General features: G+C 33.7%; 17 protein-coding genes and 1 long non-coding RNA gene across 26 annotated transcripts in view; 11 read left to right on the top strand and 7 right to left on the bottom strand.

Moving 5' to 3' along the window:
- Positions 1-4,286: 4,286 nt before the first annotated feature.
- On the top strand, positions 4,287-10,439 carry LOC134246216 (sphingosine-1-phosphate phosphatase 2-like). Its single transcript, XM_062728534.1, has 3 exons — positions 4,287-5,108; positions 8,539-8,627; positions 9,683-10,439. Exons 1-3 carry the CDS (start codon positions 4,428-4,430, stop codon positions 10,254-10,256), a joined length of 1,344 nt encoding a protein of 447 aa, XP_062584518.1. The 5' UTR covers positions 4,287-4,427; the 3' UTR covers positions 10,257-10,439.
- Positions 10,440-28,852: 18,413 nt separating this feature from the next.
- On the bottom strand, positions 28,853-40,067 carry LOC134246217 (T-complex protein 1 subunit delta-like). The gene is made up of 14 exons (XM_062728536.1): positions 39,798-40,067; positions 38,480-38,532; positions 38,284-38,373; positions 38,011-38,119; positions 37,263-37,405; positions 36,805-36,926; positions 34,498-34,633; positions 34,056-34,195; positions 33,841-33,937; positions 33,595-33,702; positions 33,234-33,364; positions 32,713-32,947; positions 29,472-29,585; positions 28,853-29,107 (listed from the first exon to the last, which is right to left on the bottom strand). The coding sequence occupies exons 1-14, from the start codon at positions 39,922-39,924 to the stop codon at positions 29,090-29,092; spliced, it is 1,623 nt and encodes a 540-aa protein (XP_062584520.1). The 5' UTR covers positions 39,925-40,067; the 3' UTR covers positions 28,853-29,089.
- Positions 40,068-40,271: 204 nt separating this feature from the next.
- On the top strand, positions 40,272-57,996 carry LOC134246219 (denticleless protein homolog). The gene is made up of 15 exons (XM_062728537.1): positions 40,272-40,348; positions 41,251-41,336; positions 41,610-41,646; positions 42,129-42,224; positions 42,450-42,632; positions 42,937-43,002; positions 43,463-43,560; positions 43,695-43,768; positions 43,871-43,974; positions 49,184-49,288; positions 49,866-49,978; positions 50,394-50,483; positions 50,594-50,708; positions 56,607-57,493; positions 57,861-57,996. The coding sequence occupies exons 1-15, from the start codon at positions 40,315-40,317 to the stop codon at positions 57,906-57,908; spliced, it is 2,136 nt and encodes a 711-aa protein (XP_062584521.1). The 5' UTR covers positions 40,272-40,314; the 3' UTR covers positions 57,909-57,996.
- LOC134246188 (protein PML-like) lies at positions 53,070-55,306 on the bottom strand. Its single transcript, XM_062728514.1, has 2 exons — positions 55,263-55,306; positions 53,070-54,952 (listed from the first exon to the last, which is right to left on the bottom strand). The coding sequence occupies exon 2, from the start codon at positions 54,950-54,952 to the stop codon at positions 53,216-53,218; it is 1,737 nt and encodes a 578-aa protein (XP_062584498.1). The 5' UTR covers positions 55,263-55,306; the 3' UTR covers positions 53,070-53,215.
- An 805-nt stretch (positions 57,997-58,801) lies between the features above and the next one.
- On the bottom strand, positions 58,802-62,703 carry LOC134246189 (ribonuclease Oy-like). The gene is made up of 9 exons (XM_062728515.1): positions 62,619-62,703; positions 62,262-62,343; positions 61,488-61,543; positions 60,844-60,913; positions 60,274-60,341; positions 59,942-60,055; positions 59,805-59,853; positions 59,610-59,681; positions 58,802-59,049 (listed from the first exon to the last, which is right to left on the bottom strand). The coding sequence occupies exons 1-9, from the start codon at positions 62,654-62,656 to the stop codon at positions 58,834-58,836; spliced, it is 765 nt and encodes a 254-aa protein (XP_062584499.1). The 5' UTR covers positions 62,657-62,703; the 3' UTR covers positions 58,802-58,833.
- A 2,034-nt stretch (positions 62,704-64,737) lies between these two features.
- On the top strand, positions 64,738-69,008 carry LOC134246209 (uncharacterized). Its single transcript, XM_062728528.1, has 2 exons — positions 64,738-65,305; positions 68,273-69,008. The coding sequence occupies exons 1-2, from the start codon at positions 64,738-64,740 to the stop codon at positions 68,851-68,853; spliced, it is 1,149 nt and encodes a 382-aa protein (XP_062584512.1). The 3' UTR covers positions 68,854-69,008.
- A 319-nt stretch (positions 69,009-69,327) lies between these two features.
- LOC134246220 (pyruvate carboxylase, mitochondrial-like) lies at positions 69,328-85,009 on the bottom strand. 2 transcript variants are annotated; one of them, XM_062728538.1, is made up of 21 exons: positions 84,758-85,009; positions 84,455-84,639; positions 84,092-84,257; positions 83,389-83,534; positions 82,208-82,325; positions 80,894-81,164; positions 80,346-80,508; positions 79,870-80,052; positions 79,023-79,257; positions 78,316-78,333; positions 76,916-77,140; positions 76,384-76,540; positions 75,881-75,987; positions 75,482-75,615; positions 74,992-75,241; positions 74,584-74,712; positions 73,975-74,090; positions 73,216-73,395; positions 72,403-72,651; positions 71,607-71,747; positions 69,328-71,386 (listed from the first exon to the last, which is right to left on the bottom strand). In XM_062728538.1, exons 1-21 carry the CDS (start codon positions 84,942-84,944, stop codon positions 71,132-71,134), a joined length of 3,615 nt encoding a protein of 1,204 aa, XP_062584522.1. In that variant the 5' UTR covers positions 84,945-85,009; the 3' UTR covers positions 69,328-71,131. The 2 variants fall into 2 exon arrangements, with proteins under 2 accessions (XP_062584522.1, XP_062584523.1); XM_062728539.1 differs by lacking the exon at positions 78,316-78,333.
- A 3,850-nt stretch (positions 85,010-88,859) lies between these two features.
- Positions 88,860-102,936, top strand: LOC134246221 (TAF6-like RNA polymerase II p300/CBP-associated factor-associated factor 65 kDa subunit 6L). Its single transcript, XM_062728540.1, has 11 exons — positions 88,860-89,052; positions 90,661-90,747; positions 90,948-91,098; positions 91,838-91,888; positions 92,222-92,316; positions 92,464-92,541; positions 97,375-97,476; positions 97,831-97,955; positions 100,761-100,893; positions 101,298-101,426; positions 101,582-102,936. The coding sequence occupies exons 1-11, from the start codon at positions 88,876-88,878 to the stop codon at positions 102,893-102,895; spliced, it is 2,442 nt and encodes an 813-aa protein (XP_062584524.1). The 5' UTR covers positions 88,860-88,875; the 3' UTR covers positions 102,896-102,936.
- Positions 102,937-104,688: 1,752 nt separating this feature from the next.
- On the bottom strand, positions 104,689-107,900 carry LOC134246191 (alpha-ketoglutarate dehydrogenase component 4-like). Its single transcript, XM_062728516.1, has 4 exons — positions 107,825-107,900; positions 105,637-105,691; positions 105,337-105,506; positions 104,689-104,811 (listed from the first exon to the last, which is right to left on the bottom strand). The coding sequence occupies exons 1-4, from the start codon at positions 107,864-107,866 to the stop codon at positions 104,794-104,796; spliced, it is 285 nt and encodes a 94-aa protein (XP_062584500.1). The 5' UTR covers positions 107,867-107,900; the 3' UTR covers positions 104,689-104,793.
- A 5,923-nt stretch (positions 107,901-113,823) lies between these two features.
- Positions 113,824-123,678, top strand: LOC134246222 (uncharacterized). 4 transcript variants are annotated; one of them, XR_009987594.1, is made up of 12 exons: positions 113,824-114,298; positions 114,973-115,091; positions 115,868-116,110; positions 116,305-116,516; positions 119,712-120,140; positions 120,423-120,620; positions 120,925-121,026; positions 121,456-121,599; positions 121,832-121,993; positions 122,392-122,535; positions 122,700-122,788; positions 123,404-123,486. XR_009987594.1 is itself a non-coding variant. In XM_062728542.1 (12 exons), the coding sequence occupies exons 1-11, from the start codon at positions 113,982-113,984 to the stop codon at positions 122,724-122,726; spliced, it is 2,097 nt and encodes a 698-aa protein (XP_062584526.1). In that variant the 5' UTR covers positions 113,824-113,981; the 3' UTR covers positions 122,727-122,759; positions 123,404-123,678. The 4 variants fall into 4 exon arrangements, 2 of the variants coding, with proteins under 2 accessions (XP_062584526.1, XP_062584525.1); XR_009987593.1 differs by having other exon boundaries at positions 122,700-122,782; XM_062728542.1 differs by having other exon boundaries at positions 122,700-122,759; positions 123,404-123,678.
- Positions 123,679-125,691: 2,013 nt separating this feature from the next.
- On the top strand, positions 125,692-129,233 carry LOC134246210 (uncharacterized). The gene is made up of 12 exons (XM_062728529.1): positions 125,692-125,813; positions 126,274-126,339; positions 126,500-126,715; positions 126,837-126,904; positions 127,043-127,151; positions 127,360-127,436; positions 127,777-127,897; positions 128,018-128,149; positions 128,430-128,503; positions 128,768-128,879; positions 129,007-129,062; positions 129,179-129,233. The coding sequence occupies exons 1-12, from the start codon at positions 125,796-125,798 to the stop codon at positions 129,231-129,233; spliced, it is 1,104 nt and encodes a 367-aa protein (XP_062584513.1). The 5' UTR covers positions 125,692-125,795.
- Positions 129,234-129,374: 141 nt separating this feature from the next.
- On the top strand, positions 129,375-129,810 carry LOC134246192 (uncharacterized). The gene is made up of 2 exons (XR_009987587.1): positions 129,375-129,447; positions 129,580-129,810. It is a non-coding gene; the product is annotated as an uncharacterized LOC134246192 (long non-coding RNA).
- A 3,789-nt stretch (positions 129,811-133,599) lies between these two features.
- Positions 133,600-136,423, bottom strand: LOC134246193 (uncharacterized). Its single transcript, XM_062728517.1, has 3 exons — positions 135,907-136,423; positions 135,415-135,528; positions 133,600-135,067 (listed from the first exon to the last, which is right to left on the bottom strand). Exons 1-3 carry the CDS (start codon positions 136,017-136,019, stop codon positions 134,710-134,712), a joined length of 585 nt encoding a protein of 194 aa, XP_062584501.1. The 5' UTR covers positions 136,020-136,423; the 3' UTR covers positions 133,600-134,709.
- A 2,574-nt stretch (positions 136,424-138,997) lies between these two features.
- On the bottom strand, positions 138,998-140,506 carry LOC134246211 (uncharacterized). Its single transcript, XM_062728530.1, has 4 exons — positions 140,486-140,506; positions 139,370-139,585; positions 139,184-139,251; positions 138,998-139,051 (listed from the first exon to the last, which is right to left on the bottom strand). The coding sequence occupies exons 1-4, from the start codon at positions 140,504-140,506 to the stop codon at positions 139,009-139,011; spliced, it is 348 nt and encodes a 115-aa protein (XP_062584514.1). The 3' UTR covers positions 138,998-139,008.
- A 1,101-nt stretch (positions 140,507-141,607) lies between these two features.
- Positions 141,608-145,268, top strand: LOC134246194 (protein IWS1 homolog). The gene is made up of 4 exons (XM_062728518.1): positions 141,608-141,777; positions 142,887-143,026; positions 143,317-143,428; positions 144,222-145,268. The coding sequence occupies exons 1-4, from the start codon at positions 141,625-141,627 to the stop codon at positions 144,885-144,887; spliced, it is 1,071 nt and encodes a 356-aa protein (XP_062584502.1). The 5' UTR covers positions 141,608-141,624; the 3' UTR covers positions 144,888-145,268.
- A 16,734-nt stretch (positions 145,269-162,002) lies between these two features.
- On the top strand, positions 162,003-165,424 carry LOC134246224 (uncharacterized). Of its 3 annotated transcripts, none has more exons than XM_062728543.1 (3): positions 162,003-162,111; positions 163,005-163,228; positions 163,975-165,424. In XM_062728543.1, exons 2-3 carry the CDS (start codon positions 163,022-163,024, stop codon positions 164,272-164,274), a joined length of 507 nt encoding a protein of 168 aa, XP_062584527.1. In that variant the 5' UTR covers positions 162,003-162,111; positions 163,005-163,021; the 3' UTR covers positions 164,275-165,424. The 3 variants fall into 3 exon arrangements, with proteins under 3 accessions (XP_062584527.1, XP_062584529.1, XP_062584528.1); XM_062728545.1 differs by having other exon boundaries at positions 162,008-162,111; positions 163,021-163,228; XM_062728544.1 differs by lacking the exon at positions 162,003-162,111 and adding an exon at positions 162,119-162,246.
- A 1,650-nt stretch (positions 165,425-167,074) lies between these two features.
- On the top strand, positions 167,075-194,868 carry LOC134246225 (solute carrier family 23 member 1-like). Of its 3 annotated transcripts, XM_062728546.1 has the most exons (13): positions 167,075-167,157; positions 167,294-167,341; positions 187,823-187,985; positions 188,361-188,518; positions 190,475-190,572; positions 190,994-191,091; positions 191,469-191,650; positions 192,208-192,328; positions 192,774-192,915; positions 193,236-193,489; positions 193,795-194,068; positions 194,199-194,294; positions 194,403-194,868. In XM_062728546.1, exons 1-13 carry the CDS (start codon positions 167,093-167,095, stop codon positions 194,633-194,635), a joined length of 1,932 nt encoding a protein of 643 aa, XP_062584530.1. In that variant the 5' UTR covers positions 167,075-167,092; the 3' UTR covers positions 194,636-194,868. The 3 variants fall into 3 exon arrangements, with proteins under 3 accessions (XP_062584530.1, XP_062584532.1, XP_062584531.1); XM_062728548.1 differs by lacking the exons at positions 167,075-167,157; positions 167,294-167,341 and adding an exon at positions 172,270-172,562 and having other exon boundaries at positions 194,403-194,866; XM_062728547.1 differs by lacking the exons at positions 167,075-167,157; positions 167,294-167,341 and adding an exon at positions 183,270-183,526.
- Positions 194,869-201,079: 6,211 nt separating this feature from the next.
- LOC134246195 (selenoprotein F-like) overlaps positions 201,080-202,500 on the top strand; it is a 2,856-nt gene continuing 1,435 nt past the window's right edge. The window contains exons 1-2 of the mRNA XM_062728519.1: positions 201,080-201,221; positions 202,307-202,489. Of these exons, the coding sequence (XP_062584503.1) occupies positions 201,177-201,221; positions 202,307-202,489 (228 nt within the window). The 5' untranslated portion in view covers positions 201,080-201,176. The remainder of the gene's footprint in view (positions 201,222-202,306; positions 202,490-202,500) is intronic.

Genomic DNA, 202,500 nt, shown 5'->3' on the forward strand with positions numbered 1-202,500 from the left:
TACTGTAGAATCGGGATCTTTTGGTAGTAAACCTTGAGATGGGTCTTCGTCGTCTCGCAAAACTCGGAACAATTTTAACTTCATAATTTCCACTGAAACCGCTTAAGCACTTTTTCAAATATGACGTCATTTTGGGGGATATAATATTCTACAAACCAAACAGGAAAAAAATCCGGGACCCTAAGTAACGTTACGTTTCAAAGCGTCTTTTCTCAAAGGAATAATGCATAGGCGTCGGAACGGGGGGGGGGGGGGCTAGGGGGGCTTAGCCCCCCCCCCCCCACTTTTTTTTTCCAAATATATACTTAGTATAGACATTGAACATATCTTCGTAAGTTTAGCCCCCCCCCCCCCACCTTTCCACAGATACGTCTTAGTATAGGTTAAAATTGGTAAAAGTGTTGGTGTTTGGAAGAAAATTTTTGGTACTGGAGTTCGAACGTTGCCCTCCTCCCCTCCCCCCCCCCCCGAAATAGGATTTTCGTGTTTGGGAAATAGACATATCCTTTTTTTTTTTGCTTGTCAGGTTTTTTTGGAGGTACAAAAAATTTTCTTACACTTAGCCCCCCCCCCCACTTTCAATTTGCTTCCGACGCCAATGTAATGGTAGCTAACAAACATGAAACAAGATGTGTTTGTGAAACACTGGTGCCCCCGTATGGGTTGGTACCCAAAGAAAGGTTTTGTTACAAGAAATATACCTTTGATATATGAAAGTCCTACGAACGAAGTGTAGTTATTTGTTTTTAGAAATTACACATGTATATTGAAAAATTATAACGCCATTGTGTCCTCTTTAATTGTTACCCCAGCAGTGTTTGTCGTGTGATTTAAAACTTATTTGACAACCATATAAATTAGGTTTAACAAAAATAAATCTGCAAGATACTGATGTACAAGTAACAGTAACTGGCATAATGCGCCTTTGCTTTATTCTTTAGTTTTTATAGAAAGTTGCGCGGATTCAACGATACCTTAATATCGAGTATTATAATATATATGCGATTTCACGGATAATGCCCGATTTCGAGTATTCTTTCCGACCTGTTTAAAGAAGGTAAGTTTTTCCGAAAAATCAAACATGGTTAATTATTTTTTATGCCCCCGTAATCGAAGATTCAGGGGTATGTATAGTTTTTTGTGACTTTGACCTTGCAGTTTGGCCCATTTTTAAACAAAAATTTCCCAACTTTAATCTTTGCCTTAAGTAACTTTAGAAAATTCTGTGCTAGGGCTTTCATACTTCACATCATGACATGTTCGCTGTGACAAGACCTTCTATGGGTATCAAAATATTTGACCTCAACTTACACTATAGGAAATGTTAATTGAAAGCCTGTGACTAAAAAGTTGACCTTCTACTTTGGGTACTTTTGCTTTTTTTTTGTTTTTGTTTTTTGTTTTTTTTTTGCTTGTCAAAATATTTGACTTTTGCTACGCCACTGCAACCTTAGAGTTTGACCCACTTAAAAACTTTAATATTAACCTTTACTTTTTAACCGGGATTAGCGCTTTCATATTTCACTGGTATATTCTTGTCACAAGACCTTCCTTTGGATACCAACAATTTTGACCTTTTGACCTTGGAATTTGACTGGCATTTGAGAAACTTCAACCCTCGTAATAGGCATCCTCATATATATACGGGGTATCAGAGTTTCAAAAACACATCTTTTTTGTTCATTTTTCGGATACTTTCTTTGCTTTTAATCAGAATATTGTTAATATTATAATAAAGTATGTGCAAGAAAAAAGAATAAAATATTAATGAGCTATACATTGTATGACAGTGGAATGTCAACCTTTGAGAAGGCGATAATACATGTACATGTAATTCATTAACAGTACATACTGACCCAGCGGTTGAATAAAGTCATTGGGTCAATTAACAAAGAAAAAACGTTATTTACGCCAAGCATGTGGTTCTTAAGGTAGGATTCTTCTCTGGTTTCTGACTAGATGAAACATTCAAAGTATATTTGCCTATATGTGTTATATATTGAGGTGTAAGGAATTTAAAAGACCATATTTTTCTTTCCTCATCACAATTGTACAACTTTGAATAGAAATGGTAAACTGCGTTTTTATATTTTTGGCGGAATGTTGGCGTATGAAAATATCTTCTTTTCTGCCTTTCAAAATTACATGATTGTTATATTTTTTTAGAGAAATTTTCAAATGTAAGTTAGATTAATAATGAGGGACTAAACTTTCAAAAGTTATCAAATAAATATAATTTTTTAAACAAACTAGAACTTTATTAGCTTTTAAACGCTTCCTATCAAAGTGCAGATCTGAGCCAAAAATCCATAAAAAGTACAGTAAACTGACAAAACTTTTTGTTTTTGTATCATTTTGTACATTTATAAGACTACTTTATTATATGTGAAAATAAGAAAAAGTTAAATATAGGAGGCATTTGAAAAAAACTAATATACCCTAAAAAAATTAAGAAAAACAGAGAAAATTCGAACTAGCCAATATCCAGTTAAGTTTTATTATTTATGTAAATTTGGTAATGTCGTGCTATAGACACGTTATAGTTATATGTTTTTATGCAAAAAAGAACAATCATTAAACTTTTGAAATAGAAGTAGGTATCACATGATTGGCAACAGTTATTTTTTATTCTTAATGTCAAGAAAAAAAACCTTGACCTGACCTTGTCTCGTTATCACTTACTGATATTGTCTTCTTGATTCTGTGAAAATTTCATTAATTTTTAAATATTAGAAATATGAGGTTCTTAATTTTCAAGGTATGCCTTTGAACGTATTGAATTCATTGCAATCTTATTTTAAACAAAATACATTTGTTCTGGATTACCTTTCATTTGCAGACAGAACTGACGTTAAACTTCATAGCATTTTTTTTTAATTCTATGTAAATCATGTGCTATTTTTGCGTCCTACTGAGGTTGAGTAGTCATTTTTTGCAAGTATCACTTATCGGTAAGTTTGGAGAAGTTTATAAGTTGGTGATACAGGGAAAAATATTTTAAGTCAACGAAACGCAAATTGTAAGGTCGATACAAACGTTCTTTAAACGAATGCTTTTACCGTTTGGCCTTATGTTGGCTGACATCTTAGGCAATTTCGCGAAAGCGAGGGGCGTTAATTCTAATTCGTCTGTCCATCTGTGGTCATAACTTTTGAAAGAGAAGAGATAGGGATTTCATATTTCACATGCCCACTACCCGTGACATCACATGCCCATTACCCGTGACAAAACCTTTTTAAATATACTATGATTTTTTTTACCCTGTGACCTTAAAGTTTGACCTACTTTTTTTTTTTTTTTTTTACAAAAATTAACATATTACTTTAAATAATTGACCGTAACTTTTTATAAAAGAAAAGGTAGGTCTTTCAGATTACATGTGTACTATTGCCTGTGACAAGGCCTTTCTTAATACACTATGATTTTTGACATCGTGACCTTGATGTTGAAGTTTGACATATTTTTCAAAAAATGTAACCTTTGCCTTCACTTTTGAATGAGAAAAGGTATGACTTTCATATTACACATATGTGTATCTACATGTAAAATTGACCATAACTTTTGAAAGAGGAAATTAACCATAACTTTTGAAAGAGAAAAAGTAGGGCTTTTATATTATACAAGTTTATTACCTTCAGTTTGACAAGACCTCTCTAAATATGTCATGATTTTACTACCGTGTCCTTGAACTTGAAGTGTTGACCTTTTTAAAAATGTTATCTTTCTTTATAACTTTTGAAAGAGAAGAGACAGGGCTGTCGTATTGTGCATTACCTGTGACAAGATTTTACCAAACATGCTATGATATAGACACTTTGACTTTCATGTTTGACCTTATTTAAATAAATAATTTGGTGATTAATTTTGCATGACATATGATGCTTGTTCGAAAATTATTTACATTCAGCTTGAAAGAAGACTATTTCTGTAAGCAAATTCTAAGAATTGTGCCCCCCCTTCGGTGTCTTAGCGGATGGGATGCCATTATTTATGGCATATATTTTGTTCGTTTATTTGTTTGTTGATGTTGTTGGGGGGGTGTTTGTTTGGGGGGTTGTTTTGTTTTGCTTTGGGCATTGGGGGGTGTTTGTTTTTAAGTTTGAAAATACATGTATATTTTCAGCAAAAATTTTAATATCTGACATTGTACTCCTCATATTTAAAACTGAATTTTACATATAAATTGTAACACAATCATTTTTTTTTTCCTTCTTGGTTTGAGAGAAAAACTTCGATCCACCATTTTTTTTCAACTTAGAGTAACTCCCCTTGTTTCACAAACGCTAGAGGTCACATCGGTACTTCCTTTGTGGTGAGACGATGAGCAGTCGAGAGTTTAACTTTAATCGAGAGAGTGGGTAGATAGCAAAGTGAACAATGCAGTGATCCATGATTAGTGAACAAGGCAGACGATATTGAATTAAGATATGGAGAAAATAACAAATTTAATAACGGTACTGAAAAGTCCCGAGCTTGTGGCTGATTTTCAAAAACGATGTGGTGTGGATTTTTCTGATCCTGAAACTGAAAACAAAAAAACAGAAAAGAGCTTTAAAAATGATACCAGTCACACTGAGTCAAACACTGTTCGAATGAGGAATGGATTTTCAAAACTTGCTGAAAATACTGATGTTGCTGATATTCTGAAATCGAATGGTCATGTAAAAAATGGATACTCAGTCAATGGAATCGGTCACATTTCAGAGAAAAATGGCCTGATCACTCACCAAAAATGTGATACAGAAAAGCAGATATCAGAGGAGGAGGATTTAGGAAAATCTTCTTACAAAGTTAAAAACAAACTTCTCTTTATTCTCTTTCATTTCGGTGCCAGTCTTGGAAATGAGATTTTCTATCTCATCTTTTTTCCATTTGTTCATTGGAATTTGGATGGAACTTTGATGCGACAAATGGCCTTTGTGTGGCATGTTGCAATGTGGGCAGGCCAAGCTTTGAAGGACATTATCTGCTGGCCTCGCCCTGCGTCACCGCCTGTAATTAAGTTAGAGAGTAGATATAGCTTAGAATATGGAATGCCATCGACACATGCCACTGTGGGTACCGTGATTCCCTTCAGCTTACTTATTTTACTCCGATCATATTATGAGGTGAGCATTTGAAAGAAGCTTATAGTTGACATGGTATGTGGTGTTGCATATGAAATGTAGCTAAGATGCTTAGAATTAGCATCATCACCATGGAAATTGAAGAATAAAGTTTGATTCATGACCAATTACATAACTAAAGCATTGATTTAATATGTGACAATGTAGATTTAGGTAGGTTCATTTGTCCTAAAATGTATTTGGTGCAGGGTAAAAAAAAATTAAGGTGGGTTTCCTTCTGGTGAAAAACAAAATAATTAATATTATAAAAGACACAGACTGATAGTGATACGATTGTTCATTTTGTAGCACAGATGTCACTAATTATGTAGGGTTTTTGGAAGAAATTTGGGGGGGGGGGGGGGGGGGTTGCCCGGCTTGATGTTCCTGACTGGAAAAAATTCTTGGAAAAAATTCTTGGAAAAAAGTTTGCCCTTAGCTTGGCTTTATTCCATGGATCATATCGACTAAGTGTTATTGTGTAAATGTTGTTTACATATACATAAATTATAGGCTTGTTTCTATCAAGTAATTGTAATGCAGAGGAAGTGCATGTGCACTATACTTAAAACATGAAGATTTCCTGGTGCTAAGGGGTAATTATTCTAAATTCATTACCAGGTAATCAATGTTTACCTGGCAGTAGCTTGATACATTCCTCGTGCACACAGCTGATCAATCTGATAAAGCATGGAAATATTTGAGCTTATGCTTAACTACATTCAATTAATCAAAAGTCAGATTAAGTACTGTCTAAAATGATCTCCTCTCACTCTATAAGATCTATGGATATATTAGATTTTTAAGTAAAGTTTTTAAAGCAAGAAATTTTGTCTGAAAGTGGTCTTTCACATGTCTTATTTTACTTACTCCAGAGCTATTTCAAAGTACCTAACTATCTGTTTTCCTTTCGAGAATTTGATGGAAATGAAGCAAAAAGTATACCAATATCTCATTCTGTAGCATCCTGGTGCTTGAAAACTAATTTGTAATTACTGAAATATTCTTTGTTCAAATTCATCATTTATAACAATTATTAGTTAAGGAAAGCTCCCCATTTTCAAATTGTTTGGGTAGTCTTACTAGTATGAATAATACATGAATATAATATTGAAAAATGACATTGACTTCCCCGTTATCTGTTATTTAATACAATAAATGGAGATGCAGGAAGAAATAATTAAATAATACATTTTTAGCAAATATCCTTTTAAATATCATTTATAATTATAAAAAAATTTTTTTTTTTAGATAGAAAGCCAATGGTTTTCCTTTTCTGTTTCAGATAAAAATAAAAAAAAGCTTTTTATTCAGCTGGGATTTTAGTGTTACCCATGCAGTGTATTTATATAATATTTCATGATTTCCAAAGTTGATTTCTGTTTATATATTATTCATATACAGGTACTTTGTATATATCAAAGCCCTCTGACAGTTCTTTTTTTGTGTGTGTGTGTCAGTGAATTTACTTTTTTGATATGTCTATTTTCTAGTTCAAATGTTTTCGATTCTGCACTAGGTCACCAGTTAGGAATTAAGTCAGCATGTATATTTATTAAAGTCACGTGGTACATGCATGTGTTCATCAGCTGATATGAGGATCAAGAATAATACATTCTCCTTCATAATTCTCACCCACTGGGTCAATAGTTCAACAACTTTGGTATAATCTTTTATTATCTATTTAATAATGGACTTTCCCCTTCACCAGGAATGTCACTCCTGAATGAATTCCAAGGATTTTAATCCATTGTACTTTTAGAGTGCTCATAGGGCAGTATAAGTAAGGAAAGAGATTTATCAGAAAATTTAAGTCTTTTTTCATTTTATTGTGAAAACACAGATTGAATCCTTTTACATAACATATATGTCATGATGTGGCAGTTTCTTTGACCTCTTCAAACCAGGTCAACTTTCATGTGACAGCTGTATCAACGTAATGTAACCATGACAGACTAGTATACTCTTGTCTTAAGTTACTTGCACGCATCATAAAACAAAAACTCATGTATGTATTATAAAGGCCCACTGTTATACTTACAATATGTAAAATGTTAAAAAATAGTCATTTGACCTTGTAAGAACGCATAGTCAGAGAAGAGCTGTTTATACTATATGAACCACTAAGACTTGAAGATTTGTAGCTATTGCAACAAGGATATTACATTATAAATATTTTTGCTTCCTGCCCAAAATCTTAGTCTCAGCCTGGTGCCAAGTACTTCCACCCCCTGTGTCCATTCAATTCAATATCAGTGATTATGTTGATAGCAATCCGAGAACACATAATAAAAAAGCAAGAAAAAGATATACTTTAATTCAATATTTTGTACATATTGTACTTACAAAGTTTATTATTCCAATGTTTCCTGATACAATATTTTAGTCATGATACCAAGCGCTAGTTATTAAGCTACTGGCATCAATGGTCTTTCAATTGTTTGTGAGTGCATGTAGGCCATGGTAGACCATTCTACCAGTACATGTAAGTTACACTTTGTGTCTTGGCTATAAGTATATGATTGATTAGCATTAAAATTTAAATATACTTCACGAGTAAAGTAGTCAACATAAAGTTATACTTGCATTTGTATTTTTATAAATTCGTGCTTTATAAAATGATTCACCCCTGTACTTATAAATCTTGGATGTTGATTCCCACTTCATGTTTTACCCACGGCTAAAGGTTAAAATTAGTATTCAGTCAGTCATTTTCTAAGTATGTTCCTATCTTGCTAAGGGGAAAAAGTATTTCTTTATTAATAAAAGTGTTACTAGGTGATTTTATAGTGTTCAACAACTACAATTCACTGAATAAATGTTAATAATCATAATATTATCAGTACAAGTATCTTAGTACTAGTAGAAGTTTTAGCTGTGTTGACAGAATGCATGATTTGTAATTAAATAGATTTTTTTGAATGAACACAAATGTAACAGAATACATCAATCATTTCCTGTATTTGCAATTTATAATTCGTAGTGTTTTATTATTTAATTATTAATTGATTACGTTTCAATTGATTACAGGTTTATATATTTTATTATATACCCACAAAATGATTATATGTTAGCATTTAATTTTTCAATATGGTTCTTATTCGTTTATTCTGTAATTCATTCATCAAAATTTTTCATGTAGAAAAAATTCCCTCTAGACTGAGAATACAATTTAATGACTTGAAATTAGATTATAGATTCTGAGGTACATTTCTCCACCCACCCACCCCCCTCCCCCAGAGAGAGGGGGGGGGGCTTTCAGTGGGATGAGGGTCAAAATGGTAAAGAGAGAGAGAAAATTTAATCACACTATGATTGATTATTTAAATTTATCATTAAGAAAAAATCTGATTATCATTCTTCAATTTTTATGTATTTTAAAAGTTATGAAAATTATATAAAGGATTACAAACCCTTTGCTGCTATATTGTAGGTACCTCTAGGATTGGGGGTTTTGTGTGCCACAGTGTGGATGCTTCTAGTCTGCTGCAGTAGAATTTACTTAGGAATGCACACAGTGTTTGAATTTAATGATCAAAATCCAATGAAATTTTTCAAAAATGTTTGTTAAAAACAAGAATCAAGAAAATATTCAGAATACATGTACTCTATTGAAATGTCAGTTATAAATTCGTATTAGTATATTGACTGGCTAGCGGTGGTCTTGTCATGCCAAGTTCAAAAGTTGTGGACAAGGTTAAAGTTTTTTTTTTGGACAAGTAGACAAACAGATTAGCAGACTGTGACAAAAATCTATATGCCCTTGAATCCTCAATGGGGGTATAGAAACATCTATAAGAGTGGAAATTTATTATTTTTCAGTCATATGTATTAAATAAAAAAAAATTTAGATTATGGGGCTAGCAAGTTTTTGCAATGACACTGGCAGTGCATGTACAAAATTATTGTGTTTCTTAGTTACACTGCTGTATACTATGTTAGAATGAGTCACTTTTGCTTATATGGTATTTTCTTCCTTCTTTAGACACCTAAAAAATTTAATTGCCCTTCATTTAAATATGTAGTAGACATGTCTATCAAATAGGCTTACTCCAGCAGATCAGTGATGTATTGTGTTCATGTGTGTATTTACTTATCTCATTATGTTAATGCTGCCCTGTGTTGAAAAAAAAAGGTTCCAAAGTTTAGAAGGATTTGTCTCTATACACCTGTACTTCTATCTTCTGTAAAAATATCTGGTGTTAGGTTATGGAATTAATCAATATTCAAGTACAGGTTTCACATGACTTAGAATTAAAACCGGTTGTTTATGCTTCGTAGGCATTGAGAAACTCTGACAAAGCACTTTTGCTATTTAAAAAGTACATGTATCGGCAAAATATTTTTTATTTAAAAAATGTTCCCATGAAAATATTCCTTTTGTGTTCAAAGTTTAAACAAAGAAGCTTAACTCAATTTATTTTTAATTGAGCCTATCACATTAAAATGTTCAATTCACTGAATTCAGTGAATACTTTATATACTGATGACTGACGCTCATTCTAAACGAAGGGAAGACTAGAGCCTACATGATGCATTATTATCAAACTTTTTTTCTTATTGATTTTTTTCTTTCAGGATGTGGTAGCAGGTGTTGCATTTGGCTGCCTAATCATTCCCTCAGTTTTACCTTGGGTTCATACCCTGGACCTTCTACAAGTGACTCATCCGCTTGCCCCGACCATGTTTTTAGGGGGTTACTTGTTGTTCTGTTGGGTGTATCCCAAACAGAAGATCTGGAATACTGCTCGAGCCGACACCGCCAATGTCCACGGCATCTGTGGAGGAGTGGCATCTGGATACTGGTTATTATATCAATTCGGATGGCTCACGAAATCCGAGCGGGGCCCACCATTTCCTTTACCAGCACCAACCTGGGATTGGGTCTATCTCAGTTTTCTTAGAACGCTTCTGGGTGTCTCAATTTTAGCTGTCATTAGAGCTATTTTTAAACCACTGTCAATTCATTTTCTGTGTAAACTGTACAAAATCGACAAGAAAGATATACAGGCACAGAGACGAGAAGGCTCGGAGGTGCCACAAAAGTTCATCACGTATTACATGGTGTCTATAGGTGCCAGTTTTCTAGTTCCTCTGCTCTGTTCTTATTTAGGCATAATGAGAGAGAGTTTTTACCATGAACTCTATTGATAGTTAGGGAAACAAGAACTTCTGTGTGTGTATTGATTAAGTTTGCTTTGTTGATTTTATTTATTAATTAGTAATTACTGTAGTTTATTTAGATAGTTTCTTTACATGCATCCTTGTGAAAACAGATCTATATGAAAGATCTCCGAAATGTCAGTTTTAATCTTTTGATCTATACTTAGAGTACTTTTATAGTATTCAATAGTCCTTGTTACAGTTGAATTGCAATTTCTGCAGTGGTTTTAAAATAATGAATTATTCTTTACACAAGGGATATTGTGTACAGCATGTATACATGTATTAACATTAGGTCCATTCATGATAATAGGAATATTTCATTAATTAAACAGGCCAGTATTACTGTGAATATGTACAGGATGTGAACAAATGTTTCAGATATAACCTGGAAGGATATGTTAATTATTTTAGAAATGATTTTGGAATATATTTTATGCAGGATGTACATGATGTATTTGCACATGAATGAATCAACTTTTTGGATGATTTACTGATAGGGTAATGGTTTAAATCTTGATTCATTTTTTTTTTCAATCATGTTTTTATACTCACAGGAATTTTACTTTTTTAAAGAAAATTTAATAATTACTCATGCAGAGCTACATTTTGATTGTAAAATGACTGGTTTTGAATGTATTCAAGCATAGATCAGGTACATTTGACACTAGGTTCTCATTTAGAAATAATTTATCTAGAATTATTTTTTGAAAAATGAATCTTCACCATGTTCACATAAATATCTGACAATTTATGGGTTGTCAGGTAATTTCATTAACCCACTACCTAAACATGCTGTTGCAAGCCATTGAGAAAAAAATCCAAAATTTTGTGCATTTGTAGCAAGGATGTACAGTCCATGTACAAAATATGTAAATGGGTGTTGATGATGCAAACAAAATTCTTTATTGTGATCCGATGACTGAATGGACTTTGTACCATGACACCATGAAGTGTTATACAAATATTTTGTTTACTTACTTGAATACTTGAGAGTGCAAATTCATTCATGATAGGGTCGTGTGGATAAGAAACCACTGCAGTTTACCCACTTATCTATTTTTATTTTTAAAATATGTTATCAGAATTAGGCCTTCAGAATATTATATCACTTTCATAATGGTGATTGCAAACTGATCAAGAAAAAGATACTTGTATCACTAGGGGTTAAGAGTACCAAGTACACTGTTTGAACATTTAGACACTGTTTCCTATGGAACTTTAAGGTATTTGTTCAATTGATGTGCAATATGATGTGTGTACATGTATATAAAAAAAAAGCCTTTGCTCTTGGAAGTGTTTGAGTTTTTTAATACAATGAATTCTTATAAATTATACATTCTCTGATTCTTTTGAAATGAGTATAGTTGTTGTAACGAAATGAGTATAGTTGTTGTAACAAAGCTAATGTTGATTAATGTTTTCTCCAATCATGTTATAAAAGTGATTAGTTTTCCTTTTTGAGCATGTAAGTTGATGACTTGTGTTTTAATTTATTTATTGTCAAAACTCTCAGATGAATCTTTATGACAGAGACTGGCATGAATTTTAGTAAGTGGTGTGATATGTTGGGGGGGGGGGGTAGTCTTCCTTAGCAAGCCCTTTGGGATCATTATATTGATATAAATTTAACCAATTTCTAATCATTGCTAGTCAAGGTGATGAGAGTAGCCGATCTGAAACCTTTGACTGGCAGACGTCCGGATTTCCTTGATATTTCATTCTCTGAATGTAACTTGCTATTCACAATGATCTAGTGATTTATGTACAGTACCCTATTTTTGGATTAGAAAGAGGATCATTAAGGTTCAAAATCAGAAATTTGAAAAATCTTACAATAGGACACACAAAGGCAATGTGATTTACACAATAACATGCAGTCACTTGAGAGGTTCAGTAGAGGGTATAAGATATATTAAATTTCCTTAAGTAATTTATGCATAAGTCTACAGTATTTTCCTGGCTAGTCTAGAAGAGCCTGTGATAAATGTGTTAGGTGAACAAAGTCTTCAAAGGTATTTTTTTTAAATGTAAGCCATTACTTCTATATGTATTTATACATCAGTATTTCTGTGTCTCATATTATTCAAGTATTTGCATACATAGTAGGTTTATGGTGTTGATTTTCTTTCACCAATTCAATATCCTGGTCAATGTTGTATGTTCACATAAGTACGGTACCTTGGATGGTACATTGTATGGAAATTTTTGTGTAGTTTTTTTTGTCACATGCACCTGAAATTGAATATACAATTTCATATTGAACTGCTATGTGTACCAGTGTGTTTGAATTGTATTCTTGTCCAGTGTAAAACTTCAGTGAGGACTATATGATGTCATGTGATAACATGAGTTCTTGTGGATTTGATAGGTATCCTGTGGTTTGCTGTGCAATAAATGTAGAGTTTCCCCCAGACCAGAATTCAGTTTGATATCTATATGACAATCCGCTTGGCTCATCATGCTTGTAAATCTAAGATCACTGCACCATTGTAATCATTAATCAGATTCACACATTCATTCTTTTTGAACATCGTTTTATCTTCTTTCTTTTTTTGTATTCAAAATAAATTAACACTCTGTAAAAAAAAAAAAAATCATTTTTGTATGTCAACAATGTACATGCACATTCCTCATGTTTTTGCTACGAAAATTGGTCTAGAGCTAAAAAAAAAAAAAAAAAGAAAAAGAAAAAGAAACACTGTTTAACCTGCATTCTAATAGAAATTCAGAAAGATCAATCTTGTACTTTAGAAGACCAAGTTAAGTTTTTCCATAATGAAATGTAATGTATTTTGAATTTTTGATAGCAAGATATACATTTGAAAGATTGTGAAAAAATAAATACAGCTATCAATTTAACCCATGTTCTCTTTAATGCAAAACTAATGTAACATTTTTTAATGTCTGAAGAAATTAAAATGTTAAAGTTCAAAAATTGGTTTTAGAAAGATTATGTTAATAATGTATTAGCATGAGAGGAATAAAATGTAAGTTTTACCAGAATAATCTGTTTTATGGTACATGTATTCTATGTTTCAAATCTTTGTTTTTCTGTTATTCTTTTATTATATTAAATCTAATTTGCCCAAGTTATTGTAAATGCTTGTGAATTAGAAATCCATCAATTACTGCATGACAATTTAATACTCATCTTGTTACTTTTTTTAAAACCATTTTTGTGAAATAATTGTTTCTTAATTTATGCCATCGTATTTTACACAGTACACTTTTGTTTGAAATCGATTTGGGTAAAGAGCATTGTTGAAAAATAGAACACATTTTAGTATTCTCTTTGTTTGGGAAACAATTGTAATATCCAGGGGCCATTTTTACAGTGGAATTAAATGACGAAGACCAAAAATTTAGTTTGATTGTAAAATCTGCAAAATTGATTATTCCATGAAAAATTGTGTGCAAATAAAATTTGTTACAAAAAATTCACAACATATGGAAATTAAAAATATTTTTTTTTAAATTGTAAAATGCATGAAATGGGGCTCAAACACATGTGTATGTTGGTTAAAATTATTTAAACAAAAAAATAGAAATTATAAAATATCCTTATGAAAATTAAGTTTCATGTCTCTATGCAAGTCATTATTATTTTTTGTTGAAATTTTACCTGTAATATGTATTAATCAAGTGAATAAAATATTTAAAAAAGGCACATGTTTTGAATTTATATTTGTTGAGTTTTAATAATAAGAGCAAGGTTCCCCAGGGACTTCATTTTGGCTTTGTAAAACTCTGCTTTATCTACTTCAGTCATATTGACTGATAGGTGATTGTGTCTGACCATGTAATATTATTATGTTGTCATGAATTGTGACATTATTGAATTCTCATTTCATGCCAAAAACTACATGATTTGTAAACTAATGTTAAACAAGATGTGTTCGTGAAACACTGATGCCCTAGTTTGGCATCTTATGACAATGGATTAATCTTTTCAAAAGCATCTCAAGCTCCAAAAGTCAAGGTCAAAAGATTAAAAGTGTTTGTACCCAAAGGAAGAGGATGTTACAAGGAATACAATTGTGAAATATGAAAGCCCTAGTTTTAACTGTTCAAAAGTCATGGCCAAGGTTAAAGGTTTTAAAAAGCGGGTCAAACTCTAAGGTCAAAAATATTTATAAAATACAAACTCAAAAGGTCTCGTCACAATGAATACACATGTCAAGTATGAAAGTCTAAACACCAACTTTTCAAAAAGTTATGGTCATTAAGGTTAAAGTGTGATATTTTTAGCTCACCTGAGCTGAAAGCTCAAGTGAGCTTTTCTGATCACCTGTCGTCCGTCCGTCCGTCTGTAAACTTTTCACATTTTCAACTTCTTCTCAAGAATCACGGCCAATTTTAACCAAACTTGGTACAAAGCATCCTTGGGTGAAGGGGAATTTAAATTGTTAAAATCAAGGGCCAAGACCCCTTCCAAGGGGAGATAATCAAGAAAATACAACAAGAGGCCCACGGGCCTTATAGGTCACCTGAGTATCATGTAACAACTTTCCAACAATTGAATTTAGTTTGTGTTTTAAACCAGAGGCCATGAAAATCACGATTTTGAAAGAGGCACTATTGCTTATCATAATTATACACTTAGCAATGCTTACTAGATAGTCACTTAACACCCATAAGTAGATCAGAGTAACTAAGAGAAAAATGCACTTCCATTCTAAACCATGCAATTGTGCACCCCACCCCACAGGAACCACAGACCCTGGGGCCACATATTTCAAAATTTTATCATCATAAATGTTATTTCATCAAATATGGTTGATTAATACTAATGAGTAAATTTAAAAGCATTAATTTATTTTCAGACTATGTACCCCCCCCCCGATAACACTGATCCAGGGTGCATGAAGTTAACCATTTTCCTAGATGCACCTTTCCTCATCATAAATATATATATATACTTAGATCATTGGCATAATACCCAGGAGCAAAGGAAAAGATTTTCAAAGAATTAATGTAATGTAGAGCCCCCCTCTCCTTACACCAAATAGCTAAACCCCTGACATAGGGGCCATGAAATTAACATATTTGGAAGAGGCACTCTTGCTCATTATAACTATGTACTTAGTTAGTTTATTTAATACTCAGGGTCAGAGGAGAATTTTTTTTAAAAATAATGCATTTTCACTGAATAATCTATATAGCCCCATCCTAGCACTAGAACCCCTGACCCTGGGGCCAAGAAATTCACAAATTTGGAAGAGACACTCTTGCTCATCATAACTATGTACTTAGTTAGTTTATTTAATATCCAGGAGCAGAGAAGAAGATTTTCAGAGATTTAATGCATTTTCACTATATAATCAATAGAGCCCCGCCCTAACACCAGAACCCCTGACCCTGGGGCCATGAAATTCACAAATTTGAAAGAGGCACTCTTGTTCATCATAACTATGTACTTAGTTAGTTTTTATAATACTCCAGAGCAGAGAAGAAGATTTTCAGAGATTTAATGCATTTTCACTATATAATCAATAGAGCCCCGTCCTAACACCAGAACCCCTGACCCTGGGGCCATGAAATTCACAATTTTGAAAGAGGCACTCTTGTTCATCATAACTATGTACTTAGCTAGTTTATTTAATACCCCAGAGCAGAGAAGAAGATTTTCAGAGATTCAATGCATTTTCACTATATAATCAATAGAGCCCCGCCCTAACACTAGAACCCCTGACCCTGGGGCCAAGAAATTCACAATTTTGGAAGAGGCATTCTTTCTCATCATAACTATGTACTTAGTTAGTTTATTTAATACCCAGGAGCAGAGAAAAAGATTTTTAAAGAAATAATGCATTTTCACTATATAACCTATTTAGCCCCGCCCTAGCACTAGAACCCCTGACCCTGGGGCCATGAATTTCACAATTTTGGTAGAAGACTCATTACATTCATGTCAACAGTTAGCCTGCTTGATAACCAGGAGTAAAGAAGAAGATTTTTAAAGATTGCACTAATTTTAGTGGTTTTGGCCCCACCCCCCAGGCCCCAGGGGGCGGGGACCATGAAATTCACAATTTTTGTTCCCCTTCACCCATAGATGCTGTATACCAAATTTGGTTGAAATTGGTTCAGTGGTTTCAGAGAAGAAGCTGAAAATGTTCAAATGTTAACACACGACACACGACGGACGACGACGGACGAAAATGGATAGCAATAGGTCACCTGAGTGACTCAGGTGACCTAAAAATAGGGTGGGGTCATTAAAAAATCTTCTTCTCAAGAACCACTGGGCCAGGAAATCTTAAACTTATGTGGAAGCATCCTTGGGTAGTGTAGATATTAAATTGTTAAAATCATGACCCCCAGGGGTAGGGAAGGGCCACAATAGGGAATCCAAGTTTTACATAGAAATATATAGAACAAATCTTTAAAAATCTTCTCCTCAAGAACCACTGGGCCAGTAGAGCTGAAACTTTTGTGGGAGCACCCTTGGGTAGTGTAGATATTAAATTGTTAAAATTATGACCCCCGGGGGTAGGGCGGGGCCACAATAGGGAATCCAAGTTTTACATAGAAATATATAGAATAAATCTTTAAAAATCTTCTTCTCAAGAACCACTGGGCCAGGAAAGCTCAAACTTATGTGGAAGCATCCTTGGGTAGTGTAGATATTAAATTGTTAAAATTTTGACCCCCGGGGGTAGGGCGGGGCCACAATAGGGAATCCAAGTTTTACATAGAAATATATAGAATAAATCTTTAAAAATCTTCTTCTCAAGAACCACTGGGCCAGGAAAGCTCAAACTTATGTGGAAGCATTCTTGGGTAGTGTAGATATTAAGTTGTTAAAATCATGACCCCCGGGGGTAGGGAGGGGCCACAATAGGGAATCCAAGTTTTACATAGAAATATATAGAACAAATCTTTAAAAATCTTCTTCTCAAGAACCACTGGGCCAGGAAAGCTCAAACTTATGTGGAAGCATTCTTGGGTAGTGTAGATATTAAGTTGTTAAAATCATGACCCCCGGGGGTAGGGAGGGGCCACAATAGGGAATCCAAGTTTTACATAGAAATATATAGAATAAATCTTTAAAAATCTTCTTCTCAAGAACCACTGGGCCAGGAAAGCTCAAACTTATGTGGAAGCATTCTTGGGTAGTGTAGATATTAAGTTGTTAAAATCATGACCCCCGGGGGTAGGGAGGGGCCACAATAGGGAATCCAAGTTTTACATAGAAATATATAGAACAAATCTTTAAAAATCTTCTTCTCAAGAACCACTGGGCCAGGAAAGCTCAAACTTATGTGGAAGCATTCTTGGGTAGTGTAGATATTAAGTTGTTAAAATCATGACCCCCGGGGGTAGGGAGGGGCCACAATAGGGAATCCAAGTTTTACATAGAAATATATAGAACAAATCTTTAAAAATCTTCTTCTCAAGAACCACTGGGCCAGGAAAGCTAAAACTTACGTGGAAGCATCCTGGGGTAGTGTAGATATTAAATTGTTAAAATCATGACCCCCGGGGGTAGGGAGGGGCCACAATAGGGAATCCAAGTTTTACATAGAAATATATAGAACAAATCTTTAAAAATCTTCTCCTCAAGAACCACTGGGCCAGTAGAGCTGAAACTTATGTGGGAGCACCCTTGGGTAGTGTAGATATTAAATTGTTAAAATTATTACCCCCGGGGGTAGGGAGGGGCCACTATAGGGAATCCAAGTTTTACATAGAAATATATAGAACAAATCTTTAAAAATCTTCTCTTCAAGAACCGCTGGGCCAGGAAAGCTCAAACTTATGTGGAAGCATCCTTGGGTAGTGTAGATATTAAATTTTTAAAATCATGACCCCCGGGGGTAGGGCGGGGCCACAATAGGGAATCCAAGTTTTACATAGAATAAATATATAGAACAAATCTTTAAAAATCTTCTTCTCAAGAAACACTGGGCCTGGAAAGCTCAAACTTACGTGGAAGCATCCTTGGGTAGTGTAGATATTAAATTGTTAAAATCATGACTCCCAGGGGTAGGGAGGGGCCACAATAGGGAATCCAAGTTTTACATAGAAATATATAGAACAAATCTTTAAAAATCTTCTCCTCAAGAACCACTGGGCCAGTAGAGCTGAAACTTATGTGGGAGCACCCTTGGGTAGTGTAGATATTAAATTGTTAAAATTATGACCCCCGGGGGTAGGGTGGGGCCACAATAGCCGAATCCAAGTTTTACATAGAAATATATAGAATAAATCTTTAAAAATCTTCTTTTCAAGAACCACTGGGCCAGGAAAGCTCAAACTTATGTGGAAGCATTCTTGGGTAGTGTAGATATTAAGTTGTTAAAATCATGACCCCCGGGGGTAGGGAGGGGCCACAATAGGGAATCCAAGTTTTACATAGAAATATATAGAACAAATCTTTAAAAATCTTCTTCTCAAGAACCACTGGGCCAGGAAAGCTAAAACTTACGTGGAAGCATCCTGGGGTAGTGTAGATATTAAATTGTTAAAATCATGACCCCCGGGGGTAGGGAGGGGCCACAATAGGGAATCCAAGTTTTACATAGAAATATATAGAACAAATCTTTAAAAATCTTCTTCTCAAGAACCACTGGGCCAGTAGAGCTGAAACTTATGTGGGAGCACCCTTGGGTAGTGTAGATATTAAATTTTTAAAATCATGACCCCCGGGGGTAGGGAGGGGCCACAATAGGGAATCCAAGTTTTACATAGAAATATATAGAATAAATCTTTAAAAATCTTCTTCTCAAGAACCACTGGGCCAGGAAAGCTCAAACTTATGTGGAAGCATCCTTGGGTAGTGTAGATATTAAATTGTTAAAATCATGACCCCCGGGGGCAGGGCGGGGCCACAATAGGAAATCCAAGTTTTACATAGAAATATATAGAACAAATCTTTAAAAATCTTCTTCTCAAGAACCACTGGGCCAGGATACCTGAAACTTATGTGGAAACATCCTTGAGTAATGTAGATATTAAATTGTTAAAATCATGACTCCCTGGGGTAAGGCGGGGCCACAATAGGAAATCCAAGTTTTACATAGAAATATATAGAACAAATCTTTAAAAATCTTCTCCTCAAGAACCACTGGGCCAGTAGAGCTGAAACTTATGTGGGAGCACCCTTGGGTAGTGTAGATATTAAATTGTTAAAATTTTGACCCCCGGGGGTAGGGCGGGGCCACAATAGGGAATCCAAGTTTTACATAGAAATATATAGAATAAATCTTTAAAAATCTTCTTCTCAAGAACCACTGGGCCAGGAAAGCTCAAACTTATGTGGAAGCATTCTTGGGTAGTGTAGATATTAAGTTGTTAAAATCATGACCCCCGGGGGTAGGGAGGGGCCACAATAGGGAATCCAAGTTTTACATAGAAATATATAGAACAAATCTTTAAAAATCTTCTTCTCAAGAACCACTGGGCCAGGAAAGCTCAAACTTATGTGGAAGCATTCTTGGGTAGTGTAGATATTAAGTTGTTAAAATCATGACCCCCGGGGGTAGGGAGGGGCCACAATAGGGAATCCAAGTTTTACATAGAAATATATAGAATAAATCTTTAAAAATCTTCTTCTCAAGAACCACTGGGCCAGGAAAGCTCAAACTTATGTGGAAGCATTCTTGGGTAGTGTAGATATTAAGTTGTTAAAATCATGACCCCCGGGGGTAGGGAGGGGCCACAATAGGGAATCCAAGTTTTACATAGAAATATATAGAACAAATCTTTAAAAATCTTCTTCTCAAGAACCAATGGGCCTGGAAAGCTCAAACTTATGTGGAAGCATCCTTGGGTAGTGTAGATATTAAGTTGTTAAAATCATGACCCCCGGGGGTAGGGAGGGGCCACAATAGGGAATCCAAGTTTTACATAGAAATATATAGAATAAATCTTTAAAAATCTTCTTTTCAAGAACCACTGGGCCAGGAAAGCTCAAACTTATGTGGGAGCACCCTTGGGTAGTGTAGATATTAAATTGTTAAAATCATGACCCCCGGGGGTAGGGAAGGGCCACAATAGGGAATCCAAGTTTTACATAGAAATATATAGAACAAATCTTTAAAAATCTTCTCCTCAAGAACCACTAGGCCAGTAGAGCTGAAACTTTTGTGGGAGCACCCTTGGGTAGTGTAGATATTAAATTGTTAAAATTATGACCCCCGGGGGTAGGGAGGGGCCACAATAGGGAATCCAAGTTTTACATAGAAATATATAGAACAAATCTTTAAAAATCTTCTTCTCAAGAACCACTGGGCCAGGAAAGCTCAAACTTATGTGGAAGCATTCTTGGGTAGTGTAGATATTAAGTTGTTAAAATCATGACCCCCGGGGGTAGGGAGGGGCCACAATAGGGAATCCAAGTTTTACATAGAAATATATAGAACAAATCTTTAAAAATCTTCTTCTCAAGAACCACTGGGCCAGGAAAGCTAAAACTTACGTGGAAGCATCCTGGGGTAGTGTAGATATTAAATTGTTAAAATCATGACGCCCGGGGGTAGGGAGGGGCCACAATAGGGAATCCAAGTTTTACATAGAAATATATAGAACAAATCTTTAAAAATCTTCTCCTCAAGAACCACTGGGCCAGTAGAGCTGAAACTTATGTGGGAGCACCCTTGGGTAGTGTAGATATTAAATTGTTAAAATCATGACCCCCGGGGGTAGGGAGGGGCCACAATAGGGAATCCAAGTTTTACATAGAAATATATAGAATAAATCTTTAAAAATCTTCTTCTCAAGAACCACTGGGCCAGGAAAGCTCAAACTTATGTGGAAGCATCCTTGGGTAGTGTAGATATTAAATTGTTAAAATCATGACCCCCGGGGGTAGGGCGGGGCCACAATAGGGAATCCAAGTTTTACATAGAATAAATATATAGAACAAATCTTTAAAAATCTTCTTCTCAAGAAACACTGGGCCTGGAAAGCTCAAACTTACGTGGAAGCATCCTTGGGTAGTGTAGATATTAAATTGTTAAAATCATGACTCCCAGGGGTAGGGAGGGGCCACAATAGGGAATCCAAGTTTTACATAGAAATATATAGAACAAATCTTTAAAAATCTTCTCCTCAAGAACCACTGGGCCAGTAGAGCTGAAACTTATGTGGGAGCACCCTTGGGTAGTGTAGATATTAAATTGTTAAAATTATGACCCCCGGGGGTAGGGCGGGGCCACAATAGGGAATCCAAGTTTTACATAGAAATATATAGAATAGATCTTTAAAAATCTTCTTTTCAAGAACCACTGGGCCAGGAAAGCTCAAACTTATGTGGAAGCATTCTTGGGTAGTGTAGATATTAAGTTGTTAAAATCATGACCCCCGGGGGTAGGGAGGGGCCACAATAGGGAATCCAAGTTTTACATAGAAATATATAGAACAAATCTTTAAAAATCTTCTTCTCAAGAACCACTGGGTCAGGAAAGCTCAAACTTATGTGGAAGCATCCTTGGGTAGTGTAGATATTAAGTTGTTAAAATCATGACCCCCGGGGGTAGGGAGGGGCCACAATAGGGAATCCAAGTTTTACATAGAAATATATAGAATAAATCTTTAAAAATCTTCTTCTCAAGAACCACTGGGCCAGGAAAGCTCAAACTTATGTGCAAACATTCTTGGCTAGTGTAGATATTAAGTTGTTAAAATCATGACCCCCAGGGGTAGGGAGGGGCCACAATAGGGAATCCAAGTTTTACATAGAAATATATAGAACAAATCTTTAAAAATCTTCTTCTCAAGAACCACTGGGCCAGGAAAGCTCAAACTTATGTGGAAGCATTCTTGGGTAGTGTAGATATTAAGTTGTTAAAATCATGACCCCCGGGGGTAGGGAGGGGCCACAATAGGGAATCCAAGTTTTACATAGAAATATATAGAACAAATCTTTAAAAATCTTCTACTCAAGAACCACTGGGCCAGGAAAGCTAAAACTTACGTGGAAGCATCCTGAGGTAGTGTAGATATTAAATTATTAAAATCATGACCCCCGGGGGTAGGGAGGGGCCACAATAGGGAATCCAAGTTTTACATAGAAATATATAGAACAAATCTTTAAAAATCTTCTCCTCAAGAACCACTGGGCCAGTAGAGCTGAAACTTATGTGGGAGCACCCTTGGGTAGTGTAGATATTAAATTGTTAAAATTATGACCCCCGGGGGTAGGGCGGGGCCACAATAGGGAATCCAAGTTTTACATAGAAATATATAGAATAAATCTTTAAAAATCTTCTTCTCAAGAACCACTGGGCCAGGAAAGCTCAAACTTATGTGGAAGCATTCTTGGGTAGTGTAGATATTAAGTTGTTAAAATCATGACCCCCGGGGGTAGGGAGGGGCCACAATAGGGAATCCAAGTTTTACATAGAAATATATAGAACAAATCTTTAAAAATCTTCTTTTCAAGAACCACTGGGCCAGGAAAGCTCAAACTTATGTGGAAGCATCCTTGGGTAGTGTAGATATTAAGTTGTTAAAATCATGACCCCCGGGGGTAGGGAGGGGCCACAATAGGGAATCCAAGTTTTACATAGAAATATATAGAACAAATCTTTAAAAATCTTCTTCTCAAGAACCACTGGGCCAGGAAAGCTCAAACTTATGTGCAAGCATTCTTGGGTAGTGTAGATATTAAGTTGTTAAAATCATGACCCCCGGGGGTAGGGAGGGGCCACAATAGGGAATCCAAGTTTTACATAGAAATATATAGAACAAATCTTTAAAAATCTTCTCCTCAAGAACCACTGAGCCAGGAAAGCTGAAACTTATGTGGAAGCATCCTGGGGTAGTGTAGATATTAAATTGTTAAAATCATGACCCCCGGGGGTAGGGAGGGGCCACAATAGGGAATCCAAGTTTTACATAGAAATATATAGAACAAATCTTTAAAAATCTTCTTCTCAAGAACCACTAGGCCAGTAGAGCTGAAACTTACGTGGGAGCACTCTTGGGTAGTGTAGATATTAAATTGTTAAAATCATGACCCCCGGGGGTAGGGAGGGGCCACAATAGGGAATCCAAGTTTTACATAGAAATATATAGAACAAATCTTTAAAAATCTTCTTCTCAAGAACCACTGGGCCAGGAAAGCTCAAACTTACGTGGAAGCATCCTTGGGTAGTGTAGATATTAAATTGTTAAAATCATGACTCCCAGGGGTAGGGAGGGGCCACAATAGGGAATCCAAGTTTTACATAGAAATATATAGAACAAATCTTTAAAAATCTTCTCCTCAAGAACCACTGGGCCTGGAAAGCTCAAACTTAGGTGGAAGCATCCTTGGGTAGTGTAGATATTAAATTGTTAAAATCATGACTCCCGGGGGTAGGGAGGGGCCACAATAGGTAATCCAAGTTTTACATAGAAATATATAGAACAAATCTTTAAAAATCTTCTCCTCAAGAACCACTGGGCCAGGAAAGCTCAAACTTACGTGGAAGCATCCTTGGGTAGTGTAAATATTAAATTGTTAAAATCATGACCCCCGGGGGTAGGGAGGGGCCACAGTAGGGAATCCGAGTTTTACATAGAAATATATATAGTACAAATCTTTAGAAAAGATCTGCATCACCCAAGTTACTCAGGTGAGCGATGTGGCCCATGTGCCTCTTGTTTTTGTAAAAGTAGGTTAAACTCCAAGGTCAAATTTGGTGGTACCCAAAGAAAGGTCTTGTCACAAGGAATACACTTGTGAAATATGAAAGCCATAGCCTCACCCACTCAAAGTTATTGGCAAGCTTAAACTTTTTGCAGCCAAAGCGACAAACAGATATCAGTCAGACAAACGGACAGGACAAAAACTATATACCCCCGGAATTTCATTTACAGGGCCATTATAAATTATGGATAGATTAATTTTCTAATGATTTTTTTTTAAGTTGTGTAAAATTCAAGAAAAATGTCAATTCACAAATCCTGTTTTCCAGAATATGTGATGTTTTAGGGAAGCTTATTATTTTTTTTTAGAGGTAATGAATTTATTGAAGTAATTTCTATATATACTTAATATACAGATACCATATTTCAATTTTTGAAAATTGATATTCTCTGGCTATTTTATGCACAAAGTATAATTAGCTTTATTACATTCCCTACATTGCTGCATGCATATATAGCTGGTGAAAAACACAACCCAAGCAATATCTGTGTGATTATTTTTGTACACAGGAGGGAGAGGGCTTACTTTCTGATTAAAAAATGATAGGATTAGGCTGGGTTTAGGGTTATTCTGAGCTGAATAGTCTAAGTAAATGCATATACTTCGGAACTTGATGCCTTATAAATGTTTAAAGCCATGCATTATGGGCCCTAAGAGGATGAAATTAGGAAAATTTTAATTCATAAAAAGATTTTGCAGTTATTTTCAGTAAGCGCTAGTAATGCCCAACAGGCTTGTGACATTACATTCTAGGGTATATAAAGGTCATGCAGACATAATTTAAATAAGGTTGACCTGGTCTAATTTTACATAGTACATATATGTATTAAAGAGCTTACTGGTACTATTGGTCAGCTATTGCTTCTCAACCTGTGATGATTATTTCTATTTTTCCAAAGTGTGACCTTGAAACTTGATTTTTATATTATTTGAATGAGCTGATACTTTATCAGGAACTAACTTAAACATATGTATACCAACAGATAAATCTTACATTCAAGATTTTAAAACTATTGAATGATCTTGAAATCCTCTTTGACCTCAATAGTTGTCCCATCCTACATGCATGCAGTTTTGGAGAAAAATCAATTTACATCTGCCAGTTTTGTATGCTTTCCTATTAATTAAACTAATTGTAGCATTGCTGTTGAGAATTCCCTCTATATATAAAATGTTCCTGTACATACTATTGACTTACCGATGATTAGTTTTTATGGCAATCAGATTGTGGTACAGCCATTTCCGAGATTCTTTTGTATTTTAAATCGATTAGACAACATTTTTTAATTGTATAAATATTAACAATTCTATTTCACATGTATATGTACATGTAATAAATACAAGAGGCCCTGAGGGACCTTGAATTGCTCTTCTGATAAATTGTATACCATATATTACTTCTATTTTAAGCCTCTAAATATCCTGTATAATTTAATAGATAAAGCGTTGAAAATCCAAATTTAAAGAAGATCATCATGATCATGATATGTAAGTCGATTTACATAAAGGTTTAAAAACTCTGAGAACCCAAAATGAATCAACGGACTAAATGTGATAATTCAAAACCCCTTATTATCTTAAATACTACATGTAGTATCAGATATGGCCATATTATGAGATTCTTAAAGTCCCCAAAATGCTTCAAATGATAAATGTTGATGATTAAAGACTCTTAGTATCTGAAATATTAAGATATTGACTTGAAATTCCAAAAATAGGTGACTGTGACCTTCATATTAACTGACAAAGTTTGACAATTCTTAGCCATTAAGTACCCAAAATTTTAAGGTCATGGTGACCTACATTTTAGTTCTCCAAAGACCCAAGATGCATCATGACTGACAAAGTTTGATGATTCTAATCCAAATACTACTTGAGATATTTAAATATAACCATAAAAATTCAAAAGTAGGTCATGATGACTACTTACATTGACACTCGCAGAGAACCTAAGATGCATCAACTGACAAAGATTGATAATTAATATATACGCCAATTAGGACCTGACAAATTAAAATATAGTATAAAAATTTCAAAAGTACCAGGTAGGTCACAGTGACCTACTTTTTGGTTGACATTGTCGGAAGACCCAAGATGTATCAACTGACAAAGTTTGATTATTCTAAGCCATGCAGTAAGTACCTGGAATATCTTTAAAATTTGCCAAAAAATGTCAATAGTAGGTCACGATGACTTAATTACTTTTTGTTTGACATTTTCTGAGGGTATAAGATTCAACAGCTGACGAAGTTTGGTGATCATGTCTCTGAAAATGTCCAAAATATGCCTCTAAAAAATTTTGAAAGCAAATGCCAGCAAAATTAAACAAGAGGCCCATGGGCCACATCGCTCTCCCGAGCACTGTGGCTAGGAAAAAAGTAGAAATTGGTTTATTATTGAAGAGTTTAAATCCAAAAGTAAACCTTTGACCAGTTATGGTTTTACTATTCTTGAGAAGATGATTTTTAAAAAATTTACTTATATATTTCTATGTAAAACTTTGGTCGGCCATTGTGGCCCCACCCTACCGCCAGGGGTCATGATTTGAACCAACTTGAATCGACACTACCTGAGGATGCTTCCATATAAATATAATCAATTATGACTTTGTTATTCTTGAGAAGAAGATTTGTAAAGAATTTTCCTATATATTTCTATGTAAAACATGGGTCGGCCATTGTGGCCCCGCCCTACCCCCAGGGGTCATAATTTGAACCAACTTGAATCGACACTACCTGAGGATGCTTCCATATAAATATGATCACTTATGACTTTGTTATTCTTGAGAAGAAGATTTTTAAAGAATTTTCCTATATATTTCTATGTAAAACTTTGGTCGGCCATTGTGGCCCCACCCTACCGCCAGGGGTCATAATTTGAACAAACTTGAATTGACACTACCTGAGGATCCTTCCATATAAATATGATCAATTATGGCTTTGTTATTCTTAAGAAGAAGATTTTTAAAGAATTTTCCTATATATTTCTATGTAAAACTTTGGTCGGCCATTGTGGCCCCACCCTACCCCCGGGGGTCATGATTTGAACAAACTTGAATCTACACTACCTGAGGATGTTTCCCCATAAGTTTCATCTTTCCTGGCACAGTGGTTCTTGAGAAGAAGATTTTTAAAACATACCACCAGATTTTCATTAATTCCCAATTACTAGTACTTCCCCTTGAATGAGGGTGTGGCCCTTCTTTTGAACAAACTTGAATCTCCTTCACCCAAGGATGCTTTGTGGTAAGTTTGGTTGAAATTGGCCCAGCGGTTCTTGAGAAGAAGTCGAAAATGTGAAAAGTTTACAGACAGACAGACAAACGCCAGACAAATGTGACCAGAAAAGCTCACTTGAGCCTTCGGCTCAGGTGAGCTAAAAAGTAGGATCCAAATCAATTTGAACACAAATATCTGCAAAATTAAAAATGTAGGACACCATGACCTACCAGCACTTTAGATTCAACATGATAAAATCATGATGTCCTAGGATGGATACATCAGCTGACAAGATTTAATGATCCTACTCCTCATAGTAAGCAAAATATCATCCTTTTAATAAAATGTAATTTTTGATCAACTTTGAAGTGACCTCACGACCACGACCTTTGTCCCAGGGTGATGCCTTGAAAAAATTTTAATACTCTAGGTATCTTGTTTGCAAGTTTGGTGATACTAGTAATCTGCCCCATGGTTCCCTCGAGTTTCTGGCAACCAGTACTTTTGGTTTTATTTACCTGTTGATCTCCCCTTGTTTAAGGGTCACAATCCTAGCTAGTTTTAGTGTAAATGAGAACCCTTAGGCCAAGTATACTCTGTGACAAAGAGCAAGAGCCACTTAGGGCCGTTTTTGGCCCTGTGAATTTCTGAAAAATTGAAACTGCTCAGTTTTGGTTGACAATGCTGTATGGAACATGGCATAAATTTCTCTCTGGTCAATGCATTATGAAAATACTAGTATCCTGAAAATTCCGCTTAAAATGACCAAAGTTGAAGTATTTTTTTTCAATATTTCACATAGGGCACAACCTTGATCCAAAATGAACAATTACATAAGGAAAGATCTGTTTCTGAAGATCATAAAACATTTTTTAATTTTTGGATCAAGGGCTGTGCTCTTTGTTAAAGGCAGTCAAACACCCGTTTTCTGCAAAATTCAAAAACATTGCATTTTCACAAAGCCTGAAACAAAATTTCTAGATTCTATAAGAAATTCTGTTACAGGAAATAAAGCACCAAGTCTCTATATATACATACTTTACTTTGTAATATGAATTTGGACAGAGAGTGATACTAGTGTATTATTTGAAATAAGGACCATTTTATGCATAAAGTGAACCTAGCTTTTTGCAAATAATTGGCCAAAGGGTTCTTGAGTTATGGGACATATTCTGAAAGTTTGTGAACACTGCACAAATGGTCAAAGCATTGGCTCTTTGAGCCTTTGTTTGAGAAGAGCTTATAAGTAATATCTGTCTAGTTCTTTTATGCCAGGACATCAATGTACGACAGTTGAAAACGTGGATAATTCATGCATAACATACGCCCACTATGCATATTATCCCATGTTTCCAACTATCATTGATGCCCTGGTATATCAAACAAACTATAGCGATTCCTTAAATGTAAAACAGGAAAGACCATGCGCCAAATGATCAGTTATAGCCATGGTCATTTTTTTAAAATTTTGTCACACTCCAAGGTCATGAATGTTGGTAACCAAAGCTCTTTTCACAAGGAATATTCAATATCAAAGCCCTACTACCAATCTGACATTCAAAAGTTATAGCCAATGTTATATATGTATTAGCAAAGCCACTACACAAGCAAGTACCAGCATATCCGGCATACACACCCCCGTTTTTACAATGCACCTCCTGCAAACTGAAATACGGTAGTATATGTACTCTGATTCAGCTTATTTGAATCACAAAATATCCAGAAATTTATTCATCTTTTATTATAAATTTGTTCAATTTTGTTGAAAGCATTTTGTATACACATACAAAGGGGATATATTTATTGGATCACTTCCACTAAGAAGTCACTTCACATTCACTCAGGATTTTAAGTACAATCTGCAGCTCCTAATGTCCGACTGAACAATAAATATCATTGACAGAGGGCAGTGTATTAGAATTCATCCATAAAAAAGTTATAATTGATTGTCCTTTAAATCTTTATCCTGCACAGTTGACCTGGAAAAAAAACAATACAATTTACATAAAAATTCCTTTGTCAGAATTATATAATAATGTACCCAGTATCTTCTTTCTTCTCATTTCAAAGAAATTTATTTTCATGTAAAAATTGTGTGAGACCATCTCCATACAAAAATTTTAATCTCATATATGTAAACATGTACAAACAAACAACAAAACTCTCAATTTTTTTTTTTTCCTCACTTATCGATATCAAATTATTTTCTCACTATACTAAATCTATGATCTACATGCAGTATTCAAATCCACTAAAGAAAACAATTTATATGTTGCATAATCATATGCTATTGTGTACTGTGAACAACTTTTGCACATACTCTGAACAGATTTGTATACTTACAATATCATCAATTTTCATAATGCTTTTAACAGTCTCTGTGGCTAGGTGAATAGCACTAGTGCTAACCAATAATGGCTGAACAACATTCTCCTCTAAAATGTTAGTAATGGCTCCCTGAAAATGAAAAGAACACCTAAATTTTACAATGATTCAAAAATACTTTTTCCAACTTGCATCAATATCTTCTTGGCATTGATGCAGGTCTACAAGAAGTTATTAGTTTGAGAGCAAAATGCAAAACCTTGTCTTGTATAGATCACGTTATACACGTTACAAACGTGATCACAATCATCACATTTTTTAATGAAAGAAAAAGTGAGCAAGCTCACATACCCCACGCTCCCCCAAAACTCAAAGTGCTGAATATCCCGGAAAAAATAAAAGAATCGGAATTTCCCGGTAATATGCACATCTACACATTGTGTCCTAAATATCTGCAAAGTTTAATGAAATTCTGTGCAGCGGTTTATGAGGAGTTGCGCTGACAAACTGTTCATCGCTATATTCAAGATATCTCCAAAAATCTAAGTTGTAAAGTGCCGAAATTCCGAGAAAAATAATGGATTCGGAATTTCCTGGTAATGTGTCCTAAATATCTGCCAAGTCTGACGAAATTCTCTGCAGCGGTTTACGAGGGGTGGCACTAGAATCAGAATTTCCTGGTAATATGGACATCTACATATTGTGTCCTAAATATCTGCAAAGTTTAACGAAATTCTGTGCAGTTTATGAGGAGTTGCGCTGACAAACTGTATAAAAGGTATGGCCAAAAACCTAAGATTTAGTGCGGAAATTCTAAGAAAAAATAAAGGAATCAGAATTTCCTGGTAATATGCACATCTACATATTGTGTCCTAAATATCTGCAAAGTTTAACGAAATTCTGTGCAGCAGTTTATGAGCAGTTGCGCTGACAATCTGTTCATCTCTATATATTCAAGGTATGGCCAAATGCCTAAGTTAAAAAGTGTGGAAATTCCCGGAAAAAATAATGGAATCGGAATTTCCTGGTAATATGCACATCTACACATTGCGTCCTAAACACCTGCAAAGTTTGACGAAATTCTGTGCATCGGTTTGTGAGGAGTTATGCTGACAAAAAAAAAAGGACTGACTGACTGACACTCTGACCCTCTGACACTCTGACGGACGGGTCAAAAACATTATACCTCACGCAACTAGTTGCGTGGGGTATAAAAATAGAACAAGAGGCCCAGGGGCCACAGCACTCACCTGAGCACATCGGCTAGGAAAAAGCACATATCAGATCAGAACTGAAAGTTTACTGAGGTGGGGGGGGGGGGCTTGAATTTTAACCCCTCAGGGGGTCATGATTTAAACAAACTAGAATCTACACTACCTGAGGATGATTCCAAAGAAATATCATGGCTTTGAAGTACTTGAAAAGAAAATTTTAAAAGTTTTAACAAATAAAGAAAAATTTTTATGGATTATGTCTATTTATGTTGCCAATGTTGACAAATAAATGTAATATACAAATACTTTAAACAAACTCTATATATTCCTACGTAAAACTTTGGTTGTCCATTTTGGCCCCACCCTAACCCCGGGGGTCATGATATGAACAATCTGAATTTAAACTACCTGAAGATTATTTCACATGAGTTTCATCTTTCCTGTCTCAATGGTTCTTGAGAAGAAGATTTTTAAAGAATTTTCCTATATATTCCTATATGTAAAATTTTGATCAGCCATTTTGGCCCCATCCTACCCCCGGGGGTCATGATTTGAACAAACTTGAATCTACACTATCTGAGGATGATTCTACATGAGTTTCATCTTTCCTGGCCCCGTGGTTCTTGAAAAAGATGTTTAATGATTTTTCCTATATATTCCTATGTAAATCTTCGGTAGGCCATTTTGGCACCACCTTAGCCCTGGGGGTCATGATTTGAACCAATTTGAATTTACACAAACTGAGGATAATTTCACATGAGTTTCATCTTTTCTGTCTCAATGGTTCTTAAGAAGAAGATTTTTAAAGATTTTTCCTATATATTCCTATATGTAAAACTTTGATCAGCCATTTTGGCCTTACCCTACCCCAGGGGGGTCATGATTTGAATAAATTTGAATCTACACTACCTGAGGATGATTCCACGTAAGTTTCATCTTTCCTGGCCCAGTGGTTCTTGAGAAGAAGATTATTAAAGATATTTCCTATATACTCCTATGTAAAACTTTGGTCGGCCATATTGGACAAACCCTAGCCCAGGGGGGTCATGATTTGAACAAACTTGAATCTACATTACCTGAGGATGATTCCACATGAGTTTCATCTTTCCTGACCCAGTGGTTCTTGAGAAGAAGATTTTTAAAGATATTCCCTATATAATCCTATGTAAAACTTTGGTCGGCCATATAGGCCCCACCCTAGTCCCGGGGGTCATGATTTGAAGAAACTGGAATCTACACTATCTGAGGATGATTCCACATGAGTTTCATGTTTCCTGACCCAGTGATTCTTGAGAAGAAGATTATTAAAGATTTTTCCCATATACTTCTATCTAAAAATTTGGTCGGCCATTTTGGCCCCATCCTACCCCAGGGGGTCATGATTTGAACAAATTTGAATCTACACTACCTGAGGATGATTCCACATGAGTTTCATCTTTCCTGGCAAAGTGGTTCTTGAGAAGAAGATTTTTAAAAATTTTTCCTATATACTCCTATGTAAAGCTTTGGTCGGCCATTTTGGCCCCACCCTAGCCCCGAGGGTCATGATTTGAACAAACTTGAATCTGCACTACCTGAGGATGATTATACATGAGTTTCATCTTTCCTGACAAAGTGGTTCTTGAGAAGAAGATTTTTTAAAAATGCCATTAATTTTTCTCCAATTCATAATTATCTCCCCTTTGGAAAAGGGTAGTGGCCCTTTATTTGTACAAACTTGAATCCCCTTTACCCAAGGATACTTTGTGGCAAGTTTGGTTGAAATTGGCCCAGTGGTTCTTGAGGAGAAGATGAAAATGTGAAAAGTTTACGACGACGACGACAATGACGACGACAGACAACGGACAAATTTTGATCAGAAAAGCTCACTTGAGCCTTCGGCTCAGGTGAGCTAAAAATACACTGCATTAACATCATCTTTTTAAAGCAAATATCATACAATTCAGAGGCCATATAAATGCTATTTCTTGAAGGAAAATTTTACAAATCTAAACCAGGAAGAACAGGAGAGTACAGATACCCTAAGCTTCCTTGTCTGTACCTACCTTTCTAACATTGATACCAGCAGTTCTCTCCCCTTCAGCGTGTTTATTTCTCAATTCAGTGACTGTGGCTATGGGGTTCAGACCAGCATTTTCTGCCAGAGTAATGGGAATGACCTCCAAAGCCTCAGCAAAAGCCCTGAAGCAGTACTGTTCCATGCCTGTCAAGGTGTTGGCATAATCATTTAACCTCAGGGACAGCTCTATTTCTGGAGCTCCTCCACCAGCTATTAATGCCCTGTTCACAAAATTATCACAATAATCAAAGAATACAGTATTTAATGCTAATTGTATTTCTTGAAAACTTTAGGAAATTCTGTCCAGTGCATGTAAAGTATATATACATGTAGATAATAGACTGCAAGATTTCATGCCTAAGGTGTTGTCGAAATCACAAAAATTGGGATTTTAGCATTGAATTAATGCAATACAGATTGTCAATAATTAAAAGCCCAATAACAAGCCAATACAAGCACATGTAAAAAATTAAATGTCACATTCCAACAACCCGTCTTAAACCCTACCTTTTCTTGACCAGACATCTGATGACACATAAAGCATCATGGATAGACCTGTCTGCCTCCTCTAGCACTAGTTTGTTGGACCCTCGTATTAATACCGTCACTGTCTTTCCAGGATTGGCTATTCCAGTTATCTGTTTTATAAAAGATAAATGAATACTACTTGTGCTACAAAATTACTTTTGCTACAGAGAACAGCCATCAACAAAATAATAATCTTCAGATTGAACATCAAATATATTTGACATTCAAGATGTGTTTCAAGATTTGTATAGTGTATAGATTTCACAACCAAGTTCACTTTGCTTGATCAACTAGCAGCAATGCCCATCTTCTATCTCTGTGGTATAAACTTCAGACTTACTTTGACAATTTTACTTGAACCAGTTTGAACTTCTTCTACAAGGTCAGCACTTCCAAGATTCTCTGGTAAAAAGTGATCTAAGCTAGCAACAGGTCGGCATCCTATGCTCTGAAAAATGACACAAAAAAATCCAATCATTACTTCAGACAAAAATACTCATTTAAAATATGTATTACCTGCACGTTTTCTTCATTGTTCATACTCATTTCTGACATACAACATATACATGTACGTGTCTATTCCTACCTTACAGATGAATTCAATATCCTCCCTTTCTATATCCTTAACAACCATAATTTTCATTTTTGCCAGGAAATGGAGAGCCAGATCACTAACAGCATCTCTGTAAAAAAAAAAGCATAAATAAAATAGGACATGGACATCTCGGAACTGATTTCTCCATAACAAACTGTAGACAAAAACTTAATTCAATATTTACCAAAAGCATATGTATACTGTACCTTAGAACTGATTTCTGTATGAGCAGTACATTGCAGCCTGCCTTTTTAATCTTTTTAATAATATCCAGAATGTATTGCCTCTCTTCCCTTAGAACACGGTCCATTTGTGCATAGTCAGACACAATAACAGAGTTGTCCATCTAAAAAAATAATTGACTGTCTGTTGCAAAATTCAAACCTCAGTAAAATGTATGCATTTTAAACGAGAAAGTTTTGGTTGCAAATCAATACTCTGTCTACAATTACTGACGTAGCCTTTATGCACAAGAAAATCAAGGTGCTTACATTTTTGACTTTTTATATTTAAATCAAAAGTTGTGTATTTTTAGAGTGTTATCATTGCATTTTTAGCAGGAACACATAAATGTAATAACAGGGATAGATGACATAAGAATCTCCCCATTAGCTCAAGCTAAGCTACAACAGATAAGAGGGTACTTACGTCAGTTTTGGGAGGAGAGATACAGAACTGTATGAGCCCAATCTTGGCCTTCTCCACTTTGTTTGGACCTCCCTGTCCCCCTCCCTTTTGGTTGAACACTAAGCCATCAATGAGTTCTGTGTCTTCAATGGTCCCACTGTCAAAAAGAAAACATGCGAGGTGAAACAAATGCAGTTGTCCTCCACACATAAAAATCAATGCCTAGAGCAAGACTCACACTTATAGATAATAATTTTTTTTAACTATGTTATTAAATTTAACTCAGGGTTCGACACTAACGTTAGTCCGTTAGTCTCAGACTAACGAATTTTATGTCGGACTAATAAAATCTGCGCCTAGTCAGTCCGATTGGACTAATTAAAATTTCTGCTTGTATGAAAAATTATCCATGTTCGATTCGCGACATTTTGCTGGAATAAAGTGCCACGCCACAGCATGATACGCCCGTCAAAAAATTACAATTATCTTAAACAATTAAAAGTGCAAGAAAATCATGTCAACCTTGATTTTAAGATTTCCATGATTTTTCGACTCCTTAAAAAATGTGTTTATCCATCTCCTGTGGTGTAGGCATTAATTATAACATATACTGCATCATTCATAGATTTCTATACTGGTTGTGTTAGACCTTGCCAAATGCCTATCATATTAAACAATATCAAATTAGTTTTCACAAGTTAATCTATACCTAATTAATTTTGAAAATAAAAGGCTGGCCATCAAAAATAAACTGACCAACAGTTCTTCTGTCTAATTCCCAAAGGATGCACTGTCAGTTAATTAAGATAATGCTCTGAAGAAATGATTGAGACAACTATAGCCTTGCTACACTGAACACATTAATTAATCTTTAACTGGATGCTTGTCTACTCATTACTCCCAAGAGATTATTGGATCTGCACTATCTACCATAAAGCATTTTTAAAACATATAAAACCTCAATGATTTTTTTGTTAGATTTAATGGCAGACAGGTTTTAATATGCAATTCATATGGACATGCTGATTCCACCCCACCCCCATAAAATTATTTTTTTAAAGTTCATAATATTATGTAATATCAAAATAGTTTATTATGCAAAATCAAATTAGTTTTATTTACTTCTCATCAAATTCATTTTAAAACTTATGCTAGCCAACAAGAGCTATTTTTAATCCAACAGGATTACCCAATTGACCCAATACTCAAGGGATATAGATAGCATCGATGCTCTCCCTCACACTAAACTCATTAATTTCTCTAATTTGACATGCAATTTTCTGTTATCAAAATTCTTCTTGACCAGTGCTTGATAATTAAACTCATGGGAGTGGTGGAATTTCTTTAACATACATTACATTTGTTATAGATTGCTGTCAAGTATATGCTTAAAAAAATAAGTATTTTCTTGATTTAACATTTTTCTAATAAGAATAGTGCAATACTTTTACATTTTTTGGAGTGTGTAAATGAAGAGAAAACAAGACATTTTTTTTTTAAATTTCACTTAAATTAAAGGTCACAGTGACCTTGAAATAGGTCGCGACACACCCTCTACCTAAGATGCATGAAGTGGCCAAGTTTGATGATTCTAAGTCTAATAGTTTTCTAGTTATGGACCGGACAGGATTTTTCCATATTTGGCTATAACTTTTTAATCATAGGTCAGAGCGACCTACTTTTTGTGCGCGACACACCTTCTACCCAAGATGTATCAGCTGACAAAGTTTGATAACTCTAGGCCTTATAGTATTCAAGTTATGAGCCGGACACGAGAAAAGCTAACAGACGGACGGACGGACAGACGGACAGACAGACGGACATGAAGCCTATAACATAATACGTCCCGTCTTAAGACGGGCGTATAAAAACCCAAATGTATTTTTAGCTCTTTATGCATGGCGGGAGGTCAAAAGTCCTGATCAAGACGCTTATTTGCATAGTTGAATGATTAAAATTATGGTAAGTGTTTCAGTGATCATGATTTAGTAGTTTGATACTTGCCGCAATGTCAGACTACTTACAATGTTAAGAAGCGAAAGTTAGACGTTAGTATTAAGAAGAAAGATCGTGATCGGGAGTATGAACGGACTCGCAAATCCCGTGATTTCCAGGAATCTTGGACAAAGAATCCCTATAATAAAAACACTATATAACTTATATTTAAACATTTATTTCTCTATTTTTGGCGGACTAATAAAATTACCTGCGGACTAATAAAAGTTATAGGTCACTAGTCCGGCTGGACTAATGCATAAAAAAGTTAGTGTCGAACCCTGTAACTATATTCTCTTTGAAACTCAAACTCTTTCTCAACCAACACCTTACCCGAGTCGTTTAACAATTTTGATGTCTCTGAGATCTACATTGGTAGCAGTAGCAGGATCTATCACTCTCATCACAGCATCTACAGCTAGCGGGGACAAGAGACTGGAGTACTGGGAAACCACCTACCAACATAAACCAAACATTACAGAACCTCAACCATCCCCAATCTGCTATCACACCTACACAGTCATGTTGAACTCTTGATTTGAATTAGTGAGTTTTTTTTGTGGCTAGAGCATAAATCTAATTTCCTTCAATGTAAATTATATTTATGAAACTTGAGCAATTTCATGAAAATTGAGACCCCTAAATTAAAATCATACCATAGAACACATGATAAATTTTGATTCTGTACCTTTTGAGACATTAGGAAAAGTAAGCATTTTTTACTAAACACTATGTTATCTGAGTGATGTAGATATTTAACAGATATAGAATAAGTTGTACACGTCAGTTACCTTGGAATTCAGTGAGGTTGAGGCACTCTTTAACAGTGAATCTCTGTCAGACAGCTCTAATGGAGTACTGATTTCCCCCAGAATATCCATGGATTTCTCGGCAGCATTTTGGAATGACTCAGAAATGCTTGTTGGATGAATACCTATACAAGGCATAAATCAAAACTTCAACATGCACTACATCGAAAATAACTGGAAAAGTCTCCTGAACACTAACTTTTCTCGATTTTACTCCATCTTTTCCCAAAAATTTAACAATAATAAGCCTCAAAACTGTTTACAATAACATATCAAGTAAGTGTTTTATTTTGAGGATAATTATGTCAAAATACTAGGATTTTAAACTTTTCATCATATTGTGTCAGGGATTAAACTAGGGCATATTTACTAACAATGTTTGGTATTTTTCCCCATGAGAAAATTTCCCCATAATATCCCATTTTTCCCATTTGAATAGTAAAATATTCCCCTTACAGTAATAAAAAGCTAAAATACTCTTCTTTCTTCATAAAAACTGGATATCTAAAGTAAAAATTTTCATCAGATGTGAAATATGATTTTACTTAGCTATTTTATGCACTCTAAATGGTAATAAAAATGCTGAAATTCAGTTACGCTCCCAAGCAGAGATCGGTCTGCTACTGCTTGGGTCTGGATTGGCCCCCAGACCCCCAGCTGATTTTCCCAATTTCTCCAGAAAGGGTAGTTTCCCCCAAAACCTAGATAAATCCCTGTGTCGACAACTAACCTTTGGTCAACAACTTGGCACAGGCCTCTAGGAGACTTCCAGCAATGACTACAATAGAGGTGGTTCCATCCCCAGCCTCGACATCTTGTGCATGAGACAGCTCCACCAGCTAATAAACCAATCAAACAGCAAATCAAAATCCCTAATTAGGAACATCATAAATTTCTACCTTATACAGTGAAACATTTTTAACACATTTTAACATACTTTTTTCACATATATATTATTGTTTCAATGTTTCAATCAGATGTCATCATTATTTTTTTTTTTTACCATTTTTGCTGCAGGGTGTAAAACTTGCATCTGCTTCAATATAGTTGCACCATCATTTGTAATTGTAACGTCTCCATTGGCAGCCTGAATCTGAAAAATAAAAAAGTTTGCTTTATTGAAAATTGCACATGCAGTTTGAAATCTTCCAGTTCAATATTTTTTTTTCATTTTCCTAGAAGTGAAACCATTGATTTACCATTTTATCCATGCCACGAGGCCCCAGACTTGTCCTCACAGCTTCTGCTACAGCTACAAATAAAAAAAGATTATTCATTTGTTATGCCTACATTAGTTTAAACATGTGTAACAGAGCAATATCTTACAAAGTCCTTACTAAAATAGGTTTGTGAAAATAAATCCTAAATTATTTAGCAGGTATGCGCTGTAAGGCCTAGAAAAAAAATATGTTTCCGCTTTCAGGCTGAAAAAATATAGGGTAGGTAGGTAGGCAATTTTTTTTTTTTGAAAAAAATTTTTTTGCTTCTTTAATCAAAACGTGTACAGAAGTAACATTAATGACACAAGAAATGGTGTTTTCAAGCATTACCGTGACTTAACTTATAATAGAAAGGTGACCCAAACTTCTTTCTGTCCTGAAAAGCTTGCAAAGTTGGAGGCTATAATTCCCTGGTTGAAATCTTGCATATTATGGGACAAAAGCATTAAAAAAATATTTAGGGTCGGCACTATAAATTAGGGTCGGTCGGGAAAGCGGAAACAAACATATTTTTTTTCTAGGCCTAATATATCATTGACAGAGTGGATGGTTTCATTCCAAACATGTTTGACCCAAGTGGTTAAAGATGGTTGAGATTTATGAAACTCTGAGGCTTCTGGGTGGTAAAAATGGATCTGATCACTGGAGACAGACAATCAACAGTCATTCAACTATTTCTAAAGGCAACCAAAAGCAGTTGTATCTTAACCTTAAAATGTGCACTGTGCCATAGATACTGTAAACCAACTATTATTCACGTCACCTTTTATTCGCGATTCGTTCGTTTGAAATCAATCCATGACAATCTATTTTCGCGACCGAGGAAACATTCTGTACAAATACTTATCATAATTATTGGTTCACGGAAATTAAAATTCGTGAATAAAAGTAGGTTGTGGAACTCATGAATATTTCTCATACATGTAATTAATGTTTGTTTACAGTAAATGCATTAAATTCAAGGGAATTAATGATAAACATAGTACAGGGATCTAAGATGTTGAGGATTTGAATGAGGGCACCAAAAAATATATGGACTTGGGTAGCTTATTTAACCCTTTTCTCATCATTTACCACTCTATAAGTTTTTCTTCAGTTTGTGTAAAGATTGTTTAAGTCTGTATGACATGACAGCACACGTTTCCTTCTAGAATGATCTTGTTGCTCAGCTGATGAAACATAAACAAACGCTATACTGCTGTTACACATCTTAAAAAAATCGAATAGTTCAGTTTTTGAACAGGGAAATCCCTTTAAAATTATTCTGATTTTTAGAAAGGTTTTAAAAAGCTCGAACCTTTGGCAGCATTAATGTTACTAAATCGTATCTGAGTTGGTTTCTCTTTATCCTGGTATTCAGATTTCTTTCCCCCAGTGCTTCCAGTACTTTTAGCACTAGACTTCTGCTTCGGAGCAGCCGGCATGTTTACTTCCCGAATTCACACACAGATACGTTCCTTTCTCGTCCAATTCGCAGGATGATGGTCGATTGTTTTGGTCAAGTTTCACGTTGTTTACCCTGGGTTTCCAAATATGTCTGCAAAACTCTCGAGAAAATAACGGGATATACGAGATTTCATTTCCGATTTAATGATGGATAAAAATAATAAAAAATTAAAACAATTATATATTTTTGGCTCAAGCATTCACAATTTGATTATTCTGTTGCAACTGTTGTTGCAATTACAATTTAATTTTTTTTTATTAATTTATTTTTTTATTCCGGAAAATTTCATTACCAGTTTTGTGTCATACAAAATTCTGAAACGAGGCTTGGCGCTGTTTTCGTGAATGTCCTGTTAGTAAAACAAGGAATGATTATTAAAAAGCTACAAAACCGTGGGCTTGGTGAGTAATATGTTTCAGAAGTATTCCAAATATATCGTACAATAATCATTTATTGAAACAATGAATGAAAAACTTTTCATTGATTGGATTTATAAACACACTAAGCTGATAGACATGTGCAATGCAAATAAAATGTGATAGTCTTCTGCAGGCTTCTATCCCGAATCTTTTTTCAGATTGGCAAGCTACGAATGCTGATATGTAGCTTTGTGGTAGCTTGTAATTAGCAGTTATAGCTTGCTAGTCTGAAAAAAAAAATTGGATAGTTTTGCAGCTGTAAGTTATATGGTCACAGTGCTTCATAGATTGACAGACTTTTAGTACTTACCTAAACCTCAGCTGCATTAGCAGATTAGGGGCTTAGCTTCTGCTGAATTACTTTGATGCAGATGAAAGGTACTTGAAACACATATATGTAAGAGCATGCTCAAAATATGAACAATTTCTAAATCAAGGCAAATTATTGCTGAAACAAGAATATTAGTAATCTCATTTAAAGTCATTATTTTGTAAGTTCTGTGGTCGATACAATGACCTTTGTTCTTCATACTAATTGTCAGACCATTATATAATAAATACTGAATTGTTGCCGGATTTTTCCGTTATTTCCTTATTTTGACAACACACAGAGGGTGTGAGCGGTCGACAGGGGATGCTCACCCCTTCATGGCATCTGATCCCACCTCTGTTGTATTGTTTAATGAACTTTTGATCTCCATATAAATTTGTGCATAATTTCCAGATGAAAATTTACGTGTTATTGAGTTCACCAAAAATTCAAATGAAAAAAACTAGAGCGCAGATGTTTTCAACCTGGAATACAAATCCCAGAAAAATATAGTCCTTAGTATTCAGAAGTGTAATTAGTAATATTAATTTTGGCATCTGACTTTTATTTTTAGGATGTACACCTAAATTAGACTTGAGTAACATTTTGGAATCATTTGAATGTTTAAGTACAGATGAATATCTTGGCGAAGACGATGGGGTAAGTGTTTTTCCCTACTTCTTGTGTTTCTTGTCAAGTATATGGTAAAAACTGGCCTCAACTGATTGTAGAGGTGAGGGAATGAATTCTGATTTATCAGTTGCAGATTGAGTAGATTATGTCACACACAAATCAGGAGCTGAACTAATGAAATAGGAACTTGTGAAGTTGATCACATTGCTCATTCTGTGTACTGCTGAAATGGAAATGATTGCAGAATTTTTTTCATTGAGGCATAAATGTTCATTCCTTTGTGCTGTTTTTTTTTTGCAGGCTTTGGTTCCCCCTCTTGCATGTGAGTTCTGTAAAGGTAGGTCAATTGAGTGTACAATAATATAGAATTTAATTGGCTTAAAAGTATAAAAGTTAACTTATTTAAAATTAATTCACTCAGTGTGGTTGTAGTTTATTGTTTAATTAACATGTATCCATGATAGATAAAAACATCATTACTTAAATGTTCAAAATACTAACTCACTAACTGATCAAAGAAGATCACATTTTATGTTGTTGAGATTTATAAATGATTAAAATTTATGAAGCTCTTTGCCAATATCAAATTATGGTTAAACTGTATATTGGGCAAGTTCAGCAATCTTCTCAAATATACAGCCAAACCTTAATATCACAAACTCAATGAGATCAAAATCAATCTTTGAGATATCTGAGAATTTTATTAGCTATTAATAAATAAGGGTTTCAAAAGCGATTTGTACTGCCAATGCACATCGGCACCCTGATATTTTGGGATATCTGTGTTTGAGATAACAAAAGTTCAACTGTATTTTACAGTGAAGTCAAAAGGACATATTCTGGCTGTCGTTGATGAAAATGGCTTCATTGTTATCTACAATACAAGGAAAACGGGACAAACTGCCATTGTAGAGGGTATGTAATTTTCTAAATATATAGTAATTGTTTTGATTTTTTTTTCAATTCTAGATAAATTTTATATCACTGAAGTGAATTAACAATAAAGAGATACATTTTCAATGGCATATTTCAGTACATTTAGTGCAAGAATCAAGGAAATGATTTCATCTGAAAAACAGCCGAAAAATGAAAGGGGAATATTCTAATTCTAAATGATTACAGCTGATTTACAATTTTCAGATTGGCAGGCTCATAATAATGCGGTGTTTGACATGGCCTGGGTTGAGAACGAGGAGAAGATTCTGACAGCCTCCGGTGACCAGACAGTGGTATTATGGGACGTGGAGAAGCAGGAGAAAATCGACACGTTCCGCGGACACACCAGCTCTGTACGATCAGTCGATGCACAGCATGGAAGTAGTGGTAAGTGGAAATACAGACTTCTCCTATTTAATGTAACTTGTCTTTTAAGGGAGGATAAACTTTGTGGACAGTATTTCTTTATTGCACAGTAGTGCACAAATTAAATTCTAAAAATGTTTCAACTGAAAACAATTGCTGTAATCTACTTTGTAATGCCTTTTTCATGCTACCTCAGAGAGAGAGGAATATGATGAAGTTTGAGATGTTCTATTGATGTTTAGGTTATCAGAATTTAGTTTATTTCTTGTATCTTCAATTTGTTACATTGTGATTTTTTTTTAAAAAATCCTGATGTTGATTTCAGCTGTTTTTGCCACTGGATCAAGAGATGGTCATATCATGATATGGGATGCAAGATGTAATAAAAAAGGTACTATCTACCTTTGTTAAGTTCATTGAATCTTTTACACTGATAAAGGAATGCCATTTTCTTTCTCTAACCACTTGTCTTTTACTTAGCTGACAGTCAAATATAGTGATTTCACTGCTCTATTTGCAATGTCGAGACTGTACTAAACTTATGTATATTAAGTTTGTAACTAAACTTGGTATTTATAAGCAAAGCAATTTTGGTTGACGTTCTACAGTCATTAGTAGAATTGTATGTTAGAATGAAATTTTTTAGCAGTTGGTCTTGCAAAAAATGACATTAGGAATATGCTTATTTGCACCCTACCAGGGGTATTTTGATCTTGACTCTTGTAGAATGCTGCTATTACCATAAATGATTTTATAATGGATTCTCTTTACTTATTTGAAGACCAAGCACCAACGTGGTCTTGTTTAGCATCAAAGTATCATGTTTTGTTTTTGTTTTTTCAAATATTCAGATGGCCATATTTCTCCAGTTAACATCATCAGAAATGCCCATTCAGTTTCCCTACAGTCTGGGTGCAAGTCTAGATATAAAAAGCTGGGACCATCAAGGGTATGTGAAAGTATACAGGAGTACCCCATATAACGTACTCATTGAAAGTTTATCTGAACTCTTCCATACACATTTCTGTCCTTTGGTTGACATACATGTGAACATATCCAAACTTTGAATTATCAACATTGTAGGATAGCCAGATGTCTGTGACTGCGGTGCTTTTTCAGACAGACACAAGTCTCTTCTCTGCTGGGACTGTAGATGGGTAAGTATAGAAAAGTTTTTTTTTAATAAGTTTTTTGTATTGTTGTTTTACACCATTTTTTGACCGAATTTTAAGGTTAGTTTTGAATTCATGAATTTCTAGATGCATTAAGCAGTGGGATTTGAGGAAGAACTTTTCTATTTCCACCTCTGAGGCATTGCCAAAGGGAATTCTAGCCTATCCAGGCCTCTCCAAGAGAAGTCATGGTCAGTAACCTTAATTTATAATTTTCCATTCAGAGAAAAATCAAGTTAAAAATACTTGAAATATTGTAATGACCTGGGGTAGAATTTAATTAATTAGTTTATTTTTTTATGATTTAATTGTGTCAACATTTATTGGGAAAATTATCTGGGTTGATTTTATTATGCATTCATGACACTAGTACATTTCAGTCCTTTGATTATTTACTCAACGTGGTATTGTCTATTTTTAGCACATTTGGCATACTTGTTGTTTGCATTTATACAGGAAATACTATATTTTATGAATTCATGTGCATACCTTCAGAATCTTTGCATGTTGCTGTATTTTACTTGATTATTTATGAGTCAAATAAGCGCTTGACATAGCCATAATTGCACACGATTGTTGGAGTCATGGAAGTTGTTTACATCCCGCCGACATCTTATTTGTATTAGCCAGAGTTTCGTATTTCAGCAAGATGTATTTTGTTATGCAATTCGATGTTATAATTGCTTGTGAATATCCACAAAATTAATGTTTGAATATGTTTTACTAAGATTTATCAAGGGATTTTATGTTAAACGTGATTTTATGGTAGTTACACATTTTTACTATGACCAAGCTATTTGAATATCGTCTGCTATACGATTGCAGTTTTCTGTCATGAAATACGCGTTTAATTCACATGAATTGTTTACTTACAGTAGATGAAAACATCTTTTGTAGTCCATATTTATTGGTTATTTTGTCTTTTCACATTTTAATTCCGTTTTATAGTTATTATCCTCATTGCACGGCAGCCTTGTTTGAAACTGTTTGACAGATCTCTGTTTGTACGGCGCCGTACAGCGCTGCGATTGGTTGAGTGACACCGTACAGCTTTTTCATTGGTCAATTTGTATCACATGACTATTTCCGAAGGTTATAAATATAAGTGCCTCGCCAGTCTCTGGCAGATAAGTTGCACAAGCAACATCGCAGGATCGTAGCCTAAACCTAGGTGAGACAACTGTAAATTATCTCCCAACACACTGGACACCTGATGTTATATTTTTAGAGCTTTTTAATGTCAAATCTACTTTATTGCCATTTTTATCCTTGAAAGTACGGTTGACACTGTGGGACAAAATGAATATTAATTATCTATATGTATCCAATATAGATGTTTGTTTACCTACTGTTATTTCCTGTTGAATGATCAATTAATAAACCAAATATTAAACTGATACCAAGCCTTGTCCTTACTCAGAAACATGAAGCAAGAAATAAGGAGTGACCTTGAGAAGTATTGTGTGTAATATTACTTTGTATAGCCCCCATTCCAGGATGGCCATCCGTGGGGAGCTTACAATTTTTGGTGTCAGAAGTGGGATGCCTACTTTCATAAAGGCATCCAGTGATACAAACCCATTACCTGTCCAGTAACCGCTCAGCTGTCCAGTGTGTTGGTATAACATGTACATAGTGTGTTTGTTAAATTATAATTTGTGGTTTTACATTTTTATTAATACTAGTAAGATGGCAACGGCTCAATCCCCAGACCCTGAAGTGCAATTTCATGTTGATGATGATGAGTTAGGCCAGGGTGACCAATTCTTTGACTCTTCCCCCTCCCCCAAACGTCCAGAGAGACCTAGCCATAGCCCAGTTCCTGATGTTGAACCAGAACTTTGCAACAAAGATAGATTTGTACCATATCCAGAAAATTCCCCCCCCCCTCCCAGAATGCAATATGATAGATCGTACGATGTGACTAGACGGTTCCCTGAGACTAATATAGTTGTAAAGCCAGAGTCCTATAATGGTAAAGATGACTGGGATGAATATATCTCTCATTTCCAAGATTGTGCTGAGTTAGGCAGATGGTCTGACCGCACTAAGTGTCTTTTCCTAGCCGCATGTCTTCGCAATCAAGCCAGAACTTATTATATGGGTTTATCCCCTGAAGATAAAGAATCCTTTCAGTCTCTTGTTCACAAATTTAACCAAAGGTTTGGTAGTACTAAAAATCAGAACAGATGGCTTTCTAAACTTGAGATGAGACAACGCCTTCCAGGTGAGTCCATAGCAGAACTGGGTGATGACATCAGGCAGATGGCACAAAGAGCCTACTGTAATTTAGATACCTTAGCTCAAGAAGCATTAGCTCTTAATCAGTTGTATAAAGTTATCTCCCTCGAAATGAAGTGTCGGTGCATTGACAAAAATTGTCAGACGGTGGCCGAAGCAGTAGATGTAATTGAACGGTATGAGTCCATTCTTGGGGATAGTTCCGAAAAGTGCAAGTTGTATGTTCGTACAGTTGAATCAACCAAGAGAGCAAAAAGGTCATTTGATGAGCAGAAGCCTGAAAAAGAAGTAAACAGTGAGATTAACTCCATTCTTCAAAACCTTATTTCAAGATTAGATTGCCTTGAACACAGCTCCAATAAGAACCATAGATCCTACCCAGCAAACAAAAACTGCTATATATGCGATTCACCAAATCACTTCATGAGAGCTTGCCCTCACAGGCTCCAGGGATACCAAAACCAATATCAACAAAAATTCAACCAAACCACTGTACCAAGCCAAATCCAAAATTAGACTTGAGTGGAATATATACCTACGAATGATACTGGATGCAGATATTTTTTTTAATTTTTACTTTTGTATTTTTGTGCTGGTGGAGGGAGGTACGGATGTGCACGGTCTATGGCCCGCTTCAGTAGGTGGAGGGAGGGGACGGATGGTGCACCATCTATGGCCCACGCCTCTGATGTAGGGAGGTGACGGACGCGTGCAATCTATGGCCCTGACCAGAGGTAGGCACCGAGATGTACCTGGCCAGTGCATCTCATGGGTGTAACCAGTTGATGATTTAAGTTTACCTGCATCCAGCTATTTCAAAGAAAATAAATTTAAGTTGATTGCTGTAGTTGTTCTTGACATTATTTATTAATACATGTACTTAGCTGTGGTGACATCAAATCCAACCCTGTGTAGAATCCCAGATCCTCCACTCATCAATCATAATTACCTCTGCAGTCCACAACTCCTTGTACCTAGCCAAATCCTTTGATAGCCAGAAAAGACAAAAAGCCAAAGCCTGTACCTCCATTGATAACTCGGTCCTCCTGCCATACCACCTCACTGCCCCATATTCCAGTGGATCCCTTAATTCCATTGCCTGCCATCTTTCCGACAGCCCTCACAACCCCATTGGCTTCCAACAGTATAACCTTTCCAAACACCATATCTGGACCTATTCCATGTCCATCCTGATAATATCCTGTCCAAGTTCCTCCCCTCCTACCTTAGGTCCACTAGCCACTAGAGTCTGGACATATCCTGGCCCTGGGATGTATGCCACTTCCACCAGAAATGTTTCTGTGCCATGCCAACCGAAAGAATCATGTCCATTTCCACAGGTGGAATTTGCAGCCCTCACTCTTGGGAGAAGCCAGCCAGTTGGATGTGGGATGGGATATCCTGGCCTCTTGGATGGATTTAATACTTGGCCTTGCCTAGAGCTCTTACTTTCGTCTCCAGGAAAGTTGAGAGCGCCCCATCTTTGGAGTCGAGTATGTCCCCGTAGGCGCATTGGGAACATCGCTGCATGGTACTTGCTGAGGTAGGAGGATGGAATAGTGGTGGACTTTCTGGAGTGTGGAAGCAGCCAGCGGAAGAGACGTTGTGATGATTTCACCTAGATGCTGGAATTCTTCTAAGTTTAAGTGACTAAATCAGAAAGAAAATGAACATTTATTGACTATTTAGTGCCTGAATTACAAATTTATATGTGTGTTTTCCTATATTGTGCAGAAATGCTTTTATTGAGGATAATTCAGGAGAATTAAGAGTTTCGGGTGAGGGAAGTGTAATGACCTGGGGTAGAATTTAATTAATTCGTTTATTTTTTTTATGATTTAATTGTGTCAACATTTATTGGGAAAATTATCTGGGTTGATTTTATTATGCATTCATGACACTAGTACATTTCAGTCCTTTGATTATTTACTCAACGTGGTATTGTCTATTTTTAGCACATTTGGCATACTTGTTGTTTGCATTTATACAGGAAATACTATATTTTATGAATTCATGTGCATACCTTCAGAATCTTTGCATGTTGCTGTATTTTACTTGATTATTTATGAGTCAAATAAGCGCTTGACATAGCCATAATTGCACACGATTGTTGGAGTCATGGAAGTTGTTTACATCCCGCCGACATCTTATTTGTATTAGCCAGAGTTTCGTATTTCAGCAAGATGTATTTTGTTATGCAATTCGATGTTATAATTGCTTGTGAATATCCACAAAATTAATGTTTGAATATGTTTTACTAAGATTTATCAAGGGATTTTATGTTAAACGTGATTTTATGGTAGTTACACATTTTTACTATGACCAAGCTATTTGAATATCGTCTGCTATACGATTGCAGTTTTCTGTCATGAAATACGCGTTTAATTCACATGAATTGTTTACTTACAGTAGATGAAAACATCTTTTGTAGTCCATATTTATTGGTTATTTTGTCTTTTCACATTTTAATTCCGTTTTATAGTTATTATCCTCATTGCACGGCAGCCTTGTTTGAAACTGTTTGACAGATCTCTGTTTGTACGGCGCCGTACAGCGCTGCGATTGGTTGAGTGACACCGTACAGCTTTTTCATTGGTCAATTTGTATCACATGACTATTTCCGAAGGTTATAAATATAAGTGCCTCGCCAGTCTCTGGCAGATAAGTTGCACAAGCAACATCGCAGGATCGTAGCCTAAACCTAGGTGAGACAACTGTAAATTATCTCCCAACACACTGGACACCTGATGTTATATTTTTAGAGCTTTTTAATGTCAAATCAACTTTATTGCCATTTTTATCCTTGAAAGTACGGTTGACACTGTGGGACAAAATGAATATTAATTATCTATATGTATCCAATATAGATGTTTGTTTACCTACTGTTATTTCCTGTTGAATGATCAATTAATAAACCAAATATTAAACTGATACCAAGCCTTGTCCTTACTCAGAAATATGAAGCAAGAAATAAGGAGTGACCTTGAGAAGTATTATGTGTAATATTACTTTGTATAGCCCCCATTCCAGGATGGCCATCCGTGGGGAGCTTACAATTTTCTTAATTCATTGGATTGTAATCATATTGTTGTTGTTATGAATTAATTTTACTTTTTCTGTACATTTTTGAAATGTCAAAATTTGACCTTTTTTTGACAGGGTATTCCAATTTAGTGTTTGATTCAACTTCTAGTCAACTATTTGCCAACTGCAGAGATGATGTCATCTATCAATATGATGTCATCAACTTAAATCCAAAACCAGGTATAATGATACATGTATTGATCATAGTCTGAAAGCTTTGTCCTTACCTGATTTATTGTTGTGCATAAATGAACTGGAAACTATTTTGTCTGAAATGCTATGAGTGTTCCTGTTCAAAGATCGAATGGAAATTAAAAAAAATCTTAACTTCAATTCTAAGTAATCTGTAATTTAACTGCAAATTAATCTCTGGGCCATGAGACTCAAATCGGTTTCTGTAATGCTAAGCCAATGAGAGTCATTGACTTCTACACAAGTTAATTGCAAATTACCCCGCGCCCCATAGCCCAGCATAAACAGGTATCTATTTCAAATGGGTGGACTAAGACAATGTAGAAAGAATATCTTGTCTTTGGACAGAGTACACATCAAGTGCCTACTGCTGGGTTTGAGCAAGCTACTTTTGGTTCCTGCTGGAACTCTTATGACTTCTGAGCCCTGTGCTTCCCTATGCAATTAATTCAGAATAAATTATACACTAGAGCAAAGATTGTCAGGTCAACTTAAAGTTGATTTTATTAATGCAAGTTGTTGGACTTTTAGAATATAACTGTCATAAACTGATGATATTTTGCAGTTCACTGTTACAGAGGGCATCAGAATGGCTCCTTCTTCATCAAAGCCTGCCTCAGTCCAGATGATGAATATCTCCTCACAGGATCCTCTGATGAAATGGCATATATCTATAAGGTGAACATATACATGTATAAGGAATGGCTATTGAAATTTTAAGAAGACATTTCATTGCTAGGTCAAAATTTTGTATAGGTGAGAAAGTGCACATTCAAATTTTAGTACAAATAATTCATGCACCACAAGACCTGTCAACTTTTACTGTATGTTGCATAAATTTTTTTTACTATGTCCTGATATTTGTTATTTTGTTCCCTTATTTTACAAGTTTTTTCCATGTATTGTCGATAATCAACTCACTGTCTTGTCATCCTTTGCATGTCCTGTTTTAAACCTACTTAATTTATTACCCTTGGCTTAATAGCACACCATTATCAAAAACGTGTTGCCTTTATGGACATAAAATGTACAGTGATATGCAATGGCAAGACATAAAATATCTGTAAATATCAAATGTGCATGTTCCTTGTAGATTGGCAGTCCTAAGCAGAGTCCAATTGTTCTAAAAGGCCACAGAATGGAAGTGTCAGATGTTAAATGGTGTCCATCAGAATTCTCAAAGGTTGGAATCGCAAATCCGAAATACTGAAATATTTGCATCTTGTTCACTTTCAATCAATGTGAATGTAAAATATTGGATCATAAATTGTTATAAATTGAACATGATTGTAGATAACCACACTTTCTGATGATAACACTATGAGGATTTGGCGCCTCCATCGTAGACCTTGGCCTGCAGATCCCGGGGAGGTTACAGGAACTGCTGAGAGAACCCACAGGGAAATAGGTATATACTTACACTGCAGTACATATTTGTCTTATTTTCAATTACACATTTTCCCTGGAGATTAAAGATAAAGAAGCATACTGGTTTTGGTCCTCGTTAAGTATCCTAACCTTTGCTTTGGGCCAAAGAATTGAAAGTATATTGCATTGAAAGATGTTGGTGAAGGTTGCATATCAAATTAAGTCATTCATGGGCTCAAAGGTGAAAAAAAAAAGACTGTCAGATAGGGCATTGCTTTTATCAGTCTTTACTGCAAACAATATATGTATTTTTAGCTCACCTGAGCCGAAGGCTCAAGTGAGATTTTCTGATCACATTTTGTCCGTCATCCTTCCGTCTGTAAACTTTTCACATTTTTGACTTCTTCTCAAGAACCAATGGGCCAATTTTAACAAGACTTGGTACAAAGCATCCTTGGGTGAAGTGGAGTTTAAATTGTTAAAATGAAGGGCCAAGTCCCCTTACAAGGGGAGATAATCAAGAAAAGACAAAAATAGGGTGGGGTCACTAAAAAATCTTCTCGAAGAACCACTGGGCCAGGAAAGCTGAAACTTATGTGGAAGCATCCTTGGGTAGTGTAGATATTAAATTATTAAAATCATGACCCCCGTGGGTAGGGCAGGGCCACAATAGGGAATCCAACTTTTACATAGAAATATATAGAACAAATCTTTAAAAATCTTCTTCTCAAGAACCACTGGGTCAGAAAAGCTGAAACTTATGTGGAAGCATCCTTGGGTAGTGTAGATATTAAATTGTTAAAATCATGACCCCCAGGGGTAGGGCGGGGCCACAATAGGGAATCCATGTTTTACATAGAAATACATAGAACAAATCTTTAAAAATCTTCTTCTCAAGAACCGCTGGGTCAGAAAAGCTGAAACTTATTTGGAAACATCCTTGGGTAGTGTAGATATTAAATTGTTAAAAATCATGACCCCCGGGGGTAGGGTGGGGCCACAATAGGGAATCCATGTTTTACATAGAAATATATAGAACAAATCTTTAAAAATCTTCTTCTCAAGAACCACTGGGCCTCAAAAGCTGAAACTTATGTGGAAGCATCCTGGGGTAGTGTAGATATTAAATTGTTGAAATCATGACCCCCGGGGGTAGGGCGGGGCCACAATAGGGAATCCATGTTTTACATAGAAATACATAGAACAAATCTTTTAAAATCTTCTTCTCAAGAACCACAGGGTCAGAAAAGCTGAAACTTATGTGGAAACATCCTTGGGTAGTGTAGATATTAAATTGTTAAAAATCATGACCCCCGGGGGTAGGGTGGGGCCACAATAGGGAATCCATGTTTTACATAGAAATACATAGAACAAATCCTTAAAAATCTTCTTCTCAAGAACCACTGGGCCAGGAAAGCTGAAACTTATGTGGAAGCATCCTGGGGTAGTGTAGATATTAAATTGTTAAAATAATGACCCCGGGGGTAGGGCAGGGCCATAATAGGGAATCCAAGTTTTACATAGAAATATATAGAACAAATCTTTTAAAATCTTCTTCTCAAGAAACACTGGGCCAGGAAAGCTGAAACTTATATGGAAGCATCCTGGGGTAGTGTAGATTCTAATGTATTAAAATCATAAAGGGGAAGGGGGTAGTGGGGCATGATAGATATAGCAAGAGGGGGAATCTGGTAAAGAACAGCATCACCCAAGTTACTCAGGTGAGTGATGTGGCCCATGGGCCTCTTGTTTTGTCAGGGGACAGAAAACAAGAGTATATTTTCTTTTGGCTTTAGTCAGTGTCTGATTTTCTGAACCTGAGGATCAGAGTATCTTAAATTCACTCCTTAAATATTTACATTTCCAATGTCTTTGTCCAAGATAAGATTACAAATAGTTAATGTACTTATTTCTTCATGTATGCACTGGTTCATAGATAGACATGGTTAAGAAAAATCACAAAAAATCAGGACAAATATAGAGACAGACGCAGGGCTTAGAGCACGTGGATTGGTAGAATTAAGCGCATGATATATATGAATAACTGTCTTATATTTCAATTTCATGACGATGATCAATTGATTGGCTTGCATGATAATTTTATGCATAAACTCCTTTGGTGTTTAAGCAAATTATCACACAAACCAATCGATTGATCACATCATGAAATCGAAAAATAGAACAGTTATTCCTTAAATATATTTTTTAAGATATAACAATATGTTTTAAAAGCATCAGTATTAAAATTAAATCACTTCACTGTAAGCATGAATTAATTACTGAGTATACATATTTCACTATGACTGTTATAAATTTACTGAAAATTTATAGTCATATCATTTAAACAAAGAAGAATAGAATGACATCTTTTAATTCCAAATCCAAAGAAGTGTTTATGCAATGTTTTCCATTGAAAGTAATTTACAGTATATGTACAATTTATTCAGTATAATGTTCAATAGAGGTAACACTATTCAGGATATACATTTCTGTGCTGGAAATAATAAATTTAAGTTTTATAATTATGTACAACTGATAAAATTATAATCACTTTAGATACTTGTACACTGTCAGTGTGTTGGTGAGATTTTGTCCTACATAGAGATTGTTCTCATCATCCACACACACACTACGGGGACGGTGAACCCCTTGTTGTTTTGTGAGTAATAGAGACAAGAACTGACCATCCTGATCAAGGAGGTGAACATTGTTACTGGTACTATCACACACCAGGATGTGACCGAGGACATCAGTACAGATTCCATAGGGAGAGAGCACTGACTCCTGACCTGTGTAGGAGAACCTGTGTTGTCCTGATTTATTCACCACCACTACTGCACCTTTATAAATGTCTGATGTACAGATATCTCCATTGATGTTTTCTGTGATGTAGAATGGATAATTATACATTTCCTGTCCTTTATCTTCCCTCTGTATGTTCTGTAGTTCTTTTCCTATCTTGTTGTACCTGGTGACTTTACCCTTGCTTATCTTTTTCATCCCCACCAGTAAGTCCCTGTTGATGTGGGAGGAGAGTATGCTGCATGGTGTCCAGTCTCCAGTTTTAATGAATTCAGTGATTTTATTATCCTGTGTTATCCTATTGATGGCTTTATTTTCTTTGTCTGTAAAGATCAGATCCCTGCCCTGTGTGACTGTGTGGAAACCTTCTATTCCACCACTGGTTTTTATCTTCTGTATCAAATTCCCCTGTAGATCTGTTTGGACAAGATTACCCAAACTGTCACTGATCCAGAGTCTGTCTGATTGATCTAGTGATACATGGAATACCTTATCAACACCTGGTACTTTGAATTCCCTGACCTTGGTGACAGAGGCAGATAGAGACAGTGTTTGTTTCTTGTCAGATTTCACATCTTTATCCTGTTTTGTCTGTTTACTTTCAGATTTCATTGATGTAGAAAAAGAAGCAATTTCCATGGGTTCTACTCTTCTTAGTTTTTCCTTTCTATTTGTAACAGTTATCTTCCCCAGTAATTTATCAACATCTTCTTTGCTGTATTGAGCAGAAGAAAATTCTGGTGTGACAGGTTTTGTGGTTTCTGGTATGGATTTTATTTTTAAGTTGTCTGGAAGTTTAGTTGTGAAGTTAGAGAGCTCAGTAGAGGACAGGTAACTCTGGAACTCTTTAACAAGGTCACTGAGATAGGTAATATAATCATCAAATGTCTTCTCTTGACTCTTTAATTTCTTCAGTAATGACTTCTCTATTTGGTTTAATTCTTCCATATTTTCTGAGAGCACTGTGTCCACCATGGTTTTGAGAGACTGGGCTTCAGCCTTCATGGATGTCCGTATGCTGTCCATGATTTGTTTAACTTCTGTGGCATCTTCCTGAACTTCTCTCTGTAAATCCTTTGATGTAGGAACAAAGTAATTATGGATTTTAGAGAGCTCCTTATGGCAAATTTCAAATGTCTCTGTGTATATAATTTCTAAATCAATAAATTGATGCCCCCGATGATCTTGCATTGTTGAACACTTGGAACATAAAGGAACATTGCATTCTTCACAGAAAATATCTATTTCTTTAGTGGGGTGGATCTTGCATTTCATCACAGGGAGTTGTCGTTTACGTTGCTGATAAAGGACCACTTCATGGTTCTTGTTTTCTGCAATCTTTAGATGTTGGTCTCTGCATGGTTTACACATCTGATGATGGCAGGAATTGCAGTAGAATTCACAATTTCTCTCACAATCTTCCGTACCACATTCCAGAAAGTGTTGGGCAGTGCCTGAAATTTTTGGTTTGGAAAGCGCCATCTAAAATTAACATTGAAAAGTTTGTTACAAGCATATGGATTTCAAAATTGTAACAGTTTTAAATATTGACTTTAATTGTTTATGTTAAACTAAAATCAACTTCAGAAAACAATACAGAACATGTATTTTAGTTGTCTGACCCCAGTCCCACTTAAAAGGAACGCTGCCAGAAAGGTGTAAAGTTTGTTATCTATTCTGTTGTATCAAATCTGAGATTATCTTGGACAAATAGGATTTGAGTAATCAAAATGCCCTTTTTCAGAAAAATTTGAATTTCATGTCTGCTGGCATCCCAGGTAGATGTACTTACCTCTGACACAGTGGGCTTCTAAATGTTTATTTCTGTTCCGCAAACTTTGGAATGTACAATGTAGGAGTGAGATTTTAGTCGAGACTTAGACGAGATGTCTAATTTACTTCCTTGGTGGAGATAAATATAGATCTAAATCTCCTTAGTACAGCTGTACTTTTGTAACAAATGAATAATAGTGTTAAATAAAGTAATATATAATTACAGGGGGAAAAAAAAGTTATAAAGTAAACGTTTTTATTTTACAAAATTATCCAATTTTTTTTATAAAAAACAAATTATGTGTATTTGTTAGCTCTAATGAGCCCAAAAAAAGTACTGGTTGCTAAAAAAAGTCTTCTCAAGAACCAGTGGATAGGTTATCAGCAAACTTACCATGTATATACTGGGATGAGAATATAAAAGATTTTTCAAGACATCAGCCTGGGGACAAAGGATATGGTCTCAAGGTGCCACTATAATGTTGACCAAGTGTTATGTTTTTGTGAAAACTTGGATATTTTGCATACTATAAGGACTCGGGATAATGAAATCTTGTCAAAACAACAAAAATAGGATGGATCATAAAAACTTCTCAAGAACCACTGTGCCAGAAAAGCTAAAACTTAGGTGAAAGCATCCTGGGGTAGTGTAGATTTTAAATTGTTCAAATTATGAACCATGGGGGTTGGATGGGGTCATGATGGGGAATCCCTGAGTTTTACATTGAAATATGTAGGAAAAATCTTTAAAAATCTTCTTCTCAAGAACCATGTTGCCCACGTGGCACAGTGGTTAGAGCGTCTGCTTTAGAGTCGCAAAGTAAGGAGTCATCCCTACCTCAAAGTTACAAATCCCAATGTGGGATGTAGAGACAGGTCCTTCGGATGAGACCGTTTAAACCGGGGTCCTGTGTCACAGTAGGTGCTGGCACGTTCCCTCACTGCTCAATGGCCTTAAGTGTAGTAATAGGACAAAATTTGAGCTCTCCATCGGCAAGTGGTGGCATTTCCATATGAACGAAAAAGTGTTGAGAGGAATGTTTAAAACGGCATACAATCAATGAATCATCTCAAAAACCACTGGACCAGACAATCTGAAACATACAAGTATATGGAAGCATCCTGGGGTAGTGTAGATTCTAAATTGTTTAAATCCTGACCCCTTGGGGTACATCAGGGGTCACAACAGCTATGATCACAATTGGGAAATCAGGTGAAGAACAGTAGGTCAAAGTTACTCAGGTGAGCATTGTGGCCCATGGGCCTCTTGTTCTCTCAAAATATATGTAAAATGAATAAATTAGTAAATGATATAGCAGATTCTCCATGCTGGTCCTTTTGATTTCTCTTTTTTGTTGTGCAGGTGTATCAGCTGATGATTTGGAACAGAGAATTGCCGAGAAGATGGACCAAACCTTGATCTCAAGTGTAAAACCACCTGTTACAAGTGATTCTGGTACCACCTCAGTGATTTCCCCCTCCATTAAAACGTGGCTCTCTAGGAGTAATCGAAAGACACAAGTCAGTAAAACTCAAGGTAATAAATCATCTGCTTTAAAGGACTCAGAAAAATATATATCCAAGAATGGTGAGGAAAACACTGAGAATAGTAAGAAGTCAATATTCCAAGGAAACCGTCTACCCTGCAAGAGAAAATTGATCGATGACGATAGCGAGGATAGCGGGTCTTTTGAGAGATTCACCAAGAGGCAGAGATTACAGGACAGTCCTAGGAAAGTGGCGGAGCTGAGGAGCCCGAGGAAACTGGAAATCAAGCAGAGTCCCAGGAAGTCCGATCAGGCACGGGCAGTTCTCGGTGACTTTTCTATCCTGAAGGACAAAAACTCAAGTGTCATAAGTAAGAGTTCACAACTGTTACAGAGGAGTCCATTGGCCGTTAGACCAACTCCATTGATGAGGAACACTGTGGTTGAGGTACCCCCTTCAAGTGATGTGGGGTCTGTTTTGTCCCCCACTGTGAATTTACCCAACTTAGTGAAGGAAGGTAGTGTGAATAAGGTTAATATTTTCTATAAGCAAAGTGACAAAGAGAATAGTCCTCAGAAACTTGATTGGTTGTCACAGATTAGGCAGCAAAGGATGGGTGGTAATGGTGAAACACAGAAAGGATCGCCACGAAGGGCTTTATTTGAGAAAATATCGGAATCGCCAAGGTCCAAAAGTTCACTGTCTTCAACATCGTCCTCTCAAAGCAGCAGCCAGGAGGAAATCAGGTCACCTGTGGCAAAGGTAAGTATTAAGTCCCCCAGAATACTGTATATGTACTTAAAGCAGGCTTTGTATTTTAGGGGTGGAGCAGAAAATGTTGCGCTAATTCATGAATACCAATAAGAAATCATTTATTAAATAGTATATGGCACAGATGTGTAATGCTAATTCATGATTACACCAAAAGCTTACACCCAGTGATTGTGCTAAAAATTTTAATATGCCGAATTATGTACTGGTACACGTACAGTATGACCAATTTACCATGTACATTGTATACCATCTTTAATGTTGAATCATAAATATATGTTTTCTGAAAACATATCATTTCCTTTTGAATATAAAAAAAATCCTTTTAAAATTGTGATTTTTTTCTTCTTTTTTTCAGGGAATGAAGCCACTTCATGCTTACTTCAAAAGAAAGGAAAACAGATGAAGTGTTTATTCTTGTATTTGAATGGAATTAGATTCCCTTTATTTTTTTACTACTTGATTATTTTAAAAATTGTGCAATAAAATATATCATGGATATACAAGTAAATATTGTTGTGTACAATCTTTAGAAATGAAGATGGAGGAATTAACTGACATTGTTGTCATTGAAGTCTGGGAAGCTCTCAAGTACAGTAAAACAGGCTTATAAAGATGCTTATAGCAAAGTAATTTTCATTCTCTGTGGGTTTTAAATATATTGTGATGCTAATGGACATGTATTATGTTTAAAACGAAACAACATTGCCTGTTCCTAGAACTTTGTTATAAAGATTGTTTTACATCATTCAGACATGATCTGAAAATATAGACCAGACTTGGATCTTTTCTATTTGTGTAGATTCCTAAATAGTTGAGGATTTAATTGTGTATTTTTGCACGAAGCATTGATCCCCAAAAAATTACTTCAATTTTTATGGTTCTGAAATCCATATAAATTATCTGGATCGAGCGTCTACTTTAAATTATTGTGAATTAATTTAACATTTCACAATTTTGAATTCCCCCGTGAAGTAAGGAATCTACAGTATCTAAGTAATTTTGGACAAGCTCATTAAGTAATCATTAGCACTTCGATTTCAAACTTGTGTGACTGAATTAATTGAAAGGGGATATAATCAAGAAAAGGCAAAAATAGGGTGTTTGTCTTAAAAAAAAAATTTTCAAGAACAACTTTACAGGTAGAGCTCAAAATTGGAATGTAAGGGTATCTTTTAAAGAGCAACAGTACAGGAGCAAGATTAGTGTTATTACGTGTAGTATGCAAGTATTTTTTTTTTTTATCTGAGATGAAATCTTCATTCTTTCATGTACATAAATTGAAACACTTGAAAACACTAACATAAACAAGAATTTATTTTCCGTAACCATTACAGTGTATTTTTGTTGCTGTACACCCCGTCAATAGGTGGGTAGTAAAATCCGTAACTTTCCGGACATGAACTTTCTGGATGACTGCTATATTTATGATGATAATGGTGGCTCCTCTTTCCGGAAGTGTTTTCGGAATCTGGGTAACAGTCCACGGGCTCAAAGGTCTTACTCAAGCAAATCTCTATTTCGTAAATGACTTGTCTCTTCATATCCTATGAATAGAGAATATTTCTCTGATTTTACAAAATTAAGTAAAAAACATTGAGAGTGTTTGGTTTTTAACGTTATTTTGAAACAGAAGGGAATCTTTAAAATTCATGTAAAAACATTCTCATTTACAGTGATATGACGTTATACAAGCTATTAACTTTCCAATGATAATTAATAACGGGTTTTCCTTCTTTCGAGCATTTTCATATCCCATACCTTGACAAGTAAAATGTAGGGTATGGAAGTAAATCTTGAAAGCCACTATTCAGTGATCCTGAAAGGGACGTTTAGAATCTCTCGGCAAATAATTTCACAAGCATATTTAATGCTCATTCTTCCAAAATTAAAACTAAAAATTCTTTAAAAGTGTCCACCGCCCGTTTAAAAATAAAAACAAAAGTGTTTCGTTATTTATGTTATTTTAAAAAAAAAAAAAAGAAGAAGAAGAAATTCCTGCATTTTTATTTGAATTTTTGGCACCTATAAAGTCTAAAATGACGAAATACATAAAAATATCTCGCGAGATTCATGGCTGACAAAGTTTTGTGAATATAATACTCACATGGTCATATGTGCATTGAACCAACGCGTTAACACCGAGTTCTCTCTTCAAAGCGGCCTCTGTTGGCTTGATCTGCAGCAAATTGAAATTGCAAATTTAATTTAATTCATGAATTTAATTTTACATTGATGTATATACATATCTATTCTTTTATAAACATAGTGTTGAAAGATAAATCAAAAAAATATTTCGTACATTATAAGTCGCGGTATGGCTTGGTACAATTCCTTGGTTGGCCAATAATCTAAAGGGAATTAAACGTTCATTACTGAAAGTGAATTTTCATGATAAATTGTATATATCAGTTTCGTATGAAAATGAAAGATACTTACGTTTGTCCGTTATATCGTGTATACAGATCCAGAGCTTTAGAAAAATATCTATACTCTGTAGAAGTTACGTTGAGTGAGCTGGCGCAAGTTCCGTGTTTACTCCATTCATGTTCCCTGCGAAAAAAAATGCATATTTCGTTATTTTTTTCTTTTACAATATTTCGAGGAGCTTGGAGGGTGTTATTTGATCCATTTGAAGTTAGACAACTAAATTGAATTCCTGATATCCAGATAAAATAATCACAGTTTTCCAAACTCCTGTAGGAAAGTGTAGGTATTTCGGGAGAAAGGGGAATTTTAGTTTCTTAAATTCGGCAGTATGCAAGACTTACCAGAAACTGTATTCAGAAGTGTCGGAGTACATGTTTGGCCACAAAATCTTCAAATGGGGAAGAAGCACCTGTAATAAATAAGACATTGATGTTTACAGGAAATTGATGATCAAAAATTCAAAGACAGTTATAAAATCTTCAGACCCGACTGTATTTTACGACAAATATTTCATAATGCGTTATAGGATAAAAAAAGAGACTGGGAGTGTTGCAAAGAGATGCTCCATTTTACAATTCCTTCCATACTTTAGACTTGAAGTTTTGACTTGCAAATTGCCATTTTTAGAGGCATTATTTCATTTTTCATTTATAAATACTGATCCTTACGTTGAGAGTTCGAAACCCACTGTGGGACGTGGAGACCAGTCCTTTCGGATTAGACCGTTTAAACCGAGGTCCAGTGTCGCAGTAGGTGCTGGCATGAAAAAGATCCCTCGCTGCTCAATGGCCCAAAGTGCCTAGCATAGGACACCAGTTTCAACTCTCCACCGGCAAGTGTTGGCGCCTCCATATGAGTAAAAAATTCTCGAGAGAGACGTTAAGCAACATACAAACACAAAATATAAATACCGAAATGGCGTCCGTATTGAAAGGCTGGGTTCCACAGCTTGTCGGCCCTTCCGTTCCCGTCTTTGTAGGCCTGCAAAAAGTTTTAAATTTTGAATTGAAGATACAAAAGAAAAGCAAAGAAGATTTTAAGAAGGGTGCAGTTTGAGCCAAGAATTCGAGAGGTGGTATCAGGTGCCTAGGAGGAGTAAACGTCCTCTGTTGACTGGTCACACCCGCTGTGAACCCTGTGAATTGATTAGGTAGACGAAAGATTTTGTAGTCAAATTCAGTATAGAAACAAAGACTTAAATCAATTAGTATGAAAAAAGTAAGCAAAAATACGGCCTAATGATATGTTATATTTGCTAACAAGGTCATTATAACGACCATAGAATAAAAAATATGCCGACTTGAAACGAGGTTGTTAAAATCCCTGTAAGGCTGTAACCTCAACTTATTAGTGAGTAACACGCCTCACTTAAAAAATGTATCATACTCATGCAGAGCAAGCTCTTATATAGCAAATAAGTTTGGAGGCACAAACATCAAAAACAGGTAATACTGGAATATTATGTAGTCATTACATGTTCAAATTGCCAATATTATCGGTTTTTAATCACTCGTACTAAAATTTTGTTAATAGTGTAAATAACAATGGTATTTACCACATTCCATGTATACCCCAGCCCTGCACACCTTGCGGAATAGAACAGGAGTGATGCTGTAAAGTTAAGAAAAAATCTTATGTCATTATTGTTGTCAATCTGGCATGAAGTCCATGCCATATACTGTATAGAATTATATACATGTATATACATGTATACCGAGTACTAGTATTAGCAGACGCGGATTCAGGATTTTTTTTCAAGGGGGGGGGGGGGTTCCACCCCAGTCAAAATAAAAATCTACCCTCCGAAATTTCTTGACAAGTTAAAAAAAAGTAAACTTCTTCCCCAAACGTTGAACCCCCCTTTTTTTGGGGGGGGGGGGGGGGGGGGGTGTAGTCGTTGATTTACAATCTAAAGCTTCATAACTTTGACTTTTCAGACGAAATCTGTGATCCAAGTTCATGTACTACATGTAGCTTTTATAATTTTACATTCCTACTACAAAAGATTATACGTAGATGGTTCTGAATCGTTATTTTTGAACTCTGTCATGACCACGACTCATTGTATACTAGTGCTAATATCTCAATGGTCAAAGTTGTTGTATAGACATTACTATGATAATTTATTTCGGTCCATATCTTACAAGCACAGATAAGAATGACTGGACACTTTACATTAAAGCTGTACTCCCCTCCAAAGTGTGTGCAAAAAGTCCCTGACCTTTGTTCAAGATTTCACATGAAATGTCAAGGACACTCCAGTATTATACTTTTTCAAGCCCCGAACAAACTTGAACCTTTTTTCTTCATCATTAAAAAAAAGCATTACCTCTTCCTTGCCCTTTATGCAAACGGCTACAGGCCACTCCTGTGTGTATGTAAAAATATCCCATTCATCTGAGTACGCATATCTACAAAGAAGTTGTTAAATACAGTGAATAAACCAAATTTTAAGTTGGGGGGTGGGGGTGGGCATATCCTGTTTGGATTTCCATGTCGAGTAAAACAAGAAAATCTCCAAAGAGATAATTATAGATAAGTATATAACAGAATTATTGCCTCATTTCGGTTCCCCAATAAATAAGGTCATTGGAACTCCTAAGGGACAACTAATATAGACGAATGTATATTCAAAATAAAATAAGTATTGAATCATTTGTATAGATATAAAATACTCATTCCATACACTGTAGAACATAGTACAAGCAACAACAGCATTGTCATGTTGGATCTTCTCCTGAAATTCGAGAAGCGAAGTTTTGATATTTGGATTTAAATATAAAAAATATTTTTTTTTAGATAAATGGTCGCTAAAGTCCTATTTCTTAGCGTACGAGGGCTGTCCAAAATTATTTAAGTTTATGGACAAATGCTATTTTTCTTTATCGAGCTCTCTCTCTCTCTCAAAAAAAAAAAATCAAATATCCGATTTACCAATATTTCAGCAATATTTAGATATGGAATGATTTTATATTGATGATATTTCAAAAGTTGATAAACTTAAAAATATGACATGTGTAAATTGATTTCAAAGTTTCACATGTCCCTACCTTGATACAGCTCTGATAAACTATGATAAGAATATTTGTCTCATATATACGTGAATAGTCACGCGACGAAAATTCCAAGATATAAAAGTTGCAAAACAAAACATGTTTAGGTTATGACGTTTATACAGAAACTTGAAGCTTTCGTGTGTCTTTGATAATATTAACAACAGAACTTTTTCTACTCTAAATCCATTCATTACTTTCAAATGAAAGTACAATAAACAACAAACACACCATTTGGACATAGAAACGACACGCAGTAGCTTTATTTGTGCAGTGTACATAAAATATGCAAAATATGAAAATCAATTTGTATATACAAGTTTATGTTGGATTGAATAAATCATGATAAAATTTAAACTTTATCGTGCTCTACGTGTCGTCCTAAACTGGTATTTAAACCACTATTCACCTCTTACATGTATATAGCCTTGCTAACGAGACCGGTTCTAAAGAACCACGTGATATACACCAGGTATTCGAATGAAAACCTTGTAATTCCGAAAAAGTAATTCATTATCACACCAAGTAGAAATTGATTTCTGTCTAATTCGTTCCTCAAACGAAAGAAATCATATTTTCCTTCAATAATGAAATATAGTTGAATTAAAAAAAAATCTTTATAAACATCCATTAAAAAAAAGCTATAGAATAAGATCGGTAAGTGTGTACATGCATCTATTTCCAATTCACTTTCAATGAATTTTTAGTTTTCTGCTTGCATCAATCACGTTCTTATTGGAGGAGAGAGGCTTTTATTAGATAAGTACTTTTCTATAATTGATACACGTATTTTGTTCTTATTTACTGAAATTGCATATATTATTGTAAGATATTATAACTTTTTTTATAAGGAATGTAGCAATTCAAATGAATATGTCGTCATTATTATTCCAACCTGACCACATGAAGGCACCGTGTAATTCATGGACTTATTATTTGGAGCAAGTGGAGTTGTGGATTGGAATTTGGAGTCAACAATCTTACCACAAAAAAGGGGGAATGTTTTTGCCTTTACGCAATTTATTTGAAGATCTTATAGACTCCTAGCCTCCAGTCCATGAATTAAGGGGGGGGGGGGGTTAATGTACCAACTGAAATAGAAATGTACAACCTCATCCATCTCGAAATAGGATTTTTGAGTTTTAGTAGATAAATTTTCTTTATAGTTTTAAAATCGTTTTACGGGTCTGTGGTTCAATCATTACTATGAAGAATGTAAGTTCTTCAAATTAAAGTTCATGAATGAGTTCCGTCCTCGGCCGATCTCACAAGCATAACGGAATCAGCCAAGGATTGCAAATTGTACAAATAATGGACAGCATCCGACACAAAATGACTACAGTGGCTGTCATTGGTCATGTCAAACACGTGATTAATCCTGAAAACTAAAAATGATGTACCGGAATTTGAAAGAGTAAATTGTTTTGTAAAACAGGAACTGAAAAGGAAGAACCCCATTAATATAATTTAAAAAAAAAATCAAATTTGTTTATTATTTTAAAGTATTCACATTTCAATAAAAAAGTCTATTTTACATTTATAAATAAAATATCGCCCTTGTCTATACTCTTATACCACCCAAAGAAAAAGAGAGTGTCATGCAGTCGATTTATAGACTTTATACATCTGTCTGGATCTTTCATCTGTTGTGCTTCCAAGTGGAATTATTTTCATGTCAAGGCAAGTTTTAATTACATCTGTTATATTATAAACTATATAACATTTTAATGTAGAAATGTTTGTTGTCTATCAATGTTCACCTTTTTATTTTTAGGCACCTCTACTAGCCACCATCGAGTGAAACGAAAAATCGAACAAACCTTTGAGACCAAGCATATTGTTGCCTTATATAATAGGACGAGAATTAATGTCCCAACATTAAGACATCACTTACCCGGATTCCTTTTCACAGACGCGAACAGAAACAAACACACTGTCATAATTGTTCGTGTACTTGCCACACAAGATCGAGGGTCAAGAAGAACGGGTTTCATAGAAAGATTAAATAATGTAATTTCTGCAAAACTGAAAAACGGGAGATGTATGATGAGGGAATATAACCCTAGAACAAGACCAAACACTTGTTCGAATCCAAGACACATCGAATATTATCACTGTACAGTTTTTATGGATGAAGTTGAAGAAGGGATAAGTATGGTTGAGTTCAATGTCCAGAATCATAACGATTGCAGACTTTCAGACAAAGGATGGTTTACTGTTGGTGTTAGGGTTGACAAGACGAGAACAGGGGTCCAAGCAGGGACTGAATGGTTTTTTGTCGATCATTTGCAAAGATCAATGTTAATTGGTGGAAATAGCTGTTAATCACACCAACACTGATATTTATTTATAAATAAAACTAGCAAAGTCAAAGAATTGTGGTCCTCTGCTTTCGTTGTCTATTTAGAGCATATTGTCCATGTCAAACATGAACGCCTTAATTATTAAATGCTATTCAAAAATTCAAAGAATTGTGGTCCCCCCGCTTTCGGTGTCTTTGTGGGTGAGATATTTAGAGCATATTTTCCATATCAAACATGAACGCCCTATTACATGCTATTCAAAAGATACCATCAAAGTTGATTTTTTTTAAATTTGGTCAAAAATCAGGGTGAAGGGGTCAGAAATCATAGCATGCTCGGTAATATCTTGTCCCAGGTAATACACATGTCAAATATGGTAGCCCTTTCTCTTCTCAATCAAAAGTTGTGAGGAAAAAATAACATTTCTGAAAAGCAGGTCGAACATTAGGTTTCAAGGTCACAGGTTTAAAATCATAGTGTAGTAAGAAATGTCACAGCTAATATACATGTAAAATATGAAAACCCTACCTCTTCTCATTAAAACGTTATGACCAAGGTTAAAGTTTATGAAAAGTAGGTCAAATTCAAGGTCAAGGTCACGGGGTTTAAATTCATAGTAGTATTTAAGAAGGACTTGTCACAAGTAGTATATATGTATACTAGTAATATGAAAGCCCTATCTCTTCTTGTTGAAAAGTTATGGCCAATTTAAAGTTAATATGTTTAAATTTTTAAAAAGTATGTCAAACTTCAAGGTCAAGATCATGGTGTCAAAAAATCATAGTGTATTAAGAAAGGTCTCGTCACATGTAATACACACTTTTAATATGAAATTCCTATCTCTTTTCATTTAAAAGATATGACCAAGGATAAGATTTTTGTGGAATTAAGACCGGCAGACCCCTCGCTTTCGCGAAAATTGTAATTTTCAATTAAGCAAGGTCATTGTAATAAACCAAAAGTTGCGAAATTGCGACTTTATACGAGAAACATGTTGTTGAAAACCATGTAACATCAATTTATTTGTCTGAAGCTGACTCGATTTAAAAGCTGGTCCTACGCAGAACATGCTTTTGAGAATCGAATCAACACTATATTATGGTGATTGTGGAATAATTAAAGTTGACGGTGGACAATCTTTAAATATTCTAAAATGAAGTTATATTTTGATATTGCTTTGTACAAGAATATATAAGCACAATAGTCAGCAAATTAGATAACAGAACAAGCTTAAAAGACGATATATAATTTTACTAAATTTATACTAATTATTCAACATTTTTAAGCTATATATAAACTATTTTTCTCAATATCCTATGTTTATTTTATTTTAACCATGATCTTCTTGCCAATGAGGTGTATGTAGTCTGAAATTGTCAATGTCATCTAACCCTCTTAAAGACGAGAGTTTATGTCTCTATATTACATAATTATGACGCAAAAATAATGCAAGGAAGGATGGTACTTATCAATCACACAAGTCAAGATACTGAAGCTCTTTATATGTATATGAGGTGTCTTATATATTTCAAATTGAGTATAATTGTCATAGTTTATATTAGGGATACTCGGCTCTTTTCTATTTTAAATCAAATGAGGAAATCCTTTAACAGACCCAAATATATATACGTGTGAATATATAGTAACAACGTGGCGTGAAAGGGATGTGCTATCTCCATCATACTTAAAATACCAGACTGTTTTTAGAGATTACATTAAAAACAAATACAATGTAACAGGTGTCCGTTGTCAGGATGAGGAGAAATGAGGCTCACAACTATTAAAATAAATCAAAATTTGAGAAATTCGCTTATTTTTGTTTCATTTGATTTCTTTATATTTTTATTTATTTTATCTATCGATCTGTCTAATTTACATTCCGGTAGAATTATCAAGAAATCAACTTTCCTAACTCACAAAGAAAAAAAAATAGAAATGCAAATATTTCCCGATCATTCATAAATATTTTTATATTATGTTATTTGATTATTTCACTTATACTATCAATTTTTATGATCCCTTGCTTGCTAAATTAGAATACACGCATTGAGAATCTTTAACATTATTATTTATCGTAAGGGATAGTTCAGAGCTCATTTCTGTTTTTTTTTTTCGCTCAATTTTTCGCCTTCTAAACCTGCTTACCCTACATATCAGAAAAGTATAAAAAATATTATTGTCCGCTAAATATATGTTAATGTCAATCCGACGAAAAAAAAATATAATTGATTGGTTTCCCGTATCTATATGGGTCAGGAAGAATATAAGGGAAAACATTTCTATCTGATGTTTTTATAACAACACAAAACACATTTCCTTCTTCAAAAGAGGAGATGGTTAACGCATATGTTATATCTATATATTCATATATATTGGACGTGTTGAAAAATTGCAGAACAACAACATCTAGTGCGAGAAATTAAAAATGCTGCGTCTTCGGGTAGAATCTTTAATCTTTACCTGTATCTTTAATTTTTTAATTATGCATCAAGGTGAGTGTATTTTTATTGAGTCGAAATATTGTTTTTACTGTATAGACTATAGGTACTCGTATATATAATGATTTTTTTTAAATAATACTGACAAGCAAAATCCCAACATAAACAAATACTTATACATGTATCTAAATGTTAAAGAGAAGATTGTCTTTCTTTCTTTTCTGTAAAAGATTCTTCAACTGCCTGCTTTTTATAAATTAATTCAGCATCCGAACCTGTATATTTTATTTTCAAATTCGTGTTTTACAAAATTACACTCATTTTATGTTGAACTGCACATTCTTGTTTGTGAAAACGATTTTATTTTTGTGATGTTTTTTTTTTTTCATGCTGTAAAATAATAAGGGGGGGGGTGGTAACGAAAATTTAATTACATGTAATTTTTTGCATTAATACCCCCCCCCCCCCCCAAAAAAAAATTCAAAACATAATTTGGATTTTTTTTCTATGCTGTTTCTAAATCCTGTTAAATTTTCATCCATTTAGATGTCTCATCATTATTACACCACAGAGAAAAGCGAGACATTGACATGAATTTTCAGAACAGGCATATTGTAGCTTTTGAAAGAGAAATTAGATACAGCAAGCTTAGAGGTTCAGTAGTACAGTACATCAAAGGGCAGGAAAACAGGAGAAAACACACACTGATCATCGCTAAAGTAGAGAGCACAGATATCAAGAGCAAACGGAAAAATGATGTGACGATAAAATTGAATCGGATTGTGTCCCAAAAGTTAATGCAAGGAAGCGAATGCCAAAAAGTGCCCTATAAACCCTATGGAAGCTCAAATCAAGGGGCCTCTGGACAAGGAAGAGGGGCACAGAAGAAAACATGTCCAAATTCAACATCTCAGAAATATTTTCATTGCAGCATACTTCTGAATGAATTGGAAAGCCGTATACTTATGGCCGAGTTCGACTTAGAGAACAGTGACATTTGTGCTTATTCGGAAAATGGGACTTTTACAGTTGGTGTAAAAGTCGACAATACTCCCACTAATTCGTTCTTTGTTGATCATTTAAAGGAGTCACATTTGTTCCCTGATATAAAGACTTGCCAAACATAAAGCTACATGTATTGAACCTGAATACTTCAAATGATACAACTATGAACGTCCAAGTTTTCGCTCGTCCACTTTCCAGTGTTTCTCAAATCTGAAAGGAAATTGTCGGACATCATAACCACATTGACAGTACTTTTATCGCATTTTAATTTCTTAAGTATTTTTGGTAGAAATGTATGACTCCCTCCCCCCCAAAAGAGAAATTGCTTCCTATGGGCCTCCTCTAATTAAAAATTGTTTTCTTTTTATTTCTTCGGGGAGCAGTTCTTAATTCAAATTGATATACCTATAAAAATGTGTTCTTTATAAGCCGGTAGTACAAAAAGTCTAACAATTTCAATGTTTTGCAGTGTTTTAGTCACCAAAATAACCCCCCCCCCCCAAAAAAAAAAAATTGATGCTATGACTTTTCATGTACATGTACAGTGTGTAAACAGAAATGTAATGCAGTTGTGCATGAAAATGAATTAACACAAGTCAACATAATAAAGAAGATTTTATTGAAGTTCTACTTCAACACTTGCAATGGAGAAATGAGGTTTCTTAATTTTTATAATCAACTACCCACATTAAATATTTTAAAAATGAAAGCATCTAAACAAAAGCCTTACAAAAAATTCACTATTTTTTCCCCTTAATAATGCCCATGTTAATTAAACACCTATAAATTAACTGTTTGCTCAACAAAATCTTGCATACAAATTCAATATACATGCAAAAAATATATATATCTACTGATTATAAACTTTTTGAAGTGAAATAAACACTTCCTAGCTCACATGAGATCTTTGATTTAAAATTATTATAATTTAATTTTTTCATTACAGTACACATTTCATTTCCATATGCCCTATCCTGAACATGCTATATAAAAACGCTTTTAATACAGAAAAAAAATCCACATAAAATTTTATCAACTTCAACATTGTCCTCTCAAAAAATTAATTCACTTTAATCAAAATATGATTGATCTTCTTCAAACGTCATTCCATCAAAATAAAGCCCGTTGTTTAGATGGACCTAGCTTTGTGTAATCAGAAATACTTTTCAAAATTTATTATGATAAAATTAACTTGGAATGTCAGCAACATTGGTTTACTGGTAAAAATGCTGTATGTATGCTTTTTGTGTACTCTTTTAATAGATACTTTGATAATCTTGAATGCCCTGTTTGGCATTAACTATAAAACAATAATTAAAAAGATTCAACAAATTTTCATTTAATTGTTACCAACACAGAAGCCTTTTAAGTATAATGAAGAACACATAAAATTATGCATCTATACACATACATGTACAATAAATTATGCTAAGTCCTAAATTTCCATCATCATGTTTACATAAGAGAAATAATCAAATAAGCACTAAAACATTGATTACATTATTATGCTCAAAGAAGTAAAAAAAAAAAATGATTGGAAAAAAATATAACTTTTTAGTTTATACATTGCAAAGATTAAGAAATAAAACATACTTAGTACTTAAATCATTTTTCACAAAATGTCTGTTAAGACCCAAATGATAAATGTCTACTTTCCAAATAAAAAAAATATCTCTTCCAAATTGGCTAGGGCTTTATTAATTACATGTACTACTCATAACATCAAACCCAACCTGTATATTATACTTCTGTGCACTAGAAAGCATCAATTTTGCAAATAATAATCATTTACCTATAAATTTTACCATGCAGCACATATATGTAAATATATATATTCAGTATAAATGTAAATGTACAAGATTTCATTTTCATGCCTTTTATATATTCAAAATATAAAATACCTATCAAAGAAAAGATCTTGACACTTTTTCTATACAAAATATGAAAAAAAAATAGAAAAATAGTTTAAGTCAAACAAAAGAATACTAGGTTATATAAGTAGAACTAGCAGATAAGACAATGATTGAACCTAGCATCATTTAGCACTTTGCTATATATGGAGAAAAATCAGATAAGACAATAATTGAACCTAGTCATTTAGCACTTTCCTGCATATAAACATTAAAACCTCTAGAAAAGACTTCACAGTAAAGATATTTATTTCTTTAGGATATGTTTCCATACTTTTAAAATCTAATATATATACATGTATCACCATTTCACACCAGTAATGCATATGTATAAATCATTTTCCCCACAATTTTTCGAAAAAAAATTTAATCTCATTTCTAATCATCAACAACAAGAACGTTTTCACATTCTAAACTGCATTTAACTTAAGCATTCCCAAAAACTCTCTTAAGGTGGCCTGCCATCTTTGGAAGATATCATCTTTCTCACTCAGTCGCATTCAATGTCCATCAATAAATCATCACCCTCCAACTTCATCTTCTTCTCCACAGCGATCGACTTCACCGTCCCTGAAGCAGGTGCCGTGACAACCATTTCCATCTTCATGGCGCTGAGCACTAAGACGGGTTGACCTTTCTCGACCTTGTCACCCTCTTTGACCTTAATGTCCACAACTTCTCCTGGCATAGGGGCCCCTACTGATCCCCTCACCCCCTTCAGAGCCTTGGGGTGGAAATGCAGCTCCTGAAAAGATACAACATATTCCATTTACTCTTTGGCTTCTATGAGGAATATTAAGATTTCACAAAAAAGATAATTCCGTGACCTACTTTAACTCGGTGACTATAAACCAATCATTTTGCTTAGTATTTGTAGACAAATGTTTTCTCAGTCGTGAAAATTAATTGTCAGGGATTGAAGTACACAAATCAATACTAAGGACATTTATTTGGGGACATTTCACCTTGGCTGCCTCTTCATCTTTGACCTTGACTGATCTCAGCTGTCCATTCAATTCAAAGAACATCTCCCTCTCCCCGTTCTTATTCAGGTCTCCACAAGCTAAGGTTTTAATGGACAGTGTCTTTCCTCTCTCTATTTGTACCTGTAATTAGCAAAAAAAAATCCTCATTTAACTGAAAATTTCTGCATGATGAAATGAAAATAAATGACATAAATTTTAAACCAGAAGTCTCCATCAAGACTGTAGCTCTACTGGTTTGTACTTTAAAAAAGTTTAAAGAAAAGTGGCATGTTGGTTTTGACTTGAGAAGAATTTTTAAAGAACAGCAATAAACAGAATAATGATTATGTATCTCAGTGTACACTACTTGCATGCCACATTATACATGTGCTATAATCAAACTGTATTTGAAATTGCATTTTTTAAGTATTTCACAGAAATTTCTATTTTTAGTAACCACGGCAACACGTTCATCGAAATCAAAAATCGATGCATAGAATTATGTATCTTAGTGTAGTCTACTTGTGTGCCAAGCTATATTGAAATCAGACCAAAACTGTAGGCACAGTGGTAGCATTTAAAACATACCACCAAAATTGTTTACTATCGCATGAAGAAACTTGAATCCTCTTTACTTAAGGATGCTTTGTGGCTGACCAGTGAGAAAAGCTAAAAAAAGTTAAACTGAAAAAAAAATCCAATCTTATTTACCTAAATATTTATAAATTCTAAACCCCCTCCCAAAAAAATAAGTACACTTTATTGTAAGGAAATGTTATTAAACACCATGACAAACCTCCATTTCTTGAGCAACTTTGGGTCCTACAAAGAATATCCTTGTTCCGAGGGTATCCACAGGGCCGTATTTATCACGGAACTCCAGGAAATCGTCGGTGACCTTGGGATAGAGGGCAGCACTGATGACATCGTGCTCCTTTACATCATGCCCGTGCTTCTCTTTCAGCTCCTCTCTCAACTTATCAAAGTCAACGGGAGGGAGAGCTTCCCCTGGACGACCCTGAATACCAGGCTTTCCCTTCAGGATCTGGAAAAGGATAAATTTATATACTGCAGTGATTTTCTAAATGCATTTTTAATACAGTCAATCCTTTCAAACTCTATGTGGCCTAGAAAAAAAAATGACATCCAATTTTAAATTCACTTTGATGTATCTAGAGTTCCATTTTGACACATTAAAATTCAAAATACCAAATTCAATTGTACAATAGTATCAAACTAGCAAGATAGCAAGGGTTTTGACATTTTCAAAATATGATATTCCTTTTGGCACAACTACTGTATGTATACTTAAAAAGGCGGGCTTCATATATTAGCGACACTGGCTCAGACATTGATACGCAAATTCATGACTACCACAAAAAATCATACATAAATACAAAATGCACAAATTCATGAATATGAAAACCACTAAAAAAATAATATATAAATACAATACACAATTTTTTGCGAAAGTAAAAATGCAGCGCATTAAAAAAAGAAAGAAAAAATGCCTCCCTCTCTTCATATTTCTTGAAAAAAATATGCCAATAAATTTATATCAGTAATTGCACTAAATTTTATGTACATGTACAGTATACTTTTTGTTTACCTTGGTTCTGAGTGGTTCAGGATAGCCTCCTGGTGGGACCCCCAGATATCCCTGGAAGTACTCGATGACGGAGGCAGGGAAAGATAACTCCTCCGCTCGGTCCTCCACCATCTCCTTGGTCAGTTTGTTCTGTACCATGAACTGAGCCATATCACCCACCACTTTAGAGGAAGGGGTCACCTAGGAGGAATTCACATATAAAATGTACATGTGTAGTAATTTTGGAAAAAGCTTCAAATGTGCTCATTTAAAATATATATAATATTTAATCAAAATTACATTTTTGTTTTCCAAAGAGCAAATATGTAATGAACATTTTAATACTGCAAAAATTTTCAAACCGCTTTTGAGAAATTAAATAAAGCAACAAAAATAAAACGAAGTTTTATCTATATAAACATAAACATTAAGTAATGAGGCTGGGGGGGGGGGGGGGGGGTCAAAGAACATAGTTCATTCGTAAACTGAAAGATTTCATTTTTTAGATCTTTTAAAAGCTGTCAACAATCATTTTGCAAAGAAAAATTTCATACATTTATATTTAGATTTAAAATTTGATCAGAATATTTTTGTATATCTACTCTGTAAATGAGCCCAGCTCTCTGTACTTCTGAGTACTTTGATTAGCAAAAGTTTTGGTTTAGCTAAAATTATGAGTCACTAAAAAGTCAATCATAAATGCTATATGAAGAACACATGATTTAACTCTCTGATTATAACTTGCTTTATCCCTTCTATTTTATGTTATTGTAAACAAACCTTGGGAATATTCCCCAGCAGCTGATTGGCTTCGGCGTACATTTTCTTCACTTCCTCAAACTGGTCAGCCAGACCGAGGCTGAAGGCCTGGAACTGTAAGTTTGTGTACTGACCACCTGTCACAATGTCACAAAAGAAAAACTTGTTAATAGAGAAACCTTAAACTATATGCTCTAAATATACATGTACAGTCAAATTTTATTATCTCAAATTTGAACAGACTGAGAAAAAAAATCTTGGGAATATTTAAGGGATAGTAAACCAAGATATTATGTGTTAAAAGAGGTTTGAGAGCCTTGTCATCACAAATATTTATAACCATGATATTTGAGATCTCTGTGTCTATTAAGTTATTAACAATAGATCCAAAATAGACTTGATCATGAAAATTAAGTCACGTTTTTATTCACAGTAAATTAATTTTTGCCTAGTGAATAAAAGTTGTGTGTAGTATTAGGTTATAAAGAGTGTTGACTATCTCACAAAAAACTATCGTCTTTGAGATAACAGTCAAATTACCAAAGTTCAGCTTTATTATCTGTATAATAACAATAATGACCTATATTGTGGTACAAGTTTATATCAGCCACACAGAAAGCATATACAGACCTGGAATTTCATTGACATAGACATCTGAGTTTCCACTTTTCAGCGTCTTGCAGCATTCAAAAGGAGCATAGAGATTCCTGGTCTGTTCCCAGTAAGCCGAGTAGTCGGACACATCAGACAGATGGATGCCTGTAACAGAAACAAAATAACAATTAAAACTTGGAAAAAATAGACTAGAGAGAGGGGAGGGGTGAAATTCTTTTAAAAGAAAACCTCTGATGCAAAAAAAAGTCTATAATTTACATGTATCTGTCAGTTGTACATGTATCATATCTTGTTAGGGTTGTTCATAAATATCTATACATTAATATGTGTGTGTTTGTTTTCAATCATGAGGAAGAATTGCATCACACTCTTGATAATTGACCTACTAATCAAGTACTTAGCTGTCTGTGGGTCTGTCTGTACCTGTTTGTAGGTCTGTTCCCTCTAATGCTGCCACCACTGCCCCCATACTGGGCTGTGAGGTCAGACCAGACATGGAATCCACTGCCACGTCTACCACATCTGCCCCTGCCTCCGCAGCAGCCAACATGGACGCCACTCCAGCACAGGCGGTGTCATGAGTGTGAACATGGATGGGGATGTCGGGGAATTTGTCTCTCAGGGTACCCACTAACATCTTAGCTGCCTTGGGTTTCAGCACACCTGCCATGTCCTGAGAAAAAATCATGGATATCATAAAATCCAGTTTCATTCCATCTTTCATTTTTTTTGTGAAAATTAATAACTTATTATAAACAAGTTTATTTCACTATATTGAAATTGTCATTATTTCCTTCAACCATGAACAAAGCATAAAATAAAACCGAACAGAAAATACATGAAACACAATCTTTAATAAAAGTATCATTATAAGTATTATTAAATAAATTAATAATTAATGTTTGATTCCTACCTTAATACTGAGTATATGGGTGCCAGCTTTCACCAGCTCTGTGGACAAATCCACATAATAATCTAGATTGTATTTGGATTTAGTGGGATCAGACACATCACCAGTGTACGAGATTGCTGCTTCAATCACACCACCTGTATAATATAGGCACATGTAAATAAAGCAAACTATAGGCTTTACATTGCAAAATAGGAACAGAGCAAACATGCTCCAAAATGTATTTTTCTGCAGCTACATTTTTAAAACTTAATACTTGAAAGGTAGCACTGAAATTTATGACTAATCAGAGCTGAAGTGAGATACATAACTATTTCATTCCTAACAGGTAAAACATGGATTTTTGTAAACCATGTTAAAACATTCATTTCAAGGAAAAAAAAGTCATTGTAATCATTTTACCTGCTTTCCCAACTGCATCCATGCCTACAATGATGTTTGGGAGGTAGTTCAAGGAATCAAATATACGGAAAATATCCATACCACTCTTAACAGCCATGTCACAAAACCTAAGGATATAAATTACTGGTGTCACACAACACAAAGAAAATGTAGATACAAATAATCAACATCATTTTTAACAAAGTACATTGAAACCTGTCTAATCTTCCGTACACTTAAAGACAAAGTTTGTTTTGGAATTGACAGGGTGCAAGGTTTCATGGTGTATAAAACATGGGCAAAAGTAAAATGACATAAAAATAAAGGTCAGAATTCAGAGTAACATGGTTTACGCAGATATCGCATTAAACAGTTTTCACTGTATATGCAAAACTGGTGCACGCATAAAAATTTTGGTTATTCCATAAAACATATACAGGTATAAATTATATGCATTTTTCTTTAACACATGGACAACTGAAAAGCGTACTTGTCATTGCATCTCTAGACAGAGTATTTCTTACTTGTAGACAACATTGTCTGGGTAATTAGTGTAACCCACAGCATTAGCTCCCCTTAGTAACATCTGGAATGGGACATTGGGGATCAGTTTTCTGAGTTCCTCAAGCCTTTCCCAGGGGCACTCATGTAGGAAGCGCATGGCCACATCAAAAGTTGCACCTGAAACAGGATGGTTTATTCGTTTAACCAGTGCATCCTATCACAGATATCAAATGCATGAACATGGCATAAAGGAGTGTGCCTGTGTCACAACCAACTTCATTTTATTGAAAAATAATTAATTTTGATATATGTAAATGAGTTTGAACATTCATTGGTTTTTACATTCTTACAAACAATATTCACCATCAACAAATACATCATATATATATATAATTAATTACTAGTACATATATATGAAGGAATATACATGTAATATACTGGTAAAGCTTTCCTTCTTTAATATGGATTTTTGCAAAGCAAATTATCACGAATATCATTTCAAAGTCTACTTGCAATCGTTTCAGAGAAGAAATATTCTACACTTTAACATACCTCCCCAGTTTTCTAAACTGTAGAGATTATTAAACCTCTGAGATACAAAAGGTGAGATTCTCTTCAGGTCAAAGGTCCTGACCCTGGTTGCTAGGAGCGACTGGTGGGCATCCCTGAAGGTGGTATCCATCAGAAGCAATCCTTTGTGCTCTCGGACTTTCTTGGCAAAAGCCTCTGGTCCCTCCTTCACCAGGACGTCCCTCCAGCCCTTGGGTGGAGCGGGGGCTGTGTGATAAAAATAAACAATCTTAGCTATTAATAGATACTGACTACCGGTAAGTGATGATCTGAATAACACACAAAATGGGAAGATTCCATGTCAGCAAGCTTGCAGCATTGACAGCAAGATAAATCTTCAAGCAACAAAATCATGATATATGCACATGAAAGCAAAACTGATCAGCATAAATTTTTATCATAATAACTAAACATTAACAGATTTGCAGCATATCTGACAAGGCATTTGTCATGCTTAATATTCTATAGACAATTCATTTCACACTTAAAAACAAAATTAGCCCAATTAGTTTTTGAGTAAATCATTTGTTTAAGGATTTGTTAAAAAAAGGATGAATATTTAATAAAGAGTGCAGATTTAAAATATGTTGATTTAGGTCCCCAGAAACAGTTCCACAAATTGGAGAAATAAATACATGTATAGGAAACAAGGTTATTGAGTTGAGAAATAAATATACCAGAGTTTAAGTATATTTTTAAATATTTAATATATATGAATACAAGATTTATTTTTGTTCGTATAACACACAGTAGTGTAACACTGAGTGAATTATACAGATCATTTAAATATAAACATGAACATGCAAACGCATGAAACTACGTGTGAACTATTAGTTCTTTTGTACAAATTTTGCATAGGATCATAGAGTGCAAAAAAAATGTGGCACCATGTATTGTTTCTTTTCTGTGTAAGTTTTTTTTTTGAGTTTTGAACTCACAGATTTTAAATGGATGCATATGAATTCAACAGATCAAAGGACAACATGACACAATCCTCATGCAGCTAGATAAAATAGCTCTGTATTCCAAAAAAAAACATGAAGAAACTCTGGACTGAACTTGTCACAAAGACCTCAGCACTATGCTTTATTTACAGATTTCATGATGGAATAAATTAATTAAAGTGGCTAAATAAGGTACTAACTCTAAGTACAGCCCATAAAGCCATGTAAAAATAAAATAGACAGTGGGTTCCTGTTAAAAGAGGAAATTCAGATTAACCAGTTAATAGATTACAATTGTTCCCACTGTGACGCGATACAAAATGCTAATAAAGAGTATAAAGGAGTATACAATAGAAAAATGGCTGCAATAAAAAAATGAAAATATCATTTCATGGCATTAATTGCTGCCTTGCAGTGAACAGCAGTGAAAATTCTTACCCCTAGATTGATTTTCCTCTGTAGGGAGCACAAAATGAAGACAGTTATTACAAATATTTTTTCACATTTCACATCAAATATTAATGAACTATATAGGTTATGGCATGTTTTATGAATAAAGCTTCACTACATGCACAAGAGAAACTTTGTCAACGATTAAATCAATACCCTTTTAATGAAAAGCAATTATTAATAGACTGTCCAAAACAAATAGAGAAAAAACAAAAACCTTTCAACAAGAACAGAGTTCTGAAAATTTGACTAAAAGATTTATCACTAGCTGTAAAGGAACTGCTTGATTGATTGTTTGTTGTTTAACGCCCCTCTCGAGAATTTTCCACTTATATGGAGATGCCACATTTGCTGGTGGAGAGCTACAAATTTTGTCCTATGCTCGGCACTCTGGCCCACTGAGCAGTGAGGGATCTTTTCATGCTAGCACCTACTGCGACACAGGACCTCGGTTTATACGGTCTCATCCAAAGGACCAGCAGGAACTGTTTTCTAAGCCTTTAACTTATGAATCTTCTTTCATATCAGATTAGGTATCTGAGTACTAACAGACTATACAATTTCTTGTATCTAACTACTACTGAAATTTCAAAAATTTCAATTTAAAGGTGAAATATTTAGTAGGGGGTTTCTAAGAATACACGATACCTCTACAGAGCAATCAAAAATATAGTCCATCTTTAACACAGTCTTACCATAGGGTAACTGTGGAACAGTTGGTACGACCTCTGAGGGTTGAAGGTCAGTGGCCAGGGGGGTCTGGGGGCCATTGACCATCACCTGGGCCAGGTAATAGAGCAGCTTCTGGGCCCGGTTCTGGGTGGGGTAGAATTTAAACAGCTGGGGGTTCTCGTCGATGAAGTATGTGTCCACCACTCCCGACAGGAACTGCTCGTGTTGGAGGACATTCAACAGAAAAGGGATGTTGGTCTGCAAAAATAAAGCTTATATGAAACTATCATCTTAGAAATTTAAAATAAATGTCTCCTGCATTATCTTTAGTTTTGTTTGATGAGGTACATACATCTAACTTCTTGATATGAAAGATATTTATTTTAATCTTCATAGAATGTTTTAATAAAACCTCAGAAAAGCATTAAGTAGAAAGGAAAGTCTGACCCTTGGGATCTTTTACAAAATTAGACAAAATTAAATATCTCACTGCTCTTCAGATTAAATATTTTATCTGTAGAATGAGATGTAGTGGTAAAAACCTCTCCTTGAATGGACTGATATCCTCCATCAAATATATGTATGAAACAAACAAGTATATTGCATATAAGAACAATAATCAGGTGACTTTTGACGAAGCCTGGAAACCCTGGATGAATCTGTTTTTGTAATTTTTTCTATCTCTCTATCCCTTCTCTCTCTTTCCTTTCTTTCTTGCTCTATTTCTCATTCTCTCTCTCTTTCTCTCTCCATTCTCTTATAAAAAATTTACAGAAAATGTATATATGTATTGTAAAATTATGTATTGGAATCTGTAAATTAAAAAAAAAAAAGTCTGACCCTGAGATGCCAACTTCAGCCATTACTGACCTTGACCCCTCTGATTCTGAACTCCTTGAGTGTCCTCAACATCTTGGCAGCAGCAGATGGGTGATCTCTGGCCTTAGCAATGACCTTGACCAGCAAAGAATCATAGTAAGGTGAGATGATGGCCCCTGCAAATCCTAGAGCACTGTCCAGTCTGATTCCCATACCTTCCCCACTCCTGAACACCTGTCATGGGAAAAAAAAAACTTTATGGTGATTTCACCTAGTACATAATATTCATATGCTCAGTATATTGTAACTTTTGCATTTTTTAAATACAAGTATGAGAGATTGAGGGAAAAGAAAAGTAAAATTTAATGTTGCAAGAAATTTTCACTTTCTATGTAATATAAACATTCAACTGTATTTCACAATTCAAACCTGCATCACCTTTTAAAATGTTTGAAAAATTCAAAATGTGTGCATTTCAAATACTATTCATACCACCTAGTTCTGAGCAATATTTAACCTGTGTGTACCTCTATTCGGCCAGTGTCGGGTTGAAAACCTCGGGCAGGGTCCTCAGTGGTCATTCTACACTGGATGGCACAGCCATGTAGTTCTATATCCTCCTGACTGAGTCCCATCTCTGGTAACAGCCTCCCCTCTGCTATCTTAATCTGACTCTGTACCAAATCTATCCTACAATTTGATGAACAGGGATTTGTGTAACAAAGTTTTACTATGTTTTAAGTTGTCTGGTATATCCTTAAATTTGAAAATTTTTTGGAACTTAATATATTAATGACATACATTGTATCTTTTAGGAGATTTTCTTATTATACACAAGACTGCAAGTGTCTGATTGCGAAAATTTTTCTCATATATTTTTAAGGATTATGTATCATTACATTCATCATTACATATATCAATAAATTCATCTCACTGATAAATATCAAATAACTTTCACTTGGAAATAAAGTGTCACAAAAATAAAGTGATATACAGTGATAAATGGAATATTTTCATAAACACCCATTTGAAATATCCTTTTCCCCATAAACCTCCTAATGGTTATGCCACCTACCCAGTAACCTCCTCTGTGACGGTGTGTTCCACTTGTAGTCGAGCATTAACCTCAATGAAGTAGTATTGTCCTGAGGGGTCCAGGAGAAATTCCACAGTTCCTGCATTTTCATAGCCCACACACTGGGCTAGTTTGACCGCATCTGCAGTCATTTTGTCCCTAATGTCACGTGGCAGTTTGGGGGCGGGGGCTATCTCCACCACTTTTTGGTGGCGCCTCTGTACAGAGCAGTCCCTTTCATAAAGATGCACCACATTTCCTCCTCTATCACCTATAAAAGGAACACTTTGTGAAACCTCATGATAAAATCCAATCTTTAATTACTGTAAAATCACATATTTTCGTGGGGTCAAATTTTCATTGTTTGAGTAAAAACTCTTGGTTAGTGGGGATTTGAATTCGTGGATGAAGAATTGTTGAGTAGTTTCGTATTTAATATTTTATATTTCGTGGTGGACATGAATTCGTGGGTCTCTTCATACCTCGAAATCAATGAAAATTAACCCCCCACAAAAATTTGTGATTTCACAGTATGCAAAACATAATAAAATACAGTAAGAAACATACATGTATATATCCGTTGCATTTTCTTTATACTGTAAATAACTTTTAATTTGTGAGACCTATATTTTTTGAAAGCTCATGTGACACTGTCTGCTCTCAAACACTTTTTTCTCACATAAATTTTACAATACATGATGAGGATACTATAAACAATAAACAAAATTTGAGACAACTATTTCTCCCATAAAGATACTATAAAATCACATATTTTTTGGGGGTCAAATTTTCATAGTTTGAGGAAAATCTCTTGATTCGTGGGGATTTGATTTCTTGGATCAAGAATAAATGAGTACTTATGTATGCAACATTTTACATTTCGTGGTGGACATGAAAATCAATATCTGTTTTGTATGTGTAATGTATGAAAAATATTCAAAATTTTAATAACATTCTGATTTCTAAACCAGTTTCTAAACGTTTTTAAAAAACAAAACTTAAAAATTTGAAATTGGAAGGATTATTAAACCACCACGAAAATTTATGATTTCACAGTACGAAAATTTGTGATTTCACAGTACCACATAAAAATCTCAAGAAAATAAGGTTTCTATGATATGAGGTAATCTACAGTGTTCTTCATTGCAGAGGTACAATAAAACTTGGTTATAACGAAGTCACTGGGACTTGTAATATTACTTCGCTTTATCCGTAATTTGGAATATCCGTATAAGGAATTCATAAAATTTATATATTTGAGGGTCCAAGAAAGCTTTGTACTAAACAAGTTACAAGTATACTATATATATTTACCTAGAATCTGTACTTCTATGTGTCTAGGTCTCTCAATGAACTTCTCCAGGAAGAGGGCACCATTACCAAACGCTGCCTCTGCCTCGGATGTCGCTCTTCTGAAATTCTCATCTACCTCCTGCATGGGAAAATAAATTAACACATAATTTTCTTGCTTGTAAGAAAATCTCCTCCAACATGAAATCATCAGATTTCACCTATACCATTTAATACTTACAGTATAATATACATACACAGACCACAGTCAAACCTTAATATCTTTAAAGTGACAACTCTGAAATATCTGTGCATCTCAGATAGGAAAGTTGAAACTAGAATTTAATAGTAAATAAGGACTGTCGAATCAATTTAGCTCATCCTTAACATTTGACATTCGAATCTCAAGATACCCACATTGTCATACTATGTACAGTAAGGGGCATAACTTAAACAAGTTATTTTCAAAAATAACTCAAATGAGTTATTTTTTTGTCTCAATGAGTTACTTCTATTTGCTACGACTTACTTTTCCCCAGCCTTAGTAACTCAAACACGTTATTTTTCCAAAATAGTTTCAATAAATTAAGAATTAGTTTAAGTTATTTTGTGTCATTTTTCCCTAACATCACACCCAAAGCACCGAAGGTTTTTGCTTGTGCATCAAGACAAAAACAAATGTTTGACTAAATTGAGACCTTGCTCAATGCAGAAACCCATAGTATGACAATTTGGGTAAAAACAAATGTTTTGTCCTTATTTACTATTAAATTCTAGTTTAAACTTTCCTATCTGAGATGCACAGATATTTCAGAGTTGTCACTTTAGTTCAAAGTCTTGGGAAAATTGGGGAAAATGTTTTATTTAATGATAAAAATTGGACATATAAACCATGTAGATAAAACCACAAAATAAGGAGTAAAATACTCTCTATCTCCAACTCCTCACCAAATCTCCTTTGGAGTCGGTGCACTCCATCTAGTATTACATAATGGAATCCCAAAATGCAATGCATATTGGCAGGAAACACAAAACTCCCAAGAAATCAATGTCCAAGTAGAATATAAAAATAACTTATTTAAGTTATTATTATAAAAAAATTGTGTGTGTAAAATAACTTATTTAAGTTATTTTTCTGATAACTTGTTTGAGTTGACCCTGACTGATGTAAGCAATTTTCCGACATTAAAATGAACCTTACACACCTCCATAGACCTAACGATCCTCATGCCTCTTCCTCCTCCACCGTACGCTGCTTTAAATATGACCGGCAGTCCATACTGCTCACAGAAGTACCTGGCCTCCTCTATACTGCTGACTGGGCCATCAGTACCCGGCACAACCTGTACACCTACAAACACACACACAGTGGGGATTATGATGGAACCCCTTACTGGAATTTCTCATTTTATCTGAATTCAATACAATTTTAAGTTTCATTGCTTCCTGAAAAGCCGTACTTAACTGTAGAAATATAAAGATATACTGGTACATGTATAGCAAATGAATTTTGATAATTTTATTACTTTTTTTGGCAGGCTTAACATTTCAAGGATGGTAACTTATGGAGGGGGGGGCATATATAGTGATGGGCATTCATAGTGACCAGTGACAGCGTTCACATAAAAAAAATTCATCCATGATTTTATAAGCTATGAAATCTAAAATAAAAGGCAAATGTCTTAATAAAATGTTTCAAAACAATATACAAGTACAGTGAAAGCTGTCTAATCCAACATGCACTGGGAGATGAATTTTGTGTCGGAATAGACAAGGTGTCGGATTGAACAGTGTTAAAAACAAGGAAAATACTAGAATGGGAAAGAAATTAAACGTCAGAATTCACAGTGTGTCAGATTATTCAGGTGTCGGATTGGACAGTTTTCACTGTAGTAATATAAATGTCACCTGCTGCAATGGCTGCTTGCCTGGCCTCCACTTTATCTCCCATTTTTCTCACAACCTCAGGAGACGGACCAATGAATTTTATCCCTGCATCTATCACCTGCTGTGCAAAGTCATCTCTCTCAGAGAGAAACCCATACCCTGGGTGTATGGCATCTACTCCATTTTCCTTTAAAAGAAAATCAGGTAGAAACTGACTTTTGCTAAAATGTGTATTTAAGAGTTACCTCCCTTTATAACACATTTTTTTTTTCTAGATAACTAACAATTTAATCAATTTTATATCTAATTTGAGCATAATTCTTCCCAAAATTTTATCCATAAGTAAATTCTAAGGAAAAACCAATTAAAATGGAATATAGCTACCTTTGCAACATGGATGATTTCTGGAATATTCAGGTATGCGGCTACTGGGGGTAGGCCTTTCCCGATGAGGTATGATTCATCTGCCTTCTGACGATGCATGTGCATCATGTCTTGCTCAGAGTAGATTGCCACAGTAGTTATATTCATTTCTGTACAAGCTCTGAACACCCTTATGGCAATTTCACCTGAAAGACAGCATAAAAATATTTTCATTTTAGACAACAGAAACAAATCCTCCATCGTTTTACCTTGAACTTCGTGATTTCTATTATAAAGATTTCTCAAAGCAAGCAAGATATTTACCTCTGTTGGCCACCATAAGTTTTCGGATTTTTTCGTCGGGTTTAGTTTGGGACTGAGCCTGGGTAGAGCTACAGGCAATCCCCGGGGGTAGTTTGAAGCCATAGAGACTGTTTCCCCTGGCAGCGTCCGGTAGCTGAGTTCTGGCAGACTGGCACAGGGAGGACAGTCGAGCTTGCAACCGGAACATCTTATTATTGTGGTCCTCCTAACTTAAAGTTGGTCTGGATAATCTGAATGAAAAGGAATATAAAACTGGTTATGGCTACGTATTGATTTTTCTGTCTGTTTTGTTATCTTATAGACTGTTTATTGCGATGGGTTGTTGAAAATCAAGGTCACAGCCTTGATTCAATGTTTTCTTCAACAATCCTCAAATCCCTTGATAAACATTAAAAAAATGCTTGTCTGTATATGAAAAAAGCACATAAATAAAACTTAAACTTTATTCGCTTCTCTCTTGAAAAGGTCAAGGAAGTTTTTCTTTTCAAAAAATACAGTGATGTGCATGCATAACATTATGAAAAACTTGTATTACTAAGAAATACAGAAGATCAATGAAATAAATCTTCCAAAGGGAGACTAAATCAACTACAAAATGTGCATTAAGGGCATGTCTACCATGGTTAACGTACCTAAAAATTACAGGCCTCCTGTATTAGGCTCAGTTTTGTGAGTTTTTCCAATAATCCCAAATAAAGTGTGCACTCTGTACAACATGTACAGTGTAGAAAAACTCACACAGGAGGAAGTTTTACTCTAAATATTACATTTCCACTTAATATGACAACACTATGCACAGGAAGATAGTGTTATACACAGATTAAGAATAATAAATACCTTGTACTCAAGGAAACTGGGTGACCAACTTTTTGGAAACAGGACATAAATCTATTATGTTTTAAAAGCTATAAAATTTGCTATTTCAAATGTACAAATGCATGGCTTTCTTTACAGTCGAGCAAGCATCATTTAAAAAAAAAATTGATGTATCCTACCTGATTATGCTAAATAACTTTCTCTAAAAGTGCCTAGACATGAACGATAAATTTTATGCTGGTTTAATGCTTGCAGCACTATCAATGTGTAAAAAAAAAAAAAAATGATGCCTCTGCATCAATACATTGCACAATTTATTTCATGGCAAACACAGCCACTGGAGTACTGGAATGTTCACTACTGCACTTCTAGCCTCTAACTACGCACATGTTCAAGATTGTAAACAAGCATGTTGTTTTTTATTGTGTGTGTGACCTATACTTGTGTGTGTTTGTTTACAGCACTTAAATTACAATGTAATGCGAAGAATAACCTTCGGAGTGTCACGTGTTTATCAACAGCTGTAAACACATTTAAAAATAGATTGGGCTTTTTAAATCAAGAAAAACATATTTTGTTTTTAAATTTTAAAAGATTATAATATTGGGTAAACATGTATCAAAGTTCCCTATAAAATTTCAATATGAATTCGTTTATAAATATGTCACAGAGTAATAATTATTTATTTTTTGTTTTTTAATAAATAATATTTAGAATTATTTAGTTACTTTGTACAGCTAGTCTTCATTAGCAGATATAGCTAATTTAAAAATTAAAATGAAATTTTGAAAGAAATCAAGGAAGAAATTTAAGTATTTTACACATTTTATATTTGAAAAGCCATAACTTTACATGAAGCATCAGTGTTTCATGCATTCAACATGTTCAGGAGAAACCTTTGGACCCTTTGAACATGTATAGTACATTGCATACCAATGTTGTCTGTTTTTTTCTGGCATTTTAATTTCACAAATACATGACTTTGTAGTCAGGTATCCATTCTGACAAGTATATATTTTAAAATTATATCATTTCATAAAAACAATAAATTAACATGTTTTTCTTAAAACAACTTAATAAGATAGAGCAAATTTAATGTATTAGGCCATCTTAAACAAAATGTTTGTTTGCCCTATTCTGACCGATTGGCTAAAAATGACCCAACTCAAACTTATATTTAACCTCCAATAAAATGATATTTGTTTTGTTTTCTTGAATTTTCCTAATCCTTATACATTTAATCATATAATTTATTAAATTAATATTAAATTAAATTATATTAAATTTTCTGAGAAAAAAGTTTCCAACTTACCTACCAACCCAATCTTTTAAACCTGAGTTAGTAGAGGGCAAGCAAATACGATGGTCAAATTTTTGTATCAGATAAAACGAAATTCTGTTATTTTCTTATCAGAATATCAGGTGAAATTATCCATAAATATATAAGAAATGGTTTTGTGCTCTGATATTACATTGAAATAGCCGAAATATTCGTTTAACCGCTATCCGATTAAGTGGAAGCCACTGTATTACTTTATTAAAGATAATCTAAATCTGGCTACTTTAGATAATACATGTATATTAAAAAAACTTAAAATATATATTATACCTTTAAAGTCTTTCCTTAGACTGTTTATACTTTGGGTGTAATATTTTAAAAAAAACAACACATAAAATAATTAATAAAAGCTAGTATATGTATCTCTGTTCTATTAAAATATCATCCATGTAATAAGCAACTGGAATGGATATTTGTGGACATTAATGAATTATAAAAAACACACTGTTCTAAAGATTTAAAAAAAATTTAAGTAACCTCTAATCCTCCATAGTGTCCAATCAAGAATTTATATGTAGACTAATTTGTTTATGTTAATTGTTTATAAATGTGTATAGTAAAATTAGGCTTGTTCATAATGGGAAGCTACACAGTATGCCACCGGGACACCACAAAAGTTTTTGAAAGTTTGTTTTTTGTATCCAAAGCAACACCATTCATCGAAATCAAACACTGATCATGCACAGAATTATGGATCATAGTTTTATTGAAATCATACCAAAACTGTAGGTAGAATAATGTTTTGAAAATTTTTTTCAGACACTTCACTATCTCTTATTTCATTTTTCTGGCTCTGACCGGTTGAGCTAAAAATAACTGCAGAACTTTGTTCTTGAGGGAAAAAAAACATTGACAGAACAGAGAGCTACAGTGCCAACCATTTAAAAAAGTGTATATTTATTGCACACAAAAAGTATGCTGTCTCTTGATTTATGATTTAATTTAAAAATCTAAAAGAAACTGTCTATATAAGTATTTAATTGTATTTTCATAAAAGCATTGACAACAGCAAGTTTAACTTTAAGTTATGTCAATTTAATATTTTATCCATATCATCTATCCCTAAACTATACATGATTATTTTCACTTGTCAGCTATTTTTTTTTTTATAAATCTGTATTTCAAAAGGTTTACCAAGACATGCAATATTCTACATTTGCCCTAATGCACTAACATAGAGATAATGGTAGTGCAATAAGTTATGCAATTACATCTTTTTTACATAATTTATGCAGAATTTTAACAAAAACAATTTGCTTTCATTCATTGCTTTACAACTTGCATCAATTGAACGCTTGAATAAAATGAAATTAAAAGAAAGAAAATTAAAGCTGTAGCCTAAACAGTGTTTCAGTATTTTTTTTAGTTACCGATGGGTAATTAGTCTATCCAAGAGCAGTTAAGTTGTTTATCACGTTGGATTTGCATGGTATGCATTTTAGCTCATTTTACTGGCTATATTCTAAATAATGGTTAATGTTTTAATTTTGGTGATATCAATTTATAATATACTCTTTTTGCCATGCAAAGTATGAAATAAATTATGCAAAGAAGATTATTTTTACCTTGAGGAGAACGTGTGCGTCTGCAGATTTTGAACCGGAAGTTGATTTATGATGCTACAATGAAGAATCGGATGTACGATCTAACAATATTTCATTTCTTAGTCTCTTCTTTCTTCTTATTATTCAGACGCTTCAACTGTATGCCGACATTGATTATCGACATGACTTATTTCTTCTGTGAACAACCATAGTGGCACTATCTTCATTTTCATTCTGGCAAGTCGTGTATCATAAAACTCATAACGCTTTTACCAGAATTGCCTCTGCTTTTGTTTTAGCTTTAAACATATATCCATTAATGATTTAACTTCAAGATGTATTTGGAAACTTTTTTGTCCAATCTAAAATTTGAAGGCATTGTTCTCTTTTGTTTCACTTTCAGTACTGTATTATAAGAAATGGCTGAGGTGAAGGAGGAGAAGAAAACATCAGTTTTTGATGACAAAAGATATGCTGTCATCACCAGGGAAAGCATCAAGATCATGGCTGAATCTGTTGGATTCAGTGAACTTTGTGATGATGCAGCAGCCATGCTTTGTGAAGATGTTTCCTACAGGTTAAAAGAGGCTACACAGGTATTTAAAACAGAAATCTATGCAATCCGTTTGAAGTGTGGCGGTCAGCCAGGTTCGATCGCCGGTGGCCAGATAGCTCAATCAGTAGACCACCTGATGGAGATTCAGGGGGCCCGGGCACAGGCACTTGTTTTGTATACAGGGAACCCCCTACTTATATTTACCACAAGATACCTAACTAAATTTCAGAGACCAGAGACTTCCGAGTATTCATGCCGAGGTCTCTGGTTTTATCTTACATCTATAACCCCAACCGGAAGTAAATGTATCTAGCCCTCTGATTCTAAGGGACATGTCTGTATCAGAATGTCAGTCATGTGCCTATACAGACAATAGGAGATCCTTGGTTTGTTGGCATTTATATCCAGTATAATAAAAAATGCTAACTGAAACCTGTTTATTTTACTGTTAATATCCAAGTACAGTGTATAACCAATCGGCAGATGGTCTATATTTCAAACCTATTCTACAGATAGAATTTTGAAATATCTAGTCATTCTGACTTCAAATTTGAAAGTAGAATTACACATTTTTAGCTCACCTCGACGAAGTCAAGATGAGCGTATGCTATACCCCTGGCGTTGGCGTTGGTGTTGGCGCCCAGGTTAAAGTTTTAGGAGCAAGTCCATTCCCAAGTAACTATAAGCCCTATCTGAACCAAACTTGCATGCATAATGCATCTAGGGATGGACACTACCAGACTTGCTTCGGATGCTGGATCTGACCTACATTTTCCAGAAGAGTGACCAGGTTAAAGTTTTTGGAGCAGGTCCATTCCCAAAGAACTATAAGCCCTACCTGGACCAAACTTGCATGGATGATGCATCTAGGGATGAACACTACCAGACTTGCTTCGGATGCTGGATCTGACCTACATTTTCCAGTTGAGTACCCAGGTTAAAGTTTTTGGAGCAGGTCCATTCCAAAGGAACTATAAGGCCTACCTGAACCAAACTTGCATGGATGATGCATCTAGGGATGGACACTACCAGCTTGCTTCGGATGCTAGATCTGACCTACATTTTCATTCCCAAGTAACTATAAGCCCTATCTGAACCAAACTTGCATGGATGATGCATCTAGGGATGGACACTACCAGACTTGCTTCGGATGCTGGATCTGACTTACATTTTCATTCCCAAGTAATTATAAGCCCTACCCGGACCAAACTTGCATGGATGATGCATCTAGGAATGGACACTACCAGGCTTGCTTCGGATGCTGGATCTGACCTATATTTTTCCCAAACAAGAGACCAGGTTAGTTTTTGGAACAGATCAATCCCAATGAACTCGAAGTTCTTGATATTTACAGTATTATCAAAATTATGAATAATTATTTACACTATACATGTTTTTCATGCTACATGTGTAGAAATGTGTATATGCCATGTAAGGGGTTAAACAGAACTTGAAGGAATATTGTTGTTGGGATAAATACCAACTATTAAGAAAATATGATGTGAGATTTGCATTATTTACACTGATAACATTCGTCGAGGTAATCTTTGATTACCTATGTTTATGTATTTCTACTTGTAAACAAAAAGTATGAGTTATGTGAGATTTTTTTTTTTTTAAGTTTTTATTTTTTAGTTTTGTTCTCCAGAACTCTATCCAGTATATGAAGCATGCAAGGAGGAAAAGACTGACAACAGAGGATTTCAACAAAGCTTTGAAAAGGAGCAGTGTGCAGGTAAAATAACATGCTCCGTAAACTGAAATTTAAAATACAGAGGGTGGATCAAACATTTTAAAGTCATTGAAGGTATTTTTTATATACAATAACATGCTCCATAAACTGAAAATAAAAATACTGAGGGGGGATCAAACATTTGAAATTTATTGAACATGTTGAAGCTAATTTCAATATTTTTAAAAATATTTTCTTTTTAGCCAATAAGTGGACACAGATGCCAGGATGGGACGAGTTTTCGACCGACAAAAGAAGGGGAGATATTTTTCACTGATGAGGAAGAGATGGACCTGGGGGATGTAGGACTTCAGGACTGTACTCCGTGTGAACAGGGGGAGACCTCTATTAAAGGTACAGCATTCACTTCAGTTTCAAAATTAGGGCTTCCAAAAAGATTAGAAACAGTTGGTACTAGTATGTGAAAAGGAGGTACCTTTTGGAAGCATTTTAAAGAAATGTGTAACTGAATTTTTGGAAATCAAATATTTTTTGCTGTCGGGTACTGGCAGATTTTGAAAAGTTTGCAGAATTATTGATACATGTAATTCATGTATTGAAGGTTGTGCTGTGCTGGGTTCAAGATCTTTGAAGTTAACACAGCTGCTAGGCTAGATATCCAAGTCAGTTGAAAACACTGATGAGTTAAATTAGCATTTGTTAATCCTAAGTAGTGGCTAGGCTAGCATACTTCTCAAATTTGTAAATCTATGCAGACTTGGTACTACATGTAGCTGTTACAATCTTTAACATATATGTAGCCTTGGAAGCTGCTAAAACATCCACATAATTTAGAAGTATACATTTGTAAATCAATTTGAAATTTATCTGCTACATGTACAAGATTAAAATGTTTAAATCTCTCTCTCTCTCTCTCTCTCTCTCTCTCTCTCTCTCTAAATAGTAAAGCTAGATTCTTTAAGTATGTATATGGAGACACAAGGAACTTATGACATGTTTTATTATCATTGAAACACATTACATAACAATTTCATCTAAGCTTCATCCAAAATTAGCTTTTGATATAGATGTGGTGTAATATTAATCATCATGATTATCCTCTTTTCTGTCAATTTTTTTTTTTATTTTCTAGCTCAGTGGTTGGCTGTAGAAGGCATATCAAAGTCAGCATCACATTCTCAAGGTTAGTCCATCATATCAAATATCTTTTTATACATTTAACATTTAAGCCTGAAGATACTAAGGTACACATATTTACCTGAAAGTTTTAAGGTTAGTGTATTCCATCATTAGAAATTATTATCTCAGTCAAATTTTGAAGGGAATTTAGGTCACAATATTGAAGACTGCAAATATGCAGATAATTTTCTTGAGCAGAGATCTAACTAGTTAGAGCTTAAACTCGTACGGAAGAAGATTTGATCCACAGATAAACTTTCTCATTCATTCTCACAATGCTGCTTATACATTAGAGTGCTAGATTATTCCTGTTTTTTTTTTTTTTTTGGATGTACAGGAAAGAATATAAAACAAGAAAATAATGATGTACTGCAGAAATACTTTGATAGTATTACAAAGGCAGTGCTGGGGAGTAATCAGAAATTAATGAAGGTTAGTATCGCTTGAAAATTTTATAATATTGAAATACTGAGTATTCAAGTTCTAGCTTTATTATAATTTTTCTATTCCAGTGTAAGATTAAATCTAAGGTTAGATAGAAAAATGGAAAATTATTTTTAAAAAATATTTTTATTATAGGCAGCTCTTCAGGACCTACGAACAAATCCCAACATCACTTCATTACTGCCATGCTTTGTCAACTTCATCTCTGCAGGGGTTTGTATATGTGACGCGCCAAGCAAAAACCTCCCTTATCTCTATTATGACGTAACGTCAGAAGACGCGTCTAAAGTCAACAAGGTAAATTCGACGTAAAAACGCCTCCTTGAGAGAAACTCTCGATCCCAGTAGAACAAGAGGATGTTGTTTTATTTATATGCTAAGACAGATTCTTGGGTGTTATTTGATGTAGTTTATTCAGTACAAACTTAGTCTCCGTCAAGTGTCTGTGTGAACTTTCCTTTTCACAATTAATTAAGTGTGTATTTTTTAAAGATTTCCAGTGGTGGCTGAAAAATTCCCGTAAGGCCGTTTTTAAAATGAAGTTTGTTTGCCTTCTCCCTCTTAGTGTTAAAAAATTGCATCGATAGGTAATTCGAATTTTTTTTGTCGGACATTTTCGGTGTTGAAAAAGATTGAAGGCATTTCTGAAATAAAAAAGAAAGTTGTTGATAGGATGAGAAAATTCCGGAATGAATAATTTGGAAGTTTTAAAAAGATTTTGGTTGATTCATTTTAAAAGGTCAAACAAACAAGTTTTTAAAGATAGTTTTTATTAAATTTAATGCCCAGCTGTTTCATCGTGATGCACATGCAAGAAAAATTTAACAGGAGCATTAAACTAAGTTATTTTTTTTCAAATAACGATGCAATGAAAATTGACCTGGTTTTACTTCTCTTATATCTATGGAATGAATTAAATAGCTACCCAATTTATACGGTATAAACTGAGTTGGGACAGTTAACGCTGTCGTTTATATAAATAATACGTGAACTATTATTGATAAATAGTTAAGTTTAATTTAAAAAAAAAAAAAAATAGATACGACAAAGAGTATTTGATTTGGACACTTCTTTCGGAATATGTTTTAGCTGTTGATTTAAAATGAATATTTTGAAGAAAGACCTGTTGAGCTTCTCAATTTATTTTATTGTTGGACACCTTCTCATGTTGTACAAAAAATGTAGGACCCCCCCACCCTTTCTCCTGTGTCACGTGTCTGCTCTATTTCTTTGGATACTTCTTGAAATTTGTCTTGAATATACGGATGCTTGCATACGTTGTAAGTTACGGTCCCACTATCTAAGATATTTTATGATTGAAAATTAAACAGATTGAACATATGTTTATCGACCTTTTCTTAATATGTTAGATGAAGTTATACAATGTACACAATACACCGAATGTAAAAATCGCAAACATGATACATCGCTTAAAATATTATGATTAATAGAAATTGTTACAAGTTCATACGAATCGTTTGAACACTTTTAAAACATTCCAACTTATTACTATTTTGTGCATGGTTTATCTACATGTACTAAATAAGACTCTGAAGTTCTGGATTCCTGAAAACAATATAATTTCGATCATTTATAAAATCGCTGAATCAGGCTGTTGTATGTAGTAACTACATGTAGTAACGTCTCCATTGCTCATTCAGCTCTCTTAACTTAAAACATCAATGCAGTATGAAAGTATACATTAAACGTTTTAGAGGTTAAAGACTTTCTTTTTCCCCGACAAAGACTTTACTACAAACATTTCATGATTTAACATCTACCTTGGGAAATAATAATCTTGTTTCCTTCTGTTGAATCGCAATTAAATGAATATGTATAAATTTTATGTGTTGCAAATTATGAAAATTTGCTACCAATTACACATAATTTATTAAAAGTATACATGTAAAAAAAAACTTTAACAATGTCAATAAATTTTTCCTGCAAAAGTTGTATTGAACATGCGTACATGTACATGTATGGGCAGTTTAATGCAAAATTAGTACAATACAAATCTGCACAAAATATGTTAATCCGTGGTAATATGCCTATATTTGTTCAAGATATATGGAAGTTGGAGGATATATTAATATCTGAATATATTTTACTTAAGTCAATGATCAAAACGCTCTATATTCTATGATAAAGGATTTATCGAACAAAAAAATACATGTTGGTCGGCTTGAATATTGCGTGCTTGATCAACTAACCCATTAAATATATTCATACAGCTTCTCGTGTATCAAAAAAATGTATATAAATTACAACAATTAGTTATTTTTTATAAAAAAAAAATAACAAAAGTTAAAGCTTAAGATTGTACATGTGTGCTTTGTTCTTGTTTAATTAATCCAGGAAATCAATTACGCGTGAATGTCCATAGCTGAGACACCCCCCCCCCCTTCTCTTTTACAATGATCGAAGAATATAAAGAATGTTTTACCCGTTTTCTTACTTTCTGTTGCTATTTTTAACATGCGTGTTTTAACGTATACTAAAATGCAACTAGGATTTAATATGATTAAAACAAATCATAATGTGTGCATGTACTTTCTCAGGAAGGTAACAGTGAAGTATATGCCTTATATTCTATGTCTAGAAATGAAGTTGTGGAGTGTACATGTCACTTGTGGGATTCATATTTATTCTGGTATTGTATTTTGCTTTTCGGCTTATATACAATGACCGGTTCAAAATTAATTCATGATTTAACTTCATACATATAAATTGCAGATTTTTATGCACCCGAATTTTTTTTCGGGGCGCATATTGTTTTTGTCCTGTCTGTCTGTTTGTCTGTTTATCTGTTTGTCTGTCTGTTATCAACTTTAACCTTCGCCATAACTTTTGAACCGTAAGAGATAGAGACTTCATATTTGGTATGCATACTCCACTAATTAAACACTTTCAACTGACACCAAGGTCAATGACCTTGGGACCTTGACTTTGACCTTTATGCTAAAAATATCTTTTTCGAACTTTCGCCATAACTTTTGAACCGTGAGAGATAGAGACTTCATATTTGGTATGCATTCTCCACTAATTAACCACTTTCAACGGACACCAAGGTCAATGACCTTCTGACCTTTACTGTGACCTATATGGTAAAAAGAGCTTTTTTTCAAATTTTCGCCATAACTTTTGAACCGTGAGAGATAGAGACTTCATATTTGGTATGCATACACCTTTAACTGACACCAAGGACAACGTGTGACCTTGACTGAGACCCATTTGCTAAAAAATGCTTTTTTGAACTTTGTTGCCGCCGGGCGCATAGTGTTTCACAAACACATCTTGTTTTCATTTAACACGATTTAAAAATACCTATATTTTATAGAGTGGGGATGGGTGTTACATTCTGATTCACTGAAAAGTATGCAGACGCATTTAGTTACGAAAATAATTCTAAATATATAAATATATTTATTTTCAATAATTTAAACATAAATATAAAATAGGAAACGGAAGGCCAGGAAAAATGAATCAAATGTTAAAAAATTACCAAGAAATAATGATTGAACACTTTAACATTTGATGCACCTTATCTTTATTGATTTGATTTAAACACGCATTTATTGAATTATACAAACGGATCGGAAACAAGTTTGACAACTTTCAAGTTCTTCTTGTGAAACCAAAGACTCATTTCATAACAACACCTGAAGAAAAAAAGGATCAAACTCTACTACAAGAAACAAATACAATTTATTCTTGGGTGGAGAATATCTTTCAATAAGCCAAAAAGTCTTCAGTATAAAAACATTCGAAACTAACACATGTAAACAGTTAACTTGTGGTAAAAGAAATGTTATTTTTCCTTTAGATAGAAAAAAAACCTGTCACACTCTTTAAAATTTCAGGTATTTAAAACATGAACTTTGAAAATACGTTCTGTCTATTCTGTGTATCTGTGTATTGTATTTACTTTTAATGCCCGGGGAGGGGGGGGGGTAATGACTGTCTCGAACTTTTTAAAAAATAAATAATTTGATAGAGTAACAGTGACAATTAAGTACATCTGCTTAATTGGGATTGAACCCGAGGCCTCTGTACTGAATAAGCTTAAGGGTTAACCCACTAGCCCAAGCTAGTAGGAAATCGTACATGTGTCGTTTGAACTACCACAATAGTATTTTTTTTTATCCAAATGTTGCTTACTTTTACTATTGCAGTGATGTAGATTTCTGCCATTTTACTGCATTGAAAAGCCATAAATTGAAAACTCTCCCAGAGAAAGAGAAGATTTTTGATGTTGTCTTAATGAGTTTTGTTTTTTCCCTCGACGATCATTCCCCACCCCCCACCCCCCCAGTCTTTCGTTTCTGAAAGATATACTTTAGAATGTTTATTTTCTATTATTACGATGAAAAATCTTAATTGTTGATACTTTAAGGGAATCAAATCAGAAGTTTGATAATCTAAATATCATCAAATTATTATATAGCTTTGCGTCATTTACGATTTTAGGTTATGAAAATTCAAGCAGTTACACACGTGTACACTGTACGTCACATAAATATTCCGTCTTTGTCGTGCGATATTTTATACATTTAAACACAGAAATATATGTCATGTTATACATCAAACGAAAGAGAAAGAAAAACTCTACAAGAATCAATGAAAAACTAAAAATGTCAAAATTCTTCGTTAAGGGAGGTTTTTGCTTGGCGCGTCACATATATTGATATTTTTTATAACTGTACATGCTTTATACCAGAATTTTTTTTTATGAAAAACTGAATGATAAATGATTTGAGAAGCATGTTATCTAATGAAAAAATAATACTCTCCACAAAATTTTACTGCATAAGTTGTAATTATAAAGCAAATAAGCAAGATCTGCAATTAACAATTATTGATGCCTTTGCATAGTCATTTTTGATATTAAGAAAATTTTTTGAACAATGCGAGTATTTTCTTTCTTAGCATAGAGTAATTTCCTATTTAAAAGAAGGAATAGAATATTTTGTAGCTCTATACAACTTTAAACTTTATTGACCTAAATTTGACTTATCTTTTATAACATTCAATGATGCCTTCAAACAGGTGAAGACAGTCAGCCATGATGTCTCTCAGATGTTTCGCCTGTTGTACACGGTGAATGCACTGATCAGTAATTCTAACCTCTACCTTGAACCTCAGCCTTATGTAAGTCAAAAAAAAGTTTATAAAAATATTTATTGCATTTTGCTGCAATAATGTAGCCTTCTCCGAATTTTCAATATGATGTTTCCTGGAGAATCATTCTAGCATCTGCACCATAACGATGATCCTTATGAGTTTACATTATTGCAGTTTCATTTTATATATGATGGGGATATTACAAGTGAGCATTGACTCACAGACTTCCTCTTTAATCTGTAGGAAATACCACCCAAGATGTATTTCAATCTGATTAAAATCAGCTGTTCTGATGTGCTAGGCGGTAGCTTATTAGAACAGCTGATTTTAATCAGATTGGATGTAGTTGTACCACAACTTTGATGTTAACTTTCTTTGCAGTTGAACCATTTGGTCCAGGGAGTCAGTTACTGTCTTTTGGAGTCATTAGCAGCCTCCATCAACCCCTCCAATGACCACTGGACATTAAGAGATTACGCTGCGAGGGTGTTGGCACAGATCGTACAGTATGCTTCAGTGTTTGCTATTTCTTTACCTGTGATATACATTTTAAGCTAGAAATGGTCCTTTTATATTAAATACAGTGGACCCTCATTTATCCGGACGCTTTGGTTCCCAGTCAATTTGTCCGGATATGTGAAGCATCCGGATATCCGAATCACCAGTTAAACAAGACAGATTAACATTTTAAAATATATATTGAAGCATAGTCAAAAGTATATATTATAGTCAAAAGAAATTTATTTGTGTATGTTTAGATATGACGGTGTTAATTGTCAAGAATACATTTTTAGCTCACCTGAGCCGAAGGCTCAAGTGAGCTTTTCTGATCACATTTTGTCCGTCGTCCGTCCATCCGTCTGTCCGTCCGTCCGTCTGTCCGTCTGTAAACTTTTCACATTTTCGACTTCTTCTCAAGAACCGCTGGGCCAATTTTGACCAAACTTGGTACAAAGCATCCTTGGGTGAAGGGAAATTTAAGTTGTTAAAATGAAGGGACATATCCCCTCGCAAGGGGAGATAATCAAGAAAAGAGAAAAATAGGGTTGGGTCATTAAAAAATCTTCTTCTCAAGAACCACTGGGCCAGTAAAGCTGAAACTTATGTGGAAGCATCCTGGGGTAGTGTAGATTCTAAATTGTTCAAATCATGACCCCCGGGGGAAGGGCGGGGCCACAATGGGGAATCAAAGTTTTATATAGAAATATATAGGAAAAATCTTTGAAAATCTTCTTCTCAAGAACCACTGGGCCAGAAAAGCTGAAACTTATGTGGAAGCATCCTGGTATAGTGTAGATTCTAAATTGTTCATATCATGACCCCCGGGAGAAGGGCTGGGCCACAATGGGGTATCAAAGTTTTACATAGAAATATATAGGAAAAATCTTTGAAAATCTTCTTCTCAAGAACCACTGGGCCAGAAAAAGTGAAGCTTATGTGGAAGCATTCTGGGGTAGTGTAGATTCTAAATTGTTCAAATCATGACCCCCCGGGGGAAGGTCGGGGCCACAATGGGGTATCAAAGTTTTACATAGAAATATATAGGAAAAATCTTTGAAAATCTTCTTCTCAAGAACCACTAGGCCAGAAAATCTGAAACTTATGTGGAAGCATCCTGGTGTAGTGTAGATTCTAAATTGTTCAAATCATGACCCCCGGGGGAAGGGCGGGGCCACAATGAGGTAACAAAGTTTTACATAGAAATATATAGGAAAAATCTTTGAAAATCTTCTTCTCAAGAACCACTGGGCCAGAAAAGCTGAAACTTATGTGGAAGCATCCTGGTATAATGTAGATTCTAAATTGTTCAAATAATGACCCCCGGGGGAAGGGCGGGGTCACAATGGGGAATCAAAGTTTTATATAGAAATATATAGGAAAAATCTTTGAAAATCTTCTTCTCAAGAACCACTGGGCCAGAAAAAGTGAAGCTTATGTGGAAGCATTCTGGGGTAGTGTAGATTCTAAATTGTTCAAATCATGACCCCCCGGGGGAAGGGTGGGGCCACAATGGGGTATCAAAGTTTTACATAGAAATATATAGGAAAAATCTTTGAAAATCTTCTTCTCAAGAACCACTGGGCCAGAAAAGCTGAAACTTATGTGGAAGCATCCTGGTATAATGTAGATTCTAAATTGTTCAAGTAATGACCCCCGGGGGAAGGGCGGGGCCACAATGGGGAATCAAAGTTTTATATAGAAATATATAGGAAAAATCTTTGAAAATCTTCTTCTCAAGAACCACTGGGCCACAAAAAGTGAAGCTTATGTGGAAGCTTTCTGGGGTAGTGTAAATTCTAAATTGTAGGAATCATGACCCCCGGGGGAAGGGTGGAGCCATTATAGGGGAATCAAAGTTTTACATAGAAATATATAGGAAAAATCTTTGAAAATCTTCTTCTCAGGAACCACTGGGCCAAAAAAGCTGAAACATATGTGCCCATGGAAGGATCATGGGGTAGTGTAGATTTCAAAATGTCTAAATTATGATCAGTGGGGTAGGGTGGGGATGCATTATGTATAACAAGGGGGAAATCTGGTAAAGAACAGAATAGTCAAAGCTTCTCAGGTGAGCAATGTGGCCCATGGGCCTCTTGTTTTGTTGTATTGTAAACAAGGGATGTGCGCTTTTATCGGTATACCGGTATATCAAGATTTTGTTGCGTGATACGTATCGTGATACTGAGACCTAAATACCGGTATTCAGGTACATATTATTAAGTCCAGAAATTATTCATTTATTTGTGTCATCTTTCAAATTACAATTATAGAAAGTCTACAAAATATTGTAAAAGGTGAAAAGAACAGCATCTTACCATCCAAACATGATTAATTCTATGTACATAAAAATTTCAAAAAGGTGAAAATTTGTTTTTCAAGCATATTTTTAAGAAAAATAATGACAATTCATTAAAAATCATTGTAAAATTTTACTTCAAAAATATCATGATATTATCGTGATATTTGGGGGAAACGTGATATATCGCGATACGAAATTTTTGGCGATACCCATCCCTATTGTAAACTAATTTTGATTTGCTTTGATTTAACTATTTTGATGATTTTTCTTCAAAGTTTGTCCCTAATTACTAATTTTCATGACCAAGGAAACACTTTGCATAAATACACATGTAAATAATTCTTTTGCGGTGTAAAATATCTGTGTGTAAATAAATGCAGATGAAAGTACATATGTAGGTGTACAGTATTTAAAATTGTTCTATGCCAAAAATCTGATTAAAAAACACAATAACATTTAAAAATTCTGCCAAACTTTTTATGTGAATTTTGAGAATACTTTTCTTAAACAGTACATGGTCAAGCCCGGTCAATCATCTGATGCACACAACTATAAGGAACCTAAAGGAAGTGTTGTGTGACCACGCCAAGCCTTTCTGTTGTCACTACGGAGCTGTCAGGGGTATACAGGCATTAGGACCACAGGTAAGACCAAGGGACCCTCAAGGAAGTAAAATAAAGACCCTAATGGGCATATCAATGATATTGTTAGAACCGCCTAAAATACTGAATCCCTCCCCCCTTCTGAATTTTTTTAAAAAAACTTAATCACTTAAAAAAGAATATATGAATTTCTAGCATATCATATCAAAATTCTGATTCTTGTACATGTACATTGTATCATTTTCCATTTACCACCATATTGGGAGATTATCCCTCTTCCACCTTTCAAATATCAAAATTTATAATATTATTACTGGTACTGTATAAATATTCTAGTAATTAATTTTCCTTTGATTTTAAGCTATCATGGCTAAGAAAATTTTCAGAAGGCAGATATTTGGAACTGCACATAGTAACACACACTAAATATTCCTTTTTCTCTCCAGGTGATAGATGACGTGTTAGTTCCTCAGATACCAGTGTACTGGCCTCACCTGTCCTCAGTCCTTGAGGACAACTCCTTCTCTAATGCCCTCACCAAGGCTGATGCATTCAAAGTTTATGGTGCTTTATTGGTAAATCTTTTTTTAATTTTTAAGAAAAAGAAATTGGTACAAAGAACTTAAGAAACTTATGTATCAAATGTCACTATAAATTTTTTTAATGTTTGTCCATGTGATCTATGCAGTAAAAAAATGTTCTCCATTTATTTAATGTTTTTGATTTGCAGTTAACTGTAGAATCCTTGATGAAAACACAAGTGAAACAGTATGAAGACCTGCTGAAAGAAAAATATGAGAAATTGGAATTGTCTGACCTTTTAAATCAAGAACCCATTGAAGATTCACCACAAAGTAACGACTTGATTGCAGATGTCCAGAGTACCATATCAAAATTATACAGTGACATGTATGAATATTTTGGTGACAGCTTATCAAAATTCATGCCTGACTTGAACGAAAAGTTTAATATTAAACAAAAAGTGTTTACTCCAAAATTGAGGGAAAAACTTGTATCTCTCTCTGATGCTGATGCTTCTAAAAGTGGAGAAGAATTATTAAAAGAATTCATGGAACAAGTGAAATTACAGCAACAGTTGGATAGAGAGAAGGCCGAAAAAGAAAGAATACAGCGTCTGATCAACGAAGAGAAACGGGCAAGAGATAGGAAGCACCAAGAGGAGCATCAAAGGTTAATGGAGGCTGGCAAGAAAAGACTGGAAGAAATAAGGCAAGCAGAGATTGAAAGAGAGAGGGAAGAAATGGAGAGGATAAATCATGAGACGAGGCGAAACAAGAAGGTAGCTGAAGAAAGAATCTCCAAGATGTTGAAAGAGGACAGTGATGACGATTTTGGCGAGGCAGAGGTTATTCCGTATAGACCTGTACGAAAGCGAACGAAGAGCCAGGTGCAGTATTATCCTGTGGAGTCCCCCGACAGTAATGAGGACGACCCTCCCTACTCCCTCCCTGGGACATCGAAAGGGGGCGAACATAAAAAGGGCATCAAACTGAAAATAATCACCCGCCCCGGTAAACTTCCTAATGTGAAAATAGAGGCCAAGTCCAAGGAGTCTAAAAAATCCTCTCCACATGGCTACCAGACAAAGGTGTCTCCACATCACAAGGAGCCTAAATACTCCCCCAAGTTATCCCCTCATTTTCATAGAGAGGCCAAAAGTTCCCCTCATTCATCGAGGGAATACAAGTCTTCCCCCCACACTCATAAAGACTCGCCCCACACTCATAAAGACTCCCCCTACTACTACGCCCACAAGGATTCTCCGGCCCGTGAACCAAAGTATTCCCATCACTCGAGTTTGCCGCAGGAGGCAGGGGAAACGAAACACGGCAAGAAAAGAAAAACAAGCCAGAAACGTAAAGACGAGTTTGAATTTGAGTCTGATCCTGAGGATTTCCCTCCCTTGTCATTTAAGCCCAGTTGTAATTCTTCAGAAGGGGAGAGCTCAGAAGGAACAGAGCTTAGGAAACCGATTAAAATGAAACTCAAGGTTAAAGACTCAAAAGAATTGTCTTCTGACTGAGATACATTAGGTGCATTATTTTGTCATGAGATTTTGAAGTGTGCTAAAAAAAATTAAATAATGTACATGACTTCATGAAGCAAATTAATATGGCAACAATGATAAAAAGCATTCACATTACTTAATTATATTCATAGGAAATGATTAAGTGTGCAAATTTATACATGTGTATATGTATACTATGTTTATAAATATATGTTGAACACAGACACACTGAACTTTGTTTCTATTCTTCCTTATATGATAGAAGTAATTATGAAAGAAATATAATATTGGACTTTTGCGAGAAGCCGTGACTTTTAATTCAACGGCTTACTTTTACACTAGGACAATTTATAGAAGCTCTTTTGAGATACATGTATAAATACTTAGCTTAAAAGATAATTCAAAGATAATAATGGGCAATTTCAAAGCACATATTTTAGTGTCAAGGAAGGAAATAGCAACACCCTATCCTAAGCACCCATCTATTCTCTGTGTCCAACTCCTACTTCGTTTTCCCTCTGGAATGTTTTTTGTTCCCCGCTTTCATTAAAGCGAGCTAGGCCATTAAATTTCTTTTGTCTGTTATTCTTATTTCATTTCATCAGAAAATTAAATTTAAAAGAGATACTAACTTCATGAATTTGTTATTCTACCTCCCATCTTTTCTTCTGTTGATTGTATATTGGTAAATGATGTTAGCACCCCTTACACAAAACCTATAACCTATAGTTTCTTTATTATCAATTTAATACATGTACCTCCCTACATAACACAAGTTTAAATGTCAAACTAAGCTGTTGACTGTAAAAGTCAGTGCTTCTCACGAAAGTCAAATACATGCAGCAAATGTATATGATGACAAAGTCCTATTTGACTAAGTATAGTGAGAAAACTAGTAACATATTATGAGTGTTTTCTCAATTTTTTATGCTGGTTTTTGTATGGACACATAATGATATCGTACTTTCTGCCCATCTGTCTGTAGACAATTGATTTTATGGTCCGTTGGGCTAGCCAGGAATGGAACACATTTATTCAAAGGCTGTAAACATTATTCAGGGTCAGAGAATCCACACATTTAGGTCAAATGCCAAAATTCTAAATCCAGCATGCTTTGTGTCTTGTTGCAACCTTATCCTAGTTTGCAAAATAAATTTTAGTTCATTTCAACAAATGATTTAGGTATATCCCCTATCTCTCAGCTGTGGAAAAAAAAATCCATTTTCTAAGTAATCATGAGTCGAAACATCTGTGGAACACAATGATTAAGGGAAATTTCTTCTTGGGATATGTATTACCAGCATTTCATTTATTTTGATGTCAAAGATAATTTAAAGGGGGAGGAATATATAACGATTTTGGGGCCATGGATATCAACTTAAATAGTTCAGTTGGTAGAGCACCAAAATGAGAGTCATTGATTGGTCCATTACATTTTTCGAATCTCCTTGAACACTATTTTAATTCCAGTAATTTCAAAATAAAATCTTACTCATTCTGCTTAAATTTGAGATAAACAATCTTGATATAGGCACTTGAGCTTGTAGGACACCTGCCTTTTCGAGGGGTTAAATACATATACAGTGTATGACACTGATATCTAATCTGGTATACATGTTACTTTTCCAAGTCACAGCCTTAGTTGATGTCCCTACTCTCCTTATATGTTACACAGCACCAAGTCAAAAGTATCTTGACTTGAACATATAGCATGTAGCGTGCTGGAGTACATGTAGTACACATTTATACAGTAATGGTAACTAGTTCCATTCTCAAACTTGTAGGATAAATAAATAACTACAACAAAATTTTGAACATAGTCATCCTTCTTGATGGTTTTACTGTCAACATTGGTTATAAATATACAAGAAAACATAATTATTTAAAACATCTAATGCTATTATTCTTCTAAGTCAATCTGGACCACCTCTCTGAAAAATACAAGAAATTTATTTTATCCCTCAAAGTAAAAATACATGTACATAGAGCAATACAGAAGCTAATTTTCAAAAGAAAATTTAGGATATTTAATGCATTTAAAAACTAGTTCTTTTGTTTCACAATATGTTTCATATGTCAATATCGATATATATGTCCGTATACATCTAATTTTTCTTTTGAAAATCTTAAACTCAGGAAATCATTTTTCAGTATTAACAGATTATGATATACAGTTAAACTCGTTTAGTACGAACATGGATATTGCGAATTCACGGATATAGCAAAGTTATCTTGGATCCTCAAGTACACAAATTTAATGAATTCCTTATACGGATACAATGAATTACGGATATAGCGAAGTGATTTTCCAGGTCCCAGTAACTTCGTTATAACTGAGTTTTACTGTATGTCTAAAGAAATTAATTTTCTTAGAGAATTGAAAAACTACAAATATCATGTTTTCTCCCCCTTTCCCTCAGAAAAGGAGAGGGCTACATAATTGCAGCTAGTATCACCTGTATGTATTCCATTTCTTCTAGTGATAGGGGTAATCTGGCATATCTCTTAGGTAATTGTTGGTGTTCTAGAGTTGTTCCTGGACTGGCAACATTTGTCTTGTTAGAGGTGGATGGTGATCTTTCTGTTTCTTTTGTTTGGGAAACTGGGGTCAGTATTGCAGGGTTAGCTATTATAAAAAAAATTCTTAAGAGAGCTTTGATAGTAAATAAATATTTATAATGATCAATATTGATAAATTGATATTGAGGAATCTCATGTTCCAAGAACATTTAGTCTGGTGAAAAATATGTTCTTACCTGTTGTCTGTTTTCCAGCACGAAACTTTATGAGTGGAATATGTGGCTTTACTGTCTGTTAAAAAAAATGATAGTTTGAATATACAATGACCATAGTGAGCGTTTATTACTTTTTGCATATAATAGGACTATCATTTCACATATGTGTGAGGATACTGCAGGATAAACCTATGCTTCATCCGTGGGTATGTGTTTTATTAATAGCACTTTTAGTTTTGATACAATCCTTTGCTTCAAGATTTAAATTTATCAGAAACTTTGATTTGTGAAAATTCTCGCCTCATAAAAGGAATGATGATGAGCAAAAATTTTATTAACCAGAAGTCTCTGTCGAGACTGAAGCTCTACTGGTTTGAACTTTTAGCAAAGGAAAAGAAAAGTACTTAAGCAGCTGGGATTTGAAATTTTACAACAGCAATAAATAGAATAATGATCGTTGATAAAGTCTCTTTATGTTCTTAGTGTAGTCTACTTGTGTGCCAAGTTATATTGAAATCAGACCAAAACTGTAGGAGGAGTAGCATTTTGAAACAATTTTACAGTCATTTCTATTTTTAGTAACCACGGCAACACCGTTCATCAAAATTCAAATTCAATATACAGAATTATGTATCTTAGAATATTCTACTTTTGTGCCAAGTTATATTGAAATCAGACCAAAACTGTAGGAGGAGTGGCATTTTTAAACAATTTTACAGATATTTCTATTTTTAGTAACACAACAACACAATTCATTGAAATCAAAAACCGATACACAGAATTATGTATCTTAGTGTATTCTACTTGTGTGCCAAGTTATACTGAAATCAGACCAAAACTGTAGGAGGAGTAGCATTTTGAAAGAATTTCACAGAAATTTCTATTTTTAGTAACCACGGCAACACTGTTCATCGAAATCAAAAACCGATACACAGAATTATGTATCTTAGTGTATTCTACTTGTGTGCCAAGTTATATTGAAATCAGACCAAAACTGTAGGAGGAGTAGCATTTTGAAAGAATTTCACAGAAAGTTCTATTTTTAGTAACCACGGCAACACTGTTCATCGAAATCAAAAACCGATACACAGAATTATGTATCTTAGTGTAGTCTACTTGTGTGCCAAGTTATATTGAAATTAGACCAAAACTGTAGGATATAGCATTTTGAAAAATTGTTTACAGACAGACGGACAGACAGACAGACGGACGAAATTCGCCGGACTAAAATTACTATCGCATAAGCTCTTCTGGTCTCTGACCAGTAGAGCTAAAAAGCAAGAAAAAGACTTGTATACCTCAAACAAAGTCATTCAAGTGTCAAATTTTATAAATTTATCTGTTCTGGTTACTGTGAAGACAAATGTTACCCCCAATTAATTGTTTTAATGAGAAACATAAAGCCTATTTTTTGCGAAAGGAAGGTTATTATCAAGATTTTGGTGAATGTTTCATTCAATGTGGAAGAAATACAAGAATGTTCGGCCAACTTAGGAACACAATTAGTAAAAGCTAGTGCCACTTGTCATTGCGAGCTCTTACAGCAATGCCTTTAAGAGAAAATTAGAACTTTGCACATTGTTCAAGACAATTTTTTTTTCCGCAGTAACTCTGAACCCACAATTTATTGCTTGTTAAAACTACGTTCTTTCAAAGGAATATTGGCAAATGTTCGACGAAAAGTTCACTCTTCTTGATTTAATGGATATATATTGAAGATAAATAGTAAACGAAACGTTCTACAATAACTTTTTTACTTTTCAGGTGTCTTTTTGATAATGCAACTTACATATGACGTCATCTGACGTCATAGTTTTAAACCAAATGCTACGTGCGGTTTGACAAGCCTGATCTGAATTGAAACAACAGAAGTATTCGCGCTCTCAAACGCCGAGTAACGGTCGCACCACCAACATATTATTTTGATTTGAAATTGGTCTAAATATATAGAAAAATAAAAAGAGAGATAGCCCAGTAAAAAATATACACCTTTTTTGCGATTTTTGCTGTTGTGTAGCACTGTAGCTCTTTTGTTGTACATCCAAATTATTTGTCAACCCAGCAAGCTACATATTTGAATCTAATTCTTTTCTCTGTCCCAAGACATTTTTTGTGAATTGATAAAAAGGGATCCTCAAAACGCTTATCTAATTACTGGGATTATTTTCTTTGTATTTCATCGTTATAAATTGAAATAAATTGAACTTACTTGAAATGCCCTTGCAGTGGACGACGCCATAATACCAGCCATTTACATGCAGGAAACTCTACAGCGCTCACTTATTGTGAAACCGGATTCGTTGGAAAAATTAAATCCGTGAGTTGAAATGTTTTTTAAAAAGTTTTAATCACATACATTTAAGTGTAAACTTATTATTATTTTTTTCAAAATTAATATATTTGTTTTTCTTTTTTTTTTTTTTTTTTTGGAGGGGGGGGGGGGGGAGGGTGCCCCTTTTCTGTTATTTCTATTTTAAAATGATTTTTCCTAATAGATGTAACTTTTTTTCAATTTATCTCGAATGGATGAGTAATCCCAATTCCTTCTTGTTAGAAATGAATCTTTAAAAAGGGCTTCGTTTAAGTGTTTTTCACAGGTTCGTTTTAGTACAACCCCTTGGCAGGGAAGACATAATTATAGCTTCCCTCAATTAAGAAAAAAAACCACGAAATACCGCAAAAGAATAAATGCACATATATGTACATACATGTATACCCGGTATACAATATGAGGTCATCTGACTTATCAGCATTATTGATTCCATGTTCATACATAAATGGCAAAAAACTTGTGACCTTTTCGGCACATTTCTTACTTAACATAAAACAGCAAAATCTGGGAATGTTTTGATTTCAATATGTTGGCATTTTCACAAAAATGTGTAACATAGACCTTTTGATTCACTTTCGTAAACCTGACATATTCAAGGTTATAATGAGATTTTTAGATGACACTTTTGTTTACGAAACGCGGAATGTTATGCTTTTTAGAAATATAAGAAATATAAGAAGCTAAAGCAAAACTATTTCGAATATATTAAAACTATTGGCAAAAAGAACAAATCTGTTTCGTGATATCCCCCCCCCCCAATTTTTATGGAAATACAGGCCCCAAGACAGACTTCCATGTAAGTCAAAATTTTGATTCTAAATATCTTAAGTTTTATTCAACACGTGTTCTTAAAATTTTGCAGTTATGTATAATATTCAAATTCCAACATATGATGCAAATTTTGTTTTATTATCAAATTGTTATAATTAGTTATACTAATTTTAAATGTTGACTTAAGTATTTTTCAGTTAATGGTCATGACTCTGTATGTATGTCTGCTCTTTTTCTTTTTATTTATTTACCATTCCCTTGCATCTATTTTGTATTTACTTGCATTTATGTACGTACATGTACCTGTAACCCCCCACCCCCACCCCCGGTTCCCAGGAATAGATTTCTTTTGTATATAAGATATTAAAATAAAAAATGCGAGATTTGGCACTATTAAACGGATTATGCCCATTTTCAGACAATCAATATCAAAATGCATGGTTTCCTTATATCGTCGTAGTCCTCAATTAACGCAGAGCAGGTTTTTAATTTAAAAAAAAAAGTAGCCGTAGACATGTTATTGCTGAATTGTCAATTTATTGTCTCGTTGATATGCTAGAAGGTTTTGTTTTGAAGTAAAAATGGCGATCGTCGAGTGAGATAAGAATTTAATAAACTTTTGTTTCTGAGGCTGTTAATTAAGATAAAACATCTGAATCAAGGAAAGTGAAAATTATTAATATATTAATAAGAAAATTTTTATATAAAATACTCGATTGCTGATTTAGGAAATTAATTTGAGAAATAAGTACAAAACTGAGCAATTTCATGTGCGGATCTAGAGGGATCTATATACTAAACCAAGCAAAAGTGATCTTGGACCTTCCCTTAAAAAAACGCAAACCTCTCCTTGAAAACACAGGTTTATGTTAAGTTGGAATGAAAAGTTCTAGGTATGAAGCTTTGCTTTAAAAGTCAACGACTACCCCTCTCCCCACCCCACGAATTAGATTTTTTACGTTTGTGAATATAGTCTGTTTTTTTTTTTTCATTTTGCTTGTCAAGATATTTTTTGGGGTTGAAATTTTTTTTTGACTGGGGTAGCCCCCCCCCCCCCCCCCTCCCCCTGACAAAATTCTTGGATCCCCTTCTGGATTTTGCATCTCTTCCAATCTAATTAAACTTTGATTTTGTACAGGAATCTAGTTGAAGCAGATCAAATATCTAAATTTAATTAGATTGTAATACTCCAGTCTGTCAACTAATAGGTATTTTGGATCGAGAGACAGATGTGACATCTGAACATGTTAGTTCGACTAAAAATGATACTTATCAAAATATACTCTTTGTATGACAGATTATCATAAAAGAAGTTCTTTAAGACTTCTTCATTTTCAAAACAACATCTTTCTTTGTCTTTTTATGCATGGAATTGATTTTTGCTAGACTCTCTTTAAAATCATTCTCGCAAGCCAGGGGTCCTGTGTCCACATGTTGCCGTTGGACAAGCAGGACTCTTGGCATTGCGAGAATGCTTTACAATATTTGTCAGTCTTTTGCTTCACAACGAATTCTAAAGACAGAAGGGTGCTCACACATGATGGAGTTGAAGGAGGGGGGGATCCAAGTATAAGTAGAGGTATTTTCTAAGAAAATATATTTTTTGTCCCAACAGAGTTCTTTGTCCTTGCAGAGATCCTTGGATTCTCCACTCACCTTATAATAAATGAACATTACTGGTGTGTTTTACATAATTCACAACCACAAAATAAAAAAGTTATTAGAATTATGTTTAACACACCATCATCAAACGTATCTTTAATAAGGGGGGGGGGGGGTAATTTTACAGAAACACAGTAATTGAATTGATTTTGATAATGAATGTTGAATCTGGATGATATATTAAACAGAATTAAATTCAAATAATAAATATTTTATATATAAAAATACTAATCAATTAATAAAGAAGTAAATCTGGAAACATATTTATTCAAATATATTTTTTTTAAATCTTAAAATTAATTTCAATAAATGTCACATCTTTTTTATTGCCTATATATAATAAAGCATATTTTTTGTAATCCAAATATACACATATAGAAGGCGATGGCACATACCAAATGTCTGACACAAATACCTGTATATGTAAAAAATTGTATGTATACATACAAGTGCACAATTATTTAGAATACATATACAGATTATATACAAATACAGATTAGTAAAAAACTGATAGTTTAATTGAACACAAGATGCCTGCTTTTTAATCAGCACCTTTGCGTCACTTTCCGTGTAAAATGTCATTTTCTTTGATATTCAATATATTTTCACGAATGAATAAAAACATTAAAAAAAAAAAAATTAAAACATTCACAAAAAGTCTTCTTTTAAATCCCCACCAGCTGACTCCTTTCTTCAACTTTTTCTTGTAGAATGCGAGTTTTATTGTACGTGTAAAGGTCTTCGGTTTGAGGAATTTTCAGCAAACTTAGCACTAGGGTAGACCAGAGTTCAAAACGTGAAAATGTTAAGGTTGTCCCTTCCTTCTCATCAAAATTTCACTTCGACAATTTAGTGAATTTACGGATCCAAGACGAAAGTTAATTTTTCGACTTAGCTTCCATATGTAGGTTGAGGGGGTCCCTTCTCTTTAAAGAAAGTTCATTCAAACACTGTATTTCTTTTTCAGCACTTTGTAAAAGGAATATGATATGGCACTAAATGTAAAAACAATGAGTATTCCCACAAGGAACAAAAGCCTTTTAATGTGATTTTTATCAATGGAAGTATCAAACTTCAGGGAACGCACGTCATAACGAGAAGTTTCGAACTGCGAAATTTTCCTCTCGATCCGGAAGAGAGGCGTGAAACGTAACATCGAAGCCGGAAGTGAACCTCGACGATCTAGACCGGAAGTTCCGGATGAATGATAATCCATTAGAGCCGAATACCTTCTCGATGGAATTCCCATTACTCCGTTGCTCAAAGCACAATTAGATCGTCTTCTTAATCTCATAATTTTTTTTAAATGAATGCAGTGTAAATTCTTCTGAAGAATTTCTTTTTTCCTCAAAAAAGGAAAACACATCAGAAATAAAACTGAATATGAAACGAAAACTTAGTTCTTGGCCTATGCTGTTCCCGTATAATAAATAAATTGTATGGCGAATGTCTACGGACCAATCCAGATGTTTTTAATGGTTCCCGGCTGTGCCTACTTAAACTCCTATAAATCCCACCGCCGGACACCGCCATCACTGTAGAGGCAAAACCTTGAGCCAGATAAGGTAAACTTGGTCTTCATCACCATAAAAAGCGCTTTGGTTGTCCATAAAATAAACACAATTTGGACTAGGACACAATGCAGCAATGATTTAGTTGCCGACACCTGCAGAACTACTCATTGCAATAATCACTTGACTGATAGATAATCAAATCGTCGTAAAAAAAGGGGGAGAGAGAAAAAATACGTTTAGAGTGTGTGCATTTAAGCCCTAAAGGGTGAATTTGTCATTGTCTTTCCAAAGGAAATGCACAACTGCATTTCTAAGCAAGGCAGAAAAATAACTAATCGATAATGTTAAGGGACTGCTGTATCAAAGAATTCCAAATGAAGTATACACATTTATAAAACTGTGCCAATTTTATACGTCTGTGTGTTTGCAATTGAACTGAGAGAGACCACCAAATTAAACAAACCAACAAACCAAACTAATCAGCTATTATATTCTAAATACACCTATGTCTATCATTTTCTAGGTCATGGGAACATTTTCCTCTCGGTAGAGTAAATACTTAGCAAAACTATAAAATATAATGTTCTTTGCACGTAGACGTACACGATGTTTGCCGAAAGATGGCGGGTTTTCCATTTAAAAATTTATGCATACGTTAGTAAGGTTAATATTTATGTATGATATGTTTAGACGATTTTGCAAAAAATAAATTGGCAAACGATTATTTATCGTACATATATGCAAGAAAAATAACACGCACTCCCAATTATTACCGCTAAAAATTTTCAACTCCATACTATTAGTCATAAAATATTATAGATATATAATTGGGAGTACCTGAAAATTCACCACCAAACGTGTAAATACCAAAGAGTTCTGTTTACTTAAAATAAAACTTTGAACTTGCAATATTATTTATTTACATATTAAAATGACAAATACAAGATAAAATACCTTTAGGGGCAATGAACACACAGTACAGAACATAATATAGTATTAACTTTTTCAAACCGTCCATTTTGAAACATAGACAGGAAAACCTCGTTATCTCAAACCAAGAAAATAATTTGGTGTCCGTGATACCGAAGTTCGACTGTACTCTCTCTCTCTCAAATGAAAGAAATGATATATGATATGTCACTATTTAGTAGCAAACTTCTTGTATAGCCATCGAAAAGCAAAGTTCCTTTTTAATTGAAAGAAATTTTACATGTACGTCAAAGTCTAAGCCATGTGGCAATACGTATATGCACCGCATTAATTTTGATATGTTACTAAAAAGGTATTTGATGCATCGAGTTGGTCTTTTACAAGCAAGTTACTTGTCATGTTTTCAATGGACTTGCATTAAACCTTTTGTAAACCTTAGGAACTTCTAAATTCAATATATGATATATATCGATTTCTTACTATCTCCTTTCAATTGTGCATTAGAAAGAAGACTTTTAAAAAAAGGAATGTTCTATATTTCTATTTGAACGGATTTTTCACTACAAAACTTATTAATTAAAGTACTTAATGATTAATGCGTCGCTTAATGCTTTTTAACAAGGAAATTGACGAAACGCTAGTATTTCTTCTATAACATAAGGACAACGGCCAATTTGTCGTTCATAATGTACCGCGTACAACATTGTGCAATGCAACAAAAATCTGTTGTTAGTAAGTTGTTTTTTATACAATTTTATTCAAAATATTTTCTCACAGTTAATTACATATTTGATTGTTGGCTGCATAACTATGTATGCCCTTAATTATATATACGTCAGGCGCTTTAATATCGCTTTTTAAGCCCAGTGCGTATTTTTTAAATTATTCATGCAATCGTAAGACTTGGGACACAAGGATATTTGCTTTAGTATAGTTAACCGAGATATATATTCGTTTTTTTTTTTAATTTTTATTGAAGGTATATATACGAAAGGCCGGGATTGACGTCAAAATGTAAATACTCTGTATATGCATTCATTCACATTCTAAAAAAAGGAACCAAATCGCTAACACCTCCAGGATTAAAACCGATTATTACCGCACAGTGGTCGATAAATTTGTCTGCACTTTGTATGTTGACCTCATATTAAGGAGAAATGGCGAGATTACGAGAGGGAAAGTTATACAAACTTCTCAAAGAATCGGACGATGCAGATGAAGTGTTTGATGCTTGTTACAACTATGCTTACAGTGGCAAGGATCTTAATGCGCGAGACGAAGAAACGGGAGAGAGTTTTATGCACCTCCTGGCGGATGAGATCCGCCACTTTACCACCGCCCGTGGGGTGGGGATCATATATTTGATGGCGTGTAAGGGCATGGATCTAGATATTGCTGACATAAATGGGGACACGTTTCTTCACAAGATTTGTCGGAAACCACATACCCATCGTGTACTGGTTTCTGTCATTCGGTAAGGACACGACCTATAGTTAAAAGACTGTAATGAAATTGTCATTAAATAATTACTTTTTAAAATGAAAATATGGTCCATTATTATCTTCATGAATTTTAGATTTAGTTTTAATTGTATAATGATATATTTTGATTTAAAAGAAAAATGTCACTCTTTTTTATGACAAACCTGCACACGTATTTTGATACAAATAAAAAACCTGCAATATGATTAAGGAACCATATGCATATGTAAATGTATTTTGCGAAAATATATTCGTTTATTTCGATTCTACAAATAACGTAGGTGCATTTTTAAAAAAAAAATTCTGTAATTAATTTACTTTTGATTATTGTAAAAAAAAAAAAAATAGCACATCAAAGGACACGTGTTAAAAACATCCTGTTACGTTTACAAAATTTCGTTCTCATTTCCTGCTTCTTAAACCAGAATCGTTTGTTTAAATATGTCATTTAAATAACGTACATGTTAACTATCTTGAACTGACAAACCACTAAATGAGAAGCATAGCATAATTTTTCTTATGCAGGAAAATTAAAATCGACACATTTCAATATTTTCGTCTAAAGTCCTATATACTTAAATTAAAAAAAATACATTGCATTGACATAGATTGAATTCAATAATCAAAGAATCGTTTTGTTTTATCTTTTGTGGATTAATTTTTATAGGAGTGGGGCGGATCCATTAATTCGCAATAAGAAGAATCAGTCACCTGCCGATGTTTTACAGGAGGAGAAACCCGAGGGGTGGGAGGAGACCCTCCATTACTACAACATGTTCAAACCTGGTAAATATCATAACACTGAATAAGTGACCAACATATATGCACTTTTAATATTCATTTCAAACGAAAACCGGATTTTTATAATGCAATTTTCCTTCATTCGAAGACGAACGGTGGTATATATAGAACAGACGAAAAAAGGGGGTTCACCCAATTCATTTTATTTCAAGTCTGAGAAACTTGTTTTTGGACTTTCGTTCTATCTTTCCAGTATTTTTTTTCAGTTTGATGAACATAGCCTGAAAAGTTTTATTCTGTTAAATTACTTCGACCTGCTGTTTTTAAAGGCTTTATTTAGGGTCGCCAAGATCAAAACTTTTAAATTTATTTGCTTTCGTAAAATTGTCAACTTTGGTTTGCTCTCCGTTTAGGCATTCTTAAAAAAATCTTTAAAACAATATCTTTTCATGCTCCAGGAATGATCAATTTTTTACACCGAGAAAGGCTACTGACAAACAAGTTGATGTTACAGGGATCTCAACAACCTCGTTCAAAGTTGGCATTTCGTTATTATGACATTGTTAGTAAAAATATAACATATCACTGGACTGTATTTTAGCTGACCTATTTCATACCAATTGTAAGGCCCTTCTTTTTCATTGAACTTGAATACAAAATTTTCCGCCTATCTCATCAGTAAATATGGCTCACGCCGGCTTCGATCGGTCAGCAGGGTTTGCTTACTCCTCTTAGGCACACGATCTGATCTCTGAATTTTCCAGGGTCCGTGTTTTATTATCCCTGATCGTTATCTTCGCATTTTTCATTCTCTTGCCTAGGTTTGTACCGCGCTCTTCAAGAAGACAATCCAGACAGGGAGCTCATACGTCGTCTGTTAAAGTTTTGGTGCCGTGTAACCGTAGTGAAGAATCGCCGCACAATACATCTTAAGTCCCGACTACTGGAGACGGCTTATGGGCGGAATCTCGTGGAACTGATAGAAGAGTACGAAAACACAAACGAATTCATCCCCGCCTTGCTTGAGTGCGAGGCTAAGCTTATTAGACAGTGGATTAAGGATCGTAAGTTTGATGTTCATTTGTAAGAGAGAATCAGAAGGGGGGGGGGAGGGGGGAGTTGAATAAGATGCAAAAAAAAAAAAAATGTCCCGCCCATTTATTCACCTCGTTTCAATTGTGTACAGGTCTTCATTTGCATATCTATTTTATTTAATTTTTTGACATGTACAACATATAAAGTATTATTTCGGTTACAGAAATTATAGTCAACATCAATGTTAATACCAAAGATTACAGTTACCAGTTTTCGGCCCCTAATACCCCCATTGCCCCTCGTCCCCTCTTGGTGGCCGTCTGGGAGACGAGATGTCTGGAGACAGTGGACATAATGATGGAGCTTGGCGCCGACACCAGTGTACTCTTCTCATCCGAACCCGACAAAGAAAAACCAAAGCCTCTCTTTTTCCACGTAAGTAGGCATTGCTCCTGCATAATTATGCTTTTACTTTCATTTTTCCCGAATTATATGAATTTTTTAAGCGAATTAATTTCAGTCGGTTTGATTTTTCGCTTTTCATACGAGCTGCCGATCGCGCGTTTGCGAGGGTGATTCCTCTAGTTTGATACACTAGTATACCGAAAAGAAGAAACAATATCTAAAAATGCATAGGGGCTAACTTTAACTACAATACCATATGATGATTACCAAATACATGTATAAATATATGCTTTAATATTTCATTTAGAGTTATCATTTATCAAGGCCTAATGTCGTATCAAAGAACATTTTAAGCCTGCAATTTGACAAGAGGGAGTAGGTGGTCTGAATTTTGAAAGTTTGATTTGTCGTAAGTGTCATCATCCCGCATTTACGGTCGCTGGTATCATTTTTCAGCGTAACATTGATCAGATTGTTAATTTCTAGAATAAAGATGAGACTTCACTCCTACATAAGTGCTTACCTCAACTAAATGGTGGCGTTTGAAGTCGAATATTTATTTTTCAATTCTGTCCTGCTCACATGGAGACAACTCCAGACTAAATGACACCGTGATTATTTTGTGTCTGAAACCTGTTCAGTCAGTGGAATTATGATGTCTCTCAACAAAAACCTTAATACCATAATTGTATATTTTAAAACCTTACTAATTATAATATACAAATACATTCATGTAGAATTGAATTACAACAAAGTAATTATTTATATGTATTTCCTCGATTAAACGCTTTACGGCCCGGGTCAATTCATAATGCTTTGTAGGAATCAACCCGCAATATTTCATATTTCTAATATCATGTCTATTACTTATAAATAAATAATGTTCATTACTGCTCAAAGAATGCTGATTTAATTTTAAACTTGAATTCAAGTCATTTCTACAATATTCAAATAACATACACTTGTATAGAGATACAAATTTGTCTCATCTAGAACGTTTCGGAACACGATTTTTATAATGTTGAGACATAAAACAATTCATGCAGCTTGGAAAAAAAGTTCAGTTTCATTTAAAAAACAATTTGATGTAATTTTAAAAAAAATTGCAGCTTGGAAAAAAAGTAAAACAACCACAGATATATGTTTGAATCATTTAAAAAACAATTATGACAAAACAAATTGCAGTATGCAGAATAAAAAGAAATGTATTAGGATAAAAAAAAGTCACAATTTTAATTTTTACAACTTAACTTTTTAATCTCACGTCCGTGACCCGCAATTGGAGAATCTATATACAGTTTTTGAAGCTCTTATTATTTATCTAGAACTTTTATACGAAAGTAGCCCGTCACCGCAGCAGAAATATCCAAGCACATAGAACGTTGTCACTTCTAAACAACTAAATTAACTCACGTCCCTTTGAAGTACGCACATAGAACGTTGGTGGCAATCTGGATTATATTTATGCAAATTCAGGGCCATCTTTTTAACTGAGGTTTTGTAACAGATAAAGATTTTAGATGAATTAGTACATCTAAAGAATAGCCAGCGTTTATAATCAGGTGAGTACCTGTCAGCGATGAAAGAAAGCGCGACTGGTTAGGTCGAATTTGTCTCATCAACGAAGTTTTAACGTGCATTGAGTGTCCACTGAAAGCCCAATGATATGAAAACAGGGCTGTTTTGTTAATTCATGCAAATTACGCCACAGGCCCCGGCGTCATGAAACATAAAACAGAAAAGTGTTTTATTTGCAAATTTTGAGATTAATTAAAATAAAAATTATAAACAATTCACAGGAAATTTAAAAAAAATGACTTAAGCTAAAGTCTGTTTCATGATCCTGACCCCTGATGTGATTTCCTTGTACTAGTATACGTAGCTGCAGATCTATCAAAGACAAATATGTAAAACCATAATGCTACAGATCTGCAGCTATAGTATACGTTGTATTTGTTACAAGTATATACCGGTATTGTATAGTATGGATACATGCTAAGTTATTCTTCAGTGTTTCATTTTATTTTTTCATTTTTTTTCTAGTTACGTTAAAAATTAATGTATAATTGATAATAAACTAAATGTACTTTTTTTTTATTCGTGCAGGCCTTCATCTACAAATACTTTTAAAAATTCAATGTCCTTTTTTCCCCACACCTACACGTGTATCTAGTCAGTATATAGATCTGTACTTTATACATGTTATATATTCGTGCATGAAAACCAATTTTTATGTACTTAGTTATGTACAACTCCAGAATCTTAAGTATATACCCAGCAATATTTCACGTATTCCCTACGCGATTTCCTTATTCCCTGTGCGTGATTACAATTAATTCTGTGAGTAAAGACAATGATTTCATGGTATGTGCTAGAATTAATCAATCCGAGGTCCACAACCTACATGTAAATAGAATAATATATTGTTTAATTATATACATGTAATTACTGCAGGGAATCCCGAAGTGTTCCGTTTCTAATATTTACAATTCAAAATCTGTTTTCAGGTCTTTTTGCACATATACATGTAGCAGTTTAAGTAATGAGGTTGAAAAATGATACAATAAGAGTTAAAGATTCATCGTTCCTCGGTTTACACACATATATTTAAATTTGTTTTTAATATTTACTTTTTTTCAAAATGGAAAAATATCGAGATAACAAATAGAATTCAAGTTCAAAGTCCATTAAACAATACAAATTTGGGTGCTCTCTAAAACCTCAGAGGTGGGATCAGGTGCCACGGAGGAGTAAGCATCCCCTACCGAGAGGTCACACCTGCACTGTGCTCCTTGTAATGATAGGGAACCAACAGAAAAATCCGTCGATAATTCATTGTGTAAATAATTGCCAAACTATCAGTATGCAGAAAAGTCACTTACCATTTGACTTAATGATACGTTATACTTGTATTTCTTCACAAGGTCGTAGTATCGACCATAGAACTTACGAAATGATGAATTTAAAGAGACTGTTGATATTCTTGCTTCATGAACTTGATTGTTAATAACTTGCCTCGTTTTAGAAATTGTTCAAACGTAAAGAAATTAAATTTGATAAATCACATAATTGCAGCATCCCCTGCGCGAGAAATTGACATTTAAATTAAACAAGACAAATCTATCATAGCGAGAGTTATCTCTCCTATTGTAAGTCAATGAACCTTAAAGTACACATCCTGACTAATTTAAAAAATAAAGTTTTTTTCTTCCTTTTTACTCGTAGGTTCTTAGTGGTCCTTTCAAACCATCAGATGAAATTGCCTACCGGATATTACGTGGTTCCAATCTTAACGTCAGAGATCTCAATGGACGAACAGTATTGTTTGAAGCCATTTCACACAACGCGTCAGAAGTAATGATTAATTTTCTACTCAGTCAAGGAATCCGGATAGGACTGCGTGATAAACAAGGATTTACAGCATATGATATTGCAAAGAAAGAGAAAAAACTACATTATTGTAAGCTTTTAGATAATCACGTGATCAACCTCGTTCGGGATTGTGATATGGCACGTGTTGAGGATATGTTTCTGTTGGGATATGATCGAATTCTGAAAGCGAGGGATAAGGATGGGGTGACCGCCCTCGGGGTTGCAAGAAATAGTGATTCTACACAACTAAAAGAAACAATGAACAAATTTAACAATGTTCAGGTACAGTATATATATTTTGATGCAATATGATAATATAAAATTCAGTTTATTCTATGCAATGGCAACATCGTCAATTAAAATACGGTTATAAAAGACAAGTTAAATTTCGTTCCATGCGATAATTAATGAAATATGACAATTCTCCCTTAAAGATATTTGCTTAATTTAATCATTTTTTGGATAATAATAACCATAATTATAACTAATGGATGTATACAGGATTTCAATATCAAATGATTCGCTTCAAGCGTATTTTACTGTAGAAATCCCTTTCTGTTACAGGAACACATTTGCAAATTATTCCACACTACACACGAAGGCGATCTACAGCAATTAAAGAATTTATTGGGAAGGAAGTATTACTGTGCTCAGGATATATGTGGGAGAAATGTCCTTCACATTGCTGTGATGTCCCAGCATAAGTCAATTGTAGAATATCTATCAACTAACTACCCGCAACTTCTCAACATGCAAGATAATGTAAGTGCATGTGCACTTTATAATTGAAAAAAATTAGTATAGAGGTCCCTGTGGGGGTAATTTAAAACTTTTGAAAAATATTTAAAGATTATGTCGTCACATGTTTTAACAATTAGATATCATTTTTATATGGTAGATTTTTATTTTTATTTTCCATCCCCCTCATCTTAATTGCTATGAGAGTTTGTATCTCGTGTGATAAATTAATTAATTAGATTTGTGTAGCTTGGAAGATTTTTCTCCTTGTTGAAAACTGTGGAAACAATCTGATTTAGAATTCTTAAAGGAATTGTATTTATTGTAGCTTGGACGAACACCATTACACTATGCAGAAATTTTTCTAGAAGGCACTAAAGTTATAGATTTCATGATTGAAAAAGGAACATCAGTTGATATCAAAGACGTGGTAAGAATTACTGAACATGGAAAATATACACTGTATAAATTAAAATTGAATGGCATACGTCTGAAGGTTAAGACTGTAGCAGTACCTCTAGGAATAAAATTCACATTTATTTTATGGAAGTAGGACAGCACGCCATTTGTAGAACGTACTAGTAGCTTTTAAGTAACTGAATTAGTTTCGCGATTCCTCGACAAAGAGGTTTTCATGTAATTAATTTTTTTTAAATCGAACAAAAATCAGAAAAAAATAAAATATTCGACACCCCACCCCTTTTCTTGTATGCTTTAGACAAATTTTAGTATCGGTGATCAATATACATGTAAGTAAATCTATGAAAAATTAAACTTGTTCATGATTGTTTGGAAGTAATTAAAAACTTGGGGGGGGGAGGTTGAGAAAAAGAAATAATGTCTGCTGGTTCCATTTTAGCACGAACGTACAAGCGTTGACTACCAATGTGATGTTTGCGGACAGAGGGCGTACTTAGCGTTAAAGAAGGAGATCCAGGAATTTAGACTAGACGTGTTCCTGGCACAAACCAAATTCGAACGGACATTTATGGAGGCTGTGAAGGTATCTTGTATATTATAATGAAGCTTAATTAATTTTTTCAGAAATTCATATAATTATCAATTTCTACAACGAACTTATATTACCTTTTAGGAATAAACGGCAAATTGTTGAATCGACCATTTGCTGGAGAAAAAAATTCTGTATTATAAAGTTATGGGCATGAGAGATGGAATTTTTTAACACTGCAAGGACAGGAGGTCCGTGTGCACTGTTTCTTTTTTTTTCGTAACAGAAAAACAACTTGCCCAAGGTTAAGGACCTAGTTAAGGGGGTGCTGATGTATGGAAACTTAAACCGCTACAGTCACGTGCTCTTTGACTGTGTGGACAAAGGTCAAGAGGACATAGCGGTGTACTTGATTGAGCAGGGCATGGACACACATATCTACAAACAGGTACTGGAGAGTAATCAAAGACTGACCCCACACAAATCCGACATTGTCTAAAAATCTAGATCTAACGCACAGACTAGAGTTGTTCTGGAAATTGTTTGATATGTCCAATTAGGACTAGATTGCGCAGTACGGAGGGAAAAAAGCATCTCATAGACAACTTCTACCAGATCTAGAATTATTTTCCAAAAATTATCTTTTTTGCAATTAATATGTATACCCTATCAATTTTATCTTATCACAACATGTTATAGTTTCAAAAAAAGTCAAAATACTGGTACATGTACTGTAATGACTTTTTCCGGAATGTTCATTGAATGATGAAGTATTTACATACAAAAGATAAATACTATAGTTCTCTTTTTTTACCATATATAATTAACTTTGTAAATTTTTCATAGTATCAAGCATGCATAGCGAACGATCCCGACTGTGCTGTTGGTGAATGCAATCACACAGTGACATCATTTAAAGAGAGGGTAATCAACAGCGGTAACAACAAGATACTGAACGCAATGTCAGAAACAAACAGCAAAGCTGAACAGGTAAGTTTAGCTTCCTACTCTGATTTTATAGTGTTTGGAAAAAATTAAATTTACATCCATTTGGCTCACCTTGCTGACTACCGTACCCTACATCATTTGATGTAATCGGCCGAGGTGTGCCTAATGATTTACATGGAGTAAAATCAACTTTATATCTTTTTAAGTTGCCAGAGGTTATACTTGGCTATTGAGGTGGAAATAAAACACACGGAGAGTATTTCTATGTATATTCTGTCAACAACTACATGTATAGGTAAAGTAAATGTAGAGTTCAATGTAGCTTTAATATTGTAAATTTTGAATTAACTGGGTGCCATGTTGTAAATTTTTGTATTTATTACCACCTGGTAAATTCAAAATTTACAATATGGCAAAGCTCTCAAGTATGAAATCGGGATAAAGCCATGTATTTCACTATCGCATTAATGCACGTCGAGGTTTGGGTCGATAATACGATATCGCAATAAAAGTGATAGCACGATGATACGACGACAAGATGAATCATTGATGTGACAATGATGAAACGGTTGTGCGATGATGCAATAATACAATGGTGATGAACTGATATTCGCAATATTGCTTCATCGTCATCTTATTGTCGCACTCTCGCCATGATCGCAAAATCGTTTTCGAACCGTTCCATCATCGTACATCATCGTACGTTATCGCACCATTGCATCATCGTACGTTATCGCACCATTGCATCATCGTTATTGCATTATTGCGTCATCGACCATTGAAGTCAATGTTCAATGTTGCAATAGTGAGCTGCGTGGCCCTTTCCTGATCTCATACTCGAGTGAAAGACCTTTCATTTCTTATAGAACTTATTGTGTTAATTATATATTTCACCAATTTTATTTTATAGGTTGCAAAGCAAAGAACATCATTCTCGGATGTGCAGTCATTCAATGTTTTCGGATTGCTGTGACACACATTAATGGACTGTCACAATAAAATATGTATACTCGTTTGTTGCATCAGTTGTTGTATATCAGTGTAAATAATCCTATTTTTACTTCAATTAATCAAAACAACTAGTACAAATCTCTGTCATCCTTGGACCTTGAAATTATTAACACCAGGAACCTTAAATTGTTGTTGATAACGATGAGACGACTTAAACCCCACTTCTTTGCGGTACGAGGCGCTGTTATTGGATATTCTCTACATTCATCGACATTCGCCCGAATTTCTATCCCATGTATATTTCAACAGAGAATGAAAGCTATGTAAATTTTTTAAAACGCTGATTATGTAACGTCGAGAATACCAGGCCTTACTGAGAGTCCAAGGATAACAGAAAAGTGTACTAAAAAGTCACAAGAAAAAAATTTTGACGTCATTAGACGGGAAAATTAAATCTTTTGCATTTAATCGACCAAGTTTTGTAGGAATTTGTCCTTCTTGACAGTTAAAGAAGTGTATTTAGTAAACAAACAGAAGTTATAGCTAAAATTTCATCGGCGAGAATTCGTTAATTCTTTTGAGATATTTTTTTGTATAAAGAGATTATTTGACAGAAAAACGTTTTTGGTCAAAATAACGTAAAAAATCATATGATTTTGTTAAATTATTGATATTGGTACCAACTTATTTTCAGTGCTATTTTTCCTGTTAGAATTTCATTTGGGTCTATTTTCATTTTTTTTGGACGATATCACAGAGAAAAATTTGAAAGCAATATATTTTTATGTACATTTAGATTTTCTGTCATGAAATCATGTTGGAAATGAATTTTCATCTTCGCTAACCAAGAAGTGGGGATTGAAAAGAGAGGAATATTTTGTCTTTGAATTTTTTACAAACGTCAAGATAAATTGGTATAGTTATGTCCATGTTTCAATCATTATGCAAATTAGAAGTTACAATTAAGAATTGCTGAATTTTCAGTAATAAAAATAAATTAGAATTTAAAAATTAAAAAATGAAGGTACAAGACGTTTTAAACATTCTTTTTAAAAATTTAGTGGTCAAATTATTACTTAGATGTGCTAAAGCCATTTATCAGTTAAAAACTTCAATGTTAAAACAAGTTAAACAAACAACATTGTATATCTGAAAATGGTTAAAGATTATCAAAACTTACTGAAATTAGTATGTTATGGGTCATGGTTATAATCCCTAGTTTTATTGAGGAAAAAGTAAAATTGCAGATAAAATAAAATATACTTATATCTTTTTTAAAGGGTAACACGTAAATATTAAATTCTAAAGAGGAAAAATTTGTGTATACACAGTTAAAATATCACAGAAAGAATGTACACATAAATTAATCAAAAATTTTGACATATATACACATACAAAAATTATGACAGATAAAATGAATTTTAAGAATTTAACAAATTTTAAGAATTTATAGTTTCTTTAGATAAAGTTAAAGAAAAATAGACAACTTGAAAAGCAATATGATTGCATTAAGAGAAACAAAAATAAATATAATATATTATAAATAAAAAAAAAAGTAATATGATAGTACATGTAATAAAATTAAGCCTAAGTTTAATTCATAAATTCAGATAAAAATAACTAATTGTATTATTAATAATATTAAAAATAAATAAATAAAAAAAAGGCTGTATAATTGATCTCTCTCTCTCTCTCTCTGAAAGTTTGGAAATTTAAAATTCACACAGACATAGCTAAACCAAATTGTTTTTTTCTCTAAATCTAATAATAATAATTTTAAAGTAATTTATGTAATTCATCAATACACATCCTGCCTAGTGATTGGGTCATAAAGCTACATAGCGTCATATAATATTGTGAGTTTGGAAAAAAAACATAGAAAACAATGAAATAAAATATATTGTTGAAAATGAGAAAATGAAAGATTTCAAAAATAAATGAAAATTCAACTGTTTTAAATATATTGATATTTATGCAGCCCCACGCTGTTGTTTCATGCAGGAAACTGCAATATTAAAACAACATAAAAACTTTGAAAGTTTTAAATTGGCTGAGGGTGGACAGAACTTAAATGCATGATTTGGTAGAGAATTCAAGTTAGCAGCTGCATAGCTATAATGACTGTTTTCCATACCTAGTGGTATATTGGCCTAAAAGGTAATTTTATTTTAACGTTTGTGTTTATTTTGTTAAGATATTTAGAAAAAAAAAAACAAAACAAATATAACATCAAATTCAAGCGAATGACGTCACAATATCAATGCCATCACTATATCAATGTCGTCATAATGCACGGTTTAGCAGCTATTATGTAACAGCAGACTTTCCCATGTTACCTGTATACTTTTTTGATGGCAAACTCGTCGGAGGTAGGCTGTATGAAACGTATTTAAAATAAATTCCTTATTTAACTGAATTGTTAAATGATACAGCCGTAATACCATTCAAATTTGTTAAAGCTATCTACATTAGAACATAAGGGAAGAATTTAATTTTGTTGAGAAGAATTTCCAGAAAGAATTTGCAATTGGCGCGCGCGTAGTATATATGCTGGTATTAATGGGGGATGGTGTCAAAGTTTAATGATTGTGAAGGGTAGTGTCAAAAGTCAGTGATGTTTAATTTTCAGAGTTATGCCTCTTTATCTATGTTACAAAAGTTGATCTACTCATTTCTATAATACAACTTAAACTCATATTGAGTTAAGTTTGATTAAGAATAAGTCCAAAAAATGCAATTGCATAAATATACTAGTACATGTACATGTATGTATAATTGTATATATATTCAGTGAATTAACATCTTCTAAAATTTGTGTTTTTATTGTAGAACCCTGAAAAACTGAGGGAATGTCTCAGGAATGGCACCTTGTCTCTGAGAGACCTTGAAAACAAGGTAATACATTAAGATAATAAACTAATATTTAATAGCAGGTTTAAAATCGTATTGGATTCTGTAGAAAATAAGATAATGGTGGTGATTAAGGGAGAGTTTAATTAGGTATATATATCTACTAGCCGAAATGTTATAAAATATTTTTTACCAACTTTTAAAGAAGAAAAGGGGATCCTCAGGAGGCAGAAGAAGACGCAGCAAAAGTAAGAAGGGTGGAAATATAACAACAGACGATGCAACAAAAACACAGGCGGAGGGAAATCCACGAAGCACCCCGCAGGCTACCAATATTAGCAAGCCATCAAAAACAGAGAGCAGCTCGAAAAATGCCGAAAAAGGTCTGCGGTGGAAAACTCAAAACAATGAGTCAGAAATGGTAAGAAGTTATAAATTTAAATGATTCTTCTAATTTCATTAATTAATATGACCAGAAAAAGACAGAATTCATAAAGCTACAACTGATTAAATCATACATTTAACATTTGATATCGTTCTAGGTAGTGCGAAGCATCCTTGATGAACTATTTGATCGAGTAACAAGGATTTATTCTGCTACTGAGTACAGGTTTGTTAAAAACTAGTAATCAAGATCTAAAATATTTTTTTGACAATTTATTACTTTGTCATTTTTAACAAATATGAAACCAACAAAAACTTATTGAGTAGTTCCAGTGATGAGAACATTGCTGTTTTTCCAATTTAGTGATGCCAAAGAGATAAGAAAAATGACCCCCGCCCTGCTGGGAGCTTCCGACAAGAGAATCGTAGCTACAAAAAATATTTACGCAAAGCAAAGAAGAGCAACACTGGTGGTATATAAATACGTTAGTAATATTACATTTAAATTAAGATTTTCCCAAAAATAACCATAAAATGAAGGAACATATCACCAAAGTTTTCAATAATAATTTTATTTATTGCACAATATGACTAATTTAAATTATAATTAGAACTTATTTAAAACAATTTACGCTTAGGTGTCAAACACAATTAAACAGATTATAATTTCTTTATTGACAGTTATTGAACAAAGCAGCACAGGAAAATGTTAGTGACCTGATCACACGTGCCACTACTCGTCGTTATGATTTCCCCAGGTAGATACACACTAAACGATGAATTACAGTCCCTATAGTTGAAAAAAAAAATAAAATCGATTATTGATATGTTTTTTGACAGTCGGCCAGCATTAAAATATAAAATTAGCCTTTAAACTGATGATAATTCAAGAAAAGTTAAATGATTTAAGATAAAATTTGAATTTCAAAAAGTTGCAGAGTTGAAAAAAAATGTGAAAGGGTGTATGACAACCTTTTTTCCATTTGTATATTACAAAAGCATAATTAAACCCATGAAGTTTTAAATTAAAAAAAATCTAAATGAGAATATATTGATAAGTGTTACTCGTATATGTAAAGATTTAAAAAAATCTTTCAGTTTATTTAGTTCAAACGAGGGACAGTTTGTAACAACTTCCCTGCTCCGATCTGCAAATGATGACTTACGACAGAGGGCCTACCAAGAATTGTTGTACAATGAGAAAATTAAAATACAAAAGGTATCTATCTAATAATAGAAGAAATATTAATGTCAAATAATATTTTATATTATAAATTTTATACTGTACTCACACATTCTGAATATTTTATTCACTTACAATGACTTTTATTTTCTTTAGATTAAAAATATGACAACCTCCGAAATTGAACAATACTTCCTAAACTTTCCGGCCACCCGTTCAAAGTTTGAGGAAGCAAGAATCATGGCCACGCAGGAGTTCTATGAAAACGAGAAGAAAATAAATCAAAAGGTTTAAAAATTATTGGTAGCTTTACACACCCTTATATTATTCTAAAGATCTACTCTACATTCAAACTTGATACAATAAACACAGCAGTATTTTTTTCTAACTTAAATCCTTATAATTACTTAGAAGATATTCTTAATAATACATCAGGATATATATATTAATTTTATAAAGGCACTGTATGTTTGAAAGACGTAGGTAGAAATAAAAATCATAATAATATTGTAATAAACATTTTCATTGTCGATAGTAGATTACATTTCTTTTCTTTTTTCATTGCCAGTTATTGTACAAATCAGCACAAGAATGTGTGAATGACCTCATTATCCAGGCCTCTCATAATTACAATATTGCTGGGTATGTACTCAAAGTAAATTAAAGGGAATTGTCTCTTGTAACAATGTGGAATATATTTTCATTAATGATTCCAAATTAAGATTTTTTTACTGTAATCGATACGGACCAAATCAATGTTCACTATATAGGATTCACATAAAAGAATATACTAGGAATAATTCAAAAAATGTGCAGGTGTAATTTAAAAGAAAAACATTTTGTATTATAGATAGTTGTCATTATAAATTGTGTCAAATTATTCACTGGATGATTTTCTGTTTACAGATCAGTTAAAATAGACGTGGATATACCCACCTTAGTAAGATCTGAGGAATATACCACCAGACTGAAAGCACTCTTGGAGAAGACGAATGCTGAGAAGTTAGCAATGCAAAAGGTATTCATAAAATAGAATAATATATGATGCTCATATTGTATATTGCAACTCCTTTTTAATGCAAAACTTAACTACTTCACGATTTCCTATTATAAAAAATATTAAAATGAGTTACTTTCTTGTTTAGATTATGTACAACACAGCATTGGAGGTCGTTGAAGACTTGTTTACGGGTGCAGCAAGGTTTGTTCTCAGACTTTGTAGATGAATTGATAATTTATATTTTCATTAATTAAATTAAAAGAATCTGATGCAAAAATCGAGTCATTTGTTTGATTTCTCCTGTCTCTTACTTGTAGCTTACAGACTTCGTCAGAAGCAGATGTTAACAACGAATTGGTACGTACTTTATAAGCAATTTTTTGCACGTAATACTTAAATATCTAAAAAAAAAAAATTACTGTTCTTTTAAAGACGGAAAAGTGCTGCATAAAAATAAATGAAAAAAAACTAATATCTGGACCGAAGTATTGTGAATAATTTTTGTCACTCTCAGGAGGAGGACGATCCAGTGCCAACAGTGAAAGGCTGGCGACGATTTCTGTGTTGCGTTAAAGCAAGCAAACAGGTAAACATCCTGTTTCAATGTTTTTAATTCAATGTATTTCCTGTTGATTTATTCTAGTATCTAAACAATATTATTGTGTTTCATAAAACCGATTCCTACAAATGTTTGACTCTATATGATTTATTTTTACAGAAGAAAGACAAAAAAGGGAAGCGTGGATTTCTTACCAGGCTGCGAAGTTTCTTTAGCCTTCACTAAATTGTGGGAGAATTCTATTAATACATAGTTTATAATTCAAAAATGTGTGAAGAAAGCGTCCCATTGGTGAAATAATATACACATGATTTGTACAATTCACTTATTATAGTTACCATATAAGAAAAAGAAAAATGTTAAGTTTCTAAATAAAATATATATTTTCTGTTCTTGCATCGTGTGTTTATGAATTATGACGGAAAATGTTTTCCACAACAGTGTCTCATCTTATGATGAATTGCTGCCTGAACATAATCCACATATAAGTAAAACTGTATAGGAATTCAGTTTTGTCATCTCCCTTTCCACACCCCTCCTTCACCCCTTCCCACACACACACACACACACTCACACGCATGTGCGTACTCAAAACACCCTCATACAGAGAGAGAAGTGTAAAATATTTGTTTGGATTGCCTCTTTCCAGTTTTATATACATGTATTTCTGAATGTAAAATTCAAAACAATGTTCCTCGCAATCTTATGCAAAATATATTAGAGTATTTATTATACCCTGAACGTATTTATATTGAGATTTGTTTTTTGCATCTGAATATAATACCTTGTTTTCTTTTTTAAACCCTACGTTTTAATAAATCCAATACCGAGCGGTAATTTAAGGTGCAATGCCACACCAACTTTTTATTTTATAGATCTTTGAGTCATCCTTTTAAACAAGGGTTTCAGCATTGAAAGTGGATATTAGCTCTCAATTATTTTATTTGAATTTTTTTGCATTTTTTCAAAGAAAATGAAAAAAATTAATTATATCCAACTAAGATGTTTTCGAGTTAAAAGTTTTCTGTAAATGAATGTATCATATTAATATCTAATAAAACATGTAAAGAAAGGCTGGTTAGACTTTTTAATTTTTTAAATAAAAAATATTTATGAAAATAAAACACATTATTTGTGAATATTTTTTAAACCTATGGTTAAAAACACCATAAAACTAGTCATAACTGAGGAGAACATGTTTGTCAATCATATTTAAAAAAGAAATTGAAATGAAATTGAGAAATTTTAGAGAAATTAATTTTTTTAATATTTGGACCTAACCCGATGAAAATTAAACTGATCCCGGTCGAAATTAACACAAAATGAATAAACTACTTATTTATTGCCTCTTCATGTATTTACAATGAAGAAATCCATTTTATTGTCAAGTTCAATAATGTTTTAACCTTATTACTCCTAATCAGACTTGTGTTCTTGGGGAAATGTTATTTATTTCCAATACTTGTACAATTATGGTTGGGATCGGTTTAATTTTGATTGGGATTGGCCAAAATTAAAAAAATAATTTCTCTAAAATTTCGCTATTTTGTTTCAATTTCTCTTATATATATGATTAACGAACATGTTCTCCCTAGTTGTGACTGGTTTTAAGAAGATTTTAACCACAAATTTAAAAAATATTCACAAATTATGTGTTTTATTTTCATAAATATTTTTTATTAAAAATTTTTTAATATCTATACGGCTTTTCTTCACATATTTTATTAGATATTAATGTGATGCATTCATTTACAGCAAACCTTTTACAAGAAAGCGTCTTATTTTCATGTAAATATTTTTTTTTCATTTTCTTTGAAAAAATACAAAAAAATTCATATAAAATAATTGAGAGCTAATGTCGGCCTTTCAATGCTGAAACCATTGTTTAAAAAGGTTGACTCAGAGTCTATAAAATAAAAAGTTGGTGTGGCATTCCTCCTTAATTCATTAACTGATGAAAGGAATTCACTCAATTATCATGTTACCTGTTAACCGAAGCTAAAGAATCTTATGCTCTAATCCATCTAAGAATTTTGATTGTTGCAAAATTGCAGATAAATTTTATCGTTCATTAATTAAAAAACAAAACAAAACAATTTAATTTGGTGATACCGATAGAAACTCGCTCTATCATTCAACCTGTCCAACTCATTCAATGCAACATTACATGTAAATTTGATTTGCTATTTTTAAATGTTAGAGATGTTTAATTTTGAAATAGCTCAATTCTGAAAAACTGTGATCGTAAAATTGCATAGATATAACATACCTTTTCACCAATGTTGTATGTGCGGAGTTTAAATGAAACAAATTCAGATGATAATCTTTAGTTTAAAATGATAAAATGAGTCGCAGCAGATAGCAGTATGATGCAGTTTTTCTTATATTCTAACAAGCACACATTACCCACAACTTGCCATATACAGACATCTTATATAAACAATTTTCTCTAGTGATTGATTGTATATATTTTGGAAAATTTGCATAATGAAATTGATACAAAAGTTCGATAACTCAAATTACGTCCCTTTGAACAACGAAGACAAAACGATCTTTACTATCTTCTTTCTATTATGCAAATGTTTAGGCAATTTAAGGAACAGTAAGCTTGTATACTATATAAGACAAGAGAGTCACTGAAAAATGATCAACTTCGAAAGTCTGAATGATAACAGTTATGGCGCATTTAAAGTGTGCTCTTAGTGTGGGTTGAACTCACTTAACAAGTACTGCTAAACAGTAATGAAAAGCGCACTTTCTCCTTCTTCCTTTAAATCAAAAGCCATCTTGAGGTGTAATGTCGTGATTGTCACTTTGTACACTTGCCAAAATGGATACAACGAACTATTTAAAAACAATTATTATTATGTTGGAATTACAAGAAAATCATTCTGATTGATCCAGTGCTGTTCTTAGAACCCTCCAGGCTGGAGGCGTTGACAACAGTAAATGGTATATTACTCCAGTGACCGATGGAAAGAAAGACTGCTGATGACTCTGAATTCAGGAATAAGCGATTGATTGGTCTACAAAATTTTTCGTTGTTTTGTCTGATTTAATTTCAAAGTTGATAATAAATACAGCCAAGTATGTTTTAATTAGACAGTACATAGAGCAAATACAATGTTCATTGTATCTTGATGAGTACTCAGTTTTTACTACCGTTATCAGAATAAATTCCGTTTATCCTTCCCGAAGCTTATCCGCATCACTCTCAAATATTCACTCATTAGTGAAACAAAAGATTTATATCTTTTTTAATCTTCATTTACCCAAAACTAGTCCTTTGACATAAAAAGCAGCAAAACGAAACTTTAAATTCACACGAAAGAGAACAAACATATGTGTTAAATATGAATAAAAATATCCCATCAAGTTTCTGGTTGAAACTAACACTTTATTTAATTGAGATTTCTAAGAAAAAAAGGGTGAACATGAACATTTTGAACGTGATGCAAATAAGCTGCAGGACGGATAAATGGAATTTATTCTGATAACAGTACATGTAGCAAGAACTGAGCTATAATAAAGCTACAATTACATGTATTTTCACATACATGAAAGTGTATAATATGCGAAAAAATTAAGTTACAACTGTGTTGCATTGCATCGCATTGTAATGCTTTATGCATTATCTAATTAACCAATAAATACTTTGAATCTTGATACTAAAAGTAAATCATACAAAGTGAACAATTACTTTGATGAGTAATCAAGCGCGCTTTTCATTACTGCTTAGCAGTGCTTGGTTTGTGAGATAAACTCACAACTAAGAGCAAACTTTACAGGGGACATTGCCGTTATTCACTCTGACTTTCAAACTCTATCATTATAGAGCGATTCTCTCAAATCTTATATAGTATACAATCTTATTACTAGTTAGCATTTATCAAACATTAGCATAATTTAAAGCAAAGAGTAAAGATCGTTTTGACTACGTTGTTCAAAGGGACGTAATTTAAGTTATCGAACTTTGTATCCAAGCTTACATTATGCAAATTTTTCTACATGCAATCAACCACAAGGGGAAATAGTATATATGGATGTCTTTAGAGGCTAGATGGTGGGCTATGTTAATTGTAACAAGTTTATCTTTTAAAAGTTATGTTCTCTTTCGCTTCGCTCAGACGAACATAAATTATTTCATATTCTCTTTACATATACAAAAACAACTCAAACACAAATATAGAGGAGGCGACAATGTTAGCCAGATTTAATAAAACTGATTGGTACAAATATTATCGCGTCCTTATGTGCGTCCACACAGAAGCGCTTGCTTGCCGCATTTACAACACGTATTTATAAATTTACAAACACGTGTCTTCGATGGTACCAACTCTTTACCTTCCTTCTACAATGTATCGAAAAAATAGATGATCAAATATCACAGAACAAGAAGATAACTATTATAACACGATGTTATACATGTATGTGTCACTTGTTTTGACCTCCATAACTGAATGTATGAACACAATTATGCTTCCCTCGCCGCCCAGGAAAAACCATAGAAAAAAACAACATTGATGTTGAAAAAACTATGGAAACCTGTAAGTCCGCAGCAAATGCGAGGTAAACGAAATGAATGGCGGACTCATTCTCACAAACTTAACGAAAAAATGTCACTAATTATAATGTACAATAAATTGACTTGTTTAAGTAGAGCTGTGCAAAAACATATTAGAAATATCTGTAAACACTAAATGAAAACACATTTCCGCTAAATGTAGCTATGTAGCTATGAACCACTACAAAACAGTTTTTCATTTATGAATAGGGAGAAAAAAAAATCTCGAGAGCGATTTTAGCAATTGTATTCCACATAGGCAAGCCCAGGATTGGTCCAACCAAAATGCTATGCAACTCCAGACTAGGAATCGGATCTACTTCAAAGAAACTAAGCATCAATCTACAAAAGAATTCTGTTTCATTAAATAAAAGTAAAAGAAAATTGGAAAACTGATAAGTCGTGGCTAACTTTTGTCGAATGACAAAAGAACATAAAACACGAGTTTAAATACCCGTAGACCGAATCACCGCTTGCCGCAAAATAGACCCTAAAATAGATTTAATTAGTGAAACACATAAGTGAGATAAATAAATAGTACCAACGCAATATGAACCAACTGGATAACCAAATCAACGCACACGCCTCCCCGCACACCAAAGCAACCAGGTTCGACCCCCAGGAACACCAATTTTCCCCCAAACATTATTAATGTAACCGAAAAGAAATTTATTTATGTTCTCTTTCGCTTCGCTCAGACGAACATAAATTATTTCATATTCTCTTTACATATACAAAAACAACTCAAACACAAATATAGAGGAGGCGACAATGTTAGCCAGATTCGAATAAAAAACGTCTGAGGGAAAAATGTAAAGAAAAAAAATATTTGATTTCAATACCGTTTTATGTACAAATAGACCCTTTTCTGTCCTGTCCTTAACATAGCCGTCCTCTGCTATTTCACTCTTCCACCGTCCATGAGCCTTCAAGGATCTACCAGCCATTGGCTGCAGCTGAAGCATCTCTTTGTCCCTTCTGTATATGTCAGTCTTGAGGCTTCTAATTGAATTACCACATGAGTATCGTAAAAGGTAATATCTGATCTCGTAATGTTGCACAGCTCTCTGGCCCTGAAAAATCCTGCATATCCAAGAACAAAGAATAATCTAATATGCAAATCAAATAAATTGTACAAGTTACTTTTTAAGCAAAGACTAGGAAATAATATTAAATAAGATAAGTTTTTTATTGTTCATTGAAGTTTTTGTAGAGTCACAAAGCTCCCTCAAAAGTCATATTCACAAGTTAGTCAGAACACGGGTTTGGAAACAAATTTTTCTCATGATACCACTGCATGAAAATTAGGGTTTATCATTGAAATGTTGATTTACTCCAAACAAGATGCGATATGAAGACACTATTTCAAGCGTTCTTGGTTGAAAATGAACACCAAGGATGGAATTTAGAAAAACGTGTCTTGTATTTACTTAAAGTTTACTTTAATTTTGATGTCCCGATAAACCTGGTATATTTCCAGCCAGTGTAACAATGTTCCCCTCTTCAAGAATTTCCAATTGTACCCAATGTGAATGGCTGAAGAACTGAAATCATAACAAAACGTTAACATATAAAATTTTAATTTTATAAAGAACAAGTTGAATTCGAATAGTGAACAATTGAAAAAACTACTAGTATTTATCCTGGCTGTAAGCCTTAACTAACATGCATAACTTCAAGCTTTTGCCCTCAAGCCATTCAATCATATATTAGGCTCTCAGCCTACAAAACATTTACAATGTATCTAAATCCTGGCTCTCAGCCAATCAATACACATATCAGGCTCTCAGCCAAACAAAAACATAGGCTCTCAGCCAATCATACACATAGGCTTTCAGCCAATCAATACACATATCAGGCTCTCAGCCAATCAATACAAATATCTGGCTCTCAGCCAATCATTACACAAATTAGGCACTCACCTTACGATGCAGAATATCAGTCCTGACTTCCAGTCAAAATTACAGATAAATGTCTCAACTTCAGAACATAAAACACAAGTGCGCCAGAATAAGTCAAATATCAAAATTAACATGAAGTACTATAACGTTGGACAAAAATGTCACTCCAGGGAAAACACTTTCTTATAAGATCCTGCAGTGAAAAAAAATTCTTGGTTTGTCATATTCATTATAGCAAAATGAAATCACAAAATCTTTAAATTTTCCATCTGCATTAACCAGCCTAGGTAAAAAAGTGAAGATATCCATTTTGGAACAAGTGTACCATGCATTTTACACAGAACTATAAATGATAAATAACGTATGGTATACATTGTAAGCAAAATTAAGAAATGTTATTTACTAGATTTTCTTTAACCGTTTGTACATTTACATGCTCTTTTTCACAAAACAAAATATCTTTTACCATTTTAGGTGAATATCTGTGGAGGGTCCTTATACTCACTGGCCACATCCCGACCGTACTTATCTGCAATTCTTATAACTTTTTTTTTTTAGGTATTTAATATGAAGAACAGCTTTTTGATTATTTTGTTACCATTCAAAACGTCACTTAATCAATATATTTATCAATACTTCAAAAGTCACTTTGTAAATCTGTTAAAAACTTGTACATGTACCTTTCTTTGTGATGTTTTGACTTGAATCAACAGAACTTTCTCTGAAAACGTTAGTTGAAATTTTGGCTTCTAACTTCTTTAAAAACAGCTTTTTGTTCTGCATATAACTTGCAAGAGCGTAGACAGGTCCTCATTCAATATTTGCGAACAGTTGCGGCTAAACTCATTGTTGTTGGACGCGCCTCTATTTTGGCCGTGAGTAACACTTATCCTCGGACTACCACGTGGAGATTGCTCGCTACCGTCTGAATCGAACATCTTTAAATCTAACTGATAAGTCGTGGCTAACTTTTGTCGAATGACAAAAGAACATAAAACACGAGTTTAAATACCCGTAGACCGAATCACCGCTTGCCGCAAAATAGACCCTAAAATAGATTTAATTAGTGAAACACATAAGTGAGATAAATAAATAGTACCAACGCAATATGAACCAACTGGATAACCAAATCAACGCACACGCCTCCCCGCACACCAAAGCAACCAGGTTCGACCCCCCAGGAACACCAATTTTCCCCCAAACATTATTAATGTAACCGAAAAGAAATTTATGATAGGTGAGCTAGCGCCGTAGCAATTTTTAAACACAAAAAGGAGGATCCGTGATCAAGTGATTTATTTTGCTGAATTCTTTAATTTTTAATGAGGCTGGAGAGTGATAAAGTTATAATTGTTTTGTGAAGTGTATTTTATAGACACATAAGTAAAGAAACGAGGGGGTTGACCTATTGGAGTTTAGGCGCAACGGAACATTTATGACTTTTACTGGAGAGGGGAGAGACTCTTTATAATATTGAGAAGATGCCGATTTAAGCATTGCATGGGCTGATTTAAGAATAGAATTTCTTGGTAATGTAGCAAAGAAAACACAGGGGAGTTAAAACGAATATAAAAAATTAGTCAAAGTGTAATATGTTGTATAAAGATATCCAGAAAGATGTGAAGTAGCTTGTCTTTGGGTCATCTATGTCAAGAAATGTTACTAAGTTAAAATCCATACACATCTGAATTTCTTCTTATATAAAATAAAAATATGACTGAATAACCAAACTGTTTCAAAGTTCAGATATTGAAGAAAAAATTTAAAAGATCGGATGGGAATTCTTTAATTCAGATTTTCTTAAGCACTTTGAAGGACGTTTCGACAAAGATACTAAAAACTGATTTTCCTTAAATCGATTGACAAGGTAAGGTTGGGTATGCGCATATGAATACTCCTCTTTGAAAATTTGCAAAGAATCATTTCAAACTTATTTCTTGTCTAAGTTGAGTTGGTCAGGTTGAATGGTAGAGCGAGTTTCTGTCGTACTGTATTTTCTATTTATTTAATTAATGTACAATAAAATTTACCTGCTATTTTGCAACAATCAAAATTCTTAGATGGATAAGAACATAGGGTCTATATGCCACTTTAAACACAAAATTAAAATACAATTTATAAAGAAAATAAAGAGCACAACGTTAAGAGAAAAACAAAAAAGTGCATAAAAATTAAACATAATTGTGATAAATATATATATGCATTTTGTATGCTAAGATTGGTAGTGGCTGTTATAAGAACTATTGGTAGATGAAAATGACATTGAAATACAGTATGTGTGAATTTATGATCAGGCAGCATTTCATCAAAAGACGGGGCACTGTGGAAAACATATTCTTTATATGATAACTACAGAATTCCTATCGTTAGTAAGTAAGTGACCGTCCAACAAAGCATTTTCCGTCATAATTCATAGACATACAAAAACAGAAAATACATTTTATTTAAAAAACAGTAACATCTTTCTTTTCTTTAAGTGATATATATAGTAAATGAATTATCCAAATCATAATTAATGTCTTTTCACCAATGTAATGCTTTCTTCACATATTTTCGTAATATAAACTTCATATAAGTAAAATTCTCGCACAATTTAGCGACTAAACAATCGGCGCAGTCTGTTAAGCAATCCACGTTTCTCTTTTTTCTGTAGAAATAAAATATATAGGATCAAAAGTTTGTAGGAAACAGTTTTATGAAACACAATATCATTATTGAGATACTAGAATAAAACAACAGGAAAAGCATTAAAATAAAATGAGGATGGATACATGTAGTTATATACCTGTTCTTTGTTTGCTTTGACGCAACACAGAAATCGTCGCCATCCTTTCACTTTTGGAACTTGATCTTCCTCCTCCTGAAAGTAAATACTTCAGATATTAGTTTTTTTTTCATTTATTTTTATGGGGCATTCGTCTTTAAAGGAGCAATTTTATATGAGTTATTTCAGGTGCATACAATAGCGTATTAAGTACCTACCAGTTCGTTGCTTACATGTGTTTCTGACAAAGTCTTTAAGCTACAAACAAGAGATAGGAAAAATCAAACAAAAGAAACAATATTTGCAGTGTTTTTTCCCTTTTAAATTAATTAAAACATTCATTATCAATCGTCAAAAGCTCACAGCAGGGCGGGGGTCATTGTGCTTGTGTGTTTGGCATCGCTAAAATGCAGAAACAACAAGGTTCAAATCCCTAGAACTGCATGTACTCAATAATTATGAGCTGGTCTCATATTTGTTAAAATGAGAAAGTAAATTGTAATAAAAAAATTAGATCTTGATTATTTAACAAACCTGTACTTAGTTGCAGAAGAATATCTAGAAACTCGATCAAATAGTTCATCAAGGATGCTGAGCACTACCTAGAACGATATTAAATGTAAAATGTATGATTTAAACCATTTAAGCTTCATACACTTTAGTGTCTTTTTGGTCATTTGAATAAAAATAGAAGAATTCATGAATTTGATAAATTCTCACCATTTCTGACTCACTGTCTTGAGTGATCCATTTAAGATTCTTTTCGGCATTTTTCGAAGTGCTCTCTGGTTTTGGTCGTCTGCTAATCTTGGAAGCCTTTGGAGTGCTTCTTGGTTTTTCCACAGCCTGTGGTTTTGTCTGTTCGCCTGTTGTTACATCTCCACCCTTCTTGCTTCTGCTGTGTCTTCTTCTGCCTCCTGAGGATCCCCTTTTCTTCTTTAAAAGTTGGAAAAACTTTATTTTTCATAATCTCGGCTAGCAGATGTATCTAATTAAACTCTCCCTCGACCACTACTAGTATCTTATTTTCTACAGAATCCAATACGATTTTTAACCTGTTATTAAATATTAGTTTATTATCTTAATGTATTACCTAGCTTGTTATCAAGGTCTCTCAGAGACAAGGTGCCATTCCTGAGACATTCCCTCAGTTCTACAATAAAAACACAAATTAAAGATGTTAATTAAGTAGGTTTCACTGAAAATATATACATACATGTACTGCTAGTAGTATTTAGGTATGCAATTGCAGTTCATTACTTTCTTTTTATTAAATTTCTTCCCTTATGTTCTAATCTAAATATACTGGTATATAGGTTAGAACAAATACACGTGACCTTTGAATGGTATTAAGTCTGTTGAATTTAACATGGAATGTACATTAAATATGTTTCGTACAGCCTACCTCCGACGAGTTTGCCATCGATCAAAGCATACAGGTAACGAAAGTGTGCTTTTATAATATCTGGTAAACCGTGCATTATGACGACATTGATATTGTGATGGCATTGATATTGTGACGTCATTCAATTTAAATTATTGTTTTGCATGTTAATTTTTTTTCTCAAAATATCTTAACATAATAAACATATACATTAAAATGTAATGCCGATATCCATTATACTCGCCCCTCTATAAAACTAGGGATTATAACCATGACCCATAACGACGAAGCAGTTGATGACTACATATGCATTTCAGTAAGTTTATCTATGATAACTCTTGCAAACAGATACATTTTTTTTTTAGTTGTTTTAACATTCATTTTCAACTGCATGAATAACAGCTACGTCGAAGTAAAAAAGGTCGCTGTATTTAAAAAAGATATACTCCTACCTCTTGTTCCTTCAATTCCATCTTCAACACTACTACTAGTATTCAGCCTGGATATTTGCTTTGCACAAAACAACGATTCCAACTGGAATATTAGGTATGACGCTAATAGCTTTGTGACGTCTCTAGGACTATGACGTCACTGACTTTTTTACGAAAAGGGGAGAGAGAGAGAGAGAGAGAGAGAGAGAGAGAGAGAGAGAGAGAGATTGGCATTGCTTCATGCCTATACAATGTATTTTATTCGATTTCTCAGATACAATATATCGTCACTGCGTAGTTTTTATTTTTTCATTTAACGTTTCACAATAATGGGATTTGAAGTGAAAAATTAATAAGGATGTTTGCAGAAAGGTAGAATTTTTAACATTATACATGTAGTTAGGATTACAATTTCTGAAATTTTAGTAGTTTATTATATCATCATTTGCAAGAGAAATAGACCCAGTAAAATATACATTCAAGTATATTTTTTCAAAACTGCTCTTTTCCAAAGTTGCTTATATGTTTTAATCTAAAATGCCCAGTAATAAACATATTATACCTCGCAATATTACACTCAAGATATTTTTATTAATCAGTGGCAGTCCAGGAATCTTGAAAGGGGTAGGGAGGTTGGGGTCGGGATAGGGGCCCACGGCTACAAACACCCAAAACTGATTTATTAAATCTTATGTATTCCTTATTTTTGAAAACAAGATTTTATACAAGATTTTATTAATCCAATTTGGGCCCCCGGAGGAGCAGTAAGATTTACAAACAGAAGAAGGAGGAGGATCCAAATGATAGAACAAACATGATGATGATATTACAAATAATCAGAGCAATTGGTAAAAAAAAAAGTATATAAGAGATATACTGAATAAAAACAAATGGGGGTGGCCCCCTGGGTCCCCTCTAAATCCACCTGCGTAGGTGTAAGCGTAGATTGGGGAAGGAAAAGGTGTGACAGAGTAATTAACCTTATCAGAAAAAGACTGACACCCCCACCCCCAGAAAAAAAAGGATCGTCGCTCAGTCATACAGTATGATACAGCCCTTTTTATCAGATGACAAATCCTTTATTTTTCCGGGATTATCGCATATTACCGTATTGGCTTCATAATTAATAAGAGTGGCCAGACTTCCGCGTGCATTTTGAGATGTCTTCCTCAGAGTCAGAGGAAGAATTTTTCAGTTCTATGAAGAAGAAAAGAAAAATTAGCACCAAAAGTACTAGTAACACCGTTACTAGTGATGAAGAAGATTCTATCGAGCCACAGACTCCGAAGAAGTCGTGCGCTCCGCGTTCTACGGTATGCTATCCGTCAATACATGTTACTCACTGTCTGTCAGGTCTTGTACAATCACTAAGATTTAGCTACATAGCTTGAATTGCCTAAACGGCTTTATTTACCTTTTTTAAGTAGCTTTATTTGGTACTTAATTGTATTTATTTCTTGAAGTAGCATGGTAGGCTGTGCAGAAAATCGCAATTTGATACACTGGTATTGTTTAACTTTGAACTGAGACAATTCATGAATTGCATTGGGGATTTTATGCATTTTTTCAATGTACTGCAAAAGCCACAATTAGCAAAAATTTCCAATGTTCAATTGAAACGGAAATTGGTTTTTGTGATTTAGTTTCGTATAAAACGTTAGACCTATGTTTTCGTCTAATTTCTTAAACACTAAAAAAATATTAATTTTACAATCATTTAAGTAGTTTGTAACTGCCTATGTACTGGGACTGACTGCACTGAGGTAGCACATGCCGTGCTACAGAAACTCAGGATACCTCTCTGGTGACAAGCTTGTTGAGGCTTGACTGTCTATCTCTTGAACTCGTGATAAGACCTGAATAAGGCACACAGTTTCGGGGAATAGGCAGTGAGGGGTCACCAATATTTAGCTAATACGTAAGACCTGTATAAGGCAGTAGGCTGATGGAGAGAGAGGTGGCATACCACAGAAGTGGGGGAAGTGCCAAGATGCAGCAGTACAATTAGAGTGGCAGGACCAGAGAAATTCATTGCGGGAGACACCCGTTGACCACAGTTAGTGGTTGTCCAATCATGAAGAAACCCATTGTATTATATTTGTATATATATTCTTACTTGGTCAACAAAAATCTGAGTTAACAGGTTAACGAACCTGAGTGTAACGCGTCGATGATACAAGACAAATCACCAAACACCAAGCTCGGTGCGTTGCACGTTACACAATATTAAAATGCACTAGAAAAGTAGAGCCTTCAATTTCTGTCACTAGTTCTTGGATAAATGGATATGTTGATTTTTAAAATACTTCCATACATGAAGTTTTAAAAAATCAGCTGTTTAAATGAACCTACAACACTAAATTAATGTGATCTCAGCTAATTGACTAGTATAAAAAAAAAAACCATGCCCTTCTAATTACAGCACACAAGAAGCTCTGAGAGACTTAGAAACAAGAAGCAGTTTGTTATGCCAAAGAAGGAAGATGTGTTTAAGGACATTCCATCCTCAGAGAAGGTCAAAACAAGAACTCCATCTAAATGTGTCAATGACTTCACAAGAGTGTATGAAATTTTTTGTAATTCCAACTGAACAATACAATAATTAAATTTTCCTGAAATAATTACAAATAAATTAATCACATTATTGTGTTTTAAAAAAAAGATTTATTGACATAATTCAAAATACAATACATATGTACAGCTGTAAAAGTATGTTAACATTTAGATACATATCAATATAATTTTGTCTTTGGAAAACAAGTCTTCCTTGCTTAGTTGCAAATACATTTTTTGAAGATTCATAAAATGATGAATGTAGATCGGTTTTAAACATTTTATATACTTGCTTTTAGGACCAACAGATATAATGCTGATCGTTACGAGACATTTGACTTCGACAATTATGACAGTGATGATATTGATGATTTCATCAATGATGAAGAAGAAAGTGATGAAGATTCAGATGTAAGAGTGTTACATTGTACAGTGCATTTAAAATCTAGGCATTTTTTTTTAATTTGAAATGCAGGATGGGTAATTTTTTTATTTTTAACATATTCAAATTTTGTCATCAGAGAGGTTGGACTTGAAATATGAGAGAATAAAACAACTCATTAATATAACATTTTACAGCCTTGAGCTCCTCTTTTTCCAAATTTCATTGTACATTTTGAAAACTTAAAGGGTTTATTTTGCTATAAATTCACAGACACTTGGAGGTAGAGGAGGAGATGGCCCCGCTTTTCTTCCTTTTCTTTTTAATCTTGGGATTCACACACCTTTTTCCTATTTTTTTTTTATTCTAATATGCATGTCATTATAAGTATTTTATCCCTTTTGTGTCTATAAGCTGTTTTATAATTTACATATTGTTTTCAACTGCTACATAGAAAGATCAGGGGAAAATGACATACCCTATATTTAATAAAGGAGAATTATCCTGAATTTCAAAAAAAAAAAGAAAAAAAGAAAAATAAGACATAATTGTTATTCCATACATATAATGAAATTTGAGACTTAAAAAGTCAACAAAGTAAAGTAAAACCTGTTAATTTTAAACTCAATGGAAATGAGAAAAAAACAGTTAAACATGGATTGGAAAGATGAAGTTTAATTTACAAAAAGTTGGGGACTTCAGAATGACCTTTTTGTGGAATTCAAGATATAAACGTTTAAAAGTGTATGCAAGAAATAAATTAAGTTGCTATACATACAAGTATATGGTCATGAATTCATTCTTTTCCTTCTACTTAAAAAGGAAAGACCACACCCCAGTCGAATACAGGGTTACAGAAGAAGACTGGTGCCCAAGGCCAGTGATTCCGAATCAGAGGAAAGTGGATCTTGCCAGCCTCTCGATAGTGAAACTGATACTGAGGATAAGCCAGTAAAAAACACAATAGATAAACCATCCAGGTCTAATTCACCAGTGACAGGTGTAAAACTGAAGAAAAGCAAGTATAAATCTAATGTTATTGAATCCAGTGATTCAGATACAGAGTTGGAGGATAATACTGAAATTACTGCAGTTGAAGAAAGGGTTAACGAACAAAGCTCAGCAGAAAATTTCAACAATAGTGAGACTCTCCATTGTGAAACAAACATGGAGGACAAAGAGACCTCTGTCACAAATAATGTGCAGACTGACTCTGGTACAGAAATTATCATAACTGAAAGCGATGAAGAACTTTATTTATGTTGTGCCTCCATGGATAATCAAACAGAAACTATAAACCTAGATAAATCCAGTGAAAATGAAAGTAGCTCTGGTTGCGAAAGTGAAAGTGAAACAAATTCTTCGTCAGGTAGTGAAACAGAAGAGGAGGTTTGTAAAGAAGACAGAGCTTATCGGCAAAGAAAACAAAAACTTCAAAAGTTCGAGGAATTTAAGGAGCAGAGGAAGAAAAGAAAGTTGTCAACTTAGAATATACTTAAATTTGTACTCAGTATCAAATTTCTAGTATGTCACCACCAGTTTTGAAATGCATATACATGCATGTATACCACAAAATGAATTTCAAATACATGTACATTGTATATGTACATGTAGTACAATTTGTTAAAATCTCCAAATACATGTATATACTGTATTAAATGTGTTCAAAATACAAACACTCAGATCAATTCTACTTGTTTTTTGATTTGTATTAATGTATATATTGATTTATGAAAATTAATTAATGGATTTTAGATGTGCAATACATGTTGATTGTTTATTTTCATATTCATATTGTTTATACATGTTATCAAATTTATTTTGACTTATTTTTCATATGTTTATATATGTTATAAAACTAATTTTTTGACCTTAGATAAAATATTTGCAATACATAAATCTGAAAGTAGTTGATATTTTCGGGGGATATTCTTTGGTGCTGTGTATTGCCTTAGCCAAAAGAAGAAAGGAGCCTATCTAATAAAGAGTCATCTTTAATATACTGAAATGCAAAAGAAATGCAACAAGCTACAAATGTTTGATTTTTTTATCTAATGATTTTCAAAAATAAATACAATAAGGTTAAACCCACTTTTCAGAACACCAGAGATTTGATAAAAATGTTAAATGTTTATTTTTTTACTTTACTAAGTAACATATGCCAGTTAAAACACCCCCTCCCAGCCATTCAAGTAAAAAGTGCAAGACTGCCCTAAACAGCTACAATACAATACTAGTGCTAATTGTAACGGGAACCGTTACAGATGTTCCCCAAACGCTCCCCAACTCCCTTTTAGTGCCATATTCCCTGTAATATACTATATCTGAAAACATTCAGTCCAAAAGTATTAAAAATCACTCATTTAAGTGTATTTCTAATTTCACTCGTTCCAAATGCACGCACGTGCGTGCACGTGCATGATGACCATACCTTCTTGTAGAAGTCCCTAATATTTATCTATGTTCTGAATCCCATCCTGTTTGGTTGAAAAACAAGGGAGTTATAGCCATTTCAAGTTTCAGCCAATCAGATTGCAGCACACGTGCATGCGCGTGATTTCATGATTTTTTTCTATATCGCATTGTAGGATATCCTAATGTATGACTTTGTTTTAAATTTCAAAGCATTTCGTCAAAAAACAAAGGAGATATAGTCATTTAAAGTATCAGCCAATCAGATCGCAGAACACGTGCATGCGCGTAATTTCTTGAAATTTTTTGTATATCATCTTGCAGGACATTGTAATGTATGATTATGTTTTAAATTTCAAAGCATTTCGTCAAAAAACAAAGACGATATAGTCATTTAAAGTGTCAGCCAATCAGATTGCAGCACACGTGCATGCGCGTGATTTCATGAAATTTTTTCTATATCATATTGTAGGATATCCTAATTCATGACTATGTTTTAAATTTCAAAGCATTTCGTCAAAAAACAGAGAAGATACTGAGATTTTTGTTTTAGCCAATCAGAGCGAAGCGCACGTGCATGCGCGTGAGTTCGTGCTAATTTGACAGTGTCACATTATCTACACTATTGATATATCTTTATATAATGAGTTTCAAATCATTTCATTAAAAAATGTAAAAGTTATAGCTATATTAAGTATATAAGTCATTTCACGTGTTGCTCGCGCACGCACGTGCATGCGTATGCGCGCAAAATGACCTTCGTTCCGCACACCTACACTACACACCCATTAACCCTAAAAAGGTTTTAGGTCAGTTGGGTGAACAGTTTCTGAGAACACTTCCGGACAAAAAAGTACCGGAGAACAAATAAGAAAAAAAAGAATAATAATAATAATAACTAGTGCTAATTGTAACGGGAACCGTTACAGATGTTCCCCAAACGCTCCCCATTTCCCTTTTGTTGCCTTATTCCCTGTAAGCTTGATTAAATAAGACAAACGCGATACATTTAAGACTTTAACAAAGTTTTACCAGAAGTATTCAATTTAAGCATTGCACGCATGCGCATTTGAATGCATGTGCGTAATGACCATATCATCTTGTCTACACTATTGATATATTTTAATATACTAAATATTACAGCATTTAATCCAAAAATATGTTGAATCTAGTGTATTTGGAATTTTACTCATTTCACGTGCACGCACGTGCATGCATGTGCATGATGACCATTCCCTGCTGTAGGAGTCTATAATATCTATCTATGTTCTGAATCCCATCCTGTTTGGTTGAAAATCAAGGGAGTTATAGCCATTTAAAGTTTCAGCCAATCAGATTGCAGCGCACGTGCATGCGCGTGACTTGATTAAAATTACTGTATATCATATTGTAGGATAACCTAAAGCATGGCTATATTTTAAATTTCAAAGCATTTCGTCAAAAAACAAAAAAGATATTGAGATTTTTGTTTCAGCCAATCAGAGCGAAGCGCACGTTCATGCACGTGCAAGTATGTTCATGATGACTATACCTTCTTCTAGGAGTCCATTATGTTTGTCTACGTTCTAAATCCCGTGCTGTTTGGTTGAAAAACACGGGAGTTATAGCCATTTAAAGTTTCAGCCAATCAGATTGCAGCGCACGTGCATGCGCGTGATTTGATGAAAATTCTTATATACCATATTGTAGAATATCCTAAAGCATGCCTATGTTTTAAATTTAAAAGCATTTCGTCAAAAAACAGAGAAGATATTGAGATTTTTGTTTCAGCCAATCAGAGCAAAGCGCACGTGCATGCGCGTGAGTTCGTGCGAATTTGACAGTATCACATTATCTACACTACTAATCTATCCTTATATAATGAGTTTCAAATCATTTCATCAAAAAATGTAAAAGTTATAGCTATATTAAGTATATCAGTCAATTCACTCATTTCACGCGCACGCACGTGCATGCGTATGCGCGCAAAATGACCTTCGTTCCGCACACCTACACTACACACCTATTAACCCTAAAAAGGTTTTAGCTCAGTTGGGTGAACAGTTTCTGAGAACACTCGCGGACAAAAAAGTACCGGAGAACAAATAAGAAAAAAAAATAATAATAATAATAATAAGAAACAGAGTAAAAACAATATGTTCCCAAACTCCGTTTGGGGAACATAACTAGTGCTAATTGTAACGGGAACCGTTACAGATGTTCCCCAAACCTCCCCAACTCCTTTTTTGTGCCATATTCCCTGTAAGCTTAATTAAATAAGACAAACTCTGTGCATTTTTGACTTTAACAACGTTTTCTCAGAAGGATACCAATTATATTCAAATTTTAGCATTGCACCCGTGCGCATGTTAATGAATGTGCGTTATAATCATATCATCTTGTCTACACTATCTACATATTTAAATATACAATATATTAAAGCATTCGGTCCAAAAGTATGAAAAATCACTCTTTCAAATGTATTTTTACTTCACTCGTTCAAAATGCACGCACGTGCGTTCACGTGTATGATGACCATACCTTCCTGTAGGAGTCCCTTATATCTATCTATGTTCTAAATCCCATCCTGTTTGGTTGAAAAACAAGGGAGTTTTAGCCATTTCAAGTTTAAGCCAATCAGATTGCAGCGCATGTGCATGCGCGTGATTTCATGATTTTTTTTCTATATCCTATTGTAGGATTTCCTAATGCATGACTATGTTTTAAATTTCAAAGCATTTCGTCAAAAAACAAAGGAGATATAGCCATTTAAGGTCTCAGCCAATCAGATTGCAGCACACGGGCATGCGCATGCTTTCATGAAAATTCTTATACATCATGCTGTAGATCTTCATAATGTAGGTCTATGTTCAAAATTTCAAAGGATTATGACAAGAAACAAGAAAGATATTGAGACTTTAGTTTCAGCCAATCAGAGCGAAGCGCACGTGCATGCGCGTAAAATCTTACTTTTTTGACCATGTCATTTTGTCTAAGCTTCTAATATTTAATTATAATATGAGTTTCAAAGCATTTCATCAATAATTTAAATAGTTACGTCTGTATCAATCATATTGGACATTTCTCGTGTTGCACGTGCGAGCTCTTGCAAGCACATGTGCATGCACATGCTTTCATGATAAATCTTATAATACAGGCTGTAGATCTCCCTAATATATGACTATGTTCAAAATTTCAAAAGATTTTATCAAAAAAACAAAAAAGATATTGAGACTTTAGTTTCAGCCAATCAGAGCGAAGCGCACGTGCATGCGCGTGCGATCTTGCTATTTTGACCATGTCATCTTGTGCTTACTACTAATATATCCTTACATTATAAGTTTGAAAACATTTCGTCACAAAATAGAAAAGTTACGGTTATATCCATTTTATATTGGTCATTTTAAGTTTTGCACGTGCGCGCTCTTGCAAGCACGTGCGCGCAAAATGACCTTGATTCCGCAAATCTACATAACATGCCTACTTACCCTAAAAAGGTTTCACCTAAGTCGGATGTGTAGTTTACAAGATCACTCGCGGACAAAATTTTTCCAGGAAGAAAAATAATAAGAACTAGGAGACTTATTGTTCACAGAACAATAAGAGGTCTTTCCACCTTCTTTGAGATTTAAATCTGTTTTATACCTGACTCCTAAAAATTAAATTCCATGAAAAAGAAACCAGAACTCTTTTAAAGTATAGAAAAAATGAAAATTCAAAAAAAAAAAAAGAATGACCTTGACCTTTGACCTTGAAAAAATATTCAAAGTCAAAGGTCAAGGGTCACAATGCAGTTTCCCCCATGCTTCCCTGACTTATAGTTTTCAAGTTATAAGGTTTAATAGTAAGTACAAAGAACTTAAAGGGCAATAACTCATATAAGGGGTCATCAGATCCTTTCGCATTTATACAGTGAAGTTAGGCCTAAAGACCCTTAACACATTAGTGAAGGTTTGGTGTCTCTACAGTCTACGGTTTCCGAGGAGTAGCGATAACAAGGTTTTTCGCACAAGGGGCAATTACTTTTAAAAGGGTTAATATTAGGGGACAAGAATGAAATCTTTGAAACAGTTTTAAGAGTACATATTAATGATGCATAGACATTAAGTATATGTTAAAAGACAAAAGAGATATAAAAAGAGCTAAATTTTCCATTTTTGGAATGACCTTGACCTATGACTTTTACATGAATTTGAAGGTCAAAGGTAAATGAATCTTATGCAGTTGGTCTCATGTCTCTACGACCTGTCGTTTTGAAAATTTTTAATTATTTGTAATATTCAAAAAGTTTCAGGGGCAATAACTCATTGAAGGGGTTATCAAATGCTATCGCAATGAATAGATTGAAGATTTCCCATAATTAGGCAAACCATTGGTGAAGGTTTCATACCTTTACGGTTTACGGTTTCAGAGGAGTAGCGATAACAAGGATATTTAGCACAAGGGGCAATAACTTTTAAATGGGTTCATGTTAGGGGACAAGAATGAAATCTTTGAAACAGTTTTAAGAGTACATTTTAATGATGCATAGACATTAAGTATATGTTGAAAGACAAAAGAGATACAAAAAGAGCTAATTTTCTCATTTTTGGAATGACCTTGACCTTTGACTTTTACAAGAATTATAAGGTCAAAGGTCATTGAATCTTATGCAGTTGGTCCCATGTCTCTACGACTTCTCGTTTTGAAAATTTTTAATTATTTGTAAAATTCAAAAAGTTTCAGGGGCAATAACTCATTGAAGGGGTCAGCAAATGCTTTCGCAATGAATAGATTGAAGAGTCCCCTTAATTATGTTCCCCAAACGAAGTTGGGGAACATATTGTTTTTACTCTGTTTCTTATTATTATTATTATTATTTTTCTTCTTCCTGGGAAAATTTTGTCCACGAATGATCTTGTAAACTACACATCCGACTAAGGTAAAATGTTTTTAGGGTCAGTAGACATGTTATGCAGATTTGCCAAACGAAGGTCATTTTGCGCGCACGTGCTTGCAAGAGCGCGCACGTGCAACACGTGAAATGACCAATATAATGGATATTGCTGTAACTTTTCTTTTTTTGGATGAATTTTTTTGAAACTCATAATGTAAGGATACATTAGTAGTATTGACAAGATGGCATGGTCAAAATAGCAAGATCTCACGCGCATGCACGTGCGCTTCGCTCTGATTGGCTGAAACTAAAGTCTCAATATCTTTCTTGTTTCTTGTCATAATCTTTTGAAATTTTGCACATAGTCCTACATTATGAAGATATACAGCACGATATATAAAAATTTTCATGAAAGCATGCGCATGCGAGCGTGCTGCAATCTGATTGGCTGAAACTTTAAATGGCTATATCTCCTTTGTTTTTTGACGAAATGCTTTGAAATTTAAAACATAGTCATGCATTAGGATATCCTAAAATATTATGTAGAAAAAAATTCATAAAATCACGCGCATGCACGTGTGCTGCGATCTGATTGGCTGAAACTTTATATGGCTATATCTCCGTTGTTTTTTGACGAAATGTTTGGAATTTTAAAATATAGTTATTCATTTAGATATCCCTCAATGCGATAGAGATAAAAATTGATGAAATCACGCGCATGCATGTGTGCTGCAATCTGATTGGCTGAAACTTCAAATGGCCATAACTCCCTTGTTTTTCCACCAAACAGGATGGGATTTAGAACATAGATAAATATAAGGGACTCCTACAAGAAGGTGTAGTCATTATGCACGTGCTTGCACGTGCGTGCACGTGAAATGACTAAAATTGAAAATACACTCGAATGAGTGTATTTTTTAATACTTTTGGATTAAATGCTTTGATATTAAGTATATTAAAATTTTAGATGGTGTAGACAAGGTAATATGGTCGTTACGCACATGAACATGCGTGCAATGCCTATTTTTAAATATATTTTGTATTTTTCTGGGAAGATCTTGATTAAGTCTAAATTCCATAAAGTATTTCTTATTTAATAGAGATTACAGGGAATATGGCACCAAAAGGAAGTTGGGGAGCGTTTGGGGAACATCTGTAACGGTCCCCGTTACAATTAGCACTAGTTAGTCGAAGACATTGATGAAGGTTTCATACCTCTGTGGTTTACGGTTTCTGAGGAGTAGCGATAACAAGCATTTCTTGCAAAAGGGGTCGTAACTCCGAAAGGGATCAAGGTTCATTTACGCAGGGTCAACTGCAATAATCTTTTACGAAGAAAATTCTTACGGACTATAAATCTTTTCGATATATCTTGAAACTCAAAATCACACGGCGGAAAAATAATAATAATGGAAAAGAAGAAACAGAAGGAAATCAATAGGTCTTTCCACAGAAAGGTGGAAAGACCTAATAAGAATAACTAGTGCTAATTGTAACGGGGACCGTTACAGATGTTCCCCAAATGCTCCCCAACTCCCTTTTGGTGCCATATTCCCTGTAAGCTTCATTAAATAAGACAAACTCTATGCATCTGAGATTTTAACAACATTTACAAAGAAGTGTACAAAAATCATTTAAACTTTAGCATTGCACGCGTGCACATGAGAATGCATTTGCGTCATGACCATATCATCTTGTCTACACAATCTATATTTTTAATACACTGAATATTAAAGTATTTAATCCAAAATTATTAAAAAAATACGCTCATTCAAGTAATATGTTTGATTTTACTCATTTCACGTGCACGCACGTGCATACATGAGCATGGTGACCAAACCTTCTTGTAAAAGTCCATTACATCTATCTATGTTCTAAATTCCACCCCGTTTGGGTGAAAACTAAGGGAGTCACAACTGTTTAAAGTTTCAGCCAATCAGATTGCAGCACATGTACACGCACGTGTATGCATGTGCATGGTGACCATACCTACTTGTAGAAGTCCATCATATCTATCTATGTTCCAAATCCCATCCTGTTTGGTTGAAAACCAAGGGAGTTATAGCTGTTTAAAGTTTCAGCCAATCAGATTGCAGCGCACGTGCATGCACGTGTTTTCATGATAATTGCTTTATTTCATGTTGTAGGATATCCTAATGCATGGCTATGTTCAAAATTTCAAAGGATTTCGTCAAAAAACAAGAAAGATATTAAGACTTTAGTTGCAGCCAATCAGAGCGAAGTGCACGTGCATGCGCGTGAGATCTTGCTATTTTCACCATGTTGTCATGTCTATACAACTAATATATCCTCACATTATGAGTTTCAAAGCATTTCATCTAAAAATAGAACAGTTGTGGCTATATCTATTATATTGGTCATTTCACGTGTTGCACGTGCACGCTCTTGCAAGTACGTGCGCGCAAAATGACCTTGATTCCGCAAATCTACATAACATGTCTACTAACCCTAAAAAGGTTTTACCTACATCGGACGAACAGTTTACAAGATCATTCCCGGACAAAAAAGTTCCAGGAAGAAGAAGAAGAAAAATAATAATAACTAGTGCTAATTGTAACGGGAACCGTTACAGATGTTCCCCAAACGCTCCCCAACTCCCTTTTGGTGCCATATTCCCTGTAAGCCTTATAAAATAAGACATCTGTGCATTTTTGACTTTAACAACGTTTTCCCAAAAGAATACCAATTATATTCAAATTTTAACATTGCACGCGTGCCCATGTGAATGCACGTGCATAATGATCATATAATCTTGTCTACACTTTCTATATAATAAAATATATTTTATATGAAAGCATTTAGTCCAAGAGTATTAAAAATCACTCATTCATGTGTATTTTCAATTTCACTCGTTCCAAATTCACGCACGTGCTTGCACGTGCATGATGACCATACCTTCTTGTAGGAGGCCCTTATATCTATCTATGTTCTAAATCCCATCCTGTTTGGTTGAAAACCAAGGGAGTTATAGCCATATCAAGTTTCAGCCAATCAGATTGCAGCACACGTGCATCCACGTGACATCAAGATTTTTTTTCTAAATCATATTGTAAAATATTCTAATGCATAACTATGTTTTAAATTTCAAAGCATTTCGTCAAAAATCAAAAGAGATATGGCCATTTAAAGTTTCAGCCAATCAGATTGCAGCACACGTGCATGCGCGTGATTTCTTGAAATTTTTTGTATATCATGTTGCAGGATATCCTAATGCATGACTATGTTTTAAATTTCAAAGCATTTCGTCAAAAATCAAAGGAGATATGGCCATTTAAAGTTTCAGCCAATCAGATTGCAGCACACGTGCATGCGCGTGAGATCTTGCTATTTTGATCATGTCGCCATGTCTATACTACTAATATATCCTCACATTATGAGTTTCAAAGCAATTCATCAAAAAATAGAAAAGTTGCGGCTATATCTATTATATTGGTCATTTCACGTGTTGCACGTGCGCGCTCTTGCAAGCACGTGCGCGCAAAATGACCTTGATTCCGCAAATCTACATAACATGTCTACTTACCCTAAAAAGGTTTTACCTACATCGGACGAACAGTTTACAAGATCATTCCCGGACAAAAAAGTACCCAGGAAGAAGAAGAAGAAAAATAATAATAATAACTAGAAAGTCTGCTATTGCAAGCAATAGCATATGTCGCCCCGTATTAGACAAGACTTTCATTTTTATCATCACTAAAACAAAAGTCCATAAGCTAAGTTTGAACAACCATTGAGTTATATCAGTCCTTTCCATTGGAAACGGAAGACCTTAATTCGGTACATGCCACTACTTATTTTTAGAACCGGTAGGAGAAGAAAGTAGTGCAGGAAAATTACAAGTTCCTCAATTTGCAGACTTGCATAAAAGAAATCTGGCAGATGTACTGAACTTAGCCTCATACTTGTTAATTGGCAGTATCTTTCCTATGATAAAAGCTTGGGAAATGTAATTTATGAAGAAGATCAGCCGAATTATTTTGTGTATTGTAACGCCAGTGAGAACTCTGAAATTTCCCTCTTTCACTTTCATTTTAGAGGTTCTACCGAAAAACGAATCTGACATGCCACCATCAATTCGAGCATTTCTGCATTGCAGAGAGCTGATGTGTGTTATGAGATGATAAATCATGTGTGAACTTTCTCAGTTTAGCGGAATCATGAACATTTTCGGCGAGATGAATGTTTTGTATACAGTGGTGATCAAGGCTTTGCGAACCATCAGGAGCGGATCAAAGAATTTATGAATGAATAAAAACTATGGAAATGACGTACCAATTTTTTAATTTATACTTGCACTATCTAATGAAATGAATAATATACAAGTGATAGATATACAAGAAAACGCGAAATGATAATAAATGCAGCTGACAATCGTTATTTTTTTTTATATAGATAAAATAAAATATTTATAAATTCAAGAGACAAAACAGAAGGAGAATGAATGATGGCAAAATATCACATGACGGGAACTGAATTTTATGAATGAAGATTTTAAAAAGTTACTTGTAAGTTGTATATGTTATATCTGTGCATTCTACTTGGCTGTGTGCTTCAAAAAAAAAAGGGGGGGGGGGGTCGTCTTGAACATAGTAAATAGCCATAACGTTTGAACGGTAAGTACTAGGGCTTTCGTATTTCAAATATGTAATCCTTGTGAAAAGAACTTTTATTGGATACGACGAACTTTGACCCTTTGACCTAGACCTTGGAGAACACATGTGTACATCTGAATCTTTTTTTCTGTTTCGTTTCTATGGCAACCGTGAGCGACTCATTACAATTATTTTGAAAGTAGAAATCACTTTGACACATTGCAAGGAATAAACATTGAAAGTTTCAAAACGATTGCCTGAGTAGTTATTGAGAAAATCGAAATTAAAGAATTTTTACTTTCACCCGGTTTCCATGGCAATAATCGATTATATGAAAATTTTAAATACGAGTTGCAGAACTACAGATACTAATCCTTAAAATAAGAAAAGTTTCATGACGAACGTTTAAGGGACCAGAGAGAACACTCTCGGACAAAATTTGTCGCTTTTTACAGGTTTCCATGGCAACGGTAGACATATTGGAACTGAACGACCTCACTGCACAACTACAACCAGTGATCGTCCTTTGAGGAAAGTTTCAGGAAGATTGTCCCAGCCATCTCCGAGAAACAGCCTGGATAAAAAAAACATGCGTACAATATCAATATGTCGTCCCCGACTTCGTTCGGGGCGACATAATAACTCCTGAATTTTTCTCATCAATAACTCCTGAATTTTCCCCTTCAATTCGAGCATTTCTGCATTGCAGAGAGCTGATGTGTGTTATGAGATGATAAATCATGTGTGAACTTTCTCAGTTTAGCGGAATCATGAACATTTTCGGCGAGATGAATGTTTTGTATACAGTGGTGATCAAGGCTTTGCGAACCATCAGGAGCGGATCAAAGAATTTATGAATGAATAAAAACTATGGAAATGACGTACCAATTTTTTAATTTATACTTGCACTATCTAATGAAATGAATAATATACAAGTGATAGATATACAAGAAAACGCGAAATGATAATAAATGCAGCTGACAATCGTTATTTTTTTTTATATAGATAAAATAAAATATTTATAAATTCAAGAGACAAAACAGAAGGAGAATGAATGATGGCAAAGTATCACATGACGGGAACTGAATTTTATGAATGAAGATTTTAAAAAGTTACTTGTAAGTTGTATATGTTATATCTGTGCATTCTACTTGGCTGTGTGCTTCAAAAAAAAAAGGGGGGGGGTCGTCTTGAACATAGTAAATAGCCATAACGTTTGAACGGTAAGTACTAGGGCTTTCGTATTTCAAATATGTAATCCTTGTGAAAAGAACTTTTATTGGATACGACGAACTTTGACCCTTTGACCTAGACCTTGGAGAACACATGTGTACATCTGAATCTTTTTTTCTGTTTCGTTTCTATGGCAACCGTGAGCGACTCATTACAATTATTTTGAAAGTAGAAATCACTTTGACACATTGCAAGGAATAAACATTGAAAGTTTCAAAACGATTGCCTGAGTAGTTATTGAGAAAATCGAAATTAAAGAATTTTTACTTTCACCCGGTTTCCATGGCAATAATCGATTATATGAAAATTTTAAATACGAGTTGCAGAACTACAGATACTAATCCTTAAAATAAGAAAAGTTTCATGACGAACGTTTAAGGGACCAGAGAGAACACTCTCGGACAAAATTTGTCGCTTTTTACAGGTTTCCATGGCAACGGTAGACATATTGGAACTGAACGACCTCACTGCACAACTACAACCAGTGATCGTCCTTTGAGGAAAGTTTCAGGAAGATTGTCCCAGCCATCTCCGAGAAACAGCCTGGATAAAAAAAACATGCGTACAATATCAATATGTCGTCCCCGACTTCGTTCGGGGCGACATAATAATAACTAGTGCTAATTGTAACGGGGACCGTTACAGATGTTCCCCAAACGCTCCCAAAATCCCTTTTTGTGCCTAATTACTGTAAGATATTTTAAAAAATATGAACAGTATTAAAGGATTTCATCAAAGAATGATAAAAGGTATAATGATATCAACTATAAGTCATTTAACGCACTGTACGCGTACGCACGTGCATGTACATGCAAGATGATCATAGCATGTTGTCTAAACAATTAACATATCTATATATCCTGAGAATAAATTAAAAAATTCTTTACAATATACATTATAATGAATTTTTTTTTTTAATATTGGTCATTTTGTGTATTTCCTGCGCGCACGTGCATGAATGAATGTCCCTGCATTCAATTTTGATAGTACCATTATGTAGAAATCCATTATACTTATTCATATTCTAAATTTTATCCCGTTTCGTTGAAAACTAAGAAAGTTATAGACATCTAAATTTTCAGCCAATCAGATTGCAGCACACGTGCATGCGCATGCTTTTCATGATAATTCTTATATACCATGTTGTAGATCTTTATAATGTATAACCATGTTCGAAATTTCAAAGGATTTTGTCGAAAAACAAGGAAGATATTGAGACTTTAGTTTCAGCCAATCAGAGCGAAGCGCACGTGCATGCGCATGAGATCTTGCTATTTTGACCATGTCTTCTAGTCTATGCTTCTAATATATCTTTATATTATAAGTTTCAAAACATTTCATAAAAAATTTAAATAGTTACGTCTATCTCAATTATATTGGACATTTCTGGTGTTGCACGTGCGCGCTCTTGTGCGCGCTCTTGCAAGCACACGTGCATGTACATTCTTTCATAATAATTCTTTTGTATCAGGCTGTAGATCTCCCTAATGTATGACTATATTCAAAATTTCAAAGGATTCTATCAAAAAACAAGAAAGATATTGAGACTTTAGTTTCAGCCAATCAGAGCAAAGCACACGTGCATGCGCATGAGATCTTGCTATTTTGACCATGTCATCTTGTCTATGCTACTAATATATCCTTATATTATGAGTTTCAAAACATTTCATCTAAAATTTAAAAAGTTACGGCAATATTCATTATATTGGTCATTTCACGTGTTGCACGTGCACGCTCTTGCAAGCACGTGCGCGCAAAATGACCTTCGTTCTGCAAATCTACATAACATGCCTACTGACCCTAAAAAGGTTTCACCTTAGTCGGATGTGTAGTTTACAAGATCACTCGCGGAAAAGATTTTCCCAGGAAGAAGAAAAATAATAATAATAATAAGAAACAGAGTAAAAACAATATGTTCCCCAACTTCGTTTGGGGAACATAACTAGTTCTAATTGTAACGGGGACCGTTACAGATGTTCCCCAAACGCTCCCCAACTCCCTTTTTGTGCCAATTTCCTTTAAAACTTTTTTAATATGCTCAGTATTGCAGGATTTCATTAAAAGATTTTAAAAGCTACAATGATATAAACTTTTTTGCCATTTAACGCACTGCACGCAAAAGCACGTGCATGCACATGCAAGGTGATCATGGCATATTGCTAAATCATTAACATTTCTTTATATATTCCACGAATCAATAAAAAGTCAAAAATATTAATGTTACCATTCTTCAAATATATTGTTCATTTTACGCATTGCGCATGCGCAAGTGCATGCAAGCACGTCCTTGCATTTTATTTTGATAGTAGTATCACGTAGGAATCCATTATACTTATTCATATTCTAAATTTCATCCTGTTTTGTTGAGAAACAAGAAAGTTATAGGCATTTAAAGTTTCAGCCAATCAGATTACAGCACACATGGATTCTCGTGTTTTTAAGATAATTCTTATATATCAGGCTGTAGATCTTCATAAGGTATGACTATGTTCAAAATTTCAAAGGATTATGATGTAAAACAAGAAAGATATTGAGACTTTAGTTTCAGCCAATGAGAGCGAAGCGCATGTGCATGCGCGTAAGTTCCTCCTATTTTGAGCATGTCATCTTGTCTATACTACCAATATATCCATGCATTGTGAATTTTAAAAAAATCCGTCATTAAATAGAAAAGTTACGGCTTTATCCATTATATTGGTAATTTCACATGTTGCACGCGCGCGCTCTTACCAGCACACGTGCATGTACATGCTTTTATCAAATTTTTTATATATCATGCTGTAGATCTTCATAATATGTGACTAAGTTCAAAATTGCAAAAGATTATGACGTAAAACAAGAAAGATATTGAGACTTCAGTTTCAGCCAATCAGAGCAAAGCGCACGTGCATGCGCGTGAGATCTTGCTTTATTGACCATGTCATCTTGTCTATATTACTAATATATCCTTACATTATGAGTTTCAAAACAGTTCATCAAAAAATAGAAAAGTTACGGCAATATCCATTATATTGGCCATTTAACGTGTTGCACGTGCTCGCTCTTGCAAGCACGTGCGCGCAAAATGACCTTCGTTCGGCAAATCTACATAACATCCCTACTAACCCTAAAAAGGTTTTACCTAAGTCAGATGTATTGTTTACAAGATCACTCGTGGACTAGATTTTCCCAGGAAGAAGAAAAATAATAATAATAATAATAATAATAATAATAATAATAAGAAACAGAGTAAAAACAATATGTTCCCCAACTTCGTTTGGGGAACATAATAATAATAAGAAACAGAGTAAAAACAATATGTTCCCCAACTTCGTGTGGGGAACATAATAATAATAAGAAACAGAGTAAAAACAATATGTTCCCCAACTTCGTTTGGGGAACATAATAATAAGAAACCGAGTAAAAACAATATGTTCCCAAACTCCGTTTGGGGAACATAACTAGTAGGTTTATCAATATCGAGATCTGAGCGAAGGAATAATTCTTATTCATTTTTAAATGCCCATTTTTCAGATGACTTGGTAGAATTTTCTCTAACTTAGAGCAGTGTAGCCACCTTTGGACTTCCGGTACAAGGACTGTCCTTAATGCATATGATACGTAAGACCCTGTTTAGGCGTAATGTAATGAATTTTTGCATTAACAACTCTCCATCACCTTTACATTGAAATTTTCCAGCTAGAGCAATGAAAATGCATACTTAAGCCATTTTCAAGAAGCCTTAGTATCGTTACGGGAAACGAAAGGAGAGTTTATTTTTTTTGAAATATTGCTGTATTACTTATGATGAACTGTAAAGACCTTCAAAAGTCCATAATATTGCAAAATAATTTGTTAAACATGCAATTTTTGATTTCTGTTAAGCAGACTCAAACTTGATTTCCGATTATGAAGTGAAAATCGCTCAACCTTTATATTACCGATGTTTACCAAATTGAAGATATCCATAATTTAAAGATACAAAATTCTTTACTTCACATAATTATTTCTCTCTAAAGTAGGGTGTTGCGTTTCTTTTGCGTGTCAGTATATTTCTGTTGGTGAATTTTAGTGTACTAGTAAATTGTCCCATTTTCATCTCCTTCTCCAGAACTGTGAAAAAATTCAAACTTTTGACTATAGAAAAAGAATTCTTTATCTCAAAGAGATTCAAATTTGTTCAAATAAAGGGTCATTATAAAAATATCATTCCAAGGGAGATAATCAAAACAGTCAACAATAAATACTAGACGAAATGTAGGCGTAGGAACCTGCACATCACAATTTTCATCTGAAGCCAGTTACTTTTTACTGTTAATTTAGAATAAAATATCGTTTGAAAGGCTGATCCCAAATTAATGGACCTAAGCCCCCACCCCCAAAACCGTCCATTTCCCACCTCAACCTCCTCAGGTGGCTAAATTGTTGCTTATTTTGAATGAAGAAAAAGGCAATAATTGTATAATATTTTGTGCCCAGAAATATTTCAAACGGTACTAGATATATTTTACATTTGTATAGGTTTCCTTAATCTACAGATAATATATAGCTATCTAGCGTAAATTTTATTTTATTCTTCTTAGATTTTACCTTTTTTTTGGCTCACTAGCAAGCGTCAACTTATTTAACTGCTATAGCTTGGTATGCAATTTGATCATCGTTCGTTGTATACCGGAGTCTGTTGGTTTTGCTTCTTAGTGTGAAATTTGGAGATAATAAAAACAGTGATCGATCTAAAAAAAATTGTTAACAATACTAATATGTGAAAAGGGCATAAAACACGATCCCCTGGAAATTCCCGAGCTGGGGTCAGGTGCCTAGGAGGAGTAAGAATCCCCTTTTGACGGGTCACACCCGGCGCGAGCCCTATGTACGGAACTTTCTGTAGTCAATTCAGTTGGTATAAAACAAAACGCACATATAGCAATTGGTATGAAACAATTTAAGCTATCTAAAATACGACCAGGCAATGAAAGGATATATAAAAAAGCTCATTATATATGACGATCGACCGTAAAATTCCAGAAATGCCTATTTTGAACGAGGTTGTTGAAAGCCCTGTAAGATCAACTTATCAGTAAGTTGCGTGCCTCGCTTTAAAAATTCATCGAACGGTACTCAAATTGCAAGCTCTTGAGTACCGAATAAGTTGGGAGATACAAACATAAATTTAAGTTGTTTATTGAGCTATAAAACCTTTATCGTATACAGACAGACAAAACATCAAAATTACGAAGCAGACGTGGCGGACTGTCAGGTGTCTTTTATTTCAAATTCACTGTCATGGGATATATCCAGTCGATATACGAATGAATATATTATATGGGGAGTGTCTATGATCTAATTAAAAAACAAAATTTAGAAAATGCATTTATTTACCATTTACATGTACATTTGTAAATACATTTTATGTCTATGCTGACTGAGGATCAAGTTTTTTATGCTTAAACGAAAATGTTCCAATACCGGGTTAAATCCGAACTTGGTTTTGTATTATATAATGTACTTTCGATTTGGATGGCAACCATTCGGCATTCGTCATCAAATAATAAATATTGCAATATTTTATGCCATAACGTCATTTTCCAAGAATGCAGTGTGTTGATATGAAAAATTAGCTGTATGTTCTTTTCATTTTCTAGTATTGATGTAATAATTTAAGTGTCTTATCGTCCACACTGACCACAGTATAAAATTGTGCTCATTTTACTAGACCTACACGGGTGCTAAATACCTGTATGACAAACTCAATGAGGTAAGTAAGCATTGAACAATAAGTCAGAGTTATAACATAGGGGGATAATGTTGAATAATCGACCAATTTAGGATCAAAAATAGTCCAAAACATGTTTCCAGAACCAGAAGTGTTTCGCAATTGGCTTGCCAGGATGTCTAACATCAAAATCCTGAACAACGCCTGGGAAACGTCAGGCAAGAAACCAAGCAAATTCTTGCTCTAGATATGTAGGTCGGGGGGGGGGGGGGTAAAATTTGGACAGACATATACTAGAGATCTTCTTTATTCCTTCATATGCATTACACACACAAGGTATTTTTTTCAGTTACTTTTTCTATAATGAAAATAATACAATATGTACATTCACTATACTTCTTGTAGATGATTTATCAAAGATAACACAATGAATGAAATGTTACTCTCATGACATGTAGATACATGTATCTACTAGTATTTTGTTCTATCATTTGGACCCTCCTCCTTCTTTGTTTTAGGTTAGTAAATCTAGAAGTTTTTTCTCAGTCTCAGCACATGGGAGATAATGGGGTTTTGACTGTATGCGTGAACTATGTATAATACATTATATGCAAGCAATCTATATTTATTACTTTATTTAAAAAAAAAACTTAAATAATGTTATGATAAGAAAAACAATTATGTAGGTCTCAACAATGATGACAGCTTTTTTTCATGTTGATTTTCTTATACAAGATTTCATCGTTAATCAAGTTCCTCATAACTTCATAAGTAAAGGTCTCTTCACACATGTTCTGTAGAGAGGGGGAAATAAAGTATGAACTTTGCTGCTGATGTCTTCAACGCTGTAACTCGACCTTTCCAGAGTCAGCAGTCTCGGTCTGGATCGACCAATCAACAGTCAGAGGAAGTGGAGAGAGAAGAAGACGGATTTCTGTTGGTTGCTGAAACAGAGAGTGAGAGAACTACAGTATACGCCAGCAATTTTACAGGGGATTCCCCTCCAGATTATAATCAGACACAGGTACTGTACAGAGAATACGTAAATGTATTATATTTAGCATGTATGATATTTGGCGGAAATTGAATTATGAACTAGTTAGTGGAAATTTGATTTAGCGTATCTCATAAAAATCTTCTTTATTTGCATATGTACAAGACATTTTGCTTTGTACTTGAATTAGCGGAACTTGCTTTCTGCCAAAAGCGCTAAAAAGAATATACAGCCAAATGTAATACGTTTACAGTAATTAAACTACAAGTTGTAGTTTGGTATCTCAAACTTCGATGTCTCAAATACCATGTCGGATATGTCCAAGTGATGTGGAAGTCCCAACTTCATATTTAATAAGTATCTTAACCTCAATATCTCGAATCGTGGGATATCTTAAAATTTTTCCTCAGTCCCATCAGGTTCGAGATAACAAAGTTTGACTATATTGTGGAATCATCAATGTTTGTTGATAATCATGGTATAAACCATTAATTTTTGTGAATTTCATAGGTCAACCTTATCCCATGAATTTACATCCAGGAGAACATTCATTTTTGTCAATATATTTATTTAATGAATCTTCTATACATACGAGTTTCCTATGAAATTACACCCTCACTTACCAACAAAATATTGCTAAATGCTTACTAATCAACATTGACCCCTCATAAATTAAAATGAATGGACAGTAATTTTAAAATTGTTGTCATTTTGACCAATTTTAATAATTTTTATTTAATACTTAATGTTAATTATTTGTATACATTTTGTTTAAGATAAAAGACACACAGTCTCAGTTGCCTACATATATGGATTATATGCAGTGGAATGGACAACAAAACCCCCAGAATAACTCTGCAATGGATTATAATACTATACCGTTGACCAGTCACAGTGAAATCACAGGGGTCACTTTTAAGATTTCACCCCAACTGCAGGTTATTTTTGACCTGCATGAAGCTGCTTCACATGGTAATCCTGTCCACCGAAGAGACCTGGACATCTCTAGAGCTAGTTACGACTTTTCATTGGAAGAGAAAGTGCTACGTGATGCTCAGACTATGGCACTTCGATGAAGTTGGCCTTTGGACAAAGTTCACTGATGATTGTTGCCTGAAAGTTGAGAAAACTTATTATTTTCTCAGTGATTTGAAGAATACATATCTGATTATGTTTTGTTGAATTTCCATGAATGCTCAACTTGTTTTGGCCAGTAAATAGCAAAATCACATTTTCCCCCCAAAAAATGCAGCAATGCAACACTTGCAGTAGACATTTTTTTCCTTGTAATGTTTTTGCGATTATGATTAGAAATATTCTTATTTATCTTTAATATTTCTGTGTGATTTAAGATAGAACTGTTCTTTAAAACTTTTGTGCCAACTTAATTTTTTTCAACCTAGTGAACTTGAGAGAAAGCAATTTTTTAAACTGCAAGTTTATGTGCACTTTCCAAGTGTATGCAAATACAATGCTATGTGTTATTTTGAAAGCCCATTTTTTAAATTAAAATTCTCTTCTTTTTTCCTTTGGAATACTCTTGACAATACCGTGAAGCTCATGCAGTTCCAAAGAAGGAATATAGAAACATCCCCTCCAGTTCTTCCTGTATTTATTACTCATCACACACCGTTAATGTGAAGTTACGCAAAAGGAGATAACTTTGGGTGGTGAAAGGAATGTTCTGCATAAATAAGCCTTGATTTTTGCACTTGATACCATTATATCTCAGAGATTCCAATTATTGATGATTGCAGGAATTTCAGATTTTGTGTTTAGGGCTGTCATGATTTTTGAATTGTTTGCTAAATTCAGATTTCTCAGTGGGCTTACTATGTACTTTTTTGATTTGTACACTTGTTTGACTTCAGTGTAAATATTAGGTAAACCAGAAAAATGCCTAATTTACATTTCCAAGGGGTTTTTTTTGAGTCATTGTTTTGTTAAGTATTTGTGTATGGTTATTTGGTGCTTGGGAACATAAACAAAATTTATATTTGCATATATGTATCTGTTTCTCTAATTTGTTCAATTATTTACTCGTATATATGGACTGATTTAGTAAATTGGAGTAGAATAGCTTTAAGCACATTTCCCTATCTAGTCTTTTTGAAATGTATGGCATTTTATAACTAACTTTTCTTTGCTTCCAAACCTGAATGATATTGAACATTTTGTCTTTAATATCTGTGATATACCGGTATAATAATAAATTACCATGGATAATTCTGTGTTTTTCTTTATTTTTAAGAGATATTAAAGAGTTTGGGAAACAGAGGTAGTTGTTTTGTATACACCCCCTCCTCCCACCCACTTGAGTCCTGTTTACAAAATAAGTGCCTGTGTAAGGAATCATCTCATAAGATATTCCATACATGAACAGAATTTAATTTTTCATTTGTGCAGATCAAGGATCGTGTAAGTGTTAAAATATTGAATGTAAAGTTTAATCAATTCATCTATGTATAAATATATATTTAACGTAAATGCTAGGTATATTGAATAAGAAATGGATATTACCATATTATAAAACTGAACAAACTTAGAAGTAATTCAAACATGTATATGTAATAACGAAAAAGTTGGTTCAAGTTGAAATACAGAATGGCCAAATAATTCCAGAGCAATGGTATCGATGAACAAAAGCTGTATCAAAACTCTTTTATTGAAATTCATTTTGCATGAAATAAATTTGTAACTGCATATGCATGACAAGGAGCACACGGCGGGTTAATAGAGATTAATGGCGGATGTGACCAGTCGGCAGGGGATGCTCACTCCTGCATGGTACCTGATCCCACCTCTGATTTTTTAAGATCCGTGGGTTGTCCAAAATCTGTATCGTTTAATTTTGTGATTTACTGCCATCTCCGTAATATATAATGTACAAGACATACAAGACATGACAAAATTTACATGCTGTGAGTACTTCATTATTAACGAAGTACCCACAGCATATATAATAATGCAAAAACCACCTCATCAAAATGAGGATCCATTATATAAGACAGCTATGGTGTTCCTTATACGTATACTAATGATTCTTGTTTCCTGAGATCGTATCTATATCCTGAAAGCAAACTGAAAGAGATAGGACTAATTGTGTTGAAAATCCTCCCTTTTTTTAATCAGTTCTATTTCCTTCGACCTCCACTCAAGCAACGCGTTTTCAAGTGGAGCTGGGACCTTCATGAAAAAAGTTGAAAAGCTGAATAAGAATTATAAAAAACAATATAAACTGTCCGAACTCAAAAATATTATTTCGTTGATCTCAATATTTACTAAGTAGTGCATTGCTGCCCCACCCCACCTAGTACTACTAGTATACGGCTTGGTATAAATAAATCTGATCTCGGGGAAACGGAATTTTACGCTCTAAATGATCATGATGTTAAAAAAAAATTGTTCATCTATTCATTAAATCAATTAAAGAAAAACATCAGAACAAGAAAATAAGCTAATATACCGCTGATCGTTTGGTGATTATATACAGAATGATATAAATGTAAAATGTATTCTTAAAAATCCCTTCGTTTTAGTCAGTCAATCGAATCAGATGTATGAACAGTTTGTGCAACCTGGCTTAAACAGTTTAATACTCGCTTATTTAAACCGCATCGATGCAATTTTCAGTTTACTTAATTCAGAACTATCTAATTGTAAGGACATTACTAGAGGATCAATTTTGTGTATTAATACTATAAAATATTCTTCTTGACAATTACTTTATAGACTCTGATTCTAAAATTGTGCAATTCTGAACTTTTTGTGAATTTCATAAGTAAGACTGAATCGAAATTTCAGTCGTGTAACGTGAACAATAGTTCTGATTAATTAATTTTTTTTTTACCTGAGTACTTTTTTTCCAGAGGTCTTATTCCGAGGTAAGAAGATATGACTTTAAATGGCAGAGGCAATTTAGCAGCTGGGAATGTATACCCAATCAACGGAGAAACTAGGTAAGTAATTCATATCTATTGAGCTACATGTATAATATTTATTTTAAAGTAATTGGAATATTTTAGATATGAAGAACGAGAAATGTACTTTTTAAAATAATTATGATAGATCAATAACAGTGAATTATAATTACAGGAACTATCGAACATCTGGGAATTTCTACCCAATAAATGGAGAAATCAGGTAAGTTAAGATTAATATCAATTAATAATTGCAACTTATTTTACGATTGATTGATTTTATGTTGTATTCTTCCACATAAAATTTGTTCGTTTTTGTATGTAAATCATCCCATCCCATATTGGAAAGATAACTTCTTTTCCGTTTTCCGTGCGAATGTTGTACAAACTACAGATTTTTCATTGAATGGTAATTTTTCGTAAAAAAATATTCCAAGTCACGCATAACTCCAGATCCTAAGGTAATTTTTTAAACATCGTTGTTTTGCAGCAATGTTTCAAACGGTGTTTTTAAAGAATTAATATTTCCATTGCAAGTACATGTAATGCCCTTTTATTAAAGAAAGATCTAACTTATAAAAATACCACATGTATATCCTGTAAGAGTGTTTCTATGAATAAATAATTGAACTAAACATTTATAATAAGAATAAATTTTACATATAGTCATTTCTAGATGCTTCAAACTCGTCAAAATATTGAAATACCTGTCCAACTCGTGTAAATTTTTATTTCCATATTAATATCCAACTACATGTATATACAAAGCATATACATTGTACATACTCTTCTTTTTAAAATATTTTCTTACTAGTTTACATGTATATATGTGACTTTTCGTATAGCGCGTTGTGGTAGCCTTTAAGTTTCTCAAGGCTTAATCTACTGGGGAATTTGTAGATAGTCAAATTCATTAACCAAGCTGTCATTTGGTTTAAGAATAAAACCTTTTGCAATACCTCACACGCCGCCTGAAGTCACAGTCCGCATATACATGTTAAATCTATGTAGCCCTCTCCTAGAATGGGAAAGGGTCGTATAGTTTGGGCAAAATTTGCGACGATGTACTTGAAGTTAAGAAAATTATCTTTTCTTTGAGGCTAATCCAAGGTTTTTTTTCTGGCATTTTTTCCTGATACCCCTATCCTCTTTCAAAATCGACCCGTAAAAGATCCTGGCATTACTTCCTTTTTTATTGCAACTAACGTAGATTTTTTTTTGAAAAATACAAATGAATAAAAGTGTTGATGTTTTCATCCTTCTTCTCTCATCGTATTTGGCAAGGACTTTTGCAAGATGGGATGAACTGCTTTATGGGTTTGTATCATTTAATCATTGAATACAACAATCATAAATGTTTGTTTTTATAGTCAGTAGATGATTTAGCCACCTTCGAAGTACAATATTCACCTCGCTTTTCGGTCTCGGTAAATAGTGTACTCATCAGATGACTAAAATCATCCTACTGGAAATAATTGTGAAACTTACAATACCAATGAAAAACACACCGTGTTTCATCAATATGGAGCCAAAACATGGTGTGTACATAAAGATGTCAATAACAAAGTACAAAGAAAATGTCAATGTAGTCAGGTGGTTTTTTTTTCATTGTTATTAACTATATAATATGATTATAATAAATATTTTTATGTTGGGAACATATATACAACAGCTGTATTGGAAATATACATTATCAATGAAAAAAACACCGTCTGCCAACAAATGGTGCTAAACATGGTTATGGGTGTACAATAGTAAAGAAAATGTCAATATAGACAGGTTTTTCTTTATTTCTCCATGTTCATATTGATTCCTTCTACTTGCAATATACTTACTGCACAGGAGGCGTATCCAGGAATTTCATATAAGGATCAATTTAGTCATTATATATAAATGAATTTTCAAAAATTGAAGGGGAGGGGGTGCACATGTTGCTACCACTTTGAGATTCTGGAAACATCCAGGGCAAATCCCTTGTGGGAGTCCAGAGGAAATTGACCTCAGAATTAAAATCCCTGAATAAAAGAGGTCTAGGATCAAAATGAGCAACCAAAGGCGAAGTCATAGGTGCACTCTATCCATTCTTTACGCCGACTCCTATTTATTTCAGTATCACATCAAATAATGCATTTCTTTTTTACCTTTTCGAGTTTTTCGTTATTTACTTGGAAGTACTACCTGGTCAATACATGGGACTTGCGGCGAGTGGGACCGGGTGACAGGGGATGCCTACTCCCCCAAGACACCTGATCCCACCCCTGTACGTTCAGGGGTCCGTGTTTTTGTCCTCTTCACAATTCTTTTTTTTTTTTTTTGCTTGATTAATGGGATCGATCACCGTTTTCCCAACATTTTACATCAATCATGCTAAATCGAACCCTTCTTGAAATACCAGGTATATTTTTAAATATTATCCCCTCACAACTTCAAGATTACTTTGGTTTTTATATCCTTTTTATCGATTTACCATTTGGTGAAACAAATATTTCAAAGACATTTCAAAACTATCATTTATAAAGATCTTTTTGATCCAGAATGAATTTGCTGTGCAAATGTATGAGAAAGAAAAAGTCCAATAAGTCATGTTTAGTGTCTTCAAAATTTCATATACTATGTATTGAAACTTTGCCAAATTTTTATTAGATATAAAAATGTATATCAATTTTATTGAATATATATATTTAGGGCAGCTTAAAAATGATATCTTAAAAGTTAATAAAGCTACCTAAACTGCTTTCTTTTCGATAAACTTGTTCAGAAGTTGCAAACAAAAATGTAGCACTCTGAGGGAAAATTGGCTATCGATCTTGAAAGCTACACTTGCAAATAAAAAAAAAGATGTTTTAAATCACTGATGCCCCCGATGTAGCTCATGGCAAAGATTAAAGTTTCTCAAATGTAAGTCAAACTTCAAGGTCAAGAGATAAAAATAATGATAGGATCACGGTACTAAAAGGAGGGTTCTCTCACCTGTAAAATGCTAGTAAAATAAAAGTAAGAAAGTCAACAATATTATTGACCAAGGTTAAATTTTTACAATAAAATTTAGAAAATAAAGTAGGTCAATCTCAAAGGAAAAAGAAAGAATTTATTGTTCCCAAGTGAAGGATCTGTCAGTCACAAAGAATATACATGTGAAATACAAATGTCCAAGTATTAACTCTACAAAAGAAAAGGTATGACCAAGATTAAAGTTTTTTTCATATGTTACACTCAAAGGTCAAGGTGAAAGGGTAAAAATGGTTGGTTCCCAATGCAGGGGCTGATCTTATCAAAAGAGATTCACCTATGACATATGAAAGTCATAAGCACTTACTGTTCAAAAGTTATGGCCATGGTTAATTTTTTTAAAGTATGTCAAACTCCAGTTGCAATATCAAGGTGAAAAGGTAAAAAATAAATGTACCCAAGGAAAGATCTAATCATAAGGAATATACATGTGAGGTAGAAAATCCATAGCACCAGGTTCAACTGTTATCTTTTTGTCCGCAAAAACTTAAACCTTGCCCACATCTTTTGATTGGTTAGAGCTATGTCTTTCACAGGTGTATTTCTTGTAACAGGGCTTTTCTTTGAGTGCAAGATAACGACCTCTTGACCTTGCAGTTTGACACACTTTTACATGTACAATATTTTACAAAGCTAACTTGACCATATCTTTTGAACGGTTATATACTGTGTATTTCACATGTTGTTTCCTTGTGACAAGACCCTTTTGCCCCTTTAACCCTGACTTTGGAGTTTGACGTTCTTTTGTAAAACTTAAATCTTGGTGTTAAGGTGCCGTTCATAAATCAAAAGTGTTTTTCTAATCACAATACTGAACTTTTTGGATATCATTATTTCAAACTCTTGATCTTTGGGTTTCCTTTTAGAAATTTTGCCTTTGTCATGAGCTGCCATATACGGGGGAATCAGTATTTCACAAACATTTTGTGTTTCAATACTGCTTTCAATGTAAGCCTAATTAAAAATTTTAGTTGTGTAAACGTTAAACTGGAAAATGCACACGGAACATTTAAACTAACAAAACTGTTATATTACAATATTAGATTAAATGGCTTCGCCAAATATAATATTGTATAACTTACATGTAAGAGATATCACCTCTTAAATGCACGAGAGATGCAAAGAAATTTGAATTTTGGAGAAGAATATATGATTGTGTTAGTCATCTTTAACTGGAGTCATGGATGACTTCAAGACCAAACATGAAAATGCATTTCAAAACTTTGTAAAAAAAAAAAAAAAAAAAGAAGAAAAGGAGTTTAAAGATTTGATAGATTTTGGTTTATTCGAATAATTATAACAATATCTTTTAAAATTGAGTTTTTGAGAAGTCGATCTTGTGTTGTCTTCCGCATTGTTAAATGTAAAATAAATTAATAAAATCTTGAATTTTCCTTAAATACACATGAAGTTGTAAATTTAAGATTCTGATAAATTTAGACGAGAAAAAAGACGTTTAAAAGACGTACAACACCTCGTATATACATAAAAGAGTTAATGTATATAGGTGTAGTAGTCTTTTTTAAAAAAGATATTATTATTATCATAATTCATGTTATTATTATTATTCAAATCAACCCAAAACTATGTAGGTTTCCAATGAAAGCAGTATTGAAACAAGGTGTGTTTGTGAAATACTGATTCCCCAGTATGGCAGCAAATGGCAGAATCAAAAGTTCTAAAAAGCAAGTCAGACTCAAAGGTTAAGAGTTTGAAATAATGGTATTAAAAAAGTAAGTATTGTGAAAAGAAAATCACCTTTGAAATATATAAAAGAATTTATGTATATATAGGTGTGGTTTGTCTTTTTTAAATGTGGTTTTGTGGCCCGAAAGTGTCAGAATCTTTATTTTAACAACTTTTTAGTGTTTTTAAGGAAGATTCAAGATTTTATTTATCTATTTTACATTTAACAATCCGGAAGGCAAGCTCCTATGATATTGTATACCTAGAAGCATTTTATATAGTATATGGGCTCCTTTTTAATTTTCTAACCCTCTTTAGATAAGATGAATTGATGTTGACTCTTTAGTATATATTGTAGCACATACGTAAGCTTTCACCTATGATGGCAAGTATTAAATCATTCTTTTCCTTCCCCCCTTGGGGAGCCTCTAGTTATTTTTACATTATGGAGGCTGTTTAACACAGTAGTAAAAATACACGCATGTGCATCATACCGGAATAGACCCTATCTTATGTAATTAGTTAAAAATTACTCTACACGTATATGCGGCTTAAAATTGGATATTTATTTTAGTGCTACTATAAATTCTTAAACTGTTGTGATTTATATTTTATTTAAATTCGGACTTAGTAAGATTAAGTTTCAATATGCCATTGTGACACGAAAAAAAGTTGGAACAACGTGGTTTTTTTGTTTACATGTTCCTTTGGTGAATAATCTTGGACAGCGTCTGATCATCTAAAATCAGGTAAGGCTATCTGTGCTTGTCCCTCTTTATGGTCATTTTTGACTAACTGTATTTTTTTTGTAACTGTGTAAGGCTATCCACACAACACACAGTACATTGCACGTGTAATAGGATTAGCCGCTGTTTTATTGATTATTGATAATGTTAGTGGACATTATAATCAGACAGAAGGCTGACGGACGATACATGACCTTAACTTTTACAAAGAATGTCCAGTATTGTTATAAATGAACAATACGTTTGCTTATTTTCCGTTTAAATCACGGGAATTTACTAGCTCATGTAATGGGGTACAATAAGGGAATCAACATGATCAAAGTTTTAAAGTATTAATGTTGTCCCCAAACCTTCTTTTTTCTCTCCTAAAAATCTTAAATCAAATTGAAACATGTTCAATTTAGTCCAATCGCTTCGTTATTGATTATACACATATAATAATTACATGAATTCGAACATAAATTTCCATTTTATTTCAAAATACTGGAATATAATTTTTTTCACAACAATTAAGAACATTCAAATTAATTGCCAAAAATGAACGATTTCTTTGAAATAAGGTCTTGTTTACATATTTAATTTTATTTATAGTTAGTGAGGTGAATACTTTAACTTTATCTTGCACGTGTCATGCAGCGGTCAGTTGAACCATGCGTAACGACCTTGACAAGAGGATGTACCTTTTCACTGTTTCCCATGAATTTGAAATGAAATCCTTGTAAATAAAAATATTATGATATATATAAATAAAACTGACACAGATGTACCTTATTTTTCACATTCATTGTTATGAAAAGTGTATTCATTTACATTATGATAATAAAATTTATATTGATTTGGGGGAAACGCGGTTATATTATGAAAACGAGAAGTCTTCCATTTTAGAAGAAGAATAGCTATTTAATTTAAAAAAATCTTAAGTCAAAATCGTTTTTCAAAATAATATCTATGACAAAGTACTAGATGAACTATGCTAGGTTCATGATGATGTATCATAAATTCACAAGTCTTAGGTATACTTAAGCCTAGTATTATATATAAATTTTCATTCTGAAGTTGTAAGTGTACTTAAGAGAATAGCTGTCAGTACTTCGGGGATCTGAACTGGGCCAGAGTATTTCATTTATGATAGCTCTGTCCAGAGCAGGCTTTGGCTATTAGAACCAGTATTATACAGTCTGAATTACACAAAAAATGAATCAAAATGAATTCTCTTAAATTGTTTTTAAATCTAAATTATTATTAAATGTTAAAAACATTTTTCTTGAAGGACATGTTTTTCTCTTCTTCTTCTCTGACATTCATCTTTTATCCTGCAACATAATTACACAATGTCAAAGTTCAAAATATCACACACAAGAAATTTTTTGTCCCCTCTTTATCATGTTTATTTTTGCTCCTTTCGGTTTCGTTGCAAAAGGGCGAAATTTAAACTGGGAGAATTCAACGAAAAAAAAGTTGCTATTATTAGCATATCTGTATTTTGACAAATTTAAAACTGGCGAAATTATTTTCAAACATGAAAGGGTGAACATAACACGGAGCGAAAATAACCTTGTGTGCTTATTGTTTCTATAGACAAGAATTCCTTGCTTGTTGTTTGCAGGTCAAATATCGGTCAAAATGAACACCATCTCTGTATACTTATTAATTTCCTCGTTTACCACGGTAACGTTCATATTAAAAACCTGACCTTCACCGTAAATTAATCATTTCAAATTTCGCCCGTAGTTTCTCATACTAATATATACTGTAATGTCCTCTATCTATGCATTTTGTAATGTTCTAGTTTTTGAATTTTCCCTGCTAGATGTTTATATGAGCTCGAACATAACAACTTTGACAACAGGAATATGTAATCATGGAGAAGTCATGTTTAACTCTTTTTGAATGAAAGAAAAGGGTTAAAACCATACAGAACAATCTGATCTTAATTTCAGAGAAAAAGATTTCTGAACAAAGTTAAAGAAATTAAAAGTATGAAGCTGCCCAATTAATTTCAATTAGATATGTAAAGCATTTTTTTTATTTTAATAGATGAAAAAGAACTTTAATTCCTCCAGGGCTCTTATATTTCTCTGTCATAATTTTGACCGAATTGCCCTGACTGTTTTAAGAAATAGTTCAAAGTAATTTGTCTTTGTTTTAGTCGGCAGCTTTGTGTCTTATTTTTTAATAAGTTGTTGGTATTTTGTTGTTGTTGATTTTTTCAGATTCAAATTTCTCATTATCATTTGAAAAGATATTTTTTAAAAGACAACAAGCGCCAATATATTTCGACGAATGTTAATGTTTCCTATTTCACAATCTTATAATGGAGCTATTTAAGTAAAACACGTAAGTGTTATTCAAGTAAATTTATAAATCAAATGGTTATACATTGTATTTCTAACTTGATATCACACTTGTAAATCCACAGTTTGTTAAAGACTATTAGATATTTATATAGAGTCAGTAATTATGGAATGCCAAAAGTTATTGTTAATTTTGAATATACCTGTTAACGTATAAAATTTAAAAATGATACAAGATGTTAGCTTTGTAATTTTACTTTCATGAAAAAAATATTAAAACCCAGATATGTCTAAGTTACGGTTTTTTTCTCGATCATCTAACATGAAACAGTTTTATATGATGAGCTTTCCGCGAAAACTGTGGACTTCCATGTTTCATGATTAATGTTTTAAGGCTCAAAAGTTTTGTTTTGTATTGTTTGTTTATGTATTAGTGTATTTATTTATTTATTTCGTTTAGCGTAATTACAGTAAAAATAAGTTTTTTCAGTAGATTTTTATTACAAAGCGAAGTTTTATTGAGTCGTACCCTTTTTATTAACTTGAAAACGAACCAAAAATGAAAACTTTTATTCAAATTTTTGTACATTTAATCGGATCTTCCAATGTTCTAAATTTTGTACTGAGAGTACCCGGAAATTGGACGATTCCATTTAAAAGAAAAAAAAAACCAATATCGTGTTTTGTTATTTTTATATGCCAATACTGATGTATATATAGATTTCTTGTTGAAGCTTTTTAAATGTGTCTCACTCCCTCACTTTGATTTATAGAGGAACAACACGTAGCAGTACAGGTCAGTTTATTTATCATACTTTTATTCACATGTAAAAAGTCGTGAAATACCTATAATTTATTTTATATAGCTAACATTGATTAAAAAAAAAATGAATTTTATCACGAAATGTGTATTTATAGTTTTAAATGTATGGTATCATATTTTCAACCTCTGACCTGTTTGCATGTGAAAGTGTATCTTTAAATATTTCATGTGAATTAAGGGAAAAAGAATACATGTATTTATTTTAAGATAATACCTGTAGTTTTCAAAGAAATTTATATTTCTCTTGTACACTAAAAAAGTGAAATCAGTTATTGTGGTTATTTTTTTAAGCCAAGTAACTCATGATTGTTAATATTGCAGTTCAACTTCTACACCACTAAATAGTAATTTTTCTCCAATATATATTTTTTCTTTCTTTTTTGAAGTATTAGTATTGAATACGATAAAGATTAGATTATTCTTGGACACATTTTTGATTACAATAAAGATTTAAATTATTCTTGGAGACATTTTTTACTTCTGGAGTTTTGAATTTAGTACAATACTAGTAAATACAAGTGTTGATGAATTTGAGAATTAACCCTGGTGAACATTTAAATTTAAAGTTGTTTAAAATTTGAAATTAATATAAATTGATAACCAGTTCTCAAAAGGATGTATAATATTCCCGGGTCTTCTTTACAAGAAAGATTTTTGAACTTTCAGATTTATAAAAAAAAAAATCAAAACTTTATGACCTATTCTTAAAAAATACAACCACGGTTTAAAGAGGCAACAAGGTATCAATTTGATTTTTTTTTATTTCAAAGATTTTCTTAAAAAGTTTGTAAATTGATTTTTTTTTGATAAAATAAAGACATTATGCTTTAAAAAAACCTTGTAATATGACGTGCGACATTCAACTAATTACTTTTGACATTCTTGGATTTCATACACTGTATATACAGTATAATTTGTCCAAACCGGCTACCGCCGGTTCCATAAAATTTGGCCGGTTTAGACAGAATCCGGTATGCAGAAAAAATGCAGGAAAATATCAATTTCGAAAATTTTCGTTGTTTATTTACAAGTACATCATATACATATTATAAATAAAATTAAATGATGAAATCAATAAATGTTTTGGAGTCTAGAAATTATAAAATAGTCTCACAAGACTCACTGTATTTTCTTATTTGTTCACAAATTTTGAAAGTCGGGTGAAATGTTACTTCAATCAAAATATAAAGGCACGCATAATATAGGCCTACTATGTATTAAGCGGACCGGGTTTCGCTTGTCAAAGACCTCATTCAATGAACCGGGGTATTAACAGTAATGCACAATTACATGTATTTACGATGTGCTTATTATTAGATTTAACTTTTGATTTTCATGTAAAAAATTACGTCTTCCCCAACAGTGTTATGGCGCCATTTTGAAATGCGTTCGATTTTCCATCCCGATTTATATTTTGATTTGTAAATCGCGTATTTTGTGTTTATGTTATAATGTGGTAAAAGGAGTTAAAACAAAGTTAATTTTATTAAAATTGTAATTTAATCATATGATATATTTTTCAAGTGGGCTGTGTTACCGCCGCATTTCACTGAGTTCGTCTCATGGCACTAATCATGCTAATGTAAACACGGATTATCAATTCCACCACGAAAGGTGTTAATTGCTTTGAAGTAACTCAGGTGTGGCTGTATTTAAATAGGCAAGTTTCGGCATTAATGTTAGTCTTATAAAGGATTTCAATAGTTCACCAAGAAATCACAACCCATGTAAATAGAGTCAAAAGTACAAGTATGTATAATATATAGGACCTCATTGTAAAAGAAGACAATGTTTTCTAAGGGGCCAATTGTCAGAATCATATTAAAACTGCATGGTCGAAACATTTGCGGAGTCAACGAAAATGTGTAGATAAAGATCTTTATTCTACCGCAGAGACTGTAGACACAATTTTTGATATTTTAAAGACAAAATAAAATGAAAGGGTATTCTACAAAGTTCAAAATTTTCAGAAAATATAACAAAGGGCAAGATAAGAAAAAAAAAGATGTTTTTAAGAAACAATCAAGGCCCTGTGTAACAGTTCATAGAAAGGTTAAAGTTTCTCAAATTCAAATCAATATCTAAGTTGAAAGTCAAGAGGTTAAAAATAATGGCCCTAAAATAGAGATATTGTCACAAGGAAAAAAACCTGTGACATAAGAAAACCCTTCCAGCAACTTTTCAAAAGGTATTGCCTTTTTCAAAAGAACGTCAAACTCAAAGGTTTAGGTTAAAGGATCAAAATTGTGGGTACCAAGGGATTGACTTATCACAAGGGATATATAAAACGCCTAGAATTAACTGTTTAAAAGATAAGGCCAAGGTTAATTTTTTTTTTAAGATATAGATCAACTTCAAGGTCAAGGCCAAAAATATTTGAACCAAAGGAAAAGTCCTTTCAGGAGGAAAACACCTGTAAAAAATAAAAGCCTAACAATCAACCTTTCAAAAGTTTTGGCCAAGGTTAAAGTTTGGTATGATTTGGCAAAAGTGGGCAATACTGTAAGTTCAAGGTCATATGGTCAGATACATCTTCATGTAATTTGGTACCAAAAGAAAGTCTTGCCACCCACAACGAACCCACCTGTGAAATATGAAAGCAAATCACCAACAAATGAAAGTTACGTCAAGGTTGGAGTTTCTGCAGAAAAAAACAGACATTAGGGGCAATGCCCCCTAATCTGCAATTGAGGGGGGTATAAAAAAAAATGTCAAACATACCGGTAAAATTATGAGGTAAAGGAAAAAAATTAAGACTTTATTCATTGAATGTTTATCTTAATTCAATATATAAACTTTTTCGCATTACACTATATAAAAATTGCAGTTATATTATATAACATGAATTTCATTTCAAATTGAAATGCTATTTGGTAAATTTCGATGTCAGACATAAATTTGGAACTTTTGTTTTTAAATACCCGGTGACTGGTGTAAGAAACTAAGTTTATTGTTTTAAAATATACATCATGTACATGTAATTGTACCAATACACATGTCACGATAAATAATTTACTACAACGATTATAAAAGGGACCATTGGTCAAACTTTACAGAAAGGACAGATTTCATTTTCAAAAGTTTATATTCATTTCTAAGTTCATTGTGATTTCACAAATTATCTTTAAATTGTAGAAAGTATTTTTGGTTTCTTTGATAGAAGGATAATCTTTAAAATATCTTGGGTTAAAGGTAATATGATTCTCAAAGGAGTTAATCACCATCTCGTGATTAGACCTGGAAATTCTTTTTGTCCCAAAACTTGCACCTTTCGCACCAATTTTTTAAATAAAAAAATCTATATCATGCTTACCAGTTTTCATTAATAATACAATATTTAAAAAGATGAAGTGAACACTGAACTTTGTTTGAATATATTCATTGGTTTGTTTATACAAAAATTGTTAATATAAAGAATTTTTTGAAAAACCAGTTTTCAAAAAGAAAAAAAAGGTCGATGACAAGCAGTTGAACTTGATTATAATCTTGCATGATTTATTTCATTTGATAGATGTAAACGTATTTCAATGACGGTAGTCTATTTGAAGTACGTGATTACTTCTGATTCTTCCGAACGGTTTTGAGTTTTGACACTTTCTCTAAATGTCCTTTTCTCTCCCCATTGGCTTGTTTTTAAAAAGCATGTACTTTTAAAGTTTGCAAAATATTTGATATTCACCACCTAGTAGATTTCTTTTGAAGGGAACTAATCTAATGAAAGGGAAAACTATATCTCGTAGAAAAGAGTCTGAAACTAAACGTACATGTAGATGCCAAATTGATTCCTGGTCAATCCTCCTTCTCAAGACCTCCAACAAATATACACATTATTTGTAACGCTTTATATACAGTATAATTATCATCACGTATTCTTAGGGGTTTGAGAATCGATGATCTTATTGTAAGATAGATCTATGAGGTCGTGGCGTACAAATAAAGAAATAAACATGCATGCGTTTCGTATTATGCGCCATAGTTATGCCTATTTCTGAATAAAGATTATTTTAATCATGATTATTATTAGCATCGTTATTTACTTGTATTCTACTTAAGTCTCACAGTCGCCCGCGTGGCGCAGTGGTTAGAACATCTGCTCTAGACTGGCAGAGAATGGAGCCGATCCTAGCTGCAGAAGCATAGCGTTATGGCTTTATGTTTTAGTCTTTGACCATAATGCTAGAGATTCTGTAGTGAAATAGTGTGCAATTTAGAGGTTTTCTGCGCACGGGAGCTTGAGAATTTCTCCTCTTTCCAATATTGGTCAATCAATTCTTTAACCAGTCCGTATCTGTCATTTACCTCCCAACCCTTCATACTTGTCTCTACAGACCAATAAATAATTCACTTGTTTGATTTTTGTCGAATGACAGAAAATTCAAAACAAGCGAGTTTTTCGTTTTTTTCTTAATAAGACGACAGTAAAGGTTTGGGAGGTGGATAAAATACTCATGTTGGTTTAAAAAATTATCTAGAATTTGGATGCTTCGAGTGAAAAGGTAATTGATTGACCTATGCTGAATCGCAACCGTGCACAGAACAAGAACTGTCTCGTCAGCTCGTCACTATGATAGTTTAAAAAAAAAACAGAGAACTTTAAGGTCGTTCTACGAATGTAGTTTCTCAAAACCCATGTTTATGACACTTGGTGTATAAATGTTTATGTAGGTGCATTCTTGAGTAACTGTGTCATGTCAATATGTGGTTGAAGACAAAGTAAATATCACTTCACACGTCAAACATAGACAATACATAAGTCGTTAGCACTTTGACCTATATTGGTCAGTCCGTTTTGAACAGTTTACTAGTATTGGTATAAAGCTTTAAACAAATTAAACAAAACTTATTCAACATATAATTGGATGTTTTACGAACATGACTGGAAAGGGGTTACCGAAAGTGCAAGTATTTACTGTCTCAAGGTAAACATTTTCCTACAATTTGTTTGCTCAATGAAGAAAACAATGGAATATATATTAAAGATTAATTAAATTAATAAAATAAATTGGATTAAAATTCTTAACATGTTGAAATTAAAAAGTAAGCTTCTATTAGGAAAAATCAAAAGGATTATTTCCAATTTACAAATATATCAGTGAATTTGTTAATTTAAGAGAATTTTAAAGCATGCAGTTCTACGAACTTAAAATATTAAAATGAAATTAACTTGAATTTGATATAACGTTTGATAAATACTTCGAAATGCGCTTTTCCATTCTTTTAGCTTTTACCTGCCTACTGGAAAAACCAAGTGCATAAAAAATGGCCTTGAACTCGATATATCGCATTTTTTCTGTGCCCTTTTACTGGCTTTAGTTGTAAACGATTTTCTGTATTTAAAAAGAACTGTATTAGTCTTTTATTTATAGATATATGGCAAATCCACCAATATTTTTAGATTAATTTTTTTTAATGCCGATATTTGTTACAATGAAGCAGAGGCTCATAAATTATACCATCTTTATATATTTGATTGTCCTCTCACGACTTACTGACTAAAATTGCCCGACTCAATTCTTCTATCTGGAGCTCCCCTATATTAATGTACCTACCCTATTTTTTATCCTATATTCTTTCTCTCTCGTTTTACTGTACTTAAGAATTTCTTGAGTTTTAATTAACTCATTTATTATTGGCAAATAAACAATTTCTAGCTCACCTGAGCCTAAGGAGAAATCTTTTAAAATCAGCAAAGCCATGATTGGTCATATCTAAATAGAAAAGAAAACTCAATTAATTTACATGCCTAATCAGTTAGGCAACAACGAAGGAAAAATCTTTGTCTTTTTTTTTTTCAAAGAAACAAATAATCATAATTATACTCTAATAATTAATGCCTAGATTATAATAACTTTGAAGATGACAGTTTGTCTAGATAATAATTTCATGTTATTTAAAATCATCCATTTGGTATTGTTTTATCATTTATTTACCAAACAAAGGAACCCACAGATTTATTTAAAATTCCAGTGCATTCATGGGGTCGATGCCTTTGTTAGCGGCTTTGTTCCTTTCCTTGAATATATGTAAATAGAATTTCAAAGAAAATATATTATATCATTAATACTCGGAACTGCCATTTACAGAGATTTACAGATTGCCTCTATTGTCTCATTAATAACAACAAACTTGGGCAGTTAAGAAAATGAGAATGATAAAAAAGGAATGTATTTGGGTCTTAAAATTGTCAGATAAACATGTATTACCCAAAATTATTTAAAAAAATAATTTGAAAGAAAAATCTGTTTCTTGTATATAATGTTGGAAAAAAAGTTTGAGTGGTGCAAACCAGAACGTCCGATGATTGCGGTGAAAATCTATTTCAATATTTTGTGTATTTTTGTCTTTTAAGCTTTCATTATATGAGACGATGTAATTATGGTCCCAATCTTACAATATCAGGGTCTTCACTCCACTCGTGAACATTGAGTCCTCTGGATCTACGTCACGAGTGGACTCACTGTCCCAACGTCCACAAATGAACTCACGCTCCACAGAGTCCAAATGGTGTTATCACGACACCCGACGTCCACAAGTGGACTAACGTCCAATAACCTTTACGAGACATGTCCAATTACGTTTACGAGAGGTTTTACGTCCAATAACGTTTACGAGTGGAATCACGTCCAACAAAGTTTACGAGTGATCTCAGGCCCAACAATATTTACGAGTGGTTTCACGTCCAATTACGTTTACGAGTGGTTACACGTCCAATTACGTTTATGAGTGGTTTCAGGTGCAACAAATTTACGAGTGGTTTCACGTCCAATTACGTTTAAGAGTGGTCTCAGGTTCAACAAATTTACGGGTGGTTTCACGTCCAATTACGTTTACGAGTGGTCAGGTCCAACAAATTTACGAGTGGTTTCATATCCAAGTACGTTTACGAGTGGTTTCAGGTCCAATTACGTTTACGAGTGGTCTCAGGTCCAACAAATTTACGAGTGGTTTCAGGTCCAATTACGTTTACGAGTGGTTTCAGGTCCAATTACGTTTACGATTGGACTCTCGTCCAATAGCGTTTACGAGTAGACTCTTGACCCCCAACCTCCACAAGTAAACTCACGTCCAACAACGTTTACGAGTGGACTCAGACCCAAACGTTCTCAGTGTCGATGACAGTCCCAAACGTTCATAAGTGAACTTATGTCCTCCATCGTGCACGAATAGACCCAGGATCCCTGACTTTGTGAATATGTGATAGACCTACATCTGAAAGAAATTTTGTCTCAGTTGAAAACGAAAGTACGTGTGTCAAGTTTCTAAAATAAGCATCCGCGTAAACGGTTATGTCTGGAATGGGTATTGTCGGTTATCTAGTTCTATGACTTATCTATCAGTGTCATAAGGTGCGTAGAACAGAACTTTAAAAAAAAATATTTACTATTTACTTAAGAAATCGAGTGCTTAATTTATTACGCGGAAGAGATTTGTTCAAATTTCCAAATTCATATGAAGTAATCCGCAAAATGCAATTTCATTTTTTTGTTGTTTTTTTTTTTGTATTCTAGATGCTCTTGAAAACTTGAACCTCTAATTAGAAAAATGTAATATAAATTAATCTCTTATTAAAATTTGACACGCACTTTAACATTTTGTATTAAATTATGTCAATCGGTCGATATGCTGTTGAAGACGTAAAAATAGAAAACAGGTATACACCACATGGCATACATATATACAGAGGTAATAGAAAGGTTGGGAGGACGTCGCCCTACATAATATTTAAATGTGCTAGGGTAGTGCTGTGTAGGACAAAAGCATTTTCATCATATTTATTTGTTAAAAATGGACAATACTGGAAACATGAACGGATACCAAGCACCCCCAGTGAAGGTTTTTACTATTTCAAGGTAAAGTCTTGCTTAAATTGTAAAAAAAAAAAAAGTGAAGTTGAGTTGTACGTTTACAGAGAGTTTGATTATTCATTGGATATATATGTAGAAGATATAGATCTGTCAGAATTTTCGGTCTCTGGGATTATATTATAATATACAGCTAATTTAATAAATGTATTTTTAAGGAAAGTGATGAAACTAGGGTAAATTGAATTATGTGCTTTTTCGAAAAGTACGAGACTAAAATGAAAGTTTCGGTAAAAGTGTATTAAAAGATCGGGTGACATATATGCCTATTGTGAACTAGCTAATGTAAACATGTCGACCATTATGGCATTTGATAAACATCGGTAAAATGCTAATTTTAGAAATAACTTTTTGAAAAAGTTGCCCAGTGGTGGTTTTATCAAATCTTCATACAAATAAACATTTTAAAAAAGTGTTTTAGCTTTGTTATATGATTATAAATTAATGATCATAGATTATTGCAAAGATAAAAAGGAGACTCAATTTTTTTTCCTGTAGTTCTTTAATGGTTGTAGGTATTTCTACCGCCTGCTAATCTTAAATTAATTTTACGTGTTGTGTAAACATATACATAAATATACATATACTTATAGTTCACTAGACTAGGTTAAATCTGTTAATTTTTTTTTTCTAGAAAAGATTGAAAATATATACTGTCTATGCACAGGCACCTGACGTTACGTATTTTTCTTTTAATAAAAAAATACCTAATAACAAACAACCTTGTTTATTATTAGGTATGGGTGTATATTTTTTATTAAAAGAAAAATAAGTAACGTCAGGTGCCTGTGTGTCTGTGTTATGTAATTTCAAATTTGTGGTGATTGAAGAGGGTGGGGTGGGGGGGGGGGGGGGGGGGGGGTCCCTCAGAAATTTTGATTTAAATTTTTGACACTGTTTGCAACTCCTTTCTCCTTTTTTGTTGCAGTACAGTGAACTATTGGCATTAATGTTTTGCCAAAGGTCAACATCTCCACTAATTTCTTTTTATATTACCTCCAAAACTATGTGGTTTATAAAGTTAAAACTTTTACAGTTTATAAATATATCATTGATTAACAGATAGAAAGTTTCACTTGATAACAAATACTTTAAAAAAGAATATTTATCGAGAAAAATTATTTTAGAAAAATACGTATACTTTTAGAAAATACACCTAAGTACATCCGAACTTTTAGTGAAATTCATCATTGCAGAAACAAATATGTTTATCAATGAATGGCAAATAGGACTTCGATAGCCTCTGGAAAGTTGTTTTCCCTTTTTATTTTGTCCAAATGTTAAGACTTGAAACCGAAAGTACAATGCAGATTGTGGATTTTATAGGGGTCTTGTCTTTATACATATCATGCTTTCAATAATAGCCTTTCAGAGACCATTCACGTCCAACTTGCTCTTCATTGATAAACATATATTATTTCTACAATGATGGTTTTCACTAAAAGTACAGTATTAAACAGGTGCATTTTTTAATGCAATTTTTTTGAGATATTTTTTGCTCAAAAACTATATTTTTTATATATTTGTTTTCAAATGCTACTCTCTATCCATGGCATCTATATATTGTTTTGGAATTTTTGTTTTCTACTGTATAGCGGGTTTTCTTGGCGGGGGTAAAATTTGGCGTTTTGCCTGCTGAAAGGTATGTGAATAATTTTGGCGTAATTTATTTTAGCGGACACAGGGTTTCATCTCTTTGCAGATGAACACTAAGAAGACTAAGTTAACTGTTAACTGACTATTTTAGCGATTAAAATTTTAGTGGGATGCCATCAAAACGCCAAAATAGGCCAAAATTAGCACCCCGCTAAAATAACCCGCTATACGGTATTTTGTATTGTTTTATGGACTTTTGATCTTGAATACTGTTTGTTATCTTCATATGTTTCATTACATCTGTTAATCAATCATATATTTATACAATGTAAAAATTTTAAGTTTATACCTGATAGTTTTGGAGCTATGGTAAAAGTAGATTAAAATAATTTGAACATCTTGACCTTCGGCAAAACCTTAAAAAGAACTTTGTGAAGAATTTACGATGTGTGATTTTGTATTTTAAAGGGATATGGACACAGTTTCAGCAAAAAATTTCAATTTTATTTTTCCATATATATATTTTTTTTATTTACAAATACTTAACTAAGGTATTTCTAATGATCATCAAAAATTTGAATTTCAGTTGCCGAGATACAAGACAGATTTAGAGCTCCAAATCTTTAATTTGTTATGCTAACAAGGCCCGTACCATGTTTTTCTTTACATAGGTTGAATATACTGATATATGTTTGTTCAAAGCAGATTTTTTTTTCAATAAAGAAGTTAATTTTGAATAAGATTTGACATTTTTTTGTGATTTGTTGAATCTCGTTCTTGTTATAAATATATTTTCCATATGTAAACAAAAACAAGACACGAGCATTGTTTACATATGAACATTTTAAGTTCTGTATCTTCCATGTAAATCAACAAATGATGTTCAAATTTTTGCTGATCATTATAATTGCTTCAGTTAGGAATTATAAACATTAAAATTGATTTTTAGAATTGTTAAAACTGTGTACATGTCCCTTTAAGATTTGGACCTTGATTAATTGTCTAGGCATCCTAGATTTTGATAGGAAAATGAATAAGTTTTGGAAATAGTTATTACTTACACATTCACAAAGATCATCACATACCTTATTATACCTGACACTCGATTGCAATTTTCTTTACCTATACTCTACAAATCATAGCTGTTGAACGTGTTAACTCCAATTGAATTCCATTCTCAGTTTTCTGGTAATAATTCTGGGGTACACAGTGAGACGATTAAAATATAAAGTTTCTATGTAGATTAATGTTTTTACCATTGACACACGAATAACAAGTACCAAATAGCCCCGGGATCGGTTGATTATTATGTACTTTATCTAATAACAATAGAAATGATTATATTGCACTCACTTTTATCGTTTAGACTTCTTCAGTGACGCATCAGAAAAATTGGCGAAAGTTTTCCCTTACCGAGTACATGTATTTCGGTTTCTCAGTAATATCAAGATTGAACCCTATAGCCAGTAAAAATTGGTCTGATATATAGAAATCTTTATTTTGTGTTATGGGAGCTCACAGATGATAGCATGTCCAAAAATGTAAGGTAATACTGAACAGTGTACTATGGGCCCGTCCTGGACTGTATGTTTACAATACAGAACAATGGAGATCGACCATGATTTTGACATTATATGGTAATGTTATTGTTTATGTGTCCTCGACGTAATTCTGTGTTGTAGTATACAGCTATTTTTGCCTACCTTGGTTGAAGTACAATTTTGTTCTTTAGTCTGTGTCAATAGAATGCTGAAATCAATTATTGTGAATATTTAAAATAAAATTTTTGCAACACTTACGAGTATAATAGATTGCAGAGAAATAAAAATGTTATACTATACATGTACATTTCATTTTAATTTTTGAGCAATTTATATTCTTGAATGATTGAAAATTGAGAAATAAAGTAAATCTGTTTAAAATTATCAAATACATTTCCCTGCTTATTAAAGCGTTTAAAGTCTTTTAATACTTTATAAACATTTAAGCATATAATAGAAAGTAGCTAATAAATCATAATATAATCAGACAATGTAGGTAAATAGGTAAATACGTAACAGGATATGTCCTAAAATGTGTTTTCAGTTTCCAATTTTAGAACTGCATATATCACAGTGTAGAAAATATTTTACATTCCTACTGCTTAGAATATTTAGAATCGTTGTGATAAAGTCCTTTTTAAAAACTTTGTTAGGAGGCTTCGGTAAGTAATTTTAAGTAATTAAGTTTAGCGTATATTATGTTATTGTTAAGGGATTATATTTAGTGTTTATTATTATAGTGTTTAAGTAATTACGTTTAGTATTTATTATTTTAGTGTATGAGTAATTGAGTAATTACGTTTGGTGTGTATAATTTTAGTGTTTAAGTAATTACGTTTAGTGTTTATTATTTTAGTGTTTAGGTAATTACGTTTTATGTATATTATTTTAGTGTTCATGTAATAATGTTTAGTGTGTATTATTTTACTGTTTAAGTAATTAAGTTTAGTGTGTATTATTTTAGTGTTAAGTAATTACGTTTCGTGTTTATTATTTTAGTGTTAAAGTAATTATGTGTAGTGTTTATTATTTAAGTGTTTAAGTAATTACCTTTAGTGTATATTATTTTAGTCTGCAGGTAAAATTTACGTTTAGTCTTTATTATTTTAGTAATTAAAGTAATTACGTTTAGTGTTTATTATTTTAGTGAAATGGAGAACCACGCTGGGGAGGAAGGTATGAAGATGGTCAACCACACGGAGGATGTCACTGTGGAAGATCCAGTTGTTGAAGAGGCGGATCTGGACGGGCTTATTTATAAAGTTACAGATAATCCGCCCATGCATCTCACCATCTTATTTGCTTTCCAGGTAGGAAATGATTCCATGCAAGTCATTTTGGTAATTTAGTTGTTTTCATTCTTAATTTCATCCACATCTCGTTGCGGTGTCTTGGTTTTGAGTGGACTTCCCTATTATCGTTACATGTATGAGTTGAGTTTTTCTTGATAACTTGTTGATCAGGTTATATACCAGAAAAATGGGTTACTCCTTGATGAAATAAGCAAATCACTATTGTATTTTTGTTTTCATTTTAAATGGACAAAGAACAAGAAAAAAATCCAGATTTCAAAATTTTATTTGCAGGAATAGTAAATTGATAAACACTAATTTATGCACTGTACAATCGACATTAATTGATCATACTTAAAACCCTTTTTGAAGCGGACCCTTGCTTAATTTCAGCAAGCTTTGCTTTCCTTGGCGAATCAGTTAGCTCTGTCACTGATGGTAGCAGAGGCCGTCTGCGGGGACAAAAATCCAGAATTTAAGACTAAGCTGCTGAGTACGACACTGTTCATGGATGGTATCACCACCTTAGCTATGGTTCTAATCGGAGTCAGGTGCGTGTTTACAGCAATTTTAAACTTGATAGTGTGTTATAGTATTTTGAAATTTAAAAATGTCTTTCAATGTTTGTATAATGACGTTTTTAAAGAAAACGTATTGCATTAAGAAAACATGCATCGATGAATGGTACACCATTCCTCTGCGTTAATTTTTCCTTCATTGAAATATAATTTATGATTAAAATGCACACAATATATGTATACCTTGCGGGGGAAATTATTGATGGAATGGTCTGTTAACTTTTGAATATTACAAATATGTAATACATGTATCCTTTTAGCTATGTGAGAGTTATCTCTCTTATATGAACCTTAAACAGGTCATTGGACTTTCACAAGTCTCTATCAACATCTAGTGTAGGATTATTGAAGCTTGTCTTTTTGAAGAGTTTTTTTTTTAAAGTTATCTTTAAATTTGAATTTGCATGGATTCTCTTCCCATCTTAAAAAATGCTGTTTTCAGCAGGTTATTTATTTAAGTTCGTAAGAACTTATTGAAATTGTTCTACCCTATTCTCTATAAAGAAGTTTATGGCTGGTTTTGTTACATACCCCTCTCCCACTCTCAAAATGAGTCATCAACTTCTCATTAGAGAACAGTACCACCCCTGCATAGCATTTATCCAGGTACTTTGTTCAAAGAATTTATTTTCCAAAAAATGTCTATAACAGTTTCAGATTTTGTTTAATATTGATCAAAAATGTGAAAAATATTATCTTTACATAAAGATTAATTCTTCCCCGAAAATACGACGGTAAAATATTTCATTAGATAAAATAATAAAAATTTTAAAGAGAAATATCATGACAAGGACGCTACGAGAATATTGCTCTTTACCCATCGTTATTGCATCTCTGTTTAAGCCGATCTTTCTTCAAGCGAGCTTTGTTCAATTATTTATTAACAGGACATCGCTGTTTCAGACATCAAATACCAATTAATGTTTTCTTTAACATGTTAAACTAAAGAATCTCCCAGTTCAACAATATACCAAAAGAATATTAATCTACATTTGCACAAACGACTGAAAAAAAAATTGTAAAGCGTTCATCATACAAGTCGTAGGCGAAGACAAGCCAAGAAGTCGTGCGATCTTGCACGTCACCCATTTTGTTTTATTTTCTTTCTCAGAGACAAACCGATCTATAAAGGACGTTAATTGCTGAAAAATCATGTTTCTTTGACAGTGATCTTTTTTCTTCCTGTTTTGCATAAACTTTTTATTCGTATGATGGTAAAATCGAAGGCACATACAATTTGTCAGTCTAGACGAAGTGTAGATTTCTTGACAGTTTGGTCAACTTTTGATGACAGTCTTTAAAGTGGGATGTAAAATGAAAATTGCTTAAATGGCGGTTCGGTTGCCATCTGTGAACAAATTGCTTTTCTAAACATCTTCACTACTTCATATATAGGAATACCAATACAGAGTATTTAGCTTTTGGGCACTTTTGTCCGACTTTTTTGAGACATTCTCCTATCTGACAGTGAGTATACTTCGATATATAAATAATGATATAAAGAGGATATTAAAGATTTAATTAAACAATAGTATTTGTCAGATCGTTGTCAGGAATACTAAGCAGAAGCCAATGCTTGAAGACTATTGCGAAGAACCTGGGTGACTCTTTTATGAAAAGCAATCCATTTCAATGAATAAAATATATTTTAAACTAAAAAGGACTTTTTGAAAAGCAAATCTATTACATGAAGAAAAGGTACTCAGTACTTTTTCAAAAAGTAGTACAGTGTTCTTACCTCTAGGGCCTTTGGTTGTCCTGGATTTGGCAATATTGTCATATGGTATCTGCTGAATTTACCGGGCGGTAGTAAATACATAACTTACAATACATTGTATGTGTTATAATATCTGATTTTTTTTTTGTCATTTCTGGAGTTCATTGAAATTTTTCTCACCGATCTTTTACATTGTATATTCTGCCTTTCAGGTTGCCTTTATTTCAAGGCGCAGCCTTTGAATACGTGGTACCCCTTCTGGCTCTTCAAACTCTCTATCCAGATAGATGTGATGCCGGGAAATCTTATGGTCTGTAATCCAAAGAAATTGACTCAATTTTATAGTTTTTAAAAAGAGTTTTTATCGTAAAGATGTCATTTTAATTTTTATGTTCATTAATGCAAGAAATTAAAATTAGTTAGAGTTTTTGTACAGAACACTTATACATGTCATACAAATGTTACTGCCATTAAAACCATGTATTCAAGTATCTTTTAGCCAAAAGTAATGGAGACTCTTTGATATCTTAAAAAAAATATTTTGGAAATATTGATGAAAATCAAAATGTAGAAAATCAATTTTTTTTTAACTGTGTTGGTCCTAATTGTTGTTCACATTGAGTCTTCTTGGTTATCGAGAAACAAGTATATACATGTAGTTGATATTATGTTCTTAAGAACTTATAATACAAACATAAAATTTTAGTAAAAGATAAGATATTTACTTTCAGTTACGACACTCTTTAATGAAACAACTGGTCTAAATACTACAATTGTAATAAACTCCACTTTAGACGAATGGGATTTGATAATGTCACATGTTCAATACGTAAGTACTACATGTTTAATACACATATTTCACATTGGCATATTCAGGCATTCCTATAATGTTTAGTTTAGAAATGTTTGCTCTTTTTATCAGAGTTATTTGCTCAATTCCATTTATTTCCATAAATTATTGATTAAAGAAAAGACATTTTTTAAAATCCAATTAGTACATTCTAGTTAATGAGATAAATATTTCATGCAATGACATTTAAGATGGACATAACTCCTACGCATGTTCATTTCCAAACATGATCGAAGAAATGCTGGTTCAGCATATCCTTTAATGGTTGAAAAATAGAAACACCAAGAGACCCCTCACAATACTCAGTATAATTTTCCATTTTTAAGGCGTCTGGAACACTATGTTACTATATATAGTTACAGGGAAGTCTAATGTCCGCTGGCTTCATCCATTTCCTGATAGGAGCGACAGGTCTCGTCGGACTGATTCTGAACTTTGTTGGCCCTGTCACGATCGTTCCTACTATTCTATTGATCGGCATCTACATGCAGAGAGCGGCCGTTAAGTTTGTTTCCGTACATTGGGGTATTGGTTTACTGTGAGTATGTCAGTCATCTACGATTAAATCATCTTCGCTACTGGAGGGATTCTGATCGGCTACTCCACTCTTATTTGCCTCGGAGTTTGTTAGAAGAGCTAGTGGCGGATCAGATATCTTTGACTAGCGACGATGAAGTTAATTATATACGACCATATACACTGTACAATCTCCCCAGAAAAGTCAATGGTTCTCGTGTTTTAGATGCAGTGACACTTGTCTATCATGATTTTTGTATATTCTGAATCGTGCCTAATGCGATTCAATTATGTAAAAATTTTATTTAATCCGGAATGTTGTCTAATCCGGGCTTTTTATTGAATCTTCAGTGTTCAAATTACATATGTTTTACTGTATTTCATCAGAATTGGTCTTAGAAGCTAAGTCTTATCATTAAAAATCTCAAATTTATTATAAAATTTCCGAAGGTATATGTGTATGCAAAATAAACTTTGTAACTCGGAATTGTAAAATTTTTAGTCAACAGGGATCTATGTACAAAATTTATATTTCTTTCATTTTTAGGATTGACTAAACATGTCTTAACGTGTTTTCAGAACAGCTGGATTGGCTGTTATATTCTCTCTTTACCTGGCTCGATGGAAATTGCCTATCCCCATGTGGACGAAAAAGAGAGGCTGTCACGTTATGCGATACCCGCTACATCAAGTTTTTGCGGTAGTTACCCGGAATTTTATTACATTAGCTTTTTCAAACCTGAAATTTATAATTTATAGTTATAAATGCTATAAAGATTGAAAATTAAAGAATAATAACATGTACGTTTAAAAAAATATTTTTCTCTTTTTGCTACTAAAAAAGATCTTTTAGTATCATAAAGTATGAAATTTTGAACAGAATTTTCGTAATATTATCTATACACATACAATGTGTGGTACATATTCATATAATACTAAAAGAAATGCAGTGAATCAAACCGAAAAACCATTTGCTTAAAGTTTTTCTTCTTTTCTTTTAATTTCTAACTACCTTCCTTTGCAATATCTGGTCTTTTTGGCCCTATGCCAGATTTACATGTGTGTACTAGTACTATGACTGGTTACATCAGTGAACATCAATAGTCACGCCGTTTTATTAGAATTAGTAAATGTTACTTTTACAGATCCTGATCGCCATGCTAATTGGCTGGGGAGTTAGTGGGGTATTTACAGCCTGTGGATTACTTGAAGGTAATGATTTGGCCAGAACAGACCTGGGACACGAGGCCATTGCAGAGGCCAACTGGTTTTATTTTCCTTATCCAGGTAACGATCCTAATTTAAGTCACGTATACTATAATTAACCGAAAAGTTTAATATATTTTTGATAAAGAAATCAAAATGATCATGGAAAACCCCTGCAAGTACTGTGATCATAAACACAGAATTTATGTCAACACATATAATTTAGTAAATAATTTTAATTATTGGAATATTTCTAGGGACCTATAAGTAGCTATATACTGACATTGGTTCCTGATATTACACAGAAAGTTTTGTGATTTCAAATTATAATATACCTTTCCTTGCAAGTTACCTACAGATTTTTTTGTGACATGAGTTTTGGACATTTTTGTTGTTTTCAGCTCAGTTTGGTCCTCCAGACTTCAGTGTTAGCGTCTTCATAGGGTTCCTTATAGCCACACTTATCTCTGTATTAGACTCCATTGGGGATTACTACGCATGCGCAAAAACATGTAATGTCCCACCTCCTCCTAATCATGCCATCAACAGAGGTATTGCCGTTGAAGGCATCTGTACTTTCTTTTCTGGAATAATGGGTTGTGGTCATGCTACCTCAACGTATGGAGGCAACATTGGAGCTGTCGGAATAACTAAGGTATAAAATGATTTTAGTCAGATCATAAGCCTTTAGATCATGTGTTTTATTGTTGAAATCTTGGGATATTTTACATGTATTCAGTTGTGAGCTTGTGTATCTCTGTATTTAGTTTCCAGTTGGCAAACGGTCAAATTTAATCATATTAATGACATCACTTAGTGAAATTGTCTTCTTCATCTGTAAAAAACTTCATTAAATTTTAAATACAATATGAGAAAAATCCCCTCTCAACTTACATATGTAACTTAACAAAAGAGTACTTTTCCTAGAAAATCTATACAGTTCTGCTTTCTGAATTCCAGGTCGGCAGCCGACAAGTGTTTTTATTCTGCGGAATCCTCTACATTGCCTTTGGTCTTGTTGGCAAATTTTCTGCAGTGTTCATCACCATTCCCCACCCCGTTCTGGGAGGGGCTCTTATTGTCATGTTTGGAATGTTTATTGGAGTGGTACTGTCAAACCTCCAGTATGTCAATCTTACTTCTACTCGGAACCTTGCCATTATCGGGCTTTCCGTAATAATGGGACTGGCTGTTCCATACTGGGTGGAGAAAACCCCAGAGGGAATCAGAACAGGTTTGATTTTATTACTGTTTTTATTTGCCATTGAAAGAAAGTTTTTTTAAGTACATGATTATGTAATTTTGTAATTTGAAGAGGATGACAATTTTTGCAGTATGTATGCTTACAGAGCATTATTTTTCAGGTAATGACAACGCAGACAAAATTCTTCGAACACTTCTTGGCAATGCAAATTTGACAGGTGCCCTTCTTGCATGTTTCATGGACAACACTTTACCTGGTAAAGAAAATACTTATTTCTTTGTGCAAATGTTTAAACGAGTATAGTGTAAATAATTTTGAATACATTCACAAAGCCAAAATTATAAGTCCTGCATTTGTTTTGAAGGGACCAAAGAAGAACGCGGAATCACAGCGTGGCAGAGTTCCGAGAAACCTGAAGACGGTAGTGCCGGGCATTATACTCAGGGAGATATTTCCTTATATGAACCTCTGCTTCCACAACGAATCAAAAACTTGGCGATAATGAAATACATTCCAGTTTTTCCTAATCCCAAGCCCAGGCAATCGAAACAGGACGCAGTTATTCATGACGAATTAGATTCTCTTCCACCATTATGATGTAAACCCAGCTTTAGATAATGTTATTTTAAAAAAGATATATGTATAAGCCAACGTGTTCATCATATCTAACTTGGCAATATCTGTTCTAGACCAAGTTTGTTTGCAAAACAAGTCAGATCTTAGAGAATTTTTGAATCTCATTCCATTTTCTTAATAGAAAAGTTTTCAGTTTTCAAAAATTAGTTTTGATATTTAAATATATGTGATATTTAAATATATATACACAACATATATTTTATTTACTTGATTTGTTCGTTTTGGAACAACATTTTTTGATTGTTTTTTTTATCATGAATATTCATTTAAAAGAAATAAAAAATAATGTATCGAGGAAAATATAAAATTGAAATGTATTTTAATAATGTTTTATTATTATCTTTGGGGTGTATTTTATGATGTAAGAGATAGTAATAAATTAAATTAAAATATTTAACATTTACAAAATAACACCCCTTTTCTGAGAATTTATTTAGGATGTGTCTTTGGAAAAGAGTTGTATCCTGTGGTGTCGTAAGTTTCCACATGGTGATGTGCATGTACATATCAGTGTGAACCAAATGAAAATACATTAATAATTTTGCAATTGAAACTTGATATAAAAATGAAGATTCCGCAACGTAGGGAACCGTTATTTTATACTTGTATAATTATCATAATTTCATCATATTAAAAGTCACTCAAGTATGTTTATGTATGTAATATAATGTTCACAGCATATGTGTTCACTCTCAGGAATTTGAGCATGATCTAGTTTGACTGTGAAATAATTATTCTATATGCTTTATGAATTAATATAAGAACTTCTTCTGACTAGAACTTTATTGATGGATATATACATTAATAGAAGAATTCGTTTTGACTAAAACTTTATTGATGGATATATACATGTATGTACATGTAAAGTTAATTTACAAATACTAATAATCCAATCCATGTGAAACTACATGTACATGTATATACCTAGTAGGTTTTCTGATGATTTTTTTTCTATTTATTGCTGCTAAGCATACTTTCTATTTCAATGCAAACTTTTTTAAACACTTAAATATATTTTCACCTATTTGAAATTTGTATTATACTATTGCTATTATTGTCTTTATATGTTGATGGGTTTTACATTTACTGGCTGATGGAGTCAAAACATGTTTGAAAGGTGTTATATTTTTGTATTTCTTTTAAATTTTACACAAGTCTTCTTTTCTTCTTTTGTATAATTTACAAACACTGGTTAGTGTATAAGTACTTTGTTATGTACAGAGTTTGTTTTTTTAGACATATTAATTTGAATCAGGGACGTATAACTAAATTAGTATATACGTACCTATTTGAGTATACATGTACTTTTAGTCTATATCAACTTAAAGTAATGAAGTATTTGCAGCTTCATTTTTGTCTGTATAGTCAAAGCAATGTATAAATGTTTCTATTATCATCATAATTTATCATGCAAGCAAGCACACGAAACATTGCCAATAAAATTGTTTTTTCCTGGCGCTTCTTTTTCTTTCAACTTACATGTATTTCAAACATTATGTCTCTCATGCCATTCGCTCACTTCAAGGACCGCATGTTGTTAATGTACCGATATTTAAACAGTCGAATTCTTATTTTTGGATGTCGTCGGTACTTTGCCGTGTCGCCAGACAAATTGAATACCACGCATTAATTAGCAGTTAGCTATAGCTTGATATACATTGCCTTGTCGGCACGGTCAATTACTTTAATACGACCGACATCATCCGAAAATAAGAATCCAATTCTTAGAATGTTAATTTCATTTCAATAATAATAAGCCTGATTATTTTTTTATGAATTTAGCTAACCCAAGTTAACAGACGTCAGAGCCATAACGCAAATGATCATGAATAATGCGAGGAGTATTGACTAAATTCTAAATATTATGCTTTACAATATTTCAATAGGGTATTTTGTTTTTAAGTAAATTTAGCCAACACAATATATATATATTGGTGTTTCTAGTTTCTTGAATCTTATATAGTTCCTAATGCCCTATTGCCCCTGTATGGCAGCTTTTGGAAAACTAAATATTTGCAGTTAGATGTACTTACTTCGTCCTCTTCGTTCCTTGTGGAGCATAGGGCTACTACAGTCTCTTTCCGCCTTACTCTGTTTTGTACGATGGCCGATATGAGCCGTCAAAATACAACTAAAAGTAGCTCTATTATGTACGCAGAATCAATGCCAAAACGAATGAAGTAGTAATATAAATTTGTACCTGTACAAATCTTGAGACAAAATACACTTGAGACTACTTAACATTCCTTAGATTTATTGGGAAGATTAACTGTAAACTTAGAAGGGACAACATCAAATACGCATGTTTCTGATTTTCCCTCTATTTTCTCCTGTTCCCCTCATTTTTAGTTGTTTAATAAATGTTTTGCACCTCACTTCCATTGATCACACAATGCAGCAAGATTACTTTTATTTTCGCCTTTGATCCCTCGGTGTTTTTTGGTTGTTGTTGTCTTTTTTTAATTTTAACTTTCACGTTAACAAAATTTTAACCTTCATTCGTAGGCCCCAAAATACCGATAAAAGATTCCAGAAACAATGGCGCTGCATCTTAATTTTTTCTTTTCTAGCCAGAGGAAAATCTATTGCTTGATTATATGTGTAAGAAATTAAATGTGTTTATTTTTCATTCTATGCTTTGCCCTTTCCATATAGATTTTTTCTTCATTATTCTTTTTTCTCATGCATTGGAACGAGGAAAAATATGGAATGAGGAACTACATAACTTTTTACATAAAAGCAGCTCATTTACTATGGAATCTGAATAACGACTCTCATAAAATATGCCCTCAATGATGGAAAAACCGACAGATTAAATCGCTGACAATATTTTGTATAAGTAAATTCAGTGTTGTTGTTTTAAATATCATTAAAAGCATTGGCATACATCATTTACATGTATTTACCCATTCTCAATAAAAAAAATAAAGAACGAAAACACGTGGTTCTCCGTCCTCGTCTCAGTTCACAGAAATCTAAGGAATGTTTCTTCGTTCCAATGAGAAAACAATAATGTAGAAAAAAGTAACACTGAAAGAGGGCAAAGTATAGTATGAAAAATAAACACATTTCTCACACATATCATCAAACAACATATTTTCTGGAGGGAAACAAAATAAAGATGCAGCTCCATTGTTTCTGGAATCAGTTATGGGTATTTTGGGGCCTACGAATGAAGGTTAAGATTTTATTGTTGTGAAAGTTAAAATTTAAAAATAATAATAATAAAAGACAACAACAACCAAAAAACACCGATTGATCAAAGGCGAAAATAAAAGTAATCTTGCTGCATTTTGTGATCAATTGAAGTAAGGTGAACAACATTTATTAAACAACTAAAAATGAGGGGAACAGGAGTAAATAGAGGAAAAATCAGAATTAAACATGTGTATTTGATTTTGTCCCTTCTAAGTTTACAGATAATCTTCCCAATAAATCTAAGGAATGTTAAGTAGTCTCGAGTGTACATCTTGTATTTTGTCTCAAGATTTGTACATGTACAAAGTTATATAACTACTTCATGCGTCTTGCCATTGATTCTGCGTACATAATAGAGCTACTCTTACTTGTATTTTGACGGCTCATATCGGCCATCGTAGTTTTGGGCTGTTCTTTTGCTTCATTCCAGATATTTCTGATGTTTTCAATCTTGTTCTCCTCCAACTGTGTATGGTCGCCCTTGTTTTTTTCTGACCTTGTGGATTCAAGTCCAATGCCTCTCTAACGATGCTGTTTTGGGGCTTTCTCCATGTATGACCAATCCACTGCCATGCTCGTTTCTTGATCCGGGGGGATGTTAGTTCTTGGCTGGTACGCTCCAGTAGCTGTTGGGTGAATATTTTTATTGGCCGTGTCACTTTACAGCTGCGTCCTAGGCAATTGTTGGTAAATAGTAAATACTATCTAAAATATTGGTGATACTAGCCAGATTGAAAATCAAACTGGTAAAGAATGCAAAAGCTGACACGAAGAGAGTAAAGTACAATGTATAGACTTACTAAAAAAACTGATTGACAAGATCCAGTGATGGAACAGATCCCGTGCACTAGACGTTAGAGTAGTAATTTGGTCAGTGCAGCCTCTGTTGGATCTAAAACCTGCATGTTCATCTCATAGAACAATATCCACCGCATATTTCATCCTGTTTAGTATTAGTCTACGTAGGAACTTGCTAGCTACTGGCAGCAATACCAAATACCTTTCTAGTTTTCACAGCAGCTTACGTCTCCCTTTTTGGCAGTTTAACCTGTAGCCATTTTTTCCATTCTCTAGTATTCTCTCAGCTTTCCAGGTTTTATTTCATAGTTAAAACAGGTATTCACTTTTCTCTATTTCAACACCTCAGGTGGTGCATCACCCACTCCGGCCGCTTTACCATTTTTCAATGATGTTAAGGCTTTCTTGATATCCTGTTTCTTTACACTTTACTGTCAACCTTTATGTTAAGGTCTTCCCTTGGATTTAGGATACCGGTTTATCTGGTTCTGTCCTATTCAAGACATTAATGAAGTGCTCCTTCCACCTTTCCATTTGTTCCTTTAGATTGGTGAGAACTTTTTGATCTTTGTCTTTGACCGGTTTTGACTTGCATTTTTTTGCATCTACTATATAAGGTTTTGGTGATGTTGTAGAGTCATTATATCCCTCATATAGTCAGCTCTTTCTGCTTCTGTTGCAAGTTGTTTGACATACTCTCTTTGGTCATTCTTGCATGATTTCTTTGAATTTCTCTATCTAAAGTTTGGTACTTGGCATACATGTATGCGTCACACTTTCGTGCATGCTCTTGTTTTAATGTTGTTACCTTTTTCTTTCATTTTGTATCGCCCTCGTTATGCAGTGGTTAAAGATTCTGTTCTCGAATCGCAAAGAAATGAGTCATTCCTTACGTCACGGGTTCGAATTCCACTGTGTGACGTGGAGACCGGTCCTTCGGATGAGACCTTATATAACTATAAACCGAGGTCCCGTGTCGCAGTAGGTGCTGGCACGAAAAAGATCCCTCACTGCTCAATGGCCCTGAGTGCCGATTATAGGACAAAATGTGTAGCTCTCAACCGGCAAGTTGTGGCGTCTCCATATGAGTGAAAATTCTCAAGAGGGACGTTAAGCAACATACAATCAATCAACCAACCTTCTGCAATATACTATCAGACATCCATTCTTTCGTCTTGTTGGATTTTTCTTCCTATTACTTCTTCACATGTATCCTTGATGGTATCTCTTCCAGTAGTCCAGTCGCTTTCAGTATCTAGCTTTTGATATTTGCTGTATCCTAAGTAGAGTAATACTGAACAGGATGAAAGATGCAGTGGATATTGTTCTTCGAGATGAACAGACAGGCTTTATATCCAACCAAATTACAACTCTATGAATTATCGTGAAGCAATCTGCTGAATGGCATGTGCAATCATGTCTGTATATAGACTTTATGGACTTTGAAAAAGCATTTGACAATGTCAACAGAGATGGGATGTGGCAACTGCTGAGATACTATGGATTGCCATCATATATTATAGTGAATATTATTAAGACTCTATGTATTAAAAATTCTCAGTACACGTGATACACTACACGTGATACACGATACAACTCTTATGATTCCTTTAAAGTGAAAACTGGAGTGAAACTTTTGGCTGCTTATACTCTCGCTCACCCTGTTCCTAAAGATTGGAAGACCTGGATTTTGCCGATGATCTTGCCCTTCTGACACACCAAATAAAAGACATCAGCATGATCAGAGAAAAAGACCAACAAGCTAAATGAAATTGGAAAGAAGATAGAACTTAAAATTAATAGCAAGAAAAGAAAAGTTATTAAAGTCATTTCTAGAAAATGTGGACCAATCACAATTAAGGGGGTGGAGCAATTTATATGTACTTGGGGTCCATCATTAACTAAAATACAGGTGGTTCAGACGAAGACATGAAACCCAGAATAAGCAATGAAAGCCGGACCGTGAAACGCTCGTTCCAGTACACTAAGTGAAGAAACAAAGATAAGAATATTTAATATTAGGCCTAATGTTAAATCAGTGCTTTTCTATGGATGTGAAACCTGGAGCCTAACAACAGGGCTCAAAGACTAAATAAATGTGAAATATGAAAACCTTAGCATCAACTGTTCAAAAATTAAGGCCAAAGTTAAAGTTTTTCAATCGTGGATCAAAAGTGAAAAGGTCAATTTGTTTTTACCCAAAGGAAAAATTATAAATTTGGAGAAATTTCATATAATTCAATCTGATAATGCAAAGTAATTGAAACTTTTTCTATGTTCCAATTAACGTTTCATTGTATGTGGTACAATGACTAATTTTGTTTGACAAAGTTATCTGCGGTAAAAAAAAAATACGTCACTGACAGTAAATGACAAAAGAAGCATATGGTATTAGAAATTCTAAGACTTTTGTCTTTCCATCACGTTAATAATTTTCCCGGATCCTCTCACGGATTAGACTTTTGATATTATTTGTTACCCGGAAGTTGTAGTATTTTCTTTCAACATGGTGGACACTGGAGGTGTCCCTCGTTTTATTTTTGCATTATTGGTAAGTGGAGTCTTTCGTCTTCCAAAACTTTTATCGTAAATTAGCAAAATATTTAGTTTTTATGTCAACTTACAAAATATTACATATTTTTCGACTTGCTAAGGTATAAAAAGTTATTTTTACCTGAAATTAAATCTGTTGCTGACAGTGACACGTAACGTTATAATCTGATAAGCTGAGTGACTGTATAACAGGTGGCTAGATCATGGTTGTAGTAAATATAAAGGAATATTTAAATCTCATTAAAAGTCTTCATTTCTGTGTATCTATAATCAAATTGTTTTGTAGAAGTAAGATAAATATATTTAATATTTTAAATTTATTTTTTTAATTTTGGAGTTTTTCTAAACACTGTCTCAAGAGAGATTGTCAGAATAAAATGGCAGTAAAACCTAATGTCATTTGTATTTAGCGAGATTATTATTGTAAAATGTACAAAAGGATCACAGTCTTTAAACTGCTGGATCCCGGCATTTGATATTATTTTCGATTTACAGTAATTGTACTGTAAATCACTTTTTATTCGTGAGAACTTTATTTTCGCGTAATTACGCGAGGCAGTGTGCTCGCGAAAATTTAAATCTCGCTTATAATAGTATTCCTTAATATTATATAGAGCAATAACCATAATTCGTGAAAATTTTGCCTTGCTAATCAAGAGTCAATGACTATCTTGCGAAAATAAGGTGTCGCGAAAATTAAGTGAACTACAGTATGTTGTCAAATGTCCCTCTCAAGAATTTTTTCACTCATATTGAGATGCCACCACTTGCCAATGGAAGGCTACAAATTTTGTCCTATCCTCGGCACTAAGGGCCATAAAGCAGGGAGGGATCTTTTTTGTGCCAGCACCTACTGCAACACGGGTCCTCGGTTTACATGGTCTCATCTGAAAGACCAGTCTCCACGTCCCACAATGGGATTCAATCTCGTGACGTAAGGATTTACTTCTTACTTCGCGACTCTAGAGCAGATGCTCTAACCACTGCGCCACATGTGCGACTTTACAGTAAGTTGAGTAACTGTTAAACAAGTTTAATTTTTGCTAACAAGATAAATTTACATGAATTTATGTTTTATTACAGCTAGTTATAGACAGGGTAGCTTCCAGTTTGTTGTCAGTTGAGGAATGTAGGAATCTTGGTTTTGTTTCTACTGATCTGATGCAAGATGCCTGTAATGAACTGGACCAGTTCAACTTGTCTTCATTAAAAGAGAGCTGTTTGAAGTGCAGTCAAAAAGAAGAGGCAGAAAGTGAAGCCACAAAAGTAAATTTTCA

The sequence above is a fragment of the Saccostrea cucullata genome, unplaced genomic scaffold (genome assembly GCF_032062105.1).
Source record: "Saccostrea cucullata isolate Sc308-1 unplaced genomic scaffold, CSIRO_AGI_Scuc_v1 ctg205, whole genome shotgun sequence".
Lineage (NCBI taxonomy): Eukaryota > Metazoa > Mollusca > Bivalvia > Ostreida > Ostreidae > Saccostrea > Saccostrea cuccullata.

Coding starts and splice junctions, on each gene's coding strand:
- LOC134246216 (XM_062728534.1), top strand. CDS start 4,428: ATGGAGAAAATAACAAATTTAATAACGGTACTGAAAAGTCCCGAGCTT. Junction 5,109..8,538: donor TACTCCGATCATATTATGAG/GTGAGCATTTGA, acceptor GCTATATTGTAG/GTACCTCTAGGATTGGGGGT. Junction 8,628..9,682: donor TTAGGAATGCACACAGTGTT/TGAATTTAATGA, acceptor TTTTTTCTTTCA/GGATGTGGTAGCAGGTGTTG.
- LOC134246189 (XM_062728515.1), bottom strand. CDS start 62,656: ATGACAATGCTGTTGTTGCTTGTACTATGTTCTACAGT. Junction 61,544..62,261: donor GCATAAAGGGCAAGGAAGAG/GTAATGCTTTTT, acceptor TTAACTTTACAG/CATCACTCCTGTTCTATTCC. Junction 59,854..59,941: donor ACACGATATAACGGACAAAC/GTAAGTATCTTT, acceptor AATTCCCTTTAG/ATTATTGGCCAACCAAGGAA.
- LOC134246210 (XM_062728529.1), top strand. Junction 127,152..127,359: donor AAAGAAGAGCAACACTGGTG/GTATATAAATAC, acceptor CTTTATTGACAG/TTATTGAACAAAGCAGCACA. Junction 129,063..129,178: donor TTGTTTACGGGTGCAGCAAG/GTTTGTTCTCAG, acceptor TCTTACTTGTAG/CTTACAGACTTCGTCAGAAG.
- LOC134246219 (XM_062728537.1), top strand. CDS start 40,315: ATGATTATTAAAAAGCTACAAAACCGTGGGCTTG. Junction 42,633..42,936: donor TGCACAGCATGGAAGTAGTG/GTAAGTGGAAAT, acceptor TGTTGATTTCAG/CTGTTTTTGCCACTGGATCA. Junction 50,484..50,593: donor GTCCATCAGAATTCTCAAAG/GTTGGAATCGCA, acceptor ACATGATTGTAG/ATAACCACACTTTCTGATGA.
- LOC134246217 (XM_062728536.1), bottom strand. CDS start 39,924: ATGCCGGCTGCTCCGAAGCAGAAGTCTAGTGCTAAAAGTACTGGAAGC. Junction 38,120..38,283: donor TACACCCTGCAGCAAAAATG/GTAAAAAAAAAA, acceptor TTGGTTTATTAG/CTGGTGGAGCTGTCTCATGC. Junction 33,703..33,840: donor ATATTGAATTCATCTGTAAG/GTAGGAATAGAC, acceptor GTCATTTTTCAG/AGCATAGGATGCCGACCTGT.
- LOC134246221 (XM_062728540.1), top strand. CDS start 88,876: ATGGCTGAGGTGAAGGAGGAGAAGAAAACATCAGTTTTTGATGACAAA. Junction 91,889..92,221: donor GTCAGCATCACATTCTCAAG/GTTAGTCCATCA, acceptor TTGGATGTACAG/GAAAGAATATAAAACAAGAA. Junction 92,542..97,374: donor TCAACTTCATCTCTGCAGGG/GTTTGTATATGT, acceptor GCCTTCAAACAG/GTGAAGACAGTCAGCCATGA.
- LOC134246220 (XM_062728538.1), bottom strand. CDS start 84,944: ATGTTCCGGTTGCAAGCTCGACTGTCCTCCCTGTGCCAGTCTGCCAGA. Junction 80,509..80,893: donor GTCACAGAGGAGGTTACTGG/GTAGGTGGCATA, acceptor ATCAAATTGTAG/GATAGATTTGGTACAGAGTC. Junction 76,541..76,915: donor CAGTTTAGAAAACTGGGGAG/GTATGTTAAAGT, acceptor ATCCTGTTTCAG/GTGCAACTTTTGATGTGGCC.
- LOC134246191 (XM_062728516.1), bottom strand. CDS start 107,866: ATGGCTGGTATTATGGCGTCGTCCACTGCAAGGGCATTTCAA. Junction 105,692..107,824: donor CCACTGCAAGGGCATTTCAA/GTAAGTTCAATT, acceptor TTTTTTTAACAG/ACAGTAAAGCCACATATTCC. Junction 105,507..105,636: donor TGCTGGAAAACAGACAACAG/GTAAGAACATAT, acceptor TTTTTATAATAG/CTAACCCTGCAATACTGACC.
- LOC134246209 (XM_062728528.1), top strand. CDS start 64,738: ATGTTCACCTTTTTATTTTTAGGCACCTCTACTAGCCACCATCGAGTG. Junction 65,306..68,272: donor GTTAATTGGTGGAAATAGCT/GTTAATCACACC, acceptor TCATCCATTTAG/ATGTCTCATCATTATTACAC.
- LOC134246222 (XM_062728541.1), top strand. CDS start 113,982: ATGGCGAGATTACGAGAGGGAAAGTTATACAAACTTCTCAAAGAATCG. Junction 121,600..121,831: donor CATTTATGGAGGCTGTGAAG/GTATCTTGTATA, acceptor TTTTCGTAACAG/AAAAACAACTTGCCCAAGGT. Junction 121,994..122,391: donor ACACACATATCTACAAACAG/GTACTGGAGAGT, acceptor AATTTTTCATAG/TATCAAGCATGCATAGCGAA.
- LOC134246194 (XM_062728518.1), top strand. CDS start 141,625: ATGTCTTCCTCAGAGTCAGAGGAAGAATTTTTCAGTTCTATGAAGAAG. Junction 143,027..143,316: donor GTCAATGACTTCACAAGAGT/GTATGAAATTTT, acceptor ACTTGCTTTTAG/GACCAACAGATATAATGCTG. Junction 143,429..144,221: donor AAAGTGATGAAGATTCAGAT/GTAAGAGTGTTA, acceptor CTACTTAAAAAG/GAAAGACCACACCCCAGTCG.
- LOC134246225 (XM_062728546.1), top strand. CDS start 167,093: ATGACTTTAAATGGCAGAGGCAATTTAGCAGCTGGGAATGTATACCCA. Junction 191,651..192,207: donor CATTGGGGTATTGGTTTACT/GTGAGTATGTCA, acceptor ACGTGTTTTCAG/AACAGCTGGATTGGCTGTTA. Junction 194,069..194,198: donor CCCAGAGGGAATCAGAACAG/GTTTGATTTTAT, acceptor ATTATTTTTCAG/GTAATGACAACGCAGACAAA.
- LOC134246188 (XM_062728514.1), bottom strand. CDS start 54,952: ATGGCGCTTTCCAAACCAAAAATTTCAGGCACTGCCCAACACTTTCTG.
- LOC134246193 (XM_062728517.1), bottom strand. CDS start 136,019: ATGTTAATTTTGATATTTGACTTATTCTGGCGCACTTGTGTTTTATGT. Junction 135,529..135,906: donor CTGATATTCTGCATCGTAAG/GTGAGTGCCTAA, acceptor TTATGATTTCAG/TTCTTCAGCCATTCACATTG. Junction 135,068..135,414: donor AAAATTAAAGTAAACTTTAA/GTAAATACAAGA, acceptor TTGGATATGCAG/GATTTTTCAGGGCCAGAGAG.
- LOC134246224 (XM_062728543.1), top strand. CDS start 163,022: ATGAACTTTGCTGCTGATGTCTTCAACGCTGTAACTCGACCTTTCCAG. Junction 163,229..163,974: donor CAGATTATAATCAGACACAG/GTACTGTACAGA, acceptor ATTTTGTTTAAG/ATAAAAGACACACAGTCTCA.
- LOC134246211 (XM_062728530.1), bottom strand. CDS start 140,506: ATGGAATTGAAGGAACAAGAG. Junction 139,586..140,485: donor TGGAATTGAAGGAACAAGAG/GTAGGAGTATAT, acceptor CAACTTTTAAAG/AAGAAAAGGGGATCCTCAGG. Junction 139,252..139,369: donor AAGACAGTGAGTCAGAAATG/GTGAGAATTTAT, acceptor ATATCGTTCTAG/GTAGTGCTCAGCATCCTTGA.